General features: G+C 35.3%; 14 protein-coding genes and 2 long non-coding RNA genes across 33 annotated transcripts; 9 read left to right on the top strand and 7 right to left on the bottom strand.

The window, feature by feature from the left end:
* Window positions 1–42,453: 42,453 nt before the first annotated feature.
* LOC112052747 (TOX high mobility group box family member 3) lies at window positions 42,454–73,501 on the top strand. Of its 8 annotated transcripts, XM_052881661.1 has the most exons (15): window positions 42,454–42,606; window positions 42,973–43,152; window positions 60,330–60,404; window positions 60,910–61,035; window positions 64,492–64,601; window positions 65,149–65,365; window positions 66,306–66,383; window positions 66,541–66,674; window positions 67,001–67,136; window positions 67,214–67,294; window positions 68,917–69,189; window positions 70,052–70,276; window positions 70,552–70,836; window positions 71,763–71,881; window positions 72,298–73,501. In XM_052881661.1, the coding sequence occupies exons 2-15, from the start codon at window positions 43,087–43,089 to the stop codon at window positions 72,365–72,367; spliced, it is 1,995 nt and encodes a 664-aa protein (XP_052737621.1). In that variant the 5' UTR covers window positions 42,454–42,606; window positions 42,973–43,086; the 3' UTR covers window positions 72,368–73,501. The 8 variants fall into 8 exon arrangements, 7 of the variants coding, with proteins under 7 accessions (XP_052737621.1, XP_023947718.2, XP_023947710.2 ...); XR_002887331.2 differs by lacking the exon at window positions 42,454–42,606 and having other exon boundaries at window positions 42,937–43,152; window positions 70,552–70,804; XM_024091950.2 differs by lacking the exon at window positions 42,454–42,606 and having other exon boundaries at window positions 42,937–43,152; window positions 60,330–60,377.
* Window positions 73,502–75,681: 2,180 nt separating this feature from the next.
* LOC112052714 (protein RER1) lies at window positions 75,682–80,243 on the top strand. Its single transcript, XM_024091897.2, has 5 exons — window positions 75,682–75,823; window positions 76,127–76,231; window positions 77,519–77,615; window positions 78,791–79,014; window positions 80,057–80,243. Exons 1-5 carry the CDS (start codon window positions 75,743–75,745, stop codon window positions 80,138–80,140), a joined length of 591 nt encoding a protein of 196 aa, XP_023947665.1. The 5' UTR covers window positions 75,682–75,742; the 3' UTR covers window positions 80,141–80,243.
* LOC112052737 (uncharacterized) lies at window positions 76,003–82,225 on the bottom strand. 3 transcript variants are annotated; one of them, XR_008250850.1, is made up of 4 exons: window positions 81,875–82,225; window positions 77,496–77,657; window positions 77,026–77,062; window positions 76,003–76,742 (listed from the first exon to the last, which is right to left on the bottom strand). It is a non-coding gene; the product is annotated as an uncharacterized LOC112052737 (long non-coding RNA). The 3 variants fall into 3 exon arrangements; XR_008250851.1 differs by lacking the exon at window positions 81,875–82,225 and adding an exon at window positions 79,138–80,058; XR_002887324.2 differs by lacking the exon at window positions 81,875–82,225 and having other exon boundaries at window positions 77,496–78,796.
* A 3,427-nt stretch (window positions 82,226–85,652) lies between these two features.
* On the top strand, window positions 85,653–88,652 carry LOC112052704 (serine/threonine-protein phosphatase 2B catalytic subunit 3-like). Its single transcript, XM_024091887.2, has one exon. It carries the CDS (start codon window positions 85,873–85,875, stop codon window positions 87,358–87,360), a length of 1,488 nt encoding a protein of 495 aa, XP_023947655.1. The 5' UTR covers window positions 85,653–85,872; the 3' UTR covers window positions 87,361–88,652.
* A 6,741-nt stretch (window positions 88,653–95,393) lies between these two features.
* LOC112052723 (phosphatidylinositol N-acetylglucosaminyltransferase subunit P) lies at window positions 95,394–98,142 on the bottom strand. 2 transcript variants are annotated; one of them, XM_024091908.2, is made up of 3 exons: window positions 97,151–98,142; window positions 96,249–96,377; window positions 95,394–96,034 (listed from the first exon to the last, which is right to left on the bottom strand). In XM_024091908.2, the coding sequence occupies exon 3, from the start codon at window positions 95,922–95,924 to the stop codon at window positions 95,433–95,435; it is 492 nt and encodes a 163-aa protein (XP_023947676.1). In that variant the 5' UTR covers window positions 95,925–96,034; window positions 96,249–96,377; window positions 97,151–98,142; the 3' UTR covers window positions 95,394–95,432. The 2 variants fall into 2 exon arrangements, with proteins under 2 accessions (XP_023947676.1, XP_023947683.2); XM_024091915.2 differs by having other exon boundaries at window positions 97,158–98,142.
* Window positions 98,143–98,251: 109 nt separating this feature from the next.
* LOC112052741 (uncharacterized) lies at window positions 98,252–100,387 on the top strand. Of its 2 annotated transcripts, none has more exons than XR_008250848.1 (2): window positions 98,252–98,676; window positions 100,032–100,387. It is a non-coding gene; the product is annotated as an uncharacterized LOC112052741 (long non-coding RNA). The 2 variants fall into 2 exon arrangements; XR_008250849.1 differs by lacking the exon at window positions 98,252–98,676 and adding an exon at window positions 98,685–98,858.
* Window positions 100,242–118,115, bottom strand: LOC112052694 (vigilin). Of its 2 annotated transcripts, XM_024091875.2 has the most exons (17): window positions 118,033–118,115; window positions 117,891–117,957; window positions 115,005–115,275; window positions 112,407–112,622; window positions 111,679–111,885; window positions 110,377–110,592; window positions 109,538–109,721; window positions 109,197–109,327; window positions 108,545–108,728; window positions 107,496–108,452; window positions 106,548–106,834; window positions 105,308–105,553; window positions 104,923–105,060; window positions 104,733–104,827; window positions 103,692–103,905; window positions 102,693–102,905; window positions 100,242–102,038 (listed from the first exon to the last, which is right to left on the bottom strand). In XM_024091875.2, the coding sequence occupies exons 3-17, from the start codon at window positions 115,227–115,229 to the stop codon at window positions 101,772–101,774; spliced, it is 3,780 nt and encodes a 1,259-aa protein (XP_023947643.1). In that variant the 5' UTR covers window positions 115,230–115,275; window positions 117,891–117,957; window positions 118,033–118,115; the 3' UTR covers window positions 100,242–101,771. The 2 variants fall into 2 exon arrangements, with proteins under 2 accessions (XP_023947643.1, XP_052737620.1); XM_052881660.1 differs by lacking the exons at window positions 117,891–117,957; window positions 118,033–118,115 and adding an exon at window positions 117,640–117,794.
* Window positions 118,116–118,265: 150 nt separating this feature from the next.
* LOC112052674 (splicing factor 3B subunit 1) lies at window positions 118,266–139,814 on the top strand. The gene is made up of 21 exons (XM_052881659.1): window positions 118,266–118,431; window positions 119,010–119,278; window positions 119,919–120,045; window positions 120,459–120,538; window positions 120,682–120,882; window positions 122,542–122,734; window positions 123,701–123,951; window positions 124,732–124,921; window positions 126,005–126,288; window positions 127,116–127,319; window positions 128,178–128,376; window positions 128,843–129,001; window positions 129,472–129,764; window positions 130,806–130,964; window positions 132,565–132,753; window positions 133,301–133,483; window positions 134,013–134,191; window positions 134,723–134,968; window positions 136,034–136,246; window positions 136,931–137,147; window positions 137,980–139,814. The coding sequence occupies exons 1-21, from the start codon at window positions 118,404–118,406 to the stop codon at window positions 138,136–138,138; spliced, it is 4,023 nt and encodes a 1,340-aa protein (XP_052737619.1). The 5' UTR covers window positions 118,266–118,403; the 3' UTR covers window positions 138,139–139,814.
* LOC112052684 (tectonin beta-propeller repeat-containing protein) lies at window positions 139,809–148,074 on the bottom strand. The gene is made up of 6 exons (XM_024091865.2): window positions 143,622–148,074; window positions 143,137–143,333; window positions 142,296–142,505; window positions 141,999–142,085; window positions 141,593–141,914; window positions 139,809–141,059 (listed from the first exon to the last, which is right to left on the bottom strand). Exons 1-6 carry the CDS (start codon window positions 146,425–146,427, stop codon window positions 140,878–140,880), a joined length of 3,804 nt encoding a protein of 1,267 aa, XP_023947633.2. The 5' UTR covers window positions 146,428–148,074; the 3' UTR covers window positions 139,809–140,877.
* A 156-nt stretch (window positions 148,075–148,230) lies between these two features.
* On the bottom strand, window positions 148,231–152,705 carry LOC112052663 (PXMP2/4 family protein 4). The gene is made up of 4 exons (XM_024091843.2): window positions 152,170–152,705; window positions 151,945–152,087; window positions 150,715–150,846; window positions 148,231–149,934 (listed from the first exon to the last, which is right to left on the bottom strand). The coding sequence occupies exons 1-4, from the start codon at window positions 152,297–152,299 to the stop codon at window positions 149,749–149,751; spliced, it is 591 nt and encodes a 196-aa protein (XP_023947611.1). The 5' UTR covers window positions 152,300–152,705; the 3' UTR covers window positions 148,231–149,748.
* A 296-nt stretch (window positions 152,706–153,001) lies between these two features.
* On the top strand, window positions 153,002–169,476 carry LOC112052647 (VPS35 endosomal protein-sorting factor-like). 3 transcript variants are annotated; one of them, XM_052881439.1, is made up of 18 exons: window positions 153,002–153,228; window positions 153,413–153,500; window positions 154,647–154,751; window positions 155,516–155,657; window positions 156,481–156,650; window positions 156,866–157,038; window positions 157,809–158,148; window positions 158,377–158,552; window positions 159,342–159,445; window positions 159,598–159,779; window positions 160,434–160,580; window positions 162,298–162,467; window positions 164,424–164,586; window positions 165,229–165,400; window positions 165,951–166,090; window positions 166,436–166,604; window positions 168,156–168,431; window positions 169,065–169,476. In XM_052881439.1, coding segments are annotated over exons 1-18 (2,739 nt in total). In that variant the 5' UTR covers window positions 153,002–153,208; the 3' UTR covers window positions 169,067–169,476. The 3 variants fall into 3 exon arrangements, with proteins under 3 accessions (XP_052737399.1, XP_023947599.2, XP_023947590.2); XM_024091831.2 differs by having other exon boundaries at window positions 153,004–153,228; window positions 156,496–156,650; window positions 168,156–168,421; XM_024091822.2 differs by having other exon boundaries at window positions 153,004–153,228; window positions 168,156–168,421.
* A 2,137-nt stretch (window positions 169,477–171,613) lies between these two features.
* Window positions 171,614–174,583, top strand: LOC112053319 (uncharacterized). Its single transcript, XM_052881440.1, has 3 exons — window positions 171,614–171,669; window positions 171,754–171,859; window positions 171,955–174,583. The coding sequence occupies exons 1-3, from the start codon at window positions 171,649–171,651 to the stop codon at window positions 174,024–174,026; spliced, it is 2,199 nt and encodes a 732-aa protein (XP_052737400.1). The 5' UTR covers window positions 171,614–171,648; the 3' UTR covers window positions 174,027–174,583.
* Window positions 174,584–175,714: 1,131 nt separating this feature from the next.
* Window positions 175,715–180,206, top strand: LOC112052639 (uncharacterized). Its single transcript, XM_024091812.2, has 3 exons — window positions 175,715–175,919; window positions 177,450–177,633; window positions 179,595–180,206. Exons 2-3 carry the CDS (start codon window positions 177,457–177,459, stop codon window positions 179,760–179,762), a joined length of 345 nt encoding a protein of 114 aa, XP_023947580.1. The 5' UTR covers window positions 175,715–175,919; window positions 177,450–177,456; the 3' UTR covers window positions 179,763–180,206.
* LOC112052322 (nipped-B protein) lies at window positions 179,922–209,006 on the bottom strand. Of its 3 annotated transcripts, XM_052881436.1 has the most exons (27): window positions 208,856–209,006; window positions 208,385–208,497; window positions 204,969–205,137; window positions 203,504–204,114; window positions 203,224–203,435; window positions 202,897–203,128; window positions 202,291–202,452; window positions 201,589–201,776; window positions 200,979–201,216; window positions 199,949–200,193; window positions 199,073–199,315; window positions 198,087–198,305; window positions 197,360–197,542; window positions 195,822–196,577; window positions 194,821–195,141; window positions 193,666–193,804; window positions 193,185–193,309; window positions 192,198–192,432; window positions 191,307–191,461; window positions 190,387–190,651; window positions 189,755–189,945; window positions 188,416–188,609; window positions 187,654–187,777; window positions 183,706–183,852; window positions 182,920–183,113; window positions 182,044–182,218; window positions 179,922–180,886 (listed from the first exon to the last, which is right to left on the bottom strand). In XM_052881436.1, the coding sequence occupies exons 2-27, from the start codon at window positions 208,449–208,451 to the stop codon at window positions 180,704–180,706; spliced, it is 5,973 nt and encodes a 1,990-aa protein (XP_052737396.1). In that variant the 5' UTR covers window positions 208,452–208,497; window positions 208,856–209,006; the 3' UTR covers window positions 179,922–180,703. The 3 variants fall into 3 exon arrangements, with proteins under 3 accessions (XP_052737396.1, XP_052737397.1, XP_052737398.1); XM_052881437.1 differs by lacking the exon at window positions 208,856–209,006 and having other exon boundaries at window positions 208,385–208,848; XM_052881438.1 differs by lacking the exons at window positions 179,922–180,886; window positions 182,044–182,218; window positions 182,920–183,113; window positions 183,706–183,852; window positions 187,654–187,777 and having other exon boundaries at window positions 188,412–188,609.
* Window positions 209,007–215,078: 6,072 nt separating this feature from the next.
* Window positions 215,079–221,319, top strand: LOC112052624 (dehydrogenase/reductase SDR family protein 7-like). The gene is made up of 5 exons (XM_024091778.2): window positions 215,079–215,513; window positions 216,490–216,633; window positions 216,985–217,204; window positions 219,108–219,353; window positions 220,915–221,319. Exons 1-5 carry the CDS (start codon window positions 215,370–215,372, stop codon window positions 221,109–221,111), a joined length of 951 nt encoding a protein of 316 aa, XP_023947546.1. The 5' UTR covers window positions 215,079–215,369; the 3' UTR covers window positions 221,112–221,319.
* On the bottom strand, window positions 221,309–222,696 carry LOC112052630 (transmembrane protein 11-A, mitochondrial). Of its 2 annotated transcripts, none has more exons than XM_024091790.2 (3): window positions 222,600–222,696; window positions 222,221–222,441; window positions 221,309–221,926 (listed from the first exon to the last, which is right to left on the bottom strand). In XM_024091790.2, exons 1-3 carry the CDS (start codon window positions 222,620–222,622, stop codon window positions 221,646–221,648), a joined length of 525 nt encoding a protein of 174 aa, XP_023947558.1. In that variant the 5' UTR covers window positions 222,623–222,696; the 3' UTR covers window positions 221,309–221,645. The 2 variants fall into 2 exon arrangements, with proteins under 2 accessions (XP_023947558.1, XP_023947568.1); XM_024091800.2 differs by having other exon boundaries at window positions 222,531–222,617.
* Between the last annotated feature and the right edge of the window lie 29,493 nt (window positions 222,697–252,189).

The following is a 252,189-nucleotide window of genomic DNA, read 5'->3' as shown; positions in this document are numbered from 1 at the left end:
CGTGTATTAATTGTGTCCCTAGTACTAACTCTTTTTAATAATGGGATAAGAAACCTCAATCATTAAGCGAGTCATGAAAGAATTATGCTCAATGGAAATCATATTATGTAACATTATTCGCTATAAATATCGTTAATTAGTAAATATTAAAGATCTACTAATCACTTCTGGAAGTTCGCTGGTATGTATGTACAATGTACCTACATATAAAATATTGAATTACGCCATAGTACCTAAATTCGATAAAAGTTACAATACATTTTCTCCATTATAACTCTAGAAGTCGATCACTTCTAGGTAATCTTCTAGGTACTCTATGTTCTACAAAATCTTTATATTGTTGGCGAATCAATTGAATTGTTAAGCTGCAGTTGCTTCAAGAAAATTGCATTTTCTTTCTCATTCCGAATCGGTTTAGTTGGGCACTTTATGTAATATTCAGGTACTTAGCTACTGAAATAATTGAAATAGAAACGTATTATAAACACCTTACTTTAGGGTGCTCTCCGCGAGTGTCTATTTTGAAACATACGTCCAGGGAATGGTCCACAGGGACCAAACTGCGGGCATGTATATTAGACAAGTACCTACTATTACGTAATTGGGGTCGTTTCTTTTTAAATAGTCTATACTAATATTATAAAGCTGAAAACTTTGTTTGTTTGTTTGAACGCGCTAATCTCAGGCACTACTGGTCCGATTAAAAAAAATCTTTAGGTCTGATGTTTATTTTTTTTACAAGTTTTCCTTTGACTGCAATCTCATCTGATGTTAAGTGATGATGCAATCTAAGATGGAACCGGGCTAACTTGTTAGTAGGAGGATGAAAATCCACACTCCTTTCGACAAGACAAGACAACTAAGACAAGGCTTAGTGGGGATGATGACTAGGTTTGAATATATTGATTATATAAAAATCGGGTAATACGGTGAATGGAGGAAAAAATATAGCTTATGTTATTCGCTAATAATGCAGCTTTCCCTTGGTGGAACATGGTTAAAATCATTCCTGTAATTTCAGAGCTTGTTCGCTACAACCCCAAAAAAGTCATCCCTCTGTATAATATAAACTAGCTGATGCCGCGTGGTTTCCGTTCCCGTAGAAATACGGGGATAATATATAGCATATAGCCTTCCTCGTTAAATGGGCTATCTAACACTGAAAGAATTTTTTAAATAGGACCAGTAGGTCCTGAGATTAGCGCGTTCAAATAAACAAACAAACTCTTCAGCTTTAAAATATTAGTATACTCGTAGATTAGTTATTAGTGTGGATTTTCATCCTCCTCCTAACAAGTTAGCCCGGTTCCAACTTAGATTGCATCATCACTTAACATCAGGTGAGATTGCAGTCAAGGGATGACTTGTAAAAAATAAACATCTGACCTGATAAAACCGAAGATACCAGGCAGACTAAAACACAGCAATGCTGATTGGCAGCAGAAACCAGAATAGTGGTATTATTTCCCCAAATGACCTTTACTAAAAATCTCGAAGCTCTATTTAAATAAAGTTCTATTAAACTGTATACTGAATAACTTACCTATAAATATTTACATAGTTCAAAACTGATTTAGTCTCAGTTATAAATAAAAAGAGCGTACCAGATGTTTCTTTTCCCGTGCAAGTCGTAAATGTCGACGAAGAAAAATATAGGTTATAATATTATTATACCTACTCAAATTCTTATTGTATTGTGTTCGTAGGCGATACCAATTCCACTTTTATAAGCCTGTTTTAGAAACAATTTTTTATATCGTAAAAGCTGTTACTGTAAATATGTAACGATTTTTTTTTTAGAAAAAGGGACGCCCGCGACTACTGGGGAACTATGTACTTTTTTGGGATAAATAAAAAACAGCAAATGTTGCTCCATAACCTCCTCTATCTTCCAGTGAAAGTCCCGTTAAAACCGGTTCACCTATTCGAAAAATTATCCCGGACAAACAGAAAGACAGACAGTTCCCTTGTTGTTATAAAACGAACCCTATAATGTTTCAATTATATTCGTCCGTCTAATTTTTGACTGGGACTAAGAGAGTGCGACAGCCAGACATACCTTATAAAAATTGACAACCTTTGCTCAGTGGCGTGCACAAAGTTTAAACCTAGGATAGGCACTTTACGTACAAATTGTTTAAAATGATAAAGGACAACGAGCACAAACTCACCAGATGTGTGAAAAGTCGTGTGCATTACCCAGATATAAATAATAAATCGCACAAAGAATCGCGAAAGGTCATTCATCAATCTCGAAAATCGCTTGACGTACAAAGATTTAATTAGACAGGGAGGTAGTCTATTAGTAGATGTCCGCCAAAAACGGATTTTGCGATAGGTTCAGATTAAAGGTTTCTAAAGGCTCTTGCAAGTTTGTATAAAAAGTCCTTAATTTGTTATGCTACAAACTTTAAATTTGTCAGAGAAGTGGTTTATAGACATCCGTTACAAATCAATCATCACTTTCAATCTCACCTGATGGTAAGTGATGATGCAATCTAAGATGGAAGCGGGCTTATTAGGAGGAGGATGAAAATCCACACCCCTTTCGGTTTCTTCTCGACATCGTACCGGAACGCTAAATCCTATCATAAAGAAGCGGGTATCTAGCTATAGCTTATGTTCATTGCACTGACAATTTTTTAAATCATCTCCTGCAGAATCAAATAATAAAAATCTTTTGTATAGATGTAAAACATTAAGTACAAGGAAGTTCTCGTATTTGAACAATATTTCTCTTTCCCGCAACTTACTGAGAAATACGACAAAAAATAGGAATATTGGGGTAATAATTCATCTGGCGGGATCGAACCCAAGACTTCTTGGCCCGAGTCCGGGTAACCTTAACCCTGATCTTTTAGAGGTATTACATTCAGGGAACCGGTTACATATTTTTTGTATGGTTACCAAACATATACTAAAGTTTTTATATATAAAAATTATTCGTCGTAGGATTGTTTTGACAAAAGCTTGTCACATACTCGTAAAATTAAACATAAGTAATTATTCGTTAGTCCATTAAAATTTAAATATGATTTTTATTGATAAAAATATGAATACTTAATAACTATTATTACCAATAGTGGAGGTAATAGCAAAATCAACACGGTAGTACATATTTATGAAGACTGTGCAAGTGTCTACATCAAAGTTAAACAGCAATCCCAAAGCGATAAATGTCGTGTTAAGTAAAGGGATAGGGCCCAAATAGGCTGTATGGGTTTTTACGATTGCAGAGCGCGGTCCCGCGGAATCCCATGGACCATCCCGCATCAGAAGGTTCAGACCGCGGCGCCGCCCCGCTCCGTTCGCGGTCTCCATGGCGACCAGCTCAAATGACGTATCGATCCCGCGTGGGGGGCGGGGGCTCAGCTCGCGGGGTGGCGCCGCTCCACCCGCCCCCCTGCACCCTGCACCCTGCCACCGACACTCGACCGTTGGCCCATGCAAAATGACGGATGTAAAGTTTGGATATACCTCCTTGGAAGGAAATGATATTTTCATTAAAATGAAAATGAGGCAATGTTTTATGATTTATTCCTTCCCATACATACCGAACCGAAATCCGACTCGACTCTTTCCTCCCGCTCCTACTAAAAGAAACACAACACAGAAACTCACTATTTTAAGGGAATTGAATTTCCAGCGATCTACTTTCTTTTTATGGATCATAAATCGTATTTATTGTTACTTATAATATTATTTTGCTATGGAATGGGAACGTAATTTAATAACTTTCATTTTTGATATAAAATGTCGAGATTTTCAGAAGGTCTCATTTTCTTTTAATATCTTAGTAGTACTTTAATAGCAGGTACCTAAACGAGTACCATCTTGTACAAATATGACAAAGTAAAGTTCGGAGGACGTAGGTTCGAATCCGGTCCAGGGCATGCACCTCCAACTTTCACTCAGTTATGTGCATTTTAAGAAATTAAATATCACATGTCTCAAACGGTGGAGGAAAAACATCGTGAGGAATCCTGCATACCTGAGAATTTTCTTAATTCTCTAGGTATGAGAAGTCTGCCAATCCGCATTTGGCCAGCGTGGACTAAGCTTTAACCGCTCTCATTCTGAGAGGAGGCTCGTGCTCAACAGTGAGCCGAATATGGGTTGCTAATGACGAAAATGAACCGTAAAGCGTAACTAATTAGCTATTTCAAAAAAAAGACACAATAAATTAATAACGTTTTAAATTCTTTTTTTTATTATAAAATAAAACCAGCTAAGTAATTCACTTGTTACAAATCCGTGAAGTGAAATTTTAAATAAACATATTTAATAAAATACTTGATTTCAAAACAAAAATACTGGAACGCTATTTGTCATAAAAATAAAAAAAAACTTTTACAAGGCTCGATGAATTTCTGTTACAGCCTAGTACATTTTTATGGGACAAGTGTGTACGTTTTTATATGAAGAGAGGCTTCAGACAATGTTTACTCGTGATAAAAGACGTGACACTTTTATAAAGTCGATTCGAATTATTTCCAGTTATAGCTTCGCACAGGAATACGCTATTAAAACTAATAGTATGCGGCTTCAGAAACATCGGCGAAACTTTAATTAGTTTGCAGTATTAATTTACCGAATCTAATTTACTGATGCAATTAGATCTCTGTAATATGGCGAGGAGTTTCGAATACATTTCTTGCTTTGAACTATCTCTCTCAGATGATTAAAAAAAAACATGGAAAAAATATTAAAGTAGATGTATATCGTCATCATCATTAACAACTCATATTTGGCTCACTGTTGAGCACGAGCCTCCTCTCAGAGTGAGAGGCGTTAGCCTCTGACTCTGAGAGGAGGCTCGTGACGCTGGCCTGATGCGGATTGGCAGACTTCAAGCACGTAGTGAATTAGGAAAATTCTCAGGTATTCCTCACAATGTTTTCACCTTCACCGTTTGAGACACGTGATATTTAATGTCTTAATTCAACTGAAAGTTGGAGGTGCATGCCCCGTACTGGATTTGAAACTACGCACTCTGATTTGAGGCAGAGGTCATGTCCACTGGGCTATCACGGATTTGGATTGTATACTGTATATTAATGCATATAAGAGGCTCCACACACTAACGTATTGTATAATAGCCGTTCGACGAACGTATACGCAGTTCATAATGTTCTGTGAGCAGCGCAGACCAAGCGAAGATGCGACGCATACGCTAACACCTGTAGTGCTAACATGAGACCAACGAGATAGTCTCGTGAAGAGAATAAAACAAAGGAGAATGGCGAGGTTACATGTATTTTGGGACTAGCAGATAGAAGTAGCGTACATAATGGAGACCCATTAATAGTTGTTAATCGTGATTAAACTAAGAAAAAAGCAAACGCTAACCAATCTTGAAAAGCAGGGAGACAAGAGATATACCTTTAAATTAGTTGGTACCCTATCTATGCATACGAATAAATGTGAATTTTATACTAAAAACACCGCCGCTGACATACAACTGCGTGATTGCTTTGTAAATACGACAAGGCGTTTCGGTCTCAGGCTTAGACCGTTAGTCTCAGGCAACAAGGAGAACAATTTTACTATGCTAAGTATAGAAGTAACCTTGATTCCCGGTCTGTAAAATCCCAATATTTTTTTTACAAGTATCTTATAAAATAATAGTTTAAATTAATACAAATGTAAGAGTGTACGACACTTCTGAGTGTGACTCCCACTTTCGCCATCCTTCTTTCAAATTATGGTGGCGCAACCGGAAATACAATCGTGTGAAACTAACTTTAGTTACACACACATTAGGATTCATTCATGATGGCATCATGCAAGCCCAGCAATTAAAAATTACACTATCGAGGATGTTTATTGCAGTTCATTTGAGATTTAGTAAGCAGTCCCTGGAGATCGCCTAAAAGATGCTGGCCATGAGAGTTAACAAACTCAAACAAATCGAATGCCCAAGACCGGCTAAAGTGAGCCAGTGTATGCCAAGAAGACTAAGAATAAGAAAAAGTACAGAACACAACCAACAAACCCATCTGTGGAAGCGTGGCTTCAGTTCAGGTAGATAGCATTGATAGCGTTATCGCTACTGCTATACTTAAAAAAAGACAGACTCAACAGAAGTTATAACTGAAACCTGCTGCCGTATATTTGAGAGAAATCGAAACCAGACAGAATGGCGTCGTAACGCGTTACGTTACGAAGCGGTTTACCCTCCCATAAGAAGTTATCTCTTCAAAATGTGTAAAGTGGATCTATAAGTAAACATAAACCCGGGTGATGTCTGGGCGCATATCTAGTATAAATATTTTAAAAGGAAATGTAAATTATAGTGAGTGGATGAAATATCTCTACTCGTTATGTTACCATACTTAAACAGTAAGTCCATAATGAATTCGTACTCATACTAAGTAGGTACTTAATGTTAGTACGAATTCATATTTTAAATATTTTTTTAAATTATGTCATTGCCGTGTTTAAACGTCTCTTCTAAAATTTTGTTTCAAACATTAACATAATTAAGTGGTTCTCAAAGTTTTCCCATTATAAACTTAGCGAGAAATTTTATTTTTCCCTCAAGTCACGCGTAGCTGTGTGCGCGCGTGTATACGACACGGCGAATTGGATTTTCTCTTGTGTGGGTAAACCTACTTTTGTAGAACGAACAGGAAAACCTTAGAGATTCATGAAATGTTAATGCAAAAGTCGCAAAATTGAACAGAGACAAGTGTCAATATCGTTCTAGTCACACAATGTCATGATATATTTAGTAAGAGTACGTATAAAATATTTACATTGTTAAAGTTGTAGCTACTTTATTTGCGTTCAATAGAAATGTAAGTCTGTGCTAGTGTTTCATTGGCATTTTGGCATTTCAACAAAACAAAATCTCTAGAAATTGAAAAAAAATGCAGGTTGTTTTTTACATTTTTGGAAATATTTTTAAACTTCCTAAAGTGGTAAAAGTAATAGCTAATGTTACAAATTATTAAAATAAAAAGAAAATGTCGATTCATTTTGTCCCAGCGAGCAAAGCATCGCGTCTACATACGTAAGTAAACACACACAAACACATTATTAGTTAAGTTAGTTTTTTTCTTAAAGTAAGGTCTACTATTTACATTGGATTTACACTTAAGGGTAATAGGCGAGGCGATATGCTGGCCCGAGCCGTAGCCTTATCAAAGCCCACGTACTCGTAGGTCATAACACATTTTATAACAACTTTGTACAGCATGAGGGTAGGCTGAAGATAGCATTTTTCATCATGAAGAAAGAAATTTGTGATACAAAATTCAGGTCAAGATATATTAATAAATATTTAATCAAAAAAGACTATTCTAAGGATTTAAGTTTCAGTCATAACGTCTTCTCTCGATGTGAACCAAGAAATATAGATCCGCGCGAGTAAAACCTGTAGTAAATCACTAGTCTACATTATTACATACACATCAATACATTAATATTACCAGAATTTATGAAATATTTGATAAAATCTGTAAAAACATGTAAGTAATGTATAAGTAGAAAAACTCATTAACACATCGTGTTTAAAGATCCCGAGGGATACAAGAATGTTTTTTAAAAGTCATTACTATTCATTATCTGGCTATTTTTATTCTTCTGCGCCAGATTTTCCTTCTAATAAGTGAGAAGAATAAGGGATATGGAGCATACTCGTTTTACCTACTATTAAATAATTATAACGAAACATAAGCCGCTCACAAAAGCAATCTTTGCATATTAAGATGATATTAAATTATACCAATAAATTGATTTAAACCACCTTATATTAAGATAACCATCCAACCAAGTATGATGAGGCTAACATATATACTCGTATAAGATCGATATGAGACTTTAATACAATGTAGGTACAGCAACCGACAAAAGAAAAACTGAAAACAACGAAAGATTTCGTAGCTAAAAAAATGTGCAGTCAACCTTCTTTTTTATTTAAAAATTCAAAAAAATATTTTTAAGTTGCAAGAAGTAGAGTAGACTCTACTTTTAGGAAGCTATCGAATTATCAGAAAGAAATTAAATGGGTTGTTGGTAATTTTAGAAACTTTTTTAAAAAACATCGTCACCGATCTTACCTAAAAATTATAATTAATCTTCACGAACGAAAAATAATTCATTATTAAATGATTATGAAACACGGCTAAAACTCACGTGATATTACGTATGAATTAAACAATATGAATAACACTCACGATAGTTTAAATTCTAAAATAATTCATTATCATAATTATCAGCCTATTTCAACGACATATTTAAAAACTATTTAATTTAGAAAAACTAAGTCCTGCTACCCCTTAGGGATTCAATCTCGAACCTTGTAGAAGTACAGTTTTTATAAATAAGAATTTTATATTCATGAGATCTTTATTTATAAAACTAATTATTTTTTGTTGTATCCATCTTTTATGAATCGGTTTAATGCATATTAAAAAAATGTGGTAATGCACTAATAAAGAAGAATAAAGTTATGAGTACCGACAATTTCAAATAAATTATCCTATCTTCACTAAGAGTATTCAGCGTACCTATCAATAGAGATAATTACATAATATGTTATCGACATAAGCTCTGTTTTATATTCTGTAATATTTGTGTTTAGTAACGTCGTTAAGTACAGTTAACAATTTCTTCCAACCGGTTACTCAGTTTAAACAAACCTACAATGTAAGCTTTATGATTCGGAACAGGTTATTTCATAATATAATGGAGCATCAAATGTACTCACAGTAATATCTACTTATTAAAAAGGTCATAATTCTGTGTTATTCCCTGAACTAATATTTGGTATAGGCCTTACCTAAGGCAGAGCCGTGTGAATTACAAATAAATAATTTAAAAAAAATGTTTGATTTAAATAGTCAACTTTCGTGTGTTCGTTTTTTTTTCTCGATCGTCTTTAGTACCCCCCTACATAAGTTGCCTTAAGCAAATACTTAAATAGGTTATAGCCTTTAAGGCTAATCCAGGACTACCTAAGGGTCTATCCTAAAGGAGAAAAGATTTTCCTGTAAGTTCTCTCAGGTTTTGAAGCTTAGACCCACTACAATATTGGCAGGTTTAGGGTGATAATTTTGGACTCCTTAGAGTTGAACTGAACTCCTTGGAGTTTAACGAGGTCCTCGAGGCACGTGGGGAGCACCGACTTTCCAACGCCGAACTGCTTTTTTGAAACCAAATGTACCTGTCATTCCCTCTACCCAGGATTCGAAATCAAGACTAATAAGATCCATACTACCGATATATAGATTCCATAAATAAACAGGTTATTTAACTGGTTCAACTAGGCAATTTTTTATTCAATTTTTAATTTTTGTCCTTTGTTTAATAAGTATTTAATAGGTAATTCTGTGCATTGAATATTTCGACTTCTTTTTCGTCGCTACGTTCTTGACAAAGTGGTCATGGTCATAATTTTGGGGGTGGTGGCAAGATTTACGATAATTCGCCATTCCTCCCATAGCGTAGCATGGAGCGAACCATGGAGAGCTTTGGTCTATTCTGTCCAGCGCATTGGATAACCTGCCACGCGCTCCTATGCCTTTGACCCTCCCTTGCACCAAAGTCGTTCTATTGACGTGTCGTCTCATCGTATGATGTGTCCAAAGAAAGAGATTACAACATTGGACTATGGAGGCTGTTTCATGTTCTTGTAGGATTGAAACGTTATTTCTGTACTCTGACTAGGATATGCCAAGGAATCATCTTCAGTACCACATTTCTAAAGCGTCTCTCCTATTTTTGTCACTTTCTTTATGAGTCCTAGTCTCAGCACCATAAAGAAGTGTGAGAAAACACCAATGTCCGGACTAGTCGAATTTAATAGCCTTTGTGATATTCCTTTTTCTTCATATACTTTGAGTTGATAGATATTTAGACTGGCATCACACAATTAATAGAAACTTACGCAATTAATTCAAAGTAATAGGTATATACCTACCAAAATAATTTCAAATGTAAAGTTTATTTTAAATGTCACTTGCCTGTTCAAGGTTTCAACAGTCGACACACAACTTGGTTTTAAATTATCTGTATAATATAGAAAGGAATCTTTGTTTCAATTACTATCATACAATGTTAGAATTGGCTAGCAGCTGAACGCGCTAATCGCTAATATTGAGTAACAGGTTAAGTAAATATTCACGTATTGAAGAGAACACGAATTACACCAATAGGCACTTATTGATCAAAAAAAGAATCAGTACACTGAATATCCGCAATTGGAAATAAGGCGTTTTGAAAAGATTCCAAACACGACCTTGAGCCGTCCATAATCAGCTTTTACAATTATAATGAACTAACGGACGTCCGCGACTTCGCCCGCGTGTAAATCAATGTAAACTTTCAACCCCTATTTCACCACTTTAGGGGTTGAATATTATTAAAACTGTAACTCTTTTAGAGTTAATGAAGGACTTTCAATACAAACTTTCAACCCCTATTTCACCGCTTTTATTTTTATTTTAGGGTCATAAAGTATCCTATGTTTTGCTCCAAGGTCCCATTTACAACTATACCAAAATTCATTTGATCGATTCAACCGTTTAGCCGTGAAAAGGTAACAGACAGACAGACAGACTTACTTTCGCGTTTATAATATTAGTATAGATATACCTCTAATTAAATGTATAGTATTACTTGTTCGTTAACCTTTGCCATTAAAATAAAAAAAAACACCAGCCAGCCACGACAAAAATGCTTAAGAAAAAAGTAATAATTTTTAATATGAATGGACTTCATTTCAAGCATTCGAAGGTCACGTCATCACGTGCAACACTTTTGTGGTTTGACTGTCTTTCGAAGTCAAACCCCTTTGTTACGCCTTCATGAGAATTATTTTTTTTTAATATTTCATGTCGTATTCGTGGCCTGTCGTAAGGTTTCCTCGTGTCATGAAAGAAAAAACTAGGCCGAAAAAGTCGTCAACGGTCTCATTCTTGTGAAAAGATCACTCTTAATATACAGCCGTGATTTTCAATATTCGGCCTCTACATCCTACTAATATAAACGCGAATGTTTGTAGGGATGTTTGGATGTTTGTTACTCTTCAACGCCGCTACTACTGAAGCAATTTGGCTGAAATTTGGAATGGAAATAGATTTTACTCTGGATTACATACACAGGCTACTTTTTATCCCGAAAAAATCCATGGTGTCCCGAGATTTTGCGAAAACTGATTTTGATAATACTTATGATTGTTTGTTACTCTTTCACGCCTTGACTACTGAACCAAATTAGCTGAAATTTGGTATTGATATATATTATAGCATGGATTAACACATAGGCTACTTTTTATTTCGGACAAATCCATGGTTCTCGAGGAATAGGGATGATGACAGTTTTTTAAATTGTATATAAATTAAGAGTATACTAATAGTAAAGCAATTTTGTAAAAGTAACAGGGTATCTGCGATCATTACTTTCGGAGCTACAGGGATTTAAAGAGTCAGATTTGCGGCGCTGCCGCTGAAAAACGCCCCATACAAAATGGCTCGAAAAAATGACGTCATAGGCAATGTAATGATCGTTAGATTTGTATGCGCGTTCAAACAAAATTACTAATATCTTTGTTATTTGTGCGTTTATCTTTATAGTTCATATATTAAAAAATGTCACATTTAATGTAAGGAAGCTAAAACTGTATGAATTTTCATCTAATTACGATAAAAAAAAATTAGTAGTTTTTGAAATTTTATAATCTCATTTATTTTGCAAATATATAATAATATAAATTAGTTAACATTGACCCTATTTACCCGAATGTATCATAAAAATCAATATATTCAAACCTAGTCATCATCCCCATTTGTGAAAAACTAAATAACACGCGGACGAATCGCGGACGTCCACTAGTCTTCCTATAATAAACTATTTTCTATTTTGCGTCGAGATGTAGTGTTTAAAACTATTAAACCTGACTATATTTTTAGTATCAACGTGATCCTCAAAAATTTAAGTCATGTAACATTTAATGTACAGAGGTGATTGTTGATCTTTGTATTATATTATGTACAGAGAATATCTCATTACCTCGGCACTGATACAGATCGCTTTGTGCTTTGTTGTGGTTAACGACGAGTATTTCTTTTAATATCTGATGAGAGAACGCAATTTCATCGCTTTGAATATATCTTTTATCAGAAATTGGAATAGTTTTAAAGCTTCGTCAATCACATGCCATAAGTTCTCACAATAGCAGATCTTTGTGATTCACACTATCAATATAAAATATATTTTAGTAATAGTGACACTATTTTAGACAAACATGGTTTACTTACTCAATAATCCCTGAATCGTATAGTCCTCCATAACGGTAAGGCAACACGAGAGGAGTGAGGTCAGTTCAGGAGTCATGACCAAGAGCTTTACCAGCATTCTGAGTCATGAAGGTATACATCGAAAGAGGGGACAATGCGATTCGCAGCTTTATAAATTGACCACTATACGTACCGTGGGATTTTATAAACAATATATTTAAAAAAAGCTTACACATAACGTCACAACCATTCGCACTAATGATTTAATGAAGCTAAGATTGATATTAGAATTACACATATCTACAACTATCACGTCTTGTTGAAAAAAACATGTGAATAAATATGTATTATAGGTATCTACCTACCTAAATTATCCGTAATGTACATTTTTACGATACATTGCTTTTATTCAAACACACCTTGAACATTTCTTTTCAACTTTATTGCGTTCACAAAGATAAGGCTATAAATGTAGGTCGACACTGTAATTTATCACCTCGACGACGCCATGCAACAGGAAGAGTTAGATAGCAAAAGCATAAAGCTCTTGTAACTAGTGCATAACGTATATTGACCTATTCGTACAACTATACTACATAACGAAATCTAAAAACGTTTAAAAACGAGTCCACACCAAGTATACCTATCTTTACCGTTTGCGTTTGAAGTTTGAACGGGGCTTATTTTTAAACGCAAAGAGAGTTAATGTATTCTTTATAGACAATTAATGTGTTGATATAAATTGTGAGACATGTTAACACATTTTAATGATTCTTCTCGTAAAAATCCTTAAAATAAAGTCTTATCATGAGATTGCTAAAAAATTATAATATCATCAAAGACCTATCAATCATCCAGTGTATAAAGGAAAACTTATGGAAATCCGCAAAATATTAATTTTAAAAATGCTCGGGGCATCATTGAATAAGTCTTTTTTTTATTTATAAATCATGTTTGTATGTCCTTAAACCAATTTACCTTTTTAAATCTTGTCGTTCAAGAAAATTGTCTTAGGGATCTATAAGCCTTTAAGTCAGTTGCGGTCGAGTTTTAGTTTTTGAACTTTATCTAGTGTAACGAAAGGTAAGGCATAGTGCAGCTTATGCTTCATAATGTTGAAGTAAAGTTATTAGTGGTTGTTCCGAGGCGCTGCCCGGAGTGAGCGCAGCTGTCAAGGCCAACTGAGGTCACTCCTCCGACGATCTCTGAGCCACGATGCCCGGGACCGGTTCTACAATTTTTAGTCTCTTTTTATTTTCATTTTTGTATACACGACGCTGAGACTAAACATTGTTTATAATGCCAGCCTCTGTCAGATAAACTTTATTTAAATAGGTAGATTATTTTCGACTTTTTTAATAATACTTCCTAAACTGCCATGGTTATCTATATAAAAGAAACAAATAAAATTGTTTGTTAATGAAATACTTACGCATAGTGTTTTCCTGATTCAAATTTCAGAATGTAACGACAAGTACTTAATCGCTACCATGGATTCAAATTGGTTACAAAGGCCGGATTTAGGGAAATGTATGTTTCTATTAACAGTTAATGTTTTAAATACCTCATACCTATTACCAACATACCTATATATTGATTTTTTTTTAATTATTGAATAAAGTGTAAAAGCGTAAGACGATCAATGAAGTATCAGTTCTGCTCAAGGATGAATCGGGATAAGTCGTTTCGCTTGCAACTCGGGGCGTCCTGTCCAAATCGGGATACCTCACAATCACAACACTAATTGAAGATAAACAAAAATTAGTTACAAATCTTGATATCGATTTATTTAGATATAGATTTAATATAACGCTTTTTATGGGTTTTTTAGGTAGGTAAGAATTTTCTTACATAGCATAGAAGCAACACCACTTTCAAGAAGTCGATGAAGTAGATGAATAAAATGAATAACAAAATTATATTGAATATCTACCTATACTGACAATGATCAGACTTGATAGTTTTCCGCATAAAATAGATGGGTTTCATAATGAAAATTATGAAATTGATAAGATCCTTTTCTTCTTCAAAATTAGATAACATACATTGATGTTGTTGTTTAATAGAATATATTTTTTGTAAATCAACGTTGAAAATCACTAATCGGAATAACCTAAAAGTTAAGTTTAGCCTATTTAAGTATTATTATCCTAGCTAGTATATTTTGTAATGTAAAAATATTCAGATTCCTATTATAATATTTTATTAAATTAAATTACATTGACGTAATATATATATTAAATAACCTAATAAATATACCTAAGTTTCTTCGTCGAAAGCCACGGTATCGGTTTTGATAGGATCTTTGTTATGATCCTTCAGTATAGTTTGATATACTTGAACGAGTCCTTCAAATATATCAGACTATTTTAAACGAGTCCTTCAAATATATCAAACTATTTTGAACGAGTCGTTCACATATATCTGACTATACTGTCTGATATATGTGATCGACTCGTTCAAATATATTAGACTGTCTGTGGATGAAGATCAGCTGCACGTTCAGAACGAGCAATTCTAAAATCTAAACAACGTCCTATGCCGTTCAATACATGGGACCACAGATACGGTGCATTGATATAACTTCCTAAATGAATGCATTTTGTTGCAAGTTGTCTGCAATTTCAACAGCCAGTTGTGTCTCAAATCATAAACGAGACAGTTCATATAGGTACATATACATTGCACATTATAAAAGAAAAGTCCTCCGTTGCGCTGCGTCTGTCTGTCTGTTTGTTTGTTTGTGATAAACTCGAAAACTATGTTTTAGTTATTACGCGCGATCGTCTGATACTAGCTGACTATTATAAAACTAAAGAGTGTTCGAACACGCTAATATCAGGAACTACAAGTACCTAGAAGTATCTACTGCAGCAAATTTTAATATATAATACTAGAAGACGCCCGCGACTTCGTCCGCGTGAAATTTAGTTTTTTACAAATCCCTCTGGAACCATGGACTTTTTCGGGATAAAAAGTAGCCTATGAGTAAAATCCAATTCCATTCCAAATTTTAGCCAAATCGCTTCACTAGTAGCGGCGTTAAAGAGTAACAAACATCCAAACATCCATACAAACTTTCGCGTTTATAATACTATATTATCTTAGACCATTTATTAATGGTCTAAGTATATTATAGTAGGATGATATACTTAATATACGAGTGTCTTCAGCTATCTTAGCATAATTATACGTGATAACTTGTATACATTAATGAAATCGAGGGACACAGCTAGTTAAGTTATATACATGTTTGTTTCCAAAGCTAATCTAATACACAAGTTATAAAAACAAAGAACGTTAAAGAAAATAATAAAGAACAAGTTCAAGTTAGCTTCGAGCACAAAAGATAATACGTACTTATTATGCTCTCAACAAAGATTTATATTAAATTTTGTAAAGTTTATTCTTTAAGTCGTGTTTTGTTAGTTCTGTTTATAAAATCACCATAAAGATAATAACATCGTCCGCCCTTAGACCTCCTTAATCCGGCCCTCCCGCAAAATCCGTACTTAGCGGATGTCTACTAACTATAAACTACCTCCGTGCCAAATTCCATCTTTGAACGTCAAGAGGTTTGTGATATTTTGTGTGAGCGTGAAGATCGTGACTTTTCGCTTTTATATATTAAAATCTCAGAATACAGAAAACCACCAGAAGCCACGTTTAGATGTCATTCTATAGTGCGCAGTGTGTCCAAAAATTGTACACAACAGCCTGCACTCGTCGCAATTCTCACCCGCGTAATGTTGCTAGTACATGAGTCTGTTAAATTTTTCCCTATTTTGTGGTAAAAATTTATAATGTTAAAAGGAAAACAATAAGTGTACAGTTCATCACATTAAATGTTAACTTGTATGGTAAATAATAAAAACAGTGGGACCGGTTTTCTAGTGATTGCTAAGAGTCAGCAAGAAAATGAACTCTAAAAAATTTAAGACAAGGACAAATAAATAATAGATATAATAAGACGGTAATTATAAAACTTATCAACTAACAAACTAAAGAAATACATATTTACAATAATAATTTTATATATTCCATATAATTATATTATATTATTATTATAAATATGTATTTCAATCGCGTGCACAGTTATTATTATCTCGTCTTATTTCTCTAATTTTTATGTCTCTTAAAATTCAAGTATAAATAAGGCCATTTAATTGGTTTAATATCTTTTAAGAATGTGTTTTGAAGATAAAAATATTTTATTTAATCCTCTTGCTCAAACAAACAAGCAAACAAGTAGGTACACAAACAAACAAAAGACCAAACAAGCACACGAAAACAAAGAAATGTGCAAACAAACACACAAACAGACAAGAACGAACGAACTTATTATAATATAGCACGCCATTGTTATTTGTAAAATTTTAAAGCTTTAAGATTATTTTTCACTTTCTTTATCTGCGCTGATTACCACAATTTTATTTCAACTTAATTGCCGGAACCTATGCCTACCTATTTAGTTGATTAATATTTTACATAAATAATAAATCCTTGAATTGAAATTAAAAGTAGGGAAAATCAAAACAATTACATTGGCAACACTTACAAAATGAAGTCATCGGTTTCTATGACAACTAAATTCACGTAAAAATTATTCATTATTTTAACATAAGAATATTAATTTGTGCTTCTTACATGTGAAATGTGATCCTATTCAGTTTCTTTTTTTTACCAACGGCATTTTTACACGAAGGAATAGCACAAGACGGCTTAATTTAATTAAATTTGTCACCTGTATAGCACGTCAAAAAACACGACAAACACAGAGTGAGTAATCGTAAAATGTGTAGTTTAAATGGCTTCACTTCTTTGCGCTATCACTCCTTCTGGTGGTTTTCTGTATTCTGAGATTAAAATATACATAGAATTCGGAACCGGTGGTTGAATTAACTATTTGTAAAGACAAATAATCAACTGACGTTTCAAAAGTACTTGTAGATTAAGCCTACTTGAAATAAATGAATTTTGAATTCGGATTTTGTAATTCGAATATATATTTAAAATATTAATATATCGAAAATTAAATTTTATTTATAGTTTTAAATTGCACTATAGTCATAATAAGTACTGCTCAATAATGTGAACAAAATTTTTCCGTTTGTTTTTTTTTTAATTAAAATAATTTAGATTTAATAAAATAAAATCCAATCTAATATTCCTTCCAAGTTTAACTGCAGTGTTAAGTTTTATAAAATAAGCCACATATACACTAATATATGTAAAAATGAATCTATAATTCAATTGGTCACGCCATCACACGTGAATGCCTGGACCGATTTCACTACTTTTTTATGTGTTTGTTATTGTCAGCAGAAGGTTCTTATGACAGAAAAAGTTTAAAAAAGGGTAGAGGTAGGGTAATGGTAGGGGTAGGGTAGGTAGGGTATGGGTAAAGTAGCGATAGGGTAGGGGTAGTTGAAATTTTACATCGAGTCTCACGCGGACGAAGTCGCGGGCGTCCTTTAGTACCTAATAATAATAATAATAATAATATATAATAGAAGATGATATTATGTATGTTTCTCCAGACTTATTTAATCTAATGAACATTTTCTGATTATATTTTTTAACAGCAGGTTAAATGTTTTATCTGTTTGTGCCTGACATTCGATAACTTTTCTCCGTCTAATAAAAATAATGAAAATAATCAGAGTTTAAATATTCTAATACAACTTTAAATTAAATAATTGTTATACAGGGGTAACGACCAGTTGTTCATTTAAAACGGTATCTTAATTTAAAATTAATTAAAACGTATACCTACCTACAAGGAACTGAAACAATGGTGTACAGTACGTAAGAGTACGTATATTATGTCATGTTTAAACTAAACAGAAGTCGATCTATTTTTGACGTGCGCGTTTGTTTATTTTCACAAATAGTTTATTTTCCTTGATTCGTTGATGGCCACCAGATGGCGCGTGTAGTGCTCGGATTGCCGTGTACGGTAAACACGGAGCCCTCGCTAGGCATCGGAATTTTTACACGCTCTTCACTCCGAATAGCTGCACAAATACCGTGATTGAGATAGTTATAGGGCTTCCCTGCTACGAACAGGTTTTGGGGCAAAAAATTATTAGCAATGTTGCTCAATTTTTTATCATTAAATTCCCCATGGCTCTGTCGGATTCCCTTCAGAGATTGCGTACCAATATTATTTTCATCAAATTATAAATTCAGCGCGTATGTATGCGCGCATTCAATGTTTTTCATCGCAATTATGATATGTTAGTTCCGTAGTAGGTACCTATATTATTATGATGATGCTCAGGTTTACCTGATCATTCTCAATTTACAAAAATAAATACTAGTAAGTATAGCAGGACTTCCAAGGTGCTGGAATGGCGACCGCACCATGTGGACTGACGACATCAAGCGAGTCGCAGGGAGTCGCTGAAAGCAGGCGGCTCATGTTCGTGGTCCCCACAAAAGGCAGCAGTGGACGTCCGTCGGCTGATATGATGATGATGATGGTAGGAGCGTCAGGTTCAGGATAATATGAGAATTGTCTTCGGTTACCAGACCCTCGCCTTCATTGCAACCCTTTGTTGGAAGCCGTTAAAAATATATTTAAAGATTTTTTTATATACACTTAATAGAGAATAGAGAGTACCTATACAAATACTCAATAGAAATTAGTTAAATAAATGATACATCTATCATCATCATTATTACCCTATTTTAATGATGCACTACAGGTCTAGGCCTCCCTCCTTATAGGAGAAAGGATATGGAGCTTATTTTCAACACGCTAGTTAATAATTATAAAGAGAGATATATATCTATACTTAATATTATAAAGCTGAAGAGTTTGTTTGTTTATTTGTTCGAATGAACGGTCTAATCTCAGGAACTACTGGTCCGAATTGAAAAATTCTTTCAGTGTTAGATAGCCCATTTATCGAGGAAGGCTTTATATTATACCCATATTCCTACGGGAACGAGAACCACGCGGGTGAAACCACGCGGCGTCAGCTAGTCTACAATAATGACGGATATAAATTATAATGTAGGTACTCAGAATAACTGAATGAACACAAAAAGCTCGTACAGTCCTTCACATACAATCGCGGGAGCCAGCTTACGTTACATTAGTTTTATCGTCTCTCATCTCGGTTATCGTCTATCATCAATGCATTCACTCGTTTGACGACTTATTCAATATCGAGGTTATTTTTAACGAAAACAATACAAAGTTAAGCTTCCATTAAAATTACAAGCCAGACATTTGATTACAACAGCGAGAACCTTTCAAATAGCTCGTTCATGCTTTGATAGCTACGCATGTGTATCACTAAATAGTGTTCAAGAGTTGAAAATGTCGGAGGAACACCAACCGGTGGAAGAACAATGGAGTATTATGTGGTAATAGTGGAAATGTATTCGTTTGCTTATGCGCGGAAAAAAGTATCATCTAAACAAATCGCGGTATTGTTATACGAGATACACGAATAAAAGGACCGGTAGCTTTTCATAATATTATGGCCGTGCAGCCAGCAATTTATTGCGAGCCAAGACAACGACATTAATATATTACGATTGACTCAACTATTGTTTTTTTTACTTTTAAAGGATTATACTGTGTTCTTAATATTATTTTAATGTTACCTACCTTTAAAAAAGAGGTAACTGCTAGCTTATAGCTTTCGAGTATTTATTTAAAACAGATATAGGTAGATAGAATTGAGATATAAATATTGCCATACATTCTTTGTAGACAGACAGTGAAATAATTTAATCGTTATAAGTTTCTGGACACAGTCGTGATGGTAGTACTTTTAAGTAAAATTTAACGAAAGCCGTGGCAAATACATTATTAAATATTATTTTTAAATTATAAACGTTAACCTTCATCATTCATTATAATATGACAAATATTTCTATATCCGCTGCTTCACAAAAAGTCTAAGCTAGGATTCCGATCGTAAATAGTCCAAAAAGTATATTGAAATCATAAAATCTTTTTAATTTACAATTTGTTAATTAACAGCGAAATAAATTACTTTACAATAATTAAAGTACCTACTGAAAAAGTTATAGTATAAAATTAAATGATAATTAATTAAAACTCTACATTAATTATAACAGGCATCTATATTATTATTTAATTAGTTTAGTTGAACATTTTTCATCTAAAAACACCTGCGTTTGAATGTCACATATTTTCAATCTCATCCTAGTTCGAGACAGAAAGAGTCAACGGCGGTGGCCAGTTTAAGAAGACCTACCCTGCTTCTCTCGATTTATAATAACGTGAAGGCTAAGGGGACAGACGTCCAAGGCTGCGAGATCTTTTACTGTGGTTGTATTCAACGCTCCGGGCAAGTCACTTGTCGGGGTCATAACCTGTTTGCGACCCCTCCCTGTGGGACTATAGGGCTCACGTTTGTAACAATTTAAACCTTACCTTTTTTATTGGCTGCAGGAACACTTTTTTAATCATTATTATCAAAACCCTGTTGAATTTCTATCAAATAACCTTTCGATATAGCGAAACAGACCTTTTGATATAAACATTAAGAATACCGTGTAATGAAACAATGTGTTTCCATTACTGTTCAATGTAAAACTGATGTTGTAATTTTAATCTAGACCATTATAATAGTGTCTAATTAGAATGTTACTAGAACGTACTTACTTCTAATCAAAGTTACTTAAAACAATACATTTGTCATTTACTTGTATATAACATACTCGTAGATCAGACAGCCTTCTTAGTCAGTTGTTTAGTCTATGTAGTTTCAGATCAAGAGCTTAGATTGTGGTTTCGAGTCATTATTCAATCTTGAAAAAAATTCTCAGTCCGGAGTTAGCATGTTAATACCTCAAACCTTCGAACCCGCACTGAAGCAGCGTGATGGATACCCACAACGATATGGGAGCATAAGGTTCATCTCCATTAAGCATCTTTCTGCTTTATAAGGAGGGAAGTCTTGTCCTGTAGTAGACCGTTAAAGTAGCGGTAATATAACGTAGGTTGATAATATATAATTATTTATTTATTTTGCTATCATCCGCGAAAAGCCGACGAACCCATGCGACAACGTCACCCAGGTCTGACAAAATACTCTCTACGTAAGTTTCACCCCGAAACCGGAGCATCCTCAGAAGATGTTGAGAGCAAAATAAATAAATTATTATATATTCATGATGAACTTCCGCAAAACAACGCCTGCTTCTATGCAATATGTAGGTTGATGATGTTAATCAGTATATAATCGGAATTTCCCCAAATATTTAACCAATACCAGTCAAAAGCAAAACTAACATTCCAGTGAAACACCCAGTGATGAAATACCCATCATATATATTAATTAAATCTAAATAGAAGGCCTGGATGAAATAGATCGTGATTTGGAAAGGCAGACGAACGGACGAACAGACAGACAGATGAATACCAAAGTGATCCTACAGTGTATAAGGTGTTTTCTTTTCCAAGAACGGAATCCTAAAATCGATTTCGGACAAAGTCGCGGGAGTCTGCTAGTAAATGATAATAGATGTCGTTCATATTCCTCAGAGATTATAATTATCTGCCACCGCATGCAATATCTGCAAAAATAATTAGATTAGAGTGAACATAAAGGAAGGTTGTAGGTTGTTGTGTGTCCTGCAGTATATTGTTAGGCACACAATGCGTGCAGCGGGCCGTTGTGCCTTGTGAAATGTTGCGCGACTACTTTTTTCGTCTGGATTCTACACTCACGTTACTCGTTTTTTAAGCCGTGAGCCCGAGATGTACAGGTTTATCTGTTTAAAATTTATTAACATCGAGAAACAATTTAAAACCCTTTTCTTTAGATGGCCCTTGAGAGATTCATGATGAAAGGCAACGTTGTTATAACTCATTGTTTGTGTTTGTTTTTGGATATGAGACTTCTTTCTATTTCGTTGTCGTCATCTCGTCACTAAAACATATATAAGAATCATTTTGTATCTATGCAATATTGTCATTACTAAACACACTAGTGGACTTTTAACCTGTATTCGATGTCTACAAGCACTTCTCCAGTTCGAATGCTTAATGTCACATTTTTAACTCACAATATCTGAGTATGTCGACAAAAATAATATAAGCTAAGAATCTATGCCTGATATAATTTCCATGCTGGTATCGTCAAAGCCAAGTTGAAATTACCAAAAAAAAACGAATGCACTGTAAATTAAACCTACGTTTAGAATTTATTTATTTATTTAAATATCTTTATTGCAACAAAACATATACGATTATACATATATGTGGAACATAACAATAGAATGTTACATTCTTAGACCTAGTTTTGTGTTTTGTGTTTATTGAATCAGGCAATCAGCCAAGAATAAGTAATTAGGTACGAGTATTTTTATATAGGTATTAGTTATATGTACTTATATATTATATGTAGAATAAGTAAATGTAAATCAATTTAAAAAACAAACTAGATACATACTCAAAAATCAAACTACTTATTCAGAATTATAGGTACTGAAGCGTTTCTTTTATTCATTTAAACAACAAAATATGACTTTACAAAGGGAATAACTATTCATAACTTGTTGAGGGATTCGATTTTTATCGAAACTTTATTTGATCTCATATTCTGATATCAAAACAGGTATCCGAACTTTTTTATATTTGTTGTACAGGCACAACTTATGGAGGCACTTTTGAATTTAACCATGGGGTTAAGAAAAAGTTTTAAAGAAAGTAAACTTGGGCTTACTGTCTTTAAAAGGGTTTCGTACTCTTGACGATTTGTGATAAATCAATTACATTTTATGATGGTAGTATTAGGTCTTTTCTGCATAGTTACTTACTACTTAATTAGTACTTCGTCTACTCATCAAAACCGAACTAAAATCTGTCATAAAACTTTGGAAATTAGCATAAAACAAATACAAACAGAAAAATCAATTGTTAACCTGTTTAGAGTTTCAGTTTAGAATCCAATCGATGCAAAGCTCAACAAAATTAGATGAACGGCTGAGACTTTCATATTTATATGGTATTATTAATAGCTTGATATTATTAATAGATCTACTTTTTGAACAAGTTGTAGAGCCACTACGGACGTTGGGGTCCCAAGGTGCTGGAATGGCGACCCCGCACAAAAAAAAACGCAGTGTTGGTCAGCCCCCACCAGGTGGACTGACAACATTAAGCGAGTCGCTGGATGCAGGCGGCTCAGGGTCGTGATGTTTGGAAGTCCCTACAAAAGAGTCCTGCAGTGGACGTCCATCGGCTGATATGATGATGATGATGATGGTGATGACAAATAGTAGTTTTTCGCATGAGGATATAGTAATATAATGGTCTGACTACTGATGCAAAGTGAAATCAGAAATAGCTTTCCATTATGTGTTTCACAACAAAGTACTTGTACGGTATTCAGATATTCTTGATATTTAAGTAGGTACATAACATATTAACAAAGACCAGAAAATAAAAATTAATATCAAACTTTACCAAAAAAACATTAATTACAAAACAAAAAGCTCTTAAAAGCTTTCCTTTTCAATCGCAGTAAAATTGGGGTGGCTCCCTCCCGCTATTTTATTAGGTACCTAAATTTAATAGTAGACGTATTCTGTTTTTCCTCCCAAAACATACAAAAATATTACGATGTGCTGTTTACAGTAAAATGTATCTTTACGAAGACATTATTATTATAACACGGTGCCTTTTTCAGAGGACGCACACCACACACATTAATTAAGAAATTATAAACACTTTATATATTTATTGGTCTCTGACTTTAGTAGCATCTACCTGTAGTTGTTAGGTCAATCCGCTAAACTGAACACGATCAATCTTCTCGTAATAACTAACTCAATCATAACGAAGTTATTATTATCGATTTTTTAGCTATTAGCTACACCGCCACGTTGAACTTTCAGTTACGTGAACATCTTATAGCCAAAAGTTAGGTAAGTAGTCGGTACCTACAACATCTTAGTAGTTTTTATTATTTTCTGGATTAGGTACTCGTACTTTTTATTATCCGAAGATGAAATACATATGAATTGTGAGGTGAATGATATTGAGAGTATCGTTTTCAAATCACGAATTATGATTGGTCATGACAAAAAATATGGTACCCTCACCACAGCCCTCACATCAATCTTCTGATGTCAATGTACCATCTACAACTTTATGTCTCTTACTCTTCATTTCATTTTTCTATTTAAATAATTTCAGAAACCAAATAACACGATACAAAAAAAAATAAACTTATTTTTTATTTACGTACATTTTATTATGTTGCATTTAAGATTAAGACTTTCAGATCCAATACTTTAGGCCTTTTCAGGCTCAGACTACCGCATAACATCTACCGGTGAAACAATCGATCAGTTCATTAACATCATGACCTTGACTTGTCTTAGGACACTACAAATTGTTTCAACCCTGTTTATAACTTTATATGATGAGGTTTCACCATTACAGTAAGTTTGTAGTAAAAACCAGTCTGATTATTGTAAAAAAAATGTGTATTACGAGGTTGCAATCTCTAAAAAGAATCTCGTTCCTAATTGGACATTTTCAAAATTAATTTCAGTCTTGAATGGAGATTTAATTTAGGAAATGTTTGTTTGAATTTTTTCAGTTGTAAATTGGAGTAAAATGAAGGAGCGTCCCGGCGCGGGACGGAGGAGAATAACACATGGGGTGCAGCGAAGGGTGCGGCGGGCGGCCCACTGAAAAGTGCGCGGGTGGGGCTGAACAAACTCGCGGGGACAAGCAACTGCGGTACCACACTTTTTCTATATTTTCAGTAAAATAACCATATTTTTTAAAGTGATAATTTCTTATGGGAAGATAAACCGCTTCGTAATGTAACGTGTTACGGCACCACTTTGTATAGCTTCCCTTTCTCTCACAAATACGGCAGCAAATTTAAGTTATCACACTTCCCGAGACGCCCACGATTAATTTTTTTAAGTGATAACTTCTTTTGGGGTGCTAATCGGCTTCGTAACGTAATGCGTTACGGCGCCACTGGCTTCTCTCATTCACACGGCAGCAGGTTTAAGTTACCACTTCTGTCGTGTGTTCCGAGACGCACACGTATTTTTATATTATACGTTATTCTGTAAACGATGTATGCTTTTGCTATTTAAGGAAAACAACTTAGCATAAAATATCGCAAAAAATAATTTCACATAACTATTTAAAACCCATTACAACAATTACGAATAATCGTAACTATCGAATTGTAATAACTAAAAAAAAGTAAAGCATGTAAACAAACAATAAAACAACATTTAAATGGTTGCGATAAAAAAAAATGTAATGCGTACACTCGTAGTTACTAGATAAGTGATAAACACAATAGGAAGTGTGTCACTCTAATGTTAAAATATCTCCGTACCCGGACCTAAATTACAAGTAAACCATATAGGTACAAACAACGATTTTAACCATAGTATAAAATATCGCAGGGTAGAAATACATCCGTCAGTAGAAAATATTGAAATTATTTTTTTAAGGAAAGCATCGTTTAGCGGAGGGCTCAGTTGCACATCCCCCCAGTATGTACTCTCAAATAGGGGAACAAGCATTTTAGCATTACCCCCGTGCACAACTCTTCCCGCGGGGCGGGGGTGGCCCACGGCGACGTAAAAATCAATATGCTGGAGTTGTTAAATCACGCTTATAAACGAGCACTCGTCTTCGTTTCGTTCTTAAAACATCACATGTATATGTAACCGTACTTGAGTGTTCATTACAACCGCCAGGATATCTCCGCCGTAGACTAGTTGAACCTGACAATACATGTACGAATACATCTACACAGTACGCATACTCTGTAGGGACTGTGTGACTATATGGCTTACGAACTTCCTTTTTAATATTTTTTTTGTTTTTACAAATAGCTTGCTACGCTTAAGCAAGCAATGGTTCGTTATCAACCCATATTCGGCTCACTGCTGAGCTCAAGTCTCCTTTCAGAATGAGAGGGGTTAGGCCAATAGTCAACCACGCTGGCCCAATGCAGGTTGGCAGACTTCACACACGCAGAGAATTAAGAAAATTCTTTGGTATGCAGGTTTCCTCATGATGTCTTCCTTCTCCGTTGGAGACACGTGATATTTAATTTCTTAAAATGCGCACAACTGAAAAGTTGGAGGTGCATGCCCTGGACCGTATTCGAACCCACACCCTCCGGAATCGGAGGCAGAGGTCATATCCACTAGCCGTGAAAGCCCAGTGGATATGACCTCTGCCTCCGATTCCGGAGGGTGTGGGTTTTCTAATCTTCTAGTGATATTATAGTTTTTTAATTCATATTACGCTATAAGATGAAAAAAGCCGGTTTTAAAGAAATTAATAAATTTAATGACTCACTATAAAATATTAGAAACAATACGCTAAAAATAATTTAAAGTTGGTAAGTAAGTATGTACACATATAACATAGCTTTGTTTAAAAAAACGTATATATGCCTCAAACATTAACATTGTGTGCATTATAGCAACAGACCCTAGATAGGACTTATATTACTATATGGAAAAATATAGTCATATAACCTAATTACGAGTATTTAAATTAAATTTACAAAAAAATGAGGATTTGATCAACAATTTCATTACAGTCACTCACATCATATATTTTTCTATACGCAGGAGCAAGGTAGATATTGAATCTCCTTCCACTAAACTATAGAAGAGCGCATTATAATATTATAATGCACTTTTCTATGTTGTGGTGGACTAAGGCCTCCTCTTCTTAAAAAAGACTCGTACTCAATAGGGAGCCGAATATGGTTTGTTAATAATGATATAAAACATTTCTTTAAAGTTAGCAAAACTAAAAATTGTAAACATCAATTACGTGCTATCTATATATGCTATAGATTATTAAGGGACAACCGATCTACTCGTGAAATTTAATAATAATTTTATAAAAATTTGTTTAGTTTTCTATGGTACCCTACTTTTGCGTGTTGCGATATGCACTTACCTGATATTTTACCTTATCTTGTTACATCAGCCATTACTGTTACAATAATGTTATTGTCTATGGTTTTACTTTAATTTCTATTTATATTACAATATACGCCAAAAAACTTCAACCACAATCAAATATAATTTTTTTTATAAAAAAATACAACCGACTTCAAACTCAGAAAAATAAACTAAAAATGCAATGCAAACTAAAAAGCGAAAAATAACGTCGTTTGTGCTACCTTCTCATCACTTTGAAGGTGGTGTCAACGCAGTGATGCATTACTTCAAGCCATTTAAATCATATAATTTTAGGATTTTCAGACAGTTCTTTCCCGTGGTTCTTTCAGAAACGGCTTTAATTAATACACCACTGTCTTTGCATCGCCTTCAAAATGACGAGAACATACGCGTTGAATTGAGAACCTCCTTTTTTTGAAGTCAGTTAAAAATTAATTATTTCGTTTCAAGCATACAAGTCAGGTTTTCTATCAATTTAAAATTTACCAATTCCCTACTTCTATCATTTTCCTCCTATCTTCAAAACACGTTTCCATTATTCATAATCGTACAATTGATTTACCCCTTACCAAACATTTCAAGATGAAATATGGATAACATATGAATGAAAGACATTAGCCTAATTAAATTGTCAATCAAACCTAATATCCAACTGCTTTTCTAAACTAATGCTGTAAATAGGTAATATTTTATTCTCAAACATGCTTGATTTGAGCATTATTTTGACAACCCTCTTCGAGATAAATTGAACTTCCTGTACTGGTCGAACTGCGGCCGGCAATAGTTTTATGAAAATCCTTAGCTGTCGTGTTTAGCGACCAAATAAATTACTATGTAAAATCATATTTGTCGTGTAATTCAAAAATTGAACGATTCTATCAAAAGTTTAATTTAAATTTTGAACTGGCTTGCACATAGAAAGCTGTTTAGTGAAAAAAAATACCATGGCGCGTAAAAAAACTATTGTTATTAGTTGTTCGTCAACTTTGTCATTAGTTTTAAAATAGTATTACACGTAAAATTAAGGAAAGCATCTTATCCCGACCATCGACTCCCCAATCAAAACTTTGAAATTCAGAAATATGCCGAAGACACTTGTATACAATATCTAGTTAGAATTATCTTAAACTAACATAATTCCCGTAAAATCCAAATTAAATTATTACGTATTGGGCATGGCATGCGATCGTGAAGTGCATTTGTTTATATCTATTTTGATCTAATTTTCATTCCGGTGTTTTCTTTTTTTTTAACACTTTAATTATTAATGGAACTTTTCTAAGTGCAAAACTGTTTTATTTTATAATAATGTGAACAGATTTTAAATTTCAAGTTAAATACAAAACGGGGGTTATACCCTCACCTGAGCGCCCTCACCTTATTTTATATTTCTTATAGATATGGCCAGCAAAGGTGAGATAATAAAATTTAAACATAAATTTTACAAAAAAAGATTCTTCGGAAAATGGAAATGAATAAAACTTTTGCGACGACAACACAGTCATGGGGTAATTAATGTATGTGATGACGCCTATAATAAATGCTAAATTTGCAAAGAATTTCAATACAATAACCTGAAGGTTGACATGGCGGAAGAGCTCTTGCTTTGTAATAAATATGGATCTCACTAAATATATTTGGAAAAACATGTTTAAGCGTCTACTCCTTACCTTGAGCAGTATTACCCAGAATCATGGGTAATGGCCTGATATTTTCGTAATAATTTCCTTATATTTCATGGTCAATGATAATCATACAATGGTCAAAATTACGTTTGATGTTAATAAGTTGATTACTAAATAGTTAAAGCACCAGTTATTTTTAAAATTTTGAAGTTAAATTAATACTTTGAAAGCCCGAGCGCTTTTCCCTTTAATGAACGCTATTCCTTCTTACCCTACAAGACAATAAAACTTATAAAAATATTTTTTTCTTTTTCTCTCATTTATTTTTACTTTTCTTAATGACAATGTTTATTAAATACAATATATAATATAATACTATTAAACATTAAAAAAATATTTTTTTTATTATTTAACTAATATAATGAAAATGATTATATCTGGTAGCTATCTTACTTTGTCTATAAATTGTTACAGATTGCATTTATTTTACGAATAATGGGCGCTTGCCGAAATCAAGAACTGTATAATATACAATTTAAAGATATAAAACTTTCAGAATGTACAATTTCAGTCAAAATTAATACTTTGAAAACTAACTTGGCCCGCACATTTATAACAGGCAATCATTACAAAATATGCAAACAATACCTACATTAAACAACCTAGCATTGAAGCACTCGTGTCTCTATTATAAAACTCACTTCGTTCGGTTTATAAAAAGCAACAGAGGGCCTAGTGGCAGTTTGATACTGTTACTATCGCGTTAACGCGATCGCGTTGACGTAAACGCGAATTTATATGGAATTGAAACAGTTGTGCGCAGTAGTGCCACTAGATGGCGCTGTTTCAATGCCTTAGAAATTCGCGTTTACGTTAACGCGATAGTAACAGTCATTATGCTACCGTTTAATAATCTACTATATTACGAGTACAATCGCTGGTTTAACTTATTCTTTACGGGTTAAATTAATATCACTGCACTAAAATATACAAGGAAAAATGAAGAAACGAGAAAGTAAAAAATTTGGTACACGGCGAGTATTTCTTGGCTCATAAACCTGCAGCGATGGTAAACATGCGGTATGAATACATTCCAACTACCTGTCATTAGCTGGTATAAAACATCGTGGAATAAAACTGGGCAGCACTTAGGAAGGAAGAATAGACAGATTTAAAAACAAAAACCTTGACAGACCTAAATATCGTATTGAGATTTTGTAATAAAATACTCTCATATACCTACAATATTTACTTACATTATAATTTTGAATTACTGGACCGATTTTAACCATTAATTCATCAATGGAAACCTACATTGTCAGCGAGTACCAAAAAATATATTTAATAGGTACCACGGGAACAGGAACTACGCGAGTGAAATCGTAGGGTGTCCGCTAGTCTGGCCATAAAATAATGTATAACTATATGTTACTTCTCAAACATAAATCCATTTTGTATTTACGGTACTTATACAAAGTTATTAGTAAAGTAATCCAACATAAATTATTATTACGTAACAAAAATACGATGGAAAACTTAATTAATTCAAACAAATAACACGCCTCCCTATACAAAATATGGGAATGGGGGCTGAGCAGTGGGCATACATAAACATCCTATACACGACACTCGCGTCTATAGCCACACTCGTTCGTTTAGATTAGACTTTAATAACATTCACTGAAACTGTTTCTTAGCATTATTTAAGTTATGAAAAAAATAAGAAAAGAAAACATTATAAAATAAATTCGTTTACATTAAAAATACTTTAATATTTTTTAGCATAAAATTGTGTTCTTAAATGGATATAGAACAACATTCTTAAATTACTTTTATAATAAGATAGTTGCGTTTTAAGTATTCATGCAATCAATCTAATGTCTACGTAGTCCTGCAAATAAACCCACAAATACATACTGATGGGCAATAATGTTTTTTTATCGAAAATTTTATGAGTGTACAATACATGTTATTATCACAATAAAAACGTGAAATAGTTACCTAAAAGTAAAAAGTAATATTACTTGTCCCGTTAAAGTGGGTCACCCCCGGCGCCCCGCGCACCCCACCCCCCTCCACCCCCGTCTCTCGCCTCACGACTGTCCCCACTACCCACTCCACCCCCAACATTCATTGTGCCGCAATATATTTCTTTTTATGTGCAAACAGAAAAGTCATTTATTTAAATTTTCTCACGAATTCGCATAGCAATTTTATTTTATTATATTATCTATATCGCGTTTAGATTTCTTCGAACAACATTACTGAAGCATGCAAAGCGAAATTATATTGATTTGAGTACCTTTCAATACTTTCAATGCGGCTTTTAAAGTCACAGAACATTTGCAAAGAGCCTCCGTACATGGAAGCTCTTTCGATGTCGGTACGCCTAACGATTTGTTAAAACGAACAAAGTTTGTCCATTTAGCTAAAGATAGTATAATACATCTCCACTGGCTCAACAGTCATCGCTATTATGCCCCCAAATAATTAAATTGAAAGCGCTCGACGTCGTCGGGAATAACATTAAACTCAATCGCATTGCAAAGATCACAATTTTCCAGTGCTAGTCTGACGAAAAATGAAATATGAAAACTTTTAGTGGATTATTTACGTATTCTATAGGTTTAATCTTTACAGGTAAAATCTTAATTTGAAAATATGTAGGTAGGTACACAAAATGCTTAAATACTCTCTAGGGTATTAGATATCGACGTAATTAATCGTCGTTATTCAAGTAATAAAAGCGGTTTTACATCGTTGCAAAATCTGCGGCCGGCGGCGAGCGACTTCTAATTAATTATTATTATTTTCATTATAAATTGAAGGCCGACGGTCCAAAGAGGTTTTGATATGTCGTCTTTAATAAATGAAGCGCGATAGCTTTTCTATGTGGTAATTTTACTGGAAATAAAATACAGTTTTGAATGCTACGGAATATTTTTGTAGCAAATATTGCGTAACGCTACGCACGTAGTAATTTCGTAGCTGTAATTATATAGGCAATCAAAAAAATAATGTTTTTTAATTATTAATGTGCAGGCTTTAATATGGTCTTTGTAATTCACATATCCTGTCCTAAAAACGATATACGAGTATCAATATTTTGTTTCATGAGATCAGTCTTTTTTATTTACGAATATTTATGAAGTAATTAATGTTTTCCGAATAAAAATGGTGAAAACACTAAAATCTAGTCAGTATATCCCCAATATACCTATATCATGTTAATGTTTAACATTTCAACTGACAGACAGACAGACAATAAGACGAAGTGGCTTTAAGGGTTCCGTCTTCTATCCTCTTGAGATACGGAACCATAAAAATTTCAATTTTGCATACTCGTGTTTCATTTATATATTTTCAATAATGATAAGTTTGAGCATCAATGATGAAAAAAAACTTTTCAATGAGCATGTGTATTTTGATTTCCACGACGGTAGTACTGAGTGGGTATATGCGTTTGGAGTGAGATCATGTTTGTACAAACCAATCTCCAAAATTACTGGTGTGATTTTAATGCTGTTTTCAATGAGGGGTTTATGTTTGATTTGTGCATGTTCTTAGATAGGTTTTACGGTGACAACTTACCAGGGGACGCTGAGTAAAAATGTGTTTGTGCAAAACCAAAACTATTAGTCCTTTTTAGATGCGTTATTAAATCATGTGTTTGGTTTTGATTGGTTCATATTCTTCGTTAGGTGTTATGGTGATAACTCACCAGGGTGATACAGTAATAATTTGTTTGTGCAAAACCAAATGGGTTTGTGGTTTATTAATGAGGGTTCCAATCCAAAAGGTCCAATGTGCTGGACTGACCAAGTAAAAACCGCTCTCTATGGATCGCTCCACAAATGTACTAGGAGAGCCACGGGAGGAATGGCGACGGATATTGAGGCTTGCCACCACATCCAAATGACGACCACGACCACTCTGTCAAGAGTGTAACGACAAAGAAGAAGAAATGAGGGTTCATTGATAGATAGAAATGCGCTAGTGGTCGCTGCAATATTTTTGTTAATACTACAAATTACAGAAACCAAACATTTAATAGCAGCCCCGACGGATATTCTATTTGAGTCGGAGATTTTAAGATAATTTTATTCTTTTCAAATTAGGTTTTTACAAAAAGTTTTAATTGCCCAGTGGATATGACCTCTGCCTCCGATTCCGGAAAGTGTGGGTTCAAATCTGGTCCGGGGCATGCACCTCCAACTTTTCAGTTGCGTGCATTTTAAGAAATTAAATATCACATGTCTCAAACGGTGACGGAAAACACCGTGAGGAAACCTGCATACTAAAGAATTTTCTTAATTCTCTGCGTGTGTGAAGCCTGCCAATCCGCATTGGGTCAGCTATTGACCTAACCCCCTCTCATTCTGAGAGGAGACTCGTGCTCAGCAGTGAGCCGAATATGGGGTGATAACTATTAATTTTGCTTTTTATTTGATATAAACCAATGGCATTGAATCATATCTTTGTGTATTGTATTTGCTCGCTCATCGATGTTTTTGTCTACTCATCATCGACAACTGCTACTTCCCACAGGATACTATCATCTTCATTGTGAGCTTATTTTAATTGACAGCACCAGGCATCCCTTCTTACAAGAAAGGCTGGGTGGTGGGTTAAATAACTACACGATTTAGGGGCTGGCTTCAACACCGAAAGACCATAAGCAATTAATCTCGTCGCGGTGGACTATTTTTGGACCCACTCCTAACACTCTTTACAACTGATTTGTGACAAAGGGGGAGGAGTACCTATTTGTCATATTCAAACGATATGGTTTATTTTCCTTTTTGTTTTAAATGTTTAACTATTTAAAACAAAAAAGATTATTATTATCATATTATGTTTTAAAGATTGTAATTATTAGAACCAACAATTAACGTGCTCTTAGAGACAGGCAGTGGTGGATTTACGCTAAAGTCCCGGGCCTAAGGATTTTAAGGGTGGCAGTTCGTGAAAAAAAAATGTGGGGAAAATAACTAATCTTGACAATTTTTTTTATTTAAAACCGTTTTGAATGGTTTATTTTATTGTGTAATTATCCCCGGAAAATATTACAAAATGAATGGCAGCTAAGACTACAAATTCGTTACTGCACACAGGAGTTTTTACTATGTGATTACCAACTATGTAAATTGCAAACGTAAAAACTTTTTACCACTATCGCTCTTGAAGTTCCTTGGTAGACAAGATCAAGGGGCCGGACTAAAAGAGAGGTCGTAGATCTTCTCCCTTTTTAACTAATATTGTACCAATTAAAAAAAATATCACGGCAAAAAATATTTAATGGGTTTCTAATACAATATGACAAAATAGAATATAATGAATTAATTTGACTAATTGTTCTCCCAGGGGCACCCAATACACTGGCACTAATAACTCTCGGGTTAACAAGGAAAACCTTATCCTTTGGGCTGAATAAGAACCAGAACTTAGGTCACCCGACGCATGGATTTTGATTAATTATAATAAAAAAATGCTACTAAATATTATTGAAGCATGAGGAGAATACGGAGACAACTCTGGCTGCAGAAGCAATTCACGGTAGAGCCTAGAGGACATATTTTGATATCATTTAGATATCAAAATAGAACGTACTCGTAACGTATTATGTAAAGCTTCATGTCCGTACTACAAGTTATTACAGAAGACTGTCATCCTAGACAACCCCAGATATAGTACGAGAATATAAGCGGCAAAAGGAATATACCCTCATCTATTATTTATTTGGGATAAGACATAAATAATAGAAATATTCACATTGACACATTGCAAATAGGTTGCCTAGTAAAATTGCCGTATAGTATTAAATGATTAATTTTTTTTAATTTATTATATTTCTCTCATTGGTTATTTAACCAACATAATTGAAAATGTAAACAGGGTTACCAGAAACAGTTGAGTAATGTTAATTACATACCCTCATCAGTTATTTAGTCGTCCAATATGTAAAATGAAAGCTCATTTTATGCCTAATTTAACTGTATTGAGTTGCCTTTGATGTAGTACATGGTTTCCTAGATTTTTATGAAAAATGTATCTGGTCGCAATTTAACTAGGCTATGTGTCACTTTAAACATTATTTATATATTTTTTTTACTAATCCATAACAAATAAGAGTATAATATTTCTAAAAATCTTAGTCCATTAAAACATCTAGTTATCTATATCATTGTATTGTCACTATAATTCAACAAACATGTAAAATTTAAAAATTGTAAGCTCAAGCTTTCAAAAATTGACCCATAGGTATATTTAGGCATATATTACATAATGTCAGGGAAAGTTAAACAAAAGGTTTTACATAAATCAGCATGATTAAATAATATTATGTAATTTATTATTATGTTTATAAAAAAGCTATAATTTTGTACAAACAATCTTAGTTAAAACGTAGATTTCAAGTAGTAAACAGATGCGTTAAGAACGGCCTCTCTTCGTACTTTAAAGTTTTCGCAACAGGTAAATAATAGACACTTTACGAGGAATGTATTGAAAAAGCAAATTACAGGTGTTGAAGCAAATCCCCGCTTTTAACAAAGTGGCGATAAAAAGCGAGTTGGCATTCATTCATGGTGCACGCCTCACTCGCCCAGTTCGCAGCGTGTTTCCACCGCCGAGTGCCACACGCATTCGTTGACAGTTGATAAGCTCGTTTGCCTTCAAATTTGCTGAATGAATACTCCAATTGCATGCCTTATTGAGAATATGCCTACCATTATTGTCTTCAGTGATAGCTTGAAGCGATTTGCTTGCCAGCGTTTTTACTATAACATTGTAGCTACATTTCTGATGATATTTGATTAAGAGAGATATGTTCAGCAACTTTAGCATATTTTAGTACGGACTTGTTGAAAAAGATGTCTTAGGTTTTTCACACTAGCTCTTCATTTCGTATACTTACGCATAGTTGTAATTTAATTTTTTTTTCCGAAATCTGGGTTTTACAACTTGTACATCTAAATTCTAAAGTTAAGAAAGAATAGGCAACGTATAGACATTTGAGGTTCCTGTTCTTACACTTACTGAATTTGTTATAAGTGACATAGGTTAATGGTTTAAAGTTTAAAGAGTCTTTTCCTCCTCAACAAGGCAAAGCTGCTAGAGAAAGGTACAACTGTACCTGTACTGTACTGTAAGGTATGCTGATGCTGAAGAAGGTTGCAAGATGGAAGTTGAGCCTAGGACTTACTGAATATGCACCACAGCTTAAACAGTTAAGCTAAACTCGTTTCTTAAAACTGTTTTATAACATCATGATCATAATTAGCCGATTGACGGCTGTTGGATATAGGCCTCTTCCAGAACCTCCAAACACCTTGAGTGGTCTCGAGCGGCCAGCATCCAGCGGCTCCTTGCAATCCTTTAACACTTGTATAACACTTTCCCTTTATTCAGATCTGAGACTAAGGAACTGAGGATCTTGATCACCCCAAGGCAAGCAGTCTCACGGTAAGTAATACTTCACCATCACGCACTGTCTCTGACAATTTGTACGGAAACTTCGGTAGCCTCGATTGTCCCGTGGAAAGCCTTTCGCTTTTAATCGTGAGATCAGATAGGTTTCAGTTCTAAACCAGTCTATGGAGGTATTGAGCTTTATTCTCTTCCAAGAAATTCTCAGTAGTACCCCGGAGTTGGGAAGATGTTGATGTTACACCCTCGTGTCTCGAAGCACGTTAGCACGTTTAGTTTAAAATGGTTTTGTTTCGCAAATATTACGTGTAAGACTTGTTTGTTTTCATTGAGACGGAACATAAACACGGCAGTGGCGCACGAGTGCAGCGGGCTCTGGGCTGGCTGGTGGCGGGGTCACTTAAAGTTAGTGTCGGCTCGTAAACGTATCGGGCGGGGGCTACCGCGCGCCCCGCGGCGACCGCACTCGACACGCCGCACGTCGCCGACGCTGAATCGCACCCATTCACGCTATGGCCTAGCGTGGACATGCCTTGCGAATATTTATTTTTTGAATTAAACTTCTATACGCACGCTGGACATAATATCGGGGCATGGGTACTACGCTATATCTGTCAGTAATGGCGAATTCACAAACTAATAGTCTATCTACTATCAATCAATATCAAAGTGATGATGAAATGATGATTTACCCTCTAATTAGAATATTAATCAAGAATCGCGCTGATACAATCTGATAGAACCAGGATAAACTGTTATGTAGATAGTAAAAAATGTAATTGGGCGATTTGAAAGGACGTTGAGAGGGAGAGCTAAAGAAGCTTTTTTATGAATCTTTAACCGTAAAGCTGGTGAAGGTTAAAGTAAAACTTGAATTCAAGGCACATTTCTTGACACACACAAAAATCTGTGTACAAAGTAAACTATTCTTAATCTAAGCCATGAGAGACTTTCACTCGATGCTGCTAAGAATAGGTCGGACGATGGCAAAAATTCTTGCAAAATCTTGGATCTCAATAATAAGGGTCATTTCTAATTGTTTAGGAACTTTGCAATAATCTGTTTTGTCTTATTATCCTAACAATGTATATAATAGGTATATATATTCTTATATATATTCCCAATTACAGTTTAACCTCGCACTGAATAAGATACAATGCACTTGCAACTATCCTTCAATTGACTTACATATTATTTCATGAACCTGTAGTTTTGTATTTCTGTACGATGGTACGGTAATTAGAACAAAAAAAATCAGCTTCCATAAACAATATCACCTCCGAAAGCTTCACAACAAGTTAAAGCGATAAAAAAATCATAGAATATGGCCAATTCATACTTTTTTAACATTTTGTACAACACAACTGCAATTTCTCCTTACTCCATCTATAATGTTTCAAATTGGTAAATAGGAGATGCAAAATAAAAAATGAAGATATAAAAGGAAATCCTTGCTCAATTACAGCGGCGTGTCCACAACAGGCTCCCCGGGGAAAGGCGGCGGCGCTCCGACAACAGACAGCGGGTGTCAGCCGCCACGTGCTACCCAAGGCCACTCGCTTAGTGTCAAGGTCATTGCCACTCCAGCTACACGCGGCACCCACGCTTCTGCTGTCACCACAAATAGACCGACCCACTTGGAACAACCTGCCAGCTGGTTCTGTGACTTTTTTTGATGTTTACCGACCGCCGCGTAACGATCTCTCCGATCTGATCTGTCAACACCATGCAAGCTTGATATAAACATGTTTCGGACTATCGGATGGTGAATTTTGCATTGCCCCTAGGCTTATGTATGCAGGAGACAGGTTGAGGGAACTGCGCGAATTGCGTGCAATTAGCTAGCTGTCAATAGTTTCAACATCTCCCGTCCGTGCATGTGCTGTGAGGCATATTACTAAAATGCTTGTAAGCTGTGGTATTGACAGGCCACACAATCATTCTTTATAGTGTAGTGCAAAATCAAATAACAAGGCTTATTTTTCAAGGGCTTTGTCTTTGTTGAATGTTTAATATGAATGACCCTATACTATTTCGGAAAAAGGCAAATTCTACTGAGAAGAGTCGGCAAGAAACGCAGCTGTTAGCTACTCTGAAACTCGTTGCATAACTCTGGTAGAACTAGAAAGCATCTTAGGTTACTTGTGATTGGAACCTCACACTAAACTGAGCCTCGCGCAACTGATTATTTCCATAATAGACGATTTAGATTTTGTTTGTAATCGACATAAACCGTGTGTTAAAACGTAGAATAAACATTAACTCAACCAAGATAACTAACTGTATGAGTTTAAATCACGAGTAGGACGTTTAAATTAAACAAAACTATTTTTAGTAGCAATTGACTAACCAAGACAAACCAAAAATACTTAATGGGAAATCATTGTTCGCAAGGAATGCAAGGGACACGTGCTAGGGAATTGAAAATTCTTGAAAATTTGTCCTGTGCCCAATACCGTCTTCATCATAAGGTGCCCAAGGGCAGAGGCTAGTTTTAGATGGCGGTGCCTGTGCCCATCAGCCTGAAGCATAGGTGTTAAGCCTTATACGCCTTTAATTACACCAGCAATCACGTCCTTCTGACCAGAACTCTGCAATGCTGCTTCGGATCAGAAATTAGCACGGCGATTCTTCCCCGAGTAAACTTTGACTCTGCTTTTACTACAAGTAATTCTTCTGACATGTAGTCACATTAGACTACACGAACATCCGATATCATTACCGGGATGGATAATAATCCATCCAGCAAACTTATTTACTATCTTTGACGTATGCTAGTTGACATATACGAAATTGAGATTTTATGTAACAAATGTCATCCGGTGCTTACTGGTGGATATCACACAGTAGGTTGTTTCACTTATTCACAAAATGACATTTTGTCAAATAATTTGAAGTTTATTTTAATAGGTTGATAACAAAAGCCAAAATAGTGAATAGGCCAGCTGGTAATAATATCGGTGATGTTTTAAACATATGCGTATAGGTAAACATTTCAAAACACATGGGAAATAGTAGAACGAAAGGATAAAAGTTTCAATGTCATTTATATCTTTAGTTTCGTAGGGTCAACCCTAGTAGTATTAAAAAAAATAAACTCTTTAGAGCGGACAAGTACCTACATACTGACTACATACAGACTACGTTAATGTATGTGTACGACAAATGCGGTCAATCGTTGAGCCGTGATTGAACAAGAAACGTCCATAAAATAGTCGTTTATTTTCGGAAAATCTCAAATTTTCCCAGTTTTCTTAATTTTGCATACGGTTCGAACCTTCTACAAAGTCAGATACAACAAATTAACAAACAAGCTAAATTCAATCAGTTGAGTCTGTTCATTCTCAAGTTATGGCGTGACCTAGGGAAATTGTCAAAAAGATGATATTTGATTTGTGAAAAAAAATATTTACTAAGGCTTTAATCCTATGGGCTACGAATAACCTTTTTAAAAAATCGTGTGTGATTCAGTACCATGAATGCGATTTTATGCAGTATTTTTCTATCAATGACCGACAAAGATTTCACACGCCAATTTGTGGCGGCGCTAATTTCTACTGACCAGTGGCTTCCGAAATCTAACTAAAGTGATAGTATTAGGAATAGTATTTAGTAGTCTAAAAACTCATACACGAATATCAATGACTAAAAGTGAAAGCATACCGAATTTAAAAATACGGAGATCCGATCATTTGAGAGGCCTGGTGCTTTTTTTTAAAAAAACCTTTTTCCAAGTGACAATGTTTTTGCGAGTAGAAGGATATTTTGGAAGCATTGGATACGATTTTAGTTCTATTTGACGTGTATTTTTTGTACAATTATTTGTCATCTCGATTCTATGTATTGCATTCAATTGTTAATATTGATGTTAGTGATAAAACAAGAACCACGGAGTCATATATTTTTAACAAAGTTTAAGTAGACTCGAAAAAATCTACGAAACCATACTTAGTAAGAAGGATAGGTACTAAGGATTTTTCAAAGACTTTCCACTTTCCGACAGCTTTGCGAAATAAACAAAATCAATGAAAAAGCTGCACTTTCCTAAATTGTGATAATTTTAAATTATGGAATTTTATAATTTGATATTTTGAAAAAGTGGTTAATTTATAACAATAATTTTTTGACGTAGGTTTATTTATATAAGTCGTGTCTTAGTCGGGAATGGAACATAATCACCACTGAGCAATAATTCTTACGGTTATCAATACATTTTTGTAAGCAAACGCTAAAAGTAAGAAAATGTTAACATTTCCCATAAGTTTATATGTTCTACATAAAACAAATAATAGTTAACGTTAAGTAGTTAATAAGATAGAAAGTGAGGCTGAATTTTATTAATATTATATTACTTTAATATATGTAGCAATCGATTGAGTGGGCTTTAAATAGAGAAAGAATACAATAAGGAACTTAAGCTAACTTATCCTAATAACTATACAAATCATGCCCACGTGGAATGATGGCAAGAACATTGGCTGCATTTCCACGCTAGACAGCCAGGCTGATCCTTTGTACAAAAAATGAGCCAGTCGAGGCAACTAGCCGCGTTGAAATGATTCGGTGAAGTATTTTGGCTTTAAATTAATTATTGACAACGGTGAAATAAGAACCATAATAGGTAGGAACAAAATTATATGTGCAATTTCTTCTTCTTCTCTTACTAGACACGGGCATAAGTTAGTTATTTCTACATATCGTCTCCAAAGAGTAAAAAAATCTTTTGAAGGTTTGGGTGTACTCTTCTATAATAAGATCCCCAAGACTGTGATGGACCTGCCAATGCATAGCTTTAAGCAATGTGTCAAAAAACATTTACTTAATAGTCGAAGTTACAACACCATTGATGAGTTCCTCAATGATAAAGGTGCTTGGAGGCCATTGGATCAGCTTCCACCTTCACACAGGAAGTAAAACTATAATAAGAAATTGTAATGTTTCGTAAATTGTAAATTATAATATTGTATGATTTTTTAAAAGAGCAACTGTTGAGTTTCTTGCCGGTTTCTTCTCAGCAGAACCTGCCTGCCGAACCGGTGGTGGAATCTTTACAAATAGTCAACTGACGTATCAAAAGTGGTTGTAAACTGAGCCTACTTGAAATAAATGGATTTTTCAATTTTGAATTTTCTATTTATTACGAATGCAACAAATTATAAGTGTTCTTTGTAACTCAATCTAATTTCATTCGCACTTGGCCGAGAAACTTGAACAACTTTCGTATACTTATTCAAACTTTGCTGGTTTTGGCCGCTTTCCAGAACATGGTTGGATAACAAAATTTTGAGTAAAATTAGTTTAATAATTCTTATTGCAATATTACGAGGAATCACAAACGTACCTACATTACGTACCTTATTAAAATTCAACTACTCATTTATTTAGTTGGTACATTTACTTGAACTGGTCTTCATCCTAAAAATAACGTAATGTAAAAAGAATTAGATTAATTAGTTAATTAGACAGAAGTAATAGGATGAAGCGAGGGTGAGGGGCCAGACAGGTCCAATTGTTGAAAGTCGACGCATGGCTAGAAATTCGAACATACAAGTAAAAATTTTATCGTTGTCTGGACTGGAATCTATTTTTCTTAAAAAAATCTTATTCTGTATGGGTCCTGAGTACACGAGAAATTCTTGCGGTAAAATGGGAACAACATCAAAGAATTAACTTACTTTTGCAAATGTCTAATAAATTGCAATGAAAATAGAATCGATTTTAATCAAAAGTTATTTTAGTTAATGAAGAAAAAGATGTCTTTTAACATTAGCCGTAATCATACCTATTCCATTATGGAAAGTGGCAGAAATATACGGCATACCATTCTAGAAACAATTTCTTATCGTATTCGACTTAAGCCTTAAAATAAAGAGCGTTTAAGTTCAAAATCATATTTCCTCAACATGCTCCCTGCTTTAAATCCCTATAAGAAAAGGGTCAGTCAAATCAAAACATCGATACAATTTTTTCAAGTATCCCTTACAGACGGGAAAGTAATGAATGTCATCAAATTAAGTTCTAAGCTCAACAGAAAACATTACTGGAACCTTAATTCGCGATTAAGGCGAACATAGAATGCGGGGTGAGCGGCGGTGGAGGCTTCAGAGTGCATGCGGGTGTGGGGGCTGCAGGGTGCGGGGCGCGCGGGGCGGGCGCGCCGCGGGCCGCCACTTCTCTGTACTCGAGGAGCCCCGGTACACCTCGGTTTCCGGCGGGTGCTCCCTCGCGGATTCCGTCGCCGAAGTGTGTCCGCGCTGGCCCGCGTGCCCCGAGCGGCCACGTGCTCGCTGACACTCGCCCACTGCCGGTGACACCGAGCTTTACGCGTGCCGACTTCATTGATAAATACCGTAATTACTATACGCCGATTGGACACGGCTCGCCATCCCGATACGAGCTTCCCAATCTACTGTCTTCTAAAAATCGAATACTTTATTGTATTAACTGTTTCCTTGAGAAAATAAATATTTTTTTTTGTTTAATATTCTGTGTATGTAAATAATAAAAAATAAATTGATTCTTATATAATTTTAAAACATTCTTCATTAATTTGTAATTTTATTTTATTAACATTTTACAACTTTTCTTTTATATAAACTGATTATAATTTAACTAAAAAAGATAAAAACATATTTACTGTTATAATATCATATTATTTGCAATTCAAATTGTTCATTAAATTTTTAACGGCATTAATTGTAATTTTTAATGAGTAGAATATTAAAGCCTTATGAAGGTTAAAATAATTATATTGCCAACATTTACGTAAAGATACAGTAAATGGACTGTTCAGCTTGGAAAGAAGTGCTCTATTTAGTTGATGAGTCACCATGGAATCCACTCAAGTCGCTGCGGACGATCGTGATAGAACCTATAAACTCTATAATATGTACAAGGTAAGTTTAAGGTAAAATATTTATCAGATTCAACGTTTAAGTTTCAATGTTCGCTTTACTACTTAAAACTTAAATAGTTATATTATTTCAATAATTATATAAATATTAACTTACTGTTTAATTATCACTCAAGATATCTCTAAAAAGATTTTTTTAAAACCTCAACAACCTATCATTTTTAACCGACTTCCAAAAAGGAGGAGGTTCTACGTTCGACTGTATGTATGTTTTTTTTTTTTTTTTTTTTTTTTTTTTTTTTTTTTTTTTTTTTTTTTATGTATGTCCAGCGATAATTCCGTCATTTATTGACCGATTTTGAAAATTCTTTTTTTGTTTTAAAGGGTTTGATTCCAGGGTGGTCCCATTTTTTTCATGTCAGGATCTGATGATGGCATCCTGGAGAAATTGAGGGGAACTTACAAAATTTGTAGAGACGGCCAGTGCGTTTGTTAGTGTTTTCATAAGGTATTTTAAGCCACTACAATTTTATGAAGATCTGGAGTTGGTCTGATGATGGAGCCGAAACACAAACGATGGAACTCGTCAACGATTTACAGCAGGCACCTTTTGTTTGGGCTTGATTAATTTGTATTGATGAGAACTTTCCACCTACATTGGTTGTGACTGTATTCAGGGTCTGGTGATGAAGACGAAGGACAGTGAAGAGAACTCCTCGACGGTTTACAGTAACTACCTTGTGTTTGGACTTGATAAATTTGTATTGATGAGAACTTTCCACCTAGATAGGTTGTGACTGTATTAGGGGTCTGGTGATGAAGACGAAGGAGAGTTAAGGGAACTCCTCGAAGGTTCACAGTAGCTACCTTGTGTTTGGACTTGATTAATTTTATATTGATGAGAACTTTCTACCCATATGGGTTGTGACTGCAAAAGGGGTCTGGTGATGAAGACGGAGGACAGTTAAGACAATTGGTTATATTCATATTAAGTGTGGATAAAGGGGAAGTGAAATTTTGTATATGAGTTAAGGAGTATTTTCAAAATTGGGATTGTAGGACTTAGGTACCTGTCATAAGAAAATAACGTTTTAGCTAATTGCTTGCGTTTTGTTCACACGCAGTAGGTATGCTAACACTAAAAATAAAAAAATAAAAATTTTAATAAAAAAAATTAACCGACTTCCAACTCAAACATTAACTTAAACTAAAAAGCAAAAAATAACATCTTGCCTATGTGCTACCTTCTGATCAGTTTGAAGGCGGTGCCAATCCAGTGTCGTGTTTTAATTAAAGCTGTTTCTGAAAGAAGCACATAAATTGTGTAGCTTAAACGGGTTTAATTAAAACATCACTGGCTTGGCACCGCCTTCAAACTGATCAGAAGGTAGCACATAGGCAAGATGTTATTTTTTGCTTTTTAGTTTAAGTTAATGTTTGAGTTGGAAGTCGGTTAATTTTTTTTATTAAAATTTTTATAAATTATATACACCTATCCGTGAATATGAATTTCGTAGCGTAGATGAAAACCGAAGCTTTTTAAAAGCAAACGTTTGATAAAATATCTACCTATAAATATTATAATATTAAAAAAATATACCCAATATTTTTAAATTTACTATAATTAGGTAGGTAAGGTACACGAAAAAAAATCTTTGTATTCATTTTTATCGATAAAATACCTTCCTATTAATAATTTTGGACAAATAGGTATATCTAATGAAAAAAATAATAATAAGTTGTCATTAAATTTTAATGTGTTCATACATTATATAATGTACACAATATCAATACTACAAATCTTTTATTTAAATTTTTTAGTTTGTAGAATTGGGGCGAAAGTTTTAAGATTAATTATTGAATATTATTAATTTTTGGGATTCCGTACCCAAGGTATAAAACCCTTAAGACTCCACTGTCCACCCATCCGTCTGTCCAACCTGGTGAATGAACCGTGATAGTTAAACAGTTGAAATTTTCACAGATGATGTAGGTACTTCTGTTGCCGTCCTAGCAACAAATACTAAAAAAAACACAAATCCCATACAACAACCGAGATTTTTTGCCGTTTATTAGGGTTCCGTAATCCTTATAATTTCCGCCTGTCCGTCAATCCGCGGCTTAGCTATAGATATCCGCGACTATTACTACTAGAAAGCTGTAAATTTGTATGAGTAAGTATATTAAAAATGTGAACAAAGTCGTACGTGATAAATGGGGATCTACATATAAAATGGGGATGAATTTTTTTAATCGTTTATTTCATAAATTAGGGTATCTTTAGATATGTCTTTGAAAGATATGAGGGGTAGTCTACCAATATTTTTAGTTTTAGGGATCCGTTTGTAAAATATTAAGCTTTTAAGAGCTAATTTTTGTTAGAGTCAAGTGTCTCCACCCTCTACCGGCTAATGTAGCGGATGTTTTTAAATACGTGAAAAAATTCTCAGAAGTAGGATAAATAGTGTAAACAATAACAGCTAAATAGCAATTGCTATTTAAAGAGACCAATTCAAAATTTAAAAAACTTAATTGGAATTTGAAAATTGCATTCTAATTCCGTTGTTAATTAAAAAATTAAAGTTTTCAGTAACATAATCCAGAGTCTGTTAAAAGTAGTAAGCTGAAATTTGGTAGGGGCATGTATATTAATACGTTTATAAATAGTTTGGGGTATGGGTATCGGTATCGGTATTTTTGTGCATTACATGAGGGATTAAAGTGCTAACTTAATCTACGGAACCCTACACTGCGCATGGTCCGACACCTACTTGACCGGTTTTTATATATAATGGTACGGAAACTTGCGAACACAAGACCGACTCGCACCTGGTTGGTTTTTTTCAAATATATATTCTAAAACACGTTAAAATATAATAAATCATAATGTCAATTACTTTAAGAAATGCTAAATAACTACGTAATATATTTTATTTAATGAGGTGATTTTGCTGCTATTACAATTAAGCATTAAAGTTACTTAATGTAATAGCAGCAATAAAATACGGAAATGAATGAAATGCACTTTTATTACTTAACTAGCGGACGCCCGCGACTTCGTCCGCGTAAAAATCGATGTCAACTTTCAACCCCTATTTCACATTCTATTTTGCAAGTTTTATAACTTATACCTAATAAATAGTCCACTTATCATTTTACATTTACAAATGTACCTAGAAAAATTAAGGACTTTCCGTACAAACTTTCTACCCCTACTTCACCCATTTCTGATTTTGTTTTCGCGACAAAAAGTATCATTTGAATTCATTCTGTAGTTTCAGCGTGATGCCCGGTCAAAAAAAAGGCAAACAGACAGACAAAAAATAGAAAATAGGCTTCAGTATCGATGTCCTACCTCTACCCTACTCCTACCCTACCCGTACCCTAACTGTATCCTACCCCTACCCTACCCGTACCCTACCCTACCCGTACCCTACCCTACCCGTACCCTACCCTACCCGTAATCTTCCCTTTCCCTACCCCTACCCTACCCCTAACCTGGGCATACACTCCCCTACCCTGCCCTACCCCACCCTACCCCTACCCTACCTTTACCCCTAACCTACTCTTACACAACCCCTACCCTACCTGTACCCTACCTTACCCTACCTTATACCTTCCCTACCTTACCCCTACGCTTAGCAAAATCGGTCCAGCCCTATGAGCGTGGTGCGATGACAAAGGAAAATAGAGACTTCTATGCTAAAATTATAATCTTTGGATATACTGGTCCGATTTGCAAGATTGTTTTACCAATAGAAATCTACGTTATTTGCGAGTGTCATAGGCTATGTTTGATTCCCATATTCACACAGGAACGGGAACTACGTAATTGAAAGCGCGGGGCGTCATGTAGCGGAATTTCTGCGTCTTTTAGAAATTTTGTATTATCTCCGAAACTATTTAACTAATTAACATACTATAAAGGGCAAATCTTATCTCCATAATATTCTTGTGATTATTAAATAATTAATTTTGATAAGGATTTAAGTAAAGTAGCATAAATAATGACGCAAACCTAAGTATATAAAATTAATAATTTTTAAAACACGAAAGGTACTATATCTGCTAATATATAGAAGATAGATATATGGTGTCGCGGACTTTTTTGTAGAACTTTTAAAGATACATAAAGCCTCCATACATTTATTTCAATTTTACACAATGGTTAAGGCAGCGCATGCGAATAAGTCTGCTTAAGAGGATTTTCGGTCCGACCTGTATGACAAAAACTGTTAACTCGGCGAATATATATCATACTAATATTAAATAATATCCCGATAATGTAGCATTCTACTGGTAAAAGAATTTTTGAAATCGGACCAGTAGTTCCGAAGATTACCCCATTTAAAAAATGTGACAAACTTACAAACTTTACCTCTTTATAATATTAGTATAGATTACCTACTGGATAGGGATGATGACAATTTTTTAAATTAGGAGAATGCTAAATGTAAAGCAATTTTCTAAAAGAAACAGGATATCTGCGATCATTACTTTCGAAGTAACAGGGATTTAAAGGGTCATATTTGCGACACTGCCACGGATCTCTGAAAAACGCCCCATACAAAATACCACGAATTAATGACGTCGTTCATTTGCTGATCGTTAGATTATAGGTGTCAAAGGTTAGATTTCTATGGGCGTTCAAACAAAATTGCAAATATCTTTGTTATTTGTGCGTCTATGTTTATAGTTGATGTATTGAAAATGTCACGTTTAATGTGAGGAAGCTAAAAATGTATGCAATTTCATCTAATTACGGTAAAATAATTTTAGTAGATTTTGAAATTTTATAATCTTATAAAAATCAATATAATCAATATATTCAAACCTTGTCATCATCCCCATTTTTAAAAAAAATATTTTATGTTAATTAAGTTAATTAATTATTTTATTGTTTTACCCTCGGACCTTAAAGTCCGAGGGTAAAACGATATTATTTTATTTTTTTATTCTCGGAAATTACGCCTATTTAATGTCACTATACGTTATCTTGATATAGTAGTAGTTTGTCTTTGATATTTTAATAATCTCTGAAGCCATTTTAGAGTTTAACATGATGACACAATAGACAAATATTTATTTTTTAAGTTTTATTTAAATAAAAGTACTTAATAACATGTCCGCTTTTTGGTAAATCTAAATGTGCAGGCACACAATGTCTATAATAATAAATATGTTAGTAAGTACCTAAAAATCTTTTTCTATTCTACAACACTGTGGAAAATTCACTTAATAAGGATTTTCCAGCTTCCCAGGATTTTGTTTGGCACAATTTCAAAACCTAGGTATAGGTATATGTTATATTTTCTGAATTGTATATGAAATTTACTTTTCATGTCCTTTCTATCCACCGAATGTATTTGTGTAGTCATTCTTACATTACGAAAACTCTAATTATTCTATACTAAATAATATATTTCCTCTAATTCTGTTGAAATTTTATGTAAATTGACATTTTTTTACACAATATTGACTAATGCCCTCAACTTCGTCCGTGCCGCATCTATAGGTAAAAATAATAGGTTGGCTAGTTGTATGACTAAATGTTTTCCCTTAGTTTTCCTAATATTCAATTAGGAAAACTATCTATTAGGAAAACCGCATCCAACTTGTCATCAGATGTACAGACGATGTCACAGACACACACCGATGTCCAGGCAAAACCTTCACAAAATTCAATGTTTATAATTTTAATATATCGGAATCTATTGAAAGGGATTATTTACACCGGAAAATTTCCCAAATTCAGATGGCAGCTTTTTCATTTCGATTGGACGTAAAGGAAAAGAGTAATCCGAAAATAGCAGAATTCAATGTGGTCCATGGACGTCTGTTAATTTTGTTAATATTAATTTAACACATCACTGCACCATTTTTTTTTATTATTACATCTACTGCGAAACAAAACGAACTTTTATTTCTATTAGAATATATGCTGTCGGAAGTTTTATTACAGGCTACAAATTACACATAATTTTAAAAATTTTTAAGGTAGTCTGCTTCTAATGGCTCTATTGCCAGTTTTAGAACTCAAGAATAACCCAGGTTGAAAATTCAATATTTATATAAAAATCATTATAATATCTTGTATTATCTTTAAAGAAGCTCAAGTCTTTTACATTCATTGCAAGTTAAAAGGAAAATACTTTACAGATCCCGACCGAAGTAGCAATTTACATCGTTAAGTTTAATGTGGCCTTGGCTGGCCTTTTAAAATCACTTCCAACATTACTCGTTTAATACAAAAGCGAATATGATTCTTAGTATACCAATCAATCGAGTATTCAAACGTATTTTGAAACTATCGTTAATTTTAAACCAATCTCAGATTCGTGCTGCATGTCTCCTGTAAGGCATCGGGAATACCCGTCCGAAAGATCCGAAAGATCGGTCCACCGATTTGAGTGGTGCCGGTTTCGAAGGCTTTGGTTAGAGGCTACAGCAGCGCTCTCGGCGTGGCTCGGCTTCTATGGGAACTAAAGAAGGCGCCCCACCGAACCGCGCCACGACCAGCGAGTAGCGACCGCCACGCAGTCTTCCCGCGCGGCCCGCACGTGTGTCTAGCGTGTCATCAAACGTTATAAGTAATCGCTCTCGATCTAACTCTACAAATCTTACCAGTGTTATCTATCTCAAAAAAAAACTAATAAATTAAGTGTGCCCATCTGTGACCCAAGGACGTAGTCATCGATGAAACAACGTTGTGACCTAACTACAGTGTAATTAAAACTGTAATTGTTATAAATTTTACTTCCTCGATAGATTAATTAGATCTTACATGGAACCGGAACGTATTTAATTAAAGCCTGGAATTTATTATTCTACAGCGAATGAGATATGTAACATCAACAAACCGTATGGTGTGTATTTAACTTTCTATTAACTATTTGTTTAGCTTGTTTCTCTGCTGTAGCAGCAAACCAGTTGAATAACTTATTATGCTTTATAATTAACTTAAGGTTTCATTGAAATAAACCTCCTTTTTCTCCATAGCTTTTTTATTTTGTTTTTTTTTTTGCTTTCTCCTCATATGTTTTAAAGACTTAAATTACTGAATAGTCGTTACACAAATATATTTATATATTAGCTCTAGTAAATAATATCTTTTTCCTATAATTGGTCTTACTTTGGTTCTTAATTCGTTTACTGCCTCTACTGTACTAATCAATATTTATTGTTCTAACCTTAGATAAGTATATAATTTTATTAATTTTCTTATTTTATAGTGCTGGTTAACTGAGTGTTTCACTTGTTTTTGAATTTCTAATTGGATTGCAAATAAGTTCTTAAAGGTTTTGAAACATCGGTTGCTACAATTTTCATATGAACATAATAAACTTGCTACTGCAAACATTTTTTAAAGATGATATGCTTATAAGATGTTGATATATTGGGTGTCATATTGAAAATAAAAAAAACAACATCGTAAAGTAGCTATATATGCCTACAATAATACACTATAAATTGATAAAATATTATCTGTTAACTAAGTAGGACGTAACATATTGCTTTGCTTCTGATATTAAGATAAGGCGTGTTTAAGTAAATTCCCATTTAATTGCTGACTACATAAACAAACTTAAAGAAATAGATTCAGATCATATGTTATAGCATTAAAGACATAATTATTAGATATAAAAAATTAATTACTGTTCATTAGAATTGCTAAAACTCGAGAACGGTTCGACAGATTTTAATCATTTATTTTTCATGCATGGGTGGTTCTAATTAAAAAAGGTAATTTCGTATGATAATTTTAGGTGGGTCTAAGTCATTCGGGTCAACTAGTTAATGAATAAATTCATCGATATAGTCTCGCTGCAATCTATTGTGAGACTCTGAGTTATCATAGTTTATCGCACATACGATAATTTAAGCATAATTTCCAAAATTGATTTTAAATACCTTTATTATGAAAACATTTAATAACAGTAGAATTACGTGTGTTCTAATGAATGTTATATTTTCCGTCGTTGTGTTTTCTCATTTCCATAGTTTTATCGTGTAATTTACATAATAGGTACCTTGCTAGGTAATTTTAATCTGAATTAGGGAGTCCAAATTTATTATGAATACTAATTTGATTAATTAAATCGTTAAATAGTAGGTATTAAACGTTGCACTATTGCGTAACATTTATAGATATTTCAAAAGGATAATTTTGACCTTCATATTCCTTATGGATTTAAATCTTAATTAAATGTGAATATAATATTAGGTAGATACAAAAAGTTTTTAGACAAGTTAAAGATTTATACCTATGAGATACGAATATGTGATAGGTATGAGGCTAGGGTGTAAAGTATTTTTCTATTTTCATCCCCCATTTTTATGGTGATTTAGTATCATTTTAGTAAAGAAATATAAATAACAGAACAATGTTTGCCGGGTCAGCTAGTATAGCACGAGATCCGGCATAAGAAATACAGGGTGTCCCGTAATTAATGGATAAAATGCAAATGGTAGATATACACTACCTGCCTATATTATTTATTACTTTGATTTTTTTATACAAGAAAAAACGACTGCATTAGCAATTTTAGGCAAATAAGCAGATATTGTAAATCATTTTGAAGAAAGCAGTGAGAAAGTTCACACTTTTAATTTTTATTCTTATAATCAAAATTCAGTATCTCCCAATTCTCTTATTGTGAAATAATAATAATATCTCCAAAAATTATTGTGAAATACTCACACTGTCACATTGCAAATAGGTTGCCTAGTTCAATTGCGGCCCGATAGTATTAAGTAATTAATTTTTTTGTTAAATTTATTTTATCTACTTCTCTTATTGGTTAATTCAAAAAATCATACACTAGCTAAAAGAATATACGAGTAAGCAGGCAACCTTTTGGTTTTTAATTCCTGTTTGGTAGATACCAAACAGGAATTAAAAACCAAAAGGTTGCCTGCTTTCACACTGCGACTGTAGGGTTGCCAGATATAATCAGTCGAGTAATGTTATTTATATACCCTAGTTCCTAAATTAATCATAAAGTACCCCTTGTTTTATGATTAATTTAACTGTATTAAGTTGCCTTTTATCTAGTTCATGGTTTCCTAGATTTTGTATGAACAATGTGTGTGGGTGCAATTTATCTAGGCAACCTATTTGTATTGTGTCACTGAATATAATCTATAATTTATATTTATCTGAATATTTTTTATCTTATCACCACTAAATAACAGATGAGGGTATATGTTCCTAATGCCGGATCTTAGACTATAGTCTCTGTCTCTCTAAAATTCTCTATCAATACCTACCACTATTAGTACAATACAATTGTTATTTATATTACTTATACACATACATATACAATACATATACGTACTTATTAATAATGTGTTAAAGCAATGTTATCACACGTAGTAATAAAAATTCCGATTTTGTTATGACTCTACATTTTTTGTGATCGTAGCAACAAAAAAGTGAATTCACCTGCTCACTTCTTTTATTATTAGCTTTCTGCCTCTACTCCCCTACAAAATGTAAGCAGGTTACGATGAGAGAAGCGTACCAATTGTAATAACACCAATTGATTTAACGCTATTTTAGTAGGAGGAACTAAACGGGGTCACCGACCGGCAATTATGTCCTCCTAAAGAATTCTCTACCATAACCGGCATTAATAATGGTGCCGCCTTCTCTTACAATATTATTTATTCAAATGCTTTGATGCTAAATAGATACAATACATAGTAACAATCTATTATTTTTTTTATGACTTATTATTGTTATTTATTATACCAATTTAAAACCTGAGTAGGTATGTATATGAAAAATTACTGACTGTTTATAAATTACATTTTACATACTACGCTAAGTAAAGAAACTTATAAACGAGTACTACTATATGAATAACTTTCAGATTTTTTTTTTTTTTATTGAGAAGAAGAAATAAGGAACTTAAGCTAACTTATCCTAATAACTATACAAATCATGCCCACGTGGAATGGTGGCAAGAATACTGGCTGCATTTCCGCGTTGGACAGCCAGGCTGATCCTTTGCGCAAAAAATGAGCCAGCCCTTCTGTCACCAGTCGAGGCAACAAGCCGCGGTGAAATGGTACGGAAAAATTTTTTGGCACTGCGACTCCAAGGCCCAAGGGTCTCCACGGCAAAAGGTACAAATATGTAACTCTCTGTCAGAGAGGCATACTTGAGCCACTTACCGGTTTCAGCTTTTTCTGCTGCGGCAGATTTCACTAGGTTTTTTTTCAGAAATAGACTCTTTTTTTGTGTATTTCTAATATTATATATCTTAAGCAAGCAAGTTCTTCTTTTTAATGGTAAAAAATACATCATAATAATTTACAAGAATAGCAATATTTCAAAAAAAAAAATCAAAAATCATTTATTTCAAGTAGGCTCAGTTTACAAGCACTTTTGACACGTCAGTTGACTTTTTGTAAAGATTCTACCACCTGTTCGGAAGGCAGGGATTTACATAACTGACTGATTGTATAAGTACATAGGATACGTATAGAAGAATAATTAAGACATATTGTTATAATACATGTATAGTACTTGTTAATAATTACATTGAACTTTAGAATTCTGTAAGTAAATTTATGGGATGCTTAATAACAATGAGGAAATGGAATGACAACTAATAAAACCAGCCAACCCTTATTACTAGCAGCGACGCATGGGTCGATATTACCCGTATTAAAATTCTTATACCAGTGAAACATGATGTCCTAGTAGGTTAGGATATTATCTTTATCCATGTTAATTTTAAGTAACATATAAAATTAAGATACAATGTATGTTTAATTAATTTCTTAAAGAAAATATATTAAATATAATAATTTGGAGCCTCTGCCAACACTAAAATATAAACTTAATTTATTTACTTTTTTTCAAAGATATCTCTCTAGATAAATTCTAAACTTGTTAGTTAAGTAGTCGCTTTAACTACATTCCTTTAAAATACATTATCTTTGTGGACATTCTTTTGTTGACATTTTACAAAACTTCTGTGCTTGATTCACACAAGTCATGTGCCATCAACAAATCAACAATGCCTACATAGACTATGTAATTCAATTTTGCCGTAAATGTTAGGCATGAAATATAATAATAATTTAGGCAAATAGATACCTTTCGAGGTATGTTTATTAAAGTCGCCTACTTTTTAAAACTTTCTACTTTCCACGCTCTAAAAACATATTAGAAACATAGTATCGTTATGGACGGCACATTATAATTGACTGTAAAGATTTATTGGAATTCTTTTCTTATTATACAATTCACAGATAGCTAAGCCCGTTTAATTAAACTTTGTAAACGTTTGGCGTTATCCTGTATTACATAATTTTATTATAATTAATTATAATTATTTATTATTGTCATTGAACGTTATTAATATTCTATTAAAACGCCTATCTCTACATTTGTACGATAACAGATTTCACAGTTAATTATCCTTTCGTTTTCATAAAAGAGACTAAGAAAGTATTTTTGGAAATTTGAAAAATGGTAAAAAATGTGAAAAGGATTAAAGGATTTAAACTGCGCGACGTCGAATCGACGCAAATTAAACCACAGCAGTATAAATAATAATTACACAAATTCATTTATTTATGTAGGTAACAATATATCAATGAGTAGATCATCTCGTTTTAAAAAAATACATCCTCCGGGGTATAGTACCTAATGTTTAGTATCGATCGGAAGTTTAGAAAAGAATAAGTTGGCTTTAGAAGAAAGCGCCTCACCACTTCATAATTATGTCGCCATGAATATCACATACCTTCACAAAGTTTAATACAGTATGATCTGGAAAAAAAAAATTCTTTCCTGCTATATACTACTGGCTTATATTTTTGATAATAATAACAATCAAATATTATTTCAACTTTCGCTGAACTGCTGGATCAAGGGTCGGATACTGAAGGCAGTTATTCTTGAGACGGAACGTATTGTGAGGAGGTTCCTTATTCTGGACCCCTGACTACCCGTTGCTTAGGCACTCAAATGTCGCAGCAGCGCAGCGGGACAGTTAAATTTTTTTATAAATTTTTAATAGTGTTTTGTATTATATTTTTTATTTTATTAACATTGTTAAAAAATCAACATCAATCAAGTGCGTGTCGAGCCACGCGCAGTTTAGGGTTCCGTAGATTAAGTTAGCACTTTAATCCCTTATATTGTAATGCACAAAAATACCGATAACCATACCCCACACCATGGGATAGACGATAAAAAATTCATCCTCACTTTGCACGTAGGGATGCACGAAGGAACCCCAAAAAATTTTTTTTCAAACATCCTTTTTACCATATAATAGACGAAATTAATATGATAAACTCAGATGAAATCATCATCAATCAATCAGTCATCTTTCTATTATAGACAAACTCTGAGTCTTACTGACAACCTTAACTTTTTAATTAGTAACGGAATTCGTATGCAATTTTCGATTTCCAACTACGTTTTTTTAAGTTTGACGACTATTACTCTTTAAATAGTTACTTGCTACTTTTAATTGCTTTTAATTGCTACTTAGCTGTTATAGTTTTCCATGGAATTTCATTATATAACTTACTTTTGTGAATTTTTTCCCGTATCCATAAATAACCGTCTAGCCGGTAGAGGGTAAGGACACTTGACTCACAAAAATTAGCTCTTAAAAGCTTAATATTTTACAAACGGATCCCTAAATCAAAAAATATTGGTAGAAGAATCTTTCGAATACCTAACTAACGATACCCCACACTGTGATATAAACAACTAAAAGTCTAGGTACCCTAAAAAAATATTTTTCAAGATTATATTTTACATTTTTAATGTTCATATTCATGCTAATTTATAGCTTTCTTGTCTTAGTAACAGTCTCTGCGTTAAATCGGGGACGGACGGACGGACAGACAGGCGGACAAGGCGAAACTATAAGGGTTTTTTGTGGACTACGGAGCTATAAAAAGTGACATATTAATAAATGAGAGAAATAATCAATTATATTCGACAGACATTCGACATTTTCCTGTATTTAGTATCCTTGGATAAGTATATTTTGTTAAGTAGCTGACGTCCGCGACTTAGCCCGCGTGTTAACCTCTGACCCATCTAATTTCAAAGAATAGACTTTCATACTAAGTTCCATCTTTTCTTTCCCCTGTTTCCCCACTTTCTATCAATGTTGCAAAAGGAATCTGTAAGGATTTCCTTGAAAAATATATTCATGAAGTTCATCCTGTATATCGATTAAAACCACATGAGAATTTTTACTGTAGTCGAGTATATCGTAAATAGACAGGCCGGGCGAAGGACTTAGATACGATCAACCTTTTATAACTTAATAAAATAAAATTCAGACTACAGCATACTATTACAAAATCGAATAACACAGGGCAATTATCGGCGTGTCCTTTCACTTACGGTTGATAGTGTGCAACGTTCTCGTATAGAGCTATTGGGACCGCAGCAGCCGGTGCGCCGGGCCTGAGCTCAAAAACCGGTCGCGGAATGAGACCAACTTCAAGTCAAGGCATTACAATATTGATCAATCGATTTTTGGTACATCGATGCTAATTTATTTTCGTTAAAACCTTTTTAAACCGATTAAAGGTCTCTTTAAAGTTCACTTTATGTAATGTTATTGGGGGATGATGTTATTAATATTGTTAAGTATGTATTGTGCAATGTCATCTATAGAAAGTGTAATATAGATTTTTTATCATACATTGATTTTTGGAACATCTATGCTAATTTATTTTATTTAAAAACTTTTAAACTCTTAAGAGATCAATTTCTAAAACATCGGTGCTATATATACTTTATTATTGTAAAACCTTTTAATTAAAGGTCTCCAAGTTCAATTTATATCATGTTATTGGGGGATTCAGTACTGTAACACCTTCTTTATTATATGACAGCTATTATATAATATCTATACAAATACAATGTCATGAAATAATATATCATATATAAAATACATACAACTCAAAATTTTCACTCTAACCTACCCACGATTAACCCCTATTAATTTATATTTAGACATTGTTTAGCCACATTGGCTAAACAACGTCTGCCGGGTCAGCTAGTAAACAAATAAGTTTTTGAAACATCGATCCTTACTTATTTATGCTACAATCGTAGTAATTAACTGTAGAGCTAAACCGCAGGAGGACGGAATGGCAAAACTATATCGTCTATGGGTCTTTATCGGCTACGGAACCCTAAAATATATCAATTTATTTATGAGAAATTCTGCCTCTGATTCCGAAGGGTGCGAATCCGGTCCGGGGCAAATGCACCTCTAACTTTTCAGTTGTGTGCATTTTAAGAAATTTATTATCACCTGTCTCAAACGGTGAAGGAAAACCTGCATACTAGAATATTTCTTAATTTTCTACGTCTGTAAAGTCTGCCAATCCGCATTGGGCCAGCGTGATGGACTATTGGCCTAACTAACCCCTCTCATTCTGAGAGGAGACCCGAGCTTAGCAGTGAGCCAAATATGGATTGATAAACAGTGTGACTAATTTCAAAATCTCTGGATTAGATTGATACACTCTATTTAAGAGTAATAAAATTGCGCCATAGATTGTATTTATTTAGTCACTATACTATAAAATTTGATCGAATAAAACAATATTTATTTCGATTGCAGAATAAACTCGTTCCACTTAGTACTTACATATTTCTTAACTTTGCAACATCGAAATGCTAAAGCTGCACGCTCAAATATTTATTAGCTAGAAAATCTTTTTAATAACCTGACTTAATAGCCGTTATTTTTTCATTGGTAATTCAAAAACCGGAAGTTATCCTTTTTCTTTCGGTATATCTAATAAATACAAGTAGGTATCCTACTAATATAAAAACGAAAGTTTGTATGGATGTTTGTTTGAATGTTTGTATGGATGTTTGTTTTGATGTATGTTTGGATGTTTGTTACTCTTTAACGCCGCAACTACTGACATACCGATTTAGCTAATAGGAGATGGTCTAAAATTGTATGGAGCAGAGGATCAGTCATTGATTGTACCCTGGAGAAAATAAAAGACAATATTTTTTTAACTATTTTTGATTATACGAATTTACTTTAATTCTTTTGAAATAATATTAATTCTCTCCCAAGAAATGCAACATTACCGTTGGTTATTAATGGCGGATTGATAACGTTTTCAATGCAGTAATCGATTTGATGTTTCTCAACTCAACATCATGATTTTCTATCCAAAGAATACTAAAATCCGTTTGATGCGATGCGTCCTATACGTACGATATGGATCAGTGGACGCCTACCATAAAGCATCAATCAAATCTCGTGTCACAATGAATGGATATGAAGGATAAGAATTAAACTTAGTTTTAATTCAAAATTGTATGGAATTATAACTCCTAAAATATGATATCTAAATAAATAATGATTCTATATTTTCTTACGTAAAATAAAACTCCTGCCCCCCCCCCCCCCCTAGCCAAGTGGCACGTCGATTCTTTTTCTACGATCGCTAACGCTTGGAAAACTATAAAAATGTCAATGACAGATCTTGATCACGTGACATGTCGATATAAAATGTCATTCCCATACATCTTTCCAGTTTTCGAAGCGTTAGCGACCGTAGAAAGAGAATCGACGTGCCACTTGGCTAGGAGGGCTGGTCATCCTGGACAAAAAGTAGCTCATATAAATAACCTTGTTGTTGTTTTATAACCTCCACTATACCAGGGAAAGTCAGCTCCATATAAATCGGTTCAGCCATTCCAGAGATTAGCCCGGACAAACAGACAGACAGAAAAACAGAGATTTTTTTTAAAAAAGTTTTGTTTGTTTTAGTATCATGTAAATAACTATAAGCACGTGAGAAAAAATGGTTATTTTGAAATAATATGTATGTAGTATACGTATTACGTATCTACAAGTAACTTTCAAACCAAACTAACCTAAACGGTAAAAACTTAAGGGAGTAAAGTAATGCATCTAAAAATGTTCGAAAGGTATAAAAGGTTTGTAGAAAATGATCCCCATAATCCCTATAAAGTTACAAACTAAAGAACAAATTTTAAAATATAATTTTATATAATTGGAACTAACTATCATGTCGGAAAGTTAACGAGGTTGTTGTATGGCGATCACGGATGCTTTGTAAGACGGAGTACCCGGCGATTGCCAGGAAATAAGTATCCATCGCCCAATAGCGTAATAAATTCACAACGAGATGAATTAACCGTTTACCCAGAGGTTGATCTCCCATCGTGATTACAGATAATTTCGTTAGCTAAAACTATGGAATAGAGACCTTGCAATCTGTCGCTCATTAAAGAGTCAATTTTGTTGTTTACTAGTGTAGTAAGGTAGTGCTTTGAAATTCCAATATTTTGTATTTTTTTTAAACATTCTATTTAAAAGGACAACCTACTAAAGAGTAAGCGCTCTATCAAGACTACTAGCACGGCAAAAAGACAGTTTCCTTGTGTGATATAGAAATTTTTCAAAAAAGGAATTTCTTGGAAATTCATCTTTATATGAATTTAAAAGAGTTTGAGAATCAAAGGTGTCTGAGAAGTGGGCACGACTGTTGTCCAGCGGTAGTCTTTTACTCCGACATTTGAATCGGATCCTAGATTGAATCTGGTCCTTTTAAGTGTAGAGCTTTTTAAAGCTTTAATTATCATCATCATTACCAGCGGTCCACTACAGGGCCTCATTCTTGTAGGAGGGGATAGGTATATGGAGCTTATACCCACTACGCTGCTCTAGTACGGGGTGGCAGGCTAAGGCCTATACCTAGTAGATAATAGCTTAATAAATTTATTATACAAACACAACTAAAACTCACGTCATACAACGTCGGAGTATGCCCGACTAGTTTCGAACCCATACGGGGCTCTTAGTCATGAGCTGGTGGGCAACGCGGCACGATACAAAACTCTACTCCGACATTGTATCACGTGGGTTTTAGCCGTGTTTGTATATAAATCAATATGAATAACACTCGTTTACAACCCATATACGGCTCACTGCTGAGCTCGAGTCTCCTCTCAGAATAAGAGGGGTTAGGCCAATAGTCCACCACGCTGGCCCAATGCGGATTGGCAGACTTCACACAGGCAGAAAATTAAGAAATTCTCTGGTGTGCAGGTTTCCTCACGATGTTTTCCTTCACCGTTTGAATAACACTCACGATAGTTTAAAATCTAAAAAAGCTTAATATTGCCTCTCATAAGTTTTGATTTTAATTTTTGTACGTTTCTTCCAGCGGCCAGAAAGTCTCGAATCGCCTCTATCTGCGGCTCGCGATATCAAGGCAAGTGTGTACGCTATGAATGATCAGGTTAGTAGACAATTGTATTCCCATTAAAACTTAAAAGACATTAAATAAATCCTTATTGATAGATACTATAAATGCGACAGTGAATTTGTTTGTTTGTTTATTAGGATTGCACTTTCACTTTACTTGTACTTTTTATAACATGAGATACTCGTGCAGAAAAAAGGGCTGCCCAGTTCCCTGAGGTCTTGAAAAAGATCTTCTACACATGAGCGATTACGCTACACAATAGCTACTCTAATATCATAACATATGAACATGATTACCCTTTCAAAAATAAAAATTATCAATGACTTTAATGAAAATATTACAATTAAGGCAGGCGTCCACAGATCCGCATCGTACGTATCGTATTAAACGGATTTTTAATTTTACATGACTTCCTATACAAAGAATACTACGATCCGTTTGATGCGTAAAATGCAGATGGATGCATGCATGCGATGCATGTAATCTGTGGACGCCTACCATTAATGTGTACAATACGAAATGGAACATTTTGCTATAGACTTTTCACACGCCATCTTTTGGAGACGAAGAATTCGACATTCCACTGATGCACGGACAGCATGCTGCGACTGGCGGAGGGCAGCCTCACATACAATACAATCAGCTTCATCATTCAGCCCCACAGGTTTGTAAGCGTAACCTAAATATGGATTGCAATACTAGCGAACGCCCGCGACTGTCTGCGAGAAAATTTCTTATACTGTAGGTATTTACGTGACCATTTTTTAGAAGATAAACCGGAGTAAGTATCTATAAAAGATACTTACTTAAACTTATATTAGGGATTTGTGAAAACTAAATTCCAAGCGGATGAAGTCGCGGGCGTCCGCTTGTATTTCAATATTTTTTTATAATTTCTGACTCTTGTATACTGAAACCTGTGTATTGATGAAATCCGCATGAAAATCGGTTTTCAAAAAAATAGTCTTGGAGTTCTTTTTAGGAAAGCTATATCTATTATAATTTTATAACATGAGTAACGAAAATCTATGACACGATCTTTTTTTTAACTTCATATCAAAGTTTTATGGTATGATTATGAGATAAAGATACCTATTAATTAATAATAAATAAATTACTTAATAAAAGTCTAAAAATAACACTTTTCTATACTCCCATTCAAACTATAATAAATATATACTATTAATACTTAAAAGAGCGGAAGAGGTAGAAAGAATAAGAACCTACTCGTAATTTTGTTAGTTTATACGCTCCACAAACAAAACTTATTTTTGTTAACAAAAACTGTAGTTTGATTCATTTGATTGATTCCATTTTGAGGTATATTCACAAAAAAAACTAGTGATTTGAAAATGCGCGTCCTTTTAAAACTTTAGAATACCTAGGTAGAGATAAGCTAAGTAAAGATTTTTACCTCATAAATAAAAGTAGAATAAAACTGTTGTAGGACGTAACTTGAATCTTACATAATACTTATATAGTTATATAACTAGCGGACGCCCGCGACTTTGTCTGCGTGAATGTCGATGTACACTTTCAACTACCCCTACCCTACCCTGTAGTATAGTATAACCTGCCCAGGAGTATGTAGAATAATCGTTCCAAGTTTCGTTAAAATCCGTCGAGTAGTTTTTGTTTCTATAACGAACATACAGACAGATAGACAGACAAAAAATTTACTGATTGCAATTTTGGCATCAGTATCGATCACTATTCACCTCCTGATAGTTATTTTGGAAATATATTTCATGTACAGAATTGATCTTTCTACAGATTTATTTATTAAAAGTACCTATAGATAAATATTTTACTATTTTCTCTCTTTAATCTGCTAAACGGCCGAACCAAGTTGCACGAGTTTTTTACTGCCAGATTCCCTAACCAATGTTAAACGACGTAACTTTGTCTACTTGTATTCTAAAGAACAATAATACAAATAGGTAACAAAATCGTTTGAAAGAAAATCAAATACACCATCAAATCTTATTCTATATTTTTATAGTAAGTACTCGTACATACCTACTTTTACGAAACGCGTCCTCTATCATCTGCCCTACTTTTTAGATTGCTTTTATTGAAATGGAATTGCCTTTGAATGAATTCCGTTAAGAGACTCGACTCTTGTAGTTTATTTTAGATCACTCTCAGAGCTATTTTAAAAATAAAATTTAATGTATTGATCCCTTAATGTTTCTGGTACGTAATCATAAAAATGTATTGATAGGTAAGTACATTATTCGTTACACTACAGAAGTTTTATATTTTTTGTATCGTATTTAATTAGGTATAAATAAAACAAAAAAAACATACATACAGCCGAACGTAGAACCTCCTCCTTTTTGGAAGTCGGTGCTAGTAGCATGGGCATACCAGCTATGCCTCGACAAAAATATAGACTACCTAAATTATCATTGGACTACCTACTAAAATCGACTCTACGAGTAAGTATCTATAGTAAATTAAAAAAAAACGACTGACATCATTATTAGAAGGAATAATATTAACCTACCCTCGAACTAAGCTAAAAGAAAGACTCACCACGTCTACTACAGATGGGATTTGGATCGAAGTACCTACTGATTTACTAAAAACTGTGACTAATCAGGCCTTAGATTAGTAACTATATTAATTAATAGTAAATTTAGTTTGGTACGCGTATGCAACGCGTCATGGAATTCCATACAATTTCGCTATCATTCGCACACGACGCGACTCGTCGAATGTAAGTCGCACGCTAATGTATCCCAGTCAAATAAAGATTTAATCTCGGAATGAGGGATCATTTAAGTTGTAAAGTCTCATACACCTTCATTTTAGTGTTCTGAATTTAGTGTGACTAACAAGCTCTTTGCCCTCTATCTCAAAATCCGGCCAAGTGCGTGTCAAGCCACGGGGAATGTAGGGTCTGTAGATTAAATGAGCGTTTCTAATTCTTATAACGCAAAAATACTGGTAGTAATACACACTATCACTGTCACACAATATTTATGAGATAGATGAGAAAAAATCATCCTCATTTTACATGTGGGGGAAGGAACCCCAAAATAGATTTTATTTTATTATTTAATTTTTACCACTTCATAGACGTGATGAATGTCACACCCATACCAAATTTCTGCTTTCTAGTTTTAGCAGACTCTGAGTTAACTAACTAACAACTTTATGTTTTTAATTAACAACGAAATTAGTATGAAATTTTCGAGATTACTTTTTTTTAAGTTGGTCGAATATATAGCTATTGGTACGTAGCTATTATAGTTTTCCTTGTAATTTCATTTTATATCAATTTCAAGTATCCATAAACACCCTTTTTGAAACTTGACTCTAACAAAAATTTGCATTTAAAATGTTAATATTTTACAAACGCATCTCTAAATCGAAAAATAACGTAAGAGGCAGATACGATATTTTGCGAAACTTTCGAGAAAACTTTTGGAACATCAAAATGCACCTTCATCTTACTGTTCCAAAAGTACTAGTTTACAGTTTATTAGCTTTCTTTCCGAGGTTGACCTATTTATTTCCTTTTTTGACTGGGGTAGCCGACACTTTGCATATCTCTGCGGGACAATTTAAGCTAAGCATAAAGCAAGCAAGCTAAGATCGCAGTGAAAAAAGTTATCGAATTATATTCTAATATTTTATCTTTTTAATATACACCAATTAGTAACGGACGCTACTAGCCTTCTAGTACAACATTATATTGATGAGGTCACGGTCAGTAACTTCAGTGGATAGACCACTCTGCCATTTAATTACAGAACAGTTCTTACGTATTTTCTTAATGAGTAATGTATAATTAGAACAAGGTGTGGGATAAGTTAATTTTATTAGAGAGTCTCAGTTCTCGAAGCCTGACTTGTCGGATGTCGGAGTCGGACTGAGCGATTAAAAGCGTAGTAACACACACCGTGTGATACTAGCCTAACAAACCGGATAACAGAAAATAGCAGAACCATAAACCATAGAGCAGCTTAAAATTTTATTACTAGTCCTGATCTGTGGTTAATAAAAAATTTTGTTGACAAAATGTAGGGGAACATTCCTGGTTTTTTATTAATTATAATTTGGCGCTATCATTGTTATTTGTAATAGTAAGTATTTTTTTGTTATAACACAGGTTGGTATGATGAATCCAGCACAAGACGGACTAGCTCCACCCGGCGGAGCGCCGTCATATCAACAACCTTTGTATTTACAAGAACCACACACGCCTGTTACCTCTCACAGGTATGTTAATGTTTTAGTTTAGTTTTATTATTCAAAAATAGACAAATACGTAATATTCAATCCATTGAGGTATTTGTCATTAATTTACTTTTACTCGTCTTAGCGAATAAGAAACGGTAGCCATCCCATTTTGAATAAGATAAACAATATAATTTCTTAAATACCTACCTTTTTACTACAAACACATTATATTGCTAATGTGATGTACTTTTTCATAAATTTTCTCATGGACAACATTATAAAGTAATGAAATTCTGTGCTAAAATTTATATTAGCAAAATTATTTATTCACAGAAGGTTATGTTACAAAAAATACCACAAGGCATTAAAATGCGTCTAATATTATTTTTCAAGTTATAAAATGAACAAACTTATAAAATAAAAAGTCACATTGCTGCAGTCTTAAAGTTACAATCTATTATAACGAGGAAGGCAGGGCCTTATTACATAAGTTACATGTAACATAAATTGATAATGATAAGTAATAATAACAACATTGAATACATTGTATTGACATTGTAATTTTGAAAAATAAATTTCATTGCAGCAATGCAGCAGCTCCAGCAGGTAATTACATGATCCAACAGCAACCCGGTGGGCAACAGCAACTGCTTATGCTACAGCCAACACAAGTGATGAGTGGACCACCTACACCAAGCACCCCCACACAGCCGGGCCCAGTGTACGGCTCGCCACAACGAGCCTCACCACCGGGCACCACCAGTGATGATTCTGATGATAGTGTACCTTCACACCACTCTCAGGTAAATATGAATATTTTATTGAAAAGCCTTGTTTCTTACTGCAGTGCTACATTAGCTTATTATATACATATATGCTATGTTTGAATATCATTAGTTGCTAGTGTCATTATTCATATAAACATGATATTGTAGAGAACAATCAGTAAAGTTTACTGTTTTTAATGTTCAAAGTCTTGGTGATATTAGTTTAATACAAAAACTCAAATAAATCCTTTTGTTTCCTCCTGCTAAATCTCAATTTAATAGTAAAAGACTAGGCTTTAATATAATATAAATCCTTCAATTTCTGATTGCTCTAGATAGAAGATATTTTTTTTTATTAATCTAATAATTTAAAAGAGATATGCAATCTTAACGACAATACATATATGAAAACTGCATTATTATTTTAATCAGTAACTCTGTGCTGAAGCCATACTCGATGTGCACTGTTTACCAACCAACAAAATTAGAAATCAAGGTAGAAAACACTTTTCATAACTTATTTATTTTAAGTTATGTATATGTTTTTTTATCAAATTTTATTAAAAATATATAAACTATATCTAACTGTTTTTAAAAAGCTTATTAATCAAATTTATTTTCATTAATTTATGAACAAGTTCATTATAATTATTGTCAGGTGTGAAATGACTAGCGATTTATACCCTCATTTTTAAATTGTTCATTGGTATACAAAGCACATTGTGTATGGTTCAATAGAGATTATCATAGACAGTCAAACTCAAAGTAATAATTAAATTTTATATTTTGCACAGCATACTTTCTTATTTATCATTTGTTACCATTATCATCTGTATTAATCTAAAATGCTTATTTTTTGCTCCTTGTTTGCTGTAAATAGTTCATTGGCATATACATTTCTTCATATTTTTGTAGTTTCGTTATATATCTCAAATTATGTATGAAACACTGTTTTAAACTCGTTGTTTGTTGGTAGTTGCCTGGTGATGCGGAAAGCCTTCTGCCAATCCATTATTGCTCAGCGAGCCGGCAGCAACAAACTACGATTCATCAGGTATAGGAAAATTTATAGTTAATGTATTTACGTGCATAGATGTAAATTGAAATCTTATTACCTGTATACCATATGTATTGCCAATGAACTATTCATAGAATAACTTAAATTATTATAATGTTATTATTGTTATACATAATATTGATCTGTTTATTAGATGGGTGTTAGCAACATGGGAGTGAAAAGGTCGTCCCCAGAACCTATGGACAATGGCATGAGCCGTGGACAAATGCAGAAGAAGCCCAAGGTTCAGAAAAAAAAGAAAAAACGAGATCCAAATGAACCACAAAAGTATGAATTCCACAAAAATAAAAAACAAAGTCTTGGTCAAAAGTATTAAGCACAGAAATAGGTTATACAAATAACTTATCATAGATAATAAATGCATCTGCATCTAATTGATAATATTTTGTAAAAATTTAAAGCTATTTTACCTTAATACCTCTGGCTACATGTGCAATGCTTTGTTTAAGTAGTTTGTCTCATCTTAAAACTCACTCAAATAATCCTTCATGTAGCATTAATAGCTAACTAATAAGAGAATACTTTTGACCACATCAACCAATTTTTATTAATTTCAATTATATCCAAATGTAATTGTTTTTTTTCCTTTCCAGACCTGTGTCTGCATATGCCTTATTTTTCCGTGATACGCAGGCAGCAATAAAAGGCCAAAATCCAAATGCAAGTTTTGGTGAAGTGTCCAAAATTGTAGCTTCCATGTGGGATGGTTTAGATTCAGAACATAAAAGTGTAAGAGTCTCTAGAATTTTATTTTATCTATTAAAATTAGTTATTTGAAAGTTATAATATCTTATTGTTATCCTCAGGTTTACAAACAAAAAACAGAAGTAGCAAAAAAAGAATATTTGAAGGCACTGGCAGCGTACAGAGCAAGTTTAGTATCAAAGGTGAGAATATTTACATGTTTTATTCCAGGTGTTTCTCATACAAATTATTGATGTAACATACACATGGACTATTCAACTTTAACATTATCATCAGACAATTTAATGTCCCATGGTATAACTTTCATACTTAAAAAATAACAGTTTTGATGATAGATATTTAAAAAATATAGGATAGATAGACCTACCAAACTCTGTGCCGGTTAGCTGGCTTGAAATTATGGTTTTGCTGACTTAATATTTTGATAGTGATGAGATAATTCCCAGCTTTATGTATCTACAACCGAAAAAAGAAACGAGAGGCTGTGCAAAAGACTATAAGTTATTGTCATGACATGAAATCTTAAAGTTTGGGATCAACAGCAAAGGTAAAGGTATTCCTGATCGCGAAATTAGCTTCATTTATTAATGTGTGTCTTGACAAACATGAGACACTCCAAAACTGTTGTGTTTGCTTTCTGCCAGACATTTGTCATTTCAGTACCTACTCGTGCCTGGTTCATATCATCCTCTTTCGGACGAGTACAGTTTTGTGTAGGTAGGTAGGGATAGGGAAGAATTGCACTTATGTCAAAGCGAAGCTTGACCGGGGCCGCTAGTTATTGTAATGTAAGACTAATTGGTAATTGCCACCCAGATCTGACACGATTCTACAACATTCAGTTGCGAAGTTTGAATCAACATCTCGTTAATCTCCGGTTTGTATGTGAAAGACGCGTAGAGGATTTTCTTACCGATTTAGGTAATGTTGTCGCTTGGATTCGTCAGTTTTTCAGCAAAATAAATAAATTGGTCAATATTTATAACAAATTCAGCAAAATATTGACTGGTGAAATCGTTAAATTCAAGTCATCTACCCAATTTCAAATTTTGAAGCCAACTTAGATTGGATTGGAGTGCAAGTTGGGGTGTGTGTAGAAGTTCCGCAGTTGCGCAGCTTTATGCGCAACGACGCTTTAATTTTAAAGATGGCAACTAAATGGAGGCGGGACGCGGGGTAAAGTCATTGACTTTCGCGTCCGTGTTCTGGTCTGGCGTTGAGCTTTGTTCGTAATAATCTTTATTAACCTCACATGGAAGTATAAATAAATGTTTTAGCGTTCTACAAAATCAATGTGAAGTGAAATTGCATAAACGCAATAAATAAAATCTTTGTATTATAAGAGTGACGCTTTGACAAAGGAATCAATTCTCCGGTAAGCTTACGGAAGCTTTTTAGAAATCATTCTTTATTTATTGTTTTTTATAGGTAATAATTGTTGTTATTATGAAAATTTAATTTTAATCTTTATTATTACAATATTTGTTATTTTAGTGTTTAAAAGAACAAGTAACACAATTAAAGGTTACACTAAAAATGAAATAATTAAAACTTCGTGTTATATATTTTAATATTATAAATCAATACTATTATAGTGCTAAATGTAGTGCCAATACTAAGGTTTAAAAAAAGAACTACAAAACTGAATAATAGCTAAAGTCTGTTTTCAAATAAATTATGTACTTCTTACCACTTTTTTGTTCCCTTTGCTACAAATAACAATGAAAAAACTAATTGTTATCTAAAAGGGTGCAATTTTCAATACTACCATTTCACAAAATTTTTCTTTATTATTTATCTTTAGGGAGGAGAACAAGAGAATCCAGTTATGTATAACCACGGGAATACTAATGCAAACTATGGAAATTATTATCAAGGACAAGCATATGGAAACGGACACTCTCCTCAAGGCTATGTTCCGAACTCAACTCCTCAAGGATATTCCCCGCAGGGATTCCAAGGTGGCCAGTCTCAGCCTTCATATGCTGGAGCACCTCCTCAAAACTATCCACCGAACAATCAGCAGACGCAGCAAAGCTATCAAGGAAATATGGGCCACAATGCTCAGACATATCAAGTATGTTCACTATTCATATTTTATTCAATAACTTGTTATGTATTTAACTAGCAGACGCTCGTGACTTTGTCTGCCCTCAGACCTCCTTAATCCGATCCTAACGCAAATTGCGCACTTAGTGGGCACTAAGTAACTATAAACTACTTCCCTGCCAAATTTCAATTTCATCTATGTTCATCAAGGGTTTTGGAGATTTTGTGATAAGTGACCTTTCACATTTATATATTAAGTTTCTTATACAGCCAGGATGGTTTATTAGAGCATTTTAAAAAAATATTTTTTATAAAATGTTGTTTTGGTTATATTACCATTATTTCTTTCCATAACAAATTAAAGTAAATTAATAGTGGAAAATTTGAGAAACTATGGATGTATCACAGTCTAACTCTACCAACTTATATGATGGTTTATTAAGACTTAAGAGAAGAGACCAAAATTCTTTGAAACAAAGTTTATATCTATCAGCAAAATTTATAATAAATTGGTTTTATTAATTGTATCTCATAGTAATAAATTATCATCAGAGGAAGATTTGGACATTTAAGGTCTGCTGCTAAAAATCGGGGCCGGACAGACTTAGTGTGATTAGCATTAATGATAACATCTGTGATTGAAATGATTACTACAAAATACTATTGTTTATACCAGAACCCATGGTTTAATGTTTTTCTTTAATGTTGGTCAGTGTAACACGAACTGCCCAATGCTGGAATGCCAATGCAAATTTTGCAGCCACTGTGTCCTTCAGCTAAGAATTTCTTGGAATTAAGAAAACCTCAGTAATTCATAACCAGAACTCACAGACACTGTGTATCAGCAAGGCAGTTATCATATACAAAATTTTATTTAAACATTTCTGCAGGGTGTGCCAGGACAGTCTCCTCAAGGGTACCAAGTCAACACAGCAGCAAATCAGCAGTCCTGTCAGCCCAATATTTCACAGTCACCTAGAAACTACCAGCCATCACAGTCTCCGAGCTATGCTGCAAACTCGGCTCTCTCACCACCTGCTGGCTACAGACAAGTGCAGTCCCAATCTCCTCCCGTTCAATCTGTTCATGCCATGCAATACCATCACTCGCAACAGGTAAATGCTTTTTGTTTTTTATCAAATAAAATTAAGTTTAAGTTTAAAACTAAGTTGCATATTTAGAACTAGCGGACGCCCGCGACTTTGCTTGCCCTTAGACCTCTTTAATCTGGTTCTATCACAAAATCTGTTCTTAGTGGATACCTACTAACTACAAATTTCAGCTTTGTACTTGAACCAGATTTTGTGATGAATAAATAGCCTTCCACATTTATATATTAAGATTATAAACCAGTTGTAGGTCATTATATTACAAGAGAAATATTTATTAGATGCAGCAAGCTCACCAAGTGCAACAGTACCAGCAACAACAGCAACAGCACCAACACCAGCAACAGCAACAGCCGCAGCAGCAGCAACTGCAACACCAGCAGCAACAGCAGCAGCTGCAGCACCAGCAGCAACCGCAGCAGCCCCACCTGCACCAGCAGCCGCAGCAACAGAGCCAACAGCAACAGCCTCAACACCCAACACAGCAACCACAGAACCCTGCTATAAACAATGAGCATCCTTCCAATAGCAATGGTAATTCAGGAATGCCACATAAATCTCCAGAGGTACCTATAAACTCTTTTTAATATCAGTGAACTATTTTTTTCATTGTGGCTTTGCAATTTTTTGCATATAGCCAGTCCTCAAGTAATAGTTTTTGTCAAATAATTTGCCCTATTGTGGCCAAATATAGGCCATTGTAATCAATACAATGGACTATATTTGGCAAGCCACAGCCTCAATAGCTCAACGGTCAGACTCAACACCGAGGGGTGGTTTGGATTTGATCCCCACCCCGTTGGTTTATTGTTGTACCCACTCCTAGTACAGTCTTTTTCAACAAGTTGAAGGGGAATGGGAATATTGATCATATTTAATACATATGGAAAATATTCTTTAAAAAAAAATGTACTTTTGGTCCTAAGTCAAGTAAGGCAAAGGCAACCATACTAAAACTTTTAATGAGTCCAGCAAGTAAGTGGAATAAATCGCATAAAACACTCTTTGCTCAACCTTCACTTCACTTGTGCACCTTTACAGAACTAAATTGAATAAAATGTATTCTATTTTATACAATAAAATAATAAAAACTCTAAAATGCAGCAAATCAATTAAAATAAAACGAGAGGTACATGTAATCCTTTGATTTTCCTGCCAATATCAATATTTGTAGATAAATTTATAAATAATAAAATCATTAATATTATTAATATTATAAAAAAACTTTATCATTAAATTAAATCTTTGTAATTAATTATTTCCATGTGTTCAAAATAAAGAAACTAAAATTGATAACCCTGATAGGCCGTACTGACTATAGTATTTTAGTCTCCTTTTAAGAACTCTGTCTTGTAAATCCACCGCACATTGCACCACGGAGGCCGTCAAAAAGGTTATGACAGATAACAGTTTTCCACTTAACATCAGCTGTCCCATCTGCTCGTTCAATCAAATTATAAAAAAAATATTAAATATGCTTGTATTTTTTCAGCAAAACGAAAATCGAAGTACACCGTCATGTATCCGCCAGGGCTGCACCAATCCTGCTATAGCCAATAGCGAATGGGAGGATGAATACTGTTCCAATGAATGTGTTGTTAGTCACTGCAGGTATTACAACATCTTGTTATATTTTTATTTACATTAAACGCATAATGCGAAAGCAACAAGCTGACGCCCGCGACTTTGTTCGCGAGAATGTTTTTTTTTTATTTTTTTATAAAGAACATTTGTCTTCATTACAACCCCTATTCATCCTAGGTTGATTTTCAAAGTTCTCGAAATAAAGAACTGACAATAAGAAGTACTTTTTATAATTTTTATTTCTTCCTATTTATTGTATTTTCGCGACAAAATGTAACTTAATTATGTTCTTTTCCTAATAAGGGATCTAAAACAAAACCAAAATTCATCTTAACATATGGGAAATATTCTTTCAGTACACTACTAATACTACTTTTTTTTATATATTAGATTTTATTTTTTAGCTAATTAATAACCATTAATTTGAATGCTTTTATTTTCAGAGATGTATTCAGCTCCTGGGTGGCTTCAAACACAAATAATCAAATTCAAAACTTCTCAGCTGTCAAATAAAGCGTGTAACATATCATAACACTTTTGGATTGTATAAAAAAATCTTAGCATACTAATTTGCCTTGTTATTGTTATTTAAAAATTCAATGTTAAAACTACAAATAATATGATCACATTTTGTAATCAAATCATATTCGCGGAGATGAATTACTTTGTTCCATATTGACTGAAAATATCTTTATTTTCATACAAATATTTTTTTAATATGTAAAACATTGGAGTGCCTTGCCAAATGACAACACATGGACAGTTGTGAATGGTTTTATGAAAACTGTACAGTTTGACACTTGGACAAAAGATAAAGAAGGATGAGTGTTACAGTAACAAGTAATCTTCTCCCGATATCTAATTTGTAATTTTATTTGTTTGAAATTGAAATTAAAATGTGTTCAGTAATTTGTTTTGAATGGAATGTTCCAAGTTATTATAAATATGCATTTATTTTTACAACAATATTTCATTAAGTACAAGTCTCTCTATTTTTTTATTTTGAGAATCTGAGTTTTTTAATTTGTTTTTATTATTGAAATATGTTGGCGATAAATCACTTGATACCTATTAGTTTAAATATGTAATGAAATATAGGTATACTCGAAAGTGTTTAAACTAACTAATAAGATGTTTTCGAGAAAAACTATCAAAATGTGATTTTTTTTTAATTAAACGCGTAATTTAGCGTGTGAAAAAATATAGTGATTATGAGTAAACTCTACTATTAGAATATGTAGGTATCAATATTTAAATATTTCCTACTGTTTATTCCTATGTTAACTCAAATGTATTCGTAACAGCAATATCAACTTATCCCTTAGAAGTTGTGCTTAGCATAGGATATAGCTGGACCAAAATTTCCTTTATATTCAAAACAATGATACTAGTGTATGAATAAGTTGTTTTATTGTATATTTAGTAAAATACAATTGTAAATAAACCCTTGCAATAATAGTATTAGTAGTAGTTAAGGTAAAATAACTATGTTATAATTATTATTTCACATAATCCTTAGGTAAGTATTTCCAATAGACTACTTAGGTAGGTACTTCTAAAGCAAAATATCTTTATGTACTTGTAATATAAATGTGTAAAAAATGTAACTAGAACAATTATTATTTCATTAAATTTCCTAAGCAGTAACATTTGTTTAATTTTTAATATCTAGATAGATCTACATCACAAAAATAAAAATATTGAAAAACATTGATTCTCAATATTGCAATCAAAGACAATTATTTTATGATGTCAGTCCAAAATACCAGACCAGAGGGAAAACAGGAATGTTGAATTTTTTAAATTATATATATAGATTAAGCTAATAGTAAAGCAATAATTTTGTAGAAGTAACAGGGTATCTGTGATCATTTGCGATTATTTTGCGGCGTTGCCACGGATCGCTCAAAAATGCCCCATACTAAATGATACCGATGCCGGCGTCGTCGACAAACGAGGAGTGAAATCGTTAGATTTGTATGGGCGTTCAACAGTGGCGTAGCGTGCCTTGGAAGGGCCTTGTATCAAAATTAGATGGGGACCCAAATGAACAGTAAACGAAACAAAAATGCTCGCTTAAAATAAATAAGACAGTGACTTAACGTTCGTTTTCAACTTTTCGGCTCACGCATAACCAGGGGATGTGGATTACCTGCATTTTACTAAATTTGCATTCACACGTAAGGGGCTCCTGTAGTCCGGGGGCCTATAGCCTGGTGAAACCGGTGAAACTGAAACCCTTTGACACCTATAGAAACCCATGAAAATACAAACGTCACGCTTCTCCTAGAAACCGTATAGATGTACTTTTTCCATAATTTGTATTTAAAAACACTAACAACAATTAAATTAATATATTAATCAATAATTACCAGTAAAACATACTTTTTTCTTTAGGTTTTGTAAACAGTTTTTAAAATATTTAAAAACTTAGGGCCCCATTTTTCTTAAATAATATTGAAAGTTTTAAAAAATATCGGAAAAAATTACAGTGCATATATATAGGAATAAGTGAATTTAATACATAAAAGGTAGTAATCAAGGAACATATTTGCTCAGGAGGGAGTAATGTATTCAAAAACAAAGAAATCATTTTAAACAAATTTTGAAAACGCATGCTTTTTTTGTCTAGATGATTTTTTTTAATTTGGCGGGTGATTTTAGTCTCTACTTACATTAGCCAGACCCTTAGACCATTAAAAAGAATGGACCTGTTTCGCACCCAAATTCACCAACAAAAAAGTCTGTCGTGTCGTTTTTTGAGGGGGACGAGGTAAACTCACACATTGAAAACATTTAACACCAATAAGTATATTCTGTGTCCATACACTACACACAACTATATAATTGACTTGCAATACACACACGCGTAAATTTTACACAGACTAACCAACACATCGCTTAGACTATCCACAGAATATATATATAGAATATTCGATTACAAGATCGATTTTTTGCTGTTACGTCAAAAGAATCGATTCTTTTAGAAATGCCATTCAACTACACAAACCGGCACTTTTAAGGAGCTCTTTACACGACGAAAACGATTACAACAATGAAACACCGATTCTATAGAAACAGTTTTTATAAACGTGTTAGATCATTGATTCTTGATCTTTGACAGAGGGGTAACGGTTTACGAGGAGCAGTATTTGGAGCAGCTACGACAGCGTCGTGTTCCTTGCGCTCTATCTGTTTATTCTGTACTAATTACGGCAAATGTTTTTTGATTAATTTTTAAATTATAATTCATCATCATACGTCAAAAACAATCGGATGTACATATAGGAGTTTCACAGGACGTACCGACGTAAATGATTTCTTTAAATGACGCCTACGTGCTTCGAGGCGGAACTTTGTAATAAGAATAATTTTGAAAGATACATAGAACTGTTTGACATTTTGTTATCCTTTAAAGCATTTTAAAAACAACGTAGGTGAGAAAGAGACAAACATATTTTTACTCTTATGGTTCATATTTTCATCGTACTTGTATAACTAAAAATTTTAAAGATAACTTAGGATGTTCCTTGACTTAGGACCGTTCCTCCTTAATCTTCTTCATTGGTTCCGAGTCCGACCACGACCACGTAAATGTAGCTTGTCGGTCGGTTGAGTGGTGTTTGTCTCGGGTGTGGTAGCAATTTGACACGTAATATGTACAAGTTTTTTTAATTCAGGCAACATTGTTCTGTAGACGTCAGCTGATATGGATGACAAGATCGCTAATTATATTTTACAAAGTTATAATATTTTTAATTGAAGTGAATTAGATTATAAAAAGTGAAAAAGTAGAGCAAATCAAATACTTTGTTAAAACTATCTTTCAAAAATATATAATTGATATTCATGTCATAGATAGGAAAGCGTAATTAAACGGCACCTACAATGATGGACGGAAACGATATTTTATCCTCCGAATCTAGCAGAAGAGGTGTTATATCTCAAGGATGGACTCGTATATCCCAAGTAACTTTTGTTTTGTTTGTTGTGCTAAGTTTCTTTACATTGTCAAAATATTGTTGTAAATATCAATACCTACACATTCGGAAAATACCAACCTCTTACAATTTTTTTCAATGGAATTGATGCAAATAATTTAAAACTTATTCTAGGTCTAGATTCTAGGTTTATTCAATAAATCAATGCCAAGTTACCCATATATATAATAAATTAACATATACATGGCTATTTTCGTTTGATTCTGCAAGTTACAAAATAATACCTAATATTTTTTACAACAGTACTTTATAAATCTGTTTCATTTTACAGATATACCAAGGACTCTTAGATAAATGGACACCACATATAAAGAGTCGATGGGCAGCCAGTATATTACTGTTAGCTATATTCGTCCTACGAATATTTTTAAAACAAGTAAGTTTTTTGTAACATTGAAATTATAATTGCATGTTTCAACTGTAACAATATTCTAATCTACACTCTAATATGACCGAGTGAGTTTATTATTGTTTTTTCACACCACTACTCAAATGATCATTGAATCCTGAGATTCTACACTAGAAAAGTATTTAAACAAGTCAACCTAACTAACTAAACTAAACCTAACCTAACAAATGAAGTAACTAAACATGGCTATGTAATTAGTTTGTATGCTATAGAAGTGGTTGCAAAAGGAATACCAGCAAAATCTCTTGCTCACTTGCTCACTAAAACTGCAGTAAACTCTATATTAGAATATGTAGCCAAAGTAGCTGTAGTAGGGTATTACCTAATTTGGTATTACCAAATGTAGACATGTTACGGAGAAGCTCCTTCACCCTACACATGGGTCACAAGCCCCAGGCTCCTTTGTTTTTCTCTGTGCCACATGATGCACCCAGCACCCACATGGTGAATCCATGGAATACTGAAGCCATTTGTCTCTCTATAACAAATACAATGGAATGTTTTATAGTATTAAAATTACATCAGCAACCATATAGGTTATCAATAAATTTTGAATATAATAGTTGAGTTGATGTAGAATCAGTTTGAAGGCTGTGCCAATCCAGTGTTGTGTTTTAATGAAAGCTGTTTCTGAGTGAACCTCAAAAATTTTATTATTTCAACACCTTGAATTAAATCATCACTGTCTTGAAATCGTCTTCTGAACTGAAACTTGTTGGATAATACCTTCAGTGACAGCAGAAAAAGTTAATAATAATTACCTACAACATACTATTTCCCCATACTGATCCAACCGACCTGAAACACATAGAATACACACTAATTTATAAATATTTAGTTCTGTTAATCTTTTTTCCTCAAATATAAGCATATAAGACAGGCTTCATAATTTATTCTTTTAAAGAATATATTATAATGGATTTTTAAAAATAATATAGCAACAACACAATATTACATTTACTATTGCTTTGATATATCTAAATAATTATATTCCATTAGTTGTCCAGAAATGTATCAGTCATTATCTGCTATTAGAGGATGTTGTCACAATTTTTTAACACCCCAGATCAATAGGGTCATTGACATCAAGTAGTTAGCGCTAACATTTGAATGTGTAATATTAATTCTGCTTGAGTGATAAATATTGGTGATAACTCCTAATGCCTATACATGTATTACATTTATTATTTAGCAATAATCACAAATGTTTGACATTATTATTATTACTTACTTAAACTTTGTAAATGTTTACAGGGCTGGTATATAGTCACATATGCACTAGGAATTTACCATTTAAACTTATTTATTGCATTCCTCACACCAAAAATAGATCCTGCTATGGACTTTGATGGTAAGCCTGTTTTCAATAAAATCGTCTGTTTCGCTCCCTTGTCTGCAAATTAAACATAGACAATATAGTAAAAGTGCTCAAAACAGAAAATAAAAAGACCTGGAATTGAATTCATATCTGTGTAAGCTGTCAATGTCATGTAATATTGTCAAATGTCAATAAGACACAAGTTAAAAATAAACACTAAATTGTAGACAAAGAAGCATTAAACAAAAAAATCGTTAAATTGCTTATAAACGCCATAAACGAACGCTACTACGCGAATATCACTGACAATCTGTTAGGGTGTGAGCTACAAGCATGTTGCCATGATAAAAATTCTTAATTAATGTTGTCAGCTAATGAAAAAAATACATTATAATTTAATTATTGAAAAAAAATGTGGTTTCCAAAATTTTTTTTATTTTGTGCTTTAAGCCCTATATTTTATGTTATTTTAAAATAAAAATAATTTGTACTGCTTATTTGACACTCGGAATAAAGGCCTAGCCTCCATACAAAATTAGGACATGTCCTATAATATGTAAATAATTTCATTCATCATGTTCATCATGATCATCACAATGATTCCGGTCCAACTTTCCATTTAGGAAACATGACATTTACATGTCTCAAACAGTAAACGAAAAACATAGTGAGGAAACCTCTGCATACCTGAGATTTTTCTTAATTCTCTTTGTGTGTGAACTTCACAAAAAAAAATCCACATTGGGCCAGTGTGGTGGACCATTAGCCTAACCTCAACAGTGAACCGAATATGGGTTGTTAATGATGATGACTTTCTTATACTGGTAATTTGATTACTTGATCCAGCTTGGTTACTCATAACTACAATCCCACAACAAGCCAACATACAAAAATGGTTGTTTATATTTCATGAAATTATCAATAGTAGTGTAGGAGTTAATTGGAATACTACTGTAGGTTGTCTGTCAGTCCTACACCTGTTTTTGTTAATGGTAAAATGCTTAATTTATTTAATAAGGGTTAAGGCAAACTAGGCAATAACGAGTACCTAGAAAATAATTAATTATTAACATTAAATTAGTTAACGTTACTATAAGAAATTAGGCTCATTTAAGGCTATGCTTTAAGTGAGCCTAACCTTGGAGTGTAATACAAAATAAATATTGTATTACACTCAAAGATTTTGTAAGTGTAAATAAATTTTACAGGAGAAGATGATAATGGTCCTGCACTACCTACAAGAGCCACGGAAGAATTTCGACCATTTATCAGGAGATTGCCAGAGTTCAAATTTTGGCTGTCAGTCACAAAGAGCACTATCATTGGCTTCATATGTACATTCATTGATGCATTTAATATTCCAGTATTCTGGCCTATTTTAGTGATGTATTTCATTACATTGTTCTGTATAACAATGAAGAGGCAGATTAAGGTTAGTAATTCATACTTAACATAATTTTAATGGTGTGTTCGTGATGAAAGATTTAAATTTGTTGATCTTGGTAAGTCCTATCAATAACCAAGGTCATTATTATTTTTATAAAAATCTATTTACCTAAATTGAAAATTATGGAAAGACTAGCCGATACCCCGCAGTTTCGCCCGCATGTTTCCTGTGATAATATGAGGATAAAATATAGTCTATGACACTCAGATATAATGTGGTATTCTATTGCTAAAAGAATTTTCCAAATTGGTTGTAGAGAGTACCCCTACAATATCACAAACTTTACCTCTTTGTAATATTGTAGTATAGATTGGACAGTCACTAACTTATTTTGAAACGAACTAATTTTGAATATAGATCAAAAATAATTATATTATTTATTATTACTAGCAGACACCCCTGACTTCCACGTGAAATTCAGAGCTTTTTCACATCATATAAAACTTAATTCTTAATTATTTTCCAATACTCAATCTCCACAAGAAAAACCTAAATGTTATTCCACAGCAATCTTAATCAACATGTGAAAACTGTAATAAACATTAGATGCATTTTAAAAAGCAGTTTCTGATATAAGGTTCAGGGCCAGAGCACAATTGTGCACAACAGCCACATATTAATTGATGGGTAGTTGACACCATCAATCAACTGATATATTTTTATATCATTAGGTCTATTCTGTAACAATGCTTTAGTATATCAACTGTGAGTCTCAAATTCATCTTTATCTCTCTGTGTCTACCTAAATCCCATAAAATAGAGAGAGATTGAGAGAAATTCAGAAAAGCTCTATAAACTTATCATGCGTTATATTAATTTATTATGAAACACCGCTAAAACTCAGTGAAGTTTGAATCGTACCTCGTTGCAAGAACTAATAATAATTAATGGCCTCATAAGGGTTCCAAAATAATCGGGCCTACGCCGACGTTGTAGCACGCGAGTTGTAGCCGTGTTTCATAATAAATTATCATGTGTTGTATCAACTAAAAAGTTTATTTTATTAACACAGTGTTTTTTTTTTCAGCATATGATTAAATACAGATACTTACCATTCACTCACAACAAGCCGAAGTATAGAACTGTGGACTCGTCTGTATCTGTAAACTGACAGTGTATATCAGCCTATACAACCTTACCTTAATCTGTCAAAGAAGTATGAAAAGCTGTTGTATGGAAATATTTTTAGAAAATACAGTTTTTATTGTAATGTTTTTTATTTTTAATTTATTGTGATTAAATAATAATAGGAAAAAATTAAGTTGGTTGGTAATTATGAAATTATCATTTCGTCTTTGCCAAGTATGTATGTACTTTGTAATTTTATGAACAGATTTTATTGATTAATGTGTAATTCTAGTTAGTGAATAAGTTAAATCAAATGTAGAATATGAGATAAATATTTAAATATAAGAGTCATAAAATACCTAGCATTTACTATGAAACTAAAAGCCTATCCAATTTTTTTTCAGTATTACAGCAGTCGGCAAACAACAGTGCTCGTAACTGATGAACTAAAAGATATATTTTTCTAATATAAGCTCAATTTTCGAGCTGTGCTATATTAATATGTAATTCTTTATTTTATACTATTAAATTATGAAATCATAGGAATACTTTTGAAATATTTTTATAATTAATTCAAAAAGATCCGGTTCTACAAATAAACAGTTATTGTACAAAATGTTACATTTTAATTTAATCCTATAAAAAACTCAATTTTCTAGTTTGTTAACATGTTCTGAAGGTTTTGCTACGCCCGCTCTACATTTGCGCGAATATTCAGTTTGGTTTGGTTCGCGCTTAATGAGATTATACTACGCTAGAGGGCAAATATTTTGAAGATATGTAAGGTATGGTCGATAGATGGCGGTCTTTTGCTTTTGGCAGTATTGCCAACAGATGGTGATGAACAGGATGCCATCTATTGACTCCTTAAAAAAAGTGTTTAATGTTAAATAAATAAATAAAGTTAAAGACTGCAAAATGCAAATTGCAAACGCGATAATAATAATTATGCCTGTGAACCTAGAGCAAAATAGTCCACTCAATTACCAATGAAGAGAAAATGCTACTTTCAAAATGAAATTTATTTCTATTTTCTAGGTACCTTATTTAAATTGTTTTACAAAAGTTGTAAAACCCGAAACCAGTGCCTAGCTAGTATACTTTTATAGCTAAATTCGTCACTAATTGCTTTAAATTCTACCTATATCGAAAGCATAACCTACCTAGTTTTAAATATATCTATCTTAATAGGTCACTTAAAGTAGGCTAATCATAACTCAATGACCTACATAAATATGCGGTAAAATTAGGTGTTCATTTGAGCTTGAAAACTGTTGAGTGGCTAGGTTTTGCCGTACCTACCTACTTCAGCTTTGGTGAATAAACTCGCATACTTATAAAGAATTATTAACGCTTGTTGAATAATAATAAATAATAGAAAATTTAGATTTTATGTTGGTACTCGTAGATGTTCATATCGATAATAGATACATACCTAAAGTTGCTTATTGCATACCTACTCGTTAATAGAAAGATTTATAAACCTTAACAAGAGGGATCGAAATGTTATACCTATAGACCCGCCAACCCGCATTTGAGCAGCATGGTGGGTCTTAAATATAAAATGTCGATGGTCTAATTAAAGCTAAACTAAAAGCTTGTTTTGCAAAATAAAAACTATAAATGTCCATTTTGCCCCACAGAAGTAGTCTTTATACTCAAAAATTTTAACTTTCAAGGTTTTCCAGATATCTACAATTAAAAAGCTATTTGTATATATTTATAAAAATCTTAGATTTAGTAGTTTTGGAGATAATGAAATGGTCTAGGTACCTACCTATTTTCCCGGATTAAAATCCAGAGCATAATTATTTACCATCATTCCTCAGTCAAAATCCAAATTGGTTGTAACTACACGCACTTTCGTCTTTTTATTAATATTACTTTGTGTTTTTTCTATTAAAAACCACATGCGATACCTTAATATGCTGATCTCTAAAAACAAACTATTTTAATACAAATTGCTAAACCCAACCAAAGCTGATAACGATATCAAATTACCTACAGTTAAAATCTAACTCGAGAAACAAAATGAATGTTAGATAAGTATATTTAACCGCGACAGTACCTACCTACAAACTGCAAAACAATTATTGCCCTAGAGTTAAAAATAGTCGCTAACGATAAAAATAATACCTATCGTTTGGGTGACGTTTGATAACGCCGAACGCGTCGAATCGTCGGAGCTTTAAAAGTTGTAGCATTATATTCGGTTTTAATTAACACATGTTGTTAATTAATCACATTATAATTATTTACCAGTGGGTGTTTATGTACCTAATTATAATGTTTAGGTACAATACTTTTAATAAATTATTATCAGTCAAACGAGTAGGCTTACTGTTATACGTGGATAAACAGAATATTAAAATAGGTAATGGGGGGCCGTCCATTGGCGTGAATTCCTTCTATCTATACCTAATAGTAAAACTAAAACAGGTCAAATTCTGTACATTGAAGATATTATGTTGAAAATTTTAATTGCAGGGCACTTTATAATTTACTACTGAACCCAAAAAATTTCATTTTTTGTCTGTCTGTCTGTATTTAATGTTGACCGGACGATTTGAGACCATAGCACCTACGTAAAAGGTTATAGGATACTTTTAGTCGCGAAAATTAAATCAGAAGGGGGTGAAACAGAGGTTCAAAGTTTGTATGGAAAGTCCTTCATTTTTAAAAACATTTGTAATAACCAAAAAAATACTAAAATAATGTTATTCAAGATTTTCCCAAATTTCTTCCCTTATATAATTAAAAAGGGGTTGAAGTTAGTAGAATATATATTAAATATATAGGTATAGTAATATGTATTGATAGTGGAGTTTTCATAAGCTTTTCATTTTCTTTTCCCTATGGTCTTATCTCCATGAATTTCATAATCTTCTTCAAACTTCGGGAGCCTAAGATAAATTACCTGTCTACCTACTCTGTCTGTTTACTTAAGTAGGTATGCAGTAATTCTTCAGATAGATGAAGATTTAATCGTAACCGGCATTGGATTTAGACCCGTACCAGGTATACTATACAAATATGCTTTCCTGACAGAAGTTTTGGTTATCTATCACACACATCCATACGCTGCGGCAGGATATACCTACCTAGAGACGACCAAAAGCCATTTTACTTAGCGTTTGTGGTTAGTCCGTATAGGTACAGTTTATGACTATGAAGCCAATCCAATTGCAGCGAGGAGTACGTCAGGGAGATGTGATCTCCCCGATGCTATTTACGGAAGACAACTGCTGCTTTGCTTCTGAGCAACATTGAATTTGTTGGATCTTAACTGAAATGCGATTTGCCAACGATGCGGTCATCGTGGTAGAAACTGGGTGACCTTAATACCATGCTCAATACGCTTAGCAAACTCACCTCAGGGCTCCGTGATCTCTCCGCTATTATAGTCTGAAGTGCACGTCGCACAAATCGTGAACGACACCGTATTGCATACGAAGCACCCTTACCGTCGATCTATAATAGACCGCCTCCAGAAAGCGGTAACACACTTAGCAAAATGGGTTTTAAAAAATTACGATCCACCCCATTATTTTTGAAAACTTTGTACTCAGAATTTTGAAGAAACCTACCTACGAGTAGGACACTGGACACAAGTTAGGTAGATATAATTTATCTAATAAAGAAACAAGTGAACCGCCGAATCGAAATCTGCTGAGCAGCGTTTGGGAAACTTTCGTTAGCGTTTGGAAAAAAATCTCAGTATCTGTAGACGGAAGCCTTCGAACAGTGCGTGTTTCCAGTGATGACATGCGAATCCGAAACTTCGTTGGAGGCTTAAGGAGGCTCAATTAGTAAGACGGCGATGAAACGAGCTATGCTCGGAGTATATCTGCGTAATCGAGCCATAAATGAAGAGCTCCACAGACAAGCCAGAAGATACTCTGTGCGTCATGAAGCTGAAGTGCCATTGGGCGGATCACATAGTTTGGATAGCCGATGGATGTTGGGGTCCCAAGGTGCTGGCAAAAGTGCGACCCCGAAACGGAAAGCGCAGTTTTGATTGACAAAGTGTTTGGTCCAGCAATGGACTTCCATCAGCCGATAATGGTAATTATGATATTAGTGCGTCACAAACAGTTACCTATCATTCCGACCCATGGAGGAAGATTAGATCTGAAATTCCCGAGTTTCCTACTGTATACATATATAATGCTTTACGTTATACTTATACCTAAGCATATATACCTAGAGCATGATTGCAGCATGACATGATTTGATCTAGGGTCCACCCAATTATTATTATTTAGCAAGTTAAGCCTCAAAAGGAGCCTGATACGAGTAATGAGTCGTCTCTAACCAATGATTTTCCCTAATAGCAAAATGTCCCTTCGTTCCAAGGCCACTTTTGGTAAGACTTGCATATTATGTATTGTGATTGTCCACTGTCTAAAGCGACATTATCTCCCGTCACTTTTAGTTTCCTCGTGTCCATACCATGCCAACCCATGGCAAGACACACGAATTTATTTTGTGATTCTTCTTCATCTTGGTTGCATTCTTCATTGCTGAAGGTAGTGTCCGCACTGCAGTCCCTTCGATGCGTTGTTTATAATTCCCCTGCGCACAGTCCGGTCCTCAGCTTTTCAAATGGCTGTTGTTACAGGGAGGTCAGTGAGTAACCTACCTGGTCAGACCAGCGGGTAGGTGCTCGTTTCCCCTCCACCATGCCCATCACTATTAGTTTATCCATGGTTATCGGGAAGGCGACGGGCGAAGTAACTCAAAATCCTGAAGTACCTACCTACCTGCTTTCGAAAAAATTTCTTTGAGAAAGAAGTCATTTACCCCAACTAATTTTAGTGACTTGCGCCTTGCTCTCACACCCCCAAACCAACGTCTCTCGCAGAGAATGACGACCTCGGAATTTCCTTTACGGCCTGGACATTCCATCCCTTCCCTTCTTTTTCCATTTCTCAGACTCCTCTAGTCTGGCAGAGCTCTTGCCCTCGCCCAAGGTCCCCGGCGATGCAGCTGAGTATCCATTCAGGAGTAAATACTTCAGAAATATATAATAGGCTGCTTATTCCATTAAGACAATAGAACGTGGCAAACAAGACGATCGAACAGTAAGGAAAACAATCGATAAATATTTAAAGCTATGGAATATTAAACTCACGGAAAATAATATTTTATTTAACTACCCAAAAAAATAACATTAACAATTAGTAACAATGGTAGTTATTTTTAAAATCAAGGACCAGCACTGATTTCCATTTTCAAATTACAGTACAAGGGAAGTCGTATTGTGTTTGTGTCTTCATTATAAAAAACATTTATCTTTTATAGCTTGGTTATTGAAAGATAATGTTTTAAAAAAAAATTAAATTAATATATTTTAAATATTGGATAGAAGCAGGCGTTACTTTGCGGAAGTTCATCATGATTATATAATGATTTATTTATTTTGCTATCATCCGCGAAAATTTTCGCGGATGATAGCAAAATAAATAAATCATTATAAAATTAATATATTTTATTCGTATTGCCACCCTAAATGCATTTTGGCTGTTAAGCTCTGGCAACTGTTGCTGTTATCGCCAGTGTTACCTGTTAAAATGATACGTTCAAAAGTAATAAAACGCGCTCGATATCCCTGTTTATTTTATTGACCACTCGCCAGATGTTTGCGCATTGTTTTCCAGTGCGCAGTAGTTTCTGTGTCGTGAAATCGGGATTCTGTTTTAGTATAATATCTTTTCTGCCATTTTGAAAATAGTGGCGTGTATGGATTTTGGCCGAGTTCGTCAATGAACAAATATGTCCGGGAGCAATGATAAGGTGTCGACTACGCAGCGTATGATCCAAAGTGTTGCTTTCCCTCCCAGCCACAAGCTTCTTGTCACCGAAGTTTTTGATGAAAAAAGTGGAAAACCTTTACCTGACGTTCTCAAGCAACATTTTATTCTAGAAGGCCGAATTGATGAAAATGCGGCTTTGCGAATCATCCAAGATGGTGCCACCCTATTACGTTCTGAAAAAACAATGATCGAAATTGATTCACCGGTGACTGTGTGCGGAGATGTCCATGGCCAATTTTATGACTTGATGAAATTGTTTGAAGTGGGAGGCTCTCCCTCGTGCACCAAGTATTTATTCTTAGGAGACTACGTCGACAGAGGTTACTTCAGTATAGAATGTGTTCTTTACCTTTGGGCTTTGAAATTGTGTTATCCGAAGACTTTGTTTTTATTACGTGGTAATCACGAATGCCGACATTTAACTGAATATTTTACATTCAAACAAGAATGCAAAATTAAATATTCTGAAAAAGTGTACGACGCGTGTATGGATGCTTTCGATTGCTTACCACTCGCTGCTCTCATGAACCAGCAGTTCCTCTGTGTGCATGGCGGCCTGTCCCCCGAGATCAACAGCTTAGATGATATCCGCAAACTAGATAGATTCAAAGAACCACCTGCGTTCGGAGCCATGTGTGACCTGCTGTGGTCTGATCCTTTGGAGGACTTTGGCAATGAAAAAAATGCTGAACATTTCTCACACAATTCTGTCAGAGGATGTTCTTATTTCTACAGCTATGCTGCTTGCTGTGACTTCTTACAGAGAAACAACTTGTTATCTATTATACGTGCTCATGAAGCTCAAGATGCTGGCTATCGAATGTATCGCAAAAGTCAAACAACTGGCTTCCCGAGTCTCATTACAATTTTCTCTGCACCCAACTACTTGGATGTCTACAATAACAAGGCCGCAGTACTGAAATATGAGAATAATGTCATGAACATCAGGCAATTCAATTGCTCTCCGCACCCTTACTGGCTGCCCAACTTCATGGATGTGTTCACCTGGTCTCTACCATTTGTGGGTGAAAAGGTGACAGAAATGTTGGTAAATGTGTTAAATATTTGCTCTGATGATGAACTGATGTCAGAGGGAGACGATGCTCTAGAGGAGGCAAATCTCAGGAAAGAAGTTATACGTAACAAAATCAGAGCAATTGGGAAGATGGCGCATGTGTTCTCAGTGCTTCGTGAAGAAAGTGAATCTGTACTTCAGCTGAAAGGTCTCACCCCCACAGGTGCTTTACCTCTGGGAGCACTATCAGGTGGAAAAACATCCCTTAAAAATGCTCTTCAAGGATTTTCACCAAATCACAAAATCACGTCATTTGCTGAAGCGAAAGGCCTGGATGCCATCAACGAGCGGATGCCTCCTCGCCGGGACGGGCAGCGCACCCCGGATGCTCAGGACAAGAAGCCTCACGTCAACAGCAACGCCCACTCGTGAAGTGCTCGCCGGTATTTCTCTTCAGTCCTCATTCTTTGGCCCACAATTAGTGAGAGTGAAATATGTGTGACGGAGACTCAGGTTTTGGGAATGATATTTCACGATTGTAATAACTAGGTGGATTTGAAGGGAATTGTCTTTATAGATACTAAATATTATTAAAGTTGGATTTCACTTTTTTTCAATAGTTAAAATTAAAATTTCTCTTAAGATATTACCTCTCGATATTTAAAATAATTATTATCAGATCTGCAGGCAACAAATTTATTTAGTCAATTAAATATTAAGATATGCACATTTATTTATAATGCGCTGCACTGTTTAATTTTTGGTAATGTAATTTTAAATTTTTCATATGAAAAGACATGATATTGTAATGTAAATTTATTCAGATTGTCTACTTATTATACTCTACATTGTTACCTACATTAGTGAAAATTAGACATGTCTATAATTTTCAAAGCATAATTAGCTGTGATATTAAGCGTTGATCAATGTATTATTTAATAGCGATCTGCTAGTGAGTACCGGCATGTTCATTGGCTAATCATGCATTGAAATATGTAAAATAAGTGGTGGACTTCTCAGCTTGGGCGTGTCTTTATATTCTATTAAGTAATAAAATTAATTATGTACTATAGTGTGCAGCACATGGTGAGGTATTGCCATGCGTGTGTGCCGTGTAAATATGCCTTGTGCGTACACACACGTTATTGCAGCTTTAACACTTGAGATAAATATTATTCTCTTTAATATCTTTGCTACAAGTTGTACTTAATTGTATTTTATTGTACAAAATATATTAAATTACTATCTATGAACTATACTTAAAATTAATTTATATTTGGGTGTATGCTGGCCCCTTGTTGCCTGCATGCAGCTAAACTTGTATGCTGGAACATAACATTCATGTTCATAATGTTTCCGTATATGAGAAGTAGAGGCTAGTCTAATTGCAGATTTTCTTACAGCTTCTATTCCAAATTTCACTTATATAATTATTAAGGTTTAATGACCTATGCACTGTTGGAAAATCTCTTTTGGTCTGCCAAATAATAATAATAATTAATATAATCAATGCAATAAGTTCATTGTGAATACTAAAAGTGGCTTACATCATTTTTCAAAGTCAGTTCTAAGTATTTTATCTCAATCAGTGTGTAGTCCTTCATATGTTCTGTACTTTTAATAAAACCTATGTAAAAAAAACTAACAATATATTTAATTTTATTTTATACTAACCACGGGATGTGTTGTTTTATCCTTATAAAATATATTAACATTGAGCTCTATTTATCATAGTTTTAATAAGTCACTCCTAGATTTTATCCTATATATTATAGGGATTTCAAATTACCTACTTATTAAGTTTAATAAAGTCATATAAGTTAAGTAAAATCACATTTTAATGTCAATAAGTTAAATTTATATACCTTTAGATTTTTTAAAATTTCATTGATAAAGCTACTTTTTAAGCTACCTACTAATATCATTTGTGCCATTTTATATATAAAAATATAAAGTTAATTATTGCACTTTGCACTAAACGACAATTAAATACTATTATCTTCAACTCAAGAAATTTCTTTTTTTTATCAAACCAACTACACTACAAGTACTACATTTGTAGGAATATTGAAGTGTCTTAGATTTTTGCTAAGTAGGCCCATTAAGCATAGATTAGTGATATAGTATTTACTATACTAATATGGGTCTACCACATAAACTAGTCGTATCAGCAGTCAACCTGTCTGCTTATTAATTATTTTGCGTTTCTTTTCCTTAACAGATATACAACAATTCTGAGAGCATGACCTTTTATCAAAGAGGCAAATATAGGCAATCAGGACAGGCTTTACATATTATGATGAGTTTAATGACCTCATGAGAAAGAAATTAGAACCGCCAAAAGAATTTTGTTTCTAGCAATGACCTGGATTTTACGTCGCACAATACATTGTTAAATCGCTATTCTAACAATTGCCTGATTTCTGTTTACGATTAGAAGCATAGCATGACTACGGAACCCTACGTAGCGTGTTCCGAGTTCTGACACGCACTTGACTAATTATTATTTTAAAATACAGGTAAGTAATTTAAAAAGCATGCTACACTTATACGTGTAAATATTGAGGACGGTTTAGCCCGTGGTACGTTACCAGCTAGTCGGCTACCCACACTAATGGTATCATCGCAAGCGGTTCCGCTATAATGCCGCTTAGACCTGTATAAGAGAGACCTATAGGTATATATTTAAGGTTAGCCCGCTCCCATCTTGACTATAATTAACATCAAGAGATTGCAGTCAAGAGCTAACTTGTAGTAGGTAGATAGGTATCTATATAAAAAATATTTACCTATAATTATAGTACTTTTTTATCACCATACAAGATACCTAGTAACTTCAAATCAAACTGTACCCTTATAAAGCTGTAGACATCCAATAAAACTGATCGTGTGTTGGTCAGTTTTATTGTCCTACCGTGAGCGCTGCAGGCACGTGAACTTATTGGATGGCTATCATTAGAAATATCATCACTAACAACCCATATTAGGCTCACTCTCCTGTTGAGCAGGAGTCTCAGAATCAGAGGGGTGGGTTGGGCCTTAGTCCACCACGCTGGCCAATTTTTTGGCCTGGATTGGCAGACTTCACACACGTAGTTTTTCCATCACCGTTTGAGATACGTGATTTTGATTTTCCTATAACTGAAAAAGTTGGAGGTGCATGCCCCGGACCGGATTCGAACCTACACCCTCCGAAACGAAGGCAGAGCTCAAATCCACTAGGCTATCACGTCTCGTTATTAATCGAAATATAGGTAGTCAGAATTATTCATCTAGTTTTTTTAAGAATTATTATCAAACTTTTTTAAAATTTATCTGGCGCAGTTGGTTTTTCTTTAGTTGTATGGTTGGTTGGTAGGTACAGAGGTCTTGGGGAGGGTTCGGCTCCGTCGGTCATTTTCGTATTTTTTAAGTATTTACTAAATTGTCGTTGGTCTATGTGGAAGGCATTGGCTGTGGCTAGTTACTTACCGGCAACGATGTACACCAGTCTCCAGGCGATTTATAGTTTCGAGATGTTAAGCTAGGAAGAAACCGTCAGAATCAAAACTACAGAGGTACCTATGATCGTATTCGTAGCAATATGTAGAATAGAATAAACCTGTACTGTACCTCGTCTGTGGCGTAGTGGTATGCGCGGTGAATTTACAAGACGGATGTCTTGGGTTCGATGAGGCTAGGCTGTTCGAGGTTTTCTTAATTAGTGCAGGTCTGGCTGGTGAGAGATTTCGGCCGTGGCTAGTTACCAACCTACCGACATGCGATTTACCATTCCAGTACGATGGCGTGTAGAAATCAAAAGGCGTGTAGAAATCAAAATTTTCATCCTCCTCCTAACAATTTAGCCCGCTTCCATCTTAGATTGCATCATCACTTACCTACCATCAGGTGAGATTGTGATGAAGGGCTAACTTGTAAAGAATAAAAAAAAAACAGCTTAATGCATCGCATCGTGACAGGTGCGTAATTTGATCGCATTCATGGACTAACTTTTTTTAAGATTTATAAAAAACATTTACAACTAGGGTATTTATAGCTAAGAGCTACACATATAGCAGTTAGATTAAATGCTAGGTTAAGACATACGACCTAGACCTAGTATTGTTCTGCCTTTGGATACCTACTTACCACAACAAAAGCCACAACACTATGAAGTACATACATGTACAAAGAGTAGGTAGGATACCTACTCGACATAAGCACACCTAAGTGAGAATGCAATTTTTTAATGTTATTACGTAGGTATAGGCAAAGTAAAAAGAAATATAGGTACATGCCGTATTGTTACGTAGAAAGCGGTGACAGCCCAGTGGATATGACCTCTGCGTCTGCCTCCGATTCCGGAGGGTGTGAGTTCGAATCCGGTGCGGGGCATGCACTTCCAACTTATCAATTGTGTGCATTTTAAGAAATTAAATAGGTAGGTATTACGTGTCTTAAACGGTGAAGAAAAATCATTGTGAAGAAACCTGAACACCAACTGTCAACCCACATTGGGCCAGCGTCGGTGGACATTGGCCCAATGTGTAATCCCTCTTATTCTGAGAGGAGATTCGAGCTCAGCAGTGAGCCGAAAATGGGTTGATAATAATGATGATGATTATGTACAGGTACATGACATGACTATGTAAGGTACGTTGGTCCTTTTTAGGGTTCCGTATCTCAAGAGCATATAAAACTAGTTACTTATACATATGTAGGTACTGTTGGTATATACATCAAACTTGTGCCCGTCACATCACAGTCATAGGTACGAGTAGGTACCTACCGGATATCCCAAATGACACGATTAACTCAATTCTTCAAAAACAGGACTGCCATTCCTTAATTATAGACGCTGTTTTTATGGTTCTGTAGTCCACAAAGACCCTTATAGTTTCGCCATGTCTGTCTGTCCGTCTGTAGGCGGTTTAGCGCAGAGACTATTAATTTCTTTTTACTCTGCTATTACTACTAGAGAGCTGTAAATTAGCATGACTATGTACCTACATTAAAAATGTGAACAAAGTCGTAAAATTTAATCTAGAAAAATACCGACCGAATTGAGAACCTCCTCCTTTTTGAAGTCGGTTAAAAATATATTTTTTAGGGTACCCTCCTACATGTAAAGTGAAAATGACTTTTTTACTCATATTTCTCACAGTGTGGGGTATCGTTGGATAGGTCTTTGAAAGATATGAAGGGTCTTTTACCAATATTTTTTTCAAAGTTCTAAGGGACTGAAGTCCTGAGGGTTGTTGAGACAGACAGTATGTTTGTCTCAACAAAGGTTTAATCCTATAAGGTTTCGTTTTTCTCTACGAAACCCTAAAGATAAAAATTGTTTTAAGTAATAAGTATTAATATTATATGGTAAATTTCTAAAGTAAATATGTTATGGTTTTACATATCTACCTACCGTAGAATTATCATGCTTACAAACAATAGCCTAAGGCCTTGACGATGTAACAACGGTGTATTGAGCGCATTCAAATAAACGTTTTCTTAATGAATGATGTAGAAGTGTAGCTTAGGTGCTTTACGTTCTGTGATGTGAAAGATGCCAAGCACATAATATAATTATTATAGACGCTATTGAAAACATTTTGACATGAACTATTTATTGGACTACCTATTCATTCTGCTAGTGAAAAGCTAGGCGCACTGCTAATTATTATTATTTTATTCTCTACCAATGACCCTTCTTCTTTAAAAAGGGCTCATTTTAGGACCCTTATGTACGACTTGGACTTTACGGCAATATTAAATTATAATTATTTTACATTCGAAGCTAGCCCACGTCAGAAACGCCGACTGCTTCCATGCTTCCGCAACTGCATATTTGACATTGAACCATGGGAAAGTTTTGCTATTAGGCGCGATGTCAGTTACCGGAATGAAGTACTCCATTGCCCGACGTATCACTTCAGAAATTGCGCTTTCGTAGCTCGATGGGTCATTGGTAGAGAAACAAACTTAACCCGAGGATAAGACGCAAAAAAATGTCGCATCTTAACCCAGTCAGCGGACTTGTATCGCCAAACTCGTTATTAGTGACGGGGTTAGTGGCGGAAGGGTAAAAGTTGGAAACAGAACAGGTCTAAGCAATAGGGTGTGTCCCCATCGATACCCGGCAGTCGGGTAGTCCCCTGAACATGTAGTGTTAGGTCCTAAGAAAGTGCAAGTCCTGAAGATCAGTGTCCAGGTATGAAAACAACCATTCTATATGATAGGTATTAAAGTTCCCCAGAAATTGAAGAAAGAAGAAAAAGTTGTATGAGGTGTTGCATTCTAGACTCCGTGACCATTGTCGCAGAAACGTTAGTGATAAACTCAAATTGGAGACCGCAGGGATGCCCGAGCCTCCCTGGGAATCGCCATCGTGACCTCTCTCCAGTTGCCAACCGGCACGATGGAAGCCATCCCAGGATTTTCACTAGTTAGCGGTGGAGGCTTTAGTAGGTGGCTAACCTAGAATCGGGCCCCCTACTAACTGGGGTCGGCCAGCGGCTCACCGTGCTTCGGATCCCGCTGCTCTCCATATTGAGCCGTTCGGCGCCTCGACAACCGCTCAGGTCAGAACCTGTCACTGAATGCAGCACAACTATACAGACCCACTCCCCATGTCCAAGGTGAGATTACCCGCTGCCGCATAAACTTATAAATAGACTAATATAATATAATAATATATAATAGAATAATACAAATATAGAAATATACTTACACAGTCGAAGGAACATAGAACATTATGAAAGATTTCGAAGATAATTTAGCCGCGATCGGTGCGATCTGAATAATAAGCGCACATTTGCACTTAACATAAATAATTTTCAGTGCGACGCAACGTCTTGTGCCCATTCATACATTACACAAGTAGCGCGTATAGGCTTTATAAGAACTTACTTGTACATGCCTTTATCGTCTGTAATTTTTCATTCTAGGTAATTTGCATTTTAACGATGGGGCTTACCTCTTTTACAAAACCATAATGATATATTCTATCCATCCGATTTAAGAGTCATACGATACCAACCTACCTATATACAGAAACTACGAGTACTAACGAGTATGTTATATTATAATATTATAACTCTTCTTTTTCTTCTCATCAACCACATAACAATATTATTATTATCGCATTCATGCGATTATGCAATTCTGCAAATTGTCCACTGCACGGCCGACTGTTGGCACTCTTTTTACGTGACGCCCACATTGTTAATCTAAAGTACAATTTACTTAGCATGATAATGGGCACAATATTTCTACTCAATTACTATATATATATTATACTCGTACTTACGTAGGTATGTACCTACGTAAGTACGAGTAAGTATCATTTACAGAGTGCAAAAAGTTTTGATTTTTTAGTGTCTGACATACGGTTTCAGCCTAGGTAGGGCGAAAAATCGGGTTCCGCTGTAATTAATCGTATACTTATTAATAGTTATTAGTGAAATATACCTTAATAAACTCCGTCGGTCGCTGCCAAACGCATACAAATCGGTTGATATGTTGCAGAGTAATCAAATTATAAATGTTTCAAAATAAGTCCTTTTGTCCTTAACTACCAAAACTTATTTTATTTCGTACGAAAAAAACGTGTGTGTCTCGGGACGCTCGACAGAAGTGATAACTTAAACCTGCTGAGAGAGAGCTTGAGAGAAAGGGAAGCCAGACAGAGCGGCGCCGTAATGCGTTACGTTATGAAGCGGTTCACCCTCCCATAAGAAATTTGTTACTTCAAAAATTACCATAATTATAATTTATGTGGAAGAAACTGAGATACTAAAGTCGAAATTCGGTTTCAACCACGCAATGGTGATAACTGTGATGCTAACGCTATTTAGCGACCTCGCGCAAAGAAGCGGAAGGAGGTTTGAATTTCGAGCCAAATGTCAAGTTGATACGCACGAGCTATAGCTATTTCATTTACAAATTATGACAGACGGCCGTAGAATTCACCTTTACGATGGAAATTTAAATTAAGCGCCGACCTACTTAAAGTAAATAGCTTTATAAATATCTACATAAATTTCAATTTCACAGGCTAACCAGTTTACTATCTTAGGAATATTTTTCCTACCTACCTATCCATTATCTATTGCAGTGCAAGGGCCAGGATCTTTCATCTTGGTCAGTTGGTTTTGCGTATCATTGATTAACTTTACACAAACAAAGTTAACCCTCAAATAGCCTTTTATAAACAGAACCCAACTAACTACAAGTATCCACTTTTTTCACTACATTTTTTTTTGTACCTAATAGGATACCCATCCTATTAGGTACAAAAAAATTGGTTACAGAGATTATCCTTGTGTTTTTAAAAAAATAATAAGATTTTCGTCTCTGAGCTTGCAGCAAATAGAAACACTATGAATGAAAACATAAGCCATCAGGGTTACAAACAATATCTACTCTGTTCAGCAACATCAGAGCGTACTAGATATTTGGTGCATACTAAACCTAAATGAGAAATAAAAACATTTTGTACATAAAAATTGTTATTTACACATATGTATTTATCAACTAATTTTCTTATTTCTAGAGTGGTATAATTTTCTAGATATATAAGATACATCATATTCTTTTAGTTGTGGCACAGTGTTATCTCTAAACTCTTTAGGAGTTGCTATGTAACTGTGTTTCATACATTTGTTATGATCTTTACATATGCAGATGTTGTCTAATGTCTCATAATTGGTTTCCAAATTTTGATTATCATATTGACTAAAAGAGTCTCGTACTGTTTTCATACTATCAATACTAGTTGTTAGCATTAAATTGGAACTGGGATAGACAAAAAATGCAAAAATTGTTAATGCCACCAAACACTGTATTGGTACTGCAGTAGACCAATATTTCTGTGGATAGTAATATATGTTTATATAGTGAAGATAGTTATCAGGAGTTACAGCCCAGATACAATATATTATTAGAATTATTTTACTAAATACAAACATAAAGAAACCATACAAAGACCTTGAAGGAGTGGGTGCAGGAGTGTGCTCAGGCATGTTTCAATTCAGTTGAAAAAAGTTTTATTGTTTTTACTATCAGTAAAACATTTTTCAATAATGCGTTTATAGACACTCTTAACTTCTTGTAATCAGCACCTTCAAATGTTCTGAAACAAAAATAGAAACTATATCAATCCTAATATAAGTTCCAGCAAATCTGAGGTATAAATGAATTTGAATTTATTTACTCATCATATGCAGGGTTATTTTAGAAAAAAAATTGACTTTGACTTTGTATAGGTACATAAATGCCTTGAATCAACTAGTTCTATATTATAATGATGATATTTGACCTAAAACCAAATTCCAAGACCAACTTACACAAAAAGATTACTGTTGTCGGTACAAATTTTTCTCTGTATACCACTTCCTTTGAACTCTTTGTCCACATTTAAGACCTGTGATACTAATTGAGCTTGCTCATTGTTATTAAAAGGGATAGTCAGTACTCTGAAATTATAAATGATATGATACATAAGCAGGTAGTTTTTATTAATTATATTAAAGTACTTAGTGTAGAGAGCCGTGATAGCCCAATGGATATGACCTCTGCCTCCGATTCCGGAGGGTGTGGGTTTGAATCCGGTCCGGGGCATGCACCTCCAACTTTTCAGTTGTGTGCATTTTAAGAAATTAAATATCACGTGTCTCAAACGGTGAAGGAAAACATCGTGAGGAAACCTGCACTCCAGAGAAATTCTCTGCGTGTGTGAAGTCTGCACATCCGCATTAGGCCAGCGTGGTGGACTATTGGCCTAACCCCTCTCATTCTGAGAGGAGACTCGAGCTCAGCAGTGAGCCGTATATGGGTATATGGGTTGATAACTTAGTGTAGTTCTCGTCAAACAATAGCAGTCTCTGAACAGGACAAGTATGGCTGTGCAATGTGTTAGACATCTCAGCGGGGCCATAACATCTACACAGTTACACATAACATACAATAGAATATAATAAATAAAGAATCAAGGTCAAATGAAGAAGGATCCGAAACATGTTATTCTTAAATGCAGAGGTACATCTGTACAACGCGCATTGGCGCCCCAGCAACACTCCATGAGAACATTCGACGTCCTGGGAGGTCTGCTAAGTTTCTAGAGCGATCTCGGTCGGCTGGAATGACTCTAGCGAAGACCAGGACCTATCAGACCTACGCACACCGGCCTGCTGCAACGTCGAAGACATTGTTTGGCGAGAACTATAGGTATATGAGTAAAAATATTCACTGCTAACAATTTGTTCATGAGCTGCTCTTCCATTTTCTACTATATTATAATTATGTAAGGCTCATGGGAATATCCACAACACATCAAAACAGTAAGGATTTGAAAATTAATTTCTTAACCTATAAAGGTTAAAGTTTTCGATCACATTTATAACAAAGTTTATATTATTTTGCTTTTAAGGTTAACATCAATTAATACACAAATAAATTCCGTGGAATTTATCACAAGAAATAGAATACACAAACGGATACAGAAATATTAAAAAAGAAATAAAGTCACGAATTAGAGAGATGAGTCCCTCACTCATGAGTCGCCTCGTTTGAGGTACTCGTGATTGCAAAATGAAAGAGTTCCTCAAATTTCAACATTGAACCACCTCACTTTACTCTTCAGTCCTCACTTGAAAATTGACATTGACAAATTGAGTATTGACTTAATAAGCGATGTATAGACGCGAGTACGAGTGAGTATTGAGTCGAGCGATTGAATGCACTAAGTGAGCGAGTGACAGTGAATCGCCATTGTTCATATTTCTATTTATCTTATGAACAACCACCTGCTTATTTATTGCGTAGTACATTTCTCTATGTAATAATAAAAATGTTTCTAAAATAAAATAAAATATATAATAAAATAAAATTCTCAAGTAATAATTTATATACAACATTTTTTAATTATTTAATATTATTTCTGTAAGCATTCATAATTTAATTTGACGTATGATATTGAATTATGAACCCTAAAAACATGAGTATTAGATTTGTAATCTAGTGTCATTGATTCGTATTTCGTTTATTTTTGCAGTCAAAAAATAATAACTGAAAGAAAAGATGTGTGGGAGAGAGACGAAAAAATCCTTATCGCAAGTTATAGGAATTGACGCCCCCGTCCGCCCCTCGCCTCGCCTCCGACATTCCACTGAATATCGGCCATCGGCGAGTTCGGCGCGTCGCGATGCATTGCGTACGACTCCTCGCCTCAAATCCTCATTTGAGGCGAGGAGTCGGTCCTCACGAGGTCCTCGCGAGCACCTCACCTCGTCCTCCCTCAACCTCATGTAAAAATAATGAGTTACCCATCTCTATCACGAATTCAGCGAACGCACTGACATTGACATTTGACAGACGCTAATGTCACATACTTACTCTAGTCTCTACTCTTTGAATGTCACTGACGTGACATGATCACTATATAAAATAAATATACCACATTTTATCACAATATAGTGATGTCCAGTTCTATTTAAAAACTAATATTATAAATAAAACCGTTCGAGATGAATTTTGGTACAATGGTAAATGGGACCTTGAAGCTAAACATAGAGGGGAGGGGGTGAAATAGGGGTTGAAAGTTTGTATGAAAAGTCCTTAATTTTTAGAGAGACAGTTTTAAAAATTTGTTCTTATATCATAAAAAAATACATAAAAAAATTTGTTTCAAGAATATTTGAAATTGAAGTGGTGAAACAGGGGTCAAAAGTTTACATTGATTTCTGCGCGGATGAAGTCAGTGGCGTCCGCTAGTAGGTAAATAATAATGCCTCAGTTCATTCACTGCCATAGAGGAAATTTGAACAGAAATTTCTATTTTTATGACAGACGGCCGAAAGAAAACATTATAATATGTGACTGACCAGTTCTTACCTATTATCCTAATTCTTAGTCTCTATCACTACTTCCGATTTGAAAATTCAGAGTAATAAAATTCTGTGAGTAAAATATTTATTGTATAATAAAAGTGTTAGTTGTTATTTAGTTACAAAATCCTCCTCCATCCTCATAAAGATGGCGTTTGGGAGCATGGTATGGTCACTATTATGCTAATTATTATCTTTACTAATATTAAAAAGAGGAAAGATTTGATTGTTCGTTTGTTTGCATTGGATAGGTTGGATAGGCTCTGAAACTACTGAACCAATTGATGAATATTGAAGGTTTCTTTTCGCTTTCCTATATGCCAAAACAGTAACCAAACATCTTCAATATGTATTTTCAAAACCGAACAACGCCATATAATCCTGATTGACTGATTTATTAATTATTAACATTACTTTTACTGTATTTGTCTCAGTTATTAGTCAAATTAAATAAGGTCTTAGAATAATTTTAATAACATCACTGTGAATGTTATTTAAACGGGTCCATACCACGATAAAACGACGAGATTTTTTTTGTTTAAAAAAATCTCGTCGTTTTATCGTGGTATGGACCCGTTTAAATAACATTCATAATGAACAACGACGAAATAAGTTTAAAATCATTAACATCACTGTGACTCAAAATAGGTTTTTTTATTTATTATTAAGCTACACATTAGGTTTCTTAATAAATAATAGTTCATATTAATGTGGTTCAAACCATAATGTTCGTTCATTTTGGCACAACACTATTTTTGACTCAATAAAATTTGGTAATACAGGAAACGTCAGTGGAGCTGGAGATCGCAATTATCGTTATTAGAAAAACATCGATGTTTTTGAAAACAAATAAAACTGTGAAATGTATTTATAAAAAGTGTTAATTATTAGATAAATGCACTCTTACTGAGACACCTAGAAATCACAAAAATAATAAGAAATATTAACATACCCCAGTACTTTTAGGGAACTATGTAAAAAAAAACTTATTAGTCATCTGCTAGTGCTAATGACTATGCAATATTTAGTTGAAGTTAATATACCTACTTCACGCTAGACCGCGCCCAAAAGAATAATTGACGTTTCGATTTTTTATACAGGTTACATCGATGTTTCGATGATATCGAAGTTAATCGTCGATGTTTTATAGTTAAACATCGATGTTTATTCAACATCGATGATTATCGATCATCCCTAGATCGCATTCGCAACCCGAGTAATTGTTCTGACTTCTGTGATTTGCAGCTCCCATTGACACAAACATCATATTCTGAAGGTGATCTATTATCGCCGCCGAGACTTCGCCGACTGCAGTCGTCGGTTGCAGCTGCCGCTCGTGTAAATGAAAACTAAGGCTCCAACTTTACAGCTATATGCATTTTAAGTAAAGTTGTGTCTCAAACAGGGAAGTGGAAAACATCGTGAGGAAACCTGCATTCAAAAATAAAAACAAAGTCTTGTAAAAGATTTTATTAATATTTCAAACACAATTCACTATGTACAAATTACTTTGTAAAAATATTCATTCTCGTCTTAATAATTATGATTTATTTACTGTTATAGGCAACACTTAAAAAAAATAAAAAAAATATGAAAAATTATTTCATTTAAATTTAAACCAATAATATGTATAAGTACAATGTAACATTTTAAAGAAATTGTTATGTTTAAAATTCGAAATAGATTAGAATATTATGTCTTTAGAAATTTTGTTTTTAGAGTAAACTGGTAAAAATAAAGTCAAGTTTCAGTTTAAAATAAATAACAATAGTAGTATTATAGTAGTATAGAGTATGCGAATTTGAAATAATCCTCAATTTAATTGTAAGGATTAAGATGGAATATAATAAAATTAAATTCCTTAAACAATAATATTGTATGTACAACAAATGTAAATGTCAGGAAAAAAGATTTAAATCAAAACAGACAGTGGCAACATTATATTTTAACCATAACACATTTACTTTAAAATGTTTTGATAAATAATATATAATATTATCATTATAATTATATTAATTATGCATAAATGTATCAAAAGTATTATAACTCTAAGCACATTAGATGTTTTTACTAAAAAGTAAAAATGATAGTTTATTAAATATATTAATATTATGTAATATATCATATGGCGTAATTCGGCACTAAAGTTTCTATTAAAAGTAATTATAATTTATAACAATTAAAATTTAATGTAACTTTTGAACGGACAAACAAATCCATATATTGTTCACTACCGCAGTAAACATTAATATGTTAAATGTACGACGAGCTCCACAAAGTCGTGATAACAGCCGCGTACATTCTAACTAAACGAGTGAACTTATTCAAAACGACTTTATTATGTATGTAAACTTACATATGTATAATGCATATAATCACAAGCCCTCCGAAAGCCATTAAGACTCAAAACTATAAAAAAATAATATAATACTAATAAAGTACTATAATAACAGCTGCTGTCAATAACTTTTAACATTTCATTCCTCTTGTAAATATTTAAGACAGTTTAATATGCTCGGAAAATGCGCGATACTAGTATAGGTCGTGCATTGAGAATTAATTATTATTATTATGAATTAGAATCGAAACTAATTAACAAAATCTTAAAACTTAACATGATAACACAAGTCGAGACGATTTTCTGGTTATTATAATTCATTATTTGTATAATTTTGATAAAATAAAATACCTAAACATTAGGAATTCATTCATTGCATTGATTTAACCATGATGGATATTAGTTCTGTATACTTTTTAAAAAATCGCTAGTTTCAGTTAAACCATCTAACTATACTCTAATATATGGATCATTCACAAGTGACTTTGTACATGACAATTTCAATCACGTACGTAATTTGTTTTAGTTGGGCCCAATGAAATACAATAGCTTTACGTAGTCATTTGCAAAGACACTCCTGAGTAGCAGTGACGTAGTTCATAGATACTGGGTTACTGTGATGAGGAGGGCGGGGGGTCGCGGTCGTATTAGCGGCGCGGACCCCAGGCGGAGGAGGGCGCGGGCGCGGGGGCGGCCGCGGCGGGTGCGGGCTGGGCAGCGCGGGGGGCCCCCGGCATGGTAGGGAACTCGTCGGTGGAAGCAGTGTCGGGCGCGCGCTGCTCCCACGGACCGCCTTTCACCACGAAGCCTGTGGACGGCGCGGCGCTGCTCGCACTCTCTCCGCTCAGCACTTCACCGAAGTCCGCGAGGGACGGAGCCGCCGGTCGCTGATATCGATCCGCCACGTCTTGCATCTGTGACAAATATCCCATTACACTACAGGTGATGATGATGATGATGACAAAAATATTGCTATGGGCAAAGATAAAACATGTTTACTGGATAAGCCAAAAAAAAATTTCATATGGTTTACTTAAGAATATAGTGCAAGTACAAGTAGATAATACTAAAATAAGGCCGTGAAGGGCCTAATTTTATTATTACCTACTTGTAATATTTTTTTTTTTGACCACTTATAATAAAAATTTCACTTAAAGATTGACATTTTTAGAATTATTGGTAAAGAAAATTATATCTAAAGGCCTTAAAACATAGTCCAATATTCAATAAAATCCCAAATTCAGAGAATATTCAAATTGAGTTTAAGGTTGAATTTGCAAATGGGACTTGAATTGAATGCCAAGAAGTTGTGTTTGGCACTCAATGAGTGGAGACGTTTTTTGTCGTTGATTGTGCATCCACTTTATAATAGGAGATCGATGCCTTTCACCTAAATAGATATTCAAATGCAATGCAACTGCAATGCAACCTATAAAGTCGAAAAAGAAAATAAATTTCGGTATTCCAAAAATTGTCTCAAAAGTAAAATTTTGCTGCTGGAGCCTATTCAATATGCAAACAAACAAACAATTTAATCTTTCCTCTTTAGAATATTAGTAAGTATTTACATATTCCTCTGCCAAATTCAAGAGATGGTCCTTTGCGTCAAGCACATTGTCCTCTTCGCCGCTGATGATGACGATGCTGTCATCGCCTTGCTTGGGGAAGCGGATGTCCACCTTGTACTCGTCCATGATGCGTTTGATATTCTTGCCACCGAGACCTATCAGTCTCCTGTGGACGCGGGGATCGATGTCCACTTCCTCTCTATACTGGTTGTCCTGTAGAAAAATATTTTGAATATTTCTTAAGGCGAATTTACATTTGTCTGACGTGACGTGACGTGACGCATCAGAACAGAATTGGTATCATGGTCGCATACAAAATGTATGAAACCGATTCTGTTATGATGCGTCACAACACAACACGTCAGACAAATAATACACGTCAAATCTGGCTTTAGAGGAGATGGCCAAATGGTCACCTTAAAATTAAATTGATTACTTATTCTAGGTCGGAATATAAACCCAAAGAAAAATGTTACGTCGTGACACATTAACTTTTTTTGACTGGTGAAAACAATGAATGTATGGTGAATCGGCCATGGCTATTAAAATAATTTTTAATTTTTGTTTAGATTTAAACAAATTGTCGAGAAATAGGCATAGCTTCAAAGATGGATCCTAAAACATTTCAAGTAAAATTATAAATAATTTAATAGATCCATTATTTATTAATTTTAACACAACAACTGCAATAGCTTTTAGTCTTATTTATTGTACATTGTATTTGGTAATTTACGGCCCCCGTGGCGCAGTGGCCTGCGCGGTGGATTTACAAGTTTAAATTTCGTTAAAATCCGTCGAGTAGTTTGTTTCTATAACAAACATACAGACAGACAAAAATTTTACTGATTGCATTTTTGGCATCAGTATCGATCACTAATCACCTCCTGATAGTTAATTTGGAAATATATTTCATGTACAGAATTGACCTCTCTACAGATTGATTATAAGTATAGATAGATAGATAGAAGATAAACTACTCTAATAGTCAAATGAACTTACAAGTTGGTGAACAATTGCCATGATGGCTTCTTTGGCTTGCAATGCCTTGTCTTCATAACCCTGTATGGTGATGATGTCATCGTCGCTTTTGCCGCGCTTTGGTAGATTTATTTGTACTCCATAGTCAGTGCGAATCTTCTTAATTACTAAACCTCCTTTGCCAATAACAAGAGGATGGTATTCTGGGTCCACTTTGAATTTCAACTCAAAAGATCTATAACAATTATTAAAATAAAATATAGAAATCAGTTTACTTTTTTATTGTATTGTGATATGTATTCATTTATTTAAATTACTTTATTGCAACAAATATATGGAACAAAGGGTAACTTATCACTAAAGCTACCTAACCTGGCAGGATTATAATTATAACATTGTAATTCACTGAACTCCAATAGGCGTGTTCTTACAAATAAATATATTTTTCATTACTCTTGCTCAAAAACACTGTCGTATTACCACTCCACAGCGGGGCTAAACAAGCATTTCAGCCTCTAGGGGCTAAAGTAATTTTGTTTTTTTAAGTGCCAAGCACTAGCCTACTATAAAACAGAGAAGGTTTTATTCGAAAATAGAATCATTATAATATAATGATTGTTTTGAAAAACAAATAAACTTTAAATTGGAATGTAATGCAGCGTTTTTGTCTGTGGAATGCGTTCATTTTTTATTTATTTTTATTGAGTTGCGAAAAGAGCGAGATTTGAAGACATGGGACATCCTGTACGGTGTAATACCTTTGCCTTTTTCTCATATGAAAGAAAAATAAAATTAAAAAGCGAGAACTTTAAAAACGATTGCCGTGAATAATCCATACATGATTTTTTTCAAATAAAATAAAACATTGAATACTGTACCGAGTTATTTTATTTTCTCGCAATCATAGTGAAAAGAATTGTGTAACACGCGGGGCTAAACCCATTATAAACTCGGTTTCTATTTAGGCGAGCCTGGCCTTCGGCTCGTGCCCTAAAAAAACATCGTTTAAAATGGGTTTTTTTAGCCCCTTGTATAACAATCTACTATAAAATAATTATTTACCTGAGGACCCTGTCTTCTTTATCTTTCTCCATTTCAACAATCTTTTCAGCCAGAGCTTCTTTTGCCTTTTCAACATTAGTTGGTGTACCGGTTACCTAAAATGATGTTAAACATAGACATAGATTTTTATATATAGATTTTGTTTTCTTTATTATTTTCATATATTGGTTAAATTTTTATTAACATTTACCTTCACAATATCACTGTTTTCTTCATTTGGTGGCATTAAGATGTGAACATCATAGGCCTGCATCAACTCCCTTCTCTTTAAGCCAGCAAGTGATCGGTGCAAGTCGTTCGGAACTTCAACGTCTATTGTAATTGGAACCTAATAAAATTAAAGAATATAAACAATCAATGATTGATTTCGAGTATACAAATTATGCTGATGTCAATGGTCAAAAGTTTTTGAGTTATACATTTTATAAATCATGATTTTTAAATGGCATATCATTGTTAAGGAATTACAGGAGCCTCTTGCTTCATTAACACAATATTTAAATGATTAGGAGTGAAAGGTTTCTAGCAAACTTCATAAATGTAAGAAATATTTTTAACTGTTTTTAAGAACTTACTTGATCAAGCAAAGCTTTTTTAGCGGCCTCACAATTTTCGGGGCGGCCAGTTATTCTTATGATGTCATTGGGGCCTGGCTCAGCATTTTCATCAGTTTTCACAGGAATATCAGCCCCCTCCGTCAGATCCCGCTCCGGGAATTTAATTTGTACATCAAACTCGGCGGTGATGTCCTTGACCTTCGCGCCGCGGGCCCCCATCACTGTGCGGTGGTGCCTTTGTGGAATCACACACTCGATTGTCACCTAAATGATCAAACATTAAAATTAATTATTATTTAATAGTGTATACTTTCTAATCTATCCAACGTTCTTTTTAAAAGTGACTTGTAGCAATCTAAGAGTACTGCTGCTGTTAAACTTTAATTAGGCTGGTTTTAGAGTCACGCTGAAAAGACGCTGACCGTCGGCGCTGACAGATGAAATGTATGAACTCCTAGGGAGCGTTTCAGAATAACGCGTAGCGCTTGCGGTGGTCAGCGCCGACGGTCAGCGTCCGGTCAGCGTGACTCTAAAACCAGCCTCATCATTCATCATCATTCTCAGCCGATGGAAGTTCACTGTTGGACATAGGCGTCTTGCATAGACTGACAAACGAAACGAGTCGCCAGCATTCAGCGGCATGTCTTCGGTCCACCTAGTGGGTGGTCGACCAACACTGCGCTTTCCGGTGCGGGGTCGCCATTCCAGCACCTTGGGCCCCCAACGTCCATCGGCTCTTTGAACTATGTGTTCGTCTAATGATCTCCTCATTTCTGATTCTATCACGCAGAGAAACCCCAAGCATAGCTCGCTCCAACGCCCGCTGAGAGACTTTGAGCCTTCCAATAAGGCCCATAGTTAGCGACCAAGTCTTGGATCCGTAGGTCATCACTGGACACACACACTGTTCGAAGACTTTCGTCTTCAGGCACTGCGGAATTTCGGACGAAAAGATGTCGCGGAGTTTCCCAAACGCTGCCCAGCCGAGCTGGATTCCGCGATTCACCTCTTTCTCGAAATTGGACCTACCTAACTAACTGAACTGTGTGTCCTAGGTATACATATTCGTCTACGAATGTAGAAAGCCAGCCTTATAAAAATATATATTTTAAACACATATTTCAAGTTAAAAAGACAATGCTACAATAGTTGAACATAAGTTTGTATTGATAATTACAATAAAATTGCGCGCCCTATAAATGTAATGAATATCTTGAATCTATCTTTTAATCAAAATTGCATTGAAATCAGTTCCTACCTTCGCTTCGAGGTCTTCGATAATTTCGATGATGCGTGCCTTCGCCGCTTCGATGCAGTCCTTGGGCCCCTTGAGCACGACGCGGTCGCTGGTGACCCCCTGGCGCGGGAAGGAGATCTGCACCCCTCCGCAGTCGTCGGCGATGCGGCGCAGGACTTCGCCCCGGCGCGCCACGAAGTACCGGTGGTGGCGCGGCTCCACCGACATCTCGCCTTCCGACACGTTGCTGATCTCTGCCACGGCCGCCTCCAACTGCTTGCGCGCCGCCTCCACTTGCTCCGATCGACCTTACATAAGTGATGCAATATTAAGTAACAAGGCTGTTATACTATAAAGTAAGTCCTTAATTTTATTGTGAGGATAATTAAAGGAATCCCAGACTGAGTTTGGGACTTTTTCTCAAGACTAGAAGATCTACCTGGCTCAATTTTACGTAAAAGCGTAAACTTAAAACTGTTTTTTTTGTTTAGTTAAGTCCATCAGTGATCAGTCAGTGGACTATAAACTGATTTTTTGATAAAAGAGGATTTTTTAAGGTTGGGAGGTCGCTACATTAAGCGCCTTTTTGTGTTATGGTCATACATTGGTTGGTCCACCACACAACTCTTCCACGATGGATCGCTTTACCTTTTCGTCTTACCAGGCGTTATTAGCAATTTGGCAAGACTATTTCAGTGCTCTAGCAGTCTGCTTTTGTGGTTTATTAAGACTTTTGTTATTTCTTACTTGACATTTCAAGATATTCATACATGTCTGTAAACTTAAAAGTAATGCTATGATATTTAGTTTTAAGTTACTACAGGTTACTAATCCTCTAAAGGAAGTTTTTAGTACTATACAATATGATTACGCAATATCGATTTTGGGATACAATTGAAATTCTAGGGGTAGTTTTTTTATACACTGGTATACACAATACAATGCCAAAAGATAATATTATAAACATACCAATTATGAAAATGGCTTCCTTGTCCTCGTCTTTTTCTGTCGGGAATATAATTCTCGCACCAGTCTGTTCACGAATCTTTTTGATATTAGCACCGCTCTTGCCGATGAGGAACTTGTGGTGCTCGGGCTTGGCGCGCACGTGCGCCGTGTGCGACGTGAGCTCCCGCTCGCTGGCGTGCGCGAGCAGCTGCTGGCGCGCCTTCTCCACGTCCTCCACCGGCCCCTTGATCACCACCTTGTCACTGTCACTGTCAGCCGAGGGGAACTTGATGAGCACTCCTCCACACTCTTCCATTATGGAGTGGATCAACTTCCCACCCGCACCGATCAGTGAGTTGTAATACTTAGGTGCGATTGTGACTTCTTCCGTCACTATGTTCGCTTTCTCGTTGTGGATCTGCTGTATTTTCTTTACAGCTTCTTCCACGTTCTCGCGCTTGCCCCTCACTGTGATGACGTCACTCTCGTCTCCCTCCGCCGGCAGGTCGATCACTGTCTGCGTCTCGTCGCGAATCTTTCTTAGGTTGACCCCACCCTTGCCGATGATGAATTTATGGAATTGTTTGAATATCGGCACTTCCTGAATGTATGACGATTCGGCGATCTCCTTCATGAGTTTGTGGAGATATTTCTCACACTTCTCGATGTCCTCCTGAGGACCGCGGAGTTTTATCGGACTCCTCTTCTGTCCCTGGTCTGGCAATGTGATGAGTACACGTTCGAACTTTTCGCGTATTTCCTTTATCTTGTCGCCCCTCACTCCTATCAGCGACTTGATATATCTGTGATCAACGAACACTTCCTTCGATCGCTCATTTTCAAGTTTCATCACCATTTCTCTCAGTTCTCGCTCAGCCTCGGCCACGCCTTGGTGGCTTCCTTCAATTCTAATAACATTATTGCCTTCATTTTCAATTATATTTATAACTACACCAGTCTCATCCTTCAGTCTGTTTACTAGAAAGAGAAATTAACGAATATTTAATTTTTCAAAATAAATGTCCAATAATATTAAAGGAAAGACATTTCAGTATAATATTTGTACTTACTATTTGAACCGCTTTTGCCAATAATATGCTTGAAAAATTTGGGATCAACAGTAAGTTCTACATATGTAAGTGTAGCGAGTAAATTTTTAACAAATTCATCAAGTTCAACTTGAGCTCTTTCCACTTCTTCTGGAGGTCCATCAATTTTAACTTTATCTTCGGAATGTGTAATGTCAACATGTACCTAAAAAATTACTTATATCAGTTTCTTCTCTATCAATAACAAATTAAAAAGTGATTTTTCAAGGTTAAACTCAAGAAATTTTGAAAAATTAAATCTATCTATATAGTTTGATAAAAGCCCGGAGTACCTTTTTTGACATCAAATAATAATTCGTAATCAACCTACATTTGGCTCACTGCTGAGCTAGAGTCTCTCTCAGAATGAGAGGGGTTAGGCCAATAGATCACCACGCTGATCTAATGCGGATTGGCAGACTTCACACAGAGAATTAAGAAAATTTTCTAGTATGCAGGTTTCCACACAATGTTTTCCTTCACCGTTTGAGACATGTGATATTTCATTTCTTAAAATGCACACAATAATAACTGTCATTAAATATTTTTTTTTTAATTTTTTTATTACAATTTACATCATCTCCTATGAATATGAAAGCAGATCGAAATGTATATGCTGTAAAATGTCACCTACCTTGGAGAGGTCCTGTGTAATCTTCTTAATATTAGATCCATTTTTACCAATAATATACTTGTGTATCCATGTTGGAGCGTCAACAGTTGCAGTTTTCACAGAGTTGGCTTTCTCGCACACCTTTGACAAGGCTAAAAATAATTCAAATTAAATATACTGTTATAAATTATACAAGAAAAGAGAAAGCCTAATAGACATTATGTTATTGTTGTAAAGTAGTTTAATGGAAACTTGATATAAAATGACATTATTAATGTAATTTGAAATATATTGAATATGGGCAAAAACGAAAAATACTTAGCAAAGTCCATATATGTATGTGTAATAACACATGTACATACCCAAACCGATTTTATTGTGAGGTCCATGAAGAGTGATAGTGCCTGTCGGCGAGTCTGGAGGCGGCATCTCCACAGAGACGCCGGTTTCCTTCAATATTTCTTGAATCGTAGTACCGCGGGCGCCTATCACGTATTTATGTTGAGATTTTGGGACTTCCACCCGCACTGTTGAACATTTCTTGGCCTAAAATGGACAAATCAATTTATACCTATATATCTACATCATCATTATCAACCCATCAGTCATCAGTGAGCCAAAGCTCACTGCTGAAAGCCTCCTCTCAGAATGAGAAAGTTTAAGCCAATGGTCCACCTCGCTGGCCCAATGCGGATTGGCAGACTTCACACACGCAGTATACTATACAACTGTAAGTAAATTTGCATTCTGAATGCAGATAATTTTGGCTTTTGAGACTAAGTAGCCTTCTTCATTTTATAAAAGCTGAAAGGTTGTCAGTAAATGTTCCTATCATAGGTAATTCCAGTAGGCAATTGTGGAATTTGGAACCCTCAAGCTCAACACCTAATAAGGGTAATATTTTCCTTGGCATATTTTGGGAAATTGGTCACCAACAATACTCCTCATAAGGGTCAAGTTCCCACTGTTTGAAAGTCCATGCAAGAGGCCTATGACCAGCAGTGGAAGTCCATTGGCTGTTAATGATGTCTCCTGCCACTTAAGTTCGAGGATCCTTTGAAGATGGAGAACAAGAAGCTAGATGTTTGCCGTGGGATGTAAGAGAGCCATATACAGGTAGATACTCAAAATGTATAGATACTCAAAAGAAAACTACAGTAGAGAGAAAATTAGCGATACTTTAAAAGTTGATAGGTCTTACCATTTCTTCATAAATCTGTTCGATCTGGGCCTTGGCAGCCATGACGCCGTTCTTCTCCCCGGCGACGACGATCTCGTCGCTCTGCGTGGAGGCGGGCGGGATGTGGATGCGCGCGCCGGTCTCCGCCGTCAGCGCCGCCGAGCGCTCGCCGAACGGGCCCTGGATGAACGGGTGGTAGATCTTCGGCACGGTGATGCGCTCCAGCGCCTTGCGCGACTGAAATGTGGTACATTCATGTTTACACTCAACTGAAATGTGGTACATTTATGTTAACACGCGACTGAAATGTTGTACAACCATGTTAACACGCGACTGAAATATGGTACATTCTTGTTAAGACGCGACTGAAATGTGGTACATTCATGTTTACACTCAACTGAAATGTGGTACATTTATGTTAACACGCGACTGAAATGTGGTACAACCATGTTAACACGCGACTGAAATATGGTACATTCATATTAAGACGCGACTGAAATGTGGTACATTCATGTTTACACTCAACTGAAATGTGGTACATTCATGTTAATACGCGACTGAAACGTGGTACATTCATGTTAACACGCGCCTGAAACGTGGTACATTCATGTTAACACGCGACTGAAATGTGGTACATTCATGTTAACACGCGACTGAAATGTGTTAACATTCATGTTAACAGGCGACTGAAATGTGGTACATTCATGTTAACACGCGACTGAAACGTGGTACATTCATGTTAACACGCGACTGAAATGTGTTAACATTCATGTTAACACGCGACTGAAACGTGGTACATTCATGTTAACACGCGACTGAAACGTGGTACATTCATGTTAACACGCGACTGAAATGTGTTACATTTATGTTAATACGCGACTGAAACGTGGTACATTCATGTTAACACGCGACTGAAATGTGGTACATTCATGTTAACACGCGACTGAAATGTGTTAACATTCATGTTAACAGGCAACTGAAACGTGGTACATTCATGTTAACACGCGACTGAAATGTGTTAACATTCATGTTAACAGGCGACTGAAATGTGGTACATTCATGTTAATACGCGACTGAAACGTGGTACATTCATGTTAACACGCGACTGAGATGTGGTACATTTATGTTAACACACAACCAGTAAATGGTAATAAACAGTAATAGTTTTACTTTTAAAAAATAGAATTTAATCATTCTTCTGGTGTTTTAAAAGTTGTCTTAAAAATCTGCCCTCTATCACAAAAACGGTCGTGTGTATTAAAAAATTTTTTGAAATGAATTATTTGCTAATTTTTATTGTAGAAAACAGATTATGAATCATACCTGTTCCTCAGAGCAAACTCGAATTTCATGTTCGGCCTTTTCAATGCCTTCCTTAGTGCCAGTAATGGTGACAGTCTCGCTGTTATCAGCAATGCCGGGTACGCTTATCTTGGTCGCGGTGACCTTCTCGAGATCCTTCAGCTTTTGTCCTTGTTTGCCCAAAATCCAGCGGTGATGCTCTTTAGGGATCGATATTTGTTTGCTAGCCTAAAAATACAATTAGTACAATAAATAACTTTGCTTCTTCGTGCTGACCAAACTTAGGAATAAAAATTTTATTGCAGTATTTAATTTTTTTGGTAAAGGTCACACAGTTTAAATATTTTTATTTCAATACGAGGATGTTTTTATCTTAATATATAAGTGCGAAAGGTTATTCATCAAGATATCTCGAAAACCGCTTGAAATGCCTACAAAGTTGAAATTTGGCAGGGAGGTAGTTCATAGGTTGTAGAGGTCCACTAAGAACGGATTTTGCGAGAGGGCCGGATTAAGGAGGTCTAAGGACGTAGCGGGCGTCCGCTAGTACAGAGATAAAATAAAGTCAATGTTACTTCTTATAACATCAGAGATACCTGCCAGGGAAAATTCTAACAAAACAAACTGTACTGTTTGTGTACTTACATACACATTTAGTTAATACGAGTAGCATAATACAATCAGACATTTTATTTATTGAAATAGATTAAAATTAAATTAATCTGTAATTACTATAAAAACTCTAGTACCTGTTGCTGGAAATGCGTCAGAATAAGTCTCCTCGCATCGAGGACGGCGCTGTGCTTCCCCGTGATGAGAAAAGTCAAGCTTCCGTCCTTGCTGGTGGAGATCTCGATATGCGCCCCAGTGTCCTTCGTGATGGACTGGCACGTTCGCAGAGATTCGCCTTCGCCAAATGTGTTCGCGTTGTCCAGCTTTCTCTCCTCATATGGCACGTGGAAAACCTATACAATACATATTATCGTTAAAAGAATGTGGTACCAATTGATTTTAATACCATAGAAATCTCAATAGCTCCACAGTAAAGAGGCATGGAGACTCATACAGAGGTCGGTGGCTCAACTCCCGACCGCTGGAATATTGTCGTATCCACTTCTAACACAGTCTTTGAGACTAATTTGAGAGGAACAGGACTATTAGTAATTTTTAAAAGTTAAAAGTTATGGCAGTATAGTGCGCGCAAGATAAGTTTGCGCGTAGCCAAAAGTGGCTCCATAATGTCTATCTCTTGGCGGGTAAAAGAGATCACTAACGCTGACAACAAAATTCGCACTCTTGCTTGTGTTCGTTTCCTGGGAAGCATTGTCGGTTGTTATGTCTTCGTCAGAATCGTAATGGACGTTTTTCGGGGGTCGTACGAGTAGATCTACAATCAGCGTTAGGATGCTGATTGCTGGGGTGTAGTTTCAAGCCTCAACGACTAGGTTGGGGTAAAGTGCCCAACGCGACTAAAGTTTTCAGTTTAAAAATTAGTTGAAGTAATGTGATAAAAAATAATAATTTTACGTTTTTCAAATAAATATCATCCTAAATGAACTCGTCTGTGCACAAAATACGGATTACACGACCGATAAAACATTCGTCGAAAGCTATAAAATATTATATACATTGTAATTTATCGTTGTTATAATACCTACCTTTGCCTTAATTAGAGTAATTATCTTTCGTTTTAAAATCTGCCCAAGTGATAACTGATAACCTACACTAGTTTAAAATTCAACATAATTATTATGTTTTGAAAGTTTTTTTGACAACTTATCGCTTGACTGTAATTGCATCTGATGTCGTCATGATGAACAAGTCACCAGGCACTATACGTTTTACGGCAGTTTTTTTACTACGTATTCAATTTCCAATACCTTCACCCTATTATGGAACGCCTTTCAGCATCTGTTTTCCCTACCACCTACAACATGGGTATATTCAAGGCAAGAGTGACTAGGCAAGCGCGTTCCAAGCGCTAGCCTATACTTATAATGTAAAAAAATAAATTGTACTAAATGGAATTTTGTATCCAAGAAGTACACGTCACTGACAGTAATAGCGCGCTAATTTGGAATATTAGCGCAGATTGGTTTCTACGCCTTATCGTACTGGAACGCTAAATCACTTGACGGTACGCTTTGCCGATAAGATAATATTGGCAGAGTTTTAACGAATACTCGTATAGTAGCATCAGGCTTTTATCATTAGACAGGTAATTTTAAAATTAAGTTGGGAATAAGGGGACAAAATGTAGCCTATAGTACTCGGGGATAGTGTAGCTTCCAAACAGTAAAAGAACTTTTCAAATCGGTTCAGTAGTTTCGGAGGCTATTCAATGCAAACAAACAATCAATTATTTTATCTTTATAATATTAGTATCTATAGAAGTATAGATATCTAATGTTATTTTCAATTATTTACATTATACAGTACCTGACAGACAGACATGTGCTTAACATGCTATCAATAAATAAAAACTATATCTACTATAAGAATCCTGTTAAACAATCGTTAATTTTATTACTTCAAATTTCAATTTCAATTGAACTAAAATATAATTGGAATTAAACAACACATAAGAATTGAAATTTTAAACGTGTCGAGGAAAAGCACGTGGCGGGTTTTTATCGGCATCGCTTACGTCAGCGTTCGTTCGCATGTTGTAAATGTCGGTTATCACCAACCTGGGTGTCTGCCTCGTTGGTTAACGTGTGATTTCAGATCACGAGGTCCCGGTTTTCGTATCCGGGGCTGGGCTATGAGATACTGAGTTTTCTTTCGTCTTTCGATAAATTTTCAGTTAAAATTCCTCGGAGAGCATGTTAAGCCGCCGGTCATTATCACTAACATCTGGTAGGGGTCGGTAATTAATTTAACATTATCACATAAGCTGCCTGCATTGGAGCAGCGTGGTAGGTGTAAGTCCATATCCTGTCTTCTATAAGGAAGGAGGCCCGACTGACTGCTGAAGCTGACATGAGATATTTTGTCACCAATGTCACTTATCTTCGCGGCAACCGTTCGGAAAACACGTTTCTTTGATCTTTTTCAGAGTAATTTGAAGACTTCTAGTAAGGTGTTGTCACGAAGCTGGGCCAGGCTGGGCCGATTGAGGCTTTCTTAATTGGTCCAGGTCTGGCTAGTTACCACCCTACCGGCAAAGACGTACCGCCAAGCTTTTTAGCGTTCCGGTACGATGTCTTGTAGAAACCGAAAGGGGTATGGATTTTCGTCCTCCTAACAAGTTAGCCCGATTTCTTAGATTGCATCATCACTTACCATCAGGTTAGATTGTTATTAAAAGCTAACTTGTAAAGAATAAAATGATATTGGTGACTAACCTGGGTGTGGAGCGAGGAGCCGACGCGCAGCTTGTTGGTGACTTGCTGGATGTTGCGCTGCACCGGCGCCTGCGAGTGCGGCAGCGCCGGGAACAGGTCGTCGTACGCGTACGAGTTGTTACTGTTGTCGTAGCCAACAACGTTGTTCATTTCCTCAGTATGCACGGGTATTTCAGAGTGTACGGGAATCATATCTCCAACCATCATGGATTGCTGATGCATCATTTTCGTCTCCTCCAGCAGTCCTTGTCCGCGCCAAGTCGTTACAGTACTGAGGTGTCCAATTAAAATTAAATGAGCAACACGAACACTTTGCACGTCATATTTGAACAAATGTACACTATTTATACAGGCTGTTCGTTAAAAGTGTTTATGTAATACTTGAAAGACGGTCAATGTGAATTGTTAAAATGAAAATGAAAGGGGTACCTACTGAGATATTATTTTGTAGATCGTTTTTATCAATCATATTATATTGGGGTCAGGTCAACTGCTCGCTACAATGAAACTGGTACTTTTACGATAAAACTGCAGCATTGTGTATTACAGTAAAATATGAACCCTATGATCCAGAGTTAACAAGTAACATTGAGTAGTGTAATCTTTAATGTCTTAAGAAACAGTCACAGCTAAGAATGACCTTGGTTGGTGAATGATATTAAAACTAATAAATAAATTATATTCTAATAAGCACAATTATTATCATTCCTAGCTAAATATGTATATTTTAAATTTTTTATCTAACTTCAATACTGCAATACTACTGTATGTTAAGTGGCAGTGCTGTTTAAAATATTAAAATATACTAACTTAATAAAAAGGAATATATTTTCACTATACTGGCTAGTACTGAGTAGTTTCAACTACCATTAACCAAGTACTAATATCATTAGCATTAACTATAATTTCATGATTAGTGAAACTTCATTTTATTGTAAATACATTGTGAAACTTTCTTGGATTAACTAATTATTTTATAACAATTTACTGTGATCAGCTTTTGAAACCAGTAATGAATTAATTTTGCATAAGCAGTTATAATTAACATTTACGTAATTACATAATTTTATTTTACATTCTATGAAATGATATAGAATGTAAATTTGTATCTGATTTAAGATAAATCTAGGCTTACCCTTTCATGAGTACTAAAAATAAGTAATGTAGATAATAACTTTTTTGAAAATATATTCAGCAACTAAATGATTTAGACTTCTAATCTAATATAAAAAATCCAAGTAACACAACACAACAGGTATCAATCAGGGCTACTTCCAAATCAAAAAGCGTACACAAGTTCTCAGATATTAATTAACAAATATTAATAGTAAAAATGTATCGTTATCTGCACTTATAGCAGTGGTTTTAATCAAATAAATTGGGAAAAACAAAAAGCCAAAAATTTGGAATTGCCACTTTGCCAACCTCATGTGGCACAAAGTTCTCCAGGTCAGCTAACCTATTTAATTAATATGATTTTCTATTCATCATCTAAACTGATATTAAAAGGTGTTTATTTTCTCTGAATTATTTCACCATGGCTAGTTGCAAGGCATCTGGTGACAGAAAGCCTGACTGGCATTATATTTACCAACATTTTATGTGTGCATTCTTTCTAAATAAAAATAAAGGTGTTACCATATGATTTTAGTGACAAATGAACTCAAAATCAGTTGTTACCAATTTAAAAAAAAAACACCAATTATACCAACCAACCGGGACGAAGGTGGTTAGGTGGTTTCAGATCATAAGCTCCTGGGATCAAATCCTGGGTCAGATTATGACCCACTTATGCTGTGATTTTCTTTCTCCCAAGTAGTTTTCTGTGAAAAATTTTAACCCCTAGCACCACCAAGAGGGAACTTGATGTTAAGCTATTGGTCCCATTCATTATCATTAATATCTGATAGTGGTTGTTAATGAATTGGAGCAGTGTGGTGGGTCCAAGATCCATATATCCCCTCTCCTATAAGGTGGGAAGTCTGGACCTGCAGTAGTCCATAAAATAGGCTGTTATTAACAATAATTTAAACAGGAATGGGAAGTATGGAGGTAAAACTGCAAAATAATTGTTTAAGATAATATTATATTCTTTTGTCTAAAGGTATTAATCATTTGATCTCAAAATGGATATCTATTAGTAATACTGGTATTTATATTTTATGAATGCATGGAACTTCATGGTACACAATCAACCATCACTATTCTTTTGAATATTTTATCTCCAAAACAACAGTGTTAAAAATTGCATTTTATAAATATCAAAATAGTAAAATGATAAGTACAAAACCTCTATAAACTAAACTATGAAACAAAGTAAGTAAAAAGTTTTAAAGCCAGTCATGTAATTTTAGTAGTCACCAAAGGTTAAATGTGAATTGAAATGAAAAATTTACATTACAAATTAGATTTGTGCCCAGCATGTTGCATACATCATTCTGTTTGTTTAAGGGATATCCTTATCCCATAACATTATATTCCGTTAAATGATTTTAAATTAAGATTAATACAAATTATAAAATAAACATCAGTTCCACCTTTAAATTTCTTTATTTGCTCGTACACTAATGATGAATTTTAGTTTGGTTTATCTACAAATTAGTTTAGGGCTCTTTAATACACTATCTGGACTTACCAAAAGTCGTAATTATAGAAATTAAAAGTATTTAGATGTGTGCTAGTTCCAGGTTTCACTTGATAAAATTATAAAAGTGCCTATGAACATTTGTATGTAGTGAAATGCTGAAAAAAATTATTATGGACTTTTGTATGGGTAAGCAAAATGATATTACAAATAATCAGCATTCCGGGCTGTGTTAATACGTGTCACCTTCTTCCAACACATTTGACGTGGAACTTGTCTTTACAAAAATTATCTTTACATACCTTATGTACTGTAGCTAATCAACCTGAAAAATTATCCTTGAGGCGCCAGGGTCGAATTTTCTTTCTCCTAATAAAAGCAGACAAAATATTTTTACTAAAATAGCGAATAAAACAAAAAATATTTCAACAGACACAAACGTACCCAATGCTGCCGCGAGCAAGGAGAACACAGACAAACTGCCTAGAATCGCCTAGCAAGTGGCAAGTGGCAACGTACTCCATTGACCTCTATTTTTAGTGACGTTCTATGGTAGTATCTTCTAGTTTTATCGGAAATATTATTGAATAGTCCAATATTATTCCGGTTTTTATTTATCTGTGCAACCGTACCTGACGTATTCCTAAAATCTATGCTCTAAAAAAAGCTTTTTTTAATCTGTGTATCTGATTTGTGCTGAATACAGAAATTTAGGTGGTGTGGTTAAATAATTTAGTCCGTTGTTGTAATAATTATTCTATTTCTATAATCCTGCATTCAAAGAAGATATTATTATTTTCTATGTTAGATTAACAATGGATAAAATACCTAGGACCCATGAAGGTAAGCCCTAGGTGATTCGTAAAAGATTTACACGCCCGGCCATTTTAGGCCCTGTGGCGTTGTATTCTGATTAATTTTGTTTATTATTGTGTTTAGCTGCAACAAAACCAAAATGCTTATAATGTTATTTGATTTTTACATTAATTTCTTAATGTTGTTATAATTTAGTACAGACTCACAGATAGATGTTAACTTTATAGATATGTTTCAGCTTTGCTGACATCCCTTTCAGCTTTCAGTTTCACTAAAAAATACACCTGTGTAATAGTATTGTATACTGTGATTTTATCACCCTCACTTTCTTCTTCCCTTGTATGGCTAATCTGTCAGTCTCAGGACTATTAGGCAAATATGTTTTGCAAGAATCACTGCCTCACTTTTGACTCTTAAATAATATGTAACATGTATGTCTGTATGTGTGTCCCGATAGATGTATGTGTGTGTTTTTGCAAGAAGGTTTTCTCATGTTTTTGGAAAACTATGATTTATGAAATTATTTTCATCAAGTCCAGACTAGACTATTAATTTCCAGATTAGACTATAATTACTAAACAGTTGTATTTGATTCAATGTTGCAGCCATAGAGGCACAAATAAGGGAGATACAATCTAAGAAAAATGAACTCCCAGAAAATGGTTCAGGAAAAGGAGTTGCACTTGGTGATTCATACTATGATAGTGATATTTATGATAATGCTGGACACACTGGGAAATCAAGGTATGATGGCTATGTGACATCTATTGCTGCCAATGATGAAGTTGAAGACGAGGATGTGGAGAATGTCCCTATATCACAAAAGAGATCTGGTTACACTGCCCCAGCTTCACTACTTAATGATATTGCACAGGTAAAGTTACAATCATCTCTTTAATCAATTGACACTGTTTCATATAATTTTTTGTTCTCTGGTAAAATGGTTCTGAAAGACAAAAGCATTGTTATTGATGCAAATTATTGATGAATTGTGCAGTGCTAACTCACAAATCACCTGCAAGTGATCATTAAAAAACGCATGAGAAACATCTTTAGCATCTTTTGGCCTACCGCAATCTCCAATCATGAAGTCTGCACTGATAACAGTGCATCTCTTTACACCACAGTTTACCACATTGACTAGGTTCATCATGTGACATCTATAGCTGAAACCCAACTATTATAATGCTTAAACTTATTTTTTGATTGTGTTTTAGTACTATACCCAGAGCCACAATTATCCGCCCACTTTAATATGACGCGAGTATTAAGTGGGCGGATAATTGTGCCTCTGAGTATACTGTCTGTGTATATGCTGTCTATACCTACTGCAATACAAAAACAAGCATCTTCTAAGAAGTTAACTGCAACATCTACTATTTGTAGTTCCATTTTCAGTTATATCATTTGCATTTAGCTTTCAAGTTATTGTTATTAACAATAATAGCTTTAAACACTAATCAGAAGATTATTGTATTCTATATCTAGACATTTAATTATTATTTAAATTCCAGAGTGATAAGGACTATGATCCTTTTGCTGACAAGAGAAGGCCAACAATTGCAGACAGAGAAGATGAGTATCGTCAGAAGAGGCGCCGGATGATTATATCCCCTGAACGTTCAGATCCTTTTGCAGAAGGTAACAATATTAATTTCTCTTTACTTAGGGTTCCATTCACAATGGGTAAAACAGGATAATCCTTAGACTTTGCTGTCTGCCGTCCATCTGTCTATCACTAGGCTGTATCTCAGTAACCATCTTAGTTAGACAGTTGAATTTTGCACAGATGATGTATTTCTGGTCTAAATGCTATGAATAAAAAATAAATAAATAATAAGAATAAAAAAGTGTTTAAGGGGCTTTACAACAGATGTAATTTTTTGCCCATTCTATAGATAATAATGGCATAGAACCATTAGTGTGCAAGTCCAATTCGTACTTGCCTGGTTTTTTTTTTATTTTAATTTCTTGATCTTTGATTATTCAAAATGTTCTGTAAATTTAAATGTTGATGTATTTTTGTAAATATAATACTTTGAATTTGATTGCAGGTGGGAAAACACCAGATGTAGGCTCTAGGACCTATACAGAAATCATGAAGGAGCAATATCTGAGAGCTGAGGAAACAGAGGTATGTTTCCAGAGGTATATTGTTTAGCTACAAATGTGACAAAGCACACAATTTTAATATGAATATTTAATAAATATATGGAAATAGTTTTAGTGCTATTTATATTTAGTTATTTAATTATTTATGTATATTTTATATTTTAGTTGAGGAAAAAGCTTTTGGAGAGAGCCAGAGAGGGAACACTTAAACCTGTAGCTCAACCAAACGGAGAAGCTGTTAAGCCAGCTGCATCTAAGCGCAAGGGTCGATGGGATCAGAGTTCTGAAGAAACACCAACTGTTAAGAAATCTTCAGTTATCTCAGCCACACCAAGCTCCCAGGCTACACCATCATGGGAAAATGAGGTATTTATTCATGATAATGTTTGGTTTTACCTATATGACATTAAATTAAAATTTCAACACAAGGCTGGCATATGAAATGCTAAGATATATTTATTTGCCCGCCTTGGTAGTTAAATTCTACAACAATATTTTATTATATAGTATAAAACTACCTGACGCCGCGCGTTTTCCCGTTCCCGTAGGATATATAACCTATAGCCTTCCTCGATAAATGGGCTATCTAACACTGAAATATTTTTTTTAATCTGACCAGTTCCTGAGATTAGCGCGTTTAACCAAACAAACAAACAAAGTCTTCAGCTTTATAATATTAGTATAAGTCAAGAGAAAATTATGCCTAATCTCTAGGGCATCAATGCTTTATTCTGACTTACTCATTTCATCAAAAACTTTAAATTACAGTTATTTCTAAGTATAAGAGAAATACAGTAAAAGCTCTTTTTCGCAGTTCTGTAAATGTGTTGAGTTAAAACAATGAATATAGAAACAATGAATATAGAATGGTATTTCAATCAATTTAATTGAATTTTTTTACAATATTGATTAATTGTTTAAAGAATTTTGCAATTTTTTCTTGATTGATAGTTTTAAAAGCTTCTTTAGTTCAGATTGAAAATCAGCAGTGGCATTCTCAATTTGCCTCTTTAAAATAAGACCTTGTTCCTTAGGTGGATCAATTTCTCTAAAGAAATAGCTAAGCTCATTTGTTGAAGCCTCTTCTCTTAACCTTCAATGGCAATTCGGTCAACATTTCATCATGCAATTGCAACAATTCTTGAAACAAGATAGAAACAAAATCCGTATTCCTTTACAAACTTATAAATGGGACTATAGATGATGCAGAGTTGTTGGGGCAGATATCTTTTAACATTCCCCGTTGTATGCCATGGTACCCGATTCATCTCCTGAGACCCAAATTTTACAGAACAAACCTCGGTCACTAGTCTTTGTTACCCAGGCTGTATAGATTATTTAGGGAACTAACCAAGAAAGATAATACCATTGACATATTTTGTGATAAGATGTATAAGTTTAAGTCCAAAATAATTAATACTATTAAGAAGAGTTCTGTTTAATAATTCGCCTTTCATGTGTCATTGTTTGCATAACCCATGTTTTATCTAATTCTTAGTTTTGTTTTAAGTTTGGCTATTTTACTTTTGCTTTAAGTTACTTACTAAAATTAATAACCTTTGAGTTTAGTTGTGAAATTAACAGTTTCCTTTTATTTTTTAACTAATTCCTAGTGTATATGTTGTTGTTTTTTTTTCTCTTTCTCTGTTTTTCATTTGTGTAAATTTATGTTAATTAATTTTTTAATTTTTTTTTAACACTTAATTTTTAATTGTTAGTACGACCTACACTTTATGCATGATGTGACTACCTTTAAGTAAAGTTATATGTGTTTCTATACTCTATTTATTAAGTTTTTTAATTCTGTATACATATAATTTTGTTGGTGGTCCACATAATAAATAAATAAATAATTTAGCCATAAACAAAGGAATTGAGTCGAAATTTTTTTACCTGCGATTATGGAGCTTTTACTGTAAATTAATTTTGAAACAAGTTTTTACTAAAATGTTTTAAAAAGGTGTCATTAGTGTTATTGTTAATTCAATATTTCTATACTATATAAGTTAATTGTTTGTCACTTAGCGCGGTGCATGGGAGGAGACGCCGGGCCACAGCGGGCGCGGCGGCGAGACTCCGGGCGCGACGCCATCGGCGCGCGTGTGGGACGCCACGCCCGCGCACCTCACGCCAGGCCACAGCACGCCCGGCCGCGAGACGCCCGCGCACCATGCCTCGCGCCGCAACCGCTGGGACGAGACACCCAAAACTGATAGAGGTTTAATTTTTACACATTTCAACTAAATACCCTAGAATCACTCGGAACAAGTCACAGTCAGTATCTGTACTTGGACGAATCTGAGTGGAGATATCCATACAACTGATAAAGATTAAATTTTTAAACATTTAAACCGAATACGCTAGAATCACTCAGGACAAGTATCTAACACAGGCAGTATCTGTACTTAGACAATCTGAGTGGAGATATCCATAAAAGATGAAGTTACCAACACGACATGCTGGTCATGTGAATTGCTGGGACGAGACACCCACTGACTGATAGAGGCCTCATTTTTACATATTGGAACTAAATAAGCTAGTCAGGATCACTCATAGAACAATCCACGGTCAGAGTATCTGTACTTGGACGAATCTGAATGGAGAGATTCCTAAAAGAATTTAAGTTACTGATAGGACATGTGGGTTTGAATCCGGTCCGGGGCATGCACCTCCAACTTTTCAGTTGTGTGCATTTTAAGAAATTAAATATCACGTGTCTCAAACGGTGAAGGAAAACATCATGAGGAAACCTGCATACCAGAGAATTATCTTCATTCTCTGTGTGTGTGAAGTCTGCCAATCCGCATTGGGCCAGCGTGGTGGACTATTGGCCTAACTCCTCTCATTCTGAGAGGAGACTCGAGCTCAGCAGTGAGCCGAATAAGGGGTTGATGACGATAGGACATGCTGAGCACGTGAATTGCTTTACCCTGCACCCAGATATCTGAAGTGTATTGGTGTGATAAGGACAGGTACAATTTTTTGCCCTCAATTCAACAATTCTTTTTTGAGTCAATTTGATTCAATATGCAATGTCTGTCAATCTTAGGCATGTGTTGCGCTCAACAGATAAAATTATCAGGAATGACTTGGCTACATAACTGAAATTGTATCAACAAAAACTCACTTTCACGCCATCAGCCTAATAAACATGTATTTAATAAAAAAAATTATGATCATACAGAAACCCCTGGACACGCGAGCGGTTGGGCCGAGACGCCGCGCACGGACCGCGGCGCCGGCGTCGACACCATCCAAGAGACCCCGACCCCAGGCACCAAGCGCCGCTCGCGATGGGACGAGACGCCCGGCGCCACGCCCGTGCCCGCCACGCCTACGCCGTCGCACGCCACGCCGTCGCACGCCACGCCGACGCATGCCACGCCGTCGCACGCTACGCCGACTCCGCATACGCCCGTTTTTACTCCGGGTGGCGTGAGTATTTATAAAATAAACTAGTAGACGCCGCGTGGTTTCACCCGCGTGGTTTCCGTTTCCGTAGGAATACAGGGACAAAATACAGCCTATAGCCTACCACGATAAATGGGCTATCTAACACTGAAATAATTTTTAAAATCGTAGTAGTAAACCAGTAGTTCTTGAGATTAGCACGTTCAAACAAACAAACAAACTTTTCAGCTTTATAATAATTATTAGTTTAGATTAGTATAGATGACAGGCCACGGTTGCTAATCTCACGTTGAGACTATAGTCTGGCAAGTTCGTTGATAACAATCCCATGATATGCGGGCGACGGGCGGAAAGACTGCGCGGGTGTGAAATCGTGCATGCGGGAAGTGACGTGCATCAGTCACTGGGTTTTTCATTCATCGCTACAAGCCGCCCCGCGCGCAACATCGGAAGTGTTACGAACGAAGTTGCCAAGCCATACGAATCTATGTGAGAAATGTTACTAAGTGTATGAGCACTTCTGATAGGATGGATCAGCACCCTCAGGCTACTCACGATTAGGATTCTAGAATGGAAAATCCAGTTATTTTTTTTTTGGCTTGATTTGCACTATGGACCTCATTATTTGTTGTTGAAAGCCTTGAAGTTATTTTAACTTATCATTCTGTATACAATGCATATACTCAACAATGCTGTATACTCCTCATAGAAGAGTGCACTGAAATTCGAAACAAAGTTGTTTTTGTTGTACACATTATTATTATCAATAAAATAAAGCACTTATTGAGTTTTATCTTTCTGCAGTCAACACCAGTGGGCGTGAAAGCAATGGCCATGGCCACGCCCACACCGGGCCACATCGCGGCCATGACCCCAGAACAACTGCAAGCTTACCGCTGGGAGAAAGAAATTGATGAACGCAACAGACCCTACACCGATGAAGAGCTGGATGCCATGTTCCCTGCCGGGTACAAGGTTTTGCCTCCGCCTGCCGGTGAGTACATACCGATTTGAGATTTTGCAATTTAATTTTTTTTAAAATGATATAAGCAAAAAAAAGGTAAAGGTTATAAGGATCACATCAGTAATCAAACACAACTTTAGTTTCAGGACACATGTATTAAACGCCAACGCCTTATTGGGAACAACGTGGAAATAGTGTTAAAAACATACATGTGTTTTTAAAATTAATTAAATAAGATCAGAGAATCAAATTTTAATAATAAAATTTTTCTTTCAGATGAAAGACAATAAGACAATAAGGTTTTATTGGCCATGCCGTCGGATAGACATCTACAAATGTACTTTATTACCTCAGTTGCAGATTTGTGTACATCAAAAAACACTTGCATGCGATAATAGCTAGGGAGCTTGTGTCAATTTTCGTATTTTAATATTTGCTAAATTATTAATTTACTATGAGAATAGAAAATGTATTCAATAACTTATACACTCATATACCTATGGTGGGAGATGATCTTTATTACCTGAAAGCAATATCTTGATTTCTAACATAGGTTTTTTCTTATTTATATATAACCATTATTTATTGGTGTATATCTACATTGTTAGCAATCCAGAATTTAGAAATTAAAGTAAAATGGCTGTTTGATGACTTGTCAACCTATTTTAGTTATTTGCTCTTAATTCAGTGGCGGTGGTTTAACAAAACAAACCCCTGAATAAGTCAAAACTGTAGAATGATTCAATAAAGCGAAATAAGCAATTTTTGATGGGAATATAATACATTAACTTTAACAGTTTATTGGCTAGTAAAAAATATACAGCCTCAATAGCTCAACGGTAAGAGCGGTCAAACTCATCACTGAGGGGTGGTGGTTCAATCCCCGCCCGTTGGTCTATTGTAGTACCCACTCCTAATACAGTCTTTCCTGACTACTTGGAGGGGAGTGGGAATATTGGTCATGTTTAAAAATATATGGCAAATATTCTTTAAAAAAAAAAAAAAGATTCGCATATCTTTGCCACCAGCTCCCTACCAACATTATTTTACATGAAATTATTTTTAATAAGACCCACCTTACAAAATGTACTAATCGTTGACATTGTTGACCAGGTTATGTTCCGATTCGGACCCCGGCTCGAAAGCTGACCGCGACACCAACGCCTTTGGCTGGTACCCCAATCGGCTTTTTCATGCAGACGGAGGAAGTCGGGGGCAGCGCTGCGGCGGCGGCGCGCCTGCTAGAGCCGCAGCCTAAGGGCGCTCAGCAACTGCCCTTTATGAAGCCCGAGGACGCGCAGTACTTCGACAAACTGCTCGTGGACGTCGACGAGGACACACTGTCGCCCGACGAATTGAAGGAGCGCAAAATTATGAAGTTGTTGTTGAAAATTAAAGTGAGTACTGAAATTGTTAATTTTGGTTTTAGACTAATTTCGAACCATGTACGTGACTTATGTTTAGGGCTGGCCCTACCCTACCCTACCCTACCCTACCCTACCCTACCCTACCCTACCATACCCTACCATACCCTACCCTACCATACCCTACCCTACCCTTCCCTTCCCTTCCCTTACCAGTAACTTCTCCCGTTTTCCCAACATTTCCCTTCACTGCTCTGCGCCTATTGATATTAGCGTGATGAAAAGTTACTATAACCTGCCCAGGAGTATGAAGAACAATTGTACCAAGTTTCGTTAAAATTCATAGAGTAGTTTTTGTTTCTATAACGAACAGACAGACAGACAAATATTTTACTGATTGCATTTTTGGCACCAGTATCAATCACTAATTACCCCATGATAGTTATTTTGGAAATATATTTCATGTACAGAATTGACCTCTCTACAGATTTATTAAAAGTATAGATGTAATTTTGCAATAAGATAATTATTACAAAATGAAATTATAACTAAAGAGATCAGAGGTTTATCTGAATTGATATAAGTTATAACTAAAATCGAAAGTCTTCAAACTGTGCCTGTTTCCTACACCTACGGATCCGAAACTTGGTTGCTAACTATGGGCCTTATTAGCAAGCCCACTTAGCGGGCGATGGAGCGAACTATGCTTGGGAGTTTCTCTTTGACGATAATAGATTAACGGGGCGGGGATCGAACCACCACCCCTCGGTGATGAGTTACCGTTCTTACCTTTGAGCTATTGAGGCTATAGGTATAATATAATTATTATTATTATTTACCAAGTGCTGATGTAATTTCAGAACGGAACTCCGCCCATGTGCAAAGCCGCACTCCGTCAGATCACGGACAAGGCGCGCGATTTCGGCGCCGGCCCGCTCTTCAACCAAATACTGCCGTTACTGATGAGCCCTACACTGGAGGACCAGGAGCGCCATTTGCTCGTCAAAGTCATTGACAGAATATTGTACAAATTAGACGATCTGGTTCGTCCTTACGTGCACAAAGTAAGTATAGCTGTAACACCTATCTATTAATTTATTAACTAATCTCCACAAGGACAAAAATACAAATTTTTATATATACTAAATTGCCTGTGGTCTGGTTTCATCCATGTAGATATCAGTTCATAGTCTTATGTTATTCCACATTAATACCTATCTCCATCGATATAAATCGTTAGATGCGGCCCTAACATATTAACGAACGCACAATGTTATGTCATTACTCAAAGACGTGCACGCACATCTTCTTTTAGTACGCAACGAAAAAAATATTTTACTGTTTTTTCTTGTTTAATCTCTTAATAATTAAGCCTTCGTGTTCATTTTGGAAAAAAAAAACACAAACCGCTACACGAATAAAGAGGAAAGGTGCTACTTTCCATGGGTAAGCATTTGCTAAACAAATGACAATTCCGCGACGCTTCGGGGTTCAACTAACGATCTACCTATCTCTCCAACTTTTATTTAGGGTTCATTTACACGAGCAGCGCGTTGCCAACGAAAGCTGGCAACTGCTACCGACGACTGCCGCCGAGATGTCGGCGACTGCAGTCGACTGCCATTGACTGCAGTCGACTGCCGTTGACTGTCGTCGACTGCCGTTGACTGTCGTCGACTGCCGTTGACTGTCGTCGACTGCAGTCGACTGACGCCGAGACGTTGCCGACTGCAGTGAGTTGATGCTCGTGTAAATGAAACCTTAGGTCAATTTAGCCATTCTGTGGTGGTATGGAATTAATGGCAACTTTAACAGATAACTCAAGTTCTACCTACTTTTCAAGTTCACGTAATTGTATTTGTATATTTTAGTATAATACTAAAACTTTTTTTAGATTAATATTTTGTAATTTTTGCCAACAGATTTTGGTTGTAATAGAACCTTTACTTATTGATGAAGATTACTACGCTCGTGTGGAAGGAAGGGAGATCATATCAAACCTGGCCAAGGCCGCCGGACTCGCCACCATGATCTCTACCATGAGGCCTGATATTGATAATATTGATGAGTATGTGCGAAACACTACCGCCAGAGCGTTTGCCGTCGTCGCATCTGCTTTAGGTAAAACATTCTATAAATACTCTTTTTAAAAATATATTCGTGCTTTGTAAGTTCTAAAAATCACTATTTTAAGTGTATGATATGATCATCATATCAGCTGATGGACGTCCACTGCAGGACATAGGCCACTGCACAAAAGTACTATTGTAATGCTTATTTCTGTCGCAAAGCAGCGTTGTTGTGTTTCAATATGGTTATGGTTCTGGCTGAAATTACAGGCACTTGAGGATTTACTATATCTCAGATTAGGGCATGCTTAATATAAAAAATTATCACTTAAAATCAGATTATAGGAGTTAGCAGCCTCCTCTTGTTTTGTGTATACAAAAATTATGAAAGTCATTTTGCTGAAATGTTTTAAGTGAACTATAATATTAATATAATTTTATTTTGTAATGTTTTATGTTTATTTATTGACATTATTATTCAATAAGATATGCATTGAATATCTTATTAATTGTTTCAGGCATCCCATCATTGCTGCCATTTTTGAAAGCTGTATGCAGATCAAAAAAATCATGGCAGGCTCGGCACACTGGAATCAAAATCGTACAACAGATTGCTATACTGATGGGCTGTGCTATATTACCACATCTGAAGTCTCTTGTGGAGATTATTGAACACGGTAATCATTAAAATTTATCACTTTCATCAACACCATCTCCAATGTGGATTGACGAGCTTAATGATAACTATGTCATAGTATACCATGCCCTTTAAGGCAAGGTGTAGTGACATTACCCGATTTTTCAATTTTTATAATTTTTATTCCAATAGAATTACACAAAACTTATTGAGACTTATAATTGAAGTCTTTTTTAAATATAGTCCAATATTCAATAAAATCTCAAATTCAACCTTAAGGATTGAAGGTTGAATTTGCAAATGCGACTACTTGAATTGAGTGCCAAGAAGTTGTGTTTGGCACTCAATAAATGGGGACGTTTTTTGTGATAGCTGATTGTGCATCCACTCTTTAATAGGAGATTGATGATCAAGCATTATTGTCAAGTGATGGGTATAACTAAAGGTAACTTGAAAACATACCAATTTGACATTTTTAAAGATTAATTGTCTAATTTAACGGTTTTGTAGGTCTGGTGGATGAACAACAGAAAGTGCGTACAATCACGGCTTTGGCTAGCGCCGCCCTAGCCGAGGCCGCCACGCCCTACGGTATCGAGTCCTTCGACTCTGTGCTGAAGCCGCTGTGGAAGGGTATCAGGACTCATCGCGGTAAAGGGTTGGCCGCCTTCCTCAAAGCCATCGGTTACCTCATCCCTCTCATGGACGCAGAGTATGCCAATTACTACACACGTGAAGTGATGCTTATTCTGATTCGTGAGTTCCAGTCGCCTGATGAAGAAATGAAGAAGATTGTGTTAAAAGTAAGTGTTTTCAAAATCATGAAAATATGTAAATTGTTGATATTTGTTATCGTCAAGTTAAACTTTTAATTTTTTTAAACGCCGAATATAGTACTGTATGACTATCATGCGTCAACGACATATTGTCTGGTGAAGATAAAAAGATAAAATAGTGGCGGAGTTTAAATATCGCTCTCTTTCGTCCCAACGCAATGAAAAAGAGAGCAACATTTTTTGATTCTGCAACTATCACTAATATTTTAAAGGCGAAAGTTTGTGTGTGTGTCAGTGTGTATGTTTGTTCTTCCTTTACGCTGCGGCTACTGATGCGATTTGGCGGAAATTTTGAATGGAAATAGATTTTACTCTGAATTACCACATAGGCTACTTTTCATAACGAAAAAGGCCATGGTTCCTGCGCGATTTTTGTGAAAAACTGAATCCCGTGCGGACAAAGTCGCGGGCGGCCGCTAGTTGGTTGATATTTGTTTTTTTTCTTTACCGAAATATCTTGTGGTATCTTAGGCCTGCAGGTGTGGTTTTTTATTTGAAATACTTGTATGAACACAAAAGACCACTTAGACAATTTGGTATACTAACACTATAAAATCATTTTAAAAAAAAATTAATAACAAACAAAAATAAAATAAAAAGCGAAAAATAACATTGTATGTGCTACCTTCTGATCACTTTGAAGGCGGTGCCAACACAAGCCGATTAAATCATAAACTTTTAGGATTCAGAGGCAGTTCTTTCCCGTGGTTCTTTCAGAAGCGGCTTTGAAGTGATCAGAAGTGTTTGTGTGTTTGTTAACTGTCAAAGCCTTTAATCGTACATACAACGTTCACAAGTGCGTGTGGCAGAATGATCTTGAGTGAAGTCACTCAAGATCATTCTGCCACTCATGGTTTATTGGTAACAATCTTAGTTGGAATTGTTAGACCTGACAGAGTTTCATTAAATAATAACTTTGTTTTGGTCTTTACAACCGCTTGTGATGTCAAACCCGTCTTTCTCCGGCATATTTTATTAAAATTTATTAAAAATCAATTTCCTTTACAGGTGGTGAAGCAATGTTGCGGCACTGACGGTGTGGAGCCTCAGTATATAATGGACGAGATTCTTCCGCACTTTTTCAAACATTTCTGGAACCACCGAATGGCTCTCGACCGTCGCAATTATCGACAACTCGTCGATACTACTGTTGAAATAGCCAACAAGGTTTGTTACTATAATAAGAAAGTAGAAATCAAATATTTTTACTTTAATATTATCAAAAATTTTTCGTTTTTAAAAAAAATTATGGAGTTATTTTCTGTGTATTCTATTAATCATCTGTCTGTTCGCGATAATTTTCGAAACTACACATCGGATTTTCATGCAGTTTTCGCAAAAATATTGAGTTAAATCTAAAGCTTTAATTTGAGTAAGGAAAATATAACATAATTGCACGTGTATGGAGTGGCACCGGCTCCCCCTACTACAATATAAACATAAATAATGTCTTCATGTAATGTTAATAAAAAAATATTTAATTTAATATTGTATATGTAATAATAACCAGTGCACAGTAAAACCAACTGTGATTTGTGTAGCAACATGGTAAGGCTCAATTTAAATATGTATAATGTAGAATAATAAATAAATAAATAAAAATAAAATGTAATATACAGGGTGATTCGGACTTTAGTACCGATATTTTTTTTCGTGGTTCAGTATCATTAATAGAACATAAATCTACAAACAGTTCGATACATTTTATGTAATTTTTTTTTATCAATTTATGTCTCAGAAATAACAAAATAATGGACACATTACCAAACAAACTGCGCAAATGCTGCCGGCACTTTGTAAAACGCCGACAAAGAAATACCGGCCGTAGGCATATCGCTTCGGCTTTGACTGACGGGGGTGGCAGAGGTGAGGGGATCGAAATATCCCTGAGGACGCCTACCGAATTGCCGATGGGCGACCAGTGACAGACAATCTGCCGTCGCTTGCGCATTTACTATGTCGGGATTTTCAAATCGCGACTATTACGAAATGGGGCTCAGCAAAAAACGCCTTCGTGCAGCTTGCACAATGTACGAGTGAGTGTTCCTAGGCCACGAGCCCAAGGAATCCTGAACCCCGCAGTGCCGAATGTGAGGAACAAGTGTTTTAAATAAACTAAATGAAAATTTTATTAAAACGTGCTCGGTTGTGCCTTGAAAGGAATGGACTTCATTTCGAACAATTGTTAAAATACAGTGATTAAAATTTTCAAATTAACAAAAACAAACTTAGTAAGTAGATATCATTGATGAATGTAAATATGCTGATTACATTTTTTTAAATACGCCTTTAATGCAAAAGTTTGCGTAATAATAATCATCATTTGTATTTCATTATTTCAATCGAAAGTTCATAGATTTTATTATTATTATTATTACGCATGCACTTCAGGCATTATTGATGGTTCTAAGCTCAATAAAGTATGAAAGGTATATCGGTACTCAGCTCAAAAGTGACGACCTTTAATTATTATAAAAATAATAGGTCTCAAACAAAAATAAAATAAACGCACAAAGGTCAACGGCCCTCGGCGCGGGCGCTCGCTAACCTACCTACCAGCTGATTTTGTAGTTGCCTATTACCTAGTACAGCGATAGGGTGACCCTCAAATTCTGTTTAAACGTAAATAACTTTAGCTAACGATAACTTTGTTATTTTTGAGTTAAAAAAAAAAAGAAAAAATACGTGTTCATTAAATTTTGTTTATGTACAAAATATAAAAATATCCGTACTAAAAAAAATTTCTTCCTGTATGTATCATTTTTAGGTCGGTGCATCAGAAATCATAAACAGAATCGTGGACGATCTAAAAGACGACAACGAGCAATACAGAAAGATGGTAATGGAATCCATTGAGAAGATTTTAGCAAACTTGGGCGCCGCTGATATCGACTCCAAGCTTGAAGAGGCTTTGATTGACGGAATTCTTTATGCCTTCCAAGAACAAACTACTGAGGTGAGGATTTAATGCACCATAATCGTCATCAATACGTATAAATAATATTGAAGTGTCTGTCTGTGATATCAAAATAACCGTTTTCTCAAGTGCTTATTAACAGAAAAGATAAGGCCGCCTCTTGTATCCTAATTCTTGTTATGTTACTGTATCGCTTGTATTTTTTATTTATTTCACTGTATAAATGTGGTGTACAAATAAATGAAAAATAAATAAATAAACAAGCTTATTTAAAAGTGTCCCCGATTTAGCAAAATGCAAGTTAGCGAATGGCTGGATTATTTATATAAATTTAAATTTTGTATTTTGATTTTAATGAGACTTACACAAGTAGATATAGAAAGTTATTGAATAACTTATAGGTTACTTTTATCCTGAAAAAATCTACGCGCGAAAACATCTCGTGAACGAAGCCGTGGGCGTCCGCTAGTGTATATAAATATTAAATATAGTATTAACAAATATAAGTAATTAGATTTAAGTAATTATGTAGTTATGTGTTAATCTATTTATTTCTATTCTATTCTATATATTTAATTTCTTTTAGGATGTTGTTATGCTGAATGGCTTTGGCACAATAGTAAATCAGCTGGGTAAGCGAGTGAAGCCGTACCTGCCACAGATCTGTGGTATCATTCTGTGGCGCATGAACAACAAGTCTGCGAAGGTCCGCCAACAGGCTGCCGATCTTATCTCACGTATTGCTGTGGTCATGAAAACTTGCCAAGAGGTATGTAAGTTTTATAAAAGAAAAAAAAGTTTGTATAAACTGAAATCTTTGAAATGTAAACTCTTCCATTTTTCTTGTAACAACTCTACTCTGAAGTACTCAATGATAGTCATGTTTAACCGACATCAAAAAAGGGAGGTTCGGTATTGATGTTATTTAGACATTGACCTAAATAAAATGACGCACAGTCATGTAGAAAATTTCACTTAAAAATTGCCCAATTTTGCTTTGACAGTTTTAGAATTAGGAAAATTATACCTAAAGGCCTTTAAATATAGATTGAATTGAGTGCCAAGAAGTTGTGTTTGGCACTCATTGTGTGGGCACGTTTTTTGGTCGCTGATTGTGCATCCACTTTTTAATAGGAGATTGATGTATTTAGATGAAGTTTTAGTTGTATTTGTGTCTTATTATACTTTTTAGAATATTTTTTTTAATTATTAATTTTAATTTTTTAGCATGTACAGCTGCCAAAAGTAACAATTAGCTATATGGATGTTTGATAATAATTAATTATTTCTTTCAACAGGAAAAACTCATGGGTCATCTTGGCGTTGTACTTTATGAATACTTGGGTGAAGAATATCCAGAGGTGCTCGGGTCTATCCTGGGAGCTCTGAAAGCTATTGTCAATGTTATAGGTATGACAAAGATGACGCCGCCCATCAAAGATCTCCTGCCCAGATTGACACCCATTTTGAAAAACAGGTATTATGAGTTGTTTGTTTTTTAACCGACTTCTAAAAAGGAGGAGGTTCTCAATTCGTCGCGTATGTTTTTTTTTTAATGTTTTCTACCTCATAACTTTGTCTTAACCAATTAAAAAATTCTTGTTTTGTTTGAAAGTGTATACTTTCAGATTAGTCCCATTTAATTTTCATGAAAATCTGTTTAGTGATTTTATGTTAAAATTAAAATAACAAAATTGCCCGTACTGTGGCGCTTTCGCTCACTATGCTAGGACACTAAAAACAGAAAAATAAAATCTTTTTAACAAAAACATTAAACCAATTTCAAAATCACAAAAATAAACTAAAAAGCGAAAAATAACATCGTATGTGCTACCTTCTGATCACTTTCAAGGCGGTGTCAATACAGTGATGCATTAACTAAAGCCGATTAAATCATACAGTTTTAGTATTGAAATAGAGTTTTTTCCCGTGCTTCTTTCGGAAATTGCATTAATTTATACGAGGCATTTTATTATATTAATAAATAATTAATTTTGTAATTTTACAGACATGAAAAAGTGCAAGAAAATTGCATTGATCTAGTCGGACGTATTGCAGACAGAGGGCCAGAGTTTGTCTCGGCCAGGGAATGGATGAGGATATGCTTTGAACTGTTGGAGTTGTTAAAAGCACACAAGAAAGCTATCAGACGAGCAACTGTCAACACATTCGGTTACATTGCTAAAGCGATTGGACCCCACGATGTACTGGCTACCCTATTAAACAATTTAAAAGTACAGGAACGACAAAACAGGTAAAATAAATAAATTTGTGAATTTAATCCATTCTATCAACTTATAGCCTTTATTAGTTTAGACATAACTTCTGACGCCGCGCGGTTTCACCCGCGTGGTTCCCGTTCCAGTAGGAATACGAGAATAATATAAAGCCTTCCTTGATAAATGGGCTATCTAAAGCTGAAATAATTTTTCAAACCGGACCAGTAGTTCCTGAGATTAGCGCGTTCAAATAAACAAACTCTTCAGCTTTATAATATTAAGTATAGATATAGACCTTTCAATTTGATTTTTTCTATCTATATATTTTTTTATTCCATTTATCACTGTACCAAAATTACTCTAAATCGGCTTAACCGTGAAAAAGGTAACAGACAGATAGGCAAACTTTCGCACTTATAACATTTCACATTGTTACACAGTACATTGCAAATAGGTTGCCTAGTTAAATTGCGGCCAAATACATTTTCCATACAAAATCTAGAAAACCATAAACTAGACCAACGGCAACTTGATACAGTTAAATTAAGCATAAAATAAGCTTTCATTTGACATAACCATGGGAGTAGAAAGGTACGGGCCCCCCCAGATGACCGGTCGGTCTATGGGGCTTCATATTAAATTTTAAGATATTCAAAGATTTAACTAACTTTGTTTCTTTGATACGAAAAAGTGACCTTTTGTGCAAGTTTTGGTTTCGAGGACGAAACTGAGGCTGAAACTGAAATTCGGTTTCGGTTTTGGCCGTAAAACTAATTCGATCGGACAGTATCAATTTGTAATGAAATACTCAATTTAAGTATAGCTGCCCTTACACAAATGACATTAAGACCGCCATTACCAAATGACAAAGAGCGCCATTAAGACATTAGCGCCGCGTCTGGGGGACTTCTTTCATGAAAAGGACTAAGTGTCTCTAGCCACCTGCTGGGCAGTGTGAATAGACGGTGTCTTAGGTTCGTTTATATCATATATTATTTATGAATGTCATACAGACAACTGTTACCATACTCATGCTATCTGAAAAACACTTTAGAAGTTGCTCGAATGTTCTAATTAATGTTTTTCTTTTCTCATTGCAGAGTGTGCACAACAGTCGCCATTGCTATAGTGGCAGAAACCTGTTCTCCCTTCACAGTGCTGCCAGCTCTCATGAATGAGTACAGAGTGCCAGAGTTGAATGTGCAAAATGGAGTACTCAAATCATTGTCATTCTTGTTTGAATATATTGGAGAGATGGGGAAAGATTATATTTATGCTGTCTGTCCCCTGCTTGAGGATGCTCTTATGGATAGGTATAAATTTAATTTTCAGTTTTTTTTGTTGGGACTAGTCTCAGTATTTTTATTTTTACAATAGAAAGAACTATCTTTGTCGCTACACTCTTGACAGGGTCGTAGCCTTCATTTTAAGGGTGGTAATGTAAAAAATTCTTTAATTTGTAGAAAGTTACATTATCAGGGAGTAACATGGGCTATATTTTATTCCCATATTCCCATGGGAATGGAAAGTACTAATCTATATACAGTGTGTTATAGGAAATACCGTCCGGCCCTTAAGGGTGTACTTAGGTATCGTGTATACATTATTTTTATGCAGTCCTTATTTTTAAAGAAATACTTTTTTTCCCTGCTCGAAATTAACATAAAAAAATGCAAAATTGGCATGGCAACACAAAAGTTGAGATAGGTTAATTATTAGTAGGCATTACTACAAAATCAAAACGCCGCCATCTATGTTTTGTGCTGCGTTTACACGTTTCTATTGGAATGTTGGTGGAGGTATAGGGGAGGTTTAAAAGGTGAGAAAAATTAGAATCATTGCCGGGAAAAGTATAAAAACAACCCATTCCCATAGGAACGCTTAAAGAGTCAAGGGGTAGGGGTAGGGTGGGGCTTAGGGTAGGGAAGAAGTGCGCATAAGTCAAAGCGAAGCTTGACTGGTTCCACTAGTTTAATATAGAAATATTGTTGTTACAGGGATCTCGTTCACCGACAAACCGCATGCGCAGCAATAAAGCACATGGCGCTCGGCGTGTACGGCTTCGGCTGCGAGGACGCTCTCGTGCACTTGCTGAACCACGTGTGGCCGAACATATTCGAGACCTCGCCCCATCTCGTGCAGGCCTTCATGGACGCTGTGGAGGGCATGAGGGTCGCTCTTGGACCTATCAAGATACTGCAATATGCCTTACAGGTATCAATACTTTTGCTATCATCATTCATCATTAACTTGTTAGGAGTAAGATGAAATCCACCCTCCTTTCGGTTTCTACACGACATTGTACCGGAACGCTAAATCGCTTGGCGGTACGTCTTTGTCGGTAGGGTGCTTACTAGCGACGGCCGAAGCCTCCCACCTGCCAGACCTGGACCAATTAAGAAAGCCTCAATCGGCCCAGCCGGGGATCGAACCCAGGACCTCCGTCTTGTAAATCCACCGCGCATACCACTGCGCCACGGAGGCCGTCAGGTCTCTTGCATGGACTTCCAAACAACAAGGGTCTTGAGCCGCCAGCATCCAGCCTCAGTCCACCTAGTTGGTTAACATTTTTACTGTTTCATTTTATTAAATAGATTAAAATTGATGAACAATAATGTTTTATTATACTAATATTTAAATAGGGAAGATTTAATTGTTTGTTTGTCTGCATTAAATAGACTCTGAAACTACTGGACTGATTTGAAAAAGTGCTTGTAAACTAAGACTCTTGAAATAAATCAATTTTGATTTTTAAAAAAATATTTCATAGTTACTAATCTACATTTTGCCTTATGACGATAGGGCTATATTTTTCTGAACGGGAACTAAACGGGTGAAACCGCATGGCGTGTGCTAGTAAATAAATAAAAAAACATTTGCATACTTTCTTTTTACTCTCAAACCAATTTTCAAAATTAATTATATATACTCAGAAGCACATTGATCCGCCCTCTTTAATGTGACGCGGGTATATTAAAGTGGGCGGATATTTGTGCCCCTGAGTATATTTTTATGATGAAAAATAACTCTTATTATTGTATTTCAGGGCTTGTTTCATCCAGCGAGGAAAGTTCGCGACGTCTATTGGAAGATATACAACACACTGTACATCGGCGGACAGGACGCCCTCGTCGCCGGGTACCCCAGAATACATAACGATCCAAACAATCACTTTATTAGATATGAACTAGATTATTTGTTGTAAACCGTAAATTTAATATATTAGTACGTGTAAAATTAGAAAATTGTTTGATTGAAAACAATATTTAAAAATACATTAGTATGAACCAATACTGAATATTGCGCTTAAGGAGACTATTCTTTATCAATGATTGCACTCTTCAAAATTTTGTAGGCATACACAAAGCTTCAAGATTCCTACTGCTGGGCTGCTGGCTATAAATATACAGGGTGCTCGGGAGTATTTCTCATAACTAAAGTTTGAGGCTACATATATAGGACTGAACTGAATAACTTATATTTTTTTACCTACATGAAAAAATAATTTTGTTTTCATACATGGTAATTCAAATAATATCCATGTAACACACGCCTTTAGGTAACAAAGTGACAATGTTGCTTTAAAAATATAAATAAGTCATTATTGTAAGGATGTGTGGGACACTTTTTGAGATCTATTTACAAAACAAATATTATTTACTCCGAAAATATTCATTTTAGAACACACGTTCCTTCAACATTTTTAATTAATTTTCCTTAAACAATAACCCTAGAGTTATGGGAATTACTCCCGAGCATCCTGTATAAATATAATGAGTGTGTGAATAGCTGTGTCCAGTATGCACTTTAAGCCTACATTGACTTTTATTGATTATTTTCCATTTAGTTCTGTATGTGCCAACCATATACTGCGATGCGACCAACGACATATTATCTCGTGAACGGAAATTGACAAATTTTAACGAATGGCGGCGCAACTTGAATTACCGTTATCGCTTTCATTGCGTTGGCACTAAAGAGATGGGCATAGAGTAAAGATGGGACTGGGATCCACCGCCATGGGACGACATATTGTCATTTTTGTCTATTTCTTTTCACTTGGTTGCATGCTAGGTAATAGCATAGCTGGGCATTAACTCGTTAATCGTTAATTAACGAAGTTAAAATTTTGATTAACGGATTAACTTTTAAAAATGTTAACGGACACGTTAACTTCCGTTAATATGGAGAAGTCCGTTAATCGTTAATCCAATAAAGTACCTACCCAGTAGTCATCCTTGATTTGATTTATTTACCTATTTTAAATATTAAACACTATACATAAAAACAATGAATTTTTCTGAAAGGTTATTTGTTTATTTTTCCAAAAAAATCAACAAAATACTATATTTAGGTTAAAATTATAGATAAAATCAATAAAAAACAAATTATGGCACTTTTCCTCAGTGCTCATCCTCATTTTTCCAATGGTGATCTTACACAATGATATAAAAATGCACTTTTACACGGTCATATTAACGGATTAACGATTAACGTTAACTTGCGTTAATTCTTCCGAAATGAAACGCTTTAACGTTTAACGAAGCTAACTTTTTTTGTAGCGGATTAACGATTAACGAAGTTAACTATTTGATTAACAGTGCCCAGCTATGGGTAATAGCTATTGCAGCAAGCATTGCCTGTTATGCCTTAAAGTGGCGTGTATCAGATCTATGGTGCACGAAACTGAACTTATAAACAAGTCGACAGTATCACTTGTTGAATGTAAGTTTGTGCGCCAAATCCCCCTCCCATTATGATACGGCATATGGTTAACTTTAATGTACCTACTTACTATTCATTATAAAATAAGAGTTATTCAATGTAATTATTATAAAATTTCTTCTGAATTGGGTATAAATAAAGACTAACAAATCCAGAGTACAGAAATTTATTTTAGGAATCTAAGCCAATGCTAACATCAATTAAGAAAATTCGTACGTGGTTAACGTGATATTTTAATACATTGCAAAGGAACTTTAAAAAATAATGATTATGACTAGACATTATTGAGAGTTCACTGGCTTTTAACTTATAATTAGAGCAATATGTTGTAAAAGTACAGTAGAGCTATAACTAATAATAATCATAAAATTAAGTAATAAATAAAAAATTACTTTGGCTCCTTTTGGAAATTTGCTTATGCTAAATGTTTTAGTCTTAACTTTGGGATTCGAAAAAAATATCTTAAAATAAAACTAAATTAATTATCACAATATAAAATATAAAGGAATGTGTTTAAAAAATGAGTATCAAAAAATTCGTAAAGAGTATCCTAAAGGGGGAATCACATTTGTCTGACGTGTCGTGTCGTGACGTATTAGAACAGAATCGGTATCATACATTTTGTATGGCAACGTTTACACTTATGTGTTGTGACATGTGATGGCTTCTGATGTGTCGCATCAGACCCGATCCCGGTTCGCGTCAGAGCGGAGGGAGCGGAGGGTTGGGAGCTAAAACGACGTCATCACGACACGTCAGATTAAAGGCGGATTTACATTTATCTGACGTGTCGTGTTGTGACGCATCAGAACAGAATCGGTTACATACATTTTGTATGCGACGCATCGGAAGCCATCACGATATGTCACAACACATAATTGTAAACGTTATCATACAAAATGTATGATACCGATTCTGTTCTGACGCATCATGACACGACTCGTCAGACAAATATAAATCCGGCTTAATGTGCGCGCGCGGCAGTGCTGTATTGTGACGCTGACGTTTGAGCTCTTCAAGAGCTGCGGTTGTACTGATTCAAAATGTCCTGATGCGTCAGAACACGACACACTACTGTAAACACTTGCCATCACGTCATGACACGACACGTGGCGTCACGTCAGCCAAATATAAATCCCCCTTAATACAACAATGCGTGTCGTATACATTCAATAGATGATCATAAGCACTAAATGAGCCTTTAATGATAAATATAGAATTAATAAACGTTGGATCCTCTAGCGGAGACATGAACTATGGGTCCACAGTGAATCAGCTGCCAAGATATGCCTGCCGCGTTGTGCTCGGTCACTCCAAGTCTTCGGTGGACAGTACCATCGTTCTGCACTGCCCACACTTCATGATCCATACATGACACATGCCTGAATGGTACCTCGCAATCTAAAAATATTACAAATAAATTAATTCAACATACTCGTATATTGCGTTTTTTTATAGTAGGTAATGGTTTTTATGAGCATCATTCATCCAGCGCTTCAAGAGTCCATCCAGGACTTGTGTTGTGGAAGTCCTTACTAGGACTAGACCTATGTTTCATAGTGGACATCCATTGGCCGATTAGATGAAAGATGATGAAGAATATTTAAAGAAATTATTTATGTATACTAAAGTCATCTTGATGTGCACTAATGCACCAACAAACAATTTAGAAATGAAGGTAGAAAACGCATGTATTTCATAACTTATCTATTTTAAACTAGAGAACGCTCGCAACTTCGTCTGCGTGGAATTCAGTTTTTCACAAAAGAACCATGGTTTATTCCAGGATGAAATGTGTTAATCCAGAGTGAAATCTATTTCCGTTCTTAAATTTTCATCGAAATCGCATCAGTAGCTTTTATAATAATAGTGTGATTATGTAGTCTCCTATATAAAAATAAGTCGAGTTTTCCTTCCTCAAACAAAACACTTACCAGTTAAGTATTTCCAATGTCTACCCTCTTGTTGTTGTATTGAAACTTCTGTTCTCACAGCTATAACCCCATTTGTAAGCACAACCCAAGCAGCATTGTTTGTCAGTGATACTAATTTGGCCCCACTGCCTGCCTTGGGATTAAAGGTTAATGCACATTTTGGGGTTTCTATTAACTTCCAGTTAACACCTCCTCGATTTTCTTCAGAAACACTTTCTCGGTAAAAAAGTTCTCCTTTACGACCAACAGCCCATATAACCCCATTGCATATACTGATTGATACAAAGCTGTGGGGGCTGTTGATGTGTTCCCAATGAAGACCCTATAAATACCATAGATGTTACCTTAACTAGATTGTCATCAGTAATATCACATAATATAATTAGATAATACACAAGTATATTACCGCTGGGGTAGTGTTTGTAACTCCAGTCCTGTATATAGCTTCACCAGCCATGGTTATAGCCCAAACAGAAGCTGTTTTTTCATGTGCCTGAAATAAATGTTATAAATTTTATTGGCTTTCTTATAAATGAAGGGCTCAACTTTGATGAAGATTTTGAACTTTTATCCTTAACATGTGTGGTTTTTATTTGTTCTTGGGATTTCTGATTGCAGAAATCAGGACTATAAGCAGGTGAGTTGAGTCACATATATGAACGACATTGCAATGTTATGACAGTAGCAAGTAAGACATACTAACCCATAATGATATATCTAGTAGAGCTGTGCTACCTGCACGTATCCATGGCCCCTCTGTGACAAGTTGAGCTTTACGATACCATCTCCTACGACGAACACAATCTGTAAAAACTTTTTTTCCATGGTATGGTGCAGGGAAATCTGTTGCATACTGCCATCCTTCATTATCAACTCCACCTGGAGTGTTGTAATCAACCATCCATTCTGATATCTGTAATACATTTACTTTTAACAATGTTATCCTTGTTATTTACGCGATAATTAATGTGAATCATGTATTAACCTATCATCAACCATTCAACAGATTGGGATGTGTCTACCAACATAATGGTTAGATATAAATGTACATACTTTGTACCATACTTAAATTAAAATTGCCACTATGTAATCAATACTTAAAGCAATTTTTTTTAGTCTTTTCTGATAATTTTTTTTTAATTAATTAATTAGTTGAAATTAAAATTGGCATTAACTCATATACAAAGAATGTCCTAGGATACTTTTTGTTGTGAAAATAAAAGGGAGTGAAATAGGGGTTAAAAATTTGTATGGCAAGTCTGTTATTCTTCAAGTTAGATTTATAAATATTAGTATGTGAACTGCCAGAAAAATACAAAACATATAGGGTTTTTAGTACTTTTCTGTTTTTTTTTTTAATAGAAATTGTTGTGTATAATGGTTGATAATCTTTTAAAAAGGCAACAGTTTTTAAATACTTATTAAATGAAGTTATCAGTTTTCAGTAAGATAAAGTGATTAAAATATTTGTAAATGATTCAGGGTTTCCATGAGATGTATTCAAAATTTTGGTATATTTATATAAATCTTTAAATTGATCTTACCCAATGCCAATGACAATTAAGCAATTTAGTATGTTCTCTAGTTCTTTTATGTTTCCCTGTAACATCACTCCACATATAGCGATCAGTAGGAAGTCCAGTGGAGGTGTAACCAGACAGAGGATTCCATCGTTGGTTTTCATATACACAGTAGGTTTGTGTGTCTGTCATTGCATGAATACCTTCGTTTCCGCCAATTCCTGTAAAATTTATCATCATTTATGTCAGTATGATATTATTCATCTGATTAAATATTTTATTAGGAACTAGCGGACGCCAGCGACTTCCTCCGCGAGTAACTCAATGTAAACTTTCAACTACCCCTACCCTACCCTTCCATTTTTTTAATTTTTTCTGTCATAAGAACCTTCGCCTGACAATATCAAACATATGTGATGGCGTGACCAAGGGATATCTGTATTAATTTTTTTATATATTAGGAATAATAACTTATATAGATTTTTTTCTCAGTTTAACAGGATAATTACCTTTAAGTATTCCACCACCCCACCCACCAGTGTAAACCCATGCTCTATGATCATGTGTTATTCCCCAAACAATTCCATTTTGGCAAGTTTCCACTTTTTTCAGGTATCCTCCGATTGTTCGCCAAATCATTTCATTGGGGCCAATAATGGCAGTCCTTGAAAAATACTCAAGGGTATATAGCTTAAGAGGACCTAATACTAAAACAGATGTAATACTTTCTGGGCTTAATCTATGTTTATAGGTGCAAAACTGTGAGTCATTTATTTTTATGATAAATTCTTTCTCAGCACAAGTAATTGTTATTGTGAACTCATGGCCAGGTCGAAATGGTAGCGGGTGTCGCTCTTCATAATCCCAATGACCTGCTTTCTTTGTGTTACAGACAACTGTAGATTCATCAAATCTGGCATTGAAGTGTAAAGGTATATCTAACACCTCTGTTTCAATTTTATGTCTCTGTTTCTGAACTTCTGGACCTTGCAGATTGATATGAAATCTATTAATTTCATCATCTAAACATCCCACAACTTTGAGTTCACTTCCAGGTGGAAAGTTGTTGTACAATGTATTAGTATAACCTGTAAGTATATCTTTACCAAATACCCTATAGTCTTTTACATATGAACCTTGTTTGTCTATGTTGCTTTGTATTACAATTGGATCAAAATTAAGCACATCTCCAGAATTAGTTACCATCCATATAGAGCTGTTTGATGGTTTCCCAGACAATCCATTTAGTTGTGATGATATGTCTATCAAAACACTGAACCATTCTTCCTGTTCCATTTCTGAGATAAATTGAATTTTTATAAACTTTTCACTTTGATTAGGGATTGTTAAAGTAATCCTTGGACACCCAGGTTCAGAGGATGTAATTATGCTTGTAATTTCTTCTAAATTTAATATAAACTTTATGGTACCATCAGGTTGAAATACAGACAAAGTTCCAGAATTTTCTATAGCATGCCAATACAGTGACAAAATACAATCTTCACCACACTTCTTTTCCCCAACGAGCCTCGCCTCACAGCTCCGGGTCCAACCCTTTTCTTCTATAGCCAAGCCAAAATTACTTAAGTCAATATTGAAATTGTTTCCATTTTTCAAATTTTCTAATATTTCCAATCTCCATTTTGCTGTTATGTCAGAATTATGTACATTTTTTGAATCAGAAAACCAGTGGGGAACTTGAATAGTGTCAATAGCGCAAGCACCAGCTTCTATAAAGGTCCAGGTGGCATCACAAGTGCCCCAGGCTGCTTGGCTAACTTCTTCATCAAAGTACATTCCTGAATCTACATCAAACACACTACTATCACTATCTGGTTGAGCTTCCATGCCAACTACTGAGCCTACACTTCTCACTGGACTCCAAGCTCTAGGATTTTTCAGTGTGGTTTCATAGCTTTTGCCTGTTAAATCAATATTTTCTATATTGACATTTTTTTTAGGTTTCAATTCTTTTGATGGCTTCAAAGGCAAAGTGTTTTCAATAGGTGCAGAGTGTGACTCTTCCCATGAGTTGCGTAAATTGATATTTGTCTTTAGTTCTACAGTATTTTCATTCAGTAAACTGAGACTGTGATGTTTAGGATTTGATGTAGATGATATGATACTAGCTGTGCTTGATGTTCGACTCAGCTGCATATTTGCCTGCACCATTCTCCATCTTTTGCCTGTGAGCTCTGCAGGTGTTATGCCACTGCGCCAGTATACACCTTTATTGGATTCTCCAATTGCGAAAACTTGATCATTAATTCCAACCGAAATATGCAACATATTGCCATTGATTTCTAACCAACCACTGCCCATTGCAGCAGTCTCTGAATGTCCTACTGCATGTCCTTCAATACCTTTTCTGAACCACACTCTAGAATCAGAACTGACAGCCCAAACTGCATTGAAGCCTACAGCTACAGATGTCAATTTAGTTTCAGCAGGTGACTTCACTTCCAGCCAAGCTTCACCTGTTAAACAATCCTTGTTTATGCCTTTTCTGACTATGGCCCTCCCGGTCCACAGAAGAGCCCAAACTAAGCCAGTGGGTCCCACTGATATTTGTTTAATGTCACAATTTGGTGGAATACTGACATTAATCCATTTTAGTCCTTCTGGAGATGTTGTACTGACACCTGCTCTGTACATGACCCGGCCATGGGCTGTTATAGACCATACAGACAAGGTGCCAGGCGTAGCATAGGGTATTTGGTTACCCCCAATACTGACATCAATAAATGGTTCTTGAGTAGGATCTTTATGCAGAGGTGCTATGGCGCACCAAGAATTCATAGCACTAAACTTTCTATACCGAATCCATTTTCTTCTTCTTACACAAGATTTCCACTGTTTGACTGTTCCAAACTGAGCAGGAAAATCTACCGCATAAGTCCAACCATCATGATCTAACGGCTGACCATCTAAAGTAAGTTCAAGTTGCCAATCGCCTTCCCATTGCCATGCCATAGAAGGTAGTCTTATGCAGTCTATGGATCTATCTTTTGTCCCATCCTGAGAAGAAAAATGGTAACGATCTGTAGGCAGAAGTCTCCCGCTAAAACCCTCCAATGGAAGCCATCTTTCGTTTTCGTAAGACTCTTCTTTAACTCGAATAGGTATCTCTAATCCATGAACATGTAGATAAATTTGCCGGTCACCACCCACCGCCCATAGAAAATGCGGAACTGCAGATAACGTTTTGAACTCTAAACCAAGATACATAAATTCTCTCCAACAAGAGCCACTAGTAGAAAGAGCGTAAACCTTGCCTTCATTATTAATTGAAAACAAAAGGGAGTTGCTGCTCATTTTGATGCTGTGTGGTCAGTCTCGTTAAAACTTGAGAGTTCACTAGGTAATTATTGTAAATTTAAACCATTCTGCAGTAAAAGAACACATTTTTAATATACACACTGCAACGAAATATTACTTGGATAATATTTTGATTTTTGATTTATTTTTGTTAAATATTTAAAATTTTTGAGTTTTGACAGATTTGAGATCAATTAATTTATTGACGTCTGTGCACAGATTGTATACTACGCGACGTATCGTCTGTGTCATCAAAGACGTCAATTCAAAGTCAATTTATACCACCAAAATTATAGAAATACAGTCTACAAATTATAGAAATGTAAAAAAGAATGGCGTTTGTTTGCCTCGTTGGTCCAGTGCAAAGATACAAACTCCAAAGAGAAGAAGTGTACGTAGTATCTAATAATCTGTGAAGTGAAGGTACATACACGAAAACGTTGGATATAGCAGCGCTACTATTTTCGCAAACGGAATATTTTAGAACTAAAACAGCGGCAATTTTAAATGAAAATTTTTGCTTTTAATTTTATTTTCATCTTGTATCAAATCGTAAATTTATGGGTGCACTTATTTACTTTTAAAACAGTTTATGAAATCAATTAAAAAAAAACAAAATGAACATAAAACATTTTTAAAATACAGTTGTCTGGGCGCCCAATATGAATTCGTCCCGTTTGGCGTCGAGACACTAGGCCCGTGGGGCAGGAGCGCTCAGACTCTCCACAAGGAGATCAGCAAACGCCTCAGAGAGGCAATAGGCGACCCCCGGGCGGGCAGCTTTCTCGCGCAAAGAATTTCAATCGCAATTCAGCGCGGGAATGCTGCCTGCGTGATGAGCACCCTACCAAGGGCGGCAAATTTTGATAAATATTTCTAGGTATTAGTTTTCATTTTAATTTATTTTAATTTTGTAGTTGTAGTTATATTTCCTTATATTTTATTTTAAATAATGTACGGATATTGTCTGATTTCTGTACCTACTCATTTATTTTCACAATCAACACATTCATAATCTCCTATATAAAAAAGTCTTTGTACTGAAGCTTCGGCTCCTTGGTCCAGTGGTTAGCCTATGCGGTTTGGGATCACGAGGTCCTTGGTTTGAATCCTGGGGCGAGTTTGGTTTGAATATTTGAGATAAGTACTGAGTTTTTCTTTATTCTAAGAAGTTTTCAGAACAAATTCTCAGCCGCGAGTTGGGAATTTGGTGGTGTTAAACCCCCGTGCTTCGGAGAGCACGTTAAGTGGTGTCGGTCACGGTCATAATATCTGATAGCTTAGTGGTCGTTTAAGAATATAGCTTTATCACAATAAGCCTGCCAATCTTCATTGGAGTATCGTGGCGGGCAATGATAATCATAAACTACGGATATGTTACGTGCCTATAAAATCACCGCAAATAGTGATCCGAATTTAGCGACTCCACTGAGCGCACACATGCGCAATTTTGTGTTTACTTACATTATATATTTATCAATATATATAGTTTTATGTATAACGACATTGTAGACAATATATATTACAACATTGTAGACAATATTTAGGTAAATAATATGACGTGTTTAAATAGTTTTCGTTGTTTAATAAGCGACTAAATGAAATTCAGACTAAATGCACATTTGTCCGCCTCAGATTTGATGCGCTAGTGCCCAATCTCTAATATAAAATAACATTAGTGGCGCTATATAACCTTCTCGTTTAGGGAGAGACGTCTGGCTTTATAAATAGAAGCCGTTAAAAATTTAAAATATATTATTATTAGCACAGAGCCAAAGCCAAAGAAAAGTAAAACAAAACTTCGTCATTAAACATTTTTATAGTTTTGGATTTTCTAGATATTATTATGTAGGTACAGTACATTCAACAATTACACAAGTCAACAACTAATAAAAAATAAAACACGGATATTAATATTTTTACGGCATCAAAAGTTCGTGAAAATTTCTGATGGCATAAAAAATATTTGTACCTTTACCGCATGCCTTTATCTGACGGCAACAAACGTAATTGATTGTAATAACAATGCAGAGAAATGGTTAATTATCATTTTTAATAAACAATGTTAAATATTTAACCATTGCACAATCCTCCAATAACAAGAAAGTAAAGCTAGTAATTATTCACTCCAAGACTCCAGTAGATATTTCATAAACTCACAATGCAATAAACCTCAAAAAGCATCAAAAATTTTATTAAGCTGTATAGGTAAGTGCCTATCTAAAATATAAGATAAATATTTACCTATTAATAATATTAGCTAAAATGTTATATGTATTCAGAGTTCAAAAAATATATTATTAATTTATTATACTATGGAATAGTCCCAGGAAAATTAGGACACATGATCTGTATGGTCAAAATAATACTGGCTGTATTTAATGAAGACTTGAAGATGTATCTGACCGATACAATGCAGATTTGTGGACACCTGCCACTAATCTACATGTCCTGTGAGCAACAAATTATAATTATTGTACCTACGTGACTCTCAGACCTCTGCTTAGAGGGACATTTCCATGTCTGGGTGACATGAAAATTCAGGCACAGAATGCAATGATCCAATTATGAGCATTGCTTTCAGTCCCTAAATTTTAAATATGAAAATTTAAAGGACTGGTATGATTCATGTTTTGATTATTCATATTTTCCCTGTATGATACAATAACCATTTATATTGACTAAACCTAATACCTGTATAAGAGCTCCTTCTCTTAGTATCTACCAGCAAAAATAGAGAATGTAACTTCATATTTTGTAACATAATTGGAATATAAATTTATTCCAATATTATTATTATATAAATTTATTTAATATATTAGTATAATTTATAAACTATTTATCCTTAAAAATAATATTCAAGAAAACAATACTGAAAGTAAATACTAATAGTAATTTTTAATACAATATACTTTGACAAGGTAAAAAGTGGAAAATACTTAAAATACTTATTATTAAATTTTTGCTACTTAATAAATAATACATAAGTAATCAAAATTAAATTGTAACATAAAGCTATTTTATGACAGTCCATTTTGTATCATTTTATTCAATCTGATAACAGATTTGTCATGCTGACAGTCATCTCTATCTTTATATCTAAACACGCACTTTGCAGTAATTCCGAATGAGATCAGAGAGGCATATTGAGACTGCATATAATTAGTGTACAATCATGATCATCATCTTATGTATTGATGACAGAGATATGGTGCTTTATCCAGGCAAATGATACAAATATGGATACAGCTTTATGACAGAATAATTTAATACTAAAATCATAATAATTGGTCTAAATAATCATTTTTTTTACTTGTTTCAAGCATTTAGCCTAGCAGATCTGTTTTTTAGTTGTATTGGTATTTCTTCTGCTTCTAGGTGCTTCATATAGGCCAAAAAGCAGGTCCAAATAAGACTACAAACACTTATAAAAGGAACCCTGTTTTGTGGAGGTATGAAATGGAAATTTATCAAAGCAACAACAGGCCAAACCGACGCGCCAACCTGAAATAGTATACAAATATTAAATTTAGTAAATTATTTATGATTACTGAAAGTAAATGCGTTTTATCAATGCACTAAAAATATTTGTACCAGTACTTAGTATACAAAATACTGATTGTTATAACTTTTGTGTATTTTGGTACTTTTAGGCATCAATCTATTATTGAAATCTTTGATTTAATAAAATAATTTCATCCATTTACCACATTTAATATTGCAATAAAATATGGCTCAGATATATTTTACTCTGGAGGTGCACATCAGCATATTATAGTTAGATAATATATGTATGGACATATATTATCTGAATATAGTATGTTGATGTGCACCATGTGTACAGGCTGGTGAAATTGCAGGACTCAGACTGTATAAATGTTTAATCTTAATGTAATAATATACAACTAGCAAACACCCTGCTGTATCACCCACTATAACCAGCTCCATGGGAATATGGGGATAAAATGTAGTCTATGACACTAACAAAAAACGAGGCTTTCTATTGGTGAAAGATTTTTCAAATGAAGGTAAGTATATCCTTACAAACTATTAAACTTTACCTCCTTATTAGGGCAGGGAGTCAACATGAGCAGAGAAGGGGAGTGTTAATCGATTGTCAAGGAATTCCTTAACCCTACATTCATTGGTCACAAGTCTGGGACTATGCTCAAAGCTTTTCTTTCTACCACACGATGGACCCAGCACCCACACTGTGGATTGTTAGCATATTCATCTCTCTTAAGTAGGAATAATTAACTCAGATGTAATAATAAAGAATCTTACCTTATATGTAGGCAAAAATTTCATTTTAACTTCTGTAATTGCTTCTTCAATAGATTTTTGCTCTAATAAACTCATACCAAAATAGAAGCTACACATTGCAAATGGAGTGTATGTAATAGTTTCAACGAATGTCTGAAAATAAATTTAAAATTATTTAATCACCATAATCAGCCTAAGTGTGAGTCACAACGTGCAGAAGGCCTAATGTGCAACCAACAACATATCTTGTAAAGAGAAATAGTTAAATGTCAACCAATAGTGACACAACTGGAATTATCGCTATCTCTTTCTTTGCATTGGGGTGAAAGAGATGAGACTGGGACAACTCCACTACCATTGGTTAACATTTGTCCATTTCTGTTCACTTGTTAGGCCTACAGTTCTCTTTCGTGATAAAAAATGCGAGTGTGAATCACAAGATTAAAGTGATACAGGGTCTTGGATATCCATACTCCAAGAAGAAGAATAGAAGATGAGAGCTTACACTAATGATTTAGATGATGTAGAGAGATGCAATTACACCCTCTAGTAGCTGTTGGTAGTAAATTAGTATTGTGTACCTAATATGTATGTGGCTTGTGTTATATATGTGCCTAATTTATGTGGTTATTGACACATTTTTCTTTGTTTCTTGTGCTATGTGTATAATATATAGGGATGCTTGTGCTTATGTAATAATGAGATAGGCTTCTGTATAAATAAAATGTTAACATTAAAATCAATAATTTACAACAATTGCTGTATCCTTGTTGGCCTCCAATCTCTAGGCTTCCACTTAGCTGCACAACATTAATAGCCAACTTAAGCAACACATTTTACATACTTTATTATATAATAATTTGCATTGACACAAAAACAGTGCAAATGTTGCAGTTTTGTATAATAATTTATTTTTTGATTTTTATTTGATTTACAGAGTAAAAGTAATTTAAATATGTATTTGGTAAATAGGTCTAGCCTCAACAATACACACACTAGGATTACTGTATTAATGTAGAAACCAAAATGCAGTCTGAATATGTTCACACCAATTTAGTATGATAGTATAATATTATATATTTAGTTAATTTTCACAACAATGAGGTGAGAATACAACCATGTTACCATAAAATAACAAAAAGAAAGTGAACCACATGCCTTGTACAATAAGTGAATGTGTTGTACAAGCATTACATGGCTGAATATAGTATTATTATCATTGATATTTTAATGTATTTCTTGAAATAGTACCTTAATAAGTGCAACTTTTAATGTAGTACCAGGCCAGACTTTACTAGCAATAGTAAACCATGTATAAATTGTTGGAGCCACATAGCATGAACCATACAAACCAAAACGAGCACACCTCCACCAATCATATCTGTTTTCAGTATCTAACAACAAGGATATTGGATTTATTTAGCATTTACATACAAATTAATCAATCATCCATGTAAATCATTGGTCATATCTTACCAAAACTTTTGCCCTCGAACGTTTGCTGTATAAAACTAGATATGGGCCAAATTACACCATATGAGACCATACCCCGAATTAATGGATACTTCGTGAATATTGTAACAGCATTCTTACTCCAGATTGCCATTTTCAACTTTAAACACACTTATATAACTAGCACATTCAACTCATTCTCGTATAAATGACATTATTTTATTTGAATGGGAGCCAACAACTTTACACGTGCAATTATTTTGAGGAATAAATTATAATAATAGATAACTTCACCACTCAGTTGACGCATATTGATACGTCGTAGCACTCTAACTCTATGATAACCTATTCAAGCCTTGCCTTCTACAAACTTATTATAACTCGACTAAAGTTTAGTCATTTAATTTTGCGTTATACTCATATCAATATATTTGATATTATTTTAATTGAACATTTCATTTTAGGTATATAAATTTTGTTTAAAATGGAAATGGTAAAAAATATTGTTTATTTTTATAATTTTTGACCTTGTCAGCTTGTCAGTGTCAACCACAGATTAAGATACGTATGTCAATGTCAACTTACAGCTGTAGTGTAGCCACAGATTAGATTTTGTGATACTTCTTACCACAGATTACTATAGACTAGAAACTCCTGACTCATGTTGTTAAGTCGTAGTGTTACCAAGCAAGCATTTACGAGTCGGTACATGTACCACTCCATGACTTTTTTGACAGACTTGTACAAGATATACAGGCAGCACCATCTCTGCCGTTGGGTACTAAAAATTAGAGATGGTGGTCACAGACCACAAATGAAGATGGTGGTCAAACATTAATTGTCATTGTCAAATGTCAATGTCAATGTCAAGTCACTGAAAGTGAAAAGTAAAGTCGTGTAAATCCGGGAAAGAATAAAAAAAAAACAAGTAAAATAAAAATTTAAATAGTAAAAATGATTAATGATGAAAAATCTAAACAGAGATTTCAGTGAGATTCTAATTTAGCATTATCATTGATGATAATTCATATAGGAAAAAGAACAGTTAAACGAACTATTAACAATGCCTGTATATTATAAATGGTATGTAAATAAAATAGTTTATTTACATCATCATTAATGTACTTTTTTATGGTTCTGTAATCCACAAGGAACCCGTTTTGCCATGTTCGTGTGTCTGTTTGTCTGTTACGATTTAGCTCAAAGACTTAACGTGTTAATTTTAAACGTACTTTACAAAATACTTTTTAAAATAAGTTTTCTACAGGACATCCGAAACAAAACAAAAACGCAAGCATGACTATCCCAGTTTGGAAATCAGCAATCATCCACTGAAAATTGAAGTTTATAATGTGGTATGTAATTTCATCTAGGGTCCGAAGTGCTCATATTTATAACTAGCGGATGCCTGTGGCTTTGTCCGCATGAGATTATATTTTTCCAAATCCTGTGGGCACTACTTTTGAATGTGTACTTGTGAATTTACAAAGTAGACTATATGTCTCCAATAACCTTCTCTATCTACCAGTAAAAGTTCCTTTAAAATTGGTCCAGCTATTACAAAGATTAGCGGGGGCAAACAGCACAGAGTGACTGAGTGTGCTTTGGAATTTGGTCCAACTGACTGAAGGAAACCTTTTTAGCTCTCCCTCTCAATGTCTGTTTGCCTCTCCCTTTTATACTTTTTGTAACACATTCACCAGCTTACACCCCATGTCAATTATGCTTAAAGAAGTTTTACTTCAGAAAGCTTATTTGTATGTAGTATTGTGTAAATACATGCATGCATGCACCTCCAACTTTTCAGTTGTGTAAATTTTAAGAAATTAAATATTACATGTTTCAAACAGTAAAGGAAAAACATTGTCTGGAAACCTGCATACCAGAGAATTTTCTTGATTTACTGTGTGTGTGAAGTCTGCCAATCTGCATTGGGTGGTGGATTTTTGGCCTAACCCCTCTCATACTGAGAGGTGACACTATCTCAACTATGGGTTGATAGTGATGATGATTGTGTAAATAAATTTGTGTATTTGTTTTCAGAAAGAGAGGGGTTAGGCCAATAGTCCACCACGCTGGCCCAATGCGGATTGGCAGACTTCACACACGCAGAGAATTAAGAAATTCTCTAATGTGCAGGTTTCCTCACAATGTTTTCCTTCACCGTTTGAGACACGTGATATTTAATTTCATAAAATGCACACAACTGAAAAGTTGGAGATGCATGCCCCGGACTGGATTCGTACCCACACCCTCCGTAATCGGAGGCAGAAGTCATATATACATATTCTGAGAGGAGACTCGAGCTCAGCAGTGAGCTGTATATGGGTTGATAACGAACGACGACGATTTGTTTTCACCACACAATTTAATTCATATGTTATGTTCAACAATTTATAATATTTAGATAGAGAATGTTTAATACATAATGTAATAAAAACATTATAAAATATAATGTTTTTATTAAATTTTGAATTTAACCAAACAAAATTTTATTTCAGAAACTCAGTGCTAACAAAAGCTTTTTAGAAAGCCTTCAGAAATGGAGTTCTCCATTTGAGGAATTGGATCCATTACTGAGATTTGAACAACTGAATGTAGAAAATGTAAGTAAAAATCTATATTATACAAGGGTGCTCAGGAGTATTTCCCAAAACGCTAGGGTTATATTCTTTAAAGAAAACATAAATATGTCCAAGGAAAATGTGTTCTAAAATAAATATTTATGGAGTAAATATTAAAATGTGACCCTTATGTGCATCCCTATAATAATGACATACCTAGCGAAAGTTATCCATTAATAAATATCAAGAAATAGCTAAGTGTAAATGTAAGTATCAGAAAGTGCAAGGGCTCATATCATGCCTGTCCTTAAGTATTCAAGAAAATCACTGCAATACAGAAGACATTGCTCTCGTCAAAAATGTAGTCTAGTACTTAGTCATGAAGACATCCTGTACGTACTTACGTACTAACTTGTCATTGAATAAAAAAAATATTTATTATAATTTTACCTAAAGGTGTGGTTTTACATGGATAGCCAGAATTATTTGAATTACTTTGTTCACAAGTCTCAGTCTTTGTTTGGAGTTTCTCTCTTAGCCACTTGATGGACCCAGCACCCATATGGTGAATACATGGATTGCTAAGATATTCATCACTCTGAAAACATAAAATGTCTCCTTTAATTAAAAAAACCTAACCCACCTCGTTTTTTTAAACAATAAAAGTGGACTCAACATCAACACCTTGAAGTTGTGGGAAATACTCCTGAGCACCCTGTAAAATAAATGTAAATATAAATAAATGAAAATTTTTAATATGCATACATTAGAAATTATACATTAGAAATAATTTTGCATTATTTCAGGATTTAGGTCCAGATGAGAAGATTGAAAACACAATCAATTATCCTAAAGTTTGGAATGCAAAACGCACTGCAATATTAAACAAGTATACAACAGGAGAAAAATTAACCATAGTTAGTAGCTTTTTACCAGGAGGCGAAAAAAGTATGTACCTAATGTGATTTTTTTGTCCAAATTTGATTGAAACATTTTTGCTGTAATCGTTTGATGGGTGTCTCAACAACATTGTTATTGGTTTTGTCATACACTATTAGATAAATCATGTCATAGACATATAAGTAAATAGACATACATTATCTACAAGGAGACCAATTTACTTGTGGACTGGGAAAATGAGACAAACTATTGAACGATTTTCTATACAAACTTTCAACCCCTATTTCACCCCCTTCTGATTGTATTTTCCCAACAAAAAGTGTCCTTATGGTCTTTGCATTTTGGTCACAAATCGTGCCTAGTTTAATTTGAATTCATTCAGTAGTTTTAGCCTGGTCAAAAAAAACATGGACAGAAAAAATATTAAAAAAAAAAATTTGATTCAATATCGATTATTGTCTGCCCTTCAACTAAAATTTTGAAAATATTTAGATTATTCCTAACAGATTTTCATGTGCATTCAAAATACAATAACTATATTTGTGAGTGCGAAATTACGGCTTCTTGTAAACTACATCTTTAAAAAAGAATATTTAGAGATATATTGGTCGACAAAATATCTCCCTCTCGTCACGTTATGTCGCACGACATACGTCTAACTTGTGCCAACAACATCTCGTTACTGATCTATTTACATGTATGTTTGTGTATCAAATTCACGAGCAGGATTAGAATTATTGATTTATTGGCTTAGATTGGCATAGGACATGTGGAAAGGAAATCTCTTGTGGTCTAGAATCTCTTGTATACTATATTTTTTACACATTAATTTACTAATGGCATTTTTGTTTTTCTTTTTTGTTTTTTTAAGTTAGTTCCTTTTCAGCTCTTTTAAGACAGGTATCAAACCTAAATGAGAAAGTTAAAAACAGATTGGAACAGTTGGATGATTTTGATGAGTCGTCTGTCAGAAAGACAATGGGCTTGAGTCAGCAGGAATTTGTCACAAAAATTCATATGCTTGATGACGAAATCAAAAAGGTACTGTTTCCATGCATTCTCTACTCAAATATTCCAATATTAATACAATTAGAGGTTTTCTCTTGAATCTTATCTAACTAAATTAAATTGAGCAAGTGACCTTATCAATATTGGAGTTTTAAACTATTTTAAAAAGCACAGTATAATAATACAACTTAGCATAATTTGACATTTTTAATGTTTTACATTATTTTATAATTTTATATACTTTACAGGCTTGGGATACAGAACAACGAGTCAAAGCTTTCAAAATTGCAATACAATGCTCTAAACTGCTATCTGACATAAATGTAATGCAGTTTTATCCTAGTAAATTTGTTCTTATAAGTGATGTGCTTGGCAATTTCGGTGCTTTAGTCTATGATCGTCTCAAAAAGAAGAGCTTTGGGTGAGTACCATAAGTATCAATAATACAAGCAATACAAGTCTGAGTAACTTAATTAAGCCTAGGCCAGACTTAAATCTGAGAAGTTGAGTCAATTTCGAGCCTCTTCTTGGGCTATTGTGGTACCCACTCGTGACTGAAGCTCGCCTATTTAGAGACATATTTAAAATATTTATATTTAACTTAGAGACTTGTTATTATTATAAACGCGAATGTTTTTATGGATGTTTGTTAATCTTCAACTACTACGGTACTGCTGAAGCGATTTGGCTGAATTTTTTTTGAATGGAAATAGATTTTACTCTGTATTAACCCATAAGCTACTTTCTATCCCGGAAAACTTATGGTACTCGTGTGATTTGTGAAAAACTGAATTTCACGCGGACGAAGTCGCGGGCGTCCGCTAGTAGTTCATTTAAGATTAAAAAAATTTTCATTCCGGTAGCTTAGAATTCAATCAGTTCAAGATAGAATTGGAATTATATTTAGTTATGTATTTTGCCAACAAGAATTAAAATTCAAAATATAAGAGTAAAATAATTTTTCACGAAAATTACCTTAGTTTTTTTTTAATTTTTTCATTATAATAATTTTATCTTTATTTAACTTTTTTCCTTTCATACATATATAAATTTTTGTTGTTGGAGTGTTTGTTACCTTGAAAAATTGAACCAATTTACTGGAAGCACAAAGTGGTTTAAGTTCATCATCATCAGGCGATGGACTGGTCCACTGCTGGATATAGTTTTTGGATCACCGTAATTATGTTTCAGAAATGTGGATATAAAATTTCAAGACATAGATTCATATAATGTCCCCGAGTCAGCTAGAGAAACATGTCAAAACTGGATGTTCAAAATGGCATCAATCCGAGAGCTGCTGCCTCGACTGTACATGGAAATGTCCTTACTCAAGTGTTACACATTTATTTCAAAGAGTGAAATAAAACCTGCAATTGAAAGACTGACAAAAATGATAAGAGGTATCGGAAACCCCCTTGTAGCCATATATGTTAGGGTGTATTTATGCAATGTGGCATCAAGTCTATTTGGAAAAGAGAGTGAATGCTATTTCAATGATAATTTGAAAGAATTCCTTGAAGAATATCAACAAGTATGTATTACTTTATATACATTTTTGTAGAATAAGTTATTTATTAATATTAGTACTAATACTAGACATCGTTCGCGGGTTTGCTTGCGTGTAGTATTAAATTAATACTTTTTAAACATTGTCACGTTAATCCCATTTCGCATTAGAATAGCGTAGTAACCTGATAACCTGCCCGTTATAGTCTGATTAATGGTTCAATGCGTTCTATAATAATATGAAACTCTGCAGATAATTTGCCCAAATATGGCTAAAAAATTCGGAACACAGCTATTGACAGCTGACCAATATCTCAGTCTCTACATTCCTGCCGTGGATTGGCTTCTCTATGGTACATTGAATTATACAAAATGTAAAGACACCCTTTTAGAAGAAATGCTAGAGAAGTGTGATACCACAGAAAACAGGTAAGTAAATTTATTTTTTTTAAATAAGTAGAAGTAGGTACTTATTAGTGGTTTCAAGAAATATCAGTGGTAGCAGACAATAGCAGAGTGGTGCAGTGGAAGCGTATTAGGCCCATAACCTCTAAAGAAAAATACGTTTTGCGATTCAAATAGACTTTATTTTGATATATTGACAATTAGATTTTTAGTATTTTACAATTATGTTAGACCGAGAGCTTGCGTAGCCAGACATCTCATTTTAGGGACGCTGAATGTTTGTCAGCTGTTTGTACTTCTATAACTAGGTATGGTAGGCAATGATTAAGTTTGAACCAATGATTATTTTGTACTGTATACAAAACCACCGCAAAAAGTGATCCGAATTTACCGACTTCACCTAGCGCACACATGCACAATTTTGTGTTTACTTACGTTATATATTTATGTATATAATGTAAGTAAACAAATTTTTACATTTCCTTAACACACAACTTGACATTGTAGACATTATTTAGATATTATGTGTTTAAATAAATTTCGTTGTTTAATAAGCAACTAAATGAAATTAAGACAATTTATGCTTAACTAGTACAGGAGGCAGGGCTTCAATTTAATTTGTGATATGAAGTTTTGATGAATAAAGATTTATTATTATTATTATTATGCACATTAATGAGTGCCCTATCTCTAGTATAAAATATCATTGGTTTGGACCATAGTTGCTTCGGTAGGTACCAGGTTTCAAGGTTCCAAATTCTCAATTGTCCAAGTATAACTTCGTTGAAAAAATGAATGTGTTTTTCTTTTCAGTGAATTGTTGCTTTGCTGTTGTGTATCAGGTTTTGATTCTACAAGCATTATAAAACAATCTACAGCTATTATGGATATTATACGCAATCAGAGTGATCATATGGGTGAGTACCACATCAATAATGTTTACTAGGATTTGTCTATGACGTGTTATTTACTTGTTAGTTCAAGTTTTTTTTTAATTGCGTCCAAGCCTCAATAATCTGAAAGGGCCGCGGTAACTTAAATAAGTAACTTTATCAAAAATTAATTGTAGTGCTACTGAGCCAAATATTGTCATCTGTCGGCGAGCATCTTTGCCATGCAGAGAACTATTGCCAGTTGCCTTCGGAAGCTTTAAGCCAATGCTGGTGGAAAATTGCGACCAATATGAAATCAACAGAAAACTTCCTACAAGTGTTGGAGCCCTGGTTACAATTTGCCTGCAATCAGTTATCGGTATGTTGTGTTTAATTAGGAATATAATGATATAACGTGAATTTTAAAAGAGTTTATTAAATCCAAAAGTAGGTATGGAAATATTAATAAAGAGCTAGAAATGTCGTTTAAGAGTGTTTTTGTTGCCACGCCGATTACCTTATTATTGTTTATCATTGTCAGATCATTTTGACTCAGGTTCAGGCCACTCCTTATAGGAAAAGGAATTTGGAGTTTATAGACTGCAGACTCCAATAGGGGCTGGTGGTGGTGCTTAGGGTTATATTGTTCGATTTCGTAACGCTCACTATCAGATGTTAACGATAATTACCAGCACCGCCCAGTGATAGATTTACCAGTAGGCTAAGTAGGCTGGAGCCTAGGGCAGCAGATTTTACGGGGCGACAAATTTGACCCAAAAAACTTTCCCTTTACAGAAATAATGAAAATGTAACGATAATTTTAATATTTTAGTCCTGTAAGTACATCATGTACAGTCTTATTAAAATATTAAAACTTGCAATTTTATTGACACAATTTGAGGTTATTGTATTGATTGCGAACTAGGATACCTATCGAATTTCAGAGTTCAGTAGGCGCTGCAAAAATTCAGTAGCCTACTGTATAACTCCAACAACTTTTTGACGCCGGGCTGAGAATTTCTTGTAATTTCAGTCTCAGCACATCAACATGATTCTACGCGGCACGATACGATATATGATTAAATGCGGTAAGCCGGCGGAGGACTATTGTTCGCAGATACAGTCTGTTATAAAAAGAATGTTGAAGTCCATACCTGATGTCGAAGAGCTTTTTCTTATGGTAAGTAGCAAATAAACTTACGTTAAATATTTTCTTTTCTCACATGCAAGACTGAGATTTATAACGTCCTTATAATATCTGTTTATTGGCTGTTATAACTTATTTAACAACCAGCCGGGCTAGCATGGGCAAGGGATAAAATTTTTATCCACCCATATCCACTGACTAAGGATATAAATCCACCCGTCATAGCATGGCCACAAGGGAAAGACAAATTAATCCCCGATTGACATTACGCGTGGAGATCTTTGGGGTAGGGGTGGGGTAGGGGTGGGGTAGGGGTGGGGTAGGGGTGGGGTAGTGGTAGGGTAGGGTAGGGGTAGGGTAGAGGTAGGGTAGGGGTGGGGTAGGGGTGGGGTAGTGGTAGGGTGGGGTAGGGGTGGGTAGGGGTGGGGTAGGGTAGAGGTAGGGTAGGGGTGGGGTAGGGGTGGGGTAGAGGTGGGGTAGGGGTGGGGTAGGGTAGGGGTTGGGGTAGAGGTAGGGTAGGGGTGGGGTAGGGGTGGGGTAGGGTAGGGGTAGGGTAGGGGTAGGGTAGGGCAGGGGTAGGGCAGGGGTAGGGTAGGGGTAGGGCAGGGGTAGGGTAGGGGTAGGGTAGGGGTAGGGCAGGGGTAGGGTAGGGGTAGAGAATAAGTGCACTTATGTCACAACGAAGCTTGACCGGGTCCGCTAGTATGATAGATACTATAGATACCTACTACAAACCACCGCAAAAAACAATCACCAAACAAAACAATGCCAACAGAAAACAGATAAATAATATGCACAAAATAACCAAATATTATCAAATTTACGTTTATTTCGGACTATTAATATACCTAATGCCAATTTATAAGATATATACAAATGGGTTGACAAGTCTTTCCCTCCGTTTATCCACCGGGGATATTATATCCACCGGCGTGCCCATGCGCGGTGAGTGGATAAAACGAGTGTGGGGGATAAACGTTTTATCCTCTCCCCGTGGATAAATTTCTCCCTTGCCCGTGCTAGCCCTGCAGCTGATTAACCAGATTTTCCTTCCACAGTCCACAGTCAATTTTAAATCTAATTTCCTGCTTATGGAGTTTCCTACTCATGTAGGTACTGCAAATGACTATGGGCGGTGGTAATTACTTAATCCGTACTTTCTTTACTAATTTTTGTGTCAAAAAACTTCAAAATAAGAATAAATATTGGGCAAACCGCATAACTGCCTATAAATTGGTAATGACGACAGAGCGAGCGAAAAGCATGTTAATGGTTGAATGAAACAGCTCCTCCCGCCCGCTACTCAGTCAACCCCCTCTGTGTAATAAGTTTCTCCCACATATACTATACTAAAGCCATACTCGATGTGCACTGTTTACCAACAAACAAATTAGAAATGAAGGCAGAAGGCATGTCATTTTATAACTTATTATTTTAAATTACGTACGTATTGTTTTTCTATAACATGTTATTCAATATATATTAGCTGCGTATATAAAATTGTTCTAAGCTTATTATTTGAATTTTCTTTAATTAACTTATGAACAAGTTAATTGTAATTATTATTAGGTGTGAAATGACTAGCGATGAATCTTTATCTCATTTTTAATTCGTTTCTTGGTAACAGGTGAGGACTGACTTATGCGGTATTCTTGTATTATTTAAAAAATTTGATATACAAATATCTCATCTTAGTTTTAGTATACTTACTCAGACGAAAGTTGATTTGTTAATATATATTTTTATTCAGGATGCTTTTATGCCTCTGGTGGAATTAGCGCAGACATCTAATGCTCGTACTGCAATGGCTAAAACAGTTTTGACTATATTTTTCGAAAGATACAACGCAGTTGAAATAGAGGACCACATTATAATTTCAAGTCTGATGAGGCTGTGTTGTATACTACACGACTCTATTAAGTGAGTAACAATCATTTTATGAGAAAGTTACACTTTCAAAATAAATCTTATTCTTTCAATGCTATAGACTACAACTATAACATGGAACGAATATGATTTATTTTACTAATTACCCAAATTGTAATATTACCCACTTCTGAATGATTTGTATTTCATGATGTGACTGGAGCGCTAAAAGTTTGCCGGTAGTGTTATTAATAAATTGGCCACGGCCTTTTACCAGATGTGTAACATCTAGAAATGATGAATTTCTAAATCGACTCAAACCCACGACCACATTAAGAAGGCATACTCTCGACCAATAGTGAAGGAATCGAAAATATCACTCTCTTTCGTTGCGATAGAACAAAAGAGCGATGTTTTCGTTGACATCTATTAGTGGACAGTATGTCTCTTTGTGTTTCTAGAGCCGTGATAGTCCTGTGGATATGACGGAGGGTGTGGGTTCGAATCCGGTCCGGGGCATGCACCTCCAACTTTCCACTTGTGTACATTTTAAGAAATTAAATATCACATGTCTCAAACGCTGAACATCATGAGGGAACCTGCATACTAGAGAATTTTCTGTGTGTGTGAAGTCTGCCTATCCGCATTGGGCGAGCGTTTTTGACTATTAGCCAAACCCCTCTCATTCTAAGAGGAGACTCAAGCTCAGCAGTGAGCCAAATATGTGTTGATGCTGATGATGTCTCTTTGTCTAAACGAGATATGTCGTGGTGTGCTACTTAGGCCTACAAAATGGCTGAAAGGTTTTGGATAAAATTTGTTTAGAATAGCATACCTATATGGTAAATTGTTTGTCCTGATATACAACGGGAATGAGAACTAAGCGAATAAAACCGCGTGATACAGCTAGTAATGAATAAATACTAAATAATGTCTCTTGAACATGTATAAGATGGCATTCAAATTGTCACACTATGTAGGTCAAAGTCCTCATTTCACGCCTTATAGATATTCAATGTCATTGTACAACGTTATATTAGGGCTGATAAATTTTATTATGATCAAGGTTATGAATGGAAACTCTGCGGTACATATAAATTGCTATTTTTATAAACAAATTAAATTTCCGTCTGTAAAAACAAACAAATTGGTGGATCTAGAGTAATTATTTAAAAGAGTTGTTCCTACAGAAGTCAATACGCATTCAAAACATGTGTGTTATACACTAAACTGTTTGTGATGGGAGATTTAATTTCGAATTATTTTTTGTTCCGACTTTTCTGTGACAACTAAAAAATGGTGATTTCATATAACTTGCTCCTAAATTAACGAAAATAAATTTAGATATTAATAAGCTTTGATATCGTTAATATCTTTTAAATAATATTTTATAAAAAAAATCATCATCATCATCATCAGCCGATGGACGTCTGCAGGACATAGGCCTTTTGTAGGGACTTCCAAACATCACGATACTGAGCCACCTGCATCCAGCGAATCCCTGCGACTCGCTTGATGACGTCAGTCCACCTAGTGGGGGCTCGACCAACACTGCGCTTACTAGTGCGGGGTCGCCATTCCATCACCTTGGGACCCCAACGGCCATCGGCTCTTCAAACTATGTGCGCCGCCCATTGCCACTTCAGCTTCGCAATTCGTTCAGCTATGTCGGTGACTTTGGTTCTTCTGCGGATCTCCTCATTACTGATTCGATCACGCAGAGATACTCCTTACATAGCTCGTTCCATCGCCCGCTGTGTGACTCTGAGCCTTCTTTAGAGGCCCATAGTTAGCGACCAAGTCGGAACCATAGGTCATCACTGGCAACACGCACTGTTCAATAAAGCAAAAAAACAATATATAATTTAAAATAACTTATGTACGAAATGACATACGTTTTCCACCCTCATTTTTAATTTATTTGTTTATAAACATTGCACACCGAGTTTAACTTTAGTATCAATCAAATAAATGTTTTATGGAGGTTATCATATAGGTATCTTTCTATAGCGCAGTGACAGTTGAGGATGAGAACAAAGTGTGCGCTGAGCTGATTAACAAATTCATACATGCAGTTTCCTACTATGATGATTTAGAGCAACAGTTGAACTTTTACGTCGAGTGCAGATCTGCCTTCATCAAACTTGACTCTGTACTTATAGCACTGGTACACGTGAGTACAGATCTTACTTATTTTTAAAAATAACGATCCGAAGCGATTTTTCAATGGCCCGTATGTAAAGGGCCGCTCAATAAGCAGAGTTATTACAATTATTTACTTCATGTTAAGGCGGAAATACAGTCACTAGAGCCAGAGGTTCAGAGGCCCACAAATAGAGGTTTGAGCGCCATAAAAACAGCCTGGCTGTCAGATTAAGACGTGAGCGACTGCAAATTCCGCCTGAAAAAGACACGACTGACCAACATAGTATAGTAATATATACTCAGTCCTGGAGGGACGCTACATCAGTGGATGTGCAATCCTGAAAAGAGAGAAAAAAATAAAAGAATTATGAATAGCTCGCCCTGCCACAAACTGGAACGCATACTTTAAATTATGACTTGTAGAGTATAATGAGAAAGATTTCTTGTGGGGAGGTAACTAAAAACGTGTCCGCTTGTAAACAATAAATAATTATAGCTATAAAACACGACCAGATAGACGATAGTGGCAAACGGGAACAAGAAATTAGTTCGATAATAATACATAGTCAAGAAGTGTGACGTTTAATTTACTCACGCACTATATCATAAAAATGACTTAAAAGTCCAGACTTAGACAGACAGACAGACGGTAAACTGAATGTGTTGTTAGGCGGTGAACGCACTAGCGGTGCGCGCGGACGAGTCGCGCGGGCGCTGGCTGCAGCGCGCGTGCGCCGCGTACGTGTTCGTGACGGTGCCGTCGCTGCAGTGCCCGCTGGCGCGCGCGCAGCTCTACCTGCTGGGCGGACAGGCGGCGCTGCTCACCGGCTGCATTGGCCAGGGTAAGCGACCACTACTGATCACCATCATCGGCCACTGCTGGATGAACATACGGCTCCTGTATGAACTTCATAATCAAAACGCACCACGATATTGAGTTAATTTGAGCTGGGCTTGATTTCTTCGGTCCACGTAGTCGGAGTTAGTCGACCAACACTGCCCTTTCTGGTGCGGGGTTCACCATTCTAGCACCTTGGGATCCCAACGTTCATCGACTCTTTGAAGTATGTGCTTCGCCCATTGCCACTTCAGTTTCGTAACTCGTTGAGCTATACGTTGCTGACTTTGGTTCTTCTGCGGATCTCCTCATTTCTGATTGGAATCAAGATACTCGGACTATAAGCTCGCTCCATCGTCGGCTTATAAAACCTATAGTTAGCCACAAAGGAAAATTTTGCGTAGCTTCCTGAGGTGACAAGTCGTGTGTCTATAATTTCACCGACAGCCATATTTTTGAGACCGAAACTGCGATTTAACTTAATGGTAACTTTAACTTCCAAAGCGAACGAGCAGTATACTGAGATTATAACATAAGAATTTAAATTTTTGCAGCTGAAGCAAATTTAAAAACTCTAGTGAGTCTAATACCGGAAATTCCGCAATTCGTTCAAGAGGACGGTCAAAACAAACCTACTCACGATAGAGTGGTCGGACTGCTCAGTAATTTCCTGTCCACTCTCCTAATATTGCCGGTAAGTTAACAATTTTATTTGCCTTGGCTATTTAATAAGTAAAATATTAAAATAACGTGTCACTCACGGAATACTGTGTTGTAATGTTAATGAAGAGTACGGCGGCTCTGTGACTTTGACTATACTGTTTCTTTCCCATCTCCTATAATTTGAACATAATATTCAAGGAAAGAGTAAAAAGGCATCTTCTAAACAAGTGCGTTCCAATTGAGGCCTCACTTGAAAGCGCAACCCTATCTAACATAAAAAATAAAGATAGCTACAGGTGGAACAATCTAGTTTTTAATATTCTATTCTATTTAATATTGTGCCTATATAACTATCTGCTTATTTATTTTTGTTTAGGACAACATGGACAGCAATAGTAAGGCTTATATACTGAGCGGATTTATAAAGACTATGGAGAGAATACATTGGAAAAAAACTGATCCACTTTACTACACTTTACTTCTTCGAAGTTTAGATCTTCTTTGTGAAATGACACAGGAATCATATGCCTATCACATAGATGGTGGTACGTATTACATAATATACACATTTGCTTCCGTTTTACAATTTTCGTTAGTCTAGACTAGAGGATAAACCTACATTTGAGAATCTAGGTTCCAGTCTGGATTATAGATTATTGGATTTTTCTTTCTTTTTTTTTTTTCTAAGAAACTCTTAGGCGCAACCCGGTGTTGTATAGTAGAATGATCGTTACAAAGTCAAGTAAGCCCGCTCACCTGCTTTGTAGGAGCATGCTGGGTATACTCGTAAGTTCTAAATCACCTCTTCTAATAAGGAGCGAGAGAGAGAGACCTTCCAGGCTATTAAAAATTGGCTGATATTTTGATTGTTTAATTTTATGACTCGATTGAATTATGACTAATACTTTTTTATTTGTTTGGTACTTATTTGTAAAATCACATCAGAAAAGTTGAGATTTTGTTGTTAAGTTATAGAATAAAATATAAGAGCCAAGGTATCTCTAAATTATTTTCGTCTAGTTTCTCAATACTATTCAATACGTTGTGTATTCCTTGTGTATTGTTTATGAAGGAAGTGTCACTTTCGGGGACATAATCCTACTGGTCTATTTAAATTTAATATGCAGCAATTTATACAACTAAATGTTGTCTACAAAGTTTTCTAATTACTTACGTAGTTTACGGTATCGCGACTTTTTTGTTCGTTGCATGTTGCAATAACTCATTAAATGAACTCGAGTTGGAAGTACCTATTCCAATCGATCAGCGTGCGATCTATTCAAACTGAAATGAAAATGTAAATAAATCATTGCAAAACTTTATTCATTAAATAATGTTACCTATACCTATTACATTTTACTAACTCTTTTTATTTTGATCGACTAAAATTCGATCTACCTACTAAGGCTACTATTGTGATTGCACTAAGTATGCGGTCTATTACTGTCAGCGCTATCTTACATCAACTTCAGTCAGCCTTAGGCAATTAATTTTCTAAAGTTTTGAAGTAAGATTTTGTTTTTCAATTAGAGACGGATTAGGAGCACGATCTATCCATAGGCGTAAATAGGGGGGCCGGGTGGGCCGTGCCCACCCTAGCATGGACCTGTGCCCACCTAGGATTCGGGCTACCGATATGGAATTCTATTGTACTTACTAATAGTTGATGTTGGCGGCCTGGCCCACCCTATGAAATAAGTAATAATGAATTAATGACCGTGTCCGTCCGTTACGTTTTTGACGGCCTCCATGTCGCAGTGGTATGCGCGGTCTATTTACAAAACGTAGGTCCTGGGTTCGATCCCCGGCTGGGCCGATTGAGATTTTCTTAATAATTAGTCTAGGTCTGGCTGTTGGGAGGCTTCGGCCGTGGCTAGTTTCGGTAGCGGTAGATTTTCATCCTCCTAAAAAGTTAGCCTGCTTCCATCTTAGATTGTATCATCACTTACCATCAGGTGAGATTGTAGTCAAGGGCTAACTTGTAGAGAATAAAAAATTTAATTCTTCGCGTGTCTTACTTTATAGTTAAACATGCGACCTACGAGGTTTTATCGGCTAACACTATAATTAATTGAATTCTTTTCATGTTGATCTAGTTCTATCAAATGACGAGTTATATGGCTCTGAAGAAGAGTTCATTGAAACAATTGAAAGCCACGCCACAAACATTTGCCAAGAGCTGTTAGTAGTTCTAAAAAGCCTCGGAGACGCCAAAGAAACAAAAAAGCAATACAATTTGGCGTTGGAATTGTTTTGGCGTATAGTGAGGCGAGGCAAGCTTAAAGACAGCTCTATGACATCTCTAGCGACTAATCTATGGGCATTGGCACAGAAAATACAAGACTCTAACAATAAGTTCGCAGTGAGTATCTGTTAGTATAAAGTTTTCTAATTGTTAAGATATACATGGCATTTGTGTTCTTACTCCTTGATAGCCCAGTGGATATGACCTCTGCCTTGGATTCGGAGGACGTAGGTTCGAATCCGATCTAGGGCATGCCAACTTTTCATTTACGTGCATTTAAAATATTTAAATATCACGTTTACATTGAAAAACATCATGAAGAAACTTGCATACCTGACATTTTTTTTTATTCTCAACGTGTGTGAAGGCTACCAATCCGCAGTGGACCAGCGCGGTGAACTATTAGCCTAAACCCTCTCATTTTGAGAGAATACTCTTGCTCAGCAGTGAGCCGAATACTGGTTGTCACTGATGATGATGACTCTTTTATCGCCCTTCTGTTAAATTTTAATCTTCCTCAATGTGATGATTGGTTCATAAAATTAAATATAGATATATTACGATATACTTAGTTGTTTTCAAATAATGGACGTTGTTTATACCCGCAGGCCATATTTGTATATTATATTGTATTTATATTTTGGATGGACGCTTCTAGAATATTATTATATACTCAGAGGCACAATTATCCTCTATTTGTGCCTCTGAGTAGGTATATAATATTGAGGCAGTTTTGTTTGAAAAAAATATTTTGTTGCAGAAAGCATTATTATCAGTATTGGAAAAGGATTCAAGTGAGGCGGGTCGACGGCTACTGACTAAAATAAACACAAGCTAAGAAATCATCAATGTTACGTCTTTACATTGAATATATTTTGTCGGTTCTGCTTGTACGAAGCATGCGTTTTGCAGTTTGGTCAGATTTTTGGAAAATAGCAAAATAATTTTGTTATTTATTGTACAATGTGAACGCCACTAATACTTGCCTACTTATTGTGAATTGTTCGGTTCATTCTATATTATATACAATAATTATATGAATTTTTTTTGTATTCCCGTCAGTTTGAAAATAGTTTTTAAAAAATACCTATTTAGTAAACTTTAATTGTAACAATATTTATATTTCTGAAGTATAACTAAGCTTATAATAAAATTATTTAAATGAAAACTCATTTGTTTTTTTATTTCTCGGTTTGTTATAGGCAATTTACATAATATTTGCCATGGTTCTGTCTTAATTCAAAGCATGATTAGCTGGGCTTGTAAAAATGCAAACTATATAGCATCAATGATGTTAATGCTGTTAGATGTGTTACTAGGTCATGAAAAATGAGGCGCTCAAAAGAGGAAATTTCCACATCTCAATATTAGTTGTGGTCAACAAAGACGTTATTTAAACAAATAATACCCAAATATCGTCTACAATGTCGAGTTGTGTGCTCAGAAAGTCTAAAACTGTATATACAAGACTAGTTTATTGGTCTATTCACTTCTTTAGCTGATTGTGCTTAATAGTAACATCATCAGGGTTCTCTGCAGCATCCTTCAGCCTCTTGGCTCGGATGCTAACAAGTTTATCGATTGAATACATAAATATATAATGGAATTAAAGACAAAATTGTGCATGTGTGCGCTCAGTTTTAACCGACTTCCTTGTAGCCTATTATTCAGATCACTTTTTGCGGTGATTTTGTAGGGACGTAACCTATCTATACTATAGAATTATCATTGTATACCATACTAATTGAGCAATAAATGCGGATTATAGTAGGTATGTCTTTAAAAGTTTAAACATGACTGCTATAATCTAACGGACTACCCGAAACCTATCGATCTCCAGTAGTACGGTCCCTTGAACGAGGGCTTTTTAGTTAAACCAACTAATAAACTACACAACAACAAAGTGCGTTAACGTGTTTTGCTCAAATAATCTTATTTAATGTTCGTAGGTGCAATCTCCGTTCCTTCGTATGTTGAGAATATTAAATGATGCATCAAGCTGATTTATTTGGTAGTAGGTAACTGTAAAAGCTCATTTACTTTTACATTTTTTCCGCCAATTAATTATTTTTAAAAATTTTTTTTATTTATTAAACAAGTTAGCCCTTGACTACAATCTCACCTGATGTTAAGTGATAATGCAATGTAAGATGGAAGCGGGCTAACTTGTTAGGAAGAGTATGAAAATCGTGTAGAAACCGAAAGGGGTGTGCCTTTCGGTTTCTACACGATATCGTACCGGCACGCTAAATCGCTTGGCGGTACGTTTTTGTCGGTAGGGTGTTAACTAGCCACGGCCGAAGCCTCCCACTAGCCAGACCTGGACCAATTAAGAAAATCTCAATTCGATCCCCGGCTGGGCCCAGCCGGGGATCGAATCCAGGACCTTCGTCTTGTAAATCCACCGCGCACACCACTCAACTTAACTTACATAAGCTATAGTTTGCATTTATGACGCTTGACGTGATTAGGTTCACGTCAATTTGGTCCGCGAGTCTGCGGTCTGCTCATCTAGTTCGATGTCGTTTGCCGTTTAACTTTATATAGTTTTCACAAAAACTTGTTTATTTCAATGTCTACAAAAAATGTAAATAATCCGTGACTGCAGTTTGTTAAGTTTAATGTTACAGTTAATAAACCAAGTTAATTAGTGAAACCATCTTATAATAGCCATCTGATCAATATTGTAGTTTTTTATTGATAATTTGAATTTGAAATTTCTACTCTTCGGTCTTAGTTTAGTGGATATTGAATGGACCGACCGATTACGTTTTTTTATTACCGACTTGATTTAGCCGTCATTGCATCACGCTTTTTGGTTCTTTAGGTACCTATTTTATAATGTTACCTACTGACATGACGCCTACAATAGCCAATCTTACATTATACTTACCTATACATAAATAATAATGAAATAATTACCTATAGTTAAGTTGAAACACTAATTTTATAGCGCCTACTATTTATAGTAAATTAAATAGTAGGTTAAATATTATACAACGTTGAACCGTGACCACTGAGTAGACGAATGCCTGCGACGATGTTTTTGCATCGATGGCGCATCCGAGCATAGCCCTTAGGGCCTTATGCCGCGCGGTCGCCGGCTGTGGCGGAGCGGCGGGCGGATGGGGTAAGCGCTGCGGACGTCGCCCGCGAGACACGCTTGAGTGGCGCGCGCGGCGGGTTGCACGGTCTTTCACCTTCGCAATATTGACGGCTATAAAACCTTGTCATTATCATAATGTGACGTTACTTTCATCTCAACGCAAAGCAGAAATACAACTCGACAGCGCAAGAGTCATAAACCCATAACGACACCATTGTGGGTTCGCACCCCTATCAAAATGTTTAGATTAAGTTGCCTGGTACGAAAAAACATCATGTTTTTTGTACGATTTTTTTAGTAAATAAAATTAAATTTTTATATTAAATACTAATTAAATTTCCAGTTCATGTTGTGGATTGTGTGCGGGAGTGCATTATCCAGTGAAGACGAACATGATGCATTCGTTAAATCTTTGAGATCCAAGTCATATTTCGACGAACAAGATTCGGGTAAGTGATCGTTTATCACTACTTAGATGTGTTGTGAGTGCACGCTTGTATTTTCCACAGTAAGTAATGACTATAACTGCTTAATGTGCTTACAGGCATAGCGTCGTTGGCTTCAAATATAAAGGCTTCCGCGGTACATAGCATAGATAAAAATCATTACCCACAATTCGATACGGTTGTCAGTAGTTCCATTGATTTACCAAGTCAATTAGTTCCTAGAAAAAACATATTTGATGCTATTAACTTGAATCCTGTCGAGGGTCAAAGCTTGCTTCCGTATGACAGGCCAGCTAGGCTAGTATCACAACAGCAGCCACAGCCGAATATTAATTTTGCACCTAATACGCAGCAACGTAGCCCCGTAAGATATGACATAAGAACTATACATGACCCTAATTATACAATTTATAAGCCAGAAGAAGATGAAGAAAAACCCAAGTTAGCAGCTTTGAACAAAAAACCCACAGATGCAGTTTATATTCAACCTTATATTAACGTTGAAGTAAAGCATCCATTAGAGTATCGGAAAGAAGATTTGACTAAAAACTTCGATGGTGAACAAAAATACAAGCAAAATCCTTATATTGCAGGGCTGCCTCGTTATCGGCGTTATACAGGTGGAAGAAGCAGGGAAAACTTGAAAAAAGACGACGAAGAAGATGATCCTTATCATTATAAAGCAGAATACATATCTAGACCCAAAGCGTTCGATGAAAGCCCCTATAGCAGTCCATACAAAAAGAAGAAGGGTGGAAAAGATGAATATGAATATCCGTACAGCTACGACTCGGGATATGATCATAAAGAATATGAAAGGATAAAGGAGCTTTCCGAGAAACAAGCTGCCGAAATTAAGCAAAATCCAGGTAACTGCAAAGAAGTTATCAAGGACGGAATGTCGTGTATGACCTGCAAGGATCCCAAAACTGGAGGAAACTATGAATCCTGTTCCTATGTTGCTGAACCTAAGAACAACAAATATGCTTATTCGAAAGAGAGGAAATATGACAGTAACGACGACCCCGAAGAGTCTGAAGAAAAATCTGAGACACCAAAAAAATCTGAAAAACTGACTTCAAAGGAAGACACCGACACACACCGACAAGACTCGAGGAACAAAGCTGAAAATGAAAAACCTTACAGTAGTTACAAGCAGGCTGAAAACCAAGACAACCCCAATAACAAATACAAGTCCTATTATACTCACTCCTCTCAACCAAAGTCAAGTGAAGCACTGCGGGCTGCAAGTAGTGAAGACTACAAACAGGCTGAAAACCAAGACAACCCCAATAATAAATACAAGTCCTATTATACTCACTCCTCTCAACCGAAGTCAAGTGAAGCACTGCGTGCTGCAAGTAGTGAAAACTACAAACAGGCTGAAAACGAAGACAGCCCCAATAATAAATACAAGTCCTATTATACTCATTCCTCTCAACCAAAGTCAAGTGAAGCACTGCGTGCTGCAAGTAGTGAAGAAAGTTCCGAAGAAGTTACACCGAAACCATATGATTATAAAAAAGCATTACCTGGATTTTATACCGACAATGAACAAAAAAAAGACGTTGAACACGTGCTAGCTGAGTTTAAAAAGAAGGATAGGTCAGCATGTAATAAAGTAAGAAAAAATGGAATGACTTGTTTCCAATGCCTCGACAAAAATGGACTGAAGAATGAAGAGTGTATGTTTGTATCAGAATCAGCGCCTAAACAAAGCCATTTAGCGTATCAGGAACACAAAGAATTCACATCCAAACCGGCAACATTGGACGGAAATGAGGAAGCTGAAAGTCAGACTGTCACTACCAACTCACCTCCAGCACAGAAATCGGCAGCATATGCAGCGTCTTCAAATTATAACAAAAAATTGAAGCGGAAAAAGACGCCACAGACATCCCTCACTGTGGCTGCTAATAATCCAGACGTAAAAATTACCCAAAAAGTTAAAAGGAGTGAAGGATCCGATCAATCTGATTATGCAGGCACACGCGTTGGAGTTTCAAATATAGCTCCTCCAGAAGAATTCGCAGGTGCGGACTCAAGGGGAGCTTTTTGGGCCGAAACACTGCCGCGTTATAGCGCAGCTTTAGGTGTTTCACTGCCTGAATTTATGCTATCGAGATCAGAACACGAAGCTTCATTCGACGAAGCCGTCGCGGGAGCGTAAATTGACCAAGACTGTTAGTCAATATCAAACTAATAGAGCGTGGCAGTTCTACAGATTTCGAATAAAGCCTGAACCAAATGAGCGTAATAAGCGTTTGTTGCATAATCAACTTAGATTTCACTGATCAAAGAGACTATATAACTCAACGTAAGGTAACTAATAAAACTATTATTACAAAGAGCCGTATTGCGAAACTTTCTTAGTAATATTTTTAATAATTATTTTAATGTATAAATAATTACGTACCTAGAAATTGTTATTGTTGTTGTTTTGGAATGACTGCTCAATAGCAATTTATTGTTAACTAGTTTTAAATTATACGATTAAAACTAACTTTTATAAAATAACAGCGATGTTTTATTATACCTACTTTAGTACTGTAGGACTCTAGTCATAGGACTTTTGGGTTCTCAAGTCGGGGCGGAAGGACTAAAATCTCAACGGCTTAAAACTCTGACTTGAGAGCCCAAAAGGTCCTATGACAGTACCTACCTATATTCTAGGCACTTTTAGAAGGATCAAGGGGAATTTTTAAACATCGCAATCGATATTTGTTATTGTTTTAATATAAAGAGATCTATACTAATATTATAAAGCTGAAGGGTTTGTTAGATTGAACGTGCTAATCTCAGGAACTACTGGTCCGATTTGAAAAATTCTTTTAGTGTTAGATAGCCCATTTATTGAGGAATGCTATAAGCTATATTTTATCCCCGTATTCCTACGGGATCGGGAACCACACGTGTAAAAACGCGCGGCGTCTACTAGTTAATTATAAATAGATAGAAAGGATTATAGGATCTACCTATATTACTGATGTTTAAAAGATGCTGTGTCTGGTATAATGGGTATTACACATGAGTACATCTATCTGTAAATTAAGTACTTACGGGTAGTTATTTGTAGGTAATAAATAGCTTGTAGAACGAGATCCTGCGATGACCAGACATACCGCATATTGTATGAACGCTGAAAGTTTGTCAGCTTCGTGGCAACCCTTCGCTAGAGACCCTTAAAAAACTTTTCTTTTTATTTATATACCTACTCTTTTTAGTTGGACGGCTGAGGGTCCGTACTCTTTAAACCTCCTACCTTCCTAAACCATGACAGTAAACTCTATAATTTATTGGCCTAATTACCTACCTAAGGTATAGGGGAATAGGCTGACTAAATTTCAGATTATATAAAACTAGTCGACGCCCCGCGGTTTCACCCGCGTAGTTCGTTTCCCTGAGAATACGGAGATAAAATATAGCCTATGACACTCACAAATGGCTTTCTAGTGGTAAAAGAATTTTCAAAATCGGCTAATTAGATCCAAAGATTACCCCCTACAATAGGCACCACAAACTTTACATCTTTATAATATTACTATTGATGAGGTACCTAAGTCTGGCTAGGCTCTCAGTTAATTGCATCAAACTGTACATACTGACCAATATCCCTGTTCCTCTCAAGTCGGTAAATACTGTTTGCCTGTGTCTAGCGGGTGGCGAGCAAACCCACGATCTCGACGAGTCCGAGACTTGTAAATATTGGGATCTGTGTCTACGTCCGTAGCTAAGCTAAATAGTAAACCAGGTCAACGTCACTGACTTTAAAATTGTTGGCATGATATTCGGCCAGCGTGCTACATGTCAATTATGTTGTGGTGTTCTTATTTTTACTGGTAATTGTCCAAGATACGTCACAAAGGAGCGGACGTTCGCAAATCGGACGCACCGAGAATCCAAGAGAAAGTAATTAATTTCAGTTTCATTCTTCCCATGATACAGTTCACTGTTCTGCGATTTATAAATAAACCAGATTGATTGGCTTTACGTGCCTAATAATAAAACGTTTTCACAACATTATCCAGTGAACGGAGTGCAGTTCAGTGGCGTAAAATATAATGTAAGTAAATTATCATAAGGGTTTATTATAATTAGTTGTATTTAATAAATAAACAATACCTACCTAGGTATTATATAGGTAATAAATAGGTGCGATAATAATAATTAGCATTTGTACTGAGTCACAGTATTCAGGAGAATTTGTTTTGTTCTTGTGTACCTACTTTTACTTTTAGGAAAACAATAAACAGGTTATTGATCAGATATTGAAATAAACTAACCCAGTGGGTTTCAGCTATAATGTTTAATTATTTCGGTCATTTAACTTCGTTTTTGGATAAGACATTACCACAAAGATCGATCAATAACCATTAAAAATAAGTTCATTTACATACTCGTAATAGGTAGGTTCGCGTTCGTTAGAACTGTTTATTTCAAAATGCTTTGCAGAATTTAATAAAAATTGTATCAACCGATGACGATAGTTAATTCGATCACCCGACCTCTAAAAAATTATACATACTCGTATATCTTGTCTCTGTGCCAAGGAGGAGAATCAATAAAAATTGAATAGCGTACATATGACGTACTACATAAACGCCGATGTAGTATTGTGAAGCAGTGCGGTGTTTATTTTTGTAGGTAGGTACTAGGTAATGGAAAACGCCGGCTTTAAATAAAAGCTCAAATTTAAAGTATTCTTCTAATAGTAGGTACATATCTTTGAGATATACAGTGTCGTGCACATGGATTACAGATACTTTTAGATGCATCTGTGATGTGAAAGAATTTTCATTTTTGATATATTGGATTTAGTGAAATTTGTTTGAAGATGCATCTTTTGTACGAATAGTGGTAGTTGGTACTCTATATATAACCTTGTACACGTCATTGGTGTTATAAACAACAATGATTGAGCTGATAACTGTTACGTTGTATGGTAACACAGGTAACGGCGTAACTTTGTCGAATAAATACTTCGTTCGTACAGTTGTCATCATCAACATTGACAATCCATATTCGGATCGCTGTTGAGCATAGGCGTATATAGCGGGTGGGCCGTCCCCACCCTAGGATTCTGGGCTACCGATATGGAATTCTTTTATGATACAAATAATAGACTTGATGTTGCGGGCTTGACCCACCCTAGGAATTAATCCTAGATACGACAATGTTGTTGAGCACGAGTCTCTTCTCAGAATAAGAGGGGTTAGGCTAATAGTCAACCACGCTGGCCCAATGTGGATTAACAGACTTCACACACTTAGAGAATTAACAAAATTCTGAGGTAGGTATACCTATACAGGTTTCCTAGCGATGTTTTTCTTTAATTTGAGACGTGACATCTAATTTCTTAAAATGCACATGACTGAAAAGTTGTATGTCCCGGACCGGATTCAAACCTACGCTCTCTCAATTGAAGCCAGAGGTTATTTCCACTAGGCTATCACGTTACTCGCGTATAGTTGTAGGTATTATCATCGAAATCCGTTCAGTATTTTTTGAGTGAAAGCAACAGTTTTTGCGTTCTTATTGTCAGCAAAATTTGAAAGCAGTTATATATTTACCTCTATGCAAGTTTCTTTAACAGAACAAACATGGATAAAGAGACTGAAATGTTCGAGGAAGATGAATACGTAGACGTGCGAACATTGCCGCTGAAGCCACCGCTACCGGCGCCGCCTCAAGAGAAGTGCGTGCGTCGTGTTTGGCATCCTGTCATGTGGGACAACGCGAACGCTGATGCGCCTTTGGTTGATAACTCTGAAGAACAGGTATTCGCTTCGTAACATTACTTTATTATACTTATCACAACTGTCTCCTTCCAGCAGCGTACTTTATTATACTTATCACAACTAAGTATCTCCTTCCAGCAGCGTACTTTATTATACTTCTCACAACTATCTCCTTCCAGCAGCGTTATTTATTATACTTATCACAACTATCTCTTTCCAAAAGCGTACTTTATTATACTTATCACAACTATCTCCTTCCAGCAGCGTACTTTATTATACTTATGACAACCTAACTCCTTCCAAAAGCGTACTTTAGTATACTTATCACAACCTATCTCCTCTCAAAAGCGTACTTTATGATACTTACCAAAACCTATCTCCTTCCAAAAATGTACTTTATTAGACTTATCAAAACCTATCATCTCCTTCCAAAAAACGTACTTTATTATACTTATCACAACTTATCTCCTTGTAAAAGCGTACTTTATTATACTTATCACAACTATCTCCTTCCAGCAGCGTACTTTATTATACTTATCACAACTTATCTCCTTCCAAAAGCTTATTTTATTATACTTATCACAACCTACTTCCTTCCAAAAGCGTATTTTATTTATTTACTAGCGGTAGCGGTACCTACCGGTCAAGCTTCGCTTCGGACTTATGTGCACTTCTACCCTATCCCTACTCTACACTACTCCCCTACCTCTTGACTCTTAAACGTTTGTATGGGAAATAGAAATGGGTTGTTTTTATGGTTTTCCCGGCAATTATTCCAAACCTTCCCTATACCTCCACCAATATTTTAAGACTAAGATAAGATAAATCCATTCAGACGTTCTCGAGTTTTAGCGAGACTAACAAACAGCAATTCATTTTTATATATGTATATATATACAATTCATTTTTATATATGTATATATATATAATAGATATAGATAGAAGATTGCAACGCATAGCAAGTGCGCGTGTTATCAACTCAGTCGTGAGATTTAGAACTGTGGTGGTTCTAAGCTCCAATATACTCTTCTATAAAAAAGCGGGCTTGGTGTTATAGTTTGTAGAAGTCATATTTATGGCCCGCCCACTCAGTTGATGACGCGCTTAATTATCAACCCTTAATCGGCTCACTGCTGAGCTCGAGTCTCCTCTCAGAATTAGAAGAGGTAGGCCAATAATCCACCACGCTGGTCCAATGCGGATTGGAATACTTCACACACGCAGAGAACTAAGAATATTCTCTGGTATGCAGATTTCCTCACGATGTTTTTCCTTCACCGTTTGAGACACGTTATACTTAATTTCTTAAAATGCACACAACTGAAAAGTTGGAGGTGCATGCCCCGGACCGGATTCGTACCCACACCCTCCGGAATCGGAGGCAGAGGTCATATCCACTGGGCTATCACGGCTCTATCGATTCTAATTTTTTATGCACGTATTTTTAGAGATTTTGTAGGCACGTATCGTATCAATAGTACAAAATGATATAAATGTGCATAGCTGGGCACCGTTAATCAAATAGTTAACTTCGTTAATCGTTAATCCGCTACAAAAAAAGTTAGCTTCGTTAAACGTTAAAGCGTTACATTCCGGAAGAATTAACGCAAGTTAACGTTAATCGTTAAACTGTGTAATATTACATTTTTATATCATTGTGTGAGATCACCATTGGAAAAATAAGGATGAGCACTGGGGAAAAGTGCCATAATTTGTTTTTTGTTGATTTTATCTATATTTAACATAAATATAGCAATTTGTTGATTTCTTTGAAAAAAAAATCATTCATCATTTCTTACTTGTCTGAACCTGTTTTTCGCGTCGCGCGGTAAATAGTAGGCATTGGATTAAGGATTAACGGACTTCTGCATATTAACGGAAGTTAACGTGTCCGTTAATATTTTTAAAAGTTAATCCGTTAATTAAAATGTTAACTTCGTTAATTAACGATTAACGGATTAACGAGTTAATGCCCAGCTATATAAATGTGTACGTTCCAGAAAGCAGCCGAGCGCGCCAGCGGCCGGGAGTACCCGCACAAGCAGCGCATACGCAACTTGAAGCGATTGATTGCGGAGGGAAAAGTCAAGCCCAGTTCCGAAACTGTTATATTCTTCTTATGCAATAAATTCGCCATATCAGAGGAGAGGCAATCTAAACTTTCTTAATAAAATAACTATGTAGGTTTTATATGTTTAACTAACTAAAAACTATTTATAACCTCTATATTAAGAAGAAATTGAGCGTTCAGATGTTTACTTAGCATAATAATATTGAAACTTAACTAAATAATGGAATAACATGTTTTGAAATAAATCAACATGTACTATATTTTAATAACAAAATTGTTTAATCACTTAACTATTTTCCTAGTCTTATGGTGGATTTGTAATTATTCGTAAACAATTTTGAAATAAATTAATTATACCTAGCGTTTATTTAAAAAAATATTTAAACATTGGAATAAACAAATAAAAAAACGTATTTTTAAAATACAGGGTTTTGCTCCGCAATGTGAGGTTCTTTTGCTCCGATATTAATATGAATGGACCAAAATATAAGTGGGATGTAAGTATAAAAGAAAATATAAATTTATCTTATTATTATTATTATTTGAAATGCATTTTTATTGCAGTACCCTTTGTATGAACATATATCTTTTATTCTATATTACAAAGACGCCAATACGTATAAAAATTATGCATTTATATCTCGCAATCGTGACACTCGCACAAAACAATTGACCTACTACATCTCGTCACATCGGCGACTCCGGCGTCCTATTCGGAAAAGTGACATTACATACACAGTTCATACATATACTTTATATTCTTTATAAAAATTATAAACAGACTTTTTATATAAAAACAAAATCGAGTTTCTCAAATATAACTTATACAAAGAATTCAAGATCGCCGGCCGGAGCCGGGGCCCCGGGCCGGCGTATAATAAATTAAATCGACATACAAAATAAAAAGAGCATCCTCGAACGGAACGGAACGGAACGCGCCGAGAGATCGGGCGCGAGTGAAGCGGAGCGCTGCACGGTCACACTGACACTTTATCGTCCATGGCGCGCGCGGGCGGCGGGCGCGGCGCGCGGCGGCGGCTAGGTGGCGCCCGCGCCCGCCGCGCCGCCCGCCCCCGCCGCCGCCGCGCCCTCCGCGCTCGCGCCCGCCGCCGCGCCCGCGCTTGCCGCCGCGCCCGCGCCCGCACCCGCCGCCGCGCCGCCGCTCGGAGCCTCCTCGTCCTCCTCCTCTTCGGGGTCGAATTTCAACATCAATTGTTTAAACTGTAATAAATTAAGAAGATATCGTTATTAGAGTAAACTGCCTTTGTTAGTCCAGCGGTAGCTCTGGACCTGTTTGGGATTATAAAATACTAGCGGACGTCCGCGACTGCGTCCGCGTGGAACTTAGTTTTTCACAAATCCCTCGGGAACCATGGATTTTTCCAGGAGTAGCTTATGTATTAATCCAGAGTAAAATCTATGTCAGTTCCAAATTTCAGCCAAATCGAACCAGTAGTTGCGGTGTTAAAGAGTAACAAACAAACATCTTTAAAGCACTTAAGTCATCGCTGATGCTTTTTAGGGTTCCGTAGTCCACAAGGAACTCTTATAGTTTCGCCATGTCCGTCTTGTCTGTCCGTCCTTTAGTCCGCCTGTTCGCGGTTTAGCGCAGAGACTATTATTACTAGAAAGCTGTAATTTAGTATATTAAGTATGTATATTAAAAATGTGAACTAGTATCTAACTTTATCTCATAGTGTGGAGTATCGTTGGGTAAGTTGATTTAGTAGTGCCATGTACTGAAAAATTACTTAAGCGTTGATTTTATGCTTGGTAATTATTTTCGAATAGTTATTTTAGCTAATGAAATTGTGGTTTTTTCTTCTACAAAGTAAGTTTTGCCTTTAAAGAGTTAACCAACTTAAAAAATGTACTCTGAGCTCAAAAATTTCTTACAAATCCTGTTGTTAATTAATTAGATAAAGTTGTCAGTAAGACAAATCGAGTCTGTTAGAAGAAGAAAGCTGAAATTTGGCATAGGTATATGTATATTAATTACGTCTATAAAGTGGTAAAAAAAAAATTTGAAAAACAAAATATTTGGATGCCTCCCCTAATTGCAAAGTGAGGATGATTTTTTTATTGTCTATCCCATGGTATGGAACGAAACCCTACTCTGAGCGTGACCCGACACGCAATCACTCCTATGTGAGGGAGGTGCCCTGTATGCCATAAAAATTGACGCGAATGATGATAATAATGATGATGAATAGGTTACTAAATAACTTAATTAATGTTTTATAGTCCTGTATTTGTGAGATCCACCCAAAGCTTCAAACTGTTTAGTAAGATAATAATCAGGGGCTTTTCCTCGACACATTGGTGTTTATTTCAATTATAATTTACATTAAGAAAAACAAGTTCAGAGAAGTACTAACTTCGAGGTAATCGTCGACGAGTCGCCGCCGGCCGCGCTCGTCAAGCTCCTCCTCGTCGTCGGTATCGTGCAGCTGCGCGATGGTCGCCTTGGGCTCGAAGATGGGCGCGTGCCGCCGCGACACGGCCTTCTCGTAAACCTTGACGCTCTCCGACGGTGAATACTGATTGATTTTTCTGTAAATACATTCAGTATGAGCTTTTTAGTATAATCATTTTAGGTATTATAGATCTTTTACTTTGATTTCATGGGGAGTCAATTCACTTAAATATAATCTAAGGATTTTAAAGCCAGTGCAGTTTTCTACTATAAGTCGTTGCCAAGTATCCTCGGCAAAATTAGTTTGAGCAGAAACTTCATCTAAGGCTGATCAAAACAAAATGTGAACACTTTAAATAGGCTACTCGCCTGTTGTACAAAACTAAGAAGATTTTTTGCATATAGGCAGTTTAGATGCCTAGAAACTCTAATCACATTTTTATCTGTAAAAATAATCCCGTAATTGTAATATTTTTATAAAACAAAATTGTATTTTTATCACGTCACCACAAACGAGAATCATAAACTGTGACGTCATTCGCTACAAGGCATCGGTTTGTGATTGGCGCTTGCGGTGACGTGATATAATATCACGTCACTGCAAACGCCAATCACACTGTTATCTCTATGAATTTCGTCACTTGCTAATGTGTTGTGTTTCGGCGGCGAAAAATTTACGTATTTTTTCATTTATCTTAATTTTTTTACTTATTGACGGGACAAAATAAAATATAGTTTATAATACTTCCATAATTAAGTTTAAAGACTGTTTACAAAAGAGGCAAGTAGTCTATACTCCCACATATTGCAGGCAAGCAAGAGATAGAGTGGCACGTACGCGTCAGTGAAGCCGTACAGCTGCTTGAGGTGCTGCTTGAGCACGAGCAGCAGCAGGCAGCCGCGCGCCTGGCGCATGGCGTCGCGCAGCGGGCGCGTGTGCGGCGGCAGGCGCGCCTCCAGCGCGTCCGCCTCCTCCTCGTCCTCTTCCTCGTCCAGGGGCTCCTTCTCCTCGTTCCCCGTCTTTATCAGACCCTAGGTAATCATGCAAAATGTTAAAACAAATTGCATTTTTTTTTATTTAAGTTAGTCCTTGACTACAATCTCACCTGATGGTAAGGTGATGATGCAGTCTAAGATGGAAACGGGCTAACTTGTTAGGAGGAGGATGAAAATCCACACTCCTTTAGGTTTCTACACGACATCGTACCAGAACGCTAAATCGCTTGGCGGTACGTCTTTGCCGGTAGGGTGGTAACTAGCCACGGCCGAAGCCTCTCACCAGCCATTGAAAGAATGCGTTTCAACCATCCATCTGCAGGTCCAAGATGTGCACAACAAGAACAAAGACGAATGTCTTCTAATAACGTCGGAATCTAAGATGTTGCACTATAAGTTGGGACGAAAGAGAGCGATATTTCAACACAGCCGCTATTGGTCGACAATGTGTCTTCTTCAATCAATTTTCTCTTCACAAGATATGCCCGTTGGCGCTTACTATGCCTACAGATGTTCAAAAATGTACACAGTTTAATTTAATTTAAATAAATATTGTTTTCTTATTTATACGTGGTGTATAATATAGGAATGAGAGCTACAAACTTATTTAAATGAATTAATTTCTCACCTCACGAAAAAGCTGTAGTAAATTTGATCCCGACGTAGAAATAATAATATCAATATGATGTATTATAAAAAGGGTTTCATCTTGAACTTGATATGGAAAATAGCTTAAATTATCAGCCAGGTACAACATTTGATCCAATGGAGCCGTCTGTAAACAAAATAATTAATGTGCAATGAAATATAATCAATAAGTGCAATATAATACAAATGGGGTGTAAGGGGGAGGCTAGTACCAGTCAGTCTCCCCAACTGCCAACCTCACCTGCTCGTGGTGCACCCTGCAGATGGACCGACGAGGCTCTGGCGACCGACGAATGGCGGTATATCCATTCCCACAGGCTAGATTACGAAATGCCTCAGGCCGGTGTCGGGCAGCAGCGACACCGGCGCGAGTAATCTAGCACTGCGCTGACCAACCCGCATGCCCAGCGTGGTCAGTACTGGGCAAAACTTTGTATGGACGGCAAAAACAAAACACAGCCCCTAGTCCCCGGCAGCCCCGCTATTCCTGGCTCTGGCAGCGGTTATGGTAACGGCGGGGCAAGGGGTGTTAAGAATCTCCGGCAGAGATTCCGCTGCCAACCCCGACGACTAGACCTGGCAACATACAACGCACGCACTTTGAGGTCCGACGAAAAGGTCATCGAGCTGGAAGAAGTTATGAGCAAGTTGCACTGGGATATCATAGGATTGTCTGAAGTCCGAAGAGAGGGGGAGGGCTCGATAATCCTTGAATCCGGCAACATGCTCTACTACCGGGAGGGCGACCAACAGTCCCAGGGTGGTGTCGGATTTATCGTTCACAAGTCCCTCGTGAACAATGTTGTAAATGTCGAGAGTGTGTCGAGCAGGGTAGCGTTCCTGGTCCTCCGAATTACCAAACGGTATTCGTTGAAGGTTATACAGGTTTACGCACCGACCTCGACACATCCCGACGAGGAGGTAGAGGTATTGTATGAGGATATTTCTAAAGCCATACATGCCTCAAACTCTTATTACAATGTTGTGATGGGGGATTTTAACGCAAAGCTGGGCGAACGTAGCGGTTCAGAGTTGAAAGTGGGACGATTTGGATATGGGCAACGGAACGATAGGGGCCAAATGTTGGCTGACTTCATGGAGAAGGAGGGCCTCTTTATGATGAACTCCTTCTTCAAGAAGCCACCACATAGGAAATGGACCTGGATGAGCCCCGATGGTTCCACGAAAAACGAGATCGACTTCATCTTGTCTACCAGACGGCAAATATTCAACGATGTTTCTGTGATCCATAGGGTGAAAACCGGTAGCGATCACCGAATGGTTAGAGGCACGTTGAATATCAACATTCAGCTGGAACGGTATCGACTGGTGAAGTCTACGCTCCGACCTACTCGTGCCCATATTCAAAACCCCGAGTCCTTTCAACTAGAACTGCAGAACCGCTTTGATTGCCTAGCAAATTGCGAAACTGTGGACGATCTGAACAACAGGTTCGTGGAAACTGTCCATTCCGTTGGGTCTAAGTTCTATAAGACCCACCGTGCGAAAAGAACCAAAAAGTTCTCGGACCAAACACTTAAACTCATGGAAGAGAGGCAAGAAATGAGATTACAGTCTTCAGCAGATGCGTCAAAATACCGACAAATCAGTAGACAGATCTCTAAGTCGCAAACCAGCGACTTGCGAAATTTCAATACCGAGCGTATTAAAAATGCGATTGAAAATAATCGAGGCTCGAAAGTTTTCGCCAGAGATCTGTCTATTGGACAGAGGCAGCTGACGCGTTTGAAGACCGAACACGGTAATCTAATTTCTTCCAAGCCCGAGTTATTAAGTGAGGTCGAGAAGTTCTATGGACAGCTATACACGACTACTCAGCAGCCTGTTGCCAATTTGGCTAAAGACCCCAGAGCCAAGTTGACCCGACACTATACCGAAGATATCCCAAACGTCAGCCTATACGAGATTAGTGTGGCTCTCAAACACCTGAAGAACAATAAGGCGCCAGGTGAGGACGGAATCACAGCAGAACTCCTGAAAGCGGGTGGAAAACCGATACTTAAAGTCCTTCAGCGATTGTTCAATTCCGTCATTCACGAGGGCACGACGCCTGAGGCGTGGCATAGGAGCGTGGTGGTTCTGTTCTTCAAAAAAGGTGACAACACCTTGCTGAAGAATTACAGACCCATCTCGCTGCTAAGCCATGTTTACAAATTGTTCTCGAGAGTCATTACGAATCGTCTCGCTAATAGGTTTGACGACTTCCAGCCTCCCGAACAAGCCGGTTTCCGAAAAGGCTTTAGTACCATAGACCACATCCATACGCTGCGGCAGGTTATACAGAAGACTCACGAGTATAACCAGCCACTTTGCTTAGCGTTTGTGGACTATGAGAAAGCCTTCGATTCGGTGGAAACCTGGGCTGTGCTAAGGTCATTGCAGAGATGCCGAATTGATTACAGGTATATCCAAGCGTTGAAGTGCTTGTACGAAAACGCCACTATGTCAGTCCGTATTCAGGATCAGACTACGAGGCCAATCCAGTTGCAGCGAGGAGTGCGTCAGGGAGATGTGATCTCTCCGAAGCTATTTACCGCCGCACTGGAAGACGTCTTTAAGCTTCTGGACTGGAGCGGACTTGGCATCAACATCAATGGCGAGTACATCACTCAACTGCGGTTCGCGGATGATGTAGTCATCATGGCACAGACTCTGGATGACCTTAGTACCATGCTCAATGACCTCAGCAGCGTTTCTCAACAGGTGGGCCTGAAAATGAACATGGGCAAAACAAAAATAATGTGTAATGCTCATGTATCGCTCCACCCAGTTATAGTTGAGAACGCTGCACTCGAAATTGTAGACGAATACATATACCTAGGACATATGATCCAGTTAGGTAGGTCCAATTTCGAGAAAGAGGTGAACCGTCGAATCCAACTCGGCTGGGCTGCATTCGGGAAGCTTCGCGACATCTTTTCGTCCGAAATTCCTCAGTGCCTGAAGACAAAAGTCTTCGAACAGTGCGTGTTGCCAGTGATGACCTATGGTTCCGAGACTTGGTCGCTAACTATGGGCCTCATAAGAAGGCTTAGAGTCACACAGAGGGCGATGGAACGAGCTATGTTAGGAGTATCTCTGCGTGATCGAATCAGAAATGAGGAGATCCGCAGAAGAACCAAAGTCACCGACATAGCTCAACGAGTTGCGAAGCTGAAGTGGCAATGGGCGGGGCACATAGTTCGAAGAGCCGATGGACGTTGGGGTCCCAAAGTGCTGGAATGGCGACCCCGCACTAGTAAGCGCAGTGTTGGCCGACCCCCCACCAGGTGGACTGACGACATCAAGCGAGTCGCAGGGATTCGCTGGATGCAGGCGGCTCAGTATCGTGATGTTTGGAAGTCCCTACAAAAGGCCTATGTCCTGCAGTGGACGTCCATCGGCTGATATGATGATGATGAAATATAATATATAACTATTCAAATTGCCAGATTTTTGTCAAAAATAAACATCCATTGAAAATTTTTTGAATTATTTTCTTTTCTTTATTAATTATTTTTTAAAGAAATATTACTGATATTCTTGTTCGCAATTGACGGTCGGAAACATTTAGACGGGTGGGGATCGAACCCACAACATCTGTTTAGATCATTGACCTCTTATAATAAAAGAACGCACAATCAGGTCGAAAATTTCATTTAAAAACTGACCAATATTGCTATGACAGTTTTAGAATTATTGGTAAAGAAAATTATACCTAAAGGCCTTTAAATATAGTCCAATATTCAATAAAATTAAAAATTCAGAGCAAATTCATCCTTAAGAATCGAGTTTAAGGTTGAATTTGCAAATGTGACTACTTGAATTGAGTGCCAAGAAGTTGTGTTTGGCACTCAATGAGTGGGGACGTTATTTTGTCACTGATTGTGCATCCACTTTTAATAGCAGATCGATGTCAAATACTTACAGACACATCGTCGAATTGCTTCAGTAGTGACAGCACTAGCGCCCTGCGCTGCGGCCGCGTGTTACGCAACAGTGAATATAAAAAACCGTTAAGCGCTGTAGGTAAATCATCCTGGTCTTTTTTCCTAAAACAATTAATGAATACATTCGATATTTTATAGTCTAAAACGTAGCATTTGTTAACTCAGCCACTGTAAACCAATGTAAACCACCAAACTTGTTTGAAATTTAATGGTTTCTCAAAGAAAACAATGCTTTCAATTATCTTCTATTAGTAAAGCGGGGATGAAAATGAATCTCAAGAGCTATGCACTAGAATTTCTGAATAAAAATATTCACTAGTAAAACAATCGCGAACAAAGAACGACTTATAATAGATTTATTCTATAAAAAAACAAATAATAATAATATATATATAATAATAAAAGGGAATACAGATATAAAATAGCTTATAACTTTCGTAGCTTTCTAATAGTAAAAGATATTTCAAAATTGGTTAAGTAGATCCAGAGATTACCTCACAAGCTTTACCTCTTTACAATATTAATATAAAAGTATATGAAAATAGAATACATTTATCTCTTCCGTAGAATGCGTGCATTCAATTTCATGTTGAATTGGTTTCGTAATTTATTGGCATATTTTATTGTCTCTGTGTGTAAAAACCCATTACAAGGTGGTTTCTATCCAGTACTTCGCAAGTCAACTATGGCTGTTGAGGTCTAAGCAAGTTGTTGATTGAAGTACATGAACAAGATCTTACCTAAACCCTCTGATAAGTCCCTTTCTACTACTCTGTAATATCTTCTGCAACTGGTACGACAACCTGATGCCCAGTTGCGCTTTCATATGTATGAAGCCGGGGTACTTCTTGTCGATCTCCTGCAGGTGCTTGTCGGCGGTGTGCGACACCGTCACTTCCGTGTCTGTGCTCATACTTATTAAATACGGGACAATCTGGAAAAAATAACACGTACAGTCGTACAATGGAAAAAATTTTCGACCATTAATAACAGGAGCTGCCTCGCTAACCGTTACCCTTCTGGCAAAGATTGAAGACGTTTATAAAAACTGTTGCAATAGAATCGATGTTTCATTGTTGTAATCGCTTTCGAGCTAAATGCCGGTTTGTGTAGTTGACTGGCATAACAAACGGCCAAAAACTTGTAGTTTAGTAAAAGATTGAGTAACGTTTCATTTGTAAGTATTTCTACATTAATATTATCAAATTTGTAATAAAAACAATTTCTAAAAAGGATCGATTCTTTTGACGGAACAGCGCAAAAAATCGAATCGAATATTCTATGTATATATTCTGTGGATAGTCTAAGCGATGTGTTTAATAGTCTGATTAATTTTTAAAATGAGAAAATTACAATTTAAAGTAAGAAAATTACGCGCGAGTGTATTGCGAGTCAAATTTATAGTTGTGTGTAGTGTATGAAAACACAATATATTTAATGTAATATTTTCGATTTCGATTTACCTCGTCCCCCTCAAAAAACGACAGACTTTTTTGTTGGTGAATTTGGGTACAAAACAAGTCGTAGTCTATCTAATATAGTCAAAGGAAAAAATGAACCAAAGTGAAAAAATGATCCAAAGTGAAGAGGGTTTCGATGGCGTTAGAAGCACAAGAATCTCAGCCTAATTAATATTAATGGTCCTGTGTGAATTTCACAGAATATACCCTACTACTAAAATGAGAGAAGGCCTGATAGCTACCTACTGATCAGTAGTGAAGACGGTACTATTCTGATGATATATTTATCCAAGTCATGAATATTTAAATGTGGTTCTTTCAGAAAAGGCTTCAATTAATACGACACCGGCTTAGCACCGTATCCAGACTGATCAGCAGGTACAACATAATATGTTATGATTATATGATATTGTTATTTTTCGATTTTTAACTTAGTGGACACGTTTTTAGGTGTTGAAGTCGGTTGTATTTTTATTAAAATGTTATTATTACACTATAGTTGGGTATGTTTGGGTCACGCCCCCGGGTACTAAGTGTTCAAACTAAAAATGACAGAAGCGAATTCCAAAGAATTAATTATTCCTTGATGATTATAACGATTTGCGATAACAATACTGACCTGTACAGGGTGAACAAGGCCTTGTGCTAACACGAGCTGCACCACTTTCATAGCGCTGGAGCGTACTACCGTGCTCGGGTGGAGGAACGAACCGAGGATCTCTTTCAGGTACAACTGAATCACTGTCGAAGCCATCCCCGACGACACGTCGCCCATTTCCTTCAAGTTTTCGTGTTTTGACCGTTTTGACCCTTGAAAAACAATTTTATTTGTTACAATAAATAGAAACAATTGCTACTTTTTGGGTTGAGTGAAATAGCAAATTTTGTGCTCTGCCAAAACTTGTCAAATACAGTCATCGTGTTCGACTGTGTTTGATATAATTTGCGATGCGTCACCAGATAAAAAAAAATAGTCAGTTGTCAGTTTCTTTTCTATAATAAATCGTTATTTGATCAAACAAAATATTTTGTAGCGGTACTCGGATCGATGGATACACTTAGCATTTAGTTGCGAACAATAAATAAAATGGTCATGCATAAATCTGTATACATTTTTCTCATTCTCTGTATTTAGTGATTTTTTAAACACCCTCTAAAATAAAATTGTCATAGATAAAATTTGTAACATGACAGTACTCATACTAATGTAACGAATATTAATGATTTCATTAATTTGTAAATAGTACTTACATTCACTATCTTGCCTAATCATTCTTTGTTCCTCTTCCTGTAAGTACATTTCTATATTCCTAAGGACATCAGCCTTCATCTCTATGGGTGCGAGTTCCGACGTGAGCAGTTGGTGGTAGAACTCCTTGAGCTCGGGCCGCAGCATGAACTCGTAGTGCCTCACGCAGACCGAGCCCAGAGATTTGAGCGTATTCGATACAAAGTCCTCGTCTTCCAATCCCACAAAAAACATCAACGTCATGTACACTTGCTCTTTTATATCACTCTGCAAATAATATCTCAACTTTACTTCTGTTTATAAATAGAAATAAAGAATTTCTTTTGTTCTACAATAATATTCAATAACTATACTACAGCCTTTCTTGATGAGTACTGTTTACCAACAAACAAATTAAAAATGAGGGTATAACTCACCAGTCATTTCACACCTTATAATAATTATAATAAACTTGGTCTTAAATTAATGTTATATGGTTAATATATTTTAAATAACATTTTATAAACAAACCATACATCATTTAAAATAAATAAGTTATGAAATGGCATTTCTTTGCTACCTCCATTTCTAATTTATTTGTAAGTAAACAGTACTCATCAAGAAAGGCTGTAGTATAGTACTTCAATAAATAATTTATCGAAGTATAGAGTCAGTAAGCTGTGACGTGCTATGTCATTACATTGTTTCTTCAAATACTAAAACCCGCGGTTTCACTCGCCTAGTTCCCGTTCTCGTGAGAATATGGGGATAAAATGTTATATATAACACTCAAAAATAACGTAGCTGTCTATTAGTAAAAGTGTAAAATCAGTTCAGGACATCTAGAGATTACCCCCCACAAACTTTACCGCTTTATAATATTAGTAGATACATGTGTAAGTTACATAAATTAATATAATATGTTTTTATTTCGTATACTAACCGCTAATCCTTCTATAACTTTACTATCCGTAAAATCGAAATATCTTAACAGTAGGCCTACAATGAAGAGCGATCTCCGAAAATGCGGCCTCGTGTGTAGAGCTCGCGTTTTTTCCGGATTCCGCTGCCAACTGTGTTTCCATTGTAGGAGAACTCCTAAAAATAACATTATTTTTATAACACATTTGCTCGTTAAGGGTATCTTATTTCACCAATTTCGATATCGTTATGTATCTCATTACGCACATGTGCGTTATCGTAATGTACGCACGAGTATTTTAAATATTAAAACGCATTTATCAAGATGCTCCATCTAAAAACAAACAGTACGTTTTTTAAATCTGTTGTCAACATTTTATGAATAACATTGGAAGATAAGAATATAATAAATAATCATTTAATTACTTGCGCTTTATATTTTTGGCACTTTGTTTTTATTTGAAAATGTCAAGTAGTGATGAATTTATTATTCGGCACCGCCAAAAGTCCCAAAGGCAGCGGGAAAAGACTTGAACGATGGCTCTCGCGTACGGCTCGGGCTAGCAATATCGCAGAGGCTCGGCTCGCCTTTGAATGTAATTTTCAACTTACCACACATATACCGTACCCACTCCTAATAAAGTATTTCCCGTCTAGTTGGAGTAGAATGGGAAGATTGGTCATATTAAAACCCCCCCTGCCCCTTGCCCATCAGAACCAAGCAACAAATGATTGCTAACTCCTGCGTGCGGCTCTTAACCTAGGAGCTAATGAGGCTTAATTGAATTTCTGAACCAGAAATATCGTTTCCGTTGCATTGGGGCGAAAGAAAGAGTGATTTTCCGGTTAGACACTATTGTTCGATTTGTCCTCACAAGATGATGATGATAGGCTTATAGTAGATGAAACTCACCGTGGTACTTATTGAAGACGTCCCTAATGAGTTTGTAGTTGTGCGTGAGCTTGTTGACGATGGCGGCGAGGCAGGCGATGCAGGCGGCGATGACGAGCTGGCCGCGCTGCAGGATGAGCTTGACGGCGTCCTCCTCCAGCTGCGCCAGGAACACCTCGCTGGGGTGCTCCATCAGAGGCACCACCAGCTCCAGCGTCGACGCCACCGTCGACATTATTTGCTGCTCGTATTGATTCTGACAAACAAGCGTAATAAATTAATTTGGATCTTGAATCTTTTAAACTGCGCAAAATACTTTGTTGTTGTTGTCTTTAATATGTGTATAGTTTTATGCATAGTATTAAGTAGGTTAGGTATTAGGTAGGTTGTAGGTTTAGGTATGTTCCATTTGTAAGTCTTTTTTGATTCATCTCCAAATTAGGGTCACCATTCTCACTAGATGAAGACAACAATAACAACTAATGTTGAAAAATATGTAAGTTACGGTCACAAATTTACAATTAATTTCTTTAAAAAATCAAGTGTGTATTATTCACGCCAATTGTTTTTTAAATTCTCGCTTTTTAATTTTATTTTTCTTTCACATGAGAAAAAGGCAAAAGTATTACACCATACAGGATGTCCCATGTCTTCAAATTCGCTCTATTCGCAACTCAATAAAAATTAAATAAAAAAATGAAAGCATTCCACAGACAAGAACGCTGCATTTCATTCCAATTTAAAGTTTTTTTTTTTATTTTTCAAAACAATCAGGGCCTTAGCTATAATGATTCTATTTTCGAATAAAACCTCCTCCGTTTTATAGTAGGCTATTGCTTGGGAAGTACTCGAAACAGACAAGAATTAAAAAAAAAAGAATTACTTTAGCCCCTAGAGGCTCAAATGCTTGTTTAACCCTGCTGTGGATTGGTAATATGACAGTGTTTTTGAGCAAGAGTAGTGAAAATTTCTTTTCATATCATCAGATTATAAGATGTATTCTCTTACCTGGCATTTAAGACTGAGGTAGGGCTGCAGTGTCAACGCGTGATTAACCAGCAGCTGAGGCCTAATTTTCGCAAATAAATGTAATGTGGAGAGGCACGCTAATATGCGTTGTGATGATCCTGTCCCTAAAACATAAATGATAAGTCATAGAATAAAAATCGATTCATCTTGATTAAACTTGATATATATTAATGTCAAACACAAAACAAAGTTGTCTTTAAAGTTGCAACAAACTGATTTGAACTGCATAGGTATTTGGCCATAGGTAAATGCCCACATTTGGCGAAAACTACACTCAATCACGCTAAAACGGCTGAACAGGCAGGTGACATTGTAGTCAAGGGCTAACTTGTAATGAAAAAAAAACAGATCTAGATGATTATCTAGAATAACACATGGCTTACATTTTATCCAATTTGCCACAGGAATTGGTTTTAGGAGGGTGAGACCGCCAGTTAATAAAAAATAAAATAATGCTTACCATCTGTATTGGTTTCTTCCAACTGTAGTAAATGTTCAATAAGGCAGTCGACTATTTGTTGGCAAGCTACCAATAGAGATTTGGGGGGTTGATAAATAATTTTTGTGGAATCATCCTTATCTTCTTTTGGTTTGAACAACTGGAAGAAAACATGTATGTTCATTATTAAATCCAACATAAAAAAAGGTTTCTAACACAACTGATTTTCATATTTTTTATTAATTATTATCACAGTAAAAAAAAAATTACTAAAAGATATATTGTGTACTAATTTTATAAAGAGATAAAGTTAGTGTTAATGTAGAAGTACAGGAAATCTAGGATATATGACTAAAAGAATTACATGATTCAAGATTTTTTAACATCGGTAGGGAGCAACCCAACAAGCTTAACTCGAGTATGTCGATCGCCCCCTCCCTTGGTGTGGCTCAGAAACTCAAAAAGTTTTTTGGATTGCGTTTTTCTCCTAAACTATGAGTTTTACAGTAAAGTTTATTTCACAAAAATGTAGAGATATTCTTTCCTCTTCATTCAAGTTTATAAAATTTTCAAAATTCAATACATTCTTTTCTATTTGAGTTTCTGAGTCTCGGGCGGCAGTCGATATACTCAAGTTAAGCTTGTTAGGTTGTTCCCTACCGATGGTTAAAAGTCTCGAGTCATGTAATTCTTTTACAAATCTTATACGATTTTTTGTAGATTTTTTGTACTATAGGGGATACCTGGATCTACTGCACCGATTTTGAATTTGTTTTTACCATTTACTACCGTATTTTCACGGAAACGGGAACTACGCGGGAGAAACGGCGGAGTGTCCGTTAATGTCATATAATCTATTTTTATATTTTGAAATTTTAATATTATAAATGCGGAAGTACGTCTGTCGTCTAAAATACTTATTTGGACAAAATTTGATATAGAGATAAATTGGACTTTGTAGCAAAACACACTTTTTATCCCGAAAAATTTTATAGTCCCCGCGGGATTTGTAAAAAACAGAATTTCGTTTTTTCGAATTCTGTTTTTAGCATCCTCTAGTAATAAATAATTAATTTTAGTGTTATATAAATTTAATTGTAAATTATGTTAAATTTTGAACTCAACATCTTCAAATGGGGCAAGCAATAGTTCGGAATTATAAAATGAATCACTCACACTCATTAGCAGTTGCTGAAACCACTCTAAACCCATGTCCCTCGACGACACCACCACGTCCGTAATGTTGAGGACCTTCCTCGTGAGCGGGTCGGCCGTCGCCGCCGTGATGTCCAACACGCCGTGCCTTGACGAGTTCGAGCACGGACTGAACCACATGTTTTGAAACACTTCCATCACTAATTTCCTAATACCCTCCTCGTCATTCACCCTCCTGATCATTTTTACACATATTTCTGGTATTTTGGGAAACTCCGGGCACTCTATACAAATGTCTTTTAAAATTTTAATCACCCGTTTTCGCACAGATACACCAGTGTCCTAAAACAAGAATACCATTAGAATTAGAACATATCAGAATTAGAACAAAATTTTTAAAATATAGGTACCTATACCTATATTAAATGCTTAACTTTCCCAAGTTTATGCAAAGGTTAAATAGGAGTTATAGTCATGACCTTCTAATTAATAGCAGTATAAATTCTGCTGCCTGGGTTATACACATCGCAATAACTATAATGACCTAGGTGCATTGACCTCTTATAATAAAAGGACGCACAAAATTACGTTACACACACGTACAAAATTTCACTTAAAAACTGGCCAATTTTGTTTTGACAGTTTTAGAATTATTGGTAAAGAAAATTATACCTAAAGGCCTTTCAATATAGTCCAATATTCAATAAAATTCCAAATTTAGAGGAAATTCAACCTTAAGGATTGAGTTTACGGTTGAATTTGCAAATGCGACTGCTTGAATTGAGTGCCAAGAAGTTGTTTGCCACTAATTGAGTGGGGCCTTTTTTTGTCGCTGATTGTGCAACCACTTTTTAATAGGAAATCAATGCATAGGTGTGATATGCATGTTACTTCGTCCGAATTTTTTGTTTTTTGCGAAAATATACATTATAGCGATGTGTGCGAAAAGCATATAATAAAACAAATGAGGTATCTATTTTGGTCGGAAATGATTTAGTGTTAGCAACAACAAACATACTCACCAATATTCTATTCGAGAGCATTCCATAATACTTATCAATAAGGTCCGGCCTGCTCAGCACGAACTTGCCGACGAGGTCGACGGCCGCCTCGCGCACGGCCGTGGACTGGTCGAGGAAGGAGCGGTTGACGCCGATCTGCATGTCGGGCCGCGCCAGCACCGCGGGGTCCGCCTCCACGATCATCGTCAGACACTTCATAGCCTTCGTTCGTATAGCTATCGTATTCTCACACAGTATAACTAGGATTTTTCTTAGATACCTATCGAAACTCTGCGAGAAGGATCTCTTTGACGCCAAGTATTGCGAGATCAGCTCCGCTCCGCCGTAATCTATGTACGATTGCATCACTTGGACTTGCGTACCGCCTTGGTACCGAAATGGTCTGATTTTTTCGAGGAAAAAATGTTTCCGCCGCTCGATAGTTTTAAATTTTTCGGCAGACATGATCGCGCTGGAAGCACTGTGTTTTTTGTCCGACTTGGACTCTTTCATTCCGCTGTCGCTGTCGTCATCGGGGTCGGACTCTTCCTCGCTACTCTCCTCCTTGTATTTCCTCTTGCCCTTGTTCTTCGGCCTTTTGGTGGGCGACGAACTCTTGGGCTGCACTACCATGTCTCTGTACCATTGCGTGATGTAGAAATGCCTCGCGCAATTCCACGCCTGGTCTTTTTGTCCATTGATAGCTAAATAGTCGAGCAGAACTCTCTGAAGAAATTCTGTTCTCTCTTCATCCTCGTCCAAGCCAGATGTGAGAGACTGTAATACAATATTTTAGAGTTTGATAAGTTTGTGTAGTGGTAAACAATTTATATATTTTAATGTTTTGCTTTCTTGTTACATTGAACAGAAAAGAAAAAGTGGTTCGATTTAAGACTACAGTTCATCTTACAGCTTACTTACTTTGTAGACTACATACATATTTAATAATTTATGATAGTGATGAGTCACTGAAATCAAAAACATGTATGTACATTTATATAAAAACAAGCTTTTACATTAGGTAGCAGGTACCACTTTAATGACCAACAATTGAATTGTCTCAATTCAATTTCCGAATATCGGCTTTAGAGTTTGGCTAATGTAAGTAGAGACTGAAATCCAAATTTTAAATAAAATCGGAGTAAATTCTCAAAATTACAGTGCAAGTATTGGAATAACCGAGTTTAATACTTATAGTATAGGTAATAATGTATTCACAAACAAAAACAAATTATGAAATTTTTACAAAATTTTAACAAATTATGAAGTAATTCTATTTCATTTCTCTATTCCATCATCATATCTGCCGTTGACGTCCACTGCAGGACGTAGGCCTTTTTTAGGGACATCCAAATATGACGATACTGAGCCACCTACATCCAGCGAATCCCTGCGACTCGCTTGATGTCGTCAGTCTACCTGGTGGGAGGTAGACCAACACTGCGCTTACTAGTGCGGGATCGCTTTCCAGCACTTTGGGACCTTCAGCTTTGCAACTCGTTGACCTATGTCGGTATAAGTCGCAGCCGTTCACAGGGCTATAATCAGAGTTTAGTTACCTGGGGCTGGCAGCCGTCTTTCTCCTCCTCAGCGCGGATGTCGCGCACCACGGCGTCCATGGTGGCGAGCTTGGCACGCGACGAGACGCTGTCCCGGCGCAGGCGCGACGCTACCAGCCCCAGGTACTCCAGGGACGCCACGCGCACTGACATCTCCATTGACTTGTCCGACATGTACTTTACCTAACGACAAACAAAGTACATTTTAGCGAGAGAGAGAGGGTAAGAGAGGGTGAGGGTGAGTATGAGAGAGAAAGAGAACAAACAAACATGACAATTAACTTTGTGATTCCACAGGCGCCAAAATTTTATTTAATATTATGTTATCAGGGCAGATAAACAATTTTTCATGGGAAAACTTCAATACTATAGTGTTTTTCAGATAGCATGGATACGGTGACAGCTCGTTTCACTCTTGAAAGTTTGCTCGATTCACGATAATAGTATGTAACATGAACGTCATAAGGCAACTGACACCATACCCATGATATCTGAAAAACATCAAAACAATTTACAAAAAGTAAATCCCTGTAAAAAATAGAAAATGCATATGTATTATATTTCAAATGTATTAGACTACTACTTATGGAAGAGCGGGGCCGCCCGTCACAAGTTGCAGTAGTAATACTGCAAACTTAATTGGATGGTTCCAATCACTATACTGCTATGTAATTCATATTTTATGTAATCTTAATAGAACTAATGATAACCTATATATGTAACTCACCAGCATTGTCCCAAGTAGACTCAGCAGCAACTCAGTGGCCGGCCATTCCGGTTTGTTCACGGTAGTCAGCAGGTCGTGGACGAAGTTCTCGAACAGGGGCCTGAAGTCGACCTCTTCTGATCTACTTCGGCACTTATTCAGGAATGACGTCAGAAACGTTCCGCCCACACTAATCGCCGCTTCGTACTTAGATATAATTAACAGATCTTTGTCTACATGCTGAAAACAAGATTTTAATATGTGTGAGAATCAATGCTGGTTGTATTGAATTTTTTTTACAATGTAATCCTAAATACCTACAAATTATATAGAATGACAAGAAATTAAAAAAAATAGGTTTGAGGCGCCAGGTACTTTATAGCCGTAAACAGCTGTTATTATGGTAGTAGAAATTAGTTCCTTTATACCGCAATATAGCAAGGCTTTTTTACATTTCTAGTTATAAATAACGAGAATCTCTTCTAAATTGTGTTAATAAGTTTGAATTATTCCCATACATATAACATACACACCTACTGGTTGAATAGAGGACTTTTTCTTTTACAGTTGATTATAGTAGGGGAGCCGAAGATTTTTGCAGTTACTCGAGTGCGGCAGATGAACATAAGGGACTATACCTTGCACATTGTTCAGTAAAGAAAATGTGACGATTTGAGCGTAATGTAATGCAATGGGAGGGTTCTAAAGTTACAAAATAAAACCCTTATATTACTGTCATCTGTCACTGTCAGCGTGGTTAAATTTTTATTTATTTTGAAATGAACTAATCTCCTAAATAATCACTCTTTCTTTCTGATGATTTCAGTAAGCCGAAGTAATAAAAATATTCTTTAAAGTCTGTAGTTGTTTTCCCCACCGCTGAAAGCGATAAAAGTATATAACCATTCTTTCTATCATCTAATCTACCAAATCTAATTGATTCCAATGACGCTTTAGTAACTGCAAATTTAGCATCCCGGGCTCCCCTACTATTATTAACTACTTACTTTTTTGCTTTCAGATTCCGCGTGCTCCTTGTTCTTGTCTTTGTCCTGCGACTTGCACAGAGTCTCGGGCAGCGTCACGACGCACTGCACGAGCTGCAGTACAAGCGCCGTCAACATCTGAATGTGTTGGTTCGAACTCAGCTGAAATGACCGCAGGTTGTGCTTCGAACTGGGTATTCTTGCTATTGATGCTAATATATCTTCTAATAGCAGCCGCCGGTGCTGCTCATACTTTGTGAAAATCTGTAATGTGGAAACAACAACTATGACCAACATCAGTCTATTTTTAATGTCCCGAACAAGGCACAACCTTATTTCTACTCTAGAAATTTCTCTTTACTAAAGCCAAAATCGATGTGAAGTATTTGTCAACAAACAAATTAGAAATGATGATAAATTAAAATTATTAAGTGTACTCTTAAAACAACTAGCGATTCCTAACTTCATTTTAAATTTGTTTGTTGAGAAATATTTCACATCGATTTTGGCTTTATTAAAGAGTAGGATTATTAGTATAGATAGATATTTGGAACCAAGACTCTGCTAGCTCTTTATTAAAATCTAATTAATAAAGATTTTTATTTCATTTAAAATAAACCGATTGAAGTGTACATAGATCAAGACAGACAAAACAAGTGGAATTTACTGTATCTATACTAATATTATAAAGCTGAAGAGTTTGTTTGTTTGAACGCGTTAATCTCAGGAATTACTGGTCTGATTTGAAAAATTCTTTCAGTGTTAGATAGCCCATTTATCGAGGAAGGCTATAGGCTATATTTTATCCCCGTATTCTTTCAGGAAGGGAAACCGCCGGAGTCAGCTAGTCAGCAGATAAAAATTGATTTAAAAAAATAAGACAAAAGCAATATTTACAGTGGTGACAAGCTTCAAGGCGGACAGCTGCAGCTCGCTGATGTTCTCCACGAAGAAGGGCGACACGCCCACGGTGGAGGCGTGCAGCACCGTGGTGTCGGTGAGGTGGTGCGCGGCGAACAGCTCGGCCAGCAGCGTGACGCACTCGTGCGCGTGCGTGTACAGCTCGCGCACCGCGCGCGTGGCGCCGCCGTGCCGCTTGCTGGCGCCGCCCGCGCCGCCGCCGCGCCGCTTGCGACCGTCCACTGGGGAGTTTACAATATTTTAATACACTAATTTGAATGTTTTTTTTTTTTTAATTTTAATTTAAAAAGAAAAATATTTGCCATATGTGTTAAAAATTTATATATGACCAATATTCCCATTCCCCTCCAACTAGTCGGGAAATACTGTGCTAGGAGTGGGTACGACAATAGTGCTTAGTTTTAAATAAGTTTGTAAAATGGTGGTAAACAAAAAAATAAACCTTGACTGAGTTTGTTGTGGGCTCTTCTCGGACCAAGGCGCGTTTGGAACCCTCATAACCTTAATTTTAAGTTTTCGTCTATTATTACCACCATTAGATTAAATTAAATTTTGACATATACCTGACCTTTCAAAAGTGCTTGTAAACTAAGCCTAATTGAAATAAAAGAATTTTGAATTAATAGACCAACGGGGCGGGGATCGAACCACCACCCCTCAGTGATGAGCCCAACCCAACCGCTCTTACCGTTGAGCTATTGAGGCTGTTAATGAAATTTGTACCAATAGGGTGTCATACTACTTTTTAATAAATGTTAAAAATGAATAATAGTCAGTGATATGAATAAATTATGATTTATTTTATTGCTTCTTCTTTTTAAAAATGTGCCGAAATTGGTCTTAGTGTGTGTGTGCGTTTATTTGATTTTCCGAAAATTAAGGTTATTTTTTTTTAACTAGATCATGCTATCAAGTTAAGGGTACTTTTTAAAGATTTTCAATTGCAATTTCAGTCATATATTATAATTTTTATATTATCTTAATTTAATAAAATAACATGTCTTACCTTTCTTTTTTGATGTGCTCTGGATACTGTACACAGGGTCATATACACAGTATATAGTATTGTTAAGTTGGAACTTTATAAACATAATGATTCTATCTATTACATCTTCTAAAAATATGCGTTTAGGCATACTGGGGGACGTCATTATATACAAAGCAGTTAGGCACGCATCCGATGCACACATCACTCTTTCTAACGAAGACTCAATCCAAATTTGTCGCATCTCTTCGCTGTCCTCCTATAAACAACAATATGAATGAATAAATGAATGCACATTTATTTGACCAAACAATTTTACAAATAACGTTATAAAGGTCGCTATAGGCCTCAGCGTGAAGCCACAGGTAACTATGGCGCTGGTATTCAGACGATATCTTGTGAGATGTGTGCAATACATATACATTATTTACAATAAATTTGATACAATTTCACGACATTTGTTTGGCTTTGAATGTAGTGGTTTATCATCTTTCCATTACATCTAAAGACAATACAGACTTCCAGAAACAAACTTTATTATACAAATATAATTAAATAGTAAGCAAAATACAATAACCATTATGGGTCTTGAGGTCTTTATTCTAAAGTAATAATCAAAAATAATACTAACAGGGTCTCCAACTAAAGACATTTTTTCTGCTGCTCTTATATTTTTCTCCAATATATTGAGCAATCGAACTAATCTGTCTGCTGGTATGGCCTCCATAGCACCAAGGTTTTTCAACTTTGCTGCCTCTGAGCACAATTCCTGGAGTTGATATCGAGGCAAAACCAACTCTTCTGGAATATCTGGTCCTTCTGCAATGAAACATGTTATTGAAGTAATTTTTTTTTATTACATGACATCTTCCATGTATCAGATTTTACATTATAGCTGGTTGCAGATTAGGAGTGAAGTGAAGGGCATAGCAACCAAAGCCCATATGACAATGTTTTGTTTTATTTCAATAACTTTGTGGCATACCAGAAACAAAAGAAAACAATAGTTTTAACAAGCAAATTGCAAATATTTTACTAATAGTGATTTCCTTAGGCGACCTAAAAGAGTCTACAAATCCTGTGATATGGGAATTTCATCTAATTTTATACACTTTTACATTTGGAATAAAATTTTGAAACAAATCAGGGCTTCCTAAACTTAAAGATGACTATTTCTAAAATTAAATTCTTAGAATAAAATCCAGCTAAAAAAGGAATTCCACATAAAGCCAAATTAGAAATATTTAAACATATAGAAGTTAAAGGAATATAAAATCTAATACCCCCCTATTTTAGGACTATTGAACCTAGTTATTTTTTAGAAATCACTTACCCATTTCATCTGTTATAATGACGTCATCATCGATTGTCTCGAAAACAGAATCGATGAGTTTGTTAAACCGCTGATAAGTATTTGTCTCCATTAATTCATCAACTGTTAACATTTCCAATACAGGTACCATTCTTTTTTCAACTTTTCTTAATTTGGGGCGAACTAAAACAAAATTAAACAACTATGAACAGTTATACTTGCTTGGTTATTAAAAATTCATGATATCTTTACTTTTTTCGTCAAGTTACAGTTGCAGTGGAAAAATACAACACTATAAATAAAACAGTACTATAAATAACACAGTGTGTTTCAAATCTCTGGTTTATTATTTTCTGGGTCTCTACACAAGTTAAGTGTATCTTTGTGAAAGACACAATTGTGTTTACTTTATTTAATCTAATTTTATTTTGTTTTATTGTGATAAAGACCATAAAACTTTTTAGAAAAAGAAAAAAATAACTAATAACATTTTATTGTTAAAAAACGCAATCTTTTTTTTGATGTGAATACTCTGATATCGTTTTTTTTAAATGTTCATAATAGAGGTTTCATGAAAGTAGTTTTGTAGTAGTAGTATGAAAAATATTATTTTCCAAAACTTCTTACCAATTGTAACTTCAGCTTCTTCTTTTTTACTAGCTTCCTCATGTTTTCTTTTCACTGCCTCCCAGTTTTTTTCTCTCGCTATGTCTATTGCCTCTTTCTCCTTGTCCACAGCTTGCATGGAATTATTTGATTTTGATTTCAGTGGCAGATTATCATCTGAATCAGAATCAGCTGTGCTGTTTTTCCTTGCCCGATCTTCATTTGGTAACTCGTGTTTTTTCAAGATACCCTCCTAGTCAGGATTAAAAATAAACAAACATAGTATAAAATTGTTATAATTATGCAACAATAACTATATTTCATTGAAAAATCAGATGCAACACTCACAGAAAGGCGGCCTAATTTTACAACTGGATATCTATTATTAACAACAGGTGTACTTTTATTAGGATCTTGTTTCTCCTGATTGGAGTTTTGTGTAACAGGTGGGGCTGCATAAGGTGCCCCCATTGATGGCTGTGGTACTTGTGGCTCTTGGCGAAGAGGTGACGGAGCTACACTCGCTTGAGCTGGGGACTGACCTGTTACCACATTTCCACCTAAAACATAATTGTCGATACTTAGAAGTTGAAAGTACAAAGTAATGATTAATAGCAACAACACATACCTTGCTCATAAGCTTTTTCTTGTGATTGCATATGTTCTTTCTGTTGTTCTGTCATGCTTGTTGGTGACATAGACAGTGGATCTTTTTCTTCTGTAATACTAGTTGCAAAGTTACTATTATCTTGAACTAAACTATTGTAGAATCCACCGTTCTGAGGATTTGGACAAGATGTTGTTGATAGGGAACTTGTGTATACATTGGACTGGTTGGAATTATTCCAGGGTGGAGAGACGTTATTTTGGGCCGTTATGTTTATTTGGCTTCCCGGCCTAGCCTGAGAGGGCGGTGACCCCATATTGACATGAGGTGAGGATTGGCATGGAGTAGCTAACATTTCCTGGCTGGGAATGGAAGCTGACTCATGATGATGCCCTGCGATTTGTCCGTGTGTGGAGGGGCTAGAATGGACTGTGTTGTGCACTGTGTAATTATATGTGGAAGATGGTGATAACCCATTGAACTTGGATGTGTGTAAATGGTTACCCCAATGATTTCTTTGTTGTTGATCAAACACATTTGGATTTACATGTAAAATTGCCTTCAAAAGTTCAGGTGTAGTTTGTTGAGGGGGAGGGCTGACTGCATTTGGTATACTTTCATCCTTTAAATCACTGAAAACGGAATTAAAGGATTACAGAAGTGAACATTACATTTGGTTATAATTTAGCTACAATAAGTATTTTTTATAAGCAACTACATGTTTCAGTAAAGTTATAACTAATTACTAATATTATTCAAACAGGCAAATATTTAAAATTTATAAATACATGGTAAACTCTCTATTTTCTTTATAATAATAAACTGCTTACAATTTGTGATGAGCACAATTTTTGCTTTAACTTTAACATTTTGTGATATACTGTTTAAATTGTATTTTATTTTCTATTATGGTGAAATGTTTTAATATTAAGATACAGTGAATATTTATTATTATCAGTATTATTGTTTATGTATATATGTGGTAACAAATCAAATTGGTATGTTCCAAAATTTCTGAGGTGATTTTAGATAAAATTCCTTTTCATCCATTTTTTCATTTAAAAATTTAATCGGATTTATTATTTTAATTTTTATTTTAACTTTATTAACTCTCATCAGCCATTCTGGTTTTGGTACACTTAATTTATTTTTGAATACATGCTATGTAAGAATTGGATTACTAGACTATACGTTAGAACCTGTCAAGACTAATTTTGTGGTTTTGCTTTGTTCACTCTATAACAAAAACTTTTATAACAAAAAGATTCCTTGATTTTTGTTATAAAGAAACGATACAGTTTGAAATTTTAAAACTTTGCCTGTTCATTTGCTATTTAAGGAATGACATTTATTATTACAGGCAGCTATAGTAAAAATACTGTTATCAATATAGTACAAGAACCAACTGCCTTTACTTTAGCAAGCCTTTACATTAGCAAATTAAAAAATGGAGTTTTAGTACTAGAAAAATACAAAAAAGTCTTACATATGTTGTACTGAAGTTTGCATAAGCGACTGCAATAACAAGGAAACCAAGTTATCATCACGAGTTGCTAAGAGTATGGCTGCTTCTTCAGCAACACGAGGGTGAAACAGCTGGGACTTATTGTTCAGTGTTGATGGTAGAGGTGTTGGTAATGGAAGCACTGGTAATACTGAAACATTTTACATATTGTTTTGGCTTTTGAATTGGCTCTGAAACTACAGGGTCAATTTAAAAAAAATTCTTTACAAATGGAAAGCTACAATACAATATTTTATCCCCTTATTCCAAAAGGGACAGGAACTACAGGTGGTTTTACCCAGGGTAAAACCACTGACGCTACTAAATCATAAAATTGCACTGAATTACTTATTTTACTTCATTGTTGCATATTCCTTAAACATATTCAGAATCTACATAGTTCTAGTTTTTATTATATTTATAGTAATTTCTAGTAGCACAATATATTTCAGTATTTTTAAAAATAGTCAGGGACTTTGACCATCTAATATGATTCGGGAGTGTGTTCCATAGTGTAACTGCTTTTATAGTAAAAGACTCTGCACATGTTCAAGTGTTACACCTAATCTTACTAATAATATTATCCTTAATATTAGTGTTATTAATATGACTAACACTCACTATAGTTTAAATTCTAAAATTATTATTAGGTGTGAAATGACAAGCGATTTATACCCTCATTTTTAATCTGTTTGTTGGCATAGAGTATGGCTTTAGTATAAGTGTAAATTTGAGCAACCAAATATGGATAATAATCCTTACATGCTCCGAAAACCAGATTCTACATTCTTTGTTCACCATTATCACAGCAACTATCATTTTATAATTAACTCATATATATACATCCTACAGATTCTGTTCACTTTGTCACATAGCTTTTTACTAAGTGCAGTAAGCAGCATTACACTAACTCCTTTGGGTAGTGTTAGTGTTATCACATAATATTATAAAGGCTGTAAGTGTGTATGTATGTTCCTCCTTTGCGCTGGGACTACTGAAGAGATTTGGCTGACAGGATAACTGGCAAAAATATATGGGAGCCTGCCTAAATACCAATAACAACATTCAATATATCGTTGTTTGATTTGATTGATTATATTATGTCCCGCTGTTCAAAGTGTCTTCTGACATAGGCCTCCTCCAGCTGCTTCCACTGCACCCTGTCAGCCGCAACTCTGGTCCAGTGTGGCGCCAGGGTTAGGCGGATGTCGTCCTCTTATTGGACGTCCACGTTGTCTGGTACTGTCTCTTGGGTACCAGAGTGTCACCTGCTTGCTCCATTTATCGGTTGTGCAGCGCAACATATGTCCCGTCCAATGCCATTTCAAGTGGTTGATTCTAATGAGAACATCAGCGATCTTTGTCCTATGTTTTACTTGAGGTGATCCTGTCCGTTATTCTTATACCCAACATACTTCTTTTCATTGCCCTCTGACACTTAGCTATCTTTTCTCTATGTTTTTGTGTCAGGGACCAAGTTTCGCTTCCGTATGTTATACATGGGAGTATAGACGTATTGAAGGTTCTCCTCTTAATGGACATATTTATTTCTTTGCTTTTCATTATTTCCTTTAGTGACCAGTATTTTCTCCACCCACTAGCGATTGTCTTGTTTACTTCTTTTGACATTTGGTCTATAGGAGCAATTATCTGACCCAAATACACATACTCTTGTACATACTCGAGCTTATTTCCATCCAGAACTATATCAACCTTCCGACTGACTTCCGGTTTAACTGCTGTCAGAGAAAGTGTCTTAAAAATTTCGTCCACTTCGTGGACACACACCAAATTCGTGTTTCATCACAAAAATCAAAGTTCAAGTGTTAAAACTGTGCAAAAACAAAAGATAAACAACTCGCGAAACTTTTCGTTGTAGAATCAGTACAGTGAATTCACAATTTACAATTTATGGGTATAAAAAAAATAACACAATTAAATATTTTAATATACCAATAACATAATAATCATGTTACTTTGCTTAAAATCATTTAAGTTATAAAATAATGGATTCCAAAATAAAGTGTAAAGTATTTACTCTTACACCCGTTATCTACAATTACACTGTACGCTGAACATGCTTTAACATACTCTCGCCTTAAGAAAAACAAAAGGTATATTTTTTTTATTTATTATTATTATTATTATAATAATTTTAAAATATAAGGCTAAGCAGCTTTTGCTGATGCGCCTATATCTTTGTGCTTCTTATTGCTTCATATATTTATCCAGCCGGTTCTTAAACACATATAGATATTTAAATATAGAGAAATAATATTTTTTATATTGATCAGGTTGATATTTTTGCCAGTAACCGAGTTATAACAGTAAGCTTGTTATACCATTATAAGAAGTAATAAAGAAAAATATTGCTGTTCCTTTTGAGCCATAACTTTTTCCACACATTAATTAGGAGCTTTTGACGTTGTTATTAATTAAAGTACATGAAAAATCCTCTCCAATGGTATATCACATGTTGTTATTCGTATTTAGGCCGGAATGCCAGTTCTCCTTTGGAATGGAAATAGATTTTACTCTGGATTTACACATAGGCTACTTTTCCTGGAAAAGGCCTTGGTTTCCGTAGGATTTGTGTATTACCAGTATTTATATAAACCCTCCAATTTACCTTTTCTAATCCCATACATGTTTATCATTCTACATTCATGGTTTCTACACTATTAATCTATATTTTACTGAAAATGTAGGAATTGAATGTCTGAACTTCAGAAAAAGTAGCAGAAATAAAACTTATTTCCTGTACAATTTCTAAAATTATTAGAATATACTTACAGTATATAAAAACAGAAAACTGATCAAAGCTAACTGATTAAGCAAAGTCTGGAGCAACAGTAGGGCTGAATTTCATTAAGATCAGATGAAATTTCCCATTTTCGTTTGCTGAATGTTTTATTTATTATGATTTTTAGTTATTTTTACGAGGTTTTAATTTAATGAAGATTAAATATTGTCTGTCTGATTGAATTTGAAAATTGATTGAAAAGTTTTAGGAAAAGACAACATTCACTATAACAATTTAAATAAGCCATACTCACCCAATTTTTACTTTAATATAACACTTTAAAGTTTAAATTATGATATTGAATGTATTTATTTGAAGTCATCATTGAATAACTATTAATTAAGTGAGCAATTTACTTCAAGCTTGTTGAGTTATTAAATCAACCTAATGTATGCAAAACTGGTAATCTAAAAAAAACACTAAACTTTTCACCATAACAAAACCACATATTCTTACTAAATTAACTTAATTACTAGCTTACAGTTAACCTATAGTGTTTGGTTTAGCTATCAATTGGGAAAAACGGCGGTAAACTGTGAAGCAATACTCCATCACAGTTTCATGTCAGTGGTAGAAAACAAATTGCAATACTTACAGTCAGTCAAACTAGCTACTCCTGCTAAAGTTGTAATAGGGACACTTGGAATATCTCTCTCATTCATCTTGACTACAATTTCAATTTATTTTTCCAGGTTTTCTAATGCTGTCCTAAAAGTCAAAAAGAAAGTCTTTGGTGTGGTAATGTAACATACACCAATAGTAGTTGTTTGCGTAGTCGCCGATTCCATTATGATTTTATTTCCCACATAAGCGGCACTTTGTACGAAAAAGTTTCACATTTATTAGGTAAGCAGTTCATCACAAAAATCGCATTTCACGAAATGGTTAATTAATAAATCCAAAGATTGTTGTGAAAATAGGGCAGCCGTCAATTTGATGCTTTGTTGTGCGTTGTGCATCAAAACGAAGGTCAGCGCATCTGTACGACACTCCCAATATAACGAAGGAAAAGTTGTATATGCGATTGCTACTGATATTCCCTTTTAATATATTTTCAAATACTCACTGAAACATTATGATAACTATTTATATCCAGGACAAATCAAACATAATCCTAACATTTAGATAATCAAGGAAATGTAACAGTGTTGCCTTTTCATGTTACTTTTACAACTATACAGATAACTTTACCGTTGTTCATGACTACCATAGACCAAATTACCATTTACCAAAAGTCAGAATTTGTTACACTGTGGTCGGAATTTTGTGGTCGGAACCATAGATTAAGGGGTTGGTTGCTTAGACCATTAATAACTGGACGCGGTTCTCACCCAAATTCACCAACAAAAAAGTCTGTCATTTTTTGAGGGGGACGAGGTAAACTCACACATCGAAAACATTTAACACCATTAAGTATATTCTGTGTCCATACACTACACACAACTATAAATTTGACTCGCAATACACACACATGTAATTTTTACACACACTAACAAACACATTATGCACAGTAAAAATATATACAAGCAGTATACTCGGCCGTATTTTTGAAATAAATACTTACAGCGCGCGGTACGTAAACATGTGATAGGGCAGCCTGCCTCCAGCATTTTAATTACATTTGCCAACTTTGTATTTCCATTTAGTTTTGTGATTGTAAATATACTTTTTTTATGTAAACAAATAAAATATTTTGTAAATTGTAGTAAAATAGGAAGTGATCAATAAAATGCGTGTTGTTTTTTGATTGGTAGATTTAAATAAGGCTGATACTAATCAATGACCTTGAAGGATAGGTCGTATTCATATGTTTATTTTGGTGATGCCATTTAGGTATTACCTCCACACTACGTGACCAAATATTAAAAAACCATTAAACAAGTTTTTCAATTAATAAGAGTAACAGTTTTATTTTTTTTTCTATGTTAGTATATTGTTAGTGTATCTGTTTTAAGTTTAGTATGTTAGTGAGTTAGTCTTATTTCTAATTAATAAAATCTATTTAACTAGTAAGTTGAAATTGAAATTGAGGTATAGCTCGCGTTTCGACCTCTAGTGTGAAGTCAAACTACTGCTTGCATATTTACTGTGACATTGCTTAGACAATCCACAGATTAAATACATAGAATATTCGATTACTGATCGATGTTTGGCTGTTTCGTCAAAAGACTCGATTCTTTTTATAAATTGATTTTATTAAAAATTTGATAAAATTAAGGTTTAAATACTTTCAAATGAAACGTTACTCCATCTTTTACTAAACTACAAGTTTTTGGCCGTTTTTTATGCCATTTAACTACACAAACCGGCGTTTTTAGGGAGCTCCTTACACGACGAAAACGATTACAACAATGAAACATCGATTCTGTAGCAAGTTTTTATAAACGCATTAGATCATAGATTTTTGATCTTTTCCAGAGGGGTAACGGTTAGCGAACCACGTCCAGTTATTAATGGTCTAAGGTTGGTTGTCAAACCAGTTGTCAGCCAGTGAAAGCTAATCGCAGGTGGCGCCTCTGCGATTTGTTTCCTTAGTATGCTATGGTCCGTGGCGTTTAGCGGGAAATTTAAAAGAAGTTGTGCGTTTTAAAAACAAATTCAATCTTTGAAAGTAACTTATTTATTTTAAATTACAAATTAATTTTATTTATATACATTAACACTCAATACAATAGAATGACGAATAAAATATATAAATTAAAACTAAGAATTACACAGTATATCTTTGAAAGTTAAACCCTTTCACACCTATATATATACTTGTACCGACTCATAAAACCTGTATCAAAAAATCTACAAGACAGTGTGACTTTACATTTGACTTTAAACATATAATAGTATTCAGAGGTAATAGTATATCATTAGAAGAATTCATGACAAAATAAAACACAAAACACTGCTTTCATATTAATTTCTTATAATATTTATGTCAATTTTATCATCTAATGATACATTTTATTATCTACTTACCTACCTATGTTTTATTAAATTTAACGTATCTAAGACGACATAAATAAATATAGATACCTACCAATTGAAAGTAAAAATGTTTTGTATTGTATTGTATATAATTAAAAAAAATATGTTTTAAATAATCCTAGCTTTTTATGTAAATATTTGGACTATAACATTTTAGGCCTATTTTAACGACAATCTATTAAAGGGTTACTACAGGGTCAAGCCTCCATATAAGTGAGAGGATATGGAGCTTTGATCAAAATCAAATCAAAATCAAAAATCATTTATTTCAAGTAGGCTCAGTTTACAAGCACTTTTGACACGTCAGTTGACTATTTGTAAAGATTCTACCACCGGTTCGGAAGGCAGGTTCTGCTGAGAAGATACCGGCAAGAAACTCAACAGTTGCTCTTTTGAAAAAGTCATACACTATTATAATTTACAATTAATAACAAGTACAGTATACATTTCTTATAGTTTTACTTTCTGTGTGAAGGTGGAAGCTGATCCAACGGCCTCCAAGCATCTTTATCATTAAGGAACTCATCAATGTTGTAGTACCCTCGACTAAGTAAATGTTTTTTAACACATTGCTTAAAGCTATGCATTGGCAGGTCCATCACAGTCTTGGGGATCTTATTATAGAAGAGTACACCCAAACCTACAAAAGATTTTTTTACTCTTTGGAGACGATATGCAGAAATAACTAACTTATGCCCGTGTCTAGTAAGACGTGGGTTTAAATCTCCTTTTCGTTTGTACAAATTAATATTTTGTCTTACATATACTATACTGTTATATATATATTGACAGGCTACTGTTAGTATACCTATTTCTTTAAACTTTTGACGAAGGGACTCGCGTGATTTTAATTGATATATTGCTCGAATTGCTCTTTTTTGAAGTACAAATATAGATTGTATATCGGCAGCCTTGCCCCACAATAAAATACCGTAAGACATTACGCTGTGAAAGTACGCAAAATAAACAAGCCTAGCTGTATCAACATCAGTAAACTGTCTTATTTTTCTCACGGCAAATGCCGCTGAGCTAAGTTTACCAGACAGTTTTTCTATATGAGCACCCCACTGAAGTTTACAATCCAAGGTCACTCCCAGGAAAACTGTGGAACTCTCCATTTCCAGACTTGACTTTAGGCAGGCCTGGCGCACTCCGTGTTTTAGCTCAAACGAGAGTAACTTAAACAGGCGAGTGTCGCCGCTCGGATCGGACGTTTTTGCACACGCTGCGCGACGTGCCTCGCCCGTTCGTTATCTTTCGTCGTTTGTAAATAACCAAAAAAATAATGGGGAAAAAAAATATTGTTGTGCATTTGGCTGCCTAAATAATATTATGGATCGGAGACTCGCGTGTTTCAATGAAAAAAAACATTTTAAGTAGGTACTTAAATAATATCTACCGAATAATTACTTCCATTATTATCTTGTTTATGTAAGGTATCTTATTAATGTTCAAGTACGTAGTTAGAATATAAATTTTAATATTACTACCTCCCAATCGATTTTCGTTTATAAAGTTATTAATATTAATATTTTTTTTTCAGAAGTTGAAAACCAACGCCTATTCCTGAAGAAAATATTATTTATTTATTTATTTATTGATATACCAACAATGAGAACAACAAACATTAATAATGATCTATACATAGGTAAACTTAAAAAGTTCTAGTGCTAGACGAAGCCATCTTTTATAGGTATATACAGCATTGTTATTTGTTGTCCGGTTAAACTTCAAAATTAAAACTAGTTTAACTAGTTTACTTATTTACTAGTACCTAACTAGGAAGACGTCGGATACAGAAAATCTTTAATTATCTAACTTTACGACTTTAGGAATACTTTCCAATCTGTACTTTAGGAATAATTATATACCTACATTAGGGCTGTGATATCCCAATCTGAAGATATTTTACCATTTCAAAAAGATTTCTGTATTTCACATTACCTTAATCTGCGGTTATCAAGGGCTTACGCAAAAAGAAGGCCCCGGGGCCTGACACGATTAGCAATAAGGCTTAAAGCTCCTCCCGGTCCAGATAATCAACCTCCTGGTGAACATCTTCAATGTTCTCCTAGCCCACTGCGCCTTCCCAGACGCATGGAAAGAAGCCACGGTCATAGGCATCCACAAGCCGGGCAAACCCCGCGATCTCCCGACTAGCTACCGCCCAATTAGTCTTCTTAACACCATAGGCAAGGTGTATGAGATAATAATCTTGAATCGCCTCAAAGCCATTTGCGATGAGAAGCAACTTCTCATCAACCAACAGTTTGAATTTCGGTGTAGACACTCATGTGTTCACCAAGCGCACCGCCTCACGGAGCACATCCTTATCGCTTTAATAAATTCTACAAACTTATAGCCACCGGGGCGCTTTTCTTTGACGTAGCTAAAGCGTTTGACCGAGTCTGGCACGAAGGCTTAATAGTCAAACTGAACCGGTTTGGCGTGCCAATTAAAATGGTCCGCTTGCTACAAAGCTTTCTCCAACCGCACCTTTAGGTACCGTATAGACAGCACTCTCTCATCCCCCATACGGATTCGCGCCGGAGTCCCCCAGGGCTCCGTGCTCTCCCCGCTCCTATACTTGCTCTTCACAAGCGACATCCCCACCAACCACCCGGACGTACACGTCGCACAGTTCGCGGATGACACCGTACACCACTGTACACACCACCACTGTACACTGTACACACGACGGCCATAGACCGGCGTTCCATTAGAGTCCGCCTCCAGAAGGCAGTTAACATTATAGGCAAATGGCTCCGCCTCTGGCGGATAGAAGTCAACCCAGAGAAAAGCGCAGCAGTGCTTTTCACTGGCAAACCGGTCCCTCGAAACAAACCCGGACTCAAAGAAGTCTTCCTTTACGGAGCTCCCATCCCCTGGCAATGTACTGCCCAGTACCTAGGCGTAACCTTTGACAACCGCATGAGCTTCTCCATGCACATCAATAAAGCGAGGAAAAAGGCTGCATACGTAATGCACCGCCTTTATGCGATGATTAACAAGAAAAGCAAATTGTCTCTCCGTTCTAAGCTAACGCTTTATAAAACCACGATCCGTCCGATCTTAATCTACGCTAGTGTAGTATTTGCCCACCGTCACAAAACGACCCTAAAGTCGCTCCAAACATTGCAAAACCGGTTTCTGCGACAAATCACGGCGCACGGGCGCACCGTGGTTTATACGCAATAACGACCTCCATAGAGACTTAGATTTACCTTCAATAGCTAGTTACATAAAACAGCTCTCTCGAAACTATTTCGACAGAGCTGCCATCCATCCCAACCAACTAGTGGTTGAGGCCTGCAACTACACTCCCAACCTTAACGCTAACTTCAAGGGCGTCCCAAAAACGTCCTTTACGATCCAGACGATGACATGACGACCGACAATGCTTTCCGGGCAACACAATCACAAGCAACACAGCGTCTTCGCCGGCGAAGACGATGTCCCCGATATCTAACGTCACCCGGACGTGGGTTTTCCAACTCACGATCTCGGGGACGTCCGTTTGCCGCGTATGGTAAGAAGGTAAGGTGGCAAAGAAAAGCGTGTTTATCGATCGCCGTTTACTGTTCAACTGGTTTAATATAACTAAATACATTGGGTTAGTAATGTGCTGTTGAGTGGTTAGTATCGGCATGTGCGCGCCACATGTGTGTGCGCACATGTTAACTGACAATTTGGTACGTTGTAAACTTATAGATAATCTACGAACTAAATATTAATGTAGATAAGCTAAAATAATAATATAATAATATTTTTATGAATAACGCTACATCCGGACTGATTCGCTCAGGTCACGGTTACACCGAATGGCCCTCTAAGCCGAGGTCCGCGTCTCATAGGAGATGCCCTTAGAAAGCCGTTCCGTCCTCTATCTTTATTTCAGCCTTCGGGTCTCATCAGGCGATGCTTCTGCGCTCGCCCAAACCCTCCGGTGACGCCGTAGTGGTCCCACATGGAGCCATCGGCACTTACTGAACACGAAAAAAAAAACATTACCTTATCTTTTCCTTTTAAAATAGTCCTTCTCCATTGAATAAGTCTTTATTAAACTTACTAAAAAACATACAAAAACACTAAATGTCAACTACGAGTAGCTTAAGTCAAAGACACAGTGAATATGCCTGCTGGTATCCAGGACAGTAAAATAAAAAAAAATGTTTGTTATTGTAGTAATCACAAACGGCTAAAAAGATAGTAATTATGTTTCTTGGTGTAGTGACAGATTACAAACGTTCATTTTTGATATATGATTTAGGTACTTGTACCGAATCGTAAATCTATGGATTTATTTGTCGTCTGTGATCACAAACACTTGATTTGATTTGTTTTTAATGTTTTTAATTTTATTCAAATTCATCCACAGACCCGAAAACAATAATGATAATGATGATTGATGTTTTTGTTTAAAGCTTTGAAGATAATCTCGTGCGATAATCAAGTCAACTTTTAATTTTTATGATACATTATAGCGTTTTATCGTGGGTCATAACTGAAAACAAAGTTATCACCTTCACCGTTCGACCTTCACAAGTTTTCCTTCACTTGGGAAGGTACTTATTGCACACAGACCTTGGTATAAGTTAACGATGTCTGTGATTAAAGTCATTAATGAAAACTCGCTCAACTGGTATCTCAAGTACATTGGTTTTCCGCTGGCTGTTGGGCTCACCATGTTTCGTATCTGCTCACAATCAACAAATCGCAGACGAAGAGCTGCTTTAGAAGGAAAGGTGAGGAAAATATATGAATTTATTGTTTTAAATATAAGTCCCAAGAATAAGTTCATTGATCCCTTTAATAAATAAACCATTGGGTCAATATAAATCTTTGAAGGTACTTTTTCGACTGTCTCATCAGATTTGAATTCTTCCCTTTATTCAAATTTAAAAAAAAAATGTATTGTGTTGGAGCAAGGTCCGCCGACCTTTCAAGCTGTTTCACCTTCTCAATTGCTTTAAGTGGATTAAAACAATTTTTTCACTAACACCGCAGCCTGCAGCTAGCTCAGACGTGGTTTGTGATGGATCCCTTTCCACAATGATCTTTCAAATCTTCATTATCAACTTTGGTCACTGGCCGTCCACCAGGCTTGTATTGATCAAAATTTCCAGAACAAAAATTTTGAATTAAAAACACACTGTGCTTTCTATTACAACACAGCCACCATATACATCATTAATCCTTAGAGTCATTTCTGCAGTACTGGTGCCAAGATGGAACTTGTTACTCATAAATAATGCTATATTCCAAGTTTTCCATTTTGTAAACTGAGTGACACAAAGAAAAAAGCCATAAGAGAAAAAACAAATTAATTAGTGTTTCTGAAATACAAAAGCCTAAGTAAATAATAGCATAATAGTATAAATGTATAAATTTCAAATTGGAATTCCTAACCACAGAGGCTAGTAAAACAAAATGCTACTCATTTCGTATGTAAACACTTCATATTAATACTCTTAAGTCTCTCATTTTAACTGTTTTAATGTTATTTATTTAATGATCTAATCATTAAAATATTGCTTAATTTTTTCATGAATTTTAATACTCATTGCAGAACTTGATTATACCAGTAAAAAAATCAACTGAGTGATTTTACAATGCGATGATTATAAATATGTTTATTCATTGTTAGCAACACAGTAATATAAATTATTTTAAATTCTACTTGTTTGATGAAACAAATTAATAAGTAAATATGTTTTACAGGTGGTTGTTATTACTGGTGCCAGTTCAGGTATTGGAGAGGCTTTAGCTCATATTTTCTATGAATATGGTTGCAAAGTTATTCTAGCTTCGAGAAGAAAAACTGAGCTGGAAAGAGTTAAAGAAGATCTACTGTCAAAGAAACTTGTAAGTACATTTCAGATTATTTTAAAACCCTGCATAAGCAAAGTGCAATTCTCAGGATATTATTATTTTGTGTTAGTCAACTTGTACAAATTAAATAACTAAAAAGTGGTTAGCAAGGCTTTGTTAATTTTAAGCACAGGAGGCCCATAACCTTATATTTTGTAAATGTGACCAAACAATATATCTTGTGTTGGGATGAAAGAGATTGGGATGGGACTACTATGCCGCCGTTGGTTAAAACTTTATATAGAATATCTTTGGGCGCATGTTAGCATCACAGAAGGAAGATGCTTTACCCACAAAGATGTGTTACATACATATTTATAAATTTGGAATATTTTCTGCTTTCAGTCTTCAAAAACAGAAGAACCAATTGTGTTGGAATTGGATTTGGCAGATTTACGCCAGTGTGAGCCATTTGTAAAAAATATATATGATGCTTGTGGTCATATTGACATACTAATTAACAATGGGGGAGTGTCTCACCGAGGTTCAATCCTTTACACTACATTGGAAGTGGATAAAAAAATTATGTATACAAACTATTTTGGTTCAGTAGGATTGACTAAAGGTAATGTTTAAAAGCTATTTTTTTTAGTTTGGGCTTAGCTTCAGACTGGGTACTGTTAGAATAGAATCAGGAACTAATTAATCAGTTTAAATAATTGAATTATAAGTTCTAATTCAAAATTCAATAATTCTAATAATTGTTTATTTTTGTCATGAAGTTGGCAACACTGTTATCTATTTTGGCACTGTATTTGAGCACTCATGAGCAGTAACAATGTTGTTATTGCTGTTATGCACAACAGTGAATTTCATGTAGAGTGCGCGCAAGATAAGTCTGGCGGCGCAATTATGTTGCCAGCATTATTGATCTCTTTCACCCACCAAGAGATAGATAGAGATAGACGACAAGATGGCGGCATTTTTGATTAGTTCCGATTTTGGTCACGCGCAAATTTGTCGTGCGCGCAGTCTGTTAAATTAATTATTATAATACCATTTAACAGTCCTCAATCATAAAAGTATAGTTTTTTTATATAAAATATATTCTTAGGTATTAAAAAGTTTTAGTGTGAAGTAATGAATCATCAAGCAAATAATGTGCGGAAACCTTGGTGGGCGAGTCCTAGTTTCACTGCAGTCCGATTTTTTATTACTAATTAATAATCATTTATTTATATAAATATATTATACTAGCGGGCGCCCGCGACTTCGTCCGCGTAAATTTCGATGTCAACTTTACTACTACCCCTACCCTACCCTACCCCTACCCTACCACTATCCCTACCCTACCCTACCCAACCCCTACATCTACCCTACCCCTACCCTACTCTACCCTACCCCTACCCCCATCCTACCCCTACCCTCCCCGTACCCTATCCCTTTCCTACCCCTATCCCACCCGTACCCCTATCTCACGCCTATCCTACCCCTACCCTACCACTTCCCTATCCTACCCGTACCACTACCTTACCACTATCCTAAACCCGGCCCTAAGCCTACTCTACCCCTACACTACCCCTACGCTTCCCTACCCGTATCCTACCCTACCCTGTAACTTCTCTATCTTACTCCTACCATTAGCAAAATCAGTTCAGTCCTTCGAGAGTGGTGGTATGACCAAGAGAAATAGAGACTTCTATGCTAATAATATAAAGAGGTAAAGTTCGTGTGGTTGTAGGAGGTAATCTCTGGATCTACTGGACCGATTTGGAAAATTGTTTTACCAATAGAAAGCTACGTTATTTGCGAGTGTCATAGGCTATGTTTGATCCCCATATTCACACGGGAACGGGAACTACGTAAATGGAAGCGCGGGGCGTCATATAGCGGAATTTCTGCGTCCTTTAGAAATTTTGTATTATCTCCGAAACTATTTAAGTAATTAACATACTGTAAAGGGCAAATCTTATCTCCATAATATCCTTGTGATTATTTAATAATTTATTTTAATATGGATTAAAGTTTAGTTGTATAAATAATGACGTAAACCTAAGTATATAAAATTCATAATTTTTAAAACACAAAAGATACTATATCTGCTAATATATAGAAGATAGATATATGGTGCCGCGGACTTTTTTGTAGAAATTTTAAAGATATATAAAGTCTCCATACATTAATTTAAATTTTACACAATAGTTAAGGCAGCGCATGCGAATAAATCTGTTTAAGAGGATTTTCAGTCCGACCTGTATGAAAAAAACTGTGATAACTCGGCTAATATATATGATACCTATATAAAATATAGCCTATAGCACTCCCCGATAATGTAGCATTCTACTGGTGAAAGAATTTTTAAAATCGGACCAGTAGTTCCGAAGATTACCCCATTTAAAAAATGTGACAAACTTACAAACTTTACCTCTTTATAATATTAGTATAGATTATGTAATGATTATCAGAAGCCCAAAATTTGTGTATACAAGTAGTTATGGATTAATAAAACCAACTTTGTTTTGTTTCAGCTGTGTTACCTAAAATGGCTGATAGAAAAAGTGGACATGTAGTGTTTATTAGTTCAGTACAAGGACTCATAGCACTACCAGATCGTTCTGCATATGCTGCTTCTAAATTTGCGCTCCAGGCTTTTGCTGATTCTCTGCGGTCTGAAATGCACCAACACAATATTGATGTGTCTGTAGTCAGCCCAGGATATGTAAAAACATCAGTTTCGTTAAATGCACTTACTGCCAGTGGAGAGAATCATGGAGGCAAGAATATTAAATTAATTTGTTTTAATATGTAGTTTATTTTTGTAACTATACTAAAGCCATACTCGAGTAGTACTGCTTACTAACAAACAAATTAGAAATGAGGGTAAAAAACGGATGCCATTTCATAACTTTTTCACTTAAAATTATGTATTGTTTTTTATACAATATAATTCAAAATGTATTAACTATATCTATTTGTTTTAAGCATAATAATCAAATTTATTTTCATTAATTTAAGAACAAGTTGATTATAATTAGGTGAAAATAAGTGTGAAATGACTAGCGATTTATACCCTCATTTTTAATTTATTTGTTGATAAACAGTATTCCTCGAGTATGGCTTTAGTATAGTTTCATGTAAGAGAACTTCCATCTCAATGTCATCACTCATCATCATAGTGGGTTTGATCTTTGACATTGTATTTATATCTATACTTATAATAATACTAAACTGGTCGAATTCTATACATTTATTCGCAATTTGAGATTTTACTTAAACCATTTATATTTCGTATTATTTTTATGATTTATGAACACATTTTTAAATTATAACTCTAAAAATGAAGGACTTTCCATACAAACTTTCAACCTATTTCACCCCCATCTCATTATATTTTCGCAATAAAAAGTATCCTATAACCTTCTCCGTATTATCGTCTTAAACGGTGCCAAGTTTCATTTGAATTCATTCAGTAGTTTCAGCGTGTTGCCCGAATAACAAAAAAACACAGACAAACAGACAGACAAAAAATCGAAAAAAAATATGTTTAGCTTCAGTATCGATTATATAATACCCCCAACAAAAATTTTTAAAATATCTTTAATGTACAGAATTTGTATTATAAGTATAGATTCTAGATGGCGCTGTCGTCACTTTTGCCACGCTAACGTTTGTTCTTACAAATGGTATAAGTAATATCTCAAATTGCGAATAAATGTATAGAATTCGACCAGTTTTATTATAAGTATAGAAGATATAGATATAGATTTTGAAAATTATTTTTTTGTTTGAAAGAGTATACTTCCAGATTGGTCCCATTTCATTTTTATGAAAATCAGTTTAGTAACTTTGTGTTAATATCAAAGTAACTGAAATCGTCTTTGAAGTTATATCAGTTTTGATCTTAAAAAGATACTACAGGGCCAGGCCTCCCTCCTCATAGGAGGGGATATGGAGGTTCCATCCACCACACTGCTCCAATGCAGGTTGACAGGTTTAATTAAAGTGACTATGTAAAATCATGATGATAGTTACTAAATTGTGACTGACAGATTAACATGCTCTCTGAGACACAAAGGTACCACCAACTCCCAACTCTGGGCTAAGAATTTTGACTGATGATAAATTCTTAGAAGAGAAATCCTCATTACCTCTTAGCCCAACCCAGTAATTTGTGGTACAAATTCACATAGGCAAATTGGACCAATGAGGCAGCAATAATCTCATTGATTTAGGCTAGCAAATTAATTTTAACCTGACTTACACTGAAACTATGTAATATGTATTTTACTTAGCTGATGTTTTCAATAAAATTAATAAATAATTAATATTTTTCAGTGATGGATAAAAGTACGGCAGCTGGTTTCACTTCAGAGTATGTGGCAATAAAGATTTTGGATATGGTTGTGAACAAAGATAAGGAACTAGTTGTCAGTCAATTTTTGCCTAACTTAGCTATCTTCATTCGACACTCATTTCCTTCTTTATATTTCTGGATAATGGCCCGGCGGGCTAACAAAACAAATTTCACATAATTATAAAAAAACAGGAATGTTTTTATTTACTTTTTTTTTCAAACATGGCCATACTTTGCTTATTTTGTTTTAAGAGTTATTGTATAAACAAAAAAATATTAAATATGTGTATAATAAGTAAGTACACTCATAATTATTTAAGTGATTTAATATAATTATTAATAATGAATGATTACATTATGTATGAAATAAAACGATTTTTAATAAATTTAACTTTTATTACATTGCAACAGTGGTAATTCACTCATTATATTTTCACTGCTATCATGTTTATAACAGAATATCCAACAACCTGCTGTCCTATCTAAAAAGCATCCTTATATTTAAAAGAAAAGTTTTTGTACAGAATTATACTATTATAATTTTTATAACATTTATTAAATTATAACAAATTTACAATGTAACCTACAAAAATTATTATTATACAGAAAGAGCACTTGCAAGCTTTATATGTACTCCTTTCATAAAAATATATTATTCATTTTTGCCTAATGCAAACATCAAACATAATATGCTGCATAAATCTCTATTTCATTATTTAAAAATATTATAAATTCTCCATATGCATATGGCAGCTGCAGCTAATGATACAGTGTTATGTAAAACAATCTGTCGTCTATTATCTGTGTGTACTAGAACAACGGGTGACGCTGATGTCAAATCACTTAAAATTGGCAGCTTGGATAAGTGCCGTAAATCTTTTTCTTCTTGATACTTGCAACAAGGGTCCCATTGCCATGAGAGTGTATAGCAACCAGCACATAACACTGATACAATTCCAAAAGGTGTACATGCCAAAGAACTCCACGCCAAACCTGTAACAGTTATTGTAATATTTATTTTTATAGGTAAAATATTTAATGAAATATTTTGCAAATAAGAAATTAAGGTATTTCAATTAAATTTAGTTGTTTGTCATATAACAATATTTTCTTTGTCATTGTGTGAACAGAAAATCAACATTGATCATGTGAAGAGCAAACATATAAATCATTTTAGCAATGCATTTGAATACAAGCATTATGATCGTGAAGTTGTGTGCATTTAATAAACATTTATTTCATGATGATCTGAAGCTTTCAATATATGTGAGCATGAAGCAAACTCACCTGAAGCGATACTACATAATCCACTATACACAGAGACTTTATGTAAGAGGTTTCCTACATATATCCATCTAGCTGTTTCTTCACCGAGCGGTTCAGGTTCTATGACTATAACACTTACACCGGCCTCAAGTGCTCTTTCCAGTTCCATTTCAAATTTAATATGAGCATTTTCGCTGTCGTAAACTTCTCTAACTATTACTACTTGGGAGGGTTTAAGATCACTGGAAAATGAATTTAAACGTCATGATTAATATGGCATTGCAAAGCATAAGATTATGTGAAATGCTATGATATTGGTTTTACTAATTACTTGGACACTTTACTGTAAATTAGCTTATTATAATCGAAATAAAACTAAAACTTTCGTTTATTTACAAACCTGTCACTTTCATCACCCGCCATCTTAGTTATAGACAAATGTCATGATTATAGAGTAAAAGTAACAGACAAAAGTAATCAAGTATCTTGAACAACATAGATAATACATTACACATACAGACTCACATTACACCCATAGACATACACAGTACAATTTTCTCTTGCTGCGCTCCGACCTAACATTATCTATGGACCTAACCTTCATAAAGTCATAAAACGGAAACGGAAACATTATGGAACTCTAGTACCGGAAACCGTAGATCAAAGGGAGATTGTGTAGTTATAGAAGTGATTAGATAGATAATAAGCGTCGAACCTCAGACTAATTTACTATTAGTCAACGTATTCCCTTCAACGCAAATAACGTCAAAAAATAAAGCGCATTCAATCTTCAGTCAAAGCATTCAACGCATTCCTTTTTCAGGACTTCTGGTCTTAATAATATCTGGGCTATAGAGTAGTAGCACAACTTAAACTACTAACTAACTACACACAACACCTTCAAAGACGAAAGAAAATGATCGGCCCGCAACTCAAACTCAGAACCTCATGGTATCAGGGGTTAACCAGTCACCGAGGCAACTTAACTGCCTACATGATGTAGGCACAGCTCGTGCAGATCAACTTGACACCTGACTCGAATGATTTTTATACTGTGTTTGTATCGATGTGTTTGGTAGCCAGGTGTCAAGTTAATGTGCACGGGATTTATCATACCAGTGATCTTAAAAAAAAGTATTTTAAGTACAAGTCACTCAGCAGGCGATGGAGCGAGCTATGCTTGGAGTTTCTCTGCGTGATAGAACCAGAAATGAGGAGATCCGCAGAAGAACTAAAGTCACTGATATAACTCAGAGAGTCGCGAAGCTGAAGTGGCAATGGGCAGGCCACATAGTTCAAAGAGCCGATGGATGTTGGGGTCCCAATGTGCTGGAATGGCGACCCCGCACCGGAAAGCGTAGTGTTGGTGGACACCCCACTAGGTGGGCCGAAGACATCAAGCGGGTTGCAGGGAGCCGCTGTATGCTCGCGGCTCGATACCGTTTTGTTTGGAGGTTCTGCAAGACGCCTATGTACAGCAGTGGACGTCCATCGGCTGTTAATGATGATGACGAGAATATATGTGTTAAGCCTGCCTTAGAATATATACTAATATTATAGAGAGGTAAAGATTGTCGTATTGTAGGCTGTGATATCTGAATGTACAGAACCAATTTTGAAAATTCTATTACTAATGGTAAAAGAAAAGTAATAGAAAGCCACGTTATTTGCCCGTATTAGCTCTGTTTTATTCCCGTATTCTCATAGGAACGGGCACTACACGGTTGAAACTGCTGGGCATCGACTAGTAGGTAGGTAGAGTACTAGTCGATGCCCACTATTAACACACGTTGAATAACGTACCTATTCATCGAAAAAATTATAAAACACCTAATAATTTTGGTGATGTAGACATTTTCTTCCACATACAGTTCGCCCACTAATGCCATTCTAAAATCCGTTTGCCGGATTAGGTAAAGGTGAATGTTGCAAACAATTTCGAACGGAGATTAAATGTAAATGCAGTAAGTGAACCAGAACTTATTGATACCTTACAGTCCCAGTAATAGGGCTCATGTTGCTTTAATACTGGAAGCCTTTTACGTTTCTTTTATTTCGGACCTTGTGTGTTTAGTGAGAAACTTATAAGGTGCGAGTGGGTGCAAGGCTGACCTTATAGGCGCCCACCAGCTCTGCTAACATTAATATGATTTCCCGACTACCCACTCTCGACTGACATTAGCGCCATAAGTGTTTCAAGAATGATTAAAAAGTGTGTAGGAAAAAATACAAAGCTGTAACGTATTAGGATATCACCGAAGCCACATTTGGCCGAAAATGATTTCATTATAGGTACATTTAAAGTGTATAGACATCTACGTTGGTCTAGTCATCTAGTGGATAGGTTGTTGGATCCTGTGGTCCCAGGTTCTTGTGAAACATTCTCGAGTCATTAAATCATAGGTGCCTTCTCCTGTAAGATTTGCCTTGATGGCTGTTTAATCAAACGTATATCCAGTGGGCCTAACACGAGAACCTGATAAGCGCTTGGACGCCGTTGGATCAGCTTCCACCTCCACACAGAAAGTAAAACTATAAGAAATTCTAATAATGTATGTTAACAATAGGGACGATGACAGTTTTTAAAATTGTATATAAATTAAGAGAATGCTAATAGTAAAGCAATATAGTAGAAGTAACATTGCATCTGCGATTGTTACTTACGGGTAAGGGTCAATTTTGCGGCGGTGCTACGGATCGCTCAAAAACCCCCCATGCAAAATGGCACGAAAAAAGACGTCATCGATAGAAGTGATCGTTAGATTTGTATGGGCTTTCATACAAATATACATTTATTTGTAATTTGTTCGTTTAATGTAAACTAAAAATGTATGAATTTTCATTTAATTACGTTAAAAGATTTTGAATTGAATTTATGTAATAATTAGTTAATATTGACCATAATCATTCGAATATCTCTTAAAATCAATACACAAATTTAAACCTAAGAAACTTAATGGTTACTCTTGTAACCATTAAGTTTCTTGCCGGCTCTTCTCAGCAGACCATGCCTTCAGAGCCTGTGGTACTCTTTATAAATGAAGGCATGGTCTGCACATATATTTCCTGAAGACAAATCGACCAAGTTCGTTGGGACAAAGGAGAGACCAATATGTCCGGTTCAACTACAATAATATCAATTGTCTTGTCTTCACGATATATGTCGTGGCGCGCATGTTCGGCCTGTTACTATCGCGTTAACGTAAACGCGGTTTTATATGGAATTGGAACAGTTGTGTAGTAGTGCCACTAGATAGCGCTATTTCAATTCCTTAGAAATTCGCGATACGTTAACGTGATCGTCACAGTATCAAACTGCCACTAGGCCCTCTGAGCGATAAACTTCGGACTAGTGGCCATCTAATAGAATAGAACGAGAGCCTGTAATAGACAGACCTTCGGAATTCTAGAAACTAAAAATTTGTCAATTCCCACCACAGATACAATGCAGCTCAGTTTTAGTGAGCAGATATTCCAGGCCAGTAATACTACTTTGTTTCAGGAAGTACCTAACGTATTCTACGAGTACGTTAGGTACTTCCTGAAACAAAGCCAAACCTATGCGCAATTTTTGAAAGGAATGCATTTACCAGCGATAAAAGAAAAAAGGTATTGTAAAAGGTAGGTGTGAAATTACTAGACGTTTATCTAGAAAACTAGGTTTTAGTTTCCACATGTAAGTGGATTTGGAGCACATACAAAACGTTACCTTACCTACCTTTCGAATTCCATGTGTGTGAAGTCACAGGATTATTTACAGAAACAAAGAAAATTGTCTTTTTCTCCGTTTTATGTAAAGTGTTTCAAAGGTTAAATTCTAATCGTCCTAATTTAAAAAAGTGTAAGTGTCTTCCTAAAACAAGTCAATAAATACTCGGGCTATTTTAATATTGCTCTAATTTTAACACCTGCCAAATAATGTTTAAACAGCTGTAAAGAAAAAAATGTAGGAACTCAATACCTACTTACCGAGTAGGTATGAAAGTAGACCGTGCAGTTACTCTGTGTGTTTATTTGTTACGTTATCACGCATAAACAGCTGAACCACAAGCAAAAGCATTTTATACAATACAGACGCCGTGCGGTTTCACTCGCGTGGTTCCCGTTCCCGTAAGAATACGAGGATAAATATAACCACTTGGGGATAGTGTAGCTTCCTAACAGTGTAAGAATTTTTCAAATCAGTTTAATAGTTTCAGTGCTTATCCGATATTATTAATCAAATCTTTTTATTATTAGCTGACGCCCTGGTGTGAATACGGGGATAAAATATAGTCATATATATATATACCAAATAACATGGTTTTCTATGTATAAAAGATTTTTCCAAATCGGTTTAAGATCCAGAGATTACCCCTAACACCTCACAAACGCATGAATTCACAGACTCGACGACGACCTCCGTGGCGCAGTGGTATGTGCAGTTGATTTTACAAGACGGAGGTCCTGGGTCCGATCCCCGGCTGGGCCAATTGAGGTTTTCTTAATTGGTCCAGATTTGGCTGGTGGGTGGCTTCGGCCGTGGTTACCACCCTACCCGCAAAGACATACCGCCAAGTGATTTAGCGTTCCGGTACGATGTCGTGTAGAAACCGCAAGGGGTGTGGATTTTCATCCTCCTCCTTACAAGTTAGCCGGCTTCCATCTTAGATTGCATTATCAGGTGAAATTGTAGTCAAGGGCTAACTTGTAAAGAATAAAAAAAAAAACGTTACCTCATTTTATAGATGTGACGCGCGAGTGCATGATATGGATATGGATATGAATCTGTAATGAAATTCTATCAATGTTTTTCAGTTACCACTTACCAATAATAATACTGATCAGGAAAATACCTACGTGGTTTGGTATCCATGTATATATTATTTCTTTTCAATATAAGGTATTTATTAGTATATTTTGATATGTATTTTATTCAATATTGTAGGTATTTGTGTAATATTGTTTATGTATTAGGATGTAAATTATTTGTATGTATGTGTATTACTAATACTATGGTTATTTTTGTTTTACGCCACCTGCTGATGTCCTTAAGTTTTCCTAAACCGAAGGTTGCCTGGAAGAAATCGCTACTTAGCGATAAGGCCGCCTTTTGTATGCTGATCTCTTCCTAATTTGTTTTTTATTTTACTTGTTTTTGTCTTTGTGGTGTGCAAATAAAGTATATTTATCTTATTTATCTTAATCCGCGACCGTGCTAGCCAATTGTGTAAAACTAGGCTAGTTACCGGTCTACACATTTTGCACATATTTCGCATTAGTATTCAACTTGCTGAGGTACTTCCAGCAAGGCTCAAAATGGCTAGAACCCTGAGCCGTAAAGCCATTAAAAATATTACAAAGAAATGTTTATCGTATATATATTTATAAATAAACAGGGAGTCAATTGAACGTTTTCTCAATTTAAATTTTTCGAACGACGCTAGTTTAGCAGTTAAATGATTCCAATTGTGGACGATACGATGTAGCGGCCGCGGGTATTGAACTCGGGCATTTGCGCGCCGCGCGCCAGGATACTCGCCGCAGCCCGCCCGCGCCGCTCTTTAAAGGGACCAGTTTTCCAGGACATTCAGGAATTTCCTTTCAATAATTGGGATATTTTTTTATCTTAGTCCGCCGGCATGTGGTGGGTCTAAGTCCATGTAGAGGGAGTTTTAGCCTGAAGTGGGCCGTTAAGAACAAGCAAATCAAATAAGTAAAATGTTTATTGTAGTTATTATACGAAGATTTGAAATACCAGTATATTTCAAATCTTCGTATAATAACTTGTCCAGCAAGTAAAAAATTAAATTTATAGGAACTAACATAATATAGAAGCTGGATAATAATAATTGGTATCTTTAATTTAGGGCAATATTTCTGCCGCTTACATAAAAAGCTTTTAGGTTTACGTCGAAGTCTCTGTTTAGACTTAACTTGACTTAAACACAGACTGCTGTATGTGTGTGTAGGTATACATATGTTACTCCCATGAAATACGAATCTATGACACTTTATTACCATTTGTTTGTAGGTATATGTTGATTTTTTTTTGTTATTGCTGTACGCATGGAATTAATGTTTGTGGCTGTACGGCATGCTACAGAATGTCATACACATATATTCAGCTGGAAACATAGCCCTCCTTGGGTTGAGTAAAAAAGTACAAATCAATTGTCCAATAAACATGCTTTGCTGTGTGGCAGCCCTAGTCCTCACCTCCCCGTCGCGCATCGCACTCACGACCACGGTCCACGAAGTTCTACCAACGCGGCCCTTCAAATCTTATATCAACAAAATAACAATGTTTGTTTATGACCTAAAGTAAAATAGCACAATGGATAGCCTGTGAATGCCCGTGCTTCTATTCTTGCCTCGTATGGACTATCGTCCGAGATAATGCAACGCTGTATTGTTTTAGTAAACTCACGGCCGGAGCGTCTTTACTCACAGCCAATGGAGGTAACCTCGCATTGCGATCAACTTTTTAGATTTAAATGTGTTTAAGCAGCGTAAGATCGTTATGCTATTAAAAAACTAGATTTTTTTTAAATGTCAGCGTTCTTGTATGAAGTAACCATTTTTAACGTTTAAGAAACATGTACTAAATAATAATAAGCATTTTTAGTACGTACTAAAGTTTTTTCTGGCTGAGCTCGTCTAGGGGCCGACATGGTTGTTTCTGACGCCAAGTAGCATTGCTGTATTCCAGTCTGCATGATTGTTGGTGTAATAATAGGTACCACCCGCTTAAGCGAAGCTTAAGTACTTTATGTTCTGTAGGCACCACCAAACCTATTTAGGTTTTTGGAGAGCACTTTGCGGTCCTTTCATGACCTACGAATCGTTGTTGTGTTTATAGTTAATGCGTGGGCCTGCTGCACATTATTACTATAAACAAATTGTCGTAATTTATAACGAGAACAATTTGCTAAAAGTATTGGTTTATATATTTTTACTTACTTATATAGGACAAGAATAATCAAACCTGATGCATTCCATAAAATATGTTTGACGCTATCGATCAGTAAATTCCTTTGTTCAACATTAGAAATCTTGTCTATTACAGTAATTACATGCAACACGATACAGGTTATAGCCCTTTGGAATAATAACTTGTTACTTATTACGTAGAGCTTAATAGCTCTGCGTTACTAACCACTGCAACGAGAAAGATGAGTAAATTATAGCAAAATAAAATGTGTTTAGGTACTATCGTGGAATCTTACGCCTAAGGTATCTGTCTAATAGCAACAATGGAGTATCTTATGTATAATATTAATAATATTTTCATTTTTTTTATTCTCAATTACTCTAAAACGACTAGACGAATCAGTGTTGTATGTATTTGAAACACAGTTCGAAGAGTCGTCGGGGTTCTAAGGTGCTGGAATGACGATCTATTACTGGAAAGCACAGTCGACCAGACCCTCCCACTAGGTGGACCGACGACATTAAGCAGAAAACAGGGTGCCACCGGATGCATGTTCATGTCCGTGGTGTTCGGAATCCTTACATGACGTCTAGGACCAGCAGTGGACGTCCACAATCTGAAAATGATGATGAGGCTTTAGTTATGGCTATTTACTGCCTTTTATGTAAATAAATACCACCAAACCAATTAAACGTTCAGCAGGGTTATTATTTACCACTCAAACAATCAGTCATAGGTACATCGTTTTTCATCGTGTTTTTGTTTTTGCGATCATCTGGCACAGTTATTTCAACGAAATGTTTTTGAGTACGCCATTTGACATCAAGTGGCAGTGATTTTTCGTTTTGCGATCATCTAACATGACTATTAACGAAATAGCGTAAATAATGGGTTTTCGTTTTAATAACGTTACCTACTCGTACTATTTACAACTACTACTATGCCACTACGTATAATGACGATATGATTGAAATTTCATTAAAATCATAATGTTACTTGTAGAAGATCGCCAAAACGAAAATACGATGAGATACATAATAGGCCCGCTGGTTCAGATACTATCATACATGTGCTAACTTGTAAATAAATAATTAAGAAAATAAATAAAAAGGGAAACATGGGAGGAAAGTCAAGTTCAACTTCATAGTATAAGTATAAATCATAGCAGGTCTTAGTAATACGTTATATGGACGTAACCGTTAGACAGTCGGTTCCCAAAACGGAAGCAGCCATATCCTGGCAAGTGCCGTGGATGGCAGGCCCGTTTGCATATAATCAATGCTTTAATAGGGCCCTTGTAAAGTGTGTTATTTCTCTCTTGTATTACTTTTTCCTAACTATGTTAAAATATGTAAAATATACTGTATATATAATAATAATAATATTTTATAGTCTATTATATATATATATATATATATATAATAGACTATAAAATATTCACTATTTGAGTCGTATCTAAAAAACATTTTGTTTACATAAAAATATAAATATTTATTGTACACAGCAATAGATACAACAACAATATAAAACTTTTAAAGGTTTAGTAGATCCAGAGATTACCCCAACACCACAAACTCTACCTCTTTATAATACTGATATAGACAAAAAAATCACTTAAGTAGAATACTTGGTTTTCATTTGTGTATCATAACTATTTAAAAGAGAAAGATATACAATAAACAAAGTATTTCATACAACGTGGTCAAGATAAGGTTAAGAAATGCATAACATTATTCTATTATACGAGTAAATTTATCTGTTATGAGGATATTACCTAAGCCATCGCCACGCGTCTACGATTAAACTTTAGTAGTACGTACAATGAGAATGATTATATATTTCTACGAACATTATCACAATATTATTTTAATGTTCCTAGTGTTATTGACCGTGACCGACAGCTCAACACGATATATTTTGCATGGTTCATACGAATACCTACGAGAACTTTTAAAATAAGTATACGTATTTTATGGTGTTTAGCATCATCATCAGGTGCCATTTTCAAACTGAAATTTGGCGATCAGGCGGAGAAAACATTTCCTTGACTTGAAATATTTTTCAGCTGGCTGTAATTACTCTTGCTCCACTCTATAATACAAACTAATCAAGCCCAAACAGAAGGTAACTGATGTAAATCGTTGACGAGTTCCATCATCTGTGTTTCGGCTCCATCATTAAACTAACTCCAGATTTTCATAAAATTGTAGTGGTTTAAAATACCTTATGGAAATACTAACAAACGCACTATATATTTTTATAGAAAATACTGTGGGATATTCATTTTTTATAGATCTACAAATAAATTATATCTACAAATAATTTATACATAAAAGGCAAAGATTGACTGGATATTTGCAATATAAAATTTCAAAATCTACTAAAAATATTTTATCGTAATTAGATGAAAATTCATACAGTTTTAGCTTCCTTACATTAAATGTGACATTTTTTAATATATGAACTATTAACATAAACGCAGAAATAACAAAGTTATTAGTAATTTTAAACGCCCATACAAATCTAACGATCATTAATTGCCTACGACGTCATAAGTTCGTACCATTTTGTATGGGGCGTTTTTCAGGGATCCGCGGCAGCGCCGCAAATCTGACCCTTTAAATACCTGTAGCTCCGAAAGTAATGATCGCAGATACCCTGTTACTTTTACAAAATTGCTTTACTATTAGCGTCCCCTTAATTTATATACAATTTAAAAAACAGTCATCATCCCTATTGCTTTCATTTAAAGATATTTAATATCTAGCTATTTTATCTTTTAATTATGATGATCTACAATGAAAGTTTACAAAGATTTTCTCCTGGGTACAACACGGACGTTTCATAAAATGCTAAATAATATTTTTTATTATGGTATTTTAAAATTGCAATAATTTAATTATCACAATTAGGGCACAATACCCATATGACGTTATCTAATCTAAAACTGAAAATAAATATATTTATTAACGAGCGTAACATATCACGATTCCTAATGCTATCGTAGCTTGTTTAAACTCATGTCAGGTGCTATAGCCGTTGAGTCATGGCATACGCACCCCCCTTGTCCCTCCGGTCTCCACGGTCACTGAACACTATGACCTCTCGTTGAATACCTAATGGAGGAATATCTTACGTAATTCCAACAGCGTCGATCAGAAAAACAAGACAAAGGATGATCTTACAAGTTTCGCAATTAACACTTAAAACGCGATGTTTTAAAACGACCTTTTAGCATATCTTAATCACTTCCTATGAACTATTAAAATTAGATGGTCGGTTAGAGGAATATACCATAGAACACATTTTTTGTCCAATTCCACCGGCTTAATATTATTTATACTATTTAAAAAAAAACAAGACTTATTTCCCTACGTATGTGTCTACTAACTTATGTACATACATACATTTATATTATCAACCCATATTCGGCTCACTGCTGAGCTCGAGTCTCCTCTCAGAATGAGAGAGGTTAGGCCAATAGCCCACCACGCTGGCCCAATGCGGATTGACAGACACACACGCAGAGAATTATGAAAAAAGAATTGGTGGCAGAGGTCATATCCACTAGGCTATCACGGCTCCTTATGTATGTATGTACATAACATTTACATATTTCAAAGTAAGCGTAAGAAATTTATATTATTACAATAGCCGGCAACTGCCGATAGAAAAGGCAGAAGCAAAATAAAGATTTTTGTACTTTAAACATTTAAATTTTTGGTATAGTATATTATATTATAGTTTCATACACCTATTTTTACATGAACAATGTATATATAAGTATACATAATACTACCTTTAGTTTCTATTACAAAACAACTATGAAACTATCTACACTTGTACATTGCGTTCTTCAATAATAATGAACAAAATAATTATAGAAAAAGTAGCGTTATAAAAGACTTCAACGGGATCGTGAAAGCGATATTGAATAGGGATCGACGCTGCTCTGTATTAAAGCCATTAATATTTTCTCACCGTAGCGTCCCATGGAGATTAATACTGTTTTTGTATGTTCTACCTGGAGGGCCCGACTTCTTAATAAGCGGGTAGGTGTTACATTGTAACTTTGATAAAATATGATTCCATTCAGCCTTTTCATTTATTGCATTTAATTCAATGTAGGCCACCTTGAATGCTCCGACAGGTAATTTAAATTATTTTACGTTTAAGACAATACAACAGCAATATAATTTTAGTTTTCATTTAAAATATTTAAATTAAATTTACTTAATTGTATATTTTTTAATTTTCTGCTTGAGATTAGGTATCCTATTTAATATTATAAACGCAAAAGTTTGTATGGATGTTTGTTACTCGTTAACGCTGCAACTACAGAACCAATTTGACTGAAATTTGGAATGAAATAGATTTTACCCTGAATTAACACCTGGGTCGAATTACAAAATACTGAGCATTTCTTTCCTCCTAGAAAGTACGGAATTCGGAATTTTGTGGGGTTAGATCTTGACCTTGGAGAAGCGTTAAGCATTCGGTCCCAGTCATCAATATCTGATCAGTATCAATCCATATTCGGCTCACTGCTGAGCTCGAGTCTCCTCTCAAAATGAGAGGGGTTAGGCCAATAGTCCACCACGGTGGCCCAATGCAGATAGTGAAAGTAAAATATTCAAAAATCCATATCAGGGCAGAGTGGTTCTAAGCTTCTTAACCCCTCTCCTATAAGTAAGAAGGAAGACCTGATCTCTTGTAGATTATTGAATCTGGCTGGTAATTGTGATAACTTAATTTTAAAGTAGTAATTGCAAAACAATTACTTAAATTAAAAGAAGGCTCAACTAGCTAATTAATTGTTATTGCACAATCAAAGCTACTTACACATTTTTATTTACTTTGGTCGAGACTCTTTTCAGTAATCGCGACATCTGCTCAAACAACCGAGCAATGAACTCTTTTTAAACCATATTTGATAAAAACAGGTTTCTAGATGGTATTTTATACAAAAAAGATAGGATTTTGTAATCTTTTATTTTATATTAGTATAAACGATAAATTAAAACTGCGTTCTCATTTGATATTAGGTGACTATGCATATTGACGATGATGGAGATGGTAGCGCCCTAATTTGGGAGAGGTAAAGAAAAAAATAATTAAAAAAATGCATTTAATGGATTACGATCAGTGCATCTTACGTCTTATATCTTACAGTATGATATTTGTAGCACAAAAGAGAATGGGTGCGTTATAAAATTATATTTTCAGCAAATGTGAAGTAAAGTTTATTAAATTTTTAACTGGTACTCATAAAGTATAATCCTACTTGATTTGATATCACGTAGTGCAATGCAATTACCTACTTTGTTTTGTTGAACGTCTTTTATAGAAAGGCTAAACGTATTGAAATTACGAATTCCTAGATTGAACAGAAGGATCAAAATTGTCGACATAATTAGATAAAACGTATATGTACACCGCAAATTCGTAGGGAAATCAAACTTTCTAAATGAGTAATTTTAGAAACTGATTGGAACGCGAGTTTCCAGTACATACATTACATACATCTTTGGTAAATAATAAAATATTAGGTAGGTATATTTTGGATTAGAAAACACTATTAATTAATCGTCTTTGGTATTTGTTTGAAGAAGACATAGATTTTTCAATCCTGCACTCCAATCCACATGAAAATTGAAGGCACTACGATAATGATCTAGGATATACTCGTATAAAAAATATCAGACGGATTTTCCTGGTTATTCCGAGTACAAAAGAGTAATTACTCATAGTAAAAAATTAGATTCCATTAAAATGTCATAATTATAGTTTTCCGCTACCTTGTAGTTTTAGTACTGCTAGCCACTTTTGGAATCACTTTTATACTGGGTTAAGAGGCTGTCATTGCCATATCTTTATCATTGTGAAAAAGTTGAAAGTTTTTCAGCTTCTTGTACCTTATCATTGTAAAAAAGTTGAAAGTTTTTCAGCTTCTTGTACCTTATCATTGTAAAAAAGTTGAAAGTTTTTCAGCTTCTGTACCAAAGGTAAGTATAGTAAGCTATATTGTGTCACATGTACTCGTATTTTTTTTATCACTGTTTTTTTTTCTGTTAATAAAGTTTTTCTTCTTATTCTTCTTCTTATATGTCGACAGGTGGTTTTAGGTGGTTCAATGGTCAAGACCCACAATTGTCCAAGCATATACTATTTAGTATATAGTTGCCTCCCATACTTTAGTACTTATGGTAGGTGCATGAGATCCCAAACTTTCAGCTCATATATACACTTATTTTAGCCGACTATCGGACAGCCAGGAAAGATTTTACTTTAGCAGTCTATGTACAAAGTTTGTAGTTTTGTAAAAGTTCCAGTATAGCCTAAAAATTACTGAATCTATTTTCATAAATTGTAATCCGTCATTGAAGTTATTGGACTGTTAATATGAGCCTACTCAGTTTATATATTCCTTTTAACTCCGTTGTATGTAAAATAAACAATTTATAGGCACTCACATCGATGTGCAATACGAGTGTATAAACCTTTTGTTTTCCCAAGTAGGTAGGTAATGGACAAACGACAAGCTCACGAAATAGCGGTCGAGGTCCTTCACCTACTCGTTGTACGGTGTAGGTGAACATAACGTCACAAAACTGTATTACTAACCGACAATACGAGCTGCCACAACATAGCCGAGGCAATTCATGTTTTTGCCATGTTTCGATTTATATTACGATATATCTACCTATAATCTTCTATATGTATATTTAGAACCTTGTTTCCTAAAAACTTCTGTGGAAAATTACCTACTTTGGAGAATAAACTTTCTGCTACTTATACAGAAAATTTAAATAAACCTTGAAATATGAATTTATTAGCCCCTTTGTAAACTTAATATTATTTGTGACGGGCCCCTGATAAGTAAAAAAACGTCGTCTGAAACTTCAATAGGATGTTGCTTAATTGGTGGTTGCTGAAACAAGAATAGGAATAGGAATAGGAAAGATAGATCCGACGTCTACGTTTGCAAAGCCGAGAGACCCTGTATTATTTCATTACCCGGACGTGAATACTGAATGGAATCCACGATTAGCGCGTTGCCAGGACTGGTACACTCAACCTACACACCTAAACGACCTGAACGTCTAAGATGAGGTCCGAATCTCACAGGAGATGCCATTGTTACAATAAAGCTCTATGCATACATCCCTCGCAATCTACTTTGGTAGAGCACCTTCTCTCTCAGCGGTCCACCGTCTCATCTATCGTTGGTAATGCTAGCTAGCCTCTCACCATCCAATAAGCTCAAATGCCTGTTTTTTTTTTAAATTATGTACATTCTATCTGGCTTAATGTCAGCCAGAGACGATTAAGTAAGCTCACATGCCTGGAGCGCTAACGGCTTGACGTCCGATAAAACTGATCGTGTTTTGGTCGTGATCGACATGATGTCATGCATTTCGCGACCAAGGCACGATCAGTTTTATCGGACGTCAAGCTGTTAGCACTCCAGGCATGTGAGCTTACTTAATCGTCTCTGGCTGACATTAAGCCAGATAGAATGTACATAATTTAAAAAAAAAACAAAAAAAAAGAGTGTTAACTAGGTACACGGCCGAGCTGTCATACTATAAGCTATACTAATGTCAGTGTTACCAACTCTCCAAAATATTTATCCCTAAAGTTGGTGTCCAAAACCCCTAAAATCGCCTTAATTTTTGAGTTGTCCCCCTAAAAAATATAAATTCATAATAATTTAGAAATAATATGCTGTCATATGTTTCAAAAGTCTATATTTAATACAGACAAAATACTACGTCTTTATCTGAAGATTCAGATTTTTTGAAATCATACATGTTGACAATGAATAAATTTACCAATTTTTTTTATTCGATGAAAATTTCCTCCAATTGCCTCAGAGTGGTTGTAAAATAACGTATTATATGTCGTTATAATTCGCTAGGCCAAGAAAAAAATATTAAAATTATCATCAATTTAAAAATATTAAAGAGTCAAGAAATCCCTGAAAATACCCCTAAAAATTTCAGACCCCTAAAAAAATCCCATTTCACTTATTTGCCCCCTAAATCTGGGGGGAAAACCCCTAAGTTGGGAAACCTGACTAATGTTAAAATTTAAACAACTTAATAATGTTAGTTTTTTTACAATTAAGTTTTTCTTCTCATGTGGTTATATTATCAATATTATGTAGGTATTTAATGTTGTAGATGGTCCGAAGCTCTCAGAGTTTCATATTATTAATGCATGTTTCGCTTATATCCTGTTGATATCATCAATGAATAGCTGCACTCAAGCGGCATATACTTATTATTAATTATATTATAGAGCATATTTTTTACCAAGCTGTTGCCGGTCTTACATTATCTGATTTTATCAAATTCAATGCTGTAATTAATCTAGTTCAAAGATAATTAACTTCTGAGTTCTTAATGATATTTTATCCGTTCCCACAAGAAGGACTATGTAGGTAGATAATGAAAATCTATATTCATTGTTTACCTATTTATTTATTCATCAATTAATGACAATTATGATTCTATGACTTTAGATGTATTTAATAAATGCGATTATTACTAACACGCGTAGTATCTATTTGTTGAAGCTTACCATAAAGTTTCATATTATATGATACAAAACATAGGAAATGTTTTTATTAACCTTTAATTTAAGATTTTACGATGACATTCCTTTGCGAATAGTACACGGGAACATAAATAAGTATATGTTTAGTGCAACGTTGTATATCTAACGAAGTTAGCCAAACTGTAACAGAAACAAACCTTATCGGTTTTAAAGTAAGTACCAATCCATTATAAGCGCGTGTTACGAGACACTTTATTGTTCGACCGCATTTTGCTGTGAACTAGGTAACTATTTTAAAATAAGAACGTACATTTATGATATGTAGATATCAGGTAGTTAAAATACATGCATGAATTTTGATACTTTGTAAAATATTGCTTTTTAAGTTGGAGTTACGTACTTAAGACGTGTGCAATTTAGTTAGAAACGGATTAAGCTGTTGTGCGCGGCCGTGAGGTGATGTGACAGAGTGATGTCATCGTATCTACAAACATTATTACCCGCAAATGCTTGAATCGTAGACCTAATGCAAGCCACAAACGGTCAATTATTCTCACGTTTCTTAAAAGCAAACAGCAGTACTTACGCGGCATACTATACAAGTCATGTACGAAGTGACCAACACACGATCAATTAAAGTCGTGGATGCTAGAAAAACGTTGACCGTTTGTGGCTAGCATAAGCTATTTGACTGCCTGTTTCTATGAAAATACCTACGTGGTATTACCAACATGGCGTCATGTGCATAAATACTAACGAGAATGACTAAATACATATTTTTTACATTAAATTACATTTTCGAGCGTACATTTGTTGTTGTTGTTGTGTGAAGGTGAAAACATACCTTGATATCGAGCACAAAACCGTCTGAATTACTGCAGCAAATCAAGTACTTATAGTTACTTTTCTATAGAATCCTTATATATCGACGATAGAACCATACTAGGAATACACACAGAGAAGTTTTACAGGGCTTCGCTTCCGGTTTCCAAAGCAGGTCGATAGTTTTCGAGCTATGCACGTTCTGCAAAGTGTGTAGTGTCAAAGATCTAGAACTCGGTATAAATGATTCTCGAGACCTCGATTTGCCTTCCTCGATAATATTGTTGGAACATTATCGTTACATTCAGTTCAGAAACTTTGTGTTTTTATTGATTCATCGAAGTAAGGCTGCTTAAATTAAAGTTGTTAAATAAAGTTAAAACTAATTAAAAACTAGTAAAAAAGAATTAAATTTGAACTAATAAAACTTTCGCTTTACAGTTTCCTCATAATTTGAAATGTATCACTTGTCAAAGATTAACAATAAACGTACAATGTACATGTAAAATCAAAGAACATAGATAAAAAAGTTATCTACGTAATTAAAGTTAACATTTTTTATAACACATTTACTCGTAAAGTATAGCTTTCACCAATTTCGATGTCGTAATGTATCTCATTACGCACATGTGCCGTAATGTAAAGTAAAATGCACAAGTGCCGTAATGTAATATAAAACCTTTGTCATCCGTCTAAAAACGAACGCTACTTTTTTAAAATCTTGGCAAAGAGTTTTTATGTCAGAAAATTGCTCAACATTTTATGAATAAAATTAACTTTGTGAAATAAAATATAATAAAAAGCCATTTAATTCTTTAATTATAATTATTTTGACAATAAATGTCAACCTGTAAATTTATCTGTATCACAAACACAAAAATATTAATTTACTTTATTAGTAAAACTGGCAGTTTTTGGTCTACAAAAAAACAAACGCTGGTGTGTGCACTTCGTTATCTCTGCAAAAATGCAAGCGTATCAAAATGTCATCATAAGGAAAACAGGCAAAAATGCAAATTCGTTTTTAGAAAGTGTGTTTCCTCGCAAATGTGTTTCAAAACATCGTATGACATACGTGCGCTTTAATAATTACAGCCTCTACTTCCTTAATATAGCTCTCGCCTTTGGCTCGGGCTGCAATATCGCTTCGACTGTAGTTTTCAACTTACCGCACTTATATCATCATGTACTATTACATACCTATTTAATTACTGATGTTAAGTGTTAATTTAATAGATAGATAGCTCGTCGAATATGGTGAAGAACTAGACGGATGTGCATCTCGATTATTATTCTTGTTTAGCCACTGGAACAATGTCGAGGCTGTCCGGTCACCGGTTGCGTGCTGCATGACAATATCCCTTGATCTACCGTAGATTCACAGCGTATTGTGGTAGAGGTCAGACGTGCGCATCACAAATACCTTAGAGCAAAAATACTTGTGTTAGAGAAAGATTCTCATCCCTCGTATTCCCTCCCTCCCTCTCAGGGAGGATTCTCTCTCATTTTGAGAGGAGACAGGTGCTCGTGCGAGCCAAATATGGGCTGAGATTTAGCATACTCATGTTAGAGTTAATAGAGCGAGTGCCATAGCCAAATCTATCTACAATAGGTAGCTATGAGTAAGTACAGTATTGTACATTCGAGTATTAATTATTCTGTGGTACAGTAGATGACTATAGAGCAAGAGCTGACGGATATTCAGCTTTTATTAATTTTATTTTTAAATATGTCTCTTAGACCGTTAGTAAGAGATAGATCTACTAAGCTAAGCTTAACTTTTAGCCATAACCATTTTTGGTAAAAGATAAACATCGTGAGGAAACCTGAATACTTCAGAATTTTTTTAATTATCTACGTGTGTGAAGTCTGCCAATCGGCATTGGCCAAACCCCTCTGAGAGGAGACTCGAGCTCAACAGTGAGTCGATTTTGGGTTGCTAATGATGATGATGATGATAAAAGTTACCTGTCTGCGTAAATTGGTTCATGTCTGGTCTACTAGATAGGTACTACGCTTCGCCCGCGACTAGTTCCAACTACCAGCAAAGACGTAACAACAAGCTGAGGGCCTAGTGGCAGTTTGATACTGTGACGATCGCGTTAACGTAAACGCGAATTTCTAAGGTATTGAAATAGCGCCATCTAGTGGCACTACTGCACAACTGTTTATTGAAAACTCTAAACTAAAAGCCATCTTGTACCTACAATATTACCTTCCTCTCTTCATTGAATATTTTATAACGAAAATGCAAACGTAGGCAATGACCTAACACATAGATCATGTCTCGAGTCATTTCCTGCTATTTTTCTTGCAAAATAACACAATTATTTAATAATGTTGGATGACTTAGGTACGTACTGAAGGATGACCGGTAGCTTCGTGTTTTTTTTCACGACTTCTGTGAAGGTCGCTTATCTCATAAATTAAGTCAGCAAACATTAGTAACATCTTAAAAGTAAATTTATTAAATCAATCTCTCATACCCAAGTTAATTTTATGCAGATGCATTGCAACAAAATATTAAAATAGTAATAATATAATAATAACAAACTAGGTAATAAATGCAAATATTAATATAAAGAACCTAAATGACTGAGTTACTTGTTTCAAATAAGTAAACTTAATACGTACTTACGGCGTCGGCGTCGAAATGGTCACCTAACGGAAAATGCCTAAAACGCTTCGCCTCTATCACAGTAAATATTTATGTATAATATTTACTATGCTTCTATGCTTTTAGTAGTTACCTACTTATAATATCTAGTTGTAGAGCAAGGCTTAATAATATCTTTTGAGGAACATACCAGATCTAGTGGCTGAGAAGCCACGCAGGTCAGTTTTTAAACGTTTAAACGATTAGGTATTTTTTATCCAATTTGACTTAATTTTTTTACTGAAAATGGCGTTTAGTTAATCATGTATCTGAACAATGTAGAGCCTCAATAGCTCAACAGTAAAGCGGCCGGACGGTAGTGGTTCGATTTCCGCCCTGTTGGACTATGGATGTACCCACTAATACAGTCTTTCCCGACTAGATGGAAATATTGGTCATATTTATAAGTTGGTAGTAGTATAAATTGAATGTACCGGATTAATATTACTTTTTATTAATAAGCGAGCGTACGAATTTCAAGCATAAATATTATAATTATAAATCCTCATCAGTTTATTGGTAATGGAATGATGATATGAAAATAAGACAAACAAACCTCAGAATACAGAAAACCACCAGAAGCCACGTTTAGATGTCATTCTATAGTGTGTGTCCAAAAATTGTACACAACAGCCTGCACTCGTCGCAATTCTCACCCGCGTAATGTTGCTAGTACATGAGGCTGTTAAATTTTTCCCTATTTTGTGGTAAAAATTTATAATGTTAAAAGGAAAACAATAAGTGTACAGTTCATCACATTAAATGTTAACTTGTATGGTAAATAATAAAAACAGTGGGACCAGTTTTCTAGTGATTGCTAAGAGTCAGCAAGAAAATGAACTCTAAAAAATTTAAGACAAGGACAAATAAATAATAGATATAATAAGACGGTTATTATAAAACTTATCAACTAACAAACAAAAGAAATACATATTTACAATAATAATTTTATATATTCCATATAATTATATTATATTATTATTATAAATATGTATTTCAATCGTGTGCACAGTTATTATTATCTCGTCTTATTTCTCTAATTTTTATGTCTCTTAAAATTCAAGTATAAATAAGGCCATTGAATTGGTTTAATATCTTTTAAGAATGTGTTTTGAAGATAAAAATATTTTATTTAATCCTCTTGCTCAAACAAACAAGCAAACAAGTAGGTACACAAACAAACAAAAGACCAAACAAGCACACGAAAACAAACAAATGTGCAAACAAACACACAAACAGACAAGAACGAACGAACTTATTATAATATAGCACGCCATTGTTATTTGTAAAATTTTAAAGCTTTAAGATTATTTTACACTTTCTTTATCTGCGCTGATTACCACAATTTTATTTCAACTTAATTGCCGGAACCTATGCCTACCTATTTAGTTGATTAATATTTTACATAAATAATAAATCCTTGAATTGAAATTAAAAGTAGGGAAAATCAAAACAATTACATTGGCAACACTTACAAAATGAAGTCATCGGTTTCTATGACAACTAAATTCACGTAAAAAATATTCATTATTTTAACATAAGAATATTTATTTGTGCTACTTACACGTGAAATGTGATCCTGTTCAGTTTCTTTTTTTTACCAACGGCATTTTTACACGAAGGAATAGCACAAGACGGCTTAATTTAATTAAATTTGTCACCTGTATAGCACGTCAAACAACACGACAAACACAGAGTGAGTAATCGTAAAATGTGTAGTTTAAATGGCTTCACTTCTTTGCGCTATCACTCCTTCTGGTGGTTTTCTGGAAACAAACTATAAACATTATTTTTTAATGAAATATTATATAATTTGTAAAGTAAGGTTTTACAGTACCTACGTGTATCATATCTTCAGTCGGAACGTAACAAACAAAGTGCTAATTAGTGATTCAAGTGCGCATGGCAGCATCAGATGTGTCGGACTCATCTTCGCTGCACAATGTAGCCATGACAACAGACGTCAACGTCATTCCTTCCGCATGCTAATGAGCGCAGGTATTAGCCATACCTACAATCTGCATAATTACCTACCTACCGAGCTCATAATACACTAATAATAAAAATAAGTTATATTTACCTATATAAAAAGAAATCCCTACTTCCCTCAGTTACACCATAACATAAGGAAGTGTACACTAATTTCATACCTATTTTTTGAAGAAAGTTCCTACGGAACAAAATATCAATATAATTGCGTACACAATATCAGAGAAATTAAAAATGACTGAACGGATCTCGGTTCGGATGAAATTTGGCACAAAGTTAGATTTTACGAAGTGTGGCAAAGCCTTAGATATATTATTTACTAGCGGACGCCTGCGACTTCGTCCGAGTGGAATTCAGTTTTTACAAATCCCACGAGAACTATGGATTTTTCAAAGATGAAAAGTAGCCTGTATGTTAATCCAGAGTAAACTCTATTTCCATTCCAAAATTTCAGCCAAATTGCTTCAGTAGCCGCTGCACAAACGAGGAACAAACATACTTACACACAAACTTTCGCATTTATATATTACTGTGATGTGATGTGAAATGTGACATATCTATGGGCACATCACTTACGGGGCGTTTAATCTTGAAATTACCCCAGAAATTGGATCTATTCAGATGAAATCATAAGAATAGATAGTCGATTATATTTATGTATCTGTGTATATTATGAAGTACGGTTAAATATAGTACTTGTGCTTTTAATAAAGGCTATCGTCTGTACAAGGTCACAAAAGGTACAAATTACTGACCACGCAGCATATCAGTTTAAGTAGAATTCACTGCTTCTCTTACTGCGAGTAAGAGTTATAGATTAGGCATTATTAGTAGATCGTGGACGACGCGAGGGTAATTGTGTCTGTGTGTGTGTGTGTGTGTGTGTGTGTGTGTGTGTGTGTGTGTGTGTGTGTGTGTGAGTGATTTTTCAAATTCTAATAATACCTAAAGTTATTGCTTAATAAAATGTAGTTGCACTTGGTCTTGATTAAAATATGATTAATATGGCTATTAGAGTTTGCATGTATCAATGCAGTCAAAGCTAGAAAAGACTTTAGCCAATTAACCCAAATTGTTAGTCAAGGAAAGTCCTGTATCCTTTAATTATACGACGAATGTATGACTGTACCAGATGAGAATGAATGTGCTCATGCAAATTTACATGATGTCGGGCGGTCCTTTATATAGGTACGAATACATAAATGCCTTGGAAATATTTTCTTGTTTACCTTAAAATCTGTGTAGGTACTTAAATAACTTACAATTAAATAGGCTGATATTTATGACATAATATTATGTAAATAATGAATAATTTCATCATCATCATCATCATATCAGCCGATGGACGTCCACTGCAGGACATAGGCCTTTTGTAGGGACTTCCAAACATCACGATACTGAGCCGCCTGCATCCAGCGAATCCCTGCGACTCGCTTGATGTCGTCAGTCCACCTGGTGGGGGGTCGGCCAACATTGCGCTTACTAGTGCGGGGTCGCCATTCCAGCACTTTGAGACTCCAACGTCCACCATCTCTTCGAACTATGTGCCCCGCCCATTGCCACTTCAGCTTCGCAACTCGTTGAGCTATGAGTCGGTCACTTTGGTTCTTCTGCGGATCTCCTCATTACATTTTGTTTCATTCATTCATTCATTCATTCATCACAAACGAATAATTTACGTCATTATTATTATTTGCCTATTTAAATGGTACTACAGGGCCCAGCCTCCCTTTCTTATTCGAAAGGATATTTAGAGTATAGACACGTCACATTATTCTGATGTGGGTTGGTGGTATAGGGTGCTACTATTTGACTCTGTAATGGTCACTGTCAGATGTTATAATAGTAACCGGGACCGACAGTATAGTATGCTCTCCAAAGCACGGGGCTAGAATAGTATCATCCTTACAACTCGGAGCTGCTACTAAGAATTTCTTAGAAGAAGGAAAAGATTGCTATTTCACAGCTGTCTTAGAACTTTGGAAGCCACATAAGCTAATCACTGGGTAACGAGGCGTCATCACTATATTTACTGAAAGCATATGGCACTGTTGCCAAACCGATAAATCAGGAAATGTATTTTGGTAGACGTAATAGAAGACGACTTCAAGGTTGTCGCAAAGACGTAAATGAATAACATTACCGCGGCAAAATAAAGGTTATTTAAGATTAGGAACCCGCATGAATTTACGGAAAACAAAACGTAGCTATGTTCTCAAATGAATAATTTTGTACGGGTAAAACAGCTATTATCTCATTTGTAGTAATAAATATTAGAAGTAAATTACATTTTAGACTTACTATTTTATTATGTCAAGAATTACAGTAGCAGTTTTTTTTAAACGAATTATTCTTTAAAAGTGACATGATACATCCTGCCTAACTGACCTGGCTGGCTGGCTGGACCTGTTAGACGAAAATGTCTTTTTATAATTATTGAATAATCAAGTACATGGATGTATATAACTTTTAGCATTGTTTTTGTGTTTATTAGGTAACGTTCATCATTATCACCCTATTTAAACGGCCCACGAGGTACAGCAACAAGGCTTAAAGGAGAGGGAATGCTGAGCATTGACCCACTACGCTGCTCCAATGCAGGTTGATGGACTTTTCGTACAAAGGTTGGATTTCGTAGAGTATACCCACGCAATGTATAGAATTACCTATTTACCTGTTAATGGTACCAGTTCGTCCAAAGATATGTTGCGCAAACGACGCGCCGCGGTTTCAACAGATCGGACGGATATAGCACGGGGTCGCTCGTTCCGAGCCCACACCTCTGTCTAAACAACAGTCTGTAGACATCACACGCGCTAAATGGTTAGGCAAACGCACCGCAAAAACGAAATGGTCTCCTCACGTTATCACTTAAAAACATTATAATGTGAAAATAGTCTGTTTAAACTTATGTTTCTGAGGTACGGGTTCAACGCACAAGGTCTTCTTTTTTATGAATCGAGATGATTACCTTTATCGAAGAAGAGACTAAAAAACAATAGGTATGATGCAATCATATTGTTAACCATAAGATTACGATGATGATCTTAGCAACTGGCCGCAAATTAGAAGCATAAAAATGGGAACTTACCTACCTATCATTACATATTGTAATAACGCTTTTTAATAAACGGTAGGAATTTATTAGTAACGTAATAATACTCGTAGAGTAGTTACGAAAATAAGCTATTTGTCCCCGTTCATCGGGAAAATTAATAGTTTCATGTTATTTTATTAGATTTTCTTGATAAATTAGGATAGAAGTAGTTAACACGTAAGTATCTACGAGTATACTAAAAAATATCTGTGCTCAAACTTTTGTCATTATTTTTACTGATTCTTACAGTAGTATAACTCAGTTCAAGTGTACCTATAGGTAGGTACCTAAACGTTGTTGAAACCTCAAACTTCGAACACAAAGGAGAAGTGGAGAAAACAAAAACTGATTTGGAAATTTTTATCTGTTTTGTGTCGAGGGTAAAATGTATTATTCATAATGCAGCAGCAGAGAAACATGTTTGTCTGAAAATTTCTTGTATGACTTATTCTAAATGGTTCACGTTAAAGTTAATTTCATGTAAGGTTTTAAGAGGAGGAATCGTATGAAATCTTACTAAGAATAACAAATCCTTTAAAACATCAATATAACAGAATAGACAATAAATAAAAGCATTAAACCTTGTCACCTGGTATAATGGTATAGCTATTAAGGTCTCATATTCGTTATTAACTCATATTCGGCTCATTGCTGAGCTCGAGTCTCTTCTCAGTATGATAGGGGTTAGGCCAACAGCCACGCTGGCCCAATACGGATTGGCAGACTTCACACACGCAGAGAAATGTTTTCCTTCACCGTTAGAGACACGTGATATTTAATTTCTTAAAATGCACACAACTGAAAAGTTGGAGGTGCATGCCCCGGATCGGATTGGAACCCACACCCTCCGGAATCGAAGGCAGAGGTCATATCCGCTGGGCTATCACGGGTCAAACTAATTTATAAGTGTAAAGGTTTCATATTACTGAGGAAGAAATGTAAATCTAGTTACGAAAGTTGTTCGAAACGTAACTTGAAATTAGTAAATTTTTCCTTAATTTTTTCCTTATTTTTTTCATTCGTGTGACCTTTTCAATATATTCCGTTTTGCTAGTTAATAAAATACCAGTTCCAATATTGAATAACGCCGTGTGTCATCATCAGCCGAGGTCTTCACGATGATGTCATTCTTTCGCAGACCTCGTATTATTAATATTTGATTACTGATAGATATATATTTTTTCCTCAGCATTCGCTTCAAACACTTGTCTAGTAAATTAGAATGATTCCGAGGTTGATTCTATTAATCACTTTATGTCATAAAGCCACGAACACATTGGCAATGGTCACTTGACCCGTATTTTATTTTCACCAGCAGACGCTTCCTGTTTTCTGTTTTCTTCCTGTTTTCCCCCGCGTTCCTGTTTCCACTTACAAATAAAGTGGCTTTCTACAGGTACCTAAACGAATTTTTAACGATACAACAACCTCACAAACTTTACCTCTTTTTTGGTACAGATTGACAGCAAATAATGAGAACATCTATTTGTTGCAGGTGTTTTTTGGTGTATTTACTTATTTTATACAAGGTGGGATTTTGCAGCATCTTCGCCAGTGCCGGATTAAGATAACCTGATGACACGACAAAAAAAATCGACGCGTATGTTTTTTTTTTAATATTGTCACCTCCTTTATTAACCAACGATTATTATGATTTAAACGACTCGAGTTAATGCATCACTGTGTTGGCACCCCCTTCAAAGTGATCAGAAAGTACCACGTGTTATTTTTCGCTTTTTATTTTATTTTCTGATTTTGATGTCGGTTCAATTTTTTTATGATTTTTTTTCATTTCTCGGTTGTCTTTGGCCTCCCCTTGACGGGATACCCTAAGCAGCTTAAATAGCTTATAGACTAATCCAGGACTGATCTTCGCTTGTTTAATATCAAAGAGAATAGGAATTGTATCTGGAAAAAAATCGTGTAAAGTAGCCTTTAGAAGATAAAACAAAAAGACGAGATGGACGAAGATTAGCTTCAGGGTAACTAATGAACTGAATGTACATTGGAATTGATATCTGGAATGTAACTTTGTTTTAACACAATGCTGCCTCTTCAAGCCTGTCTGCGCTCGGGAATTAAATACAATAAGAAATCAACCTGCACGAGGAACATAGTACACAATGTTCGTATATATACGATACATACGAACATTCTGTACGATTTTATACAGCATCAGTTTCTCAACAATCATTTGATTCCAGTTAATTAAAAATAAATGTGAAAATTCGGTCATTTAGGTTAGATTTATTTAGTTACAGTATGTAGCTATACCGACGATACTTATAGGTAGGTAGTAGGAAGTTAAAATAGTAAACAGAGTAATAATAAAGAAAATCATAAATAATTTTCCGTAATACATATATTAAAACAGAAGATTACGAAATAAAAACGTACAAATAAAAATAGCACTTTTAATTTAGGGGATAGGATGTGTTTTCAAATTAAAATAAATTTAGACTAACAATTAAAAGAATAATAAAATCTAAACTTTAAATAATATGTTAATTTTTTCGAAATGGTTTAGAAATTAAAGTTCCTTATCCTTTGAGCTACTAAAACATTAACTGACTGACGCAAAATTACCAACAAGTATACTTTCAAATTTTAGCAAATTATTTACAAATTTATTTAGTTTAAAGCATGTTCACTAAAACATTTTTTATATAAAAATTTACATATATTTACACATACTTATGTTGTAAGGCGATAACTATCGACTTAAATACACAGAGCAAAAAATAAATAAAACAAATAATTATATCTACTTCGGTATAATTTATGTCACGGTGAGACGTGGTGATGTCTGAAGAGCGGAGCGGCCGGTTTTATTTTAAAATTTTATCGTGCTAAAATATAAAAGTCTATAAAGGTTAGCAATTAAATAGATAGGTACCCACGTCTCGTTTATCATGTTTGCGTGTCCGGTCGAGATGTGCACAAACATTGAAATTACAGCCTAATGTGTTCTCGGATCTCAGTTAAACACCAATCGAATAATAAGCAAAACCTGTAGAATGAGTGACATCATCTTCCTGTGCCGTTTGAGGCCGTGTCCTTTGTGATTGGTAATACAGTCGTAATAAGATTTCTTTAGCATATGACATTTCAGACTTAATATTCATACATATATCATGCATATGATTTTAATTTTATCACATAAATATAAATATTAATTTAGATACATATATAATTAGACTAAAATGTATTTTATAGTCAAATACGGATTTTAAGCTTCGTTAAAAATTAATTACGTCTACAGTTTAATTATTATTATCGTGGATCACATTTTGATAGAGTTTGGCTAATGAAAGTAGAGACTGAAATCACTCGCCAAATTAAAAAAAATCGGAGTAAATTCTGAAAATTGTAGTGCAAATATTGGAATAACTGAGTACTTATTTATAGGTAGGTTTTTATTCACAAACAAAAAAATAATTTAAACAAATTATGAAATTGTTTTTTTTTTTAATTTATTTAAATAATTTTTTTTAATTTGGCGGGCGATTTTAGTCTCTACTTTCACTAGCCAGATAATAGGTATTCTTATTTTATCTTAATATCTGGGATTTATAAATTGCTAAAAAAATTGGCAGCTATGGTTTTGAACTAGGTAAGTTGAAAAAAAGACAAGAGCTCTACTAAATATACCTAGCAATCTAAGCCATAAAAAACACATTACAAACGCAGCATTGATTTTAAATAGTTTAATTATAATATTTACATGTATTTATAAATTACTCTGTTACCAGGTTGCCTAGCGTCTATAGATACCTACTACCATAGACAATACTATCTAAAATTAATAAAAGATTAAACCTACCTACCCATAGATTTAAGAGTCAGTACAATACCTACATATGTTTGCCGAATGTGCATATCTACATAAAAAAATCAAATTTAGATACGAATATACAATAAAGGAGAGTAGTTGCACATACAAAAAATTAGTTTTTAATGATGGATTTTTATAAGGTTTTCACAAGTAAAGCCTGAAAGGTTGAATCAGGGAAGAAGAAAATTCTCGAATCATATTGGAAGAAAATCAGACTCATAAACGTACGTATATGTATGTATAGTATTTCTGATAATATTATGTCTAGAATTTGTAATGTAATAAAATTACATGTTTTCATTTATAATGTAGAAGATAAAAATGACAGCTACAAACTGCACGCAATGAATTTAGAAATCCTAAATGAGTGGTTATCCTTAGGTGAGATTTGCATCCCGGTTGCACTAAAGTGGCGGGCCTTGCTCTATGACTGGTCTCCTACCTTCTTGAAATTCTAACTTAGTGCCTTTCAAATGACTCTCCCAGATCAGAGCAACTTAGTACGATGGGGGAAAGCCACTGAAAAATCTTACTATACTAATTGTGGTGAGGCAATAGGACCAGCAAGGTACTTGGTTGGAAGCAAGGTGATCCTGGATAGGTGTCTTTACTCACGTCGTCATGATAGAGTACTTTTAACTATATGTGAAGCTATAAGCCTTTCAGTAGCTAGAGCTCAAAAAGGATTGACTATAACAAAAAAGACAAATTAACTTAGTCAAAGCAGGCAGCAAAGTCAAATCAAAATCGAATTCCTCTAGTAAACCCTATTCAATCCTAGATTCTGCACCTGATTGGACTTTGTTAATGGATATGTATAAAAAACATTATAAAATCCCAGAGGATGTCGCTATTTCAAGATCTAGACCAGACATTTTCCGTTTTTCCAAACAAACTAAGCGTATAGTACCTACTTGTTGAGCTCACTGTGCCCTGGGAAACTAACATTCCGAAGGACCAGAGAATAAAAGTGAATAAATATTATGACCTAACAAATGAACTAACTAAAAATGGCTATGTAGTGTTTGTACGCCGTAGAAGTAGGTGCGAGAGGATTACCATCAAATTCTCTCTATATCTTGCTTAAAGACCTTGGCCTCTCTAGAAGTGCAGCTCGTTCTATATTAGAACGAGCTGCTCTAATATGATCTTACCAAAGTTGGCTAGGCAGGGAGAATAACACGAGCAGAGAAGTGTTGATCGATCGTCAAGGAATTCCTTAACCCCTACATCCAGTAGTCACAAGTCCTGGACTTGGCTCGGAGGTTTTTTTCTACCACGTGATGGACCCTGCACCTGCACGGTGAATGCATGGAATGCTAAGATATCCGTCTCACTAAGTGTTAAAATATATAGAAAGTTAAACGATTTCTAACTCTAAAAAGAAAAAGAATCACATAACCGATGGCCAATTTTGTAAATACTCATAAATCAAGCCCCAACAGCACCTAAATTAATAATCCAGTTTTACTGCAGCCATATTCCAAGAAGAAAAGTAATTTTGTTCTGTAAAAGAAACGAAGAATTTAAATTGAAGTTGTTGATTACTATGGACCTTGTGTGAGACGGTTATAAAAGAACTCGCCTACTGAAAAGAGATAATTGTGTTTATGTAATTACTGAATTGTTTATATTCCCATTTAATTCGTTTAATCAATTCACGATTAATTTAATTATCGGGCTCAAACGGAAGGTTTCTTAGTTCGTTGATTTTACATCGATATATCGGATGTATAACCATATCACAGGATACGTATGACCATACACATTACTTACCTACTTTGTATAGTTTTGCACTCAAATAGGTATGTCCGATGGGCCCATTGTTTATTATTTCAATTATGGTAGAATTTTTAGGATTAGAAAAACATTACACAGCATTATGATATAATGACTATTTTGTTTCTAGAAACAGAACATACTGTTTACAAAAACTGCAGCAGGTACGAATCGGTACTCAAAGTTCAGTATTAGAACGCTACAAAAAATGTGTAAAATATCTAATTGAAGATTTTCTTGCATAAATATGTTATGTTCTCTACAGAAGTTGTCTTCACCAGTTTTATGGCGTTGAGACCAAAAATAATTGATTCTACATCTATAGTTTTAATATGTT

The sequence above is a fragment of the Bicyclus anynana genome, chromosome 5, assembly GCF_947172395.1.
Source record: "Bicyclus anynana chromosome 5, ilBicAnyn1.1, whole genome shotgun sequence".
Lineage (NCBI taxonomy): Eukaryota > Metazoa > Arthropoda > Insecta > Lepidoptera > Nymphalidae > Bicyclus > Bicyclus anynana.
Note: the sequence above shows the minus strand (reverse complement) of the source record. Positions and strands in the feature narration are given on the sequence as shown.

Excerpts from the sequence above, each read along its gene's own strand:
- LOC112052714 (XM_024091897.2), top strand. The coding sequence starts at position 75,743 with ATGATGGACGGAAACGATATTTTATCCTCCGAATCTAGCAGAAGAGGT. Across the intron at positions 75,824-76,126 it reads GATGGACTCGTATATCCCAA|ATATACCAAGGACTCTTAGA; the intron begins GTAACTTTTGTT and ends TTCATTTTACAG. Across the intron at positions 76,232-77,518 it reads TACGAATATTTTTAAAACAA|GGCTGGTATATAGTCACATA; the intron begins GTAAGTTTTTTG and ends AAATGTTTACAG.
- LOC112052639 (XM_024091812.2), top strand. The coding sequence starts at position 177,457 with ATGGATAAAGAGACTGAAATGTTCGAGGAAGATGAATACGTAGACGTG. Across the intron at positions 177,634-179,594 it reads TTGATAACTCTGAAGAACAG|AAAGCAGCCGAGCGCGCCAG; the intron begins GTATTCGCTTCG and ends TGTACGTTCCAG.
- LOC112052624 (XM_024091778.2), top strand. The coding sequence starts at position 215,370 with ATGTCTGTGATTAAAGTCATTAATGAAAACTCGCTCAACTGGTATCTC. Across the intron at positions 216,634-216,984 it reads ATCTACTGTCAAAGAAACTT|TCTTCAAAAACAGAAGAACC; the intron begins GTAAGTACATTT and ends TTCTGCTTTCAG. Across the intron at positions 219,354-220,914 it reads CAGTGGAGAGAATCATGGAG|TGATGGATAAAAGTACGGCA; the intron begins GCAAGAATATTA and ends AATATTTTTCAG.
- LOC112052630 (XM_024091790.2), bottom strand. The coding sequence starts at position 222,622 with ATGGCGGGTGATGAAAGTGACAG. Across the intron at positions 222,442-222,599 it reads GCGGGTGATGAAAGTGACAG|TGATCTTAAACCCTCCCAAG; the intron begins GTTTGTAAATAA and ends TTCATTTTCCAG. Across the intron at positions 221,927-222,220 it reads ATTATGTAGTATCGCTTCAG|GTTTGGCGTGGAGTTCTTTG; the intron begins GTGAGTTTGCTT and ends TAACTGTTACAG.
- LOC112052704 (XM_024091887.2), top strand. The coding sequence starts at position 85,873 with ATGTCCGGGAGCAATGATAAGGTGTCGACTACGCAGCGTATGATCCAA.
- LOC112052674 (XM_052881659.1), top strand. The coding sequence starts at position 118,404 with ATGGATAAAATACCTAGGACCCATGAAG. Across the intron at positions 120,883-122,541 it reads CACCATCATGGGAAAATGAG|CGCGGTGCATGGGAGGAGAC; the intron begins GTATTTATTCAT and ends TTTGTCACTTAG. Across the intron at positions 124,922-126,004 it reads GGTTTTGCCTCCGCCTGCCG|GTTATGTTCCGATTCGGACC; the intron begins GTGAGTACATAC and ends ATTGTTGACCAG.
- LOC112052663 (XM_024091843.2), bottom strand. The coding sequence starts at position 152,299 with ATGGCAATCTGGAGTAAGAATGCTGTTACAATATTCACGAAGTATCCA. Across the intron at positions 150,847-151,944 it reads TAAAAGTTGCACTTATTAAG|ACATTCGTTGAAACTATTAC; the intron begins GTACTATTTCAA and ends ATTTATTTTCAG. Across the intron at positions 149,935-150,714 it reads AATTTTTGCCTACATATAAG|GTTGGCGCGTCGGTTTGGCC; the intron begins GTAAGATTCTTT and ends ATACTATTTCAG.
- LOC112052684 (XM_024091865.2), bottom strand. The coding sequence starts at position 146,427 with ATGAGCAGCAACTCCCTTTTGTTTTCAATTAATAATGAAGGCAAGGTT. Across the intron at positions 142,506-143,136 it reads TTAATTGTCATTGGCATTGG|ATATCAGAATGGATGGTTGA; the intron begins GTAAGATCAATT and ends AATGTATTACAG. Across the intron at positions 141,915-141,998 it reads TTACAAACACTACCCCAGCG|GGTCTTCATTGGGAACACAT; the intron begins GTAATATACTTG and ends TGGTATTTATAG.
- LOC112053319 (XM_052881440.1), top strand. The coding sequence starts at position 171,649 with ATGTTTAGATTAAGTTGCCTG. Across the intron at positions 171,670-171,753 it reads TGTTTAGATTAAGTTGCCTG|TTCATGTTGTGGATTGTGTG; the intron begins GTACGAAAAAAC and ends TTAAATTTCCAG. Across the intron at positions 171,860-171,954 it reads TTTCGACGAACAAGATTCGG|GCATAGCGTCGTTGGCTTCA; the intron begins GTAAGTGATCGT and ends ATGTGCTTACAG.
- LOC112052694 (XM_024091875.2), bottom strand. The coding sequence starts at position 115,229 with ATGATGCATCAGCAATCCATGATGGTTGGAGATATGATTCCCGTACAC. Across the intron at positions 111,886-112,406 it reads TGACGCATTTCCAGCAACAG|GCTAGCAAACAAATATCGAT; the intron begins GTACTAGAGTTT and ends TTGTATTTTTAG. Across the intron at positions 110,593-111,678 it reads GAGTTTGCTCTGAGGAACAG|TCGCGCAAGGCGCTGGAGCG; the intron begins GTATGATTCATA and ends ACCACATTTCAG.
- LOC112052747 (XM_052881661.1), top strand. The coding sequence starts at position 43,087 with ATGGAATCCACTCAAGTCGCTGCGGACGATCGTGATAGAACCTATAAA. Across the intron at positions 61,036-64,491 it reads TTCATCATTCAGCCCCACAG|GTTGGTATGATGAATCCAGC; the intron begins GTTTGTAAGCGT and ends GTTATAACACAG. Across the intron at positions 65,366-66,305 it reads TACCTTCACACCACTCTCAG|TTGCCTGGTGATGCGGAAAG; the intron begins GTAAATATGAAT and ends GTTTGTTGGTAG.
- LOC112052723 (XM_024091908.2), bottom strand. The coding sequence starts at position 95,924 with ATGCCTGAGCACACTCCTGCACCCACTCCTTCAAGGTCTTTGTATGGT.
- LOC112052322 (XM_052881436.1), bottom strand. The coding sequence starts at position 208,451 with ATGAATGAGAGAGATATTCCAAGTGTCCCTATTACAACTTTAGCAGGA. Across the intron at positions 200,194-200,978 it reads GAGCACATCAAAAAAGAAAG|TGGACGGTCGCAAGCGGCGC; the intron begins GTAAGACATGTT and ends TAAACTCCCCAG. Across the intron at positions 190,652-191,306 it reads AAGTTATAGAAGGATTAGCG|AGTGATATAAAAGAGCAAGT; the intron begins GTTAGTATACGA and ends TATTATTTGCAG.
- LOC112052647 (XM_024091822.2), top strand. The coding sequence starts at position 153,209 with ATGCCTGTATATTATAAATG. Across the intron at positions 155,658-156,480 it reads TTTACCAGGAGGCGAAAAAA|TTAGTTCCTTTTCAGCTCTT; the intron begins GTATGTACCTAA and ends TGTTTTTTTAAG. Across the intron at positions 162,468-164,423 it reads ATACTACACGACTCTATTAA|CGCAGTGACAGTTGAGGATG; the intron begins GTGAGTAACAAT and ends ATCTTTCTATAG.